Source organism: Phacochoerus africanus, chromosome 2 (genome assembly GCF_016906955.1).
Source record: "Phacochoerus africanus isolate WHEZ1 chromosome 2, ROS_Pafr_v1, whole genome shotgun sequence".
NCBI lineage: Eukaryota > Metazoa > Chordata > Mammalia > Artiodactyla > Suidae > Phacochoerus > Phacochoerus africanus.
Window position 1 is genome coordinate 115,458,895 of NC_062545.1, and position 288,358 is coordinate 115,747,252.

General features: G+C 43.6%; 1 protein-coding gene and 1 pseudogene across 6 annotated transcripts; both read right to left on the reverse strand.

Moving 5' to 3' along the window:
• Positions 1-12,007: 12,007 nt before the first annotated feature.
• Positions 12,008-182,642, reverse strand: LIPC (lipase C, hepatic type). Of its 6 annotated transcripts, none has more exons than XM_047766253.1 (10): positions 182,375-182,642; positions 162,006-162,139; positions 42,849-43,039; positions 38,796-38,978; positions 37,799-37,916; positions 34,534-34,791; positions 31,365-31,610; positions 18,999-19,116; positions 16,911-17,129; positions 12,008-12,164 (listed from the first exon to the last, which is right to left on the reverse strand). In XM_047766253.1, the coding sequence occupies exons 2-10, from the start codon at positions 162,088-162,090 to the stop codon at positions 12,065-12,067; spliced, it is 1,518 nt and encodes a 505-aa protein (XP_047622209.1). In that variant the 5' UTR covers positions 162,091-162,139; positions 182,375-182,642; the 3' UTR covers positions 12,008-12,064. The 6 variants fall into 6 exon arrangements, with proteins under 6 accessions (XP_047622209.1, XP_047622210.1, XP_047622211.1 ...); XM_047766254.1 differs by having other exon boundaries at positions 34,558-34,791; positions 182,375-182,641; XM_047766255.1 differs by lacking the exon at positions 38,796-38,978.
• Positions 182,643-184,503: 1,861 nt separating this feature from the next.
• On the reverse strand, positions 184,504-184,601 carry LOC125121651 (uncharacterized; annotated as a pseudogene).
• Positions 184,602-288,358: the final 103,757 nt, after the last annotated feature.

Here is a 288,358-nt window from a genome sequence, read left to right on the forward strand (position 1 = left end):
GAAACTAGCAGGAAACATAATGCAAATCCATAAGATGAGCCTTGTTAGGAAGGAAAGGGGAAATAAGATCAATTGATCAATCTGCCAAAATAAAAAAGTAGGAAATAATAAGTAAAAGGAGCCAATAACTAAATAAAATGAGGTACAAAGAGGAGTCCAATCATTATGGTAAATGCGAAGGGACTGGAGTTTCCCAGTAAAAGTCAAAGACACTTAGATTGAGATGGAAATGGAAATAAGCCAACTATACAACATCTAGCAGAAAAATATGTAGCATAAAAATTTGAAGAAAGGTTGAAAATAAAGGGATGGAGAAAGATACCAAGGAAATGTAATAAAAAAAGAAAATAGAAATAGTAAAATTAACAGACCAGGAGGAATTTAAAATTAAAAGCATTACAAGGGGGATATTGTCTAACAACTTAAAGCACATATGCAGAATTAGCATTAGTAAAATCTATGTGTACCAAATGATATAAATGTAAAGACAACTTGATAAAGATTTTATAGATTTCAAAACTTTTTTTTTGTCTTTTTGCCTTTTTCTGGGGCTGCTTCCGCGGCATATGGAGATTCCCAGGTTAGGGGTCGAATCGCAGCCGTAGCCACTGGCCTATGCCAGAGCTGCAGCAATGCAGGATCTGAGCTGCGTCTGCAAACTACACCACAGCTCAGGGCAACGCCGGATCCTCAACCCACTGAGCAAGGCCAGGGATCGAACCCGCAATCTCATGGTTCCTAGTCAGGTTCGTTAACCACTGTGCCACGATGGGAACTCCTAGATTTCAAAACATTTTTAAAGAATCGGATCTCATATACAAAAAAATATATACAAGAATTGAGTAATCCACTCAACATACTCAGTTTAAGGATATCATAGAATTTTTGATGTATCCAGTAGAACATTATAAAAATTGATTATGGGCTTGATCTTGAAGCCTTACCAAATTTAAAAATGAGAAACTTTTTGTAGCCACATTTAATAAGATTAGAAACAAATAATTTAAAAGTGTCCAGAGTAGCCTATTTATAAATTAAGGAATACTTCCTGGCTAACTTCTGGAGCAAAGAGAAAAATAGAGCTAAAACTGCAAACTATCTAGAAAGCAGTAAAAGGGGGGCATACTGTCTATCAAAATCTGTACTCATAGGAAAATGTATAAATGTACACACCATTATCATGGAGGAAGAATATCTAAAAATAAAAGTACTTGTTTTTCTGTGCAACACATTCTTTTTAGAGAACAAAGCTAAGCAAAAGAAAATATGAAGAAGGACTATGGAGAGACAAGTGAGGTGCCCAGGGCATCAAATTCAAGAAGACAAGGTCATGCAAGTCCCAACCCAGGCAGCCTGGGCACCGCACTGGAAAAGGAGCACTCACTCTCAGGGTTGCACAAGCACCAGGTGACACTTGCATGTCTTGTCTCCTTGGGTTTTGCTGGCCTCACTCTAGTCCTGGCCTTGACTGTAAAAGTAAAAGCTTTCTTTCTAGGGAGAAAAAAGATTTGTCTTCCCTTCCTTTTTCCTTCCCTCCCTCTTTCTTTCTTTCCCTTCCTCTCTTTCTTTTTTTTTCTTTCTTTCTTTTTTCCCCTAAACTCATAATAACCAAGGTGTAATTTATGCTTATCACTGTAATCTTTTAATTTTACTCATCCCAGCCTGGAAGAGAGTAGAGTCAGAAAAGTTCTCAAGAAATAACTTATATAGCTCCTTAAATGTTTCCTTTTAAAAACTCTTTTTTTTTTTTTAAGTGCATTAGATTCATTACCTTCCTTTATATTCCTAAAACAATGGGCCTATTTTATGGGCCTACATATATCAAATGTCATTTATGTCATTATTAATGAAAACCAAACAGCAAAAGACTCATTGTACCTCTTATTCCGTTTAGAATTTCAGAGTATAAGGTAAGGAAACAAATATATGGGTTGTTGAAAGAGCCATGTAATGAATGAACCCATCAATTCTTCGAGGAATTGTAAAAATTTAGAATATTCCAATGTACCTCCTTAAATATAATATTTATTTATTCATTCATTTATTTATTTTGCTTTTTAGGGCCACACCCATGGCATATGGAAGTTCCCAGGCTAGGGGTCAAATCGGAGCTACAACTGCCAGCCTGCGCCACAGCCACAGCAATGCCAGATCCCAGCTGCATCTGCAACCTACAACACAGCTCACAGCAACACCAGATCCCTGACCCACTGAGTGAAGCCAGGGATTGAACCCATATCCTCATGGATACTACTTGGATTTGTTTCTGCTGCACCATTATGGGAACTCCTGAAATATAATATTTAAATATATTCTTAAGTATACTATCTCTAGAAATTGAGAGAAATGTTACCATTCTCCAACAGTTTCTTTTGACAGGTAACTAAACTTTTAAACTTTGTAGTCTATTGGTTTTCCTTTTCCCCTCCTTTGGTGGTTTGTGTACAAATTTAATGTTAGAACACTAAACAGCATTCCTGTGGCTTAATCTTATTTCCCACGAAAAATGTGAGCATTTGCTTTGCTACCCCAGGCAGAATTAAAATTTCAGAGTTTAGTTTGGCATTTTTTCTGTGCTTTAATGTTATGCCTTCATTTACTCATTATTGTGAGTAACTTTGTACCTCTCTTGCTTGAAGGTATTTCACAAAAATAATTTTAATAAATGTTACATGCAATAAATAAGTAAAAACTGAAAACCTAAGAATACTACATGCAGAAGCACAAGGACCAGATGGTTTCACAGCTGAATCTCTCTCTAAATAAGAAATTGAAAAGATCATCACAATGTTATCTAAACTATTCAAGGCCATAGAGGAAAGCTGCAGAATATCAAAGGATAAAAATGACAGCACCTGAAAAAGTGTGGCTCAGTTTCACTTATGAAAATAAAGGCAAAATTCTAAATAAGATTTTAGCAAGTAAAATCCAGTAATATTATGAAAAATATATTGTAATTAAGGCAGGTTTATTCCAAGAATGCAATTGTGAGTCAGTATCAGGAAATCTAGCAACGTAATTAACCGAAGAAGGAAATTCATATAATACTAAGGCATTTCCTAAATTTCAGCAGCTATTTCTAATAAAAACAGATAAAAACCACCTAAATACAAAAAAGTTTACTTGCTAAAACTATATATAAAAAATACAGGCAAAACAGTAAAATTTTAATTAATATCAAGAATGAAACAGTGGTGTCTACTCTGAGCATTCTTAGTTAACATTGCCTTAGAGCTTCTGAAAACCTACTAAGGTTGAAAAGATCAGCATATATTGTCATTTTGGTGATGAAGTGATTATATCCCATGAGATTCTAGTAAAATGAAAAACCAAATGGAGTTAATAAAATAATTTTGATAAAGTGGACAAATATAGAATAAATGAAATCCAAAATCTGTTCTATATGCTAGGAACACATCCCATTAAATAGAAATGGAATGAATGGTTCCACTGTCAATGATGGCAAAAATTACAATACTTAGGAATAAGTGAAAATTAAAAATAAAAGTCTTATCGAAGGACATGAAATAAGATGTAAAAAAAGGAAAACATATAATGTTCCTGGGTGAGAAGACTTCATATAATAAAATGATCAAATATCCTTGTACTAATATTTTTTTCTTTTTAGGGCCACACCCGAGGCACATGGAAGTTCCCAGGCTAGAGGCTGAATCAGAGCTACAGCTACTGTCCTATGTCACAGCCGCAGCATGTGGGATCCAAGCTGAGTCTGGAAACTACACCACAGCTCATGGCAACGCTGAGTCTGTAAGCCACTGAGCAAGGCCAGGGGTGGAATCCGCGTGCTCGTGATATTAGTTGGGTTCGTTACCTCTGAGCCACAATGGGAACTTTCTATTCTTGTAGTAATTTCTAATGGTGATTCCCAATTAGAATATTAACAGAGCTTTTAGGGAATTGGATAAGAAGCCCTTAAAATCCATATGAGGTCTAGATGCCAAACAATATGCTAAGAATAAAGCCTCTGTAAGCAAATAAATGAAAACTCTGAAATCAGCTAAGTATGGTTAGAATAGAATTAAACAAGGAGATCAAAACGATAAAATAGAGAATTAAGAAATTGTTCCCAGTATGTACTTTAAATTTATGATAAAAGTAGGATCTGAATTCAACATGGAAAGTTAATAAAGTAAATAATGTTAGCTCCACTTTTATCCATATAGAGGAATGTTAAGTTGACAGTCTATCTCATACCATAAACAAAAATAAATTTCAGATTGATTAAAGTCTTTTGAGAAACAAATACAAACATCAGAAGAAAATATTCATTTTGTACAATTTGCTATTCAACGGTGAGAGACTAAAACCACGTCAGGAAATTTATATATAAAAGAAATGTTAGACTTTTTTGACCTCAAAAAAATTATACTACATATAGTAAAGAATACTATAATTAAAAGAGGAGCAGATTTGGAAAAAATATTTTCAAAGAAGCTGAAAGATAAAGGGTCAATAAAATTTCATAAGGTTATATCTTATAAACAGACAAGAAAAAGACAAGTGTTCCAATGAAAAATGGGATGTGAACAATTAGTTCACAGTAAAGTAAATTCATTGAATCTATGGAAAGATTCTGAGACTCAGTAGGGAAATAGTAAAGTCATAATGAGCTCATCACATTCATCAGTCTGACCAGAAACTAAAATGAGCAATAAATATTTCTTCCTAGAAAGAGGTGGAGAGAGGAGACAAGGTATTCATAAATTAGGGTGGGACTGCAAAATGTTGCAGTGTTTTAGGAAAGCAATATGGCAGCATCAATTACACTGAAAAAAATATCATTTGACCTAGCAGTTAGTTCCGCTGCTAGAAATAGTTTCCACAAATGGGAATATATAGGAGATATGCTGGAAAGTGAAGGCACAGCAGTATGAGACCAATTGAATATTTTAAGACACCTCAGCCATGTAGAATATTAGGCAGTCATAAAAAAATAGTGCAATACCAATTGACCTAGAAAGATTTTAGGAGGAACTGTTGAGTAAGAAGATCAATTGGCTGAAAATAATGATAATGTCATTACCTTATTGTAAAACAGTGACAACTCACCTTTAATAAGGGAATGCATACGTATGTTTGGGTAGATCATTATAGACAGATTTCATTGACACTCCTAGTTGTTAACCTGAATCGTGCACTGGGCACTGGCCCAAGCCAGACAAATAGACAAACGATTGTGCTATCCCATCCAGCCAGTATAATTCAACTTCTACAGAAATTAGAAAAAAAAGTCCATCTGTACTGACTTACAGATGATCTATGTCAAGTAAAGAAGAAGAAATAAAAGCAAGTTGCCAAGCAATCCATATAGTATGATTCTAGTTTGGTGAAAACCACAAACAGAGCCCTGAATGTGCCTAAGTGATTGTGGATGTTTGAAGGAACAACATAACAGCTGTTATCATCCCCTCCTGGAGCTCAGTGGGGCTGGGCAGGAGGGGGATGCAAGGAGACGACTAGCTTTCTTTTTATACATCTTTGCACTGTTTCACACGTTCTGTTTACATTGTTGTAAAACATCTTAAAAATGGTAAATTTAGGAGTTCCTATTGTGGCTCACTGGGTTAAGAACCCTACTAATATCCTTGAGGATGAGGGTTCGATCCCCGGCCCCGATCAGTGGGTTAAGGATCTGGTGTTGCTGCTAGCTGTGGTGTAGGGAATGGGAAGCAATGAACTTTATCTTGAACAGGTACAGTAGTTAGAGCTTATAATTTAATTGGTAAGAGAAGGCATACCTATAAAAAGACGATGTCACTTGTTAATTTAACAATCATTTATGGAACATCAACTCTGCCACAGTGGGCTGCATGCTTAGGATAAAGCAGTGAACATCTAGAAACTCCCTGACTTGACAGAGCTTCATGTCCAGTGTGGGATAAAGACATTATTTAATTATTTAAATAGTCCCCCAAATTAATAGGACCGGGGTGAAGTGACTGAGGCACTTGCCTTGAGTGTATAATTTAAGGCAGCTCAAAAAACTCAGCTATGAAGATAAATAATATTTTAATGCAAACTTAGAAAAATCAAAATTAAAGATCTATGATGAATAAAATATCATATTTCATATAAAGACAGACTGATTTTTTTTGCTTTGCTCAGATATGGCTCCACATGGCATGGCCACAAATCATTTTACCAGAAGAGTTAAAGGGTGGGCAGGGGCCGGATGATATATATTTGTGTTGGGTGGAATCATCTTTTTCCCTTATTCCTGAATTATTAACACTAAAACTGGGACTGGAAGTATGGGAAGAAGCTGGAAGAAGAAGAGAGGGTTTAAGTGACAGGTTGGGTCCATGCGAGAGGCAGGAAACAGCTTTGCACCATTGAGGGAACCAAAAGATGCTTCACGTGTCCAGACCCATGGTTCTCAAACTTAATGCATGTTAGAAGCACCACCTGGAAAGCATTTAGGTCTTACTTCTCAGGCCTTACCCAGGCCAACTCAATAAAAATCTCTAGGGGTGGGGCTAAGACCTGGGTGGTTTTAAAACTTTCAAGGAGGTTCTGATGTGCAGCCTGGGTTGGGACATGGTGGACGATGACGAAGTGAATGAGGATGACGAGACTGGAGGGGGATGTGGGAGCTTGCCTGGAGGCCTAGGAAGCCAGGGTAATTATTTTGGACTTTTTTCAAAGATCACCCTGGCTGCTGTGATGAGAATAGACTGAAAGCTTTGGATGCCACAGGAAGGTGTGGAGGTGGAAGGTCATTGCAAACATCCAGGTAAGAGAAAGTTTTTAAAAAACTGTTTGGACTGGGATGATGGCTGTGGAGGTGGAGAGGTGCAGATGCGTTTAAGATGTATGGGTAAAGATTTTCTCTCATTCTGTGGGTTGTCTTTTCGTTTTGTTTAGGGTTTCCTTTGCTGTGCAGAAACTTTTAAGTTTGATTAGGTCCCATTTTTTTTATTTTTGTTTTTATTGTCAATACTCTAAGAGGTGGATCTGAGAAGATGTTGCTGTTGTTTATGCCAGAGAGTGTTTGGCCTATGTTTTCCTCTAAGAGTTTTATAGTGTGGTACATATACAAAATGGAATATTACTCAGCTATTAAAAGGAATGAAATACCGGCATTTTTAGCAACATGGATGGACCTAGAAACTATCATGCTAAGTGAAGTCAGCCATACAATGAGACACCAACATCGAATGCTTTCACTGACATGTGGAATCTGAAAAAAGGTCAGACTGAACTTCTTTGCAGAACAGATGCTGACTACAGACATTGAAAAACTTATGGTCTCTGGAGGAGACAGTTTGGGGGGTGGGGGGATGTGCTTGGGTTATGGGATGGAAATCCTGTGAAATTGGATTGTTATGATCATTATACAACTACAGATGTGATAAATTCATTTGAGTAAGAAAAAAAAGCATGAGTAGAACTCATAGGATTTGGTGATTCTTTGATTGTGAGGGGCCAAAGGGGAGGAAACTTTATGGATGGTCCCCCCACCCACTCTTTGTCTGGTGTCAGCTATTGGGGGGTAGTGATGACATTTACTGAGCCACAGAACAGACAGCATGGGAGAAGCAGATGGGGGCAGATAGGAAGTGATGGTCTCAGGTCTGAGCATTGTGAGCCATAGAGAGGAGGCACTTGCACCTATAGGAGAGCCTGCTACTTGGGTGGAGGGTGGGGGTGGGGGACCCTGCAGTGCAGTTCTAATGCAGGGAGGGGAGGGGTGTTGATCTGGATGGGTCAGAAATGAAGCCACATGGGGAGAGAGAACTGAGTAAGCAGAGAAGGAGGCCTAGAGGGTGACGGGTGCCCACCTTGCCAGGTCTGGGTGGAGGGCCAGGAGCCAAGGGGAGACTAAGAGGTGGGAGGAAAACCAGCAGGGCCCCAATAATCGAGGGTTGAGGGAGAGCATCATTTATAGTACAGCTGGGCCTTTAGAGGAGCGGGAGGAACCTGAGAGCTGGGCAGAGCTAGGAAATAACAGGTGAAGTCGCTGGTCCTGAGTGGATAAATACGATCCAGCTTGGCAGGAAAGAGGACAGTCTGGAGGAATGAAGGGAAGACGGTATAAGGCAAAAGCAGCGATGGGAGGTGTTGGGGAGGGGGACATTTCCCCCCACCCCTCCTGAATTCTTATGGCTGGACTAATAATAAAGGCGACACAACACATATTAACGGGAGAAAAAGAAACAAATTTAGTTCGTGCTCATCAAGGTCTCAAAAAATTGGACCTAAGAGGTGGCCAAAGCCAGCAGCTTTTATACATTTTACACAAAGAGACACTACATTTGTGAGAAATTGACTGGACAAAGAAACTTAGGTTTGGGGAGATCAGTTAGTGAAGAATCTAAAGAGAGTCTGGGCTTGGGGTAGTTTATGAAAGAAGTAACAAGGCTGGTTTACACAGGCTTCTCAGCCCCAATTCCCTATCTTTGATGACAAGGGCATCCTTCGACCTCCAGATCAGGGAGGGCACCTTTCACATGAGAGCTTGATTTCCTGCTTTCAGGGAGACAAGAAGGAAGGTCAGAGTGTCCCTTTTGCATTGGCTCTTTGTTAAGTAAGTTTAATTCAAAATAATCAGTATGCCGTTGTGGCATATTTGAAGGCTGCCTGCCCTGAGCCTATTAGGAGGAATGAAGTGTTTTTCGGGCCATTGATCACATACAGATTATCAGAAATCAAGGAGAAGTATGTCGTAGGAGACGAGGTAAGCAGGTGGATGGAGACTCTTGGGATTGACTTCTCTAGTTTGCCTCTTGCTTGTCTGTTTCCCATCCGTCCGACTTCCCTCTGATCCCAGCTGTGTGGGGAGCAGGCACTGCGCTGGGCAGCTCGGCTTCTGGCTTTGTGACCCCAGAAATGTGTAACTGCTACCAAAGCTTTCACAATGTTTGCAGCAACATTATCAAGATGAACGCTGGGGACAGGCAGCTTGGCTCTGGGGGAGACTGCGTTCATTTTAGTGTTGAATGGAGTGCTTGTTTCCTTCTCTCTGACTTCAGGCACCTCAAAGAGCCCAGCTGCGGTGTAATTGACGCTCCATTTCTTTCCCTGTGCTCCCTTACATGGAAAAGCACAAACAGGATTTTGCCTGAAAGGCAAGATGCCAGTGTTCTCTTTCCTGAGTGGGCTCATAAATACAGATTCTTTGGAGAGAGGTGCGTACAATCAGCGTACCAGCCAGCATTTTGCATGTGCAATGAACAGATGTGGCTGCATTATTCACTTTCCCTATCTGACTTCCCTCCCAAGATGTACTTCAGAAGATGCAATGTCGATGAACACATCTTCCCAAGTGAAAATAATCTGTGCCAAGAGGAGTCATAAATGTTCCCATTAACCATTTGTCATGTTGGTTGCTTATTGATTTCTCTGCCCAAAATGTTATGACGTCCTGTGTCACTTCAATTTTCCCACTAAAGATGAAATAATTGCTAATTATATTTGGTGTGAAGCTAATTCATACATGGAATGCATCACACCAGAGTAGAAAAATACTGGCTTAAACTCTGCCCTTGATTTTCTTTCTTTCTTTCTCTCTTTCTTTCTCTCTTTCTTTCTCTCTTTCTTTCTTCTCTCTTTCTCTCTTTCTCTCTCTCTTTCTTCCTCCTTCTCTCATCTCTTTCAGTCTTTCTCTCTTCTCATCTCTTTCTTTCTCTCTTTCTCTCTCTCTTCTTTCTCTCTTTCTCTTTCTCTCTTTCTTTCTCTCTTTCTTTCTCTTTCTTTCTTTCTTTTTCTTTCTTTCTTTTAATATTGCAGAATGTGACATTCATACTAAAAGTGAGTGCATGAAATACATATATATACAATTTAAAAAATGGCTATAAAAATGAACACCTGTGCCCACCAACACCTGGTGTGTCAAGGACAATGTTGCTGGCACCTGGAACTCTGGCCTGCCCTTCCTCTTTCCTAGTTTACCACAGCCTCTCTTCTGTGCTAGGGATGTTAGTGCTTTTACTTAGGACTTTACCACCTATTTATCCATCCCAAACAATATAGTTTAGTTCTCCTTGTAACATTCTACATGCATATTTTGTGTCTGTGTAAATGCACAAACTCACAAGTGCTGCCCCCTCAGTGCCTCACTGTCTGACTCTAGACTCAACCCTGATCTTGTGCGTGTAGCTTTGGTTTTCCTTTTCCACTGCTAAGATCCACCCGTAAGGACAAGGCAGAGTTCATTTGTGAATTGCCAGGTGGGTATTTGAGTTGTTTCTGAAATATTCTCTGACAAGTGCATAGATTCTGTAGGGTGTATAGCAACGAGTATGTTCAAAAAGTGATACTTTGAATAGCTAATGATAAAACATGTCAACCCAATGTGAACATAATCTTATTGTAAATTTTAATATTTTAGATATAATGGGAAATAGTGTTTATGTGAATATCTATAATTTCTAGGCACACACACTCGATACCTAAAAGTATGCTTGGCTATGTTTGTAGGCAAGATTAGCATCCAGGACACAATGCAACATTGATCCGGCTGTCCTTCCCTTCCTCCACATCCTTTAATTTTTTGGGTCTTTCCAAGGGAAATAAAAGTGAATCATGCAAGATCTTCTTAAACTGATTTTGTCAGAGGCTGACATCTCTTCAGGATTTTGTTTCCATGAGCCCTACTCTGCTGAAGAGCATATGAATTATGAGCTGTGTGGAGCTGAGTCTATGCAAGTGTCAGGAGAAGGTGTTGAATGGGCATTGCATGTTCCTTTCTGAATTACTAGAAGCATAGATGCAAGTGATTTCCCACATTGGACATTTCCCTCACATGCTCTCTGATGGAGTTTGCTGGTCAAAGCATCATTATTTTATTTATTGGACAGTTTGAGATTTGATACCTAAGTCTTTGAGCTGTCCCAAGTGTTCTATTAACTTTTGTGGCAAGCATTAGAAAAAGAGGAAAATTGTACTTACGTAGTGATTTAGTTAGTAAATGACCAGTGATTCAGTTTTCATGGTTATCCTTAGTAGTTTTAGGATAATTCTACCATTATTGTTTTGATTCAGTAAAATAATTGTATAATTTGTGTGATGGTAACTTTTAAGTAGAATGTCTCTTCTTTTGGTGTGCTGAATTGTCTTAAAGGCTGTGTGCTTTGGGATACACAAGTGTAATTAATTGGAATTTCACTTCATGAAAGTGCTAGTTGTGTAATAAAGAAGCACCTTTCTAGTTTTAAAAACTGATCAGAACCAACCAGCAAGGAAATATGGGAAATCTAATTTTTTTTTTTTTTGGTCTCTTTAGGGCTTCACCAGAGGCATATGTAAGTTCCCAGGCTAGGGGTTGAATTGGAGCTGTAACTGCCGGCTTATGTCACAGCCACAGCAACTTGAGATCCGAGCTGTGTCTGTAACCTACACCAGAGTTCATGGCAATGCCAGATCCTTAACCCATTAAGCCAGGCTAGGGATCGAACCTGAGTCCTCATGGATACTAATCAGGTTCATTACTGCTGAGCCACAACAGAAACTCCTGGAAAACTTGATTTAACTGTAAACAACATTTTAAATTAGAAGAAAAAATATAAAATGGCTTACATTTGTACTTATGTGCATATATTACCATTTAATCAGACATAAAATTGTGAAATTTTTGGTTACACTAATATTTGAATATAGTTATATAACATAGTTCAAAAACTCTCAGGAGTGCCCTTCGTGGCTCAACGGTAAGTAACCTGACTGGTAACTATGAGGATTCAGGTTTGATCCCTGGCCTCACTCAGTGGGTTAAGGATCTGGCATTGCCTTGAGCTGTGGTGTAGGTCACAGATGTGGCTTGGATCTGGCATGGCTGTGGCCATGGTGTAGGCTGGCAGCTGCAGCTCTGATTTGACCCCTGGCCTGGGAGCTTCTGTATGCCGTGGGTGTGGCCCTTTAAAAAGAAAAAAAAAGGAAAAAACTCAGTTCATACTAGTGAAATGTGGTCCCCTTCAAATCTAAACGCTAAGCTTTATGCAATATTCTTCACATAGCTTTCATTTCCAAATGAGGCAGCCATTCCAGATAAGGAATAAAATCATTTATTTTCATATTGGGTCTTCATGAAAGCTCATCTGATCTTTCATTTCAATTTTTTAGAGTTTGCTTCACATCTCACAAAGGTTTTCTCCTGGGTTGGGTGAAGTTGTAGATCATTCATGTTTTCTGGGCAAAATGTCATTCTGCATAGAAGACATCAAGCAAACACAGCAGTAAGTTTTGGATGGAGCTTATTGAAGTATTTCGTCCTTTGTCAAATACTCAATTTATGTAACACATGCTATTTTAAAAAAAATTAATTTCGATGATCTCAAATATTTTCATAACTTCAGAGAAAAACAAAACCTAAGCCCATGAAAGCAATCAGTTCCCTAGCTCTGCGTGAGGCCTGCTTTGTTCTCCGTTATGCAGCTCATCAAAGAAACCTGAGAGTAACTATTGTTTCTCTCATCCGCATCACTCTGTCTCCAGGGCAAACACTTGCACTTTCTTCAACTGTCCTTCACAGGCAGGCTTAGCTCCCAGCCTTCCTTCTTTGGACGCACCCCAATTTGCCAATGCCCTTCTTAAAGATCCTTGGGCATGCTGCCACTGTCACCAGTATCTGCCTGGCTCAGCCCTACACGCCCTGCCCCACCCCCTTATTTGGTCCTCCAGCCAAAGGGGACATCACTATGTGTTTTGGGTCTCTCTTGGAGACCAACAGCTAGACCACTTTGACCCTTAGTTTAGCCTGAGATACTGTTTAGTGTTACTAACTTCAGTTACATCTATTTGGGAAAAAAAAACAGAAGTACCCACAGAGAATTGTAGGTTATGGCTTCTTCCTTCTTTTTTTGAATTGCATCTAGGGTCTGGTCTTTACTAAATCAGACTTTGAAAATTAAAAATATTATGAATAATTATGAATGCATTCTCGAAAAATTCAAATAGTAAATATATGAAGTCAAATACTAAAGATTCTCTTGACTTGTATCATTCCCCTCCCTGCTTTCATGGTTTGGTTTCTATCTTTCCAGACTTCTTTCTATGCATTTACACATATATTAATATTCACATGTAAACATAAAATTTGTATGTATTTTTCTGAAAATTTTCCTTGTCACCAAATTTTTGGAGACCTGTTCATATCAGTACATACAGATCTACTTCACTCAGAATATCTATTTCATTCTTGGGTGGACCTAGAGATTAACATACCAAGTGAAGTAAGACAGAGAAAGACATATGTAATACCACTTATATGTGGAATCCAAAAAATGATACAGAGGAACTTGTAAAATAGAAATAGGTTCATAGACATAGAAAACAAACGGTTACCAAAGGAAAAATGATAAATTGGGAATTAGGAATAAAACAGATAAACACTACTATGTATAAAATAGAAAACTAACAAGGACCTACTGTATAACACAGGGAACTCTTATAATAAACTATAACAGAAAGAATCTGAAACAGAATAATATATATATATAGAGAGAATCATTTTGCTATACACCTGAAACATTATAAATCAACTGTACTTAAAAAAAAAAATCCTACTTCATTCTTTTTACCTGCTGTATAACATTCCAGTGTGTAGATGTATCACAGTACATTTAGCCATTTTTCTATTAATGGACATTGAGGTCTTCCCCAATGGTTTAGCATTTACAGACAGGAACATTTTTGTGTATATATATCCTTTGTGGGCATTTTGAGTATATCTCTGGGATAGACACCAAGCATAATATTCTGTGTCAATCTTCTGCATATTTCAAATTTTGGCTAATATAAGCTTCATGAGACAAATGGTTTTTTCTACTCTGTTCACTACTGTATACCTGGTACCCATAAAAGTATCTGGCATAAGATCTGGGCTTACTAAGTTTTACTGAATGAAATTCCCCTGCAGAAGCCCTATAATTTACACTCCCACAACTAGTATATGAGAATGCCCATTTCTCCACACCTTTACCAACTCTGGATGTTAGCTGTCTTTTCATACCTGCCAAACTATCATTGGGTGACCAGTGATCATTTCATTGATTTTTGTTTTGCATTTATATGATTATCATGGAACTCAAATATCTTCTCATTTTTATTTAGCCAATCACTTTTAATGTTTTGCTATAGGACCAATATTTTCTGCCTTTGCACTTTATCTCACCACAGACCCTCTCATCCCTGACTCTGTGGGAAGAAAATGACCTCTCGTTGAGTTTCCTCTGTAGAGGCACAGAGCAAGTCACTTACCAATTTTTTTTTCTTGTAGTTAGCAAAGAGTTTGAGAACATGAGGTTTAATGTTTGCATCCTAGCTCTGGGATTTTAGTTTGTAGAAGGTACTCAAAAATTGGTAGTTGTTTCTAGTCATGAGATGCATATTATGATTCCTATTTATTACGAAAGGACTGAGTCTCAGGTGCAGTTAATGTCAGAGCCTACAAAGGTGGAAGCAGTAAAATCCCAAGCTGACCCGAGGACTAGCTGATGGAGTCGCTGGATTCTCCTTCCCTGTTGCTTTGCTCACTGCCTAACTCTCTGGGAGTGCATTTTGGCCTTCCCACAAGCCTTTTGCAGCACTGACCCAACAGTACCAACCTGAACTGTCTCTTTTCTCAGACATTCCTAGACCATGCAACATTAGATCCTTGCAATTCAAAGTGTGGTCTCTGGACCAGCAGCACCAGCAGCCCTTGGGAGCTTTTTGGAGACTCTCAGGTTCCATCTCTACCTACTGAAGCAGCACCTATGTTTTAACATGATTCCCAGGTGATTTGTGTGCCCATTAAAGCTGGAGACGCCCTGGGACATCATTAGTAAAATTAATGCATCTTGTTTTCCTAATTAGGTCTGAGGTTTCTTTATGCCAAAAGTCACAGCTCAAATTTTTGGGGTATCCCCCAGTGGTGTTGGGTACGGTGAAGACCCATAGAAGGCACTCAGTTATAACTTAAACTATAGGTCTCATATCCCCCCTCTGCTTTTCATGATGTACCTCTGACAGCCCTGAGGAAGAGTTTGACTTGCATATATACTTCCTCTACTGCAACTCTGCTGGATTAGAGAGTCAGATTCATGGGGGCAAGACTAATGGGGGAAGGAGCTGTTGGAAATTGTGCACAGGCAGCAAATGGGCAATGAATCAGACAAACCAAGTCAGATCTAGGCTCAGACAATAATTAGCAGTGTTCCCCAAGCTGTGTAACTTGTGTGCGCCTCAGGTTCCTGATCTGCCCAGCAATACTACCCACTTCCGAGGGCCCCTGGGAAGCCTCCATCAGATAAATGGTCTAGAACACCTAGGTGAAGCCTGCAAGGCAGCAAGTCAGCAAGCACAGGGGGAGCAGGTAGCGCTGTGTTTTATACAAGCTTTCAGGTCATGCCACCTAAAATTGCCATGGCGAGTGGCCTCTAAAACCGAGGAATTACTCTCTAGCTGAGAGAATCCCGGGAGAGGTGGTGACCAGAAGTAGAGCTGTTCTAAGGGGCTAAAAAGTCACGCAAGAATAGCGAAGCTTATAAGAGGAGAGAAACGGTTTAATTTTCTCAAATTGATCATGTGGTGAAATCTCTTGGCCGACTGCACAGTATACTCTTAGTAATTGCCAGGGTTTTGTATCCCAGGGAGACAAAGCCTTGGAGTGCGGTTGTATAAGGGACCGGGGCGGGGCATAAATCTGCGACGGGCCTGCTCCGCTCCTGGCAGTGAGACCCAAGGGGTGAGGGAGGAGAGCAGTTCAGAGGCAGGCGAGAGGATCGTGCTGTTTGCTCTCCATCACTGCTGGAGACCAGCCCCAGTGCAAACCCGCTGCTCCCGAAGGGCTGTGGGAACAGAGACTGACCTTCCTGAATACAGTGGGAGGAACTAGGAAAGGGTCTGGGGAACTGCACAGTCACAGAAAAGCACGGTTGCCGTGGTACAATATATTGGACCTTCCTTTTCTCTGTAGAGAGGACTGAGGGGGCAGCTGGACACCCTTTTGTTTGTTTGTTTTGCCTTTTAGGACCGTACCAGTGGTATATGGAAGTTCCCAGGCTAGGGTTCGAATCGGAGCTGCAGCCACAGCAACACCAGATGCGAGCTGCTTCTGCGACCTACACCACAGCTTAAGGCAATGCCAGATCCTTAACCCACTGAATGAGGCCAGGGGTGGAACCCATGTCCTCCTGGGTACTAGTTGGGTTTGTTACCGCTGAGCCAGATGGGAACTCCTGAACGTCCTTTATTTATTTTATTATTTTTTCTCTTTTTTTCTTTGCTCCCTACCCCCACCCAACCCCTTCTTGTCCCCAGGGACTGTGGGCCAAGAAAGGTGTTTAGTCACACAGAGCTGCGTTTTCTGAAGGTAATCCATTGGTGCACATCAGAATTTCTTAGGGCTCTTCTTAGCTACTGTGCAGTCCTTCACAGAACACAGCCAACCAGAGGCTCTCCAGGTGGATCTGGGAATTCTGCAGGTTTAGTATGCTTCCTGATTGTCCCCTGGCACTCTACGATTTGAAAGGCACCACTGTAGTGTGAGCTTTTGAGATTGTGGACTGTTAAAGCATTTCTCAGGGTGAATAACAAAGAAGAAATGTCACATCTAGGTCCTTGCTGCTTAGAGTGTGGTCCTTGGACCAGCAGCACCAACATCACCTGGCAAAGTTTGAAAAGCACTGGACTAGTGGGAGGTTCTCAAATTCCACGGGCTGGTAGCTGTTAATGGTGAGCAGAGGAAAGAGGCTAGAATGGGAATCAGAAGACGTGGGTACAAATCCTGGTCCTTCCACCTATAGCTTTGTGAACTCAGGATGGTCGTTTCACCTTTCTAAGCATCTGTATGCCATCATTAGGACATACTAATGCCCACTTCATAAGATAAATGCAAGCATTAAATTGCAAAAGTGCTGGCCTAGGTAGATGCTTAACATATATTAGGAGGAGGATGAAAGAGAACTTACCTTTGCTGGGTTTCTCCTGCTTTGACTTTGATGCTCTTCAGAACAAGGCCTGAGTAGACAGGCTCTCTTCCCCATGGAATGATGATTTGGACCGTGTTCCAGACATTGGCCCATGCTGCACTGTTTTCCCACTTGAACTTGATCATGATCAGCTCACCAATATCCACATCCAACGTGATAAGAAAGGAATAGGTTTTATTACTAATAATTCCTTTGCTCCTTGAAGATACAAAGGAAAGCAGGCATAGTTCATTGATTTGTAGCCACAAATGATGCTTAGGCACATTTAGGGAGGGTTAGGTTTGCCTGAGTGACTTGGGATGATCTTTGCTGCTGCATTTCTCAAACTGATATAGGACAGACTATTAATAGATAGCAATAGAAGTGCCAGGATAGAAAGGGTTTTCCAGACCAGTAATATTGGGAAAACCACCTTATTTTCTGTGTTAGCATATTAAAAAGGCTCTGAGAGTTCTGCAGTAATGAATCTACTTAAATTTGTTTAGCTTGGGCTTCTTCGTCTCTGGGTTAACAAATCAGGAAAATTGCCCCCAAAGAGATGGCAGGGCTTCAGCCACAGCCTCCGGACAAGAAAGCTCTCAACTGGTTTTGATCAACACATTAGAGCCACACCACAGCCTTCTCTGACAAGCAATGCTTCTTTCCTCCCCACATAAATAGAAACTTCTCTTAAAACAACCAAGGATAGCAGTAATAGAAAATCACACATTAAAAGGACGTGCCAGTTTGGAGCAAGATTTCACTATGCTGTATAGTAGGAAAAAAAACTGTATTGGGGAAATAACTATTAAAAAGTAATAATAATACCTAAGGATCTGCATTTATTATTATCAGGCTTTACTCACTAATCTCCACGACATTAAAAAGTCCCAACATTGGAGTTTCCGTCATGGCACAAAGGAAATGAACCTAACTAGGAACCATGGGGTTGCAGGTTTGATCCCTGCCCTCACTCAGTGGGTTAAGGATCTGGGATTGCCATGAGCTCAGTGGGTTAAGGATCTGGCATTGCCATGGCTCAGATCTAATGTGCTGTGGCTGTGGTGTAGGCTGGCAGCTGTAGCTGTAGCTCCAATTGGACCCCTGGCCTGGGAACCTCCATATGCTGTGGGTGTGGCCCTAAAAACAAAAAGCAAAAAAAAAAAAAAAGTCCCAACATTGACAGAACAGCTAGTAGTGCCCTTTCCACTACCTTGAACAATCTCTCAGAGATTTGGAACGGTGCAGAGTTAACGCTGGATTTAGGGTGAGACAGGTGGCTAGCGGATTCCCTTGCTTGGTGCATCACAGCTCTTCGGCAGTATGTTGTAAAGCACCAGTTAGGAATCCACCCACCCTACTAGGCTGGAAGCGTCCTAAGGACAGAGTGCTCTCTACATCTAGGGCATAGAACCAACAAGCCCTTTGCTGAATGAGTCAGGGTGATGATCAGAGGTTCCAAGCTGGAGGCAATTTTGGGGAAACTGAGGACTATGATGGGAGTGGTGAAGGTTAGTTCCACTTTCCAAGGAGAGCCCATGATAATGGTGGAAATGGTGAGACAAAGCAGCATGGCATGAGGCCACTGCACGTATTGTGAGCAGGTGTGTAGCAGAGCGGAGAACAGGTGGGGAGGCTGGCACTGCAGGCTGATCTTGATGGGAATTTTGTGCCAAGGTGAGTGACACCAGTTTTATTTCTGGGTTATGGTTTGCAGCACCCACTGGAAAGGTGTGCAGGGCCTTCCTGGGCACCCCTGCTCTAGCCCTCACCCACTTGGATCTTCTTCTTGGACTGTAGACACAGGCAGCCACCTCTGGCTGCCCTCTCCATTCAGCCTCTGTCACACTGGGCCCATCACCAACACGGGTGGCAGCAACAGAGACCCATCTTTGGGATTGGGTGAGACTGAGGAGGGGTGACAAGGCACTGGCCTGTGGATGTTCCATCTGACAGGGTGTTTGGGGCAGTCATATGGGCTGAGAAAAGTAAATTACGTCTAGTCTGACCCTTGAAAAGCAGTCTACTCAGACCCTGTGAGCAACTCAAGGCTGTCCTCATCATGGATGGGCTGCTCTGCATACTCACAGAGTGATGGGAATTTTCTGCATTTCCTCTTTAGTTCCAAGGAGTGACATGGCAAAAGCTGGTTCTACTGGTTTCTCAGTTTGGTTGATGAACTGGATCTTGAATTGGTAATGATAAACTAGAGGGAGACAGGATGGAGAGGAAAAGAGAATTTAAGCAGGAATTTTTAAAATGAACGGACTCATCTATAACATTTAAAAATGAAAAGGGAGGAGTTCTTCTGTGGCCTCAGAATTAAGGACCCGGCATTGTCACTGCAGCTGCTCAGGTCAGGTTTGATCCCTGGCCTGGAATCTTCCATGTGCCATGTGCACAGCCAAAAAAAAAAAAAAAAAAAAAAACCAAAAAAACAAAAAACCCAAAATAAAAAAAAGCAGAGGAAATAGTATAGATGAAGAGATGTCCTGGTTTTTTTCTTGGTGGTGGGATTATGAATGCCTTTAATTTTCTTCTTTTTCCTTCCCTGAATTTCCTAAATGTCTAAGAGGACTTGTGTTTGTAATAAAATAAATATTATCCAATAAAGGAAGGCAGAATAGAAATAGAGTATATTTGGCATTCTCACCCATTTCTGGGCATGATTTTATTGGACTCTTCCACATATTTGCAAGGGTCCCCTTCCATAAATTAAAGGATATATTGCCTTTTAGGCAGCTGACAAATGCAAGAGAACACATGGCCATTTTTACTTTTCCCACTATATAAGGGGGCCAGTTTTTGGGTGGGGTGGCGCTCCAGCTTAGAAATAGGTCCTGACGAGCATATCTCTGTATACTGGGCAGTTCCTGGGAACAAGGTGTGTGGGGTTCAATAAGCAGCATTTTCCAGTGGAAATAAGACAAGTTTTCCTAGTAACTGGGCCTAAAATTTTTCTAACTTATCAAATGTCCAGAATGCTATTGGGAAGAAGGAAATTGATTCTTCTTGGCAGTTCCCGTCATGGCTCAGAGGTTAACGAATCTGACTAGGAACCATGAGGTTGTGGGTTCGATCCCTGGCCTCGCTCAGTGGGTTAAGGATCCGGTGTTGCTGTGAGCTGTGGTGTAGGTCACAGATGTGGTTCGGATCCTGTGTTGCTGTGGCTGTGGTGTAGGCTGGCAGCTATAGCTCCGATTAGACCCCTAGCTTGGGAACTTCCATATGCTGCACGTATGGCCCTAGAAAAGACAAAAAAAAGAAGAAAAAAGAAATTGATTCTTCTGACATACATACAGTCTCTTAATTTAACTAAGAAAGCAAATTTTTTACCATCAAACACTCTTTTCATGTGCCCATCATAACCACCCTATGAGGAGGGTATTGTTATTATCAGCTCCATATTTTTAAAAATATTAAAAAAAATTATAGCTGACTTACAATGTTCTGTCAATTTCTGCTGTACAGCAAATTGACCCAGTTTTATATATATATATATATATATATATATATATATATATATACATTCTTTTCCTCACATTGTCCTCCATAATATTCTATCACAGCAGGATCTCATTGCTTATCCACCCCCAAAACAAGTTTGCATCTACTAACCCCAAACTCCCAGTCCATCGCACTCCCTCCCCTTACCCCTTGGCAACCACAAGTCTCTTCTCCATGTCCATGAGTTACAGCCCTGTCTTATAAAGAAGAAAACAGGGGCTAGAGTGGTGAAGTGACCTGTTAAAAATCACAGAGCAGAGTCTGTGCTCTTGGCCTGGACCTACTGCCTTGCTTAGCCTGAATTGTTATACCAATCAACTGTGGGGCTGTTTTCAAAATTAGCAAATGACTGATGGCTGCTTGGATTTCTTTTACTTGCTGCATCCATATTCTCTAAGCACATGTACTATTTTAGTTCCAAGATTGCCAACAGGTTTAATAGGGCAGGTCAACTTGATTGCTAGGGACTCCCTAGAGACCCCTGTGTTGAGATGGGCTCTGAGACCATGTCTAGGCTCTTGGGAGGATTGGTGTCTTCCTTGGGCAAAGGGTAGAGGGGATTTATGATATGCTGGTTGTATATGTGCTTTCCCTGTCCTAGATAATTAATTCCCTAATCCTCACACAGTACTTACACATAGTAGATGCTTAACAAACATTTGTGGAATGAAGGAACTGACAGTTTGCTTGGGAGTATCAGGATATATATGAACATTTAGCAAGGTGGAAATCACCTCTGAGAATTCAAGATCTGAGTTTCAAGCACTGTTGGAGAATTCCTCCTGAAAAGTGTAGATTATGGAACTGGTCACTTGATCATCTATCCCATGCAGCCGGCATATGGAAATATGCACCTTCCTCATGAATCAATCTACTTACTTCCAAATGGTGCATTTCCAGTGGAGCTTGGTAACCACACATGCACTTGGCAGAAGCTGTGGCTAATGGTGTGTTGCCAGCACTTCAGCTGCAGGGTCCTGGTGTGACTGTATTGCCGGGTTTTTGACGTATTTACACAATCCTTCCCTTTGGCATAAACCAATGTTCCCATCTGGGTTTTTTGATGGATTGGCTCCAGTGCCCTGCATCATAGATGTTCAAATCCTCCAGCCTGGAACAGAGTAATTTGATGTTCTCAAGACTATGAGGCTGTGGGTGAGAAATTAGAGATGGGCTGTAGCCCAAGTTCCAGGAAGTGTCCTTAAATCCTTGGGTGGTAGCGATGGAGGCGGGGACTCTGGCCTATTATCCCAGAAGCCTCTGGAGAGCTCTTATGCTATTTGAGGTCGGAATAGGGAACTCAGTAACAAGTGAATCATATTATAATTTGAATTGAGGCAAAAAGGAAAGAAACAGGCCTTAGACATGACGGGGTCGGGGAGGAGGTAGACTGGATGACTGGAGAGAACTGGCCTTGGGTTAACCTCCTGATGAGGAGACAGGGTATCTTTTAGAGTATGCAAGGAACTTTCATGGCGATCAGTTTAATATGCATTAATTGGAAATCTATTGAGACACTGCCCAGTGCTGAAAGCTGTTGCGCATGATAATCTAATTGGTGGTATGCATGGTAATAACATTGGCTAACATTTATTTTCTTTACCTGTGCCAGGCACCTTGCATTTATTATTGCATTTAATCCTTACAACAGATGATACTGTTATTGTCTCCTTTTAGAGAAGAGAAAACTGAAGCACAGAGAGGTTAAGTGACTTTTCCAGTATCACACAGCTAGTAAGTAGCATAGCTGGGATATAACGCCAGGGCACCTGGCTCCAGAACTTGAACTTCTAAATGTTAATACCCAGGATCAATAGCTTTATATAACCTAAGGAAAAAGTTTGAAGTGTGGAAAGAGATTAAAGTTCAAAAATGTCATAAGAGAATTATTTCATGAAAAAAAAAAAAAGAAATCAAAACACCTTAAATATTCACCAATAGAGGAATGTTTGTGGACTAATAATGACAATTATTACTCTATTTTTACACCTGCTCTGGCAGCATATAGAAGTTCCCAGGCTAGGGGGTCGAATGGGAGCTGCATCTTCAAACTACGCTGCAGCTTGTGGCAAAGCCAGATCCTTAACCCACTGAGCAAGGCCAGGGATCAAACCCGCATTCTCAAGGACAATATGCTAAGTTCTTAACCCACTGAGCCACAATAGGCACTCCCAATAATGGCAATTATGATAATCACCATTTAGCTCTTCATTACGTCCCAGACACTGAGCTATTGTTTCACATAATTATCTCATTTCTCTTTACTATAACCTGGTAAGATGTCTGCTTTAACCTCCCTCCGCATCATTTTACAAATGAAGAAGATGTAGCTCAGGAAATTTAAGTAACTTGTTCACCGTAAAGCAGCTAAGAGCTGGCAGAGCTGCAATTAGACGTTTGTCTGCTGATTCGGAGTTCATATTCTCAACCATGTGATTTATTCTTAAGAAGTGATTAAAAAGAAATTTTTGAAATGATTTCAATGCTTAGGAAAGTAAGAAAAAACCCCTAAACAACCATCAGGGTACATATTGTACATGTAACATGAGACCGACTCTAATAAAACAGAATGGAGAAGGAGGGGATTCACAAAAAGATTAAGTGGTTATCTCTGGAGAGGGACGAGAGGTGATTTTTACTCTCTTTTTTTATGCTTTTCTGCAAGTTCCCCCATTTTCTACAATAAACATGTATTTAACTGGACTCTTTGAAGAAAGAAAAGTTTTAAGAATTAAGAAAAAAGAGTTCCTGTTGTGGTTCAGCAGGATAAGAACCTGCTGACATAGTGTTTGTGAGGATGTGGGCTCCATCCTTGGCATTGCTTAGTGGATTAAGGATCTGGCATTGCCACAAGCTGTGGCATAGGTCATGGATGTAGCTTGGATCTGGTGTTGCTGTGGCTGTGATGTAGGCCAGCAGCTGCAGCTCTGACTCAACCTGTAGCCTGGGAACTTCCATATGATGCAGTTATGGCTGTAAAAAGAAAAAATAAATTAAAAGTATTAGAAAAAATAAATAAAAGTATTAAGGAAAAAATGAACCAGAAGTTGTGGTCCTGGCCTTGGAGCAGCTTGCAGCTGGGAAGAAGGGTCACTTATGTGGCCATTATCACCTTCCGCCTTGTCTCATGGCATCAATATCCATGGCTCTCTGAGGGCACACTTGGGGGCCAGATTAAAGCTTGTACATTAAGTCTCAGCTCACACCAAGTATGTAAGGCGTGCTTCCAGGGCTCTTGGTGTGGAAGCAAGGCAGGATACATGCTTCATGAAAGAGCTTCATTATGAACAGGAGGAATAAGAAAATGACTTCCATTGGCTGAGACCCTACTAAGCACCAGGCGATGTGACACACTAGGTGTTTTACACTCATTATTTTTGTCCCCCCTAACAAGACTAACTCAGGATAACATGTGGTTAGACTCCATTTTCTAGTCCTCCCCTGTTATTCACACGCATTCTCTGCCCAGCTGGGAAACCCAGGATGTGACCCCACAGCCTCATCTCCCGGCTCACTTGCAGGATGGCTTCTGGTTGGAACTGACCACCGGGGAGCCACCAGCAGGAGGCCAGGGCAGAGAAGAGAGATTTGGGTGGTTTTTTTTCAAAGCTCCTTCCTGCTTTGAAGCCTGACTGCGTAGTTACTGCACCCCAGGACAAGCTGCTGAAGCAAGTCTCTCCTCCACAGATCTCATTTCCTCAGGTGATCCCTTCTCCTTGCTTCTCCAGCAGCCTCTTGTTAGATTTGGGGGTGCATCAACACCCCACGCTGGTTTCCTTCATATCACCCACCCTCTGCAAGGAGTCCTGCCTACTCTCTTCAATTGGCCCCGATGAATGGTGTCATGTTTTCTGCTGAGACCCAGACAGACAAGGTATCAATGACCTTGGTGAGTTACAAATGAGGAAGCAGAGATTTGGAAAGGGGTCTGAGGTGATCCAGATGGTCAGAAGTGGAGCAGACTTTGAACACAGGTGTCTGGCTCATGATTCCACGAGACCCTTCCCATTGTTTCCTGGGGTTCTGGCAAGCTGAATCTGTCCTTTGAAAGCAACCAGCAGACACGCAGCCCCTAAAAAAAAGTCATGGTCTACACCTGCCTCCAGTGAAGCCACCAAGACAAAGTGTCTGCCAGCTCCAACCCTCTGACATCCATCCTGGGCTCTTGCTGCTGCAGATTCCTCCCTGCTGCCTGTCCACCGAATGTCTGGCTTTCTGAGCAGGGATAAATGTCTCACATCCCTGCACTGGAGGCAGGTTTTTGTCTTCCTTTGCTCTTAAAATGTGAGTGGGAGGAGACTGATGTCCACCTCTGAGATGCCCTGGCTTCATGCTTCTGGGGGAAGGGATTGGCTCTGGTGATTGCAAAGGTCCCTTTAGCTCTCACACCCTGCGGGGGAGAATGACTTGTGTCCTACAGGGTCTTCCTGGGATGATACCTTTGCTGGAGGTCAGAACCTCCAAAGATTGTAAGCCGTGAGGGACCCTAGTGAGGCAGGCTGTGGAGGGCACAGACATGAAGGAATGTGGGTGCCTATGTCTGCAGGAGGGCGATGGCCAAACCCATCACATGCTGAGAGCACAAGGTGCACTAGGAAAGCCATCTGTGGGGAGAAATCTTGAAATTAAAAAATTTTGAGTTCCTGTTGCCACTCAGCTATAACGAACCCGACTAGTACCCATGAGGATGCGGGTTCGATCCTGGCCTGGCTCAGGTGTTGCTGTGACAGTGTAGGGCACATATCTGGCGTGGTTATGGCTGTGGCTGTGGTGTAGGCCAGCAGCTATAGTTCCAGTTCGACTCCTAGCTTGGGAACCTCCACATGCTCTGGCTGCAGACCTAAAAAGACCAAAAAAAAAAAATTTTTTTTTTTTTTTTAAATATGAAAGAGCCTCTCATGTTGAAAACTGATTTTTCTTATTTTGGATCTTTGTGCTTTTCCTTAAAAAAAGAAAAAAAAAAAAGACAAAGACAATTTGCCTTGTATTCTCCACCACCCTCCAGAACAATGATGCTGTTACAAAGATAAAGGGGAAAAGTGGGTATAATTTTGCACACTTTACCTTACGGTATGTTTAATAAGGATTTTAAAAAAAATGATTTAGGAAAAATGCTTTTGATCCTTTGACTGCAAGCAGGCCCGCACGACATGTTCGCCAGTTCAGGCAGGAGAAATTATTTCAGGTCTTAAAGATGAAAAGCATGAAATAGTCTATTAACCTTGATGGAGATCAGGCAGACTCCACCTGGAGCAGAGACGTGAGGCCTCTGGAGATTCTCCACCACAGAGAGTCCTCCTAGGCTTCAGACAACCCCAGATTCCTGGATCCTAATCTTCTGTTGATCCTATTTAGGTACCGCCTAAAAAAACAAGTTCCTTTTCACAAGGTAGCCACTGTGAGTACCAGCTTGTAGAATTTATAAAAAAATTTTTTTTTTGTCTCCTGAAAAAAATGATTCTGAATCATTCAATATTGGCTCTGGGAGATATCATAACTCTGTTTGCAAACATCAAAGAGACTTAAAAATGTTTTTGCAATGTGCTGATTTCTCTTGGAGATGGGAGGAATGAGACCTTGTGTTTTCTTGCAGCACCAAGGTCTTTCTCCTAGACCTCAAGCGCCTCTAAGCTGAGAGGAAGGCTGAAGATGGTGGGATTGAGAGCCCAAGGATGATCTCATGCAAGGGCTACTGCATGAGAGAAGACGACATGGTGCAGGGGCTTCATAAGCATCTGTATATGTGCATGTATGAGCTTATGTTGATGACTGCATTTGGGCTCAGCAGTACCGTGCCATTCACATGACGCTGATCTTATGAAACTGGATCTTGCCTGTTCTGTGGTGGTTTCCTCTTTTGCTGGGAGTGGAGACAGTGTACCGTGTGTGTGTCTAGGCCAAAGAGTGTTGTGTTTTGTGTGTGGGGGTTAGAAGTGTGTGCATGCGGGTGTATGAGGGGGTAGAGAGTGTTGTGCTGATATGCCCCCTGCTCTTTGTGCCAAGGGTGCTCAGGTAGGGTCACAACAGGAGCCCTCAACAGAGCCTCCTAGCGCCATCCTGAGGTCTTGCGTGCTCATCACCTTTCTGAACCTCAGTTTCCTCATCTGTAAAACAGGTATTGAAAGCTTTCTTATGGGGTTGTTGTGAGGAAGAGATGAGGTGGCATATGTAAAAAGTGCTCGGAGGAGTTCCTGTTGTGGCTCAGTGGAAACAAATCTGACTAGTATCCATGAGGATGCAGGTTTGATCCCTGGCCGCGCTCAGTGAGTTAAGGATCCAGCATTGCCATGAGTTCTGGTGTAAGTCACAGATGCTGCTCGGATATGGAGTTGCTGTGGCTGTGGTGTAGGCTGGTGGCTACAGCTCTGATTTGACCCCTAGCCTGGGAACCTCCATATGCTACAGGTGTGGCCCTAAAAAATAAAAAAAAAAAAAGTGCCCAGTGATGCCTTTTTCCATTCTGCTTGCTGAACTGACCAGGCACAGTGGACTCACTGTGCCCACCCCTAGGTGCCAGTGTTAGTGGTGCTCCCTCAGGCTGGCCCACACACAGTCCCTTCCTGGCAGAAGAAACTGAGGTCCACATAGGTTTGTCACTGAGTCAAGGTCATATACGTGGCTGGCAGCAAAGCCAGATTCTTTCTGGACATGCCTTATCCCCATCCCAAGACCCTGCTCTTTCTACTCTACCCACTTGCTCTTCTGGAACTCTCCCTGGAGATCAGTGAAAGCCTTGCAAAGAAGTAGCTGAGAAAAGCCAAAGCTAGACAGACTCCCCAAGTCACAGTGGGGCTGGTGATCACCCTAACTGGAAGAAAGGAGGGCTCTTCACAACTGGAGCGAGTTCCCTGTCTGGAGGGGGCCCAGAGTGCCGGGAGAAGGTGCAGGCAGAGGAGGATGGAAGGGGGGAGGAGATGAAGAAAGAGGAGCCCTGGAGGAGGCATGAGGCATGCCTGGTGACTCAGGAGGGAGCCGGCACTCAAGGAAGTGCCTGTCCAATGCTTAGGCGGCCACATGCAGTGAAAGGAGCAAGGAATCAGGGCAGCTAGGGTCAAGCGCTCTACAAATCATGTGACTTTGGGAAGGTGATTGGGCCTCTCTGAATCTCAATTTATTTATTGGAAAATTAGGCATCATCAGTCTCCCTGCTTCCCTCTGTCTCCCGCTCTGTCTGTACATGGTTGTGAAGATTAAATGATAAATGCAACATATCCAACACAGTGCCTGGACAGAGTAAGCCCACCTGAGTGCTCCTTCCTTCTCTTGAACCCAGTGACCTCACCCAACTGCTGTGGGGGTTATATTAGATAAGGTGCTTGAGGAAGTTCCCGTTGTGGCTCAGCAGTAACAAACCTGACTAGTGTCCATGAGGACGTAGGTTTGATCCCTGGTCTTGCACAGTGGGTTAAGGATCCCGATTTGCCGTGAGCTGTGGTGTAGGTCACAGATGTAGTTTGGATCTGGCATTGCTGTGGTTGTGGTGTAGGTTGGCAGCTACAGCTCCCATTCGACCCCTAGCCTGGAAACCTCCATATGCCGTGGGTGCAGCCCTAAAAAGATCAAAAAAAAAAAAAAAAAAGGTAAGTTGCTTACTAAATTGGACTTACTACAGATTCATACCCCGCCCCCTCCCCCTGCCGCTTTCTTTAAAAAAAAAAAAAAGCAAAACAAACAAACAAAAACAGGCTCCGAAACTAGCAAAGTTTCCTCCTGAGAGATTGAGAAGGGACATGGGTGATAAATTGCCTGTTTTCACTGGGTGACTGTTTCCCAATTCTCTTCTGCTACTGCTGTCCTCTCCCAGTGTTTACGCGAGTTCTGGTGTTTAGTTGTAGAAAATAGATCGTGTGATGGTTTTGTCAAAATATCTTGGGAGCCAGAGGAATGAGGGCCAAGTTAGTCATCCTTTGTGCAACTACAATCAGGAGGCAATGTTTATCTTGCCCGGCCAGACCCTGCACTAAAATATATAGTGCAATTAGACGTCCTTTGAAAAACAGGGATCATGGGTTCTCTGGAATCAGGGTTAGGGAATCTTCCTTTATGACTCTGGAAGTATTCATCCACTGCTGGAGGTGGCCAGTGAAATAGGCTTTGTTGGCCCACGTCAGAGACGATCATGGTCATGATGGGTGAAGAAGGGTGCAGTTATGGTGGCCTAGATTAAAGACCTGATGCCTGCACCATCAACAGAACTTTCTGGATGAGGGAAGCAGTCTATTTCTATACTCTCTGACATGGCAGTCACATATTTGAACATTTGAAAGGTGGCTGGTGTGATTGAGGATTCAAATGTTTGATGTTATCTCATTTTAAGTGATATAAATAGCCACATATGGTTAGTGGCTTCCATACAGGGTGACATAGCATTGTACAGACTGCACAGTATCCACGAGTGGCAGCTTCTACATAGGCGGGGGAAGTGTCATCTGAGCATCATGTGTAGCGGTATGCGGGACTGCTTAAAGGGACAGCAGGGATGTGACTCCCCAGGAGTGAGGGAAATGAGGCTGTACAGATTAGGACTTTGCTTCCTGAAAGACTGGGGAGAACTGGAGGGCCCAGAGCAGGGCAGGAAGGATGCAGCGCAGGCTGCAGCTCACCACTGCAATCTGTCAGGGGCTGGAGGTTCGGTTCCGGGGCAGTTGCAGGCAGTCTTGCCCCCTGGTCCCACCTCCAAGTCACCGGCCTCTAGGTCCTATTCTCATTGGACATCCCTGGAGCAAGATGAGTGGTTGGTGATAAAGAGACCCAAGTGTTGTCTTCAAGGGACTCATCTGTCTTCCTGGGACAGCAGTAGCATGCCGCATGTGACAGGCAGGGTCTCTTGCTACCTGGGCTCAACGGATGCCTGAAGAATAAACAGTGGCTGAGCACACTGCCCGTGGCAGCTGCTGGATGAGATGCTGCTGCCCTAATGTGGTTCCTTGGTCCTGCCTTGTAGGCGGGGTGTCCCTGTGAGTTCCCACGAGCAGTGTGTGGTGATTGGGCATCAGGGGTCCTTGGCATGGGGAGAAACTCAGCCTGGCTTGTGCCCGCTGCTCCTCCTTCCCCCTCTTCCTCTCCCAAGGCTCGCATCCGCCCCCCATCTCCACCCCCCCAGTGGCTCTCCTCCAGCGGGACCCAGGACTGAGTTCCTCATTTCAGAGGCACAGCCCTGCCCTGGAAGGTGAAAAAGGACGCTCTTTCTTTCTAGCTGATCCCAGGGAAAAAGCAAGACCCCCTACACACACACACACACACACACACACACACACACACACACACACACACTCACACTCCCTCCCTCCCTCCCTCCCTCCCTCCCTCCCTCGCCTCCACAGTCAGACCAGGGGCGGTTCACTGAGGTAAAAAAAAATCACTCGACTTCTGATTTGGAGGCCTGAGTCTAAATGCTGGCTCTGGCAGGAATTCCCTTGGTATCCTGGGCAAATGATTTTCTCTCATCTGTGTCTTGGTTTCCCTGTCTGGGACATGATGGAGTTGAACCGTTTCTCCAAACAATAACATTCCAGGATTAAAGTCTATCCAGTGAAATCTGATTATGCGAGAGGCTTAATCACTCCAGGTGGCTCCGCCATTTAAAAGAGGAGCTGGTTAACCCAAATGAGTGTCTAATTGGCAGCCTGTGGCGGGGGAGCTCCCCAAAGTGAAGCGGGGAGGCCTTCCAAATTCCTTCACCTGCTCCAAGGCCTCAGGCTCCTCCACCCACTCAAGGACAGACAGCTGAGGGCACCCTCTGCCCCTCAGGCAAGAAAGATTCTGCCCTCATTCCAAGGGCTCTCAGAAGCTATCAGCTACTCAAGCCAACTTCTGTCATTCCTGGGACTCATGGAGGGGAAATGTGGCTAGAGAGCAGAAAGTTCAGATAAACAGAGGAATCTAACATACAAGCCACCTGGGAGCTTGAACTTGGGAGTGCAGTCATGGAAGAAACGCCGGCCTGGCAGTCAGAGGGCAGCTGGGTCCTAGGCCATGTGGCCAGGTCACTGAACCCAGCTTGGTTTTCCTCTTCTTTACCCTGGGACTGTAACCAATTCTGCCAACTTGGCTTGGCTGTGGTGGGCACCATGAGGCCCAGGCTGCATCTAATGTTTGGTGTAAAATGCTGCACAAATGCAAAGCAGTGCTGACTGTGTTCATGTCTGTAGCTGCAAATACCTGCACAGTAATAATCACACAGCTCTGTGCTCCTCCCCCAGCTTCGAGTATGTGCTGTTGAAACTAGAAGATGCTAAATCACTCTCGAGCTGTTTTAAGGATTAGGCAGAAATGTTAATGGCAACAGATGTTGGCTTGTTCCCTGTAGGAGGATTTAGGCTGAGGGGAAGTAGCACTGCTGGCTTCAGCCCAAATCATGGCCAAGCCCTTTCTCTGACCTACTGTTCAACCCGGAGAGCAGAAGGGGTGTGGTTTCTGCCCCGAGGTTGAGAAGCGGAACTTCATCTATGGCTGGCCTGAATAGGACAATGATCTCTCGTAAGAAGAGCTGATTCAAACTTGAGGGGAAATGAGGAACCTCAAATGCAGCCTGCAGCCCAAGTTTCTCCTGGCAGCCCCAGCAGAGATGAAAGCGCTGGGTTCTCGTGGGTTTGCAGACACCCCCAGGGCCCTGTACAGTGAGTGAAACCTGGTTGGTCAAGGTAGTTGCTCAAGGCCTTCTGGATCTAACATTCTGGGGCACCATGGAAATGGATGAAGACAAGCCAACCCCAGGATTGTCCCAGAAAGTATCACGCTTCCTCCTTCCGCACTTGGCAGCAAGGTGGCCACATTCTTAGAGAGTGAGAGAGTGGCTGTGTTGACAGCACAGTCTAGAATCGGTGCAGTGTCCAAAACACTCAAAGAGCAGAGCCTGAAGTCGCTCCAGGAAAAGACTTCAGGGAGCTCTGGCACCTTCGGACAGATGGCTACACCCTGGCCTTCTGAAGGCTTTTCCGCACTCACCTTTGAACGGGGGCTGGGCTCGAGTCATCAGGAAGAGGCTTTTGCTCTTCTTGCTCTGCTGCTCCTGGTGGGTGTAGTAGCCCAGCGTGGTGCAGCGGCCTTTCTTGCAGCTCAGGCACAGGCCCTGGCTGAAGCTGTCCATGTCCTTGCACAGGTAGGCCGTGCTCTGCATGCCGGCGTGCAGCACGGAGTCGATGAACAGGTGCACTGACCGCTCGTGGGCGCATTTGATGGTCCGGGTGATGGCTGGAACACAGGGCAGGAGGGACATTATTGCCCCTTGGCCCGGAGGGTTGCCTCATTTCTCAGGGCAGAGAAATAGCACATCGAGAAGGAGGAGATTGCAGAGGTCAAGCCTCTGATGACAGTGGATATGACAACTGAAAGCTCCACAACTGGAAGCCACAGGGTAGAGGCATAATCCCAGGCTCTGAGGGGCTGCTGTATGTTACAGTAGGTGTTTTAATAGGAGCCCCAAGTCACTAAAAATGTAATGAATTCTTTGAGCAAGTGGGATAGTGTAATTCATTTTGGAAATATTTTAGTCTCATATGGTTAAAAATGCACAAGTGCAGAGTTTCCACTGTGGCTTAGCTGGTTAAGAACCTGACATATTGTCTTGGAGGAGGTGGATTCAATCTCTGGCCTTGCTCAGTGAGTTAAGGATCTGGTGTCGCCACAAGCTGTGGTGTAGGTTGCAGCTCAGATCTTGTGTTGCTGTGGCTGTGGTTGTAGGCCTACAGCTGCAGCTCTGATTCAACCCCAAGCCTGGGAACAGCCATATGCTGCAGGTGCGGCTGTTAAAAGAAAAAAAGTACACAAGTGCGGATGCTTTAGGGGCCAGTTATCAGAACAGGCTTGTATGGAATGCCTCTGAATGAAGTTGGGTAAACCAATGCCTAGGCACGCTTGGGACGTGGCTAATGGTCTGATGAGAGCCAAGGCCTCCCCTGCCACGTCCCAAGGGAGCCAGTGCATGCCTGAGGTAAGTGGCCTGTGACACTAGCAGGGGGATTGGCTTGTAGAAGGACATGCCCCAATGATAAGGTCTGAATGGGCCTAACTCCAAACAGCAAGTTGAGGAGGTTTATCAACCAAAGCTTTTGACCTTTGGGGTGGGGTTTGTTTTGGGGTTTCTAAATCTTAATTTGATCTTAAGCGAAGTATGCTCTAGGAATGTTAGGAACCACCATGAGACAGGGCAAGTACCTCATGTGAAGGTGGAGTACAGGGAGCTTTGCCAGAAGCTGATTTCCCCAGGATTACTCATCTCAGTTCTTGGTGACTAGTGGCTATATTTGCTGAGTCTCCACCATGGGGCAGGCACTGCACCAACTGCCTGCCTGGATCTTTAACTCCTTGAGACAGCCATTACAAGTGAGAAAACTGAGCTTCGGGAACATTCACTAACTGACTCAAGCTCACCTAACCAGGTGGTGTTGAGGATGGTAAAGCAGTTATCTAGTGACTGAGGTAACAAACGTTAAGAGTGAAGAAAACTGAAAAACCACACCACGCCCAGGGCGCACTATGTCAACATACATGCTTTCATCAATCTGCAGTCTATCGCAAAAGAGGAAATGGCTGTAGTTGGTTGGAGGTGCATTTGCCAGGCAAGGAGTTAATGAACACTGTCCTAGGGGTGTGTCGAACTTAGGGAGGGTGCAAATCTGGGAAGAGGGCAGGAAGGTCATGGGGAACTGCTGGTGATGGGAGGGGTAGTGACTGGAGGAAGATGTCCTGATAAGGGGAAGTTCCCCAAAAGTTCTCTCAGGCGAGGGTGGGTGGAAGGCTGGGAGTCTGGCCAAAATGAGATAATGTTGGAGTGTGAAGGTCATTCTGATAGCTGAGCCCTGAAGGCAGTGGTATCATCACTAGAGGGTGTGTTCTCAGCTCAGTTTTAGATGACTGGGATGAGAAGGGAGGGTGAGGGGTGGGGGTTCTCCAGTTGGCTTAGAGTGGGTGAGTTGGCCTTTCTTCTCTCTTTTCTCTCTCTCTTTCTCTCTTTCTTTCTTTTTTTTGGGCTGTACCCATGGCATATGGAAGTTCTCAGGCTAGGGATCATATTGGAGCTGCAGCTGCCAGCCTACTCACAGCCACAGCAATGCCAGATCCAAGCCACATCTGCGACCTATATTGCAGCTCACGGCACTGCTGGATTAACCCCCTGAGCGGGGACAGGGATTGAACCTGCACCCTCATGGATACTAGTCTGGTTCGTTACTGTTGAACCACAACAGGAATGCTGGCATTCCTTAATCAGGGTGATATTTTATAATAATGAGACATTTGGAATGCCTATGAAAGGTATGGTTTCTGCTGACACTTTTGTTCTTTAATCCTGCACCTTTGATAACATCAACGTGCACATTAATGTTGTGGTTTTAGGGTTTGAGAGAGAAGTGGGATCACAACACAGATAATGCCACATTCAGTTTCTGCCCTGAGATGAAGGAAGTCACAAGGACCTATTTAGAGCTGGACTTTGCCCTGTAGGGTTAGCGGGTGCAGCCTTAGACCAGGGATCAAGAAACCATGATCTAGGAGTTCCTGTTTGTGGCTCAACTGGCTAAGAACCTGACACAGTGTCTGTGAGGATGAGGGTTCAATCCCTGGCCTCACTCAGTGGGTTAAAAGATCCAGCATTGCCGCAAGCTGCAGTGTAGGACACATATGCAGTTTGGATCCTATGTTGCTGTCTGTGCCTGTGGTGTAGGCTGGCAGCTGCAGCTCCAATTCAACCCCTAGCCTGGGAACTTCCATATGCTGCAAAAAGAGGCGGCGGGGAGGGGGGGAACCTTGAGCTATTAAGTGGATCATTATGGGGCCCAGAATAGAGGAAGCCCCCTGACTGAGGAAGCATCAGAGAAAGCTTTCAGAAGGGGTAGTACCAGGGAGAGACTTTGCTGGGCACACTGGGTGGGTGAAAAGTGGGGACTCCAGTGGTGTCTCTCTCACCCTCAGTGCTTGGGCTTCAGAGACCACTGCTGCAGAGGAGGGGCCTGCCTGGGCAAAGGTGGCCCTTATCCACGCGCACAGGCCCTGTCTCTCAGTGGACTTAGAGATCGTTCACCCTGGTCCCCGTCCTTGCCAAACTCTTCCCAGAATTCCCCAGATTAGCTCCTCCTGGGTCCTGAGGCCCCATGCAAGTGTGGGGAGGTAAACCAACCTAGGCCAGGGTCTTCTTTCTCACCATTCAAGCCATGCGTTGCAATGTGTTTGTAGAGCTCTAGCAAGTGACAGCCAGGCTGGAAGGAGCCCCCATTGGGGTAGAAGTCATAGTGCGCTATGGGCCGTTTGATGCCTACGCTCAGGCCCATGTGCTCCCGGGTAAAGGTGTGAATGGCGTCCACAAAATTGGCGTCATCCGGTGAAAGACGGTCTCTGGGAGAAGCTCTTTCAAACAAAGGTCCCGCTGCATCCAGCCCTAACAGGGAATCAAGGGGGAGGGTTAGGTGGGGATGTGGGGAGGGCAGGAGAAAGGCTCTTTTCAGCTTTTTGATGTTATTACACATTCATGATCTAGCAGGAAGAAGAAAATCCTGGGGCATAATCTTTCTCTAGGAAATCTTGCCACAACCTTTTTGGAATAAAACCACAGTAATTCATGGTGCTAAAAAATCGGCTACCAGCTGGGCATTATCTATGGGGTAAAAAAAAAAAGGTTTGCAGGAACCATTCAGTGATAGAAGTAAGGTTATGAGGGAATGCTTGATTTATTTAAGCAAATCAATTTGAAGTACCTCTCCAGCTTTCAAGAGCATCTGTTTGCATACAAAAAACCACTGTGCTTATTGTAAGTAGTTCTAACCTACCCGTCAAAGAAAGAATTTATCTGCTTGCCTGTTGTCAATAATTTCCCTAAACAAGCTGGCTCTCCCCCTACACTAATGTCATTTCATTGGAATGTTCAGAACAGCCTTGTGACATTATTGTTCTCTGGGAAAAATGTGAGCAGATAGGACTGCTCACAGTTCTGGTCCTTAAGTGACACTTAGGTTTGCATGAGACAAGTGGCAGCTCCTGGCTAACTGTAGTTGGGGCGTATTTATGCAGTCCTAAAGTTTTTTCTCTATCTTTTGCTTTACCCTTTTTTTTGTCTTTTTAGGGCCACACTCGTGGCGTATGAAGGCTCCCAGGCTAAGGGTCAAATTGGAGTTGTAGCAGCAGGCCTATGCCAGAGCCACAGCCACACAGATCTGAGCCTCGTCTGCAACCTATACCACAGCTCACAGCAACACCAGATACTTCACCCACTGAGTGAGGCCAGGGATGGAAAGTGCAACCTCATGGATACTAGTCAGATTCGTTTCCGCTAAGCCACAACAGGAACTCCCCTGCTTTACCTTTTCTGAAGGATACTCTGTTATCCCACATCAGTCCTGGTTTCCATCCCTGTTGACAGGGGAATTGACAGGGGGCCATGACAGGCCCTGCTCTCCAGCCCTCCCCTGTGATTACAATGAAGGATGTCTAGGTGGGATTTACACTGCTTTCTTCCTTAGGCTGACTATAAGATGACAACAGAGTAGTTAGGTGTCCTGCTGCCTCTGACATGTATGGGCCTGGCTAATAATGCCTGATGTGGCCTGTGACACCAGCCAGTGTGGAGAGGGCCCCCAGAAGGTTCTCATGGGAGGTCTGTTTAACCCGCTGCCCCTAGGCTATTGAGGGTTAAATCATGGAGGGTGTCAATTACTGTTCTGTGGGCCTGGCCGCCTTTGTCATCAGCAAGATGGGAAGAAAAAAAACAAAAAACAAAAAACAAAAACCAAAAAAACCCAGGACAAGAAAATGCATTCTCATCATGACAAATCTGGTTTGTTTAAATGTCTGCTATTTTCAGAGTTCCCGTCATGGCTCAGTGGTTAATGAATCTGACTAGGAACCATGAGGTTGCGGTTTGATCCCTGGCCTCGCTCAGTGAGTTAAGGATCCAGCGTTGCCGTGAACTGTTGCGTAGGTTGCAGATGCGGCTCAGATCCCGCGTTGCTGTGGCTTGAGCGTAGGCTGGCGACTACGGCTCCGATTCGACCCCTAGCCTAGGAACCTCCATATACCACGGGAGTGGCCCTAGAAATGGCAAAAAGACAAAAAATAAATAAATGTCTGTTCTTTTCCCTTTTTTTCAGTGTTAAATCTCTTCTTTTATGAAGTAATGCTATCAGTAGATAGTAGTTGCCAAAAAATGTTCTTTCTTGACAAAATAAAAGGTCACAGCCATACTATTCATCTTAAAATTTGTTTGAATTGGTTTTGCTTGTCAAGTAATGTTTTTACCTGTTAGGTCTTGAAGGATGCATAGGAGTTTGGTAGGTAAGACTAGGGCTTGTTGTTCCAGACAAAGGGAACAATGACTGAACAGGCCCAGAAGCACAAGGGGCCATGGCTTATTGGCAGACTAGAGAAGAATCTGGTGTTCCTAGAAGCCTAGAACTACAGGAAAGGAACAGCAGGAGGAGAAGTCGGAGAGCTCCAGGGACCCTGATCTGACAAGGGCCTAGCCAGGGCCTCCTGCGTTTTACGCTGTAGGAATCAGCGGGCTCAGGAGCTATTTCATCAGGTGTGTTCTTTGGAATGTGACTCGGGCAGCAGGAAGGGATGAGGTTTATGTCAGGGTCGCCTGGTAGGAAAGGCTATCCTGCACATCCTCAGCTCTTCCTGGGTATCTAGGGGCATTCTAAGCTGGCATAGAGCTAGGCGTGAGGTTTTGGTGCAGAGATCCCTCCTTCAGTCCAAATGAACCCCAGAGGTAGACCCCATGTAGTTCACAAATGTAGAAACTGGGGTAGAAATGTGTCTGTTATAGCAAATTTAGAGCTGTCAGTCTTCTAGCTTTTTTTTTTTTTTTTTTTTCCTTCTTTTTACAGCCACACCTGTGGCACATGGAAATTCCTGGGCTAGGGGTCAAATTGGAGCTACAGCTGCTGGCCTATACCACAGCCACACCAGATCTGAGCCACATCTGTGACCTATACTACAGCTTGCAGCAATGCTGTATTCTTAACCCACTGAGTGAGGCCAGAGATCGAACCCACAGAGACTGTGTCAGGTTCTTAAGCCACTGAGCCACAACGGGATTTCCAGGGCTGTCATTCTTTAACTCACACTGGGCTTTTAAAATTATAGGTTGAAAATAAACTCTTTTCTGCTATCTACATTTTAGGACCTGTTTGGCATGACTATGAGAGACATTTGTTTGAGGCAAGGCCATAGGAAGTGAGGCTGTGATTGGATCTAAATTCTCTTGGAACAGCAATCTGACAGTGGTCATGTTTGAAATAAATAGTGCTACGAGTCCTCCTGTGAACTCTAACAGAGCTTGAAGGAAGCTGGGGGTGTGTTAATTATGAGCCTGCTAGAAAAGCCGGTCCTTACTCCACGCCGAGGGGCAGTTGTAGAGATTATAGTTGCTACTTATCAGGCATGGTTACCTGTAATTCTCCCAATCTTGTGCTTTCTGCCCATGTAACTGCCAGCGAATCCGGCGACGTGTGCACCCAGGCTGTACCCAATTAGATGAACCTTGCTTGGAGAAAAATGAACAGATTCCTGGAAGACAGCAGTGAGGTGGCTGTAGAAGGGGGAGGAGAGCTGCCTGGGTAAAGCCTTTGGGGGGTCCAGCTTGTTCTGGGCTCTCTCTGTTCTTTGTGCCTGATCATAAGTGAGGTGCTTAAGTCCTACTCAGGACCCAAACTGGTTTCTCACCTTGCTGACCCTGTCCTGTTGGCTTTTGGGCTCAGCTACCTGGGGTCCTGCCTGGTGATGCTGCTTCCTGTCCACCTGGCTTCACCTGGATGTTAATGCCTTGCAGAAGTGATCCCATTCATTCATGTGGGACTTCGGTAGTTCACAGGGTTTTGGGATTTTTTTCCTTCTTTTTTGTCTTTTTAGGGCCTCACCTGAGGTATATGAAGTTCACCAGGCTAGGGGTGGAATCAGAGTCGCAGCTGCCAGCCTATGCCACAGCCACAGAAATGCAGGATCTGAGCTGCATCTGTGACCTACATTGTAACTTGTGGCAATGCTGGATCTTTAACCCATTGAGCGAGACTAGGGATTGAACCTGCATCTTCAGGGATACTATCCGGGTAATTAACCAGCTGAGCTACAATGGGAACTCCCTACAGGGTGTGTTTAGATCCCTTAGCACATCCAAGGAAGTGAGCATAAAAGTAATAGTGGATGGGGGAGTAGGGGCAGATCATTCCACAAAATAGGGGTTCAAGGAAGGCATCTGAGAGAGCCCTGGGGGTCCATTCTCTGTCCTGTGCCTTCCCATTCCTGTGAGCTTAGCAGAAGTGTTTTTCCTGTATGCTCTGCTATAGGAGACCAGCTCAATTGTCTTGGAGGAAGGGAGAAGAGGGGAGGGGGAGGGGGAGGGGGCGGAGGTGGGGATGGGGGTAGGGTGAAGGTCAGGGCAGGTCTCACCTCCAGCCACTGGAGAAGAGCCTTGATCTCCCGGCCAACAAGGCGGGTGTTGCGGACAGCCATGGTATAGTGGTTGTGGGCCAGGGTGACCCAGTCTGCCAGCCCCACGTTCACTGGCTGGGCCAGCTGAGACTTCAGTGCCGCCACCATCTGCAAGACCCAGTCTTCCAGCAAGCCATCCATCTGAGGGTGGGCCCACAGGGTCATCAGCGTTACTGGGAGGGCGGAGCAAGGGAGCACCATGCTAGCTTCCTCTCTCTCCTGGTTCACCTCTCTTCTCCAACTCTTAGCTCATGCTGGGTCCTTCTCTCCAAGAGAAAGGGCTTGGCAAGAGGCTTCTCAACCTCAGCACCATCTGGAGCCAGATACCTCTTTGTTGTGGGGCAGTTCTGTGGCTGTTCAGTAGCATCTCTGCCTCCCCGCCCCCCCCCCCCCCCCCCCCGTCCCCAAGTTGTAAATGCCAAAATTGTCTCGAGTTTTCCCGTGCCCCCTGGGTACTACTCCCGCCTCTCAAAAGGGAGCTGTTTTCTGATCATTGCCCTATTTTAGGACTTTCCAAGCCTTAAAACGATGAAAATGTCTCTGTAAATCAGGTAGAGAGACCACCTGTCCTTTGAGGGTCAGCTCCAGTGCCACCTCTTCTGGGGAGGGGCTGTGCTGCCGTGCCTCTGAATCCCACCCTCGCTGGCTCTGCTCTCCTCTGCTAGCACCGTAAGCAGGACAGAGTAGGCACTCAATAAATGTTTATGGAGAATCGTTGTGTGTAGGTACCCTGTTTGAGAGCTAGTTTGCAGGGCACTCCTGAAGGAGCAAAGGCATTTGTGCTGTGTCTTGAAGGGTAAATAGCAGTTTGCTTAGAAGAATCGAGGTGGGCGGGTGAATGCGTGGACGGTGGTGTCTAGGGCATTCCAGGCAGAAGGAAGAGCACGTGCAGAAGTGCAGATTCACAAAAGGGCAGTGGGGTACATCTGGGGAGAGCAGTCATTCAGGTGTGATTGAAGACAAGAACACAGAGGTGGCACTGGTAACAATACTGATGGTTTGGCATGTGATTCTGGGTTAAGATGTGTTCATTTAGTAAATGTCTACCCAGTGCCTTCTATGTGGTTGTAGCATCTTGAGTTCAATCCCAGACTCTCTTAGTTACTAGCTGAGTGACCTTGGGCAAGTTACCTTTTCAGTGCTCCAGTTTCCCTGTATGGAGAATGGGGTAAAAATAGCATCCTCTTTCCAGGGTTGTTGGGAGAACGAAATAAGTTAATAGATGTAAGGTACTTAGAACAGTGCTTGGAACAAAGCAAGAGCTCAGTAAATGGGAGTTGTGGCAACAGTAGCTGCTGCCCGTTGTTATCATTATTACTTGCAATAGTGGATGTATTCCAGTCTAGATAAGATTTTGAAAAAAAAGAACTCATTCTGGTAAAAAGATCCTGGTAAGAAGACCCTCTTCTCTTCATGTTTGTAAACAAGATATTTAATCAGCCATTAATTCAGTTAACAAATATTTCTGGAGCACCTAATATATAATGGCTATTTTCCAGCAGCAGAAGAGGGATAGGACACCACAGGCAGAAGACACAGCCTGAGCCAAGGCCAAGAGGAGAGAAATCACATGGTCTGTGGAAGGAGTACAAGCAGAGATGGGGGGAGTTGGGGGAGGTGGGGTCAGGTGGGAGATCCTGCCGTGTGGGGTACAGCCTTCCATGCTTTGAGGCTTTCAGCTCAAGTCTTCACCTTGAGTCCAGGGCCAAGTCCATAGCTCTGCTCTCCCCAAAGCTTTGCTCAGGATGCAGTCCCTCCTTCCCAATTTCTTTTCTCTTTTACTCTTTAAAGGAAGGTCCCTTTGGGAAAAGCAGCTGAAGAGATGGAAGTTCTTCCCTCAACAATGACTGGCTTTCTAGTCTATCCTTAACCACCTCTGCTGCCATGGAAGAGCTTTCCATGTCTGACCTTGAGTTCCCTTTAAGATGGGCCTCCTCTCAGGTTCTGCCTCTGCCCCCTATTCTATGCTTTTCTTAAAGAAACAGGGATGGGGCATCATGCCCAGCTAGAGAGAGCAGCGGTCAGGAGAATGCAGTGTGGGACCTGCTGTGTGATGGGGCCCCCTGTCAAACCCATCCTTGATAAGGTTCCATCCTTGACAAAAGATGGAGTGGAGTCTTTAAGAGTGTGGGCTTTGGAGTTCCCGTCGTGGCTCAGTGGTTAACGAATCCGACTAGGAACCATGAGGTTGCAGGTTCGATCCCTGACCTTGCTCAGTGGGTTAGGGATCTGGCATTGCCGTGAGCTGTGGTGTAGGTTGCTGATGCGGCTCAATCCCCGAGTGGCTGTGGCTGTGGCATAGGCCGGTGGCTACAGCTCCGATTAGACCCCTAGCCTGGGAACCTCCATATGCCGTGGAAGCGGCCCAAGAAATGGCAAAAAGACAGAAAAAAAGAAAAAAGAGTGTGGGATTTGGAGCTTGCGGGTTCTGCTTTTGGGTTTCTGTCCACTGAGGGCTGTGTAACTGTGGTAGCCACTTGACCTCTCTGAGCTGCAGTTTCCTTTTCTGAGAGATGAGATTAACTCAACTGGCTGTAGAGGGAAGTGTGAGGATTAAATGGGCTGCTATCTAATGTAAAAGGCTTAGCTTCCTGGAGGGTCTCATCTGAGTTATGTCTCTTCTCTAGGGGCAAGAAAGCCCCCACTTCCCAAGGATGGGCCCCTTTAAGTCCTAGGGGGAAGCTGCTGGCAGGCTGCAAGAGCCTCTGTGTTTTTCTGGGATGGCAATAGTAGGCACCCCACCTTGTGGCTAGAGCCACCCACATGGCTTTGTCTGGTTCCCCTGCTTCAGAAAGCCAGGCCCGGGGTCTGTTTTGTTCATGTGGAGAGTATCAGTGAATCCATGTTGAAAGAGTGGTGGTGGGTGGATGGGCTCATTTTGCTCTCTAGGGTAGGATAGATGAAGGTTTCTAGAGTATTTTTTAACTATATGGCAGGGAAAGGTTTTCAAGTCATAGATCCCAAATTGCTGGAGGTTTCAAAGTGTGAACCAAGCTTCAAATTGTGGAAACCAAGAAGGCAGAATTTTCTCTTGGAAACATGTTTGTTTGACTTCAATCATTGCCCACAATATTCTTCTTCCCTTTCTTCCACAGTAATAGAATTTCAGCATCACTAAAAAGCTACACTTTCTCTAAGAGGCTGCATATCTCAGGCACCTTTCCATCTCAGTATGGCCGATGGATATAACTGGAAGCATTTCACAGATGCTTCTAGCAAGCTAGCCTAAGAAAACACACTTAAATATCAAGAGCCTTTGAATTGTACACTTTAAATGGATGAATTGTAGGGTATGGAAATTATATCTCAATATAGTTGTTTTTGAAAAAACTCTTTTGATTTTTTTTGTGTATACCTTCTACTACTTTGTGCTGCCTGGAATACAGATGCGATAGTTAGCGCTCTAGCTGCCATCTTGGATTATGAGGATGAAGGCCACACTTTAAGGATGGCAGAGTAGTGAGCAGGGAATGAACTGGGTCCTCAAGGACTTCATTGACCAAAAGAGTTTATTCATTTTGGATTACATATTTCTGGACTTTTGTGTGAAATGGGGAAAAAAAAAAGACCCTTCTGTTTTATTTGAACTACTGCCAGTTTGGGTTTCTGTTATCTGCAGCTGGACTTAATCCTTACAGATCAGATACAACATTTCATTGGGAGACTATGTTTTCTGGCTTCCTACCTTCTCTTGGGAAAGACACAGATTCACCTTCATGAACTGCAACCCCTTACGGGCCCTTATGTGCTGTGCGACCACTTTGAGCCACATTTTATTACCTGAAATGTGAAGATAATTATACTTTCCCTGCCCTGCTTACTCATGAAATTGAGATAATCAATGAGATAATATGTGGGGAAGCACTTGGAAAATTAGAATGTACTTTACAAATATGCATGAAGTTGTTATCACCAGCTCCCTATCTTTTTATTAAAATTGAACACACAAGGGAGAAAAAAAAAAAGAAAATGTAAAATCAGAGAGAAAAAAGGTGTGTAAGCATTTCCTACCAACCAGCCGTGGATTATCATCACCAGGGGCAGAGAGGAGTTGAAGCCGCACTGCTGTAACGTGTCTAGGTGATCGAGCCGAATCTGACAGCCCCGATCGGTTTCTTCTCTAAAGAGAAGGAATCTGGTGGTTTTTGTCTCCTGCAATGTTTCCTTTGTTTCAGCAGCTCGAGATCTTCTTCCCAGTAGCTCTGGAATATAAAATTGGGGACAATGCTTAACCTGGCATTTGTTTCACTTCTGCCAGTTCTGGGGCAACCCAAGGATTTCTAAGAGTGCTAGGCAATGGGGTTACTACTAAGTGCTGGAGGTAGGGATGGGCTATGGCTTTGGGGAACCCAGCAGAATGGCCGTTTCTGTCTTGGGAGATGAAGGAGGGTGACCTAGGAGGACCACATACCCAGGTGGAGGGGGCCGGATCACCCTGTCATCCCAGTGACTACAGGATTAGCCAGTCAGACACTAGAGTAACTCTAGGATGGTGGGAATATGGGTGAGGCAACTGGGACTGAAGTTCAGAGAGGAAAAGTATTTTACTCCAAATCATGCTGCTAGTAAGTGGTAGAATTTGAACCTGATCTCTCTGATTGCGATTCCCTACATTCTTATGCTAGGGAGCCAGCACACAGAGCATCTTAGTTAGATGATACTATGCTTTCTCTCCTGTAGCTCAGCTTGTTCTCACATGTAGTCTTGCTTGGACCAGGTAGGGGTGGGGAAGGTCACAAAGGGAGTGGTGGATTCTGCTTGATGGGGCTTGGCATTCATGGAAGATTTTCAGGGGAAGTGATGCTGATGCTGCCCTTGAGGGAAGAAAGAGGGCTTGTGTATGTGTGGGTGTGTGGGGTGGGTGGAAGGAGCAGGACTTTCCAAGCTGGGAGAATAGCTGAGTAAGGGCTTAGAGGCATGGGACCTTGTGGGTGTAAGCAGGCAGAAGGCTGGGCAGCCGGAGCGTGGGGGTGGGGGTACTGGGATGCTAGGAGTCTAGACTTTATGTTCTAGATAATAAGATGATAAACTCTTTATCAAGGAATTTTTTCAGCAGAAATATCCATTCAGAATCTTTCAAAGATTGTGGGAGGATGGGATGGGGAGAAGATTGTCTTGAGGCTGACACCTTCTATTGTTTTCCCGAAAGGCTTTCCACCCTCTCTTCTGGGGGTGGGGGTGGGGGTGGGGGTGGGGGGCTTCACCCTGAGACTGAGCCACTTTGTGGAGGGTGTGCTATCAGCCAGTTCTGCAAAGCAGCCCAACAGCTGTCAAGACCATGGTGTCAGCTAAAGACACATGCCTCTGATCAAGGGCTGGGTAGAGCCTGAGGAGTGGCCATGTTCCCAGGGTTGTGGCACTCCAAGATAGGTGACATTGTTTCTACCAAGATTAGAACTCAGGCTGAGAGCTCGGGGAGGGTGCTCTTCTGGCAGAGACTAGGCTCTCCTGGGGCTGAGGGGCAGACGCAAGGCCATACCAGCATTTTTGGCCAGTGAACTCCATTCAGCTCAGTTACTAAGAACCCTGATCATCCTTTCTGAGCATAAAATCATTCAGGCTTCTCCAACAATAAGTCTTGGTCTTTTGGTTTCAGGGGACAGCAGAACAGAGAGATGATGAAAACTACAAAGTGCAAGGGGAGGCATTAATGAAACCAATTTTCCTACCCAAAGGTTATTAATTTGAAAGGTTATTAATTCCCAGGAAAGGGCGATGATTTTTCACTATGATGACAGAATGAAATGCATCATATTTTATTAAAAGAAGATGTGAGTGAGAATTGGAATAACGTCTCTGAGATAATGAAGAAAATTTCTGCTGCCCAGTTTGGCTTTCCCAAGCTTAGAGATGGTCTGAGCTTGCCCTCTTCCCCGCAAGGGAGAGCCGATTGTGCTTCCCATTTCATTGCAAGCAATGAAGAGACGCTGCAAACAGGCCAACAGCTGTCCAGACAGAAGCCAGGGTGTCATCTTACACTGTTTCTCCAGCCATCCAATCAGTCAAAAGCTTCAGGTTCCCAAACAGCCCTAGAATCCAGTGCCCTAATTTAGGTGCACCCTGTTTCTTGCTTGGTTTATTGCCAGGGCTTCCAAACTGGTCTCTCTGTTTAGTCTCACCGCCCTCCCCCACACTGCTGCTCAAAGAATCTTTCCAGAGCAGAAATGACTATTATACTCATTATTGACTTTAAGCTTGGTGTTGCAGCCAAGGCCACCGCCTGAATGATAATCCCTCACCCCTTACCTCCACCCCTCTCTATGCTCTCCCGCTACCCTAGACTGCTACTCCTTCCCAATGCGGCTTTGTACTCTCACTTCCCTCCCCGCCGTTTTGCTGTGAACTCTGGTCCAGCCTTTAACCAAACTCCGATACCCTGCCCCCCTCCAGGAAGCTTTCTCCTCTAGCCAGAGGTAATTACTTCTTCTTGCTGCTAGCACAATGTTGGCCCCTGATCTTAAGGTACTTGTCATGAGACCCGGTAATTGATTTGCTTTGGCGTGTGGTGTTCCCTCCACCAGGCTGTGAACTCACGGAAGGCAGAGCTGCTAGATGCTTAATAAGTGCTTAGAGAGGGATGAGGTATTCTGTGAGATCTGAATCCCAGATCAAAGGCTACTTGTTCAATTTGTCAGCCATTTATGCACTGGAGCTCAAGGTAACTAATTTTCTTTCATTCAGTAACCGAATAGCTACATCTTCCTTCATTCCAGGATAGCTGACTTGAATGCTAAAAGGGCTATCTGAAAATAAAATGGGCATAGAGATAATACCCAGGCTGTAAAGTTGTTACAGGGATTAAATAAGTTGATATTTGTCACGAGTTCAGAACAAGGCCTGGCGAATAATTTGTGCCCATTTAAGGGTGTGTTGTTAAAATAAGTATGGATCAGAGCACCTAGCATCTTGCATTTCTATTTAGTGACATCTTCTCTTTCTGTGAAAATTTACCCCTGTTGTATTCATAGGACCGGTTCTGTCCTATATGTATTTACTTGGAATCTAACTGGGAGAATCTGCTCTGGCCCGGGAGCCTGGGGCCTCAAGGCTGTTCAGGAGAGTCCTAGGGAAAGAGAGTTGTCCTTAAAGAGTTGCTTAGGAAAAGGCTCACAAACACCTGTGTAGACCTGGGCTCTTCCTTTTCTTTCTCAAGGCTTGTCTCTCTTTTAGCATGTGCGTGATCGAGGAAGTTGTGCAGATATTCGTTCATTCCTTTACTTCCTCAACAAATACTTATTAAGCATATATTACTATATTATGTCCTGGGCCCTGGTTAGGTCCTAGTTGAAGGCAAACTGGGAAAGGAAGTGTGAGAATCAGCCATTCTCACAGTCAAATTCTACATCAGCACATGTAGCTGCTGTGAGAACTGTAATGGAGGGATACCTTGAGTAGGGGCTTTTTAGGGAGGATGCCCAGAGGAGATGCAGCATCTGGAAGGATGGAGGATCCTGTAGGAGTTCATGCCTAGGAGAAATTGTTGAAGAAAGTGGGGGCTCTGGGGCTGAAAAAAAAAAAAAAAAGATTTAGTGGAAGACCTGAGCATTGAAGGGCTGCTGTAGTGAAGAGGGCCTAGAATTCTTTTGCGTAACTCCAAGAGATAGAAGCAGATGGGTGGCCATGATGTGGAATAAAAATTGTGACCTTAAGTGGGTCATGAAAATTCATAGTTAAAAAAATTGGGACGAGGAGAAAATAAAGGCAGTAAAACATCAAAGATAGACATGTTAGTAAGTTAGCACCCTAAAATGCGCACTCCGCGATCATATAAGGTTGCAGAAGATAGGCCACAGATTATGTTCTGAGCTTTCTATTGGCCAAAGCAAAGAGGGAAACAGGGGAAGTTATAGAATTCATGGTGTCCAGTTGCTCACACTTTCCTGGTCCTGAAGCTGGAGGCGATTTTCCTTATTGGGTTTTTGTAAAAAGAGGCCACAGTGGGAGTTGCCATCGTGCTGCAGCAGAAACAAATCCGACTAGGAACCATGAGGTTGTGGGCTTGATCCTCGGCCTTGCTCAGTGGGTTAAGGATCCGGTGTTGCCGTGAGCTGTGGTGTAGCTTGCAGAAGCAGCTCGGATCCTGCATTGTTGTGGCTGTGGCTGTGGCTCCAATTAGACCCCTAGCCTGGGAACTTCCATATGCCATGGGTGTGGCTCTAAAAAGCAAAAAAAAAAAGAGGCTACTACGGGAAGCAGTGGCCACTGTTTTGAACACCATTCCTATGAAATATACAGATATACAGTAGCAAGTTGCATGTGGTTGACTCTGAGAGTGCTCTGCAGTCCTCAATAGAAGCTGCACCCACAGCACCAAACGGCATTTATGTCATAGTGAGTCTCTGTGAAGAAGGGCTTCAAAAGTAGGGCTCTTTGCTATAATTCAGTAGCAGTCCTGTGACTGAGGGAGGCTACTCCAGATCGCATTTTGGATGGAAGGAAGTGTCTGATCCTCCACAGGAGGAGAGTCCAACTGACCCCTTCAGAGAATACTGGAACATCCTTGGGCAAAACCACGGGTTTAAGGATGCATGACCATAACTCAAACCCAAAAGTATACCAACATCTCTCTCCTCAACTTTAGCCCTGCACACAACCAGCCCTTGACTGGGTTTCTCCACCTGTGGACTCTTTTGTCACTGCAAACTCAGTGAGGCCAAACTGAATTTATTTCCTTTCCTCTCAACCAATCTTCTTCCTTCCTTTCTGCAATTCCTATTGAGGTTCATGACACCATCATTTGTCCACGCTGTTGTTCAAGCTAGAAGGCCGAAGAGCCATTCTGGAATATCCTCTCTGTCCTCTTGGTGACCTACTAGGGTCACCAAATGCCGAGGACTCAGCCTCAGGATTAATCTTTTCTGCCCCCTCCCCCCCCACCCACTGGCCAAGTCTGAGAACTCACAGTTGTTTTTGCTGTGTTTTAACTGTAGTATTGTAATAGAGTCTTAACAGGTTTATATTTCATTTGTCTGTAGAATTAATACATGCTCATTGTAGATATACAATCTGAAAATGCTGAAATGAATAAAGAATCTCAGCACTTAGGAATATACATAAGTAATTTTTGGAGTCTTTTATTACGGAGATATTTGTTCCACAGATGTTTATTTGGGGTGTCCATAATTGAGATCATATTATGTGAATGGTTTTATAGACCTCTTCACTTGTTGTTATTTTCTTATAGCATTAAAAATTCTTCAAAAACATATTTTTGAAAAGTGACATAATTTGTTTCATTGTTGGAATTTAGGTTGTTTCCAGTATTTTTTTTTCTATTACTAACAATGCTCTGATGACCATCTTTATATATAAATCTTTGTCTGAGTTTATGACTATTTTTAAAAAAAAATTTGTCTTTTTAGGTCTGCACCCATGACATATGGAAGTTCCCAGGCTAGGGGTGAAATTAGAGCTGTAGCTTCCAGCCCACAATACAGCCACAGCAATGCCAGACCTGAGCCTGGCCTGTGACCTACACCGCAGCTCATGGCATTGCTGGATCCTTAACCCACTGAGTGGGGCCAGGGATTGAACCCGCATCCTCATGGATACTAGTCAGATTTTGTTACTGCTGAGCCACAATGGGAAAGCTAAGTTTTGTTTTGTTTTTTCTTTTTGTTTTTTTAGTGAAGATTCCCAAAAGTAGAATCATTAGCTTTTTAGGTGTGATCTTATTTATATCTCTTTATATATGCATATATATTCAAATTGATATTCAACCCTTTTAAGATAATATTTATTGAGTGCTTTCTCTATGCCAGGCACTTTTCTAACTGTCTTATTTGTATGACCTCATTTAAACATCAGACCTTGTGAGTGCTGAGGAAATCCAATGATTTCTTTATGAATGAAGAAATTTGCCCCAGTTGTATTAGATAGGAGACTTTCCTTCTTTGGCATGTCTTCTGAAATTGTCATTTTCTCATGTCTTTAGAAGAGATAAAGACACACCAATGATAAGAATCTGGGGAATAGCCTATGGCTTTGAGGGAGAGTATTAACTAAGGTAGACGGTCAAAGCCTTTGAGGGAGTTAGCCCTTGTAATCTGGAGAGTGAGCTGATGGGCTTGGGAGGCTTGGGAGGCTCTGCATGACAGCACGTTCCTGGGCCAACAAAACTTCCTCAGAATCAGTCAAAAGGAGAACCTGGGTGCAGTCATTACATTTCTAAACATTAGATTCCTTGCAGCCAGTGATTTCTCTGTTCCTGAGTCAGCCCCCAGGTCTGAGAGTTCCTAAAAATTCTGCATAAGAATAAATTATTTCATTTCTTTTTGGTAAGGAAATCAGTAGTTGGGTAAATGCTGGTGACTGAGCTGACTTAGGGGAGAACCAAGGATTCTACAATAAAATGCTGATAGGAGTCAGGACCTGTCTTCTGCCCTTGAAGCCTGGCCTGGATGCATCTCCTCAGTTTCATGTTCGTTGAGCACCTCCCGTGTACTGGCTTGGGCTGAGGACACAGGTGCAGGACAGGAGTCACAGGTATTAATGTGCCCCCCACCCCCTGCAGAGTTGCTTGTGAAATACCTTCACATTCATTAATTAAATTGCTGTATGTGTGCATACGTGCAAGTGCATGCACACATGTGATTTCACTTCGTAAATGTACTGAAAATATTCCCAGGTCTGGGACTAGTTGGGCAGGTCCTCTGAAAGACCATAACTTCATGATTACCCTGAAAAATCCTCTGGGCCATGTCTTCTGCTCAGGATGGAAAAAACGTACGAAATAAATGTAGCCACAGCTCTGTTCCTGACTGTTGTAGTCAGGCGTGTGATGTGCAGATGAGGAACACTGACCTCAAAATTTCTAGGGCGTCAGCACGAGAAAAAACTTAAATGAGAATCTAGTCACTACTGGGCATTTACAGATTCAGCTCTTAGCTGTTGCTGATCTTTGACGATAAGCAGATTTTGCCCAAGCCCTGGTGAGCAATGCTTCTGCCACTCCTGCCATCTTGAATTTTGCCTTAATCTGAACTCTTCCAATTACTTACTATCTTAAAAATGTTCCTATGCCTGAGTATCTCAATTTGGATAATATAGTTTGTAATCTTTGTAGCATCTCCCAGCTCTTGTGACACCCCAGCATTACTGCCTTATAATATTTTTCTTCATGATTTTTATTTTTTTCTATTATAGCTGGTCCACCCTATAATATTAAACCCAAATGATCTAAGGCATAAGTTGCTCCTCTGAGGTGCTTTATACAGTGGTAACTTTTTAGGTCATTAGGATACTGTTTTGAACCCAGCAGAAAGTCCTAAAATTTGTCTTGAATGAATTTATTTTATAGCTGTTCTTTTAAAAAATTTTTATTTTTTAATTTCATGGCCTCACCCATGGCATATGGAAGTTTCTGGGCCAGGGATTGAATCTGAGCTGCAGCTATGACCTACCCTGCACTTATAGCAATGCTGGATCCTTTAACACACTGTGTCAGGTGGGGAATAAAACTTGAGGCTCCTGCAGCAACAAGAGCCACCGCAGTCAGATTCATAACTCACTGTGCCACAGCAGGAACTCCCATAGCTATTCTTTAGAAAAGCTTTGGGATCTAGAGTTGCTGAAATAATTTTTGTTTGTTTTTTAAGCCTGCACCCACTGCAAATGGAAGTTCCAGGCTAGGGGTCAAATCAGAGCTGCAGCTGCTGGCCTACACCACAGCTACAGCAACTTGGGATCTGAGCTGGGTCTTTGACCTAAACCACAGCTCATGGCTGGATCCTTAACCTGCTGAGTGAGGCCAGGAATTGAACCTGAATCCTCATGGATACTAGTTGGGTTCATTTCCACTGAGCCACAACTGGAACTCCAAGCTGCTGAAGTAATTTATTACCTTTTGGAAGTTTCCATCTTCCCTTTTGTGTGTGTGTGTGCGCACGTGTGCATGAAGGGACTTGATGTGGGATCTCAGCTCCCAGACCATGGTCTGAACCCCCCAGCTGCTGTGGTGAAAGCCCTGAGTCCCAACCACTAGACCATGAGAGAACTCCCTTCCCATTCTCTGTTGCATTTCTGTTCCACCTGTTGTGTTTTTTTGTTTTTTGGTTTTTTTGCTTTTTGCATTTTTCTATTTTGTTGTCAAATAAGATGATAAGAGATGGAAGAAAAGGTATCTTCCCAAGTATGATTTGTTCTGGGTTTTTTTTTTTGTCTACTTTGGCCTGACTTTGCTGGCCATCCTGTAGCCTCAGACTATAGTTTCTCCTTTTGTGGGTTCCAGGAAAAAAAGTAAATAGAGGCTGTGTTTTCTTGCTGGAAAGTTTTTTTTTTTTTTCCCTGAACTTTTTTTCTTAGGCTGTATGCCTCAGAAACTGGCTAGAATCAGAATTTTTTTTTTCAAGATATCTGATTATAAAAGAGTGTGCGATTTAGAAAAACTTTCCATTCATACTGGAATCCTGTGGGGATAACGGGGCCTAGTTCCCTAAAGTGGTTCCAAGGTCATTGGCACATTCCACTTTGGATGGGTTCAAGGTAGGGTAGCCAATTGTCCTGTCAAACCAGGAGGAGTTGGCCACTTTATGTAGTTCTAGAGCAACTGAGTAAAAAAGTGAAGAGAGAAAAGAGGATAAAAATTGCCCTCCCTAGTGATAATCATTCTGAGAGTTTTCCTATAACAGGAAATGTACGACATACCTTCCTGCCCTGTCTTTGTTCATGTGGTCCCCTGCCCTGACATGCTCTGCTGTCTTCCCCTATTTGCCTGGCTACCATCACTCTTTCTCCAATTCTAAACTCAGTCTTCGTTTCCTCAGGGAAAATTTCTCTGTTTCTGGACTTGGTAGCATCTCCCTGTTATTTGTTCTTTTAGGCATTCTCGGAGTTGTAATTTTCTGTTTGAATAGTCATTACATAAATATATACCTCCCCAGTTTGGTAGTCAGTTCCCGAAAGTAGGACCTAGGTCTGGTTTTGCTCACATTGAAACTTTAGTGAGTAGAGCAAGTCCTATCAAGTATAATGGTTAGGTCTCCAGACCAAGAGCCATGTGGCTTGGGTTTGAGGTCTGTTTCCAACACTTCCTACTCATGAGACCTTGGGCAAGTTACTGAATGAGATACAATTTCTCCTTTCCACCTCTAAAATGGCTAAAATTAAAAAGACTGACAACACCAAGTGTTGATGAAGATGTGGAGCATCTAGAACTCTTCATTCATTCTTGGTGGGATTCCTGGTGGGAAGCCTCTTTGGAAAAACCACTTGGCAATTTCTTATAGAGGTGAAGGCACATGTGCCATAAGACCCAGCAATTCCGAACCTAAGAGTTTACCCAAGGGAAGTTAAAACATATGTCCATACAATGATGCAAATGTCCATACAGCAGCTTTATTCATAACAGTCTCAAACTAGTAACAACTCATACCTAGTGAATGGATAAACAAATTGCGGTCAATTCATGGGATGGACCACAATGGAATACTACTTAGCAATAAAAAGGAGAACATTTATGATCCATGCAGCAGTACAGATGAATCTCAAATGCATTATACTAGTGAAAGAGGCCCAGCTTAAAAGCTTGCATACTGTGTCTTTCCTTTTATACAACTTTCTGCAAAAGGCAAAACTATAGTAATGGAGAGAAGATCAGTGGTCTCCTGGGGCTTAGGAATGGAAAAAGGCAAAGGGAAATTTTTGGATGGATTGAATTTTTCTATATCTCAATGGTGGTAATGGTTTCCTAGGCGTACATTTCAAATGTTGTTCAAAAAATGAGCTACAGCCAGGCAATACTGTTGCTTCTTCACATGGCCCAGGGGTGAGGCCTGGGCACAGAGGCTGCATGGCAGACTTTCTATGTCAGTTGCTTATGCAGGGCTGGCCTGGCCTGAGAGGACAAAATGTTTCTGAGTCCTGTGGGATGGGATCAGTTGGCAGGGAGAGCTTGAGTCTTGAGTTTGAACCAAATGATTGGATCAGTCCAGGATGGGCCCATTTCTCCAGGACCTCAGGGAGACCTGGCATACCTGAAAGCCCTTCCAGCTTCCTTTTGATCAGGGTGACTAGGAGTACCTGGGGGTCCATCCTTGGGAACCTAAATCATCTGCTCAGAGAGGATTACAGGGGAAAGGAACTGGGAGACCATGTGATGTCGTAGTGCACATGCTATTTATTGCCTGCTTTTAATTCTCTTTCTGTGCATCTCAGACAACCTGCAGTTATTGAGTTTTTCATGTTACTTTTTTTATTAAGTGAGGCTCTAGATACCGCTACCAATCTACTCTTCCAGTCCTCTGGAGAGAATCAGTGTTACCACACCAAATAGGTAGAATTCCAGTGAAAAGCAAAACAAAACAAAAAACAAAAAAAGAAACAGAACGACATTGTGTAGTACCATCTCCCTCTGTAATTTGTTTGCAAATAGCTTGGTGATGCCCTTTACCCACTCCCAAACATTACTCTGTAAGCACCAGGGACCTCTTATTGGTAATAATGATTTAGTCCAACTTCCTTATGTTACAGATAAAACTGGGACTCAGAGAGGCCAACTATATCCCAAACCATGCATCTAATTAACAGCAGAATCAAAAGAACTCATTGTCCTAATATCAGAGCCAACAGCTTCTGACTCTGCTGGAGGAATCGCAACCCACATTGCTGCCATGTTTTGGTACTCAAGTTCTTGTCCCTGTAGTAAAGCTCAGAGGGCTCACATTCTGTGTCTACAAGGCTGATCCTATCAAGTAACGTCCCTGGTTGTCTTGAGTCCCAGCAGCCGACCATTGGGACATTCTCTTGCTGATGGGAAATGCCCCCGAACAACTGAGCTGACCAGAGTAATAAAGTTACACATCCTATGACCCCCTCAAACACCTGTCAGTGCCTGCCAGCCTCATCAGAGGTTTCCTCCAAGAGGTGACTCCAGAAGAATTCTTAGACAGCTAAGAGGACTGTGATGCTGGCATCTGACCAGAGTCGGGCCAGGGGAAGGTGCCCTGGAGCTGGACAATCATAGGTTCTTGGAATGGTGGATTTTGGCTTAAAGGCTTGGCTTGAGAGTTGCCAAGAGCTATTCTGATAGACAAATTAACTCGATAGCATTCTTGTTTCAAAATTTTTGTTGGATGTTGACGGCGGTCCACTCCTGACTTTGAGTTTCATTTTCCCTTATCCCTTACCACCCTGTCTCTGACATGACCTATACAATTGGCAAGCGAGGCTTCTGGGGAAGAGAAGGAGGGGTAGGGGCAGATGACCTTGGCTCTAATTATGGAGTTAGGGCACAGTCAGATGATATCACAGTCAAGGGCTCTAGGAGCCCTTGAATGCTACTCCAGCCCTGAGCCACCACCTCGTGGAGACCAGGACACTGAGAGCAATGGAAGGTGGGGACATGCACTGCTTTATGATCGGCAGTGCTTATGCCTATAAAAGGAAAATGGGGCCCCTCCCTCCTCCATGATCAGCTGCCAGAAGGTGAATTGGCCCAGAAGAGGAAAGAAGAGACATTGCTGGCTCCTTTCCATTCTGGTCCCATGGATGAAAGAGACCCAAGATGAGCCCACGTCCTGTGTGGCTCATTACTGCACAGCAAGACACAGTGCTCTGGGCAGTTTAGCAGCCTGAGCTCTGGACCCAGATTACCTAGCTTGAATCACAGCTCTGCTACTTACTAGCTCTGAGGCCTTGGGTTAGTTACTTAATGTCTCTGTTTTTCACTTATCAAATGGGATTGGCAGAAATTAATTCTATATTACAGAATTAATTTTAATAGTCCTAATTTTACCAGTAGGGGTATTTTAAGTTATAGGCCAAAATATATTGTTTTAAAACAGCTTGAAGATGGACCTCCCCTGTGGTGCAGTGGGTTAAGAATCCGATGTTGTCATTGCAATGGCTTGGGTTGCTGCTGTGGCACAGGTTCGATCCCTGGCCTGGGAACCTCTGCATGCTGCAGGTGTGGCCAAAAAGAAAACAACTTGAAGGAAAGATTTACATATTTCTTCTCAGTTACACTTAAGGATGATGCATGGTCTGTTCTTAGTCACAAGACTACCTAATCGAAGGATGGGATAGATGCAGTTTGGAACATTTATATTTATTTATTGACCAAAGAGCTGGCTCATTTTGGGGGAGGGGTGCTCTTCAGAGGTCAGAGTGGCATCAGTTCCACTAGGCCACATTTCAATAGAAGTAAAATCAGCAGATTATCCTTGATCAAGTGAATAGCTTTATGAATTAGCCTTAATCCTCTGTCCTGTATACCTCTAAATGAAGGATTGCTGGTGGTGGGAAAAGAAATTCAAAATAATTACTCCATAAACTCTTCTGTTTATTTTGTGTATCTTTTAAATAAAGATGAGGCAGCTGAGACTGAGAGAGAGAAACTCAATTATCTATGCTCACACAGCTCATTAGGGACAAGGAGATTTGAATGCAGGGCTTCTGCCCTCGTCCAGCCTCTTTCCATGATAACACATCTTTAGTGGAGACCCAGGTGGCCTTTATTAGACTGGCTCTGCTTCTGTCCACTAATGATGGTTTGCTGGGTGTTTGCTGTGTGTCTGAACCTCTACTAAGCCTTGTGCACACTTTATCTTCCTCTATGTCTGCTCAGTGGGCAGTGCCTTATCTACCCTCTTCTTCCTAGCTCTACAGCATGGCTTTTCCAAACAGACCTTGGGCCAGCAGCTTAAGTGGAAAAGAAGGACACAAATCCTGCTTGCCTAATTTGGCTTCCCAATGACACAGCTTTGGTGCCCTATTCACTCACATCTTCACTTGTTTACTCATTCATTCTCTCTACCAACACTTCCTGAGTACCTACTCTGTCCCAGGAATTTTCTTGCAAAGGAAATTTGCTTTCTGCTAAATTGTTTCTGGAGCAAATATTGGGTTTTCCTCCCCCTTCTTTAAAACAGTGTGTTTTGACCAAAATAAGTGGGGTAACAGCAGAAAACAAAGTTTTGAAAGACAGACTCACACTCTCATCAGCCTAATGGACTGACTTTTTATTTGCCTGTTTGTTTTCTATATCCAGAAGCAAACATATTTTTCATGTAACTGTGAAGATATAACTGCTTTTTGCTTTTTAAAATCTCACATTATATAACAAACATCTTTTCATATTGCTCCAGTGTTCATACTCACCATTTTTAAAGGCTGCGTAATATTCCACTGAGGGAAGACTTTGTGATTTATGCATCCATTCCCCTGTCTGGAATGACACTGTATTTTCAATTTTTCAGCTTTATAAACAGCTGCAATGAACTTTTCACAGAGAGCTTTTTTTCTTTCAGAGAAGTATTTCCATGAGGATGAATTACCTGGTGTGGGATTACTTGGTTAAATGATGGGATCATTTTACTGACATAGGAGTTGAAGCAGTCTTACAAGTAAGTTACCCACAGATGTAGTCATAATTATTACCAACCCACAGAATCCATAACACCTGAGAGCTCTCATTAAAGTTGATGATGGGGTGCTGGAGGCACTGGTAAGGCTGGTTAAAGAGCTGATATGTGGCTACCCTTTACTATCTGCTAGTAACTCGAAATTCCCTATTTTATCCCATCCTCATAACACCACTGTGAACTGGTGCTATCCCCAAAGAAACTGGGTCTCAGAGAAGATAAGTGTCTCAACCAAGGTCACACAGGAGGTCATTGTGTTGAACTTTATTCCAGGAGTGGCTCTCTTGCAGATCAGGAAGTGAAAATCACCCACTGAGACAGACCCATAAGTCACCTTTGCCAGGCCTTCAGCACCCCACAGGAGGCTCATTGTCCCTGGAACCAGTCTTTTCACAGTTGCACCCCCATGATCTAGCGTGTGGCTATGCTGAATTGGATTTGTGGTGACTGAAGAGAGCTCAGAGCCGGACATGAAGCCATTTCACACGAGGCAGGCAACTGAGCATGTTCTTGTGTGGGACTGCCATATCTGCTTGTATAGACAATGCACCTTTAGACCCTCAGAACTGTCTCACTCATATTTAGCTCTCTGTGTTTGCATGGGTCCCCATTTCTCATTAACTCATCCTGGTTGACCTTGAGCAAATCATTTAATTTTCTAGGCCTGTTTCCTCATCTGGAAAATGAGGATATCAGGATAGCCAGCTCTCAGATCCCCATGGTGGTACAGTGAGATGTCCCAGGCTCGGTGAGTCAGCTGGACTAGGGTTCCAGACTTGGCTCTTCCCCAAACCTGCTGGACCTCAGTTTCTTCTTTTGGAAAACCAAGAGGTTGGAAGAAGATTCCAGAGTCCCTCCAGTTCTGAGAAGTATGAGTCTTAAGACTGTCCTATCTCTGACATTCAGTAAGTAAAAGATGTCAGAAAGAAGTGTTTTGAGAGCAGAGTTAGAGCAGCGGTAACCTGCAGACTCCTGGCTCTGTTCCCACAGGAATGCTGCCCTCTCCTGCTCCAGAATCTGAGCCTGATTCTTTGCAAAGATAAACACATGCAGCTGGAGGAAAGCTTTAAACATTGACTTGACTAAACAGTCCAGAGTTACTCTTTAAGTGGGTGGGGGAAATGTGAGCTGAAGCACGTGTGATGTGGTCTCTAGGGTAGGGGTTTACAGGCTGCCTGATGAGGGAATGGTCCTAGCTCACCCATTCACTGGGCCTCCCTGGGGCTTCCTTGGGTTGTAGCCATTGGGCCCTCTTAGATCTTAGACCTTAGAGACTGAGGATGCACAACAATCCCATTCATTCATGTCTTCATTCATCCATTCCACCACACTTTAGTGAGCATGTACAATGTGGAAGGGATTGTGCTTAATATTGTGGACACAACAGTAAATAAGTGTACTGTGATTTTAGAAGTTCATGATCATATGGTGGGAGCAAGTAAATAGACAATTGGTACACAGATTGGGAGGTATCTTGATGGCTGAAGAATAAGAGAGGCTATTAAGACTAAGAGTCCCAGCTATAGAGAGGCTGGTGTGAAGGCAGGCAGGGTACCCCACTGGTGGATGGTATTATCAGTTCCCAGATGATTCTGGGGATTCCAATCAAAGGCTGGTCCTCAGGGGAGAAAGGGACTATAGGATGTGGAAGTAGAATGAGCTGGTGTGTGATCAATATATCATGTCTAGACGCACAGAGCTTAAGGTCATTGCTGCAACCTGTACCCTGGGCCCTTCACCTTTTCTGAGACCCTAGGTAGCCCTTATCTCCTTTGAGATTTCCCAGCCCTGGGGTCTGCAGGACACCTCTTCCCATTCTCTGCATGTTCATTTCTCAGTTCATTTCCCATTTCTCAGAAATAAGGGGTTCAGTGACAGGCCAAAGGCCACATCTGGCTAAACAAATCAAGCCAGGACCAGAATCCCATTTCTCTACCTCTCTCTCCATACATCTAGGTTCTGAAACTGCAAAACTTTGCTGGGCATGTGCTTTTACCCCTTTCCACTTTCCCTAAGGTAGTCTTCTGGGTCAATATCCTTCCTGCACTGCTTGTGTATGAGACACAGCTGACTAGAGCTTGCCCCCTTCAGACCATGAACATGCACCTTAACAACTTCTGAGGGACCATGGGAAGCAATGGCAGGGGCAGAATAGTGCGATGGAGGCACTGGCTTTGGAGCCAGTCTGCTCTATGTTTGATTCTATGTAAGTTTTGAGTTGCGTGACCTTGGGAAGCTCAACCTATGGGATCCTCAATCTTCTTCTCTTAAACTTCAAATATGAATATCCATCTCGGGGTTATTATGAGAACTGGATGAAACTGGTGAACTCTCTTATACAGAGCTTGGCATTCACTTCTTCTTTCACATCCCCATCCTTTCAAAACACATCTAAGATCTCTTTCATCCCATTCCTTGACCCAACATAGTTCCTTCCAGATACTCTTTGGTACTCATGCACCAAAGTCTCTGCCAGCCTGCCTATCTATGTATGTCCTTCAGGCAGCACATCACATGTCTGGGCAAGAGCACTGGGGCTTTGTGTCAAGAAAAGGAGTCCCTTCTTCACAATGAGGATTTCAGCCTCCCCTCTCCCATTTGTCCAAGCTCTTTTGGACAGTGAGAATCTATCAGCCTAATGAGAAGCTCTGGAGCCTACTATGCTGTCTCTACCAGCTGGGGTGCGCCAAACATGCCATTCAAATCAGGCAGCTCTAGGAGCTGAATCAGGCTACAGGTCAATGGACAACTAAAACTCTGTCCACAAGTCACACCCAGCCAGGGTTCTGTCCTTTTTTTAGGGGGAGGGGGGTGCTGCACCCGTGGCATAGGAAAGTTCCCAGGCTAGGGGTTGAATCAGATATATAGCTGCCGGCCTACACCACAGCCACAGCAATACCAGATCCAAGCCATTTCTGCAACCTACACCACAGCTCAAGGCAATGCCAGATCCTTAACCTATTGAGCGGGGCCAGGGATTGAACCTGCCTCCCCATGGATGCTAGCTGGGCTCATTACCACTGAGCTACAATGGCAATTCCAGGGTTCTGGACTTAGACCACTGCTAAATGAATCCTTGCCTTTGCAGAATCCTCTATTTTACCTTAGCTACATTTGAGGGCAGTGATTCTCACATATCTATGGGCTTAAGATGCAGATTCCTGGGCACAATGCCCAGAACAATTGATTCCATAGATTGAGGGAGATCTGAGAATCTGCATTATCCCAAGGTACCAGATCATCCCAACAATAACTTGTCTGGTGGTTAAGAATATGAGCTTTGGGTATCCCTGATGAAAACAGATACAAAAATTCTTAATAAAGGATTAGCAAACCAAATTCAATAGCACATGAAAAGGATAATACACTATGATCAAGTGAGATTTGTCCCTGGTACTCAAGAATGGTTCCACATATGCAAATCAATTGAAACACCATATTAGTAGAAAGACAAAAATCATATAATCATCTCAATAGATTCAGAAATGGCATGTGACAAAATTCAACACCATTTCATGATAAAAACTCTCAACAAATTGGGTATAGAAGGAACATATCTCAACATAATAAAGATGATGTATGACAAACTACAGCTAATATTATAGTCAGTGGTGAAAAGTTGAAAACTTTTCAACTGAAGGAACAAGATCAGGATGCCCACTCTCACCACACTTATTCAACATAAAATTGGAAGTCCTAGCTAGATAGGCAAGAAGAAAAAAAGGCATCAAAATCAGAAAGGAAGAAATAAAATTGTCTCTGCTGGTGACATGATCTTGTAAATCCTAAAGACTTTACCAAAATGCTGCTAGACTTAATAGATGAATTCAGTAAAGTTTCAGGATATAAAATTGACACACAAAAATCAGTTGCATTTTACACTAACAATGTGCATTGTTATACTAGCAATGAATTACCTGAAAAAAAAAATAAAGAAAACAATCTTGTTGTTCAATACCTTCCCTATTGTAATAGGCATTTTCCACAGAAATAGGAAAAAAAAAAAAAAAACACAACACCTTAAAACTTGTATAGAACCACAAAGGACCCTGAATCAACAAAGCAATCTTGAGAAAGAATAAAGCCTGAGGCACCACACTTCCTGACTTCAAACTATATCACAAAGCTATAGTAATCAAAACAGTATGTTGTTGGCCTAAGCACAGATACATAGACCAGTGGAACAGAATTAAGAGCCAAGAGGTAAACCCACAAATATATGCCTTTACTGACCTTGGTTCCTGGGGCCCTTGACTTTAGCTGTTGAAAAGTCAGGGGGTCAGGCTTCTTCCTATAAGGTTCTCAGTGGCCTGAAAGAGTAAAGGCATTCCCACAGAGAGCTTCCCAGGGGGGCAGCTTCCTCTCTGGCAGAACTGGACCCAGCAGATGGCAAAGAATTTGGGGTTGTAGGGAGCAAAGGTTTGAGGGATTCCATGGGAAAAAGCCTACCTGGAGCTTGAAAAACAGGGCAGCAAGGGCTGGACTGGGACCTAGCAGACTCTGCTGGCTCAGCCTTGGAACGGGTGGGGGAGTGAGAGGAAGGCAGGAGCAATTCAGTCAGGAAGGCTCTGCCCAGGAGCTCTCAGCGGCCTTTCAGAGACTGATGCTTCCCCGGCAGCCAGTCCATCTGGGCTGGTGCTCTTGGAACGCTGGGAGCGAGGCTATTTTAGATGTGTCAAAAGTGACGAATGTTGGAAAGTGCCATCGGCATCTCTGGGAACTCACAGTTCACGCCGGCAGCTAAGATGTGCCAGGCTCTTGGGAAGAAACTGAACTCAGGAGGAAACTGGGAAGTCTTTAAAGCAATGCCTTCTGCTTGCTGTCCCAGATGTGGGTGGCAATGAGGTGGGCTCTGCAAGTGGACATGGAACCATGAGATCAGTGAGGATGGGACTGGGATGTGCCAGTGCCCAAGGTCTTGGCAGAAAGAAGGCACTCACAGAGGCCGGCCAGCCTGAAGGAACAGAAGCGTAAAAAAAAAAACAGTAGTGGGCAAGTGGGGGCCTGAAGGTTGGAGTAAGCAGAGCTCGCTGCTTGCAGCCCCGGGGCTGCAAGCCTAGCCTTTTAAGTGCTGCCCACCAGGACTGAGCAGGGGCAGCAGCCCGAGCTGGTCAGAGGCTGAAGGGGAGCCCGGGGCCTTTGCCCAGAGCGAGGCTGGAACAAGGCTCCGGTGTGTCTGGACTTGAAAACATCCTAGAATGTGTTACTAGAATTCAACATCTACCCTGAAGAGAATGCACCCTAAGGGGAGGGTGTCTTGGTGGTTTTCAGTATGACCTTGTTTTGTAGAAAGTGTTACTGTTCTCTGCTTCCATAGGTAGACAGCTTATCCCGGGCTTCTTGGGAGCTGGGGTGGAGGGAGCAGAGGTGGTGGCCACTCTGGACCATAACCTATCAGAGGAAGGAGGGTGTAATCACCCCATAAAGGAAATGGAGCCAGTCTTAGGCACATCTTGGAGAGTGATGAGAAGGTATCTTAGGTATGGACCACTGGGCTTCTAGGGGTTTGGGACCCAGTTGGAACAGCCCAGTCTGTCTGTCTTCTGCAGAAGGATGAATGGGGGCCAGGGAGAGAGTGATCGGGTTGGATGAAGCTCCCATCAGCTCTACCTGCCCCCAGGTGTTCTCTAGATCATTGTCTTCTCCTGCTTCCCCTAACAATTCCCACAGCTGGGAGAGAAGGCAGGTAGAGAGAGTTCCCAGTCATCTCTGTCATCATCATCACCATTAATGCCTGGATTTCTTATTTAACCTGCTTCACTTGTCAAGGGCTGAACTTGTCTTTCCACCTCCTACTCCTACTGGCTTTTCTGACCTCCTCCCTCTGCTCCTGTGTCCTTCTTCCAGGTGCCTGCCTAACCCTCTCAGTCAACTCCCATTCCTCCTTCCTCTTTTTTCCCCTCCTACCATCAGCAACTACAACTGACTGTAGCTGCAGTACATGTGGACCTGTGGACCGCTTCCTGGCAGCTCCATCATGCTCTGTTTGCACTCTCCTGTCAAACACCTTGCCCCAGCCTGAGCTGCTTGGAGGTCCCGGGCCATGCTGCCCCCTCCTGCCTGCCAAGACTTTGCTCTCCCAGGTGCCTCTGCTAGGACTTCTCTCTCCACTCCCTATACCTTAGCCCTCAGCCTAGAAGGAAGGAGAATGTGTGCTACAGGGTTGAGGCTTCAGGAAACCTCTGGCAACTGGTCAGGAGAGGAGCCCTTTCTGAGTGCTCCCCAGACCGCTGAGTGGACCCAAAGGGAGGGATTCTTTGTCTCCTTGCTGACTTGATGACTAGGCTCCGAGTGGTACATGCCTTAGGCATCACCTGCTCCAAGCACCTTGTGTTAACACAGCTGCAGCAGAGGCGGGTATTTGCCAATTTGAGGTATCAGGAAAATTTCCTTTTTCTGCTCTTCCTAGGGGAAGACATGTCACAGTCAGCCAACAGTGGGAGGAAGGGTAGGGTCCAGCAGGGCCTCCACAGTGTATCACTTCTAATACCTACCAATAGTCCCCTTCTGTTGGTCATGAGATGTTCCACTGCTAATGGTAATTCACATCTCTGTCTCCTCTCTAGGAATGAGCTGGGAAAAAGGCACTAGTAGATAAGAAGAAAGTTCCAGACTTTCTCTGGAATCATAAATGGTCCTTTGTTTTGTCTGTAACTCAAAGTCCACCAGACCCTGAACTGGTGTCCTTCCCTCTCCCCTTCCTCTTTTGCAATTCCTCGTTTATAACATGCCTCACAATGCAGTTTTAAAATTTTGCCTTTGCAAAGCCTGTTCTGATACAGAGGTTTGTTGAGATATTAACAGAGGTTATGGGGAAGAAAGAGTTTTGTCGTCAAATCAGTTTGGGAAATGTAAGCAACATTAATCAGGCTTCCTGCTGGCCAGAGATGTTAAGATGCTCCTGACAGTGAATTTAGTCACTAGTAGGGCCAGACTATACGCAGTGGTTCTCAAACTTGAATGCAGTTGACCCTTGAACAATGGGGGGTTAGGGGTGCCAACACCCTCCCTGTTCAGTGGAAAATCTGCATCCTGTTATCACTGTCTCAAAAACAAAGGAATAGATAAATGACTCACTCACAGGCCAGAAGCGGAATCTCATTGGAGAGAATCAGGATTCAAGCCCTAGTTCTTTTCATTGCACTTACAGTGGTCTCTAACTGAACACGAATTTTCCCCTTCACTTAGTTAATTAAAAGATCTGTAACATGAAAATGGATACTATATTTATTGAAAAAAATTCCACGTATATGTGGACCACGTATAAGTTTCAAACCTGTGTAGTTCAAACTAGTGTTGTTCAAGGGTCACCCGTACTTTGGGGTAGGCTGGCCCTGTCCTCACTACCATCCTGTTTTGTGGCCAGGCATTTATTTCTACAACTGGTATCTCAAGGGACACACGTGAGGAAATCCTGTTTGGGGACCGTTTTCCACTGTGTCCGTATCCTATGGTGTAGCACTCACACTCATTGTGTGTGGAAGGCCACACCAGCCACCCTAGAGAAGGCAAGGCCTCACAGTGGGACGCAGGCTGGGCACCGCAAGAGCATGTGTCAGGGCCCTCAAGACGGCTATTCTCTTGCTCTCTGTGCATCCCCTGCCTGCCTCTCCTCCACTTTATCACATGAACTGTCTCCTGCCCCAGCTGGCCAGGTTCTACTCCTTAGGCCAGAATGGCTCTGCCTGCTAGTTTTTAAAGGGCAATGTCTGCCTCATGATAGTGGTTAACCTGAGGAACTGTGAGGGATGTGCCCCAGCTACTGGTTTCCATGGTAACCGATGAGCCAACCTGCCCTCAGCTCTCCCTGTAAATGGTAGCCTTCTTCTCTCCCAAGGAGCAAAGATGACTTCCTTGTCCCATCTGCTGATGACTGTACACTGTGTGGTATCGCTCCAGGACTCGCCAGCCTGCAGGGTGCAGCCCAACAGAGAGGTACAAGGGTCTTCTCAGATGTGTGTTATGGGTAGTGATGTAGGAATGTGAGATCCACACATCATGCTGGAATCATTGCCATGATAGTCTAGTTGCCCAGAAGTGACCACGGTACTTACTTTCTTGTGTGTCCTTCTTCCTTTTTCCATGCAGAAAAGTCATAGAGGATTTTACCTAGGGATTTTCTTGCTTTGCTTTGCTCTTTCTTTCTTTCTTTCCTTCTCTTTTTGCCATTTCCTTGGGCTGCTCCCGCGGCATATGGAGGTTCCCAGGCTAGGGGTCGAATCGAAGCTACAGCTGCCAGCCTACTCCAGAGCCACAGCAACGCCAGATCCGAGCCGCGTCTGCGACCTACACCACAGCTCACAGCAATGCCGGATCCCTAACCCACTGAGCAAGGCCAGGGATCGAACCCGCAACCTTATGTTTCCTAGTCGGATTGGTTAACCACTGAGCCACGACGGGAACTCCATCTTCTTAAAGTCAGGAGGATCTGCTGGTTAAAATTTGTGGAGTGGGTAGAAATGGGGGCACTCTAGAACATCATTTTAGCAGGCTGGGAAATGACTTTTTCTTTTTTTTTTAAAGATCCAATTTAGAGGTTTTTAAATTGTGCTCCTAGAATCCCAAGTCCAAGGGCCCTGGGGAGGTACTTTGGGGACTACTGTGAGGTTGCGGAGGGGGTGCAGAAGTTGAGAAGGCAAGTTCTTGATGTCCATCTCTGTTTTAACCCAAACAACATTGCTTTCAGGTTTTAATGTGCGGGGTTTTTTGTTTGTTTGTTTGTTTGTTTTGCTTGAGATCCTGTTGGTAGGAGGGTTTCCATAGCTGACGCATGTTCATTAACCACGTAGCTAGACCAATCTCTTAACAGATTAGAACAGAACAAAACCCATGGTGCAGAAAGGTTAAAATACATGTAAATCAATCACACATTTGGATAATGGATCTAGAATCCCTGCTCCTGATACACTGTCGCAAGCTCTTTCTACACACGCTTGTATTTGTTTATCTCCTACTGACTGAGCCACTTTCCACAGAGAAGAATAAAAGATAGTAAGGAGCAAAGGGCAGCGAAGATACCCTGGTAAATCCACCGAGAGACAGTTGGGGGAAAGGTACAGAGCAATCACATCTGTTCCTCATTTCATCTGTTTCACTGCAGCTCTCCTTATGCGAGGCCTTAAAATGTAAAGAAAAGGATGATAAGAGTGAGGGCTGCTTCTGCCAAGAATAACTCCTAAGATACAGAACAATGCCTAGTCTCCAGTGAGATGGACCGTTTGATCAGAACTGTTGTATTCTGTAAATATTCAGTCTCCTGATGAAGAGCTCTGCAAACAGAGGCAGCATCTAAGCAGACCTCCTGAGAGATTTTGGAGGAGCTAAATAAGCCAGAATAGTAGCAGACGTGCTTGTCTTGATGACGCAGGTGGGGGTGCTTACCATGGAGGGGGATCAATTGAGTCATCGTGTCTCCACCACAAAGACCACTCTATGTTCAGTGCAGTGGAGGCGTGGGTGGACGAGACTTCAGCCTAGTGCAGGAGCACCTCCCCTAATCCTTCACTTTACTTGGCTGGTTAGAAGTGAGGTCCCTTTAGTTCTAAGGATGCTAATACTCTGGTGTACTTCCTGTGCAGTTCACTGACCTCTCACTCTGAGTCCACTTCAAACCCACACAGTTTGGCTCTAGAGTTGACATTCTCTATGGAGGTGATAAAGGTTGTTTATTTACTTGAAGTATAATTCATGCACAGTAATGTGTGCAGATTTTAAATGTAGAGCCCTGTGAGTTTCTGCTTCTGTCTATAACCAGGGTAGCCACTGCCTAGAGCAAGACAGAACATTTCCATCCCCTGATGGTACCCCCAAACCTGTCTCCAGATAATATCACCAAACACATCACCACTACTCTTGACTTCCATCACCAGAGATTAGTGCTGCCTGCTCTTGCCCTTCATGTAAATGAGTTCACACAGCATGTGCTTTTGCGTGCCTGGCTCCACTCACCTAATAGTATCTGTGGTTCAGCCACGTTATTGCATGAACAGAGCCTGTACTTTAACGTCTACACCATTTGCCCCTTGTTAGATCAGCTAACTCTGTGTTGCCTCCCAGACATGTCTCCTCAGAAAGTCGTTTGGGTTACTCAGAATTGGCTGAGCCTGAGGGAGTGGAGTGAGAAAACAAAAAGTTAAATTCAGGGTGTGGCCAAGAAGAGAACATTTTATTTATTTATTTATCCACACCTCACTTTATTTTTTTCCTTAGTTGTCTTTTTTGGTCTTTTTAGGGCCTCACCCACAGCATGTGGAGGTTCCCAGGCCCCGGGACGAATCAGAGCTACGTCACAGCCACAGCAATGCCAGATCCGAGCCGTGTCTGTGACCTACACCACAGCTCATGGCAACGCTGGATCCTTAACCCACTGAGCGAGGCCAGATTCGTTTCCGCTGAGCCAGGATGGGAACTCCCAAGAAGAGAACCTCTTAGATGACTCCCAGGTGCTGTACAATTCTCCATGCGTCCCTCACTGCTGGGTTCCAGGTCCTAGACTCACTGGCATAAGCACAAGCTCCTCTTTTGCTTTTGTGTTTCTTCTTTAACTGAGCAAACTTTGTCCCTTCTACCCCCCTCAGACATGTGGGAAGCAATCCTAGGCATCACTTAGGACGGTAGTTTTCAACTGAGGGGCAATTTTGTCTCCTTTCCCCCTCCTTCCCCATTGGGGACATAAACAATATGGTAGCATTTAGAGATTTCTTTGGTTGTCAAATGTGGGGTGGGGGTGCTACTGGGGTCTAGTGAGTGGAGGCCAGGGAGGTGGCTCGATATCCTACAATGCACAGGGCAGCCCCCACCCCCACCTCTAAAGAGAATTATCCAGCTCCAAATGTCAATGGAGCCACTGGGCAGAAACCCTGGTCTAGGGGTCACAAGAAATCTGGAGGTTCTTTTCTGATACAGGAAGAGAAGAAGCAGGGCATAATGGAAAGAGTTCTTGACCTAGAGTTAGAAACCCCTAGACGTTCAAGGTCCTGCTCTGCTACCCAGTAGCCATGTGACCTTGTTCACATCATTTAACTTCTGTGAGGCTCACATCCATCCTCTTTTGCTCTGAACTGTGCTGCCTGCCTCTTCTACTTCCAGGCTTGTTGTCAGGATCAAGCGAGAATGTCAGTGAAATTGCTTTGAAATCCTTACATGTTGTTATTTTCTTGGACTGTGACAGCCAATCAAGCCAATGGGTGTTTTCATGTCTAATGTCAGTGTAAGACTATTTGCAGCAGAGTTTCTGTTTTCCTGTGTTCCAGGGTCATAGCCTCATTCTCACCTCTGTGCGGGAAAGGAGCTCTCATACAAAGGGTGTTTCCTGGAACTGTGGGCAGGGCTTCAAACATCCCTTCAGTTCTCAGCACTGGAACTCACAGCCTAGAAATTCTCTTTTAAATTCTTGTGAGACTTCCAAAGGGGTTTGCTTCAAAAGAGCAAAGTAGGAGTTCCCGTCGTGGTGTAGTGGTTAACGAATCCGACTAGGAACCATGGGGTTGCGGGTTCGGTCCCTGCCCTTGCTCAGTGGGTTAATGATCCGGCGTTGCCGTGAGCTGTGGTATAGGTTGCAGATGCGGCTCAGATCCCGCGTTGCTGTGGCTCTGGCATAGGCCAGTGGCTGCGGCTGCGATTCGACCCCTAGCCTGGGAACCTCCATATGCCGCCGGAGCAGCCCAAAAAATAGCAAAAAGACAAAAAAAAAAAAAAAAGAGCAAGGTATTTTTAGACTTGAATCTTGGATCTGATTCTCTCATGTGAGCAGCTGAGGGCTTTAGGCCCTCCTGGATGGGGATGTGGAATGTTATGACAATGTTTGTTTGAAGGAATATATTGTTCAGCTAAGTGTGGGCTGTGCCATGTAACATAGAGAGAGGTAATAGCTCTCTAAGAGCAAGAGGTAGCTAACCCTAACGCTAATCCTAACCCCAGTGCTGTGCAAAGCTTGTGCCAAAGAAATGTTAGGTATTTTTAAAATAGTGGAGAACTTTGCCTTTTGAGTAAATAAGAGGTTGAGTTGAGGTGGTCAGCAATTCTGCTCAAATACAGGGTTGAAGAGAGACTTAGTGTGATAATGGATAGTGTGGGACATGGATGTTTTGGCATCATGCTGGAATTATTTACAACAAGCCGTGTTGTTTAGAACCCTAATATAGTGTTGAGGTGGGCTGAATCCTTTTAAGAGAGCCACCTTCAATTCTAGTATTCAAAAGTGTATACCACCTTAATGTGCATAGCAGCACGATTAAATAGGCAAGACTTGGAAGGAACCTAAGTGTCCATGAGTGGAATGGATAAAGAAGATGTAGTAGGCATATGTGTGTGTGTGTGTGTGGAATATTACTCAGCCATTAAAAGAATGAAATGATGTCATTTGCAACAACAAAATAGACCTAGAGATTATCATACTAAGTGAAGTAAGTCAGGGAAAGACAAATACTGTATAACATCACTTATAAGGGGAATCTAAAAAAATGATACAAGTGAACTAATTTACAAAACAGAAACAGACTCACAGACTTTGAAAACAAGCTTATGGTTACCAAAGGGGAAAGGTGCTGGGGAGGGATAAATTGGGAATTTGGAATTAATAGATGCACACTATCATACATAAAATAGATAAATAACAGCGCCTCACTGAATAGCATGGGGAAATATATTCAGTTTGTAATAAGCTATAATAGAAAAGAATTTCAAAGGAATATAGATGAATACATATATATGTATAGCTGAAACACTTTGCTCTACAGCAGAACTAACACAACATTGTCAATCAACTACAATTAAAAAAAAAAGAAAACTTCGAATTCCCATGGTGGCTTAGCAATAACGAACCCGACTAGGATCCACGAGAATGTGGATTCAATCCCAGGCTTTGCTCAATGGGTTAAAGAGCTGGCGTTGCTGCAAGCTGTGGTGTAGGTCACAGATGTGGCTTGGATCCAGCGTTGCTGTGGCTGTGGCATAGGCCAGCAGCTGTAGCTCCAATTTGACCCCTAGCTTAGGAACCTCTGTATGCCGTAGGTGTGGCCCTATAAAGCAAAAAAAAAAAAAAAAAAAGAAAAGAAAAGAAAACTTGTATACCAAAGGCCTTCTGCTGCTAGCCAAGGTGGAATAAGAGATTTCAAGTTGATCTCACCTTAAACAACTGGGAAAAATATGTGAAACAACAGTTTTCAAACTGTGGGTCATAAGCAGCATGGGACAGTGAACTTGAGAAGGGAGATGAATAAAGAGAGCTCTACCAGTGCCCCAGTTTGCAACCTGGAGAGTTTCCAGCCCCCAGGCCCCTCCCAGTGGAGAGGGAGAGAGTGTTGAGAGTCGAATTCCAAGGCAGCCTGAGCTCACAGAGCAGAGCACATGAAAGGAGGGAGCTCCAGAAATCTGCAGGGGCACCCCTTTAGCTAACAGAGATTAGCAGAGGCATGTGCGGAATCTGAGGCGGGGGAAAGAATGGGCAGAAGGGAGCAAGGTGAACAATCCCCTGGCTTTCACATGGGGCCCTGGAGGATTTGTGTTCCCATCAGCACTCTGAAAAAGCCTTGTAACATAAGGCATTGGCTAGATGACTCAACAGCTTACCGCTTCTAGAATAGGGTAAATTAGCCCCAGACTGAAAGTTGCTCTGGTCCTACCCAACAGAATTTTAAAGCAAGGCCCTAAAAGATTAAATTGCTCTAAACCAGTTTAACTGCATCCCAGAGCAAAGTTAGAGACTATTTAATACAAGAATATCCAGCATCAACTAGATATAATTTATATTGTCTTCTTTAGTAAAAATGTACCACACATGCAAAGCTGGCAAATACAACCTACAATGAGAAAAATCCAACCTTTAAAACAGTTAAAATTATAGTTCATATATCCAAGAAGGCAGAAGAAAAGGCAAGCATGGTAAGAAGAAATATGGAAGATATAAAAAGAATAAAAGTTGGGAGTTCCCGTCATGGCTCAGTGGTTAATGAACCCAACTAGCATCCATGAGGTTGTGGGTTCCATCCCTGGCCTCGCTCAGTGGGTTAAGGATCTGGCATTGCCGTGAGCTGTGGTGTAGTTTGCAGACGTGGCTCAAATCTGGCATTGCTGTGGCTGTGAAGTAGGCTGGCAGCTGCAGCTCCGATTGGACCCCTAGCCTGGGAACCTCCATATCCTTCGGGTGTGGCCCTAGAAAAGCAAAAAAAAAAAAATAATAATAACAAAACAAAATAAATAAAAATAAAAGCTGAACTTCCAGAGATTGAAAAAAAAAAAAAAAACAATGTCTGAGATGAAAAATACACTGGGTGAGATTAACAACAGATTAGTCATCCCAGAAGAGAGTAGTGGATTTAAGGCCTAGCAATAGAAACTGTTCATAATGAAACACAGAAAAAAGACTGAACATAAATGAACAGTACATTAGGGAGCCATGGGCAATTCTCATATTCTTGTATTTGGAAATTCCAAAGAAGAAAGAGGAAGGGGACAGAGAAAATACTTGAAGAAATAGTGGCAGAAAAATGTCAGAATTCGATGAAAACTATAAACATTTAGATGTAGGAAACTCAATGAACTTCAAGCACAAGAAACATGAAAAAAAGAATACACGTAGGCACAGCACAATCAAATTGCTTAAAATCAGTGATAACAAAAAAAAATCTTATAAGTAGAGCAGGAAACCACATATAAAGGAAACAGACAAGAATTTATCAGATCCCTCTCCCTGGAAGCAATGCAAACTAGAAAGCAGTGGGTTAACATCTTTATTTTTCTTTTTTGGCCACACTCTCAGCATATGGAAGTTCCAAGTCCAGGGATTGAATCTGAGCTGCAGCTGCAACCTACAGTACGTCTGTGGCAATGCTGTATCCTTTAACCCACTACCCCAGGCTGGGGGTCGAACCTGCACCTCAGCAGTGGCCTGAGCCACTGCAGAGACCATGCCAGATCCTTAACCCGCTGAGCCACAGCAGAAACTCTGGGAACATCTTTAAATTTCAAACAGAAGCGGGCAGCCACCTCTATTGCCTTTAGGTCAAGTGTAAGTTGGTAGGTGTTGGGACAAAATCTTTTTTTTTTTTTTTTGCTTTTTGGGGCCACACCCTCAGCATATGGAGTTCCCAGGTTAGGGGTCACACTGGAACTACAACTGCCAGCCTACACCACAGCCATAGCAACACGGGATTCGCCAGATCCTTAACCCACTGAGTGAGGCCAGGGATTGAACCTGCAACATCATGGATCCTAGTTGGGTTCGTTAACCCCTGATCCAGGAAGGGAACTCCAGGACAAAATCTTATCCCCAAGGTCTAGCTCAGTGTTAGCAGGAAAGAAAGCACACTGCTTGCAAAACTCTGAAGTCAGTAAAAGGATCAGCAGTTACCAGGGCTAAGGGAAGGGAAGGATGTATAGCTAGGGCACAGAGGATTTTAGGGCCGTGAAATACTCTGTGTGATAGATACTGTAATGGCAGATACATGTCATCACACATTTGTCAAAACTCTCAAAATGTAGTCCACCAGAAATGAACCTTAGTGTCAACTATGGACTCTGGGCATGATGTATCATGTAGGTGCACCAACTGTAACGAATCCTCAGGGCGGGGAGTGGTTGTATGTGTGTGAGGACAGGAGGTGCATGGGAACTCTCTGTACTTTCTGCTCAGTCTTGTTGTAACCTAAAAGTGCTCTAAAAAGTGAAGTGTAGGAGTTCCCGTCGTGGCTCAGTGGTTAACGAATCCGACTAGGAACCATAAAGTTGTGGGTTCGATCCCTGCCCTTGATCAGTGGGTTAAGGATCCAGGATTGCCGTGAGCTGTGGTGTAGGTCGCAGACGCGGCTCGGATCCCGCATTGCTGTGGCTCTGGAGTAGGCTGGCAGCTGTAGCTTCGATTAGACCCCTAGCCTGGGAACCTCCATATGCGTGGGAGCGGCCATAGAAAAAGGCAGCAAAAGACAAAAAAAAAGTGAAGTGTATTACTTAAAAAAAGTACAGATAGGTGATGGTCAAATGAAGATTACAGCCTCATGCCCATACTTGTGAGAGAATGTGAAGAGTAATGGAAATTTCACAATGAAGTTAAGCCCATCCTACAAAAAGAGGTCCAAGATCCAGAACACACAAAATGCATTATTACCCTAGAAAACATGTCGTCTTTGCTGTATATTCTCAGTTCAGTGAATGACATCCCTATGCCATGAAATTCAGGCACCCCTGCTCCTGTATCTCTTTAACTATAGGTTACTATACCCTGCTGATATTTGTCTCTAACATGACTGTTTTTTTCCTCCAGTTCTTTTTTTTTTTTTTTTCTTTCTTAGGGTCATACCTGTGACATATGGAAGTTCCCGGGCTAAGGTTCAAATTGGAGCTGTAGCTGCTGGCCTCCGCCACAGCCATGGCAACACCAGATCTGACCTACACTGCAGATTGTGGCAACGTTGGATCCTTAACCACTGAGAGAGGCCAGGGATGGAATCTGTATCCTCATGGACCATTTGTTGAATTCTTAATCCGCTGAGCCACAACAGGAACTCCTTTTCCCCCAGTTGAATTTCAGGTTCTCAGAACCTCTCACAAACTCAGTATTTGACCCTGGGGACGTCATGTTACCGCTCTGTCTGAGTTTGCCCCTTATAAATAAGAGTATTGGCTGATGGTCTCTAAGGTCCTTTTCACATTTAAAGTCTGGGTTTCAGTGATATTTTAGGTTCTGTATGTACAGCCCTCTTTTATTTCACACTAATGAAGCTAGATTCTGATGCGCTAACACCTAGAGAGGAGCAGGTTTAAATGATAAATGTGCCCCGCACAAAGTGTTTGTCGAATAAATAAATGAAAGAGTTTATTTATTTATTTATTTTTCTTGTCTTTTTGCCATTTCTTGGAAAGAGTTTATTTATTTATTTATTTTTCTTGTCTTTTTGCCATTTCTTGGGCTGCTCCTGAGGCGTATGGAGGTTCCCGGGCTAGGGGTCGAATCGGAGCTGTAGCCGCCGGCCTACACCAGAGACACAGCAACACAGGATCCAAGCCAAGTCTGTGACCTACACCACAGCTCACAGCAACGCCGGATCGTTAACCCACTGAGCAAGGGCAGGGATCGAACCCTCAACCTCATGGTTCCTAGTCAGATTCGTTAACCACTGCGCCACGACGGGAACTCCAAATGAAAGAGTTTAAAGCAAAACCAAACCCAAACCCCAACCAAACCCAAATGGTTAGATTCTGCAGAGCAGGATTCAGTCTGTGATAGGCTGAATAATGACCACCCCTCCCCCGGAACGGTCCATATCCTGATCTCCAAAACCTGTGAATATGTCACCTTACATGGCAAAAGGGACTTTGCCGATGTGATTAAGTTAAGGATCATGAGATGGGGAGGTTATCCTGGATTGTCTGGATGGGCCCAAGGTCATCACGTGGGTCCTTAGAGAGGCTGCTGGGTTTGAAAATATTGGAAGGGGCCGTGAACCAAGCAATGCAGGTGGCTTCTAAAACTGAAAAAAGCAAGGAAATGGACTCTTTACTCACAGCCTTTAAGGGACACGGCTCTTAAAGGATTTTTGATTTGTACAGCTGTAAGGTAATAACTTGGGTTGCCTTAAGTCATTAAATTTGTAGTAATTTGTTACAGAAGCAATTAGAAAGTCATACACAGTCTTTGTTTCTTCATTCACTTCTTTCCTGGGAAAGACATTTAACCTTCCTGGATCTCTGTTTTACTTCACTTCAGTCAAGTGGGGTTAAAACACTGTCTCCTATACAAGATTAAAAACAAAATGAAATAGCACATAATTCTGGTTGAAATAATAGAAAATACTTATAATACTCACACCCTTATAATTAGTACACATCTCCTTCCTTCTTTCCTTTCCTTTCCTTTCCTTTCCTTTCCTTTCCTTTCCTTTCCTTTCCTTTCCTTTCCTTTCCTTTCCTTTCCTTTCCTTTCCTTCCTTTCTTTCTTTTTGGCTTTTCATGGCCACACCCATGGCACATGGAGGTTCCCAGGCTAGGGGTTGAATTGGAGCTGTTGCTGCTGGCCTATACCACAGCCACAGCAATGCAGGATCTGAGCCAGGTCTGTGACCTACAGAACAGCTCATGGCAACGCCGGATCCTTAACCCACTGGGTGGGGCCAGGGATCGAACCTGCAGCCTCATGAATACTAGTCAGATTCGTTTCCACTGAGCCACGACGGGAACTCCCACAATTAGTATACTTCTAATGTTGTGCAAAGGCCTTACAGACATCACTTCATTCAAACCTCCCAAACAATCCTAATGTAGAAGTCATGATCCGCCATTTAAAGATGGAAAACTGAGGCTCAGAAAGGTCAAGAAAGCTGCTCAGGGACACAGCACTAGAGAGCAGAAGAGCCAGCCTTCTGTCTCAGGTCTGTCTGACTGCAAACAGGTGCTCTTGCTCATTTTGTTATCCTGGCAATTATCAATTTTATGTAAATGGGGGCCATTACGATGATGGTTATTACTGTACCACTCGGTTATTATTCTGTCCTCATGTCTCTTTCCTGTAACAACATCTGATTGCTCCACTCATCATGTCCCAGTCTGTCACCAGCTTGTCACAGAAGTGATGGAAATGCTACTAATTCAGCATTACGACTTTCTGGCTGGGCGAAGTTGGCAAAGGCTGAGGAGATATTTGTTTATCTGAGAGCAAATGGGTCTGAGGTTTGGAGACGGAACTGCCCCTCCTTCCATGACAGAGAGAAATGCAGTTCACTTGGTAAACACGGTGCTGGGCCATTTGCTACTGGAGCCTCAGGTCCCTCCAGACTTTGTGGCTGCACAAAAGTGAACTTTGAGGAGGCTGTGCCATCTGAGCCCCTAATCCTTTTTCTTTAAAAAAAATGAGGCACATGCTAATTGCAGCCTGTTTTTCAGTTCTGCTCCTCCTTCTTGCTAGTACCTGTTTCCTCTTCCCGTTTTCCTTCCCTCACCTTGTATTTCCCCTCATTGTTCTGAGGTCTCTTTGTTTTGAGAGGGTTGGCTTGGCTCATAGGGGTGTGGGCCAGAGGAGCCAGCTCTGCTTGAGTTGTGCTTCTTGGAGTAAAGAGGAATGGTTTGCTTTGAAGGTTGCTGAGGATATCTGGGTTAATCACATTTGTTCTAATATTTTCCTTTATTTCTGATCACCAAAGAGCTCCACAATGTTTGAGCTAGTGCAGTATTTCTTGTTTTTGTCCTTAGGAGCAAGTGTCTGCAACAGGGTTGATCTAAAAATGTTTTCTGAGGGAAGCCTTATTAATGGGGCAGGCTTCAAATTAACATCAAGGGAGTGTCATCCTTCGAAGCAGCTTCTTGGCAGAAAGGGATGTGGGATTGTAGAGAAATCTGAATTGGCTAAGTTTCCATTAAATGCGCGCTCCTTGATTCCAGATGACGCTGAGTGGAATCTGGGGCCCCTGGGCTGTGAAAACTAGGCTTCTATAGTGGCAGGGTGCCTCAGAAAATTCCATGTCCTTTGGGATGAAAGGGTCATCAGTTTGGAGGGGTGGTTTTTGTTTTGTGTCTTCTGTATCTCCTATTCTGTATACTTGAGGTGGGGTGGGGGGGCTTTTTTGCTTTAGGGCCAAAGCTGCAGCATATGGAAGTTGCCAGGCTAGGGGTTGAATTGGAGCTGTAGCTGCCAGCCACAGCCACAGCCACATGGGATCCGAGCCATGTCTGCGACCTACACCACAGCTCATGGCAATGCCAGATCCTTAACCCACTGTGTAGGGCCAGGGATTAAACCTGTAGACTCATGGATACTAGTTGGGTTCATTTCCACTGAGCCATAACAGGAACTCCAGGGGAGACTTCTTAATGGGTTAGTGTGTTTTTGTTCTGACTGTTTTAATGGAGGCAAAAGATGGAACTTTTGCTCTGGGGTCTGGAGGATGTTTGCTGAGTAAGTCTCATTGTGGAAGTTCCTCTTTTTATGACTGTTTCACTTCCTCACCTTGACTATAAGCACCTTGAGGACAGGGGCCATGCTTTCACCTTTCTTCCCCCCTCCATGATGGGAACTCCTTTTTTTTTTTTAATTCTAGTTTTGATTCTTCCAAGCATTAGTTCAGTGACCTTGGGAAGTCTCTGAATCTATCTGATCCCCAGTTATCTCATCTGTAGATGACACATAGTAATAATATCTTCCAGGAGTGGTTGTTGAGATGCTGAAGTGAGGTGTTGTGTGCCAGCACTGTGGATGCTAGCCTATATCCAGAGGGAAGTACTGTCATCTTCATTGACTCCATCTGAAAGGTGGTTGGCAGTGCCTCACTCTTGCTGAGTTTCAGGACAGCTGCCTGTGGGCCCTTTGAGCCTCCGAGTTCAGACCTGACTGGTATGGGTCTCCAAGCCTGGACTGGAGGGTATCAACATAGATATCCATTTGTCCAACAGATGCTCTGGGCATAGTCATTTCTGAAGAATTTTAGTCTTCTAGTGAGGGAGATCTGGTTCTAGGCCTGGTCACCCAGCAGCCCATAGCCTTTGCCAAATCATGCAACCTCACCTCAGAGCCTTGACTTCCTCATCTGTGAAGAGGTGACCATGTCAAAGGGAACAGGGGCCTTGATTCTGTAGGATGGGTCTAGATGTCCTACTGTGGCTGGGTCGAGTAGGAAAACAGAACAGGGGGAAAAGCTACTATTTGTTGAGTTTCATTCAAATGCATTTTATTTATTTATTTATTTAGGCTGTACGTGCAGCATATGTAATTGCGGTGTGGGAGTCGAATTGGTGCTGCAGTTGCCCGCCTACTCCACAGCCACAGCAACACTAGATCTGAGGCACATCTGTGAACTACACTGCAGATAGGGGCAATGCCAGATCCTTAACCCACTGAGCGAAGCCAGAGATCAAACCCCCATCCTCATGGATACTAGTAGGTTCTCAATCCACTGAGCCATGGTGGGAACTCCTTCTTTCTTTTCTTTTTCTTTCTTTCTTTCTTTTTTTTAAAAGAACTTATTATGTGCTAAGTTAGATTCTGGGCATAAAATAGGAAATACAATAGACAAGGTTAGTGCTCATGGCCTTCTAACCGTAGTTTATGTTAAATAAGAAATTTATAAAAGCTTTAGTACATTGCCTGGCATATGGAAGGTTCAGTTTTCTATTATTTGTATTCTCGTAGATTAAAGAAGCTAATGTCAGTTTTTCTACCGTTGGGACAGTGAGGAGATTTTGAGAAAAATATGTGAGACATTTATCCTTCTCTATGAAGATGCTGCTTGGAAAGACACAGTCTATCCTAGGAGAGCTGTTCTGTCTGCTAACGCCTGCCTGAGCCACAGGGAAGGTGTGGGCTGGGACTGGTTCAAAGGGAGGCTCTGGGGCCACCCCCAACATCGGCCTCACGCTCGCGTTGGCACTCACATGCTGTGGGCTCATCTTTGTGCTGCCTGGCTGTCTGCTTGTTTGGCTGGGAGGAAAATTAGAGGTGCCAGCAAGGCCTCTGGTTAGGAAGCTGCGGAAGCTTAGGAGCCAAAGAGAAGATGCCTGTCCTCCGTATGGCATATCTGTTCTGTCTGACGAGGCAGAGTCAGGTTGGAAGACAGAGAGATGACAAAGCAGCCAGCCGGTGAGGGCCGCTGAGAAGCAGGCACTTGGGAAGTAATTCCATCCAGCCTCCGACAGCCTTGCACAGGAGGCACGAGCACCTCAGTTGGGCAGATGGAGGAGTGGAGGCTCAGAGCCTTGCTCAATGTCCCGTGGCCAGTGAGGGGGAGAACAGGCCTGTCTGATTCCAGCAGAAGCCTGAGGAGTGAGCTTTCATGGTGTGGTGCCCTTTGCTCCGAGTGGGTGCTATTCCTTGGAGTACAGCCAAGTCAATCTATTTGATGAATGAGCTGGGAAGGAACTCCTTATTTCTTTCCTATGCTCTTTTGACCATTTCACTATTACTTCTCACCAGCCACAGAGGTGGGTCCCTTTATATGAAGCATGCCAGTCAGAAGAGTACATGGTGTGGATGGCCAAGCTTGGAGTGCAAGCTGTGCATCGGCGAAAGCAGTGAACACACATCTCTGCACAAATGCTTTGGAAGAAAAAGCCAGGGCATAGACTGAAAAGAGGGATAGAGCAGCTGAAATCCTTTATGGTGGGAAATGAGCGAGACTGACACAGCAGGATACATTGCCTCCTGCCCTCCCCCTTTCTTCTCCTCTCCCCATAAAGATACATGCTGTGCCATGCCTCCACTGTGCTTGGCACTGGGGGCACAGCAGAGGTGAGCTAGTCTCGGTCCTGTTCTCTGGAGCTGATAGCCAATGGAGAAGGCAGAGAAGGCAACAAGCCACCAATGTGAGATATGTTCTGAGGAAGGGGCACAGTGAGGGGTGCATCAAGATGAGGCACAGATCAAGGATGGCGTGGGTGCAGGTGAGTTAGGTGGAAAAGAGATAACTGTAGAAACATGTACAAAGACCTTAAAGTAAGAGAAAGATTTGGAGAGAGTGATGGAGAAGAAAATGACCTTGTAAGGCCTCCTCTAGCTTCGAAGGGTTTGAGGTATGGGATTGAGAAGGGTTGTTTTGGGATATGTGATTGTGAGAACTGCAATGCTGTGATGGGCTAGGAATGGGGATGAAAAGGGGTGTCGATAGAGAACAGTGCAGGGGTTATTAACTGTTTTGTGAATCTCTTCGGCAGCCTGATGCAATCTAGGAACTGATTGCAAATGCATGACATAAAATATAGTGATTTTCATATAGAGTTCTTTCCTCCAGGTGGTCGTGGTAGTGCACTGCCCAGATGGCCTTCTAGGAAGAATGTGCTGACCTGAGTGCTGGGAGTGTGGGCAGCAGGTGGCCTTCAGCTGCCTGTCCTTCAGTGTCTGCTTTAGTTGCAGGGAACAGCCTCCGCCAAGGTCATGTGCACAGCCCCTGATGGTGGAGGTGAGAGTAAAAGGCCACCTTGGACCAATGTGGTGTGATTCTGACCGCCCATTTCACATCCAGAGCTGGCCGTGGTGTCAGCCAAGGCTACAAGGCTCTCACTGAGGCTTGGCTACTCCCTCTACCCACTTGTGCATCTCTCCCCTCCCGTCCACAAGTGTGGATCCTGACAGTCCTTGCTAATATGCCTCTGAACACTGCAATCTCGCTCTTTATCTGCTTCCTGGGGAATACAAATTGCATCATGCATTAAATAAGATCCAGCGGCCAATCTAATAACAATTGTAATTTTGAAGTAGTTGTGAGCATAAATTATATTTGGAGATATTTGCAACCACCATAATATGAACCGTTTTGCTTGGTTGGTTGCCTATGTTCATAATCAAAGAAATTTTAAATTCCAGTTAGAGGCTAATGAAGAGATCATTTTTCCCATTTGAGTTCATGAACTTCTCTGAATTCTATCCACAGATTCCCAGAGGGTCTGTGGACTCTAGGCTAAGGATTCCTTATTTAGGAGTTTTCACTGTGCTACAAGGGGATCAGTGGTGTCTCTGCAGTGCCAGGATGAAGGTTCAGTCCCCAGCCTGGCACAATGGGTAAAAGGATCTTGTGTCTCCACAGCTATAGCATGGGTTGCAACTATGGCTCAGATCTAATTCCTGGCCTCAGAACTTTGTGGTGGCCAAAAAAAGAAAAAAGAGGAAAAAAAAAAAAGGGAATTCCTTATTTAGAAGAGCTTTGGCTTGAAGAGAAGGAAATGGTAACTACATAGACTGGTTCAAAGGTGGAGAATGGTGAGAAGGAAGAACAGCCCATGTCCATTTAACCGGTAGGATTTAGCACATCCAAGCACAATTTGAAGTGAATTTCAGATAAGTAGTGGACTTTTTTAAAGGAGAAGTATGTGTCATGCAATATTTGGGATCTACACCATATACCTATACTATAAAATTGCTCATTATTTATCTGAAATTTAAATTTATTGGACATCTCGTGTTTTATCTGGTAACCCCACTTTAACAGCTTCTTTGGCCCCCTTACTTCTGAGGTCACATGACCTACTTAAGGACATGAAACAGCCACAGGTTGGGCTTTAGTCTTTGCTCTGACAGCTGTGTGGACTTGGGCAGGTCACTTGTCCAGGCTGAAAACTTCATTTTCCTTGTCTGTCAATAGAATTCAGTACCTGCGTCACAGAAAGGATGTCAGGATGATGCCGGATAGTGGGTATGAAACCTGCTTCAGAAGCTAGTGCCTCGAGGGGGGTGATGGTTATCTTTGCCATCTGGAAGGGGATCCTGAGCTCTTGTAAAAGGACCAGCTATTGAAAGGGAGTCCTAGGTGTCTGAAAGTAAGTAAGTGGATGGAGCAGGTCAGTTTGCTATGGGAAATTAACTAGTTTTTATCAGTATCCTGATGAATTTGAGGTTAATTTTCTTCTAAATTCTGGTAAGTCTCCTGATCAAAACCATCCACTGGTTAGAAGGAATTGATGGCATTTCTGCAAGATGTATGGTTGTAAAAAACACCAAGATAAGGGCACAGGAGGGTAAAATACTCAAGCTAAGGAGGCAGAGAGGTGAGATATGCATTATCTGAACTGGGTATTCATTTTTTTCCTTACGATTATTTACTATTGAATTTCTCTGTGGGTGGTCATGCCAGTGGGCATTGCCTTTACCAGAATAATTGGACTGTATTAGACTCCACATATTTACCAAGATGAAGTATAAGAAATATTTTAAAAATTTCCAAGTTATTTTTATGGTAGTCTCCCTTTATCCATGGGTGACATGTTCTAAGACTGCCTATGGATGCCTGAAACTGTGGATAGTACTGAACCCTGTATATACTACATTTTTTCCTTATACTACCAGGCAGGTAGTGTATACAGTGTGGGTATGCTGCACAAAGGGATTACTCATATCCTGGATGGGATGAAGTGGGAGGGTGCAAGATTTCAACATGCCACTCAGGACAGTGTGCAATTTAAAGCACATGAATTGTTTATTTCTGGAATTTTCCATTTAATGTTTTCAGATAGTGGTTGACTATAGTTGACTGAAACTGAGGGAAACGAAACTGCAGATAAGAAGGGACAAGTTTGCTATAATGTTTGCTATTCATTGAGCTGGTTTGTGGCCTCATGATATTGTCATGGGCTTCTGAGCAGGTCAACACTTGATAACCAGTAATAAAATCCTCCCGGAACATAAACTCTTTACCACCTCAGGGCCTTTGCACTAGTGGTTCCCTTTGCCTAGGCTATTCTGCTGGCTATCTGTGGGACTGGCTTCTCCTTGACTTCACCTCTTCAGGGAGGTGTTTCTTGCCTGTCTTTATAAATTAGGTTGTACTGTTATTCCCCACAACAGCATCTGGCTTATTGTTTTGTAACTTTTTCAGGACCTGGAATGACTCTATGTTTTGTTTACTTGTTTATTACAGTATTTCACGGAATAGGACACGCCATGGATAGTATGATACATCATCATTTTTTATACCACTGGAAAGGGAGAAAGAAAGCTACAAATTAAACTGTGACATGATGCCTTAATGACAGTCTTGGGGCATGCCCGAATTGCTCACAGTAGCCTCTGATTGTTTTCAGATTTCTTTCATCTATTTTAAGGATTTGGCAGTATTTTCCTACTGTCATTTGCTTTGCTTAGAGTATGACGGACGATCCTTTTGCACATGTATCTGTCAAGCAGGACTTCATATATGGTGATTACCTTTCCACAAAACACTTGTTTGTTACTTTATATGAAATTATGGGATAATGGTCATTTCTCCCATGAGAAATATCACATATATGCCTTTCCACCATCTCTGTGCATTTTTGCCTAAAAATCATAGGTTAGTCTTTTTGAGAACATTTTAACTGGCAGTTAAGCTTGACCCAAGTAGTCTCAACAATGCATTTAACTCAGTTGAAGGGATGATAATATGAACATCTGATCATGGCCTAGCCCACAGCATTGTAAGATGTATTCTAATTTTGAAGATATTTTAAACATGAAGAAACGTGTGCCTTAGACTTGGTGAAATCAAGCCTCTGTTTCCTCTTCCAGGGAACTGAGTTCTTGTCAGTTGTGTCTGTCATTGTGTGCCCAGCACCCAGCACGATGTTGGCACACAGAAGGAATTCAATAAATATGTGTCAAATGAATAGAGAAATTAATAGAATTCTGTACTTGTACATTTTCATTAACTCTGGAACTATGGAAATAAAATTGCATATAAATAGCTTTGCTATTTTTAAAACCTCTTTTGATCGGAATTCATTTAATTGGTGATACCAATTATGACAAGGAAGATTTTGACTGGTAGATAGAGATTCCACTGATGGAATCCTCATGGTCATATTACAAAGTACTTTTGTATAACAGTTTTCAGTTTCTAAATGCAGACATGCTATCACTGGTCATAGTGACAGCAGTGACTCTTGATCACTAAGAAGTGTAAATTGGGGAGAAGAGGAGACAGAGTTGCATCCCTGTGAATGATAAGGCAAAGCACTCAGAGTGCACAGAGAGTCCTGACTCCAGAGGGTGAAAAGCTGGAAGTCCACAGCATGGCTGTTATGTTTTCAGAAGGCATAAAAGAGCACGGGCTGTGCCAGTGATGGTGTGAAATGAATTTTGAAAGAGAATATATATTTACCAAACACCTCTTAAGCTAGCATGTAATGCTCACAGAAACTCTTAGCTTAGATGACATTGCTTCACTTTACAAATGGGGAAACTGAGACTCTGCAAGAATAACCTTCCTGTAGCTAGTGGGCAGGTACTCTAGCATTCCAATCTGAGTCTTCTTGATTCTACAGGCATTGCTTTTCCAACCACTTTATGCTAACCCGGAAAACCTGGGATTTGTGGAATATCTAGTAGGAGCTAACAAACACTCAGGAAGACTTGGGCCGGTACTGAACCATTGGTAATGGACTGAGGTATTTCTCAGGTAAGCATTGAGGGGAACTTGTAGATTTGGATACAGTAACCAAAAGAGGATTCTGGTAACCCCCCACCATTCCCAGTGCACCCTCTCTATCATACTTCATTGGACTTGTTTTATTCTTTAGTTCTTTTAGCAGTAGTTAGAAGGGTTCCTGCACAAGATGTGCTTTGAGATAGGACTGGACACAAACAGACTAGGCTCCTGTGAGTGAAGGAGCACTGGCTGCAACTTGCACTCAAAAGAGTTGCCATCTACAAAATAGCAACAGACTCACAGACATAGACTTGCGGTTGCCAAGGGGGAGGGAGAGGGATGGACTGAGAGTTTGGGGTTAGCAGATGCAAACTATCACATATAGAATGGATAAGCAATGAGGTCCTGCTGTATAGCACAGGGAACAATGTCCAGTCTCTTGGGACAGACCATGATGGGAAGGTAATGTACGAAAAGGAATTTACATATATGTATGCCTGGGTCACTTTGCTCTACAACAGCAAGTGGCACAATATTGTAAACCAACTATACTTTAATAAAAAAAAAAAAAGAGGAAATGAACACGTGTAGAAGAATGGTGAGAAAAAGTAGTAGGAATGAAGGGTGAAATATCCTATGGTCCTTTCACCAAGGTCAGTATATGTTGAATGTTTCTTCACACATGGAGCTGGACAGGGTGCTGGAAAGAATGGGGAAAAAAGGCGTCCAAGAATCTGGGACTCTTGAGAACCTCATTAGAAACAACTTTGGTCTTAAAGACTCCCCATCAGCTCTCAGCCCTGCATTTGGGATGAATACAGCTTGGTTCCAGAGCAAAGTTGGAAAATTTTCCCATATTAATGATTCGTTAATAAAGGGGGTGGGGATGGGCCTATGGCAAAGGCACAGAGCTAAAACAGGCATTTCCTTCCTTCCTTCCTTCCTTCCTTCCTTCCTTCCTTCCTTCCTTCCTTCCTTCCTTCCTTCCTTCTTTCTTTCCTTCTTGCCTATGCTCGTGGCATGTGGTAGGGATCGAACCCATGCCTCATCAGTGACCCAAGCTGCTGCAGTGAAAATGCTGATACTTAACCTGCTGTGCCACAAGTGATCTCTGGCATTTTCTATCTCACTGAAGCGTGAGTGCGAAAGATCTCAGCCCCAAAATGACTACACAGCAACAGGAAAGCTCTCAGTGACCTGTGTTCAGGTCATTTGTCATGAAAGGAACTGGGCCAGACTAATTGCTTTGGGGATGATCGGCTTAATTTTTGGCAATGCCTGGTAGGGTCTGGATTTTAAACTGGGTGGCAAATTGTCCTTTTTGCATTCTAGAATTCCAGAGGCTGAAATTTGTCCTAGGGACCACTCTCTGTTTTAGGGGGGAAACACTTGAGTGAATTATTTTGTTTGTCCAAGTACTTTTGGACAAAAAGTACCTCTCAAACTTTTTTTTTTTTTTGGGGGGGGGAACCTTGATTAAAAGAAGTAATTTGGGTGTTCCCATTGTGGTGTAGTGGAGATGAGTCTGACTAGGAACCATGAGGTTGCAGGTTCAATCCCTGGCCTTGCTCAGTGGGTTAAGGATCCAGTGTTGCCATGAGCTGTGGTGTAGGTTGCAGATACCACTTGGATCCTGCACTGCTGTGGCTGTGGCTGTGGCTGGTAGCCGTATTTCCGATTCAACACCCAGCCTAGGAACTTCCATATGTTGCAAGTGCAGCCCTAAAAAAAAAAAAAACCCCAAAACAAAAAAAACAAATAAAAGAAGTAATTTGAACATAGATATGTCACATGCCCTGTGGGAAGGCAAAGGATTACATTCAAAGAATGGAGATGTTTGTATGTTTACTGATGAAATAAGTCACTTTGGGTTATATTGGTTTCATTTTATTTTTCCTTTTTTTAAGAGAGAGACAAAAGAGATGTATTTATCTCTTTCAGTTAGAAAGACACCCGAGTGGGTGAGTAAGAGCCTTGCAGTTGTAAAAAGCAATTTCATTTCTGAGCCAGTCAGTACAGGTAAAGGTGCTGATGTTGGCCTGGTTGCCCCTGCGCACCTGTAGCATCTTTCCTGGGCAGGGTGGGGCGGAGGCGGCCAGCAGGGCTTAGGAGTCAGGGAACAGAGACAGCTTTGAGCAGAGCACAATTTAAGCCTGGATCTCCAGGGAGAGCACTAATGCTTTATTGGAGGGGCCTCTTGGCAGTCACTGTCATCTGGAGAAAGAAAATATTGCCACCTGCCTGCAAGAGTTTATCAGAAGCAAGGAGTCTGGGTTTGGACTTATGGGCATGATCGACTGGGAATGGAGGGGGAACAGGCATGGGTGCCTGGGCCCCCTTTGCCGTGCCTTCTCCTCAGCCCTACCCTGCTCAAGCTCCCATCCCCTCAGTTGTGACTGTCGCTGGAACATCTGGCCATGTGTGTCTCCTGTGGAAGCGTGCCCTTTCGGTCCTGGAAGGAAAATGGATGCCGAAGCAGGCTGGCTGTGCTTTCTATTTCTGGGTTCCAGTAGAGCTGTGGTTGTAACCATCTATGAATGCAGCAAAACAACACCCTTGTCCCCCTTGGTGTGCTGCCGTCTCCTTCCTGGATGGTGTCTCTGCTCCCAGGCTAACGAGAGCCCAACTATAAAGCTCAGGTGCTGGGGGAAGGTGTCCTGCACAGGTGTTTTGTGTGGGACCAGAGCAGGGCAGATGGGTGACACAGAGCGGTCCAAGTGCAGCCTAGGCAGGGCACACCCCCAAAGGCAAGGTTGAAGGAGACAGATGGCAGCCGAAGCTGCTCTGTCCCTTCTAAGGAAGTCCCTCCAAGTGGGATGCAGAAGGAGGAGACCCCAAGCAGTTGGATTCCTGCAGCAGGGACATGGAGGGCTGGCCGAAGGAGGCAACAGCTGTCTCTTGTGAGCAGGGAGTTCAGGATGCCACGTGTGCTGGCTCCACAGAGCTGCCCATGCCTGCAGCCCTGAGAATACAATCCAAAGTCCAAGGAAGGGAAGTTGATGCTTAGCAGCGAAGGTAATGGTTTTGACTTTGGAATGTTGGTTTGAGTGGGGAGTGGCTTTAGAGATGGCCATTTAAAATGCAACTTGAACTTATTCCAAGGAGAGTGACCTAAGAATGAAGGCCCTGGAAACCATGTCCCCTGAGGACGCATTGAAAGGATATTTAGACAAAGAAGACAAAGGCTGGTGTGGGGCAGTGTGGAGCATGAAGGAAATAGATCTCGGTACAACAAAGGAAGGAATAGTCTCACAGCAGCCGATTAGGTCATCAAAACAGCCTGTCTTTATACTCATGAAATGTTCCGTCTCATAGGGTTTCCTACACACCAGGCTGACTGTCCAACAGCAGTAACTGTTGAGCCCTTACTGTGTGCTGAACCCTGTTCTAAACACTTTTCTGTGTATTAAATCACTTAATCTGCAAATGGCCCCATGAAGTACATTCATCTGTTATTATTTCATTTGCTAAAGATGAGGACACTGAGGCTCTGGGATATATAACTCGCCTGAAGCCACGTGTAGTGAGAGGTGAGGTGAGCAGAGACTCTGCTACTCTTGTGTAGCAGAGTCTCTGGTCAGGATGTGGGCCTGAGTCTGCTCCCACCAGTGCCAACTTGAGCCTAGCTCCAGGTTAGCTTTACTGTGGCATCCTTACTTCTTCGATCCCTGCCTATTCATGGACTGTTGATCTCTTCGATCACGTTTCAGGTGCCCCCAAAAAGTGGAGACTTCTGATGCCCAATGTCCAGAGAATTTTCATTCTCTTTGCCTCACTGGTCACCCCAGCTTCTTTGTGACTTCGGTTTTGAAGCCTGATAGAACTGAAAATATTTGACTCTGTGAGTTCTGTTCCTTCTCTGGCTGCGCTTGGTGTTCCCGATGCCACTTAACAAGGAAATCATTTCTTTGCCACCAGAAACACAGTAGTCCTTATAAAACAGTACAGCTTACCCCGCTCGCTCTCTTGGTGTTGAGATAATGGGACCTTTGGTTTTCCATGCATGGAGTGGTACTTGGAGATCTGTTTCTCGTGGTGTGTTGCTTTCTGGGGAAAAAGAACACTGGTGTTTGGCGGTGGCGTGTTATTTCATTCTTGTTTCCGACCATAATGGTAGAAATTTCCTTTCTCTTGACACCTTGGAGATTGCCAGCGGAAAGAGGAAAAGAGGAAAATAAATCCAGATTTATTCTTAACAACCCCAACACTAGAAAAAGAGTTGAAAGTGTGGAGACCAGGCTGATGGAGGGCTTCAGTCTGAGAGGCATTTGCCTCAGCTATTGAATGCCACCTGAGACCACCCAAAAGCCCTTCTATGTGTGTGTGAGGGGTGCTGACATCCTGAGATGGAGCTGGATAAAACTGGGATTTCTCTGTAATTTTGTCTTGAAGAATTGCTTGCTTGAGACTCAGAAGCCATCTGTCTTCTGAAAGGTCTAAAGGTGGCCTCAAGGTATCCAAAAGAAAAATGCAGAAGGGGCTGCTGTCCTCACATCTGCTGTGGGGTTCCTGACAACAGCACATTTATTTTCCTCTGAGAGGTCACCACCCCAAATGGGGCAGGAATAACCCAGCTGTCAGGGACACCTTTATGCTGTAGGCTGGGCTTTCCGTGGAGTCTGGATAGAGCTTGCTTATCCCCATTAGGTGTCACCCGGCCCTGTACTCTGGCCACATCTGTCAGAACCGGATTTTACACTGGGGTGTGGAGCTCTACAGTAAACAGGGTCTCTTCTCTTCTTTCTGTCTGGAAATTACATCTTGTCAGCTCTTGAAAGAGATGGGCTTGGGAGTGCTGCTTTCTGGTTTTCTTATGAAAATGACCACCTGAGGAGACAGGGTTAAGGAGCGTGTGGGGGGGGCAGGGCGGTGGTGGTGTAGAGTCTAATCTGGGTGCTGAGTGCTGTGGGTCCCAGTGCCTGGAGAGTCACAGGCTGAGAAGACTCCTCTGCACGGCTTCTGTATTGCTCTCTCTGCTCAGGTGACTTGCTCTCGGATGGTCGCTCTGTGCTTGGTCCTTGGCAGGTGTGGGGCCTCATGGAGACAGGTGTTGATTGCAGGCCACATGCCCTCTGCCCTTCGTGGGCACCCAGGGGCTTAGCCCTGTTCCTTGCCCTGCTCTGGAAAGACCAGGTGAATTGGAGGACTGACTTGATGGTGACTTGTGGGGCGCTGCTTATTTGAATGGCAGGCAGAGTGTCAGTGTGAGCCAGGACCGGATGCAAGGCTCTGCCCATGCAAACTAAGCCCCTGCCTCCTGAGGTCCTGCCAAAGACACCAGGTGTCCCCAGGGCCTGTGCTGCCCTAAAGCCATATCACAAACCACCTCTGATCACTCCTGCTAGTCTCCAACCTTGGCCTCTGCCCTGTTCCAGCCTCTGAATCAATAGCTGGCAAACCTATTGGCAGATTCTGATCAGGGTTTAAGAAACACACTGAGTTCTTTTATCACAGGAAAAAAAAAAAAATCTCGATTCTACCACTTGATAGGCCTTGTAACTCTGGGCAAATTAGTTAATTTTTCTGAGTCTCAGTTCCTCATTTTTATTATAGGATTAGCAATATTGTTCTCATTTAATTGAGAGGATTAAAAGAGATGATCTTTGTATAATAATAGATAATTATATGAACCACACAGTTGTTATAAAGATAATAGTTAATATTTATAAGGTGCCTATGCAAACTATGTTTATATACCATCTTCAGTGATGCCTGGTGCATATTGATGGAAGTATTTGCTTAAAAAATAAGAAAGACCAAGAGAAGTGTCTCAGCACCTCATGGACTTGTTAAATGCTTGAAAATTTCTCAGGATGGTGGTAACCATGTCTTGTTCACCGTTAGGCCCTCGAAACCCAGTATGATTGCCTGGCATGTGGGGACACTCCAAGAGTTGCTTATTGAATACATACATGAATGAACATGCTCTCCTCATTTTATACCTTTTCTTCAGCATTTAAAGTCTTAGTTTCAGAAAACTTACTTCTGATTTTGGAGCATTATACCCTAATGCTTGCATGTTAGTTAGTCAGCTGAAGCTAGTTATGTGACATTTGTGAGCTCCACAAAAGAGTGATAGCAAGTTAAATTATAATGTTTTTGCAAAAGAGGGAGAAATTTGTATGGAATTGAACACAAAGTGTACAAACCCAAGTGGAGGAGCTGAGTAATGCTGCGCCAAAAACATTTCTCTCTTTTCATGGAATGTATCCTTAGCACCCATTATGTGCCAGGTAGCGCTCAGGAAAGGTAGATGAGAAAATCACCAACCTGTTGTCTAGGTACCTACTGTCTGGTAGGGAGGGTGGGTCTTGTGCCTTGAGAGCAGTGTAGGAGTGCAGAGATGCTGCAGGAGAGGTGCAGGCAGTGCTGTGGGTGCAGCGTGTCAGCTGCTTCTTGTGGCATTCTAGGAGCTGTGGTACCACTAAAACCCTCATAAGGCTTCAACTTACTGGCCTTGCCTTTGAGTTGCTTAGCCAGGCCTTAGGTCCAGCCTTGAGCATCTTCAGCTACTGCCTCTCTCTCTCGGCCCACACATCTCAAGAATCCCATTTAATTCTAGCCTACCCAGGAGTATGGCCGAGCTGGGATTTCACTCCCACCCTCTAACCCCAAGATACGGAGATATCTAGTTAATCTTTCCATGCTCAGGTTTTCGTACCTAAATTCAGGAGGCAGAAAATTCCGGAAGTATAGAGAGCCAGAAACTCTAAGATTACACCAATGTTTGTTCTCAGAATCACAGTGTTAGGGCCAGATGACTGAGGTAGGTTAAGAGAGAAATTTGGGGGTTGCTTATTAAAAACAAAAAAACAAAAAAAATTTGGTAGGGTAATTTTCTCATGAGGAACTTGGCTTCTGCTGAAAGTTTAAAAAGTGGTATTGCAGGAGTTCCCGTTGTGGCGCAGTGGTTAACGAATCTGACTAGGAACCATGAGGTTGTGGGTTCGGTCCCTGCCCTTGCTCAGTGGGTTAACGATCCGGCGTTGCCGTGAGCTGTGGTGTAGGTTGCAGACGCGGCTCGGATCCCGTGTTGCTGTGGCTCTGGCGTAGGCCAGTGGCTACAGCTCCGATTAGACCCCTAGCCTGGGAACCTCCATATGCCGCGGGAGCGGCCCAAGAAATAGCAACAACAACAAAAAAGACAAAAGACAAAAAAAAAAGTATTGTCAAAACTGGTAAATATATTCAAGGCAATTTAATGTAATCCTTCTTGTGATTAGATCCAATTTGATATCACATCCCAGTTCAACCAGCAGTGATGAAAGTTCCTATAAAAGCTAAAACTATTTAAGTTCCCTTTTTCATCCCTCCCCACACCCTGTCATCAACTATAATTTCCTTGTTTACTGACACAGATGTTAAAAATAAATTGAAAATATTTTTAAATTCTTTGTCATTTGGGGAGCAGACCTGTCATCACCAAAGAAATACTAGAATATAGAACTGAAAACAACAACAATAAAAATCCCAAATGTTAAGACATGGAAAAATAGTAAGAGTGCCTTCCAAGTAATGATTATACTGGGACAGAGTAGATGCATTTGAATATACATGTGCAGAGTTGCCTAAGTCTTTTCCAGAAAGTCTAGATGTGAAGGTGAAAAGACCAGTAAGGAAGTTAATTGCAGTGATCTGTCGGGGTGGGGGTGGGTGGGTGGGTTGATGGTACAGTCTCTGATGAGGTAGGAGTGTGGCTGTAGAGAGGTTGGAGAGGAAGTTCCACAGGTGACATTTTGAGGTGGAATAAACACTACTCAGAAGCTTAGGAGTTCCCGTTGTGTGGCTCAGCAGAAATGAATCTGACTAGGAACCATGAGGTTTCGGGTTCGATCCCTGGCCTTGCTCAGTGGGTTAAGGATCCGGCGTTGCTGTGAGCTGTGGTATAGGTTGTGGATGCGGCTTGGGCCCTGAGTTGCTGTGGCTGTGGTGTAGGCCGGAGGCAACAGCTCCGATTAGACCCCTAGCCTGGGAAACTCCGTATGCCATGTGTGCGGCCCTAGAAAAGACACACACAAAAAAGTACTCAGAAGCCTATTAAATGAGAGGCAATGGATGGAAAAAGATAAAGGACTTGAGCAGTGTATTTGATAATGTTTCTCAATATCCTTGTGGAAAGATGGGAGAAGTGTGGACTGGCTGAAAGAATGGTTAGGTTGATGGATGACTAACTAGACCAATGTATCCAAAGTAGCAGTATATGAACTGTGCTCTGACTCAGGGTCCCTTCCTTGTCTCTGTCTTGGCAATTTCATCATTCATTTGGATAAATAGAGTCTGAATTCATCCAATATATGATGTCAAGAAGCTAGAAGTGATATAAGAAGCAAAATCCAAAAATTTCACAAAGGAAGGAAGAGAGAGAAAGACAGAAACTGAAAACAGAAAATTTAACAGGGTTGCACTTGGATCCTAAACCCAGTTACTCTAGGAAAAGACAGTGAGCTGTGGCTTAGTAGCACCACACGTGGAAAGACCATGGGTTTGTTTCCAGTTTTCACTTTCAACATGACTAAGTACTGCTCAGTGTCCCCTCCGAACCCTCATGTGAGTGTAGACTGCGTTGATAGAAACATGCATTTTGGAAAAGGGAAGTGACAGTCCTGTTCCAATCTGTGCTGGCTAAGTGACCTTGGAGCATTTAGTGTGGACGCTTAATCTCAGAGCAACATGGAGCCGCTGGAGCATGTTCAGAGGAGAGCCAACATCGTGTGAAGGGACTAGAGATGCCCCCCCACCCCCCGCCGATTCCAACATCATAGTCTATCTCGAGAGATTGGATATAGTTCCCTTTGCTGTATGACAGGACATCATCACCTATCCATTTTAAATGTAATAGCTTACGTCTATGCCCGGTCCATCCCCCCTCTGGCAACCCCAAGTCTGTTCTCTCTGTTCGTGAGTCTGTTTCTGCTTTGTAGATAGGATCATTTGTGCCACATTTTAGATCCCACATATAAGTGATATCATACAGAATTTGTCTTTCGCTTTCTGACTTACTTCACTTAGTATGAGAATCCCTAGTTGCACCATGTTGCTGTAAGTGGCATTATTTTGTTCTTTTTTTATGGCTGGGTAGTATATATGTACCACATCTTCTTATTCCATTCACCTGGTAGTTGGACATTTAGGTTGTTTCCATGTCTTGGCTGTTGTAAATAGTGCTGCAGTGAACATAAGGGTGCACATATCTTTCTGAATTGCAGTTTTTGTACATTTTTTAATATCCACCATTTTATTTTTTATTTTTTGTTTTCTATGTTTTGTCTTTCTAGGGCTGCACCTGTGGCATACTGAAGTACCCAGACTAGGGGTCAAATCGGAGCTGTAGCTGCTGGCCTACACCACAGCCAGAGCAATGCGGGATCCATGCTGTGTCTGCAACCTACATCACAGCTCATAGCAACACTGGATCCTTAACCCACTGAGTGAGGCCAGAGATCGAACCTGCAACCTCATGGTTCCTAGTCAGATTCATTTCCACTGTGCCATGACGGGAACTCCCACCATGAAATTTTAACGTCATGGTTATAATATAGATCTGTTGTTATATTGCATGTATATCTACTTTATTATATGAAGTGTTTGTCTCTCCCAAGTACCACTTTTCACTTCTTTGGGGGCAGTGTTCTCCCTGCTGAAAATGCATGGATTCAAAGTCGTTCTAAAGGTGTAGTCTTCCAACCAGGGGCAGAACCTGGGAACTTGTGAGAAATGCAGGTTTTTGGTCCTCCCTGGGACCTACTGAATCAGACAGTTGAGGGTGAGCCCAGCCTTGGGGATTCTCCTACAGGCTGGAGTTTGAGACCCATGGCACTAACTGATGGAGGACACCATTAGTTCTTTCTGGCTCAATGACGGAAGAATTATTAAAACTTGCCTGAGGGAAGCACACATCCTTCCTGTTTTGTTACACACCAAATCCCTAATTAATTGTGATCCTTATCAGGATCCATTCTTTTCAACCTTCCAATCCTTATTAAGTACCTATTATGTGCAAGGCATGCAGGGGTCTGTGGAGGTCTCTGTGGGCAGGAAAGAGCCAGGTTCTATGGGGGCTGAACTGCACATACCATTTGGGGGGGGGGGGCTTTAAGAAAAGGAGTACAAAATCATGAATCATGGTTAGCTAGGCTTCGGAAGGGGCTTGGGTAGGTGAGGGATTCTTGAAACCCCTCCATGGGCTCCAGGGCAAGCCCGGTCGTGGGCTGTGAGCACAGTGAAGGACCCAGCAGGTGGTGGTAGCACTGCAGGCAGTGGCAGGACAAAGTCTGGGAACTAGCAGGTCTGAGCTTCTGCCCTTTGGGGGTGGGGTGGGGGAAGTAGTGGAGTGTGGGGGGGGGCCCTCTGACGGAGGCACCATGCAGTAGGGGAAGGAGTGAGGAGAGCATCATGTCCACGTGGAGCCTGGGAAAGGTCTCCTGTGGGAGGTGTTACTTGGATTTTGGAAGAGGCGCATCTATGGAGATGAAGGGGAGAATCCTAAAGGGAGGGAGAGAGGACCACACGAGGACTTTTCATTTGAAGGTTGCAGGGTATTTTCTGGGTTGCTCACCAGACCTTGATGAAAAGACAGAGAAGCACTCTCCTCTGAGTGGCCGGGGAGCTTTACTTGCCATATAGGGCAGGAACTGCAATGCCCAACGAGGTGTCTGGGCTCAGAGACCACTTGTCTTGGCCGGATAGCATCCGTTTTCCCCACCCATCCTGACAGTTAGTAGCTGGGGCTAGACTGTCCCATTGCAGTGGGATCTGCCAGCTCTGATGGGGATCCATTTGTCACCTGGCCGAGGGCTGAAGCCTTAACTGCACTTGGATATCTGAATTTACAGCCCACTGGCCAGCCCTCCTCTGAGACCTGGCTGCCTTGGAATGAGAGCTGTCTATTATATCTTCCTCAGTGGCATCTTTAACTACTGCAATTTTCCCAGTGGACACCTCTAAGGAATCAGTTATTTTTTCAAAAGGGCAGTGCATTTGTACCTCACTGGCTCCATCATATCCATCAATCAGGACTCACTTTCATAGGGGGAAAAACTTTATAGCAGGAGCTGGATCTCTCTTTAAGTTACTTTGTTGCTATTAGACTACCTTATGCTGGAGTGTAACTAAGAAAGTATTCAGAGTTACTTTTCCAAGTAGATGTGCAAGAATTGATTTCAAACTGTCAATAGTCTTCTATTTACATCTTTTTTTGTTTTTTTCCAGAGTGGCACCTGTGGCATATGGAGGTTCCCAGGGTAGAAGTCTAATCGGAGCTGTAGCCACTGGCCTATGCCAGAGCCATAGCAGTGCGGGATCCGAGCCTCGTCTGTGACCTACATCACAGCTCACGGCAACACTGGACCCTTAATCCACTGAGCGAGGTCAGGGGTCAAAACCGCAACCTCATGGTTCCTAGTTGGATTCGTTTCCACTGCGCCACAATGGGAACTCCCCAATTGTCTTCTATTTACAAACGAAGGTCTTGAGTTATAGTGTTTGACTTTCTTGTTCACTACTTTTTCTGTCATTCCTTCTCTTCCTTCCTTCCTTCCTCTCTTCCTCCCCTGTCCTTTTCTCCCTCTCACTCAGTGAGCTTTTAGTCCACATCAGGTTCTTTGTTGGGGGCTGGAACCAAAGGTAACTAAGGTAAGGTGTCCAACTGTAGATGACTACGTGTGAATAAACAGGAGTGAAGAGGCTTGTGGGAAATGGGGTTTCTCCTTCTTAGAACTTCTGACATTCATGGCCAGATCTTTGTGGTGGGGGCTGAGTTGTAACTGTAGGATGTTGAGCAGCATCTCTGGTCTCTCCTCATTGGATGACAGTAGCATCCTCTTCCTCAGTTGTAACAACCAAAAATGTCCCCAGAAAAATCCAAGCATCCTGGGGTGCAATATCACCCCAGTTAAGCACCGCAGAGAACTCTGCCCTACACTGAACTCCTGCCTGGACAGAGCTCTGCCCTGGCTCTGCTGTAGGGACCTGTGGGGTCAGAAGCAACGCACCCAATCTCTTCAGGCTTCCTTTCCTCATTTGCAAAATGAGAGTTGGGAAAACATTCCTTGTAAAATCCTCTGAGTCTATGGAAATTTTGGATTTGTCTGTTATCACATTTTAGATCATATACTCTGGAAAGTTACAGATAGATTTTATGCTTCACCATATGCTTCAAGTGTCTAGGATGGAAGCCTGTGATCAATCAGCAAAGACTTACAGAGGCTGACTGTGTGGAAAAGAAATAGGGCCTGTGATCAAGCAGTTTAGTTTCTTTGTGGAGGAAGAAGTCAGTCTTAAGACAGCCCACCCTGGCCCCAGACAGCCCGTGTTTGAATCCTGGCTCTGCCTCACACAGGCTGGGTGACTTTGAATAGGTTGCTTACCCTCTCTGAACCTCAGTTCCTCATCTGTAAAATGGAGATGATAATAGTACAACCCCAGGGCTGTTGCAAAGTTCAATGTGGTTGAAGGGCGCCTATGGTGGTTGTGAAGATGAGGCTGAATCACCTGCTCGGAGGCATAATGGTTCCGTGCTCACTTCATGACACACACAGATGAGTCTGACAGCGTTCAGAAGAAAACCCACGGGGGAGAAAAAAAACTATGTGCGATACCTCAGAAGGTTACTTGTACTTTGTTTTCGGTGGGTGCTCAAGAGCCCGGAGATAAGGGCTATTGGAGAAGGCTAAGAAGTGCTCAGTGAGGAACTGGTAGAATCACTGTCTTTGAAAAGCAGATTGAAATCGCTCAGGGCAGTGATATGACCTGCCCAAGGTCATACGTGGAACAAAATCAGAGCCAGGATTAGCACTCCACTTTCTTGACACCCATCCAGTGCTCTGACGAGCTCTATGGGGGTTCTAGAAAGAGGTGTTTCCCGGTGAAGAAGTCCTCTATGTCCTAAATGCCCGCAGTTAGGTCAGATCCTGGGCTGACAGTCCTTGTGTGTGTTGGGAGTTGGGGGAGGGGGGTTAGGGAGGGGAGGACAGTCAGGTGGGTTTCATTTGGGATGGTTGACATCAGAGCTGGGCCTGCAATGTTCAGAGAAGGCTGGGCTGGTGCTTCCTTTCATATTGTCTGTTACATAGGAAAGCCTGTTTAATAGGGTTGCTAAGTAAAGGCGATGAGGGAGGACATTTCAATGAAGAGAACAGATCGTTTCCAGGTAAGAACCAGCATGAACTCTGGGCTCCCTCTTAGCAGTCAGGTGAAAGGCTAATTATAAATTAGCTCTAATAGATCATTAAAGAGGTCTTGCCCAAGATGTATTTTGCAAAACTTCATCATTTGGCATTGGGTATTGGCAATCTGAGATACACACTAGCACTGATTTATACAGGTAGGAAGGGCCTGCGAGCAAAACAGGGGAGTCCCCAGAACTGTGTGCCACTGGTACTGCTAATAATACTCAGAAAGAAGGTTGCCTTCTGCTTGTGCAATGCTTTGTTCAATATGCTTTTCTAGACATTGCTGATTCTTGACAGTTCACTTAACCTCATATATAGAAATGCAAACTGAGGCTCGTGGGCCCATCTGCCTGTGGGCTGTGATATGTACACTTCTAGCTGGGGACCTCACCATGTTCAGTGCCCTCTTGGGGGAGCCAGACTCTGAAATGGCTTCATGCCATTCACACCTTTGTGTGGCCCCCTCTCACCTTGTCCCAGTGTTCATCCGTGTGATCAGAAACATACAGTCGATGTGATGGTGTGTCACACTGGGATTGCATTGTAGAGGACCGAGCTTTCTGTCCTGGGTTCTCTCTCTGTGGCCTCTGACTTCAGGAAAAGCCCCCTGGTATGTCATGAGCAGCCCTATTGGAGAGGCCTTCACGGCAAGGAGCTGAAACCTCTGCCCGATAGCTGGCAAGGACCCGAGGCCTGACAATAACCCTCTGAATGAGTTTGGTGGTGGTTTTGAACTCTGGCAGAATTTTGAGGTACCTGCAGCCCTTGCTGACTTGCAACCTCATAAAAGACCTCACGTCAGAACCACCCACCTATGCTGTTTCCAGGTGTTTGATTTGTTTTTGTCGTAAGCTGCTAGGTTTGGAGGTAATTTGTTACGTGGCAATAAATAACTATTACACCTTCTATGCTAGAAGAGGAGATGACCTCTGCCAGAGCCCTGCCCCTCTCCTCTCAATACCTCTTCCACCCTATGTTGTTTCAGTGAACAAATCCCCCGTAGGTAAGAGACCTCCCTTTGGTTGACCATGAGAATATTCACAGGCCTCTTATAAGTAAACTATCCCTGAGAGATTAAGTCTCTATTTAAGCAGCAGCCTTCTTTAAAATGTTCTATTTTTACAGGAAACCACTTGTGTGTGGCCCTCTATTTTTACAAAATTGAGCACCACAGGGTCTCATCTGTGTATACTGGGCAAGCCTCTAACATGGGTCCAGTGTACACGTAGACTTTCTTGCTTCTCTGTTTTCTGTGGTTCTCCATGAAGCTCCAATTTTGCAACATAATTCTAGTGGAAATAAAGTTGAGCAACTCAGAATGAAATGCTGGACCCTACCACACCAGATGCTGGTCCAAGTGAGCAGGCACCAGGCAGGCCCTGGTGGTGGGTCCAGGAGGAAGTGGCAGCAGAGGACCCCTTGACGTGCTAGTCACCTGAGTTTCATAATCACATGTAGTTAATTTTCCTCACAAATCTCTGATGAGGATGTGGGAGATTGTTGAGGGGGTGGAAATGGGAAAGATCCTTAGTATGAGTCTGTTTATTAAATCAGTTTTCTTATGACAGTATGAAAATTCTGGGTGGTGGGGCAAATAGGAAATGCATGAGAAATGAGAGGCACACGGGGGGAAGTAAACTTTGATGTTGCAGATCTGCTCAGGCCCCTCTCCTGCTCTTACCTCCCTGTCTGCAGGAAAAGGCCTTGTACATAAGCCTCACTAAGGTATCTGATTGTGGATTTTCATCTTGTCCAAAGGAGTATTTGCATTTAGGAAGGAGATGAAGCTTTAAATCAAAGGAACACAAATAGGAGGAATTTCAGACACCAAGTGGAGATGGAGTGGAGTGACATTTGCTGGCAGAGTGGATTTCTAGGCCCTGAGATCTGGTATGTAGAGCTCAGCCACCAGGAAGACCAGCTTGCAGGTTTGGGTCCCCACACTGACTGAGGTCTGACTACCTGAGTGGGAATTTGGACTCTTGTGGACTGTGTGGTCTTGGGCAAGTAATATAGCCTCTCTGGATTGTCCTTAGGATGGAAGGATAGTTTTTACCCCCTACGTCTGTGGGGGGTTTAGGCTAAGATAATGCTTAGCACAGACTTGCCGTATAGTAAGAATAAGTGCTAGCTATTAAGGAGTTCCCGTCATGGTGTGGCGGAAACGAATCTGACTAGGAACCATAAGGTTGTGGGTTCGATCCCTGGCCTCGCTCAGTGGGTTAAGGATCCGGCATTGTTGTGGGCTGTGGTGTAGGTTGCAGACACGGCTCGGATCTGGTGTTGCTGTGGCTGTGGTGTAGGCCAGCAGCTGTAGCTCCAATTGGGCCCCTAGCCTGGGAACCTCCATATGCTGCGGGTGCAGCCCTAAAAAGCAAAAATACGAAATAAATAAATAAATGTGTTAGCTATTACAGCTGCATTATGTGTTTACTTTAGAGTTGAATATATTATGGTGATACTAATTCCAGTAGTATTATTTAATTACAGTAATGTGAATATATTACAGCTATATAACAATAATGCCTGTAATGTTTTCATCGCCATGAGCAGAGAGTAAGTTTGTTTCATCTGCTCAGCCCTCCCTCCATGCCCTGCACAAACAGAAATGCAGAGAGAGTGGAGGATCTTGCAGGAACTGAGGGCCAAGTGGGCCCCAGGCCATGTGCATGAGGGTGGCTATGCTCCTGGGTGGAAGGTTGGGGAGCCTCTCTCTGCTGCCAGAATCCAGGTGGTACCTCTGAACTTGGCAGGCACAGAAGGCTGAACAATGGGTGCTCTGTTGCTTGCTGAGACTGTGTCAAGGTATCCAACTGGGTCAGAAAAGCAGCTATGGAGGGCAGGCTCCAAGCTCCAGGTCATGTGTGAAAGTGAGGGCAGGGAGGCCCCAGGCTCCAGGGCTGCTGGCACCACTACCTCTCACTGGGGTCAACAATCCTGCGGTGCCCCATCCCTCTTGTGATGACAGTCTGCGGTCAGTCCCAGGACGAGGGGAGGGACAACGCTGGGTGTCCCCGGTCAGGCAATGGCCAGTTGCCACTAAAGCCCAGCTCTCTGATTCTGGTCCCTGAAGTTGTGCCATGTGCTGAATGATGGGGTCAGAGGGGACAGGATGATGGAGTCATTGCTGTTGATGGACGATTACAAAACTGCAACCACTATTTAGCAGAGATATCTTTTAGGAATTCATTGGGAATTTGCCCACTGGTAAATGGGGAGGGGGTGAAGGGGGGACATATTAAACTATAACCCCGGCATCTCTAATGTTCCAGGTAGTCTGCCAGGCACTTCACACTCATTTTGTCTCTTAAACCTCACAACCAATATAATAGTATAATTATTCCCATTTTTATAGGCCAGGAAACAGAGGATCAGGAAACAGAGGTTAAGTGACTTGACTAAGGTAACTCAGCTCATGAGAGGTAGAGTCAGGACTAGAACCTGCCACTGTCTGGCTGGACCCCCAGGTTCCGACCACTCTCTGGCATTGCTGTGCTGCATGAAGCCACTGTTATTTCTACTGTTTGGCGGCATTCACATCTCTTGAAATGCTAGCTTCTGAGCCTCCAGCTTTGGGGCTCTCTTGAGTCATCAGGGTGGGGTTGTGTTGCCACAGCTGTCAAGAGCTAAAGACCAGGCAGCTGTCCCTTCAAACAGGGCTCCCTTCACCTGCCCTTTTTTTTTTTGGCTGCCCCTTGGCACATGAAGTTCTTGGGACAGGGATCGGATCTGAGCTACAGTTGTGGCAACACTAGATCCTTAACCCACTGTGCTGGGCTGGGGATCGAACCTGTGTCCCAGCACTCCCAAGAAGCAGCCGGTCCTATTGTGCTACAGTGGGAACTCCTCCCTTTACCTGCCCTTAAAGGACACTTTTGTTCCTTCAGCTCCAGGTTTTAGGAGATAAGTTTGAGAGTGACTTTGAGGCTGCAGTGTAGAAATCCAATCCCCTGTGAACTCCATTCCTTCTCGGCTATTTAATGGGATCACTCTTTGCTTGGCAGGTGAACTGCAGTCAGGCTCCCACCTGGGTGTAATTATAATCCTCTGCACTTCCCAGCTCCGGGGCTCTCAGAGACCTGAAGTTTTTGCAAGTGCTTCTCCCTCCCTAATAACCAGTTGGCAGCCATTCATCAGAGCTGGAAGAGGCCAGGTGATGCCTGTCCTCACTGCCTTCCTCTCCCTGTTGCTTTGGAGACACGTCAGGGCTCCACCCACTCCTGGCCCTGGGTTCAGGGAGCTGGAGATGACGACGACAAGAGGAAACATTTCTCCACATTTCATTGTTGTGTTTTCATTTATATTCATCTGGAGAGTGGCAGATTAGAGGTTGTGAAACTATCAGGGAAAAACAGCTTCTAAAAATATGAGGGTTGCTAGCATGATGGACCAGATTTGGAAAGAGGGCGTCTTGCATTTTCTCCAGAGGTGAGAAGACAACAGGGTAATTATCCAGTGAATAGCACTGGCTCTCAGAGAAGCAGGGGTGCCAAATATTCCTGATGCCTGCCCGCCCACTCGGTGACAAAGGGCCATTCAGAAGGCCTGTAAATAATATTTCCTGATTAGCATGAGAGGAGACGCCGTTTCAGAAAATGAACAGCATCAACATTCTTTCTTTCTCTCCTGGAAGTGATGTCTCTGTGGAGGTGACCCAGGCATCTGGGGTCACCAGGCTAGACAGAGTTGTAAAGAGGGCTGAGCATCCCTGGTGCTGGCGTGTGTCCCCTACAGACCTCTCTCCCATGTGTCACCCTGGCCTACCTCCTTCCCAACCCCATCCGTGTATCCCTAAGTCCTGAGCCCATCACTCATATGGGCCTTCAGCACGTTTCCCAAACTCTTTGAGGATCCTTTGCCCAGTTTTTAAAATATATTGAGTGATGGTCCCTGTCTGACATACTGATTTGGGGGGGAAATAAAAGAACCAGGTATTGTGAAGGGTCTGGGATGTAGCAAGGTCCCAATGCATATAACTTTTCTTCATAGTACCTATGAGTTGGCAGGTCATAGCTGGCTAAGTGATTTAATAGGTGCTTGAATGAATCACCAATAGCAGAAGTTTAGGATATGGGGAAGATATTTTTGGGCAGGCGAAACTTTCTGGTGTCGTTTGACTTCCATGGAGATGCTCGTCTCTTCAGCTTGTTTGTAGGGTTGACTCTGTATTGTCATGAAGTGGAAGAAGGCCAGGAAGGACCACAGTTCATGCTTTTATGGTGTATAGTGAGCTTTCAAACGCACGCTCTGCTTTATCATGTAGCCAACAATGCCATGCGCATTTAGTAGATGACAAAACCAGAAGTCAAGATTAATCCCTTTCTTAAGTGGTAAAACTAGGACTCCTAAATCCTCTTTTCCTCCCCTCAAGAAAATGTAGTAGGGAATTCATCCTTAGGTTGTCAGACGATGCTGAGGTAGGACCTTTACAAAGGGGGTCCTAGGTATTTATTGTCAGAAAGAAGTATTAAGGGAGGAGGCTTGCTCATTTGTAGAATCATTTTGCTGTAAATCTGTATAATGAGAGGCCAAAAAGGCCCAGGATTTCTTCTGTCCTGGAACTCTCCTTCCTCTAAGACATGGTCTCTTTGTGCTAAAAGCCCCAAGCCTGGGCTTTGCTCCTTTGACGTATTTCAGAGGATGGGGCAGGTCAGAGAGGAAGCCCCTCTGATTCCAAGATGGGAAGGAAGTGGAAATTAGGATTAAGTGCTTTAGTAATCCGAGGAGCCTAACTTTGGAAATAAGGTGTTCCTACAGGTTGAACAGATATGACGGATGTGAGAGTGGCTCCTCTAAACACCTAGCACTGTGCCTAGCACCTAATAAGAACTTAAAAAGCTGTTGGATGCATGGCTTAGATAAAGAAATGCAGATATATGGTTGTCAAGGGGGAGGGGGAGGGAGTGAGATGGACGGGGAGTTTGGGTTAGTAGGTGCAAACTATTACATCTTGAATGGATAGGCAATGAAGTCCTACTGTACAGCACAGGGAATTAGATCCAATCACTTGGGATAGAACATGATGGAAGATAATATAAGAAAAGGAATGTATATGTATGTATGACTGGGTCACTTTTCTACACAGCAGAAACTGACAAAGCATTGTAGATCAACCATGCTTTAATTTAAAAAAAAAGGAGGAGTTCCTGTTGTGGCTCAGTGGATAACGAATCCAACTAGGAACCATGAGGTTGCGGGTTCAATCCTTGGCCTTGCTCAGTGGGTTAAGGATCTGGCGTTGCCATGAGCTGTGGTGTAGGTCACAGATGCAGCTCGGATCCCGCATTGCTGTGGCTCTGGCATAGGCCAGCGGCTCTAGCTCCAATTCGACCCCTAGCCTGGGAACTTCCATATGCAGCAAGCGTGGCCCTAGAAAAGACAAAGAAGAAAGGAAACATAGGCCTTTGGTGGCTCTGTGTAATTCAGGGGCCAACTGGGCTGGGTGCTGGTCTCTGAGAACAATCAAATTCCTGAGTTGGAGGGAGCCTTAGGATTTAAGACTACTTCCTTACTTTACCTATGAGGAAACAGGCCCAGGGGTGTGGAGCATTATGCCCCAGGCCACACAGCTGTGTGAGGACAGAGCTTGGCTTCCTTGACCTTCAGCATCCCTGCCACACCCTCACAATGCTCCAGGCAACAGGATTTCATGATGAGTCTACAGTGGACATAAGATTATCTGAAACACCACAAATACTTCAACTGAATTTCCTTAAAATAACTGTTGTGGTCAACTTAATGTGTTTCCGCTTAGTATGTTAGACCAACTTCTGGGAGTAGGATGGGGGAGAAAATCCTGTTAAACCTGCTAATTGCCCATATATTTCCATCCCTGCTCTTGAGAAAGGTGCTTCTGAATGATCATATGTGCTCTGGAAATGCTCTAATTAGTCAGCCTCTCCTGGGCCACACTGTTCTGGAGTAAGAACCATCAAGTGAGAAATAAGACAACAGATAGTCCAGAAATGTAGTTTTAAATGACAAACCTTCTGGGAGCTATCTGTTTTTTTTATTTTTATGGGTTTTTTGCCTTTTTTTTTTTTTAGGGCTGCACCCATAGCACATGGAAGTTCCCAGGGGCCGAATCAGAGCTGTAGTCAACCACCAACTTCAGATCTGAGCTGTGTCTGCAACCTACACCACAGCTCACAGCAACTCGGGATCCTCAATCCACTGAATAAGGCAAGGGATCAGACCTGTATCCTCATGGATACTAAGATGCGTTATCACTGAGCCACCGCAGGAACTCCCTGGGAGCTATTGGTTAAGGGACTGTCTTATGCTTCAGCAACATGGTGGAATGCTCAGATTGACTAACCAGTTTTCTCATTTTTAAAAGTTTTAAGTGCCCAATAAAAGCAACTTTATAACCGTTACTAAAAATAATAGTTCCTGTTTACTGAGTACTGTGATTACTTTTTTTTTTCTTGGTCCTTAACCCACTGAGCGAGGCCAGGGAATCACACTTGCATCCTCATGGATGCTAGTTGGGTTCGCTAACTGCTGAGCCACGACAGGAAGTCCCCTGTTTACTGAGTACTTATTATGTCCCAGGTGCTCTTCTAAGTGTTATACATGTATCCCCTTCATTTACTCCTCATGGCAAGCCTGTGAGGTACAAGTATTACCCTTTGCCCCATTTATACAAATGGGGAATTGAAGATCTGTGAGGTTAACTCACCCACCTATTGAAGATCACTTAGTGGTACACCTGGGCCTCAGACCCACGGGTGTTGGACTCCACACCCCAGAGTCTCACTCATGAGGGTTCTAATGTCAGTGTGTGTGTGTATGTGTGTGGTCAGAACTACCCTTGAAAATCTCTCAATCATTCATAAAGATATGGGTTCAGCCAAAATTTTTTCCCAGAAGCTCATCAGATGAAGGCATTTCCTTAAGTTTAGGGGCCAGGTTGTTTGCAAAATAAGTGTCTACGTGTGCTAGAATCATACTCAATGCAGCAAGAGGCTCACACAACAAGGAACGTGCAGGAGGACAGTGTGCCCATTTTCCACTTCACACTCACCATGGGCACCAAGAGGCCTGGTGAGTGGAATGATCCCCTCTATTTATTCTGATTTCCCTCTCTTGTGCTTGCTCACTGTTTGGTTGTTTGCAAAGCACCTCAAGTTGAATTCTTTCAAGCTAAATGCATTTAGGAAGAGATTCCACTAAAGTGGCCCTCCAGTTTCCAGCTGGCAAATGAGAACAACAAAAAGCAAAAAAGTTTTAGGTTTTCATGGGCCAGTGTTCTTCTCAGGCCATGAATGTTGCTCATGTGCTTCTTTAGCAGGGTGCCCTCTGACCACTTTGGTTCCCCCCTCTGACTGCTGCATGGCGGGAGCCATCCTTTGCCACACTCACCAAGTCTGGGCTCATATCATACACTTGTTCCACAAGTGCTCCCTGCACACGATTCCTAGATGTCGAGGATGAACAAGGCACAGGACCTTATCTTAAGGAGTTGCATCTACTTTAAAGGAGGAGACAGCAGAGAACTAATGGCTACAAGACAGCTTGAACAATTGCTGGGCTTGGAATAAGCTGACACATCTAAGCACCTAATCCCCCTCGTTTACATGCGACTGTTCTGATTTAGGACCAAATGCTTAATAATCTAGGAAATCCCCTCGTCCTGGCAAATAAGGACAGCTGGTCAACCACCGTCCAGCCCGAGGAGCTGGGAAGGGATGTTCCAAGTGAGGCTGAGCCAGGGTAGGGCCTTTCCAGGGAGAGAGAAGAGGAGCCAGGCAGAGCGATGGATGCAAGCAGAGGGACAGTGATGAGAGAGTGACATGGATAGAGTAGAGGGTTCATGGCAATGAGGTAGGAGGGAAGGCGCAACATTTGTGCCTAGTTAGGCTGCAGGTTGTTTGTCCACTGCAACCAATTTCTAGGAAGAACAGGAAAACCCTGGGTGACTGGTGCTCGGGAGGCACTTTGCTAGATTTCCGATGATGGAGAGAAGCATCTTATGTGGTGCACATATGCTTTGGGTCGTCATCCTCATCTGCATCCCTTGCAAATGCCTCCAAAACATACCACAGCATGGGCATCAGAACTTCTCTTTGCTCCTCAAGTCTATACCTCTAATGTATGTTATGTGTAACCTCAATGCCTTTGAGAAGAAGAGGCCTCAGGCAAAGCTCACCTTTCCCTCAGTGTCACCGGGAAGGCAGCTCTAGGTGTCTGTAGTCTCTCCCACCTACTACCCAAATGACCTGCCAACTCTGGACCTTCTCTGATCCTCGGTAATCTGTAAAATGAGAATGGCAATAGCTTCCTTGTAGGGATGTTGTGAGGTTCAAATAGGAGGATGTCTGTATAATGACCTGGTGCAGGGCTCAGCACATGTACATGTAGAAAGGAAGTGACATTCAAGCTTAATCTCTGAGGAGGAGTCCTTCAGGTGAAGGAAGAAAAGGACACTCAGAAAAAGATGCCTTCACATATGAAGGCATAGAGCCTTGAAGCAGCATGTGACCTAGGGGAGGGGTGACTGGTGCACGCAACTGTTGTGTGGGACCTTCTCCCCACACTCTACCCTGAGCCAACCCACCCCAGTGCTCCTGGCCCCATGAATACCTAGACTCTCTAGAGCCACTATGGACACTTCCCTCTCTTCATCCCTCATAATCAGTCACCATTTCCTGTTGATGCTTCCTCCTAGGTCTTCCCTGAATCCACTTTCATCCACTCTTATCGCCATCCAACAACCATCAGCTCTCTTCTGGCCACTGACTCCCCACGGATGTCCCTGCTTCCACTCTTGCCTCTGTCCAGTCCATTCTACACATGAGCAGCCAGAGTGATCACTGGCTCATGCAAAGCTGATGCTGGCATTTACCCACCAACACCCTTTGATAGACTCCTAGAGTTCTTGGGGAGCCCACTGGAGACAACCCTTGGCCTGAGCGAGTGAGCTGAATGATGTGGACCCTGCCCACTTTTCATCTGCCCCTTGAGCTACTCTTCTCCTTGCTCTGCACCCTCCTGCCCCAGGGGCGGCTTTGCTCAGTTCCTAGAACACATCTCACTCCTTCCCCACTCAGAACCTTGACTTGAAACCCACTTCCTCTCCAGCAGCTTAGCTAACTCCTGTTCATCATTCAGGTTTTAATCTTTTGTCATTTCCTCACTGTGCTCTGTAGCATTCTTAGGCTGCATGTTCCATTCACATTTGATCTTAGATAACTGTCTTTGAAAATGGAGAAGGTGTTTTGAGAGGCATTGTAGCCCAATGGTGGGAGCATGAGATTGGGGAGCCAGGGTGCCCAGGTTCAGAACCTGGTGCTGACACTTGCTAGCTCTGTGACCTTGGGCAAGTTATTCACCCACCTTTTGTCTCAGTTTCTCCATCGGCACAAAGGGATAACAGTAGTAGCCATGTCAATGGGTTGTGAGCATTAAATGAGTTAATGTTAGAAAAGTCCTTGCTAACACTATGCCTCGCCCATATTAGGCAGCTATATAAGCATTCAATATATAAACAAAATAACTTGTTACCCAGCATTTCCTCACACCCAAGGCATGATATCTGCCATGTTACATACATTTATTTATTTATTTATTTAGTCTTTTGTCTTTTTAGGGCCACACCCATGGCATATGGAGGTTCCCAGGCCAGGGGTCCAATCAGAGCTATAGCTGCCGGCCTTCACAAGAGCCACAGCAACACCAGATCCGAGCCACATCTGTGACCTACATATACCACAGCTCACAGCATCGCTGGATCCTTAACCCACTAAGCAAGGCCAGGGATTGAACCCACAACCTTATGGTTCATAGTCAGATTCGTTTTCTCTGTGCCACAATGGGAACTCCCTACCATGTTACATTTAGTTAGATGTGTTTGTCCTTGCTTCCCTTGATTGTAAGATCTTTTTGAGGGCAGATACTGTGGCTTAGGCATCTCTCTCTATGCTGGTTCCCAGAAGGGTGCTCAGTGTACAGTGGATTTTCAACAGAGTTGGAAAGGAATAACATGTAATGAAGATAGAGGTGAAATGCCAAGGATAGAACCTCATACTGGAGGCAGGCCTGCTCAGTTAACTCTGCTCAGGCCCAGTAACAGGACAGGCCAAAAGACTGGGTCCCATGGGTGGATCCTCCATGGTTTCAGTGGCTTACTCTCCTGGGTAGACTCACTACCACTTGCAGATCCATCCAAATTTCCATCAAAATTTTTTCACATAGTTCAATCCTCAAGAACCGAACCCACGTTGGACATAAATTTTAAAGAGCAGACAGTAAAACTCAAGGAGTGATCTGGAACGGCTGGCAATGCCACTTTAAAATGCCCTTTTAAAATATGGAGGGAATTAGGATATGTGATTAGCAGATGAATGTCCCAGAGAATAAATTAGAAAATACTCAATTTTCTTGCTTCAATAGCACTTTTCGCTGAGCTATTAAATTACCAATGCTAAGTAGGAAAAAAAGAAGACATTAAAAAAATTGATTTAGGACAACTTGCAAAGAGATATTTTTACCCAACGAGCATGGTATTATTGGAGACAGCTGTGCTCTTTAACTTCCCAAATTTACTTAAAAAATAAATGGAAAACCATCTTTCAACTTTATATCTGTGATTTATTTGGGGAAATGAGGTTTGCATGCTGAATGGAGTAGGGCCATGAGAGAGACATGTCTGATGGACACAGTTTCCCCATCTATCCCGACTACAAGCTTCTCTCACCCTCACCATGTCTCATGTTTGTGTGTGTAACTTCTGCCAGGTGCAAAATCTCCTTCTCTCTTCAGGTTCGTATATAGGCATCACTCTAAATCACAGTACTAGTATGTTGATTTTTTATTTGCCAGATGTCAGATCAGAGCCCCCTCAAGCTGGAAGGTTAGTTCTCCCTAACTGCTGTTTATTGGTCTGTAAAACTTTTGGTACACACGGTAACTTCTTAATCTTTAGTCACCTGGCATTTGACACAAGGAGTGTTAGATACTCTGTAATAGTTCCTATAATTTGCATTTCATTTCATTTCAGTAGTGATAAAAATGAAGTTCATTTAAAATATTTACTGTTTTTTTTTTTCCCCCTTTTAGGGCTGTACCTATGGCATGTGGAAGTCCCCGGGCTGGGGGCTGACTCAGCCTACGCCACAGCCACAGCAACACCAGATCCAAGCCGCATCTGTGAACTACACCACAGCTCACAGCAATGCCGGATCCGTAACCCACTGATCGAGGCCAGGATTGAGCCCATGTCCTCATGGATACTAGTCTGATTCATTTCCTCTGAGCCACAGCAGGAACTCCTTTACTCCCTTTTTAAAGAATTTAGTTATTTAGTTGGTTAGCGTTGAAGAATTTCATAAATGCTTATTCTACACCCACATGGTTTTGTTGGTAGGGACTCATAGTTGAGGCTGGAAATCACACTCCTGCCTAGGGACACACCCAGCCACTTTCTCACTCAGTGAAGTACTCCCCTTGCACATCCCTAGGCCATGTTAGCTGGGGTCTGAGGCTGGCCAGGGTCTGAGAAATCATTCATCCAATCCATTCAAGGCTGGGGAGGAGAAGTGAATTGTTCAAGGATGCCTGGTTAGTGGTAGCATCAGGTCTTAATAATACGTTTCCTGACTTCTAACCCTGAACCCTTTCAAAAGTCCTCAAACCCAAGGCAAGAAACTGGTGTTGATCATTAGCATAACATTGCATCACCGAGTTTTTAACTTGGCTATAGATCTTTACCACCAAATATTGCCCCAGAGACATGGGATGTACTTATCAGCACATTGGTGGGGACATTCAGGGTCTTGCAGTCTCCTGCCTCCAGGAACACTGCTCAGTGTTCATGGGCCCAGCAGAGGAGGGGGGATGCCCTGAGCTCTAGTGACCACAGCAGCTCCACACACCTGCTAAGTGACCTGCCTGCTTTTCGTGAACTGTTTAGTAGGTATTCCTTGCCCATTTTACTGATTAAAGCAGTAGGGCCCAGAGACATTATGCAACTTATTGAAGACTTGGGTCTGCCTGACTCCAGCACCTGAGGAGGCTCTTCTCATATGAGTAGACTCCACACAAGTAGGCAGCCCTGTCCAAAAGTTGGCTTAGCTGTGTGGAGAAGAGGGGCCTTAGCTGGAGAGGGAAGATGAGGTTGAGGGACGCTTCTCCCCATTTGTTTTATTATGCTTAAAAAATTTTTTTTAATTAAGTTTAATTAATAAACTTTAATTAGTAGTTGGTTTATAATGTACCAATTTCTGCTAAACAGCAGTGACCCAGTCACACATACACACATGAATATATAAAAAAGAATATAAAAAGAATGTGTATGTATATGTGTGTGAATATTATATACACACACACACACGTGAATAGATACGCACATCCTTTTTATATTCTTTTCCATTATGATCTATCTCAAGAGACTGGATATAGCTCCCTGTGCTATACAATAGGACCTCATTGCTTATCCATTATTAATGTAATCATTTGCATCTACTAACCACAAACATCCCACTCCCTCCCTCCTCCCCCTTGGAAACCACAGGTCTGTCCTCTAGGTCTGTGAGTCTGTTTCTGTTTTGTAGGTAGGTTCCTTTGCACCATATTTTAGATTCCACATATAAGTGATATCATAGAGTATTTGTCCTCTTTCTGACTTACTTCACTTAGTATGAGACTCTCTAATTGTGTCCATGTTGCTGCACGTGGCATTATATTATTTGGTTCTTTTTTATGGCTGAGTAATATTCCATTATATATATGTACCACATTTTCTTTATCCATTCATCTGTCAATGGACATTTAGATTTTTTTCATGTCTTGGCTATAGTGAATAGTGCTACTATGAATGTAGGGGTGCATGTATCTCTCTCTCTCTCTCTCTTTTTTTTGTCTTTTTTAGGGCCACATTCGCACCATATGGAGGTTCCCAGGCTAGGGGTCAAATTGGAGCTATAGCCACTGGCCTATGCCACAGCCACAGCAACATCAGATCTGAGCTGTGTCTGTGACTTATACCACAGCTCACGGCAATGCCAGATCCTTTAGTCCACCGAGAGTGGCCAGGGATCAAACCTGTGTCTTCGTGGATGCTAGTCAGATTCATTTCTGCTGAGCCACGATGGGAACTCCTACATGTATCTTTTTGAATTAGAATTTTAGTCTGAATATATTCCCAGGAGTGGGATGGCTGAATCATACGGTAATTCTGTTTTTAGTTTTCTTTCCAAACTGTTTTCCATGGTGGTTGTACCAGCTTACATTTCTAAAAACAGTGTAGGAGGGTTCCCTTTTCTCCAGTATTTTTTATCTGTAGACTTTTTAATGATGGCCATTTGACTGGTATGAGGTGGTACCTCATTGTAGATTTAATTTGTATTTCTCTAATAATTAGTGATGTTGAACATCTTTTCATGTGCCTGTTGGCCATCTGTATGTTTTGTTTGGAGAAATGTCTATTTAGGTCTTCTCTTTAGGTTGTTTTTCTGTTGTTGTTGAGTTGTATGAATTGTTTGTATATTAGAGAGACTAAGCCCTTGCCATTTGCATCATTTCTTTACTTTCTCCCATTCCATAGGTTGTCCTTTTGTTTTTTAATGGTTTCTTTTATTGTGATTATTTTTAAAGAAGGTGTCTGCAGTGCCTGGCCTATCTCTGAATGGGACGGAGGAAAGGGCTCCCATTAGATGCCTACTGGGTAGAAACAAGAAGGCTGGTGGCTACGATAGGAGAGACATTTTTTATCGTCCACTATTTTGTCTTTTGTAATTTTGTACATGTGAACGTATTGCCTTATCAAAAATAAATTAAATTTAAAAAGGAAAAGAAGAGAAAGATAATGTATGCATTTGCTAAAGAGTGTAGTTGGTACAAATAGAATATGGAACACAGTGACAAGTCCACTCTGGCTTCTGATACAGGCCTTCTTGGCCCCCCAACCCCAACCGAGGCAGCCATTGCTGTTGTTCTAGAGACACTTCATGCGCATATAGGCCCACAGGTACACATGTCTTCTTTTTACAAAGTTAGATTAGGCCATACATACTGAGTGGCCTCTTTTTTTTTTTTTTTCCCACTTAATATATCTTAGAGGATATTCCACATTAGCACATACAAGTCTACTCCCTTCATTTTATTTATCTATTTTTTTGCTTTTTAGGGCTGCATGTGCAGCACATGGAGGTTACCAGGCTACCAGTCTAATTGAAGCTATGCCGTTGGCCTATGCCATAGCCACAGCAACGCAGGATCCAAGCCATGTCTGCGACCTACACCACAGCTCACAGCAACGCTGGACCCTTAATCCACTGAGCAAGGCCAGGGATTAAACCCGAAACCTCAAGGTTACAAGTCGGATTCGTTTCTGCTGCGCCTCAACGGGAATTCTTGCTTCATTAATTTTAAAGGCAGCTTTGTGTTTCTTCTGTGTGGATATACCAAGATTGATTTATCCAGTTTTCTGTTAGTAGACATTTAACTCATCTCCAGCCTTTTGCTCCTATAAATAACCCAATAATGAATATTCTTAATATGTCTTTTCATACCTCTGCAGGTCAATTTGTAAGATACATATTTACAGGTACGATTGTTGGATCAGAGGAAATTTATGTGTCTTTGATTTTTAAAAATTCTATGTGCAAGCTTAAAATTTGAGAGCTATTACCATATTGTCTCCCAAAGAGGTTGTGCAATTACCCTTCCACCACAAGGCATGAAGATGCTGGTTCTTCACAAACAGGAAGGGTTTTCACAAAGAGGAGCAACTTCTATGGAGAAGAAGCCTTTAGGGACACAGAGTGAGGGCAGTAAGTTTGGGGCTGTGGCCTCTCAATGGCAAAGGCAGAACCAAGGAACTCAATGGGCATTTGCCCGTCTCCATGGAGACTAGGCTTAGCCCTGTCAGTCAGCCTGTGGATATTTATGAAATAGCCATTGTGTGCCATGAACTTTACTGGAGCTGGAGAGATCACCAGGAATTAAAGACTCTAGACTTGCTCCCAAGAAGATTGTGATCTAATTGTGCAGTGAGGGAATCCCTGGTGAGGAGAGAAGCAACAGGACACGGCTGAAAGCCCAGGGTCTAAGTAAGGCTTATAGACAATAAATGTCTTTGGAGTTTAGGGGCAGTCAGATCACTTTGGGCTGGTTTTATCTTGGGAAGGCTTCTCAGAGGAAGCAGAATTTGATGCCAACCTTAAAGAATAGGTAAGATTTTGCTGGGCCAAGAGGAAGAAGGTGGGTGTTAGAGGTGAGAAACAGATTCTTAATTATTAAGCAACCATTAATTTATGTTGACCACACACAAGATACTGTGCAAGACATTCATTCATTTGCTCAAGCAACAAGTCCTGCATGCCTACTGTGGGCCAGGCCTTTCTTCGGATCTGGGGGACTTGAGATTCTAGGCACTTTCATACTTGCATATCTAATTTCACAGAGAAGAAAACTGAGGCTCAGGGAGGCTAAATAACTTGCCCAAGGTCACTCAGTTAGTGAGTGGTCCAGCTGGGGATTTACTGTTGGTTTTCTGATCCAATACTGTGGTACTTTCCTTCACTAATCACTAAAGAGCAAAGGTACAGAAAGAAAAATGCACAAAACCCATTTGGGAGATAAAATATAGGTCAGTTTATGAAAGCCAAATTAGACATCAGACCTGAGGTGTATTCTAGTTGTCCAAGCCACATATCCCGATAACAAAATAATCTGTAAGAAAAGATGACATTTCTGTGATCTGAAATTTCATGCCTCATGCAAGTGGTATTTATTTTTTCCTGCAAATTACAATCTGCATTGACATTATTAAGGAAATCACATGGACCCAGCAGAAAATACAGAACCCAATTGATTATTTTTATTGCTGTAGAAGTCCTTTGTAGGCGGGCTGGGCAGAGACCCAATTTCATTTGCTTGTAATATTGCAAACGCTGCTAATTGCCTGTCTTTAGTAAAGGATGGAGACAAAGGAACAATCAAAGGTATTTATTAGAAATTCTGTTTGGACAAATTAGCTTCACATTTCAGTGGCCTTCATCTCGGTACAGAACACCAAAACGCCATGCTTTAATAAATGACAGTCGTGACATCACCTTTCCCACTGTTTGTACAGTTGTTTATGGCAGGGCTATAAAGTGCCATTGGATTGATTATTTTCAGGCTAACTCTTTTTCTGCAGAGCTTGAACTATCAGTGTATTGCCATTCAATCCAATTTAGTAGTTATGACAGTTGGAATAACTACATTGCATCTTAATGAGTGTGTCTCGTGCATAAATCACATTGTTTGCCAAGTAATAATGAACAGAGAAGCTGCTAGGAGACTGGAAATCAGTGCTCAATAGACAGCTGGGCCTTATAGATTGGAAGGTGGGAATTTGCTGAATATCCGAGAGTCCATTGGAGTCTGGTTTCAACTCTGGGCTCATCAGAAAATGGGACACGTGGTTGGTGCTTAATGAATCTTTATTGACATGGCAGTCTTTTAATGATTATAAAAGCTGCCTTAACTTTCTGGTCTGATGTACATTCTCTCTTTCTCTCTCAGTCATTCATTCATTCATTCCTGAAAGCTCAGTGCTGTTGGAGGTATGAAGAATCATGCACGGTCTTTGCTCACTGATCTGTAATCCTGTAAAAGCTACAAAACAGGTGCACACTAATTCGTGTAGTTCAAGGTAGGAAGTGGTTTGTGGCATGAAAGCTTTGCCCTTGGCTGAGGTGGCAGACCACACACTTAGAACTAGACTCAGTTCTCAAGCCCATGGCTCCTCCTCTTACCGACTACATGAACTTGGGCAATTTGTATAACCCCCTAAGTCCTAGTTTTCTCATCTCTCAGATGCAGATGACTCAAAGTAGTTGTACATGTTGATTGTTAGAAGACTAAAATGCTTTGCACTCAGCTCAAGAAATGTAAGCTATTATTAGTATTATTAATAATTCTTGGATTTCCATCATTACTTCCAATTTGGCAGCAAGGCAGGTGGTGGTGGGGATTATTAGAGGTGACTTTGGAATGGGCCATGCTTTGTTACACTGACCTGGGTGGAGGTGGTGGGCCTTCAGGGCAGGAGCTAAAAGCCACAGCCTGGACAGGTGAGTAGGGGGTGGGTTCATGGGGGCAGGTCCCTCCGACTAGAGTGGGAGAAGTGAGATGGGACTGGAAAAGTAGGTGGATCAGATCATGGAGGTACTCGTGGATCCCTGTAGCTGTGGATCCCTATAGACCAGCATGTTGTTCAAATTTTCCCTAAGAATCAGACCAGTCCTCGTAGGGCAAGGGGAAGTGACCGTCTGTTGCTTGAGGCCTGATTCCCCCGAAGAGCAAGTCATTTTCTAAAAATGAAATTCAGCCACTGCTTAGCTGGGCAAACCCATAGATTAAAGCAAGCAGAAACACATGCATTTACTACCTTCTACCTCATCTTTCTCTGAGACTCAGTGGGAACTGCCAACGGGGGCAGTCAGGGTGGAGATGGGTCTTCTAGAAGATTAAAGGAGATGATTTATCCATGATTTTTCAATCTAGTCTTTTTCGATGTGTGAAGTTGTGTGCCCTTTAAGTTGAGGCAGTGAATATTTCCCCCCACATTAAAAGATTTCAAAAGCGCTTTGGCTCGTAAAGTGTCTGTGAGCCCCAAGCACATCTCCTCTCTCAGCCCTTTCTACTTCTGTCCCTAAGAGCTAGTCCACAGTGGAGGAGCTTCCAACAGGGCTTTCTGGAAACCTGGGGCCCAGCCCCTGAACCTTTGCAGTCATCTCACCCCTGCTTCCTTCTTTCACTTCTTTCTTCCGAGGCTCTGGGGCCTCAAGAGCACCTTACCACATCCTAAGGTATATCTTGGCAGAGAAAGTCAAGGCAGTTTTTGTTTAAAAAGGGAAGAGCTGACAGAGCTCCTTTCTTCCCTGGAAGAAATACTACAAATATCCTGCTGGCTTCATTATCCAATGCCTGCAGACTTCAGTGGAAGGGAAATTTGTCTGTCTGTCTGTCTGTCTGTCTGTCTATCTATCTATCTATCTATCTATCTATCTATCATCTGTCTGTCTATCTATTTATCTGTCTATCTATCTTAGGTCTACCTATCTACCTATTATTCTTTTTAAGGCTGCACCCACAGCATATGGAGGTTCCCAGTCCAGGGGTTGAATCGGAGCTGCAGCTGCTGGCCTACACCACAGCCACAGCAACGCCAGATCCGAGCCATGTCTGTGACCTACACCACAGCTCATGGCAATGCCAGATCCTTAACCCACTGAGCAAGGTGAGGGATGGAACCTGCAACCTCATGGTTCCTAGTTAGATTTGTTAACTACTGAGCCATGACAGGAACTCCTATCAGACGGGTTTGTAACCCTCTAAGCCACAGAAGGAACTCCCGGAAAAATTTCCTTAAAAGGGAAACGTGAAGGAGCTTGGTGGGGATATTCTCACTCAGTGCTCAGTGGACACTGGCTGACTGGGGACTCAGCCTGTTCTGAGATAGCGCTGCTTTTGACTGACACAGTGAGTCAAGAGTGGGGTGGGATGAGCCTGATTATTGTTGGGGTGCAGGAAGAAACTTGGGCCCAGTGCAATTCAACAGAAACAGAGAGGTTATGGAGTTCAAGGCAGAATGACCTTTTTTCTGAGCTAACGGCCACCAGGCTGCAATTGTAGAACATTTTACAACCCCCCAAACTTGGGGTCACACATCATCCATTTGATTCTTAGCCTTGCTTCATAGGAGAGGAAATGAGGCTCAGAGAAGCTAAAAGTCTTGTTCAAGATGTCACAGATCTAGCCCACATAAGCTCTGGAGACCACCTGACACTCCACTGTACCAGAGACTTGGAGAATGTGGGTGCCAGAGAAGATGGATCTGGGCTGGGAGCCCAAGTCCATTACTTCTGTGCTGATCACTTAGCCCAGCTGAGACTCAGTGTCTTCCTCTGTGAAATGGGGACATAGAGGAGCACCCTCCCCCTAGAGTTGTGAGCAGTAACACAGTGCATGGAGTATGTTTGGCATGCTGTCTGGCATAAGTTGGGTCCCTTGAATGATCTGTCACTTTTACTGCTAACATTTGTTCAGTGCTCACTCCATGTCAGGTACTGTGCTTGCTACTTGATGTAAATTAACTCGCTCAATCCTTTTAAATGACATAATACAGGTAAAGAGCTTCACGTGGTTTCTGACACACGGATGGTGCTCACAGTGCCTCTTGTTGTTGATGTAATGTCTTACACAGTTAAACCTGCCCAGGTCTAGGCCCTGTCCTGCGAGCTGTTTTCATGGGGACCAAGTGCCCTGATTGAGTTCATGGGGTCCTTCAACCTCTCCCTTTGTTGCAGATGCATTTATTGCTCAAGGCCTAGCACAGAGGCCACCGCCCAGCTTTGTAGCTGACTGTGGGAGCCAGACCTGTGAACCAGCAGTTACAATGTAGTTCTCGTAGTACCTTAGCCGAGGTGAGTGTGCAGTGTGGTCCTAGGAAACAGGAGGAGGACAGTCATCTCTGACTGGATGGCAGAAGGGTCAGGGAAGGTGTGATGGAGAGAAGATACCAAGCTGGGTCCTAAAGGAAGAACAAGAGATTGTCGGGCAGGGGAGAGGAAGGAGGGCATGTTCCGGAAGTTGTAGGTCACCAGAGAGGATCAGCAAGCAGGCAGGGGGAGATGACGGAGGGCCTGAGTGGCCAGGCTAAGTTGCAATTTCTCCAGAGGCCATGGGGAGCTACTGGACTTTAAGCTGCGAAGAAACGTGATTAAATCTGCCTCCTTGCATGATCCCTAGGATTGCAGGCTGCAGGGTGGATGGCAGAGTGTGATCTGCTAAGAGCCTAAAGCAAGAGAGCAGGGAAGAGGGGGGTAAGGGTGTGCAAAGACAGCAGCCACAGGGGTGTAGGGAAGGGAAGCATGTGAGGGATATGGGTCGACTGGACTCACTGACTGGCTGGATGTGGGGTGAGGGAGAGAGCAGTCCGCCACGACTTCCAGGGCTCCAACTTGGGGAGGCCCAACAAGGGCAGGCTGAGAAGGGGCCGTGTGAGGTGCATCTGAGAAACCACCAGTTTCCTCAGCAAAGGCGGTTGGGTGGACAGAGGTGGGGCACCTCTCCGCTTTGGCTGCTAGACTGAGGTCCTGGGGACCTGAGGACTGGCCCACCAGCTCTGGCAACCCCTGATCCTTAACCCACTGTGCAACAGTGGGAACTCCTAGTTATAATTGCACCTTAAACTTATTTATAGTTTTATAATTTATTATTTAATTATAATGATTTACATTATAAATCATTACAATTAGTGATGAGGTACTTTAGTCCCCTCACAGAGTAGGAGTGACTTTGTGTCCGTGAGGGGCTGAGGACTGGGTACAGAGAGGGAGTTGAGGTACCTGAGGAAAGGGGCTGAGGAAACTGTTACCCTCATGTCTTCATGCATGAGATCCACCTCTTTGTTCCCAAACACCAAACTCTGACACGGGAGTGAGTGCCCGAAGGAGCTCGATGGGGGCTAGGTATAAGGGACACTTGTTGCCCTGCCTACAAGATGGTGACAAGTTGCCTACATCAAGGGTGAAGGATGGTGGATGAGAAGTGTGTGTAAAGCCCTCTTTCCTGCTCCCGGCGCAGAGGATGTGCTTTGTGGTGATCAGGATGCCCCTGGAGGAACTGTCTCCACCTCCTCCACCTAAGGTCCCCATGCTCCCTGCCCCAGTCCCTGGAGCTTTCAGCAGAGGAGGGACAGTCACCTCACAGTAGGTGTAAAAGGACTTCACATCAAATGGCTTAAGTGTTACCCTCCCACTCTAAGACTACACCAGATCTCGTGTGGCTGCCATTCATTTTGGTTGACCGTGAGTCATGAATCAAAGAGGGTGCAACTTCCATTTTAACCAGGTTCGCTTCAATGTGAGACAAGAGAGAAGGTCACATGGCTGTAGGGCCTCCAGGAAGACTGGAGTAACGGGCCCTGACTTATCTCCATTGGGGATGGTCAGGACCCCTGATGATCCTTTGGGAGGGAGCTTGGTCCACTGAAACGAGCAAGAGAGTGGGGTCAGGGAACCTGGGATGAAGCTCGTCTCTGTCCCTCACCAGCTCTGTGACCTTGGTCTAAAGCTGACGCTCCCCCTCCTCCTCCATGTTGGAAGGAAGATAGGAGACAAGGCAAGCATAGCCCTTCATTGTGCCTGGCATAGAGTAAGTACACAGGAAATTATCACCAAGTCTATAGCTGAACCAGGTGACGTGAGGAAAAATATTAACTGGAACAGTTTCTTCTCCTCCCACCTCCCGGCTGCATCTTCCGATGCTGTCCCCAGACATTTCCCCTGGAGTTCTGTCTGTGGGTTGTCATTTTGTCTGCTTGCCTTTCATCCTCCCAAGCCTCGCTAATCGCACAGGAAGTGGGTGGGTAATGGGCTTCTCTGTTGTTCCTCTGGCCTCCCAGTGAGTCGTACTGTTTTGCTTTCCTCACCACGGGGGCTTCTCACACCCTCTAATGACTGTTTTCCTTTCAGAAATGGCATATTTTTAGACAAAAGCATTTCCTGTGGCTCATCTTCGCTCTCTGGCAGATCTCTGGTTTCTCATCGGTTTTCCCTGCCTCTCTCTGGTCGCATAAAACCCACCCCAGCAGCATGTGTGCAGGAAATGCAGGAACCACACTCGCTTAGCAGCCCTTCTCTGCTCTGAGCTGATACGCAGTGCTCAGAGTGTGGGGCCCCTGCCAGGGTGGGGCCGTCCTCAGTTGAGGTGTTGGGTCTGAGTCATTGGGACCTGAGTTGGTACTTCTTCTAACTGCTGTCCTGCCCCTCCCTGGTTGTCCTGCGCTGCTCTACCAATGATGGAGGGTGGTAAGGGAGGTGGTGGTTTCAAAGTTAGCAAACCCCTCACCTGTCTTAGTCAAACTCCAATTGAAATGACCTCTCTCCCCTTTTATTAACAACATAGTCAGGCGTACTTGGATTTGAATCATGGCTTCTCCACTGACTAGCTTGGTGAGTGACTTAAATGCTCTAGGTTTGTTTCTTTATGTGGAAAATGGGAATAATAGTGGTAAATCTTACCTGGCCATCGTAAAGATTCTATGAAATATAGTGTGTAGGGGGAATGCTTAGAAGCCATACTTGACACTTCATTGGTCATATTATGTCTAATTTAAGGAATAGAGAGATTAATAATAATTACTCTTTTTTTGGCCTCACTTGTGGCACATGGAAGAGGGATCAAATCCAAGCCACAGCGGTGACCCATGCCACAGCTGCAGCAAGGCTGGGTCCTTAACCCACTGTGCCACAGTGGGAACTCCTAATTATAATTACATCTTATAATATTTATAGTTTTATGATTTATTATTTAATTATAATGGTTTACACAAGTGCTTTAGTCCCCTGACAGACTGTGAGCCCCTTAAGGGAAGAAGTTAGATCTTCTTCAACTCTGAATGCAGAGGGCAGAGTAAGTACCCAGTGTCTGAGGGGCTGAGGAGTGTAGCCCAGCCCCAAGAGCTCAATGACATTCAGCAACTATGGAAAGTTCTGAGCCTGTGTAGCAATGCTGTGAAAGGCATGGAGGAAGGTAAAGAGAGGAAGGACATGACCAGCCCCTACCCTCAGGGAGTTTCAGTGAGGAGAGGGTAAGAGCCAGGAGAGGAGCCCAAGGGCATTCAGAAGAGGGGAAGGGCTTGCAGCTGGACTGGGGGTGGGGGTGGGAGCTGCCAAAGAAGAAGGATATGACTGCTGAGGGGAGGAGAAAGGTGGTGGACCATTCTTAGGCACCTGCCTTTCCTAAGCCTCTCTATCCGAGGAGGACTGGATAGTCATGCATTTCTGTTATTCATTCATTTATTCAAGTCACATTTTTGGAGCACTGACTGTAGATGGTTCTCCAGACACTGTTTAACCCATCCCTATGTCACTATGACCACGTGAGTAATTAGTCAGTCCCTCTCTCCTCCTGTGACTATGACAGCCATGGTTCAGGGATCATGGCGTTCTTCCACACCAAGCTGGTGTGGTCTCATGCCTCTGCAGAGAGCAGTCACCCCCAAAGAAATGGAGTTGTTACTTGAGCTGGAAGCCCTACCATCTTTGGCCTGGACTCCTGGATCACTCCTGGGTATGCGCTGAGGCCTCTATAAATTTCAAAAGCTTACAATTTTCTCTACAAAATGCTTCAATTCTTACAACTTTTTTAATGGAAGTCCATGTCTCCCCCCCTTACTTGAAAGGTGAGAGAGGTGTTAGGAAGATGAAAGGCAGGAGAACAAAAGGACAAGTCTCTTATCTTTACTCATATTTGGAAGGTGTTGGAAAGATCTTAAGTTTTGACTTTGGATGGGTTTAAATGGGATTCTTTCTGTATTTTTGTTTTTTAAAATTCTGTATTAAGCAAGTATTACTTTCTTAATAGAAAAAAATGCATTTTTTGAAAATGTGTTTTATTTTAAAAGTTTATGGAAGTTACTCAGACTTTACCCAGTTGTACCTTTTGAACAATTAACCATGTGACTATACAACCTAATAAAAATAAAGGCAATAATTAAAAACTTGTCTTTGTGTTTGTCCATGTGAATACTCTCCCCCACCCAGAACAAATTTTCATTTCCAGAGTCTTTTGACATTCAAACAACATATTCCAGGAAGACAATAAGGATGATGGAAAGTCATCTAGCACTTGGGGTGATCAATTAAAAAAAAAAAATCCAGAACAGTTTTAAAAATAGAATCTAGGTAGAAGTAAATCTAGGTAATTTACTCTGCAGCCAATGAAATTTCAGCTTAGGCCCTCCCTTGCAAGGTGTTTTTGTACTTTCCTATCTAATTTTGTCTTTGTAATTTTGCATTCTCTTTCTTTCTTTCTTTCTTTCTTTCTTTCTTTCTTTCTTTCTTTCTTTCTTTCTTTCTTTCTTTCTTTCTTTCTTTCTTTCTTTCTTTCTTTCTTTCTTTCTTTCTTTCTTTCCTTCCTTCTTTCTTTCTTTCTTTCAGGGCTGTACCTGTGGCATATGGAGTTTCCCAGGCTAGGGGTTTGAATTGGAGCTGTAGCTGCTGGCCTCCACCACAGCCACAGCAACACCAGGTCCGACCCACATCTGCGACCTATGCCACAGCTCACGGCAATGCTGGATGCTTAACTCCCTGAGTGAGGCCAGGGATTGAACCTTTGTTTTCATGGATGCCAGTCAGATTCCTTTGCGCTGAGCCACAATGGGAACTCCATTGTATTCTTTTTCTTTCTTTCTTTGTTCTTTTTTTTGGTCTTTTTGGCATTTCTTGGGCCGCTCTCACGGCATATGGAGGTTCCCAGGCTAGGGGTCTAATCGGAGCTGTAGCCACTGGCCTACGCCACAGCTGCAGCGACTCGGGATCTGAGCCGCGTCTGTGACCTACACCACAGCTCACGGCAACGCCAGGTCATTAACCCACTGAGCAAGGGCAGGGATTGAACCCGCAACCTCATGGTTCCTAGTTGGGTTCGTTAACCACTGCGCCACGAAGGGAACTCCTATTCTTTTTCTTAAAGGGAGATTTTTCTCCCTATTCCAGACTATCTGGGACTACAGGCTTCATAAAACCTGGCTCTGCCCATCAATAGAGGGAAGTTCTTCTCCTTGGTCTGTGCAGAGTTCAATGTCCACCAACTCCTCTGTTCTCTTGAGGATATACCAGGAAGAGAGTATTTGCCTTTCTCGCTCTCTTTTTTTTTTCTTGTTTCTTCCCCAGAAGCTTTATTCATTAATCACTAGAATCCACTTGTTTGTTAATAACTAGAATTTTACTAGAAAATGTGTTGCTTCTTTGGGGGACAGTCTGGAAAGACTAGGGTCCTCAAATATCATATGATAGCACTTATATGTGGAGTCTTAAATATGGCACAGATGAACCTATCTTTAAAGCAGAAGCAGACTCACAGACATAGAGAACAGACTTGTGGTTGCCAAGGAGAGGCAGGGAGGGAGGGGGATGGACTGGGAGTTTGGGATTAGTAGGTACAAACTATTACATTTAGAGTGGATGAGCAATGAAGGCCTCCTGTATAACACAGGGAACTGTGTCCAGACTCTTAGGATAGACCATGATGGAAGATAATATAAGAAAAGGAATGTATATCTATGCATGACTGGGTTACTCTGCTGTATAGCAGAAATTGGCACAACATTGTAAATCAACAATACTTAAAAAAAAAAAAAAAAAAAACTAGTGTCTTCCTCTTCTCTGGACTGTAAATACAGTGGCCAGGCCTCCTGGGATGAATAGGGTGGCCCCAAGCCTCTCAGCCTCTTTACCTGAGCCAGGCGGGCAACTGGGTTGGCTCTTTTAGGAAGCTGCTGATTTTCTATCCATTGGGTGTTGGAACAAAAGGCCTCACAATGGCCTTGGGCCCAAGCTGGATGCTCCCATCCAGTGAGAGAGAGTCAGAAAGGCTAACACTGTGCTCTTTCGTTCAATGACCAGTAATGTGTGTATGATTGTGAACTTGATGGGCCAGGGAGTGAGTTTAGGATCCTTAATACTCCAATATGCTCACAAAACTATTTTCCCTTATCCCTTCTACATTATTGGAAGAAAAATAAGAACAACAATGAGTTAATGCTTAACATTTATCAGACCTTGTCATTACCTTTTGAGATCAAGCAGGACAACCCTAGGTGTGGACAAGGGCAGCACGGCTGAGATATATTAAGTAAACACCTCTGTGCAGATGCTAGCAGCTGTACAAATAAGTGGGTACGAAGTGGAGGGCTTGACCAGGCACAGGAGGAAAGAAACCAATTTAAAGAAAGTGAATGGTAAAGCATATGAGGCTCAATGTGATTCAAATATTCCCAGCCTAGCAGAGTTCCGTGGAGTCCGAACAGGGCAGCTCTGTAGTGCTGGGGTTCTTAATCCAGGCTGTTTTGACAACTGAATGCTGACTCTGGGGTGGGCCTCTGTCTTATTTTGCAAGTTCCCTTGGTGATTCTAATGTATGTGCATGGCTGAGAGCCACACCACAGTTCAATGATCTCTGTAGCTGTTAACCATATGTTCCTGGCGAGGATAATGTCACAGGGCTGGGAGGGGTATCACACCAGGATTTGTGGACCATCCATCTCAGGAGTTAGATCAAGAGACATTATTATTCCATAAAGCAGCGGTGCTTAAACTTGAGTGGGCATCGAAGACCCCTGGAGGCCCCATCCCCGGGGCTTCTGATTCATTAAGTCTGGGACCCCCAAACTGACAGGTCTGACATGTTCCCAGGTGATGCTGATACACTGGGTCTGGGGACCAAGCTTGAGGACCACTGTTGTAGAGGACACAGGTCTTGGCTCTGAGAGGCATTGCTGGGGAAGGGGAAAGAGTGGGAGTCGAGGAGGTAGGGAACCTGGATTCAGGTCCTGGCTTTGCGGTGGCTCATGCACAGCCAAGGGACCTCTCTGAACCCAGTGTTTTCATCCATAATCTAGGGTAACATGTACTGCTTTGCCTATCCCCAAAGTTTAAGTAGGATAATCAGTAATAACCCTCAGATAGGGGACGGGGGAAGGGTATTTGCCAGGTGCTAAGCATTTTCTATGCATTATTTTGATTAATTTTCTCAACATTTCTAACAAGTAGTCCTTTTTTTTTTTTTTTTTTTGGTATTTATTTATTTATTTTGTCTTTCTGCCATTTCTTGAGCCGCTCCCTCGGCATATGGAGATTCCCAGGCTAGGGGTCTAATCAGAGCTGTAGCCAGTGGCCTATGCCAGAGCCACAGCAATGCAGGATCCGAGCCACGTCTGTAACCTACACCACAGCTCATGGTAACGCCAGATCCTTGACCCACTGAGCAAGGCCAGGGATCGAACCTGCAACCTCATGATTCCTAGTCAGATTCGTTAACCACTGTGCCACAACGGGAGCTCTCATCTTTTGTCTTTTTAAGGGCTGCACCTGTGGCATATGGAAGTTCCCAGGCTAGGGGTTGAATCAGAACTACAGCTGCCAGCCTATACCACAGTCCCAGCAACACAGGATCCAAACTGCATCTGCAACCTACACCACAGCTCACAGCAACGCTGGAACACTGAGAGGCCTGGGATCGAACCCGCATCCTATGGATACTAGTTGGATTCATTTCCACTGCGCTACAATGGGAACTCTAGGTCCTATTCTTCTAATGATTTCAGAGATTGAAGTTGAGGAAGCTTCAGTACCTTGTCAAGAGCATTATGTCAGAGGCAGTTTCTGCTGGCCCCAGTGCCCAAGCCCTCAACTACTGAGCCATCCCTGACTCTTGGTCAGAAACCCTGTGAACACTGACTTGCCAAACAACGTCTAGCTGTGGTTTTTCTAAGCGGTGAGCAGGAGTTGATGTAAGGGATACCTGGTGGGCGAATCACTCTGCAACAGTGAGCAAACCTCAATTAATTCAAGTCTGGGCAGATCAGGAGGGGTTCCAAAAGAAAACGCAACAAAACACATCAATCACTCAGTAACTCTGAGAACCGGCCACTCAGATAAGACGTAGGCATTAATTAGGAGGAAAAAGGAGCAGAGCAAACAGCCGGCAGGAAGACCAGAGGCGGCTGTAACAGCCTGACTGAAGCCTAGGAAAGCTGCCGCCCAGAAAACCTGGCATCAGATCACAAACGCTCCTGCTGATTCATTAAGTCAAAGCAGCATCATGGGGAAAGGGTAGCTTTGAAGCCAGAAAAAAACACTTATGAGAGGGGACCAGGAAAGGCCATCAAGTGGGACCCGAAATGTGCAGATCAGAAATTGTGAGCTCGAGGGCAACTCAGGGGAGTTTACAGAGATAAGAAGCCTCTAAGCAAAGGTTCTGCATCTCAGGCCAGGAAGACCCTGAGAGATGAGTGCCTTTGGTCACTGGGAACTAGATCCCATGTTCAAGGGTGGTGGGACAGACAGTCACTGAAGGCCATTGTGGTTCTAGTGACCCTCTGGAAGCTGGATTCATGCTTCATGGGGCTATGAGATTTCTTACCCCAAGTAAACAGACATTTGGGTAGGAATACAATGAATGAAAAAAAATTTTAACTATCAGAAAGAATTTGATAAAATGTCATGCCAAAGTTTATTAGGGAAAAAAGTTGTTAAAACTACTACATATGGACAAGAATGATGTGTAACAAACTACTTGATTAAAAAATGAAAGCATCCTGCTGTATAGCACAGGCACCTATATCCAGTCACTTGTGATGGAACATAATGGAGATAATGTGAGAAAAAGAATATATATATGTATGACTGGGTCACTTTGCTATACAGTAGAAATTGACAGAACACTGTAAATCAACTATAATGGAAAAAATAAAAATCATAAAAAAAAGGAAATAGGTTTGTTGTGAGGGGTCAGATAAGGCAACAGATATCTAAAGAGTTCTTTGAAAACTGGAATTGGTATTCATTACAATAAAGGCGTCATAAAGATTGAGATAATTTTCTGAATGAAGAGATGTGAAAAGTGACTTAGTAATTGCAATGATTACTAAGAGTTTTATTAGATCTAGAAAGATAAGAAATAATCCACATTCGTCTTAGGGGGTAAGATGCTCAGCTGCTGGTGAAGATGCAGTGGGGCCCTGTGAATGGGCAGAAGACTTGATGTGGACAAGGTCATGATGTGTTTAGCAAACTGGAGATAAAGTGTTTGGCTCTGACCTAATGTGTATTAGGGAGGGGGGGGTGGTGTGTGTGCAAAATTTATCACCCTACAATGTCTCTTTGGCATGCAGATTATTTCTAGCTGAAAACAATTAAGGCCCTAAAGACTCAGGAAGAAACTCAGACTTTCCCCTAACTGCCAAAAAGAATTTAGAAAGAGGGGCTCTTTCTAAAGCTAGAAGTAGAGTGATCACCAGGGATCTCTGCAAAGAATATGGGCTAAGTGTGGTGGGGGAGACCCAGCAGGGCGTGGAGACCCACCTGCATCACTGTCTGGGCATGGCCCAGCAAACATTTATTTACCAAACATGTGCTTTTCCCCTTCATGTGAATTTCCTTCCTCCCCTTTGAAGTCTGAAACCACTGCTTTCAACCTCTTCTTTTGATTTTAAATACAGTTTTTAAGGTGAAGATTTGGGCCGTTTTGATGAGCTACTCAGTTTTCATGGGTCTCTCTCATCTATCTATACATGTGATCAAGCTTTTGTTTGATTTTTTTCCTGTTAATCTGTCTCCTGCCAATTTAATTTGTAGACCAGCTAGAAGAACTTAGAAGCGTAGGAAAATTTCTTTCTCCCTAACAGTATAAAGCAGAGAAGAGTTTTGGTCTTTGTGGCCTCTTTCTCCCCTGTGATGTCAGTTTGGTCAAGATAGCTAACAAAGCCTGTACAACAACTCTAGATTTTTAGAATTTAGGAGCCATGGCAATACTGTAGTCTACTGATTAATTTTATATGTGAGAAAACTGAGGTCCAGAGAGCTAAGTGGCTTGTCAAAAGTCCTATCACTAAGTAGAGAATGTACTGCATAAAAGATGGAAAACATTAGTGCACCTGTCATGAAACGACGGTATCTGATAAAGGCCACCTTAAAGATGGTGGGGAAGAATTTCTAGAACATTTTTAGGTTGATGAGATGGAAAGTTGACTACAAAATGCCTGATTGCATTGCTGTAAAAAAATCATTGGAATTTAGATGGTAGCTCATGATGGGTATGATGGTCCCAATCATCTTGTATAAGTGATTTCTAATAAATCACATGGATGGGACTTCCCAGGGAAATCACAGATGAGTTTAGAACAGGCATAATGACGACACCCCAAACATCTGTTGGTTTGGGGAGTAAGCCTCTCTGTTTTAGAACTGGTGTTTAATCATCAGGAGGTGGGGCTCGACAGAACTTCAAAGGATTTCTAGATCTACCGCAGAACATCTAACTCCTCGGCCCTGGTGTTAATTAGAAGCAACAGACATCAGGGGCTATGGTTCTGTCTCTAGTTTCATGTGTGCTTATATGCACCTCGTTTGACCACACCCCACAGAGACTAGAGAAAGGGACAGAGAGCTTGGCCCCCTTTGGATATGTTATTGGTATTGACTGCACTCTCCAACTCTAACTTCCTGGTGCCTGGATCCCCAAGACTTGTCTGAGCCTTCCTGCACTAGCTGATCTCCCAGGCAAGTGACCTGAGCTCTTCACCATTCCCTCCAGCTCACTGTTTCCTCTTTAAAGCTCACTCATTAGAGACCTGATCCATGATGCTGCTGGACTCATCCATCACCCCTGCTCATAGTTGGACATTTGGTCTTTGTCTCTTCTGTCAAGCCCAGCCCTGCATGTCAATAATTTCCTGTAATATTGATTTAATTGATCACTTTCATTTCTCATTTAAAACCTTTTCCATGTGCATGTGGAATTTCATGGAACTCTTTCGAAATGTGCTTTTTAAAATCTTAAATTTAGAGTTCCCATCATGGCTCAGTGGTTAACCAACTGGACTAGCATCCATGAGGATGTGGGTTCCATCCCTGGCCTTGCTCAGTGGGTTAAGAATCTGGCATTGCCATGAGCTGTGGTGTACGGCTCAGATCCCAAGTTGCTGTGGCTCTGGTGTAGGCTGGCAGCTACAGCTCCTATTCAACTCCTAGCCTGGGAGTCTTCATATGCTGCTGGTGTGGCCCTAAAAGACAAAAAGACCAAAAATAAAATAAAATAAAATCTTAACTATTCCTGAGGACCATGTGAGAGCAGTCTATGTCAGAATCCAGGTTGTAAAAGCCATTGGAATAAGTGAGTACCAAATGTAAGTAAATCTAAGTCCATCAATAAGCACATCCTATCCAAAGGGCAAAGAGTCGAGGTTAGGGAAGCAGGAAAGTTGAGGTGGGGGGTGGATTGACCCCTTCTGATTGGAAGGATGGGAGTGACATGGGCAAATGCAAGGCGTTTGTCACAATCTTCTTTCCCAAAGGGAATGAGACATAGAAACTCCTAATGCCCGGAGAGGGGATAGGGCTGCAGTAATAGTACTGCTCTTTTATTTAAAGAATAAATAAAGGTAAAGGAGAGGAAAAGTTCTCCCTGTTTTGTTGCCTGGTGTGCTCACTGAAAATTTTAGGATAGACTCCAAGAAGGTTGAGTGTGAGTTAGAAAATTGCATTCTCTGTACATCTGAGAGGCTCAAGGACCGGCTTAGGCTGTGGTAAACAGCAACAGAAGAACAGTGGTTTAGAGGTTTTGTGTTCATATGTCTTTTTTTTTTTTTTGTCTTTTTAGGGCCGTACCTTTGGCATATGGAAATTCCCAGTCTAGGCGGTCAAAATGAAGCTGTAGCTGCTGGCCACAGCCACAGCAATGTGGGATCCAAGCCCTGTCTGTGATCTACACTACAGTTCATGACAATTGCTGGATCCTTAACCCACCGAGCAGGGCCAGGGATCAAATCCCCATCTTCATGGATACTTGCGTTTGTTTCTACTGTGCCACAAGGGAAACTTCTGTTTATAGTCTTTAAATCTTACTCTAAATAAAACGCTTTATTTGTTCCATTTATGTGTTAGTCTTTTTTTTGTCTTTTTTTTTGTCTTTTTGCCTTTTCTAGGGCCACTTCTGCGGCATATGGAGGTTCCCAGGATAGGGGTTGAATCGGAGCCATAGCCGCCGGCCTACAGCACAGCCACAGCAATGCGGGATCCGAGCTGCGTCTGCAACCTTCACCACAGCTCACGGCAACGCCAGGTCCTTAACCCACTGAGCAAGGCCCGGGATCGAACCCGTAACCTCATAGTTCCTAGTCAGATTCGTTAACCACTGCGCCACAACGGGAACTCCTTTGTGTTAGTCATTATGTGCTCTTTTACTGAAAAGCTCTGTTGAGCTCTTGTTGTGTGGGGGAAAGCAGGCTGGTCCTTGGCTCAGTTAACCCTGTGGCTGGGGAGTCAGGGTCAGTGGAGGCTAACTCTGTCACTCGGGTAGCACCATTTATCCACAGGTAGTTGCAGTGCTGATGTTACTGGCACTGCTGGCTTAGGAAACCATCACAACAAAGACCATATCTTAAAGAGGGGAAGATACATGTACATTGGGCAATGAAAACTCAAGTAGGTAGCAAGCATGTGCGCCTTTCATCATGATCGGTTTAACACAAAATAGTGCTTTTGGCAATATTCTCCCCCCAAAATGAAAGCTTTGGATTTCAAATGGGGTTATTTGCCTTTCATCTGTGTTTTCTCTGCTGTTTTATTTTCTGATCCATTACTTTCATCTTGGAAACCTGTCATTGTGACTCTCATATCAATGTTATCATTCCAAAAGCTTTTTACTCTTCGGGTCAGAAGTGTTTAATATCAGGCAATTTAAGTGATTTTCTGTGTATTGACCTCCTATTTGAGAGTCATGCAAGATGTACTGTGAAATCAAATGTTCAAAGATAATGAGTACCTTTATTTGATGTTGTTTTTTTTTTTTTTTTTCCTCCCCGGAGACACAACAGTTGAGACTCCTAAGGGGTTGATGGAAAACTGGAAAAGCTGCTAAGTCCTCAAAGCCAGGTCCCTGAGGGAGAGGCCAGGAGAGGGGCTAGAGAGTGCTCAGGCTCAAGGAGGAGAGGAAAGCTACAGGGCTTTTCTCTCTCTTTTCTGGTGACAGGAGGAGCCTGGCTGACCCAGGCTGGCTGCAAGGGCTCGGGTGGGGTGGACGAGTTGGGGCAAGAAGTTGGGTGCTATAGCTTCAAGGTGAGCGCTGGACAGGGAGCTGGAGTCCACCCCAGCAAGAGAGGCGTGAAGAGGGTTGGGAGAGGGCACAGGGGAATGAGCAGAGTGGATTTGGAAGGCTTCATGTCGTCTAGGTCATGAGCTCCGACAGAGGCAAAAGCTGTTTTGATAAAGCTTTCTTTTCGAGGCTTCAACTGACCAATTAAAATATTCCTGGAACTTTCCCTGGGAACAGCTATCCAGGTTGTAGGAACCCAGAGCATAAACCTTAGTCTCCCACTGAAGGGGCTGATCTTCTAGTCTGCCTGTCAGACAACTGGTCAGAGGGGATGTAGCATTAGAATGAGTGTGACAGTAATGGGACAGACTAAGAAAGGGGCCTGGGCTTTATTGGGATGGCTCCTTAATCCTAAGCACAGCGGGTGTGGTCAGAGGAAGAGATGGAACCTCCCAGAGCATCAGGACATCCCTAGGGTTGTCAGGTTCAGACCCTGCTCTGTGGACTGGAAAGCCACTCTCTTTGCACATGGTCACGCTGGGGTAGCATCAGTGTTCAGATCCTGGCTCTGTCGGTTACTAGCTGTGTGAGCTGGCGTGAATTAGGTAAACTTTTGTGCTTTATCTCCCTCATTTGATGAATGAAATTGCAGGATTATTGGGAAGATGAAAGAAAATGGTTCATTCCTTGGATTTGGCTTGACCCCTGGCACTGTAAGTGCTCAAAACATGTTGGCTGCAGGGAGCACAGAATTCAGAGAGGAGAGGGCATTGAGGCCTCCATGGGGAAGGGGAGCCTGAATTAGGCTTCAGCAAGTGGGTGAAGCCTGACAGAAATAAGCTCAGAGGAGCAAAGTGGGATTAGTCTACCATTTGAAGCAAGTATGTCATGAAGAGTGAGGGGAGGAAGGGTGGAGAGATGAAATAGTAAGGCAGAAAAAGGTTGGTATTTACTGTTTTTTTGTTTTTTTGTTTTTTTAAGGGCCACATAGGCAGCATATGAAAGTTCCCAGGCTAGGGCTTGAATTGGAGCTGTAGCAGCAGGCCTACATCACAGACACAGCAATGCAGGATCCAAGCCACATCTGTGACCGACACCTCAGCTCACAGCAACGCCAGATCCTTAACCCACTAAGCGAGGCCAGGGATCAAACCCACATCCTCACTGATACTAGTCAGGTTTGTTAACCACTGAGTCATGAAGCGAACTCCTGCTTGGCTTGTTGTTTGAAACTCACTGTCAGGTCAAATAGTGTAAAGAGGCTGGGGTCAGGGTAGAGGGGATCTGACTGCCCTTGGGAAGGCCAGGATGCCACTGTAGGCCCTGAGGCAAAGTGGCCTTTGCACATCCTGAGAGAAAGGGTAAAGGAGGAGCGTGTGTCAGTAATAATTCAAGAGGTAAAGGAGTGTGGTGCGGGTGCAGGGTAATGCTTTTGGGCCATTCCCTGCCAGGCTCTCAGTGGGTTGGTCATTACCAACTTCCCTCATTTTTCTCTCTTCTCTCTCTCACATACACAGAACAGACGGCCATGGGGTCTGATCAGACATATGAAAAAAGTCGGGAGTCTTGGTGGTTGCAATGCCTTTGGTTGCTGTGACCAGCCCTACCGTGCATCTAGCCTTGCTTGTTTGGGTTGTGCATGTGAAGAAGTGCTGACCCAAGACACTCAGGACTTCCCTTTCTCCTTCTCATGGTCCCCAAGCCCCGCTCTGAGATGACCCAGTGGTGGCCATTGCTCCCAGCTCAGGGGGACCACCGTCTGAGAGTCTGTCCTTTGCTCATTGTCTCCCATGGACACAGTGTGGGCAGGCAGCAGGGAGGCACCTGCTCTTTGGAGCCTTCCTGCCAATCAGCTGTGGGGGAGAGGGTCCTGATTCTGTCCCGCTCCCCAAAGGGTCTGAGTGCAGGGAGAGCTTTCTGTGAACCACTCTGGAGTCACACTGACACACTTCTTTCTCTTTAGAGTCCACTCATGTATGTGACCACTGTCCTGGGGCTCTCCACAAAGGAGGCACGGCGGGTACTGGAGACCAGTGTTCAGAGGGGCTGAGCCCCTTCTCTGAGGCTTGGAGCACACTGACCCTGGGGCCCAGACCCAGGTCCTGGCAGCCTTCTTTGCGCTGAGCGAGAGGCCGTCAGGGCCCTGAAGTAAATGACGCATGACTTTGCTCCCATCTCAGTCCACAGAAGATGAGAACAAAACAGTCAGACAGAAAGGCCCTTGGCCATAGTGCTTCTCATCTATCCTCAGGGGTTGGGGGGAAGGGGGGACTGGTCTCTATAACAGCCCCCTGCCCCCCAGGGCTGCTCCGGTAGGGTCCCTGCTGGGAAGGAAGGGTTGGAATCCACCTCTTGAATTCTCCTATAAAAGCAAGGAAGCATCTGCAGTGTTCTGGGGGCTACTTGGCAGCGCAGGAATGGTTCAAAGACTGCACCAGTGCCAGTGAATACCAAGAAGAACTCGGCCAAGCTGTCTTGTCAGGCAGGGCCCAGCAAAGGAGCAGAGCTTGGTCCATGAAGTGGTTCCGCAGGCCTACTCCCTCTGCCTGGGTTGCCTTCCGCCTTCCTGGGAGGGAAGCTCTCTGGGCCAGGGCTATGCCTCTGTCATGTAGGAGGGGAGCCAAGGGCTGCCATGCAGGTGAGACAACCAAACTAGCAATGACCCTGCTCTACGGAGCCTTATTTCTAAGGTACTGGCTCGGATTGAGCTGGCCCATTCCTGCTGGGCCTGGGTTCTCTCCTCTCATGCTTAGAATTCATTTGTCTGAGTGGGAACATAATAGGGGGAGAGGGACATTTATTTCTTTGGTTTTGGTTTGGGATCCACTTGGAAGAAGTGTGTGTGTGTGTGTGTGTGTGTGTGTGTGTGTGTGTACCAGTGGGATGGATTATAGGTAAGGCAGAATGCAGAACAGTGGTAACAACTCTTTAAGGATACAAAAAGTGGGAGTTCCCATTGTGGCTCAGTGGTAATGAATCTGACTAGGATCCATGAAGATACAGGTACAATCCCTGGCCTCACTCAGTGGGTTAAGGATCTGGCGTTGCCATGAGCTATGGTGTAGTTTGCAGACACAGTTCAGATCCTGCATTGCTGTGGTTGTGGTATAGGTTGGCAGCTACAGCTCCAATTTGACATCTCTAGTCTGGGAACTTCCCTATGCCACAGGTGAGGCCCTTAAAAAAAAAAAAAAGATTCAAAAGCCTTTATGATAAATACTAAATGTGATCTTGTTTAGTGGAATAGGTTGGAGCCAGAAGGACCCCTCTCCTGGATCCAGATCTTCATTCATTTATTCAATCAATTATGTTAAATCATTCATCAATATTTATCTAGGACCCACTGTATACCATGCACTGTGCACAGACCACACTAAGACCCAGCCTCTTTCTGCTTTCAAGTGCTCACACTCTTACAGGGAAGGTACAAATATTAACAAACAGACAAAAAAATATTTAACAAATGGAGGCTGATACATGCAAGAAACAGGTGAAAAGACGATAGAAGCAGAGAGGAGGATGGGCTTAAATCTGGGGCAGAGGGATGACATGGGCCTGCTGCTTGGGTGAGGTGTGGATGTCAGATGCGTAGGAGAGGTGACAGGTGGGCATAACATGTTCGGTTCAGGCCTGGGCCGCGGGGAAAGCCATGGGAGGTGGGTGTGGACAGGTAGACAGAGCAGAGTGTGAAAGTTTAAGGAGAAGCTGGAATCTGGAATTTGAAGGGCAGAGGCCCCCCTGAGAGGGGTGCCCTTTCTTTCAGCATACAGGGAGTAGATGGTGCTGCATGGCAGTTGAGAACACAGGCTCTGCACTGAGATGGCCTGAGTTCAAATCCTAGCTCTGCCATCAGATGGTCATCTCTGTGGCCTGGACCAAGGCACTTTGCCTCATCGTCCGTGATACAACAGCAAGGCTGTTGTGGAGACTGACAGTGGAGCAGTTGGTGGGATGACTAGCAGAGTGGTCTGTAAATGTTAGCTTTTATTATTGTTACGATTCTAGTCAATCCCCAAATGCTCTGAGCTCTGCCTTCAGACTGTTTCCTGCATTTGGCTTTGACCTCTGTTTTGCAGCAGTGACCACCTCATCCTCTACACCTGAGCATAGCCCCCCTCGCCTCTCACCTGGATTTCTGCACATTTATGAAGCTGCCTGTGGTGTTGCTTTCTTCCCCTGCACCCAGCCCTTGCACTGGCCCCCAAACACAGCCCCCTTAAGTGTCACATTGCCATCACTTCTTCATTCAAGAGGCTTGACACTCCCTGTTTCAGAGAAGTGACCATTTGGCCCATTGTTCCTTTACAGATGAGACAACCAAGGCCCCCAGCACTAAATGAGTAGATCACTCTCCAAGCCATTTGGCATGTGGTCCTCCTATTCTTGCTCCTGACTCCTTCCCTCTAACAGGTGGTCCTGTCTTCCCCAACTCCCTAGTCTGGTGCTCTGTTATTTCTCAGCTCCAGAGCATCTCCGAACTCTTCTTGGAGGCAGAGAGGTAGGGTAGAAAATGGACTGCAAGAGCCATACTGTCAGTCACCTTGAATTTGCAGTCCTGCCCTGCCCCTCACCTGCTGAGTGATCTTGAACCAGTAAGGTAATGGCCCTGAGCCTGAGCTTCCCAATCACTGAGAGAGATGTTCTAAGAGCCCCCTGCAGGGTGGTCGATGGATTATAACCTCAGCAGAGGGCTCCCTAGTGTGTCCAGCAGGGAGCCTGGGGCTCTGGAATGTGGAAGCCCCTTCTGTCTGGTCAGGCAGGTCCTTCTGGCCCCATGGGGACTATTAGCATGCACTTCCTGCCCCCACCCTGACCCTTCCTTCCCTTTGCATTTCACCCTCAGTCACCCCAGAGCTCACCACTCCCTTCTCTATGAGCCATCCTCTTCCTTCTGAATTCCCCACAGCCCTGACCTCATTGTTTCACATACAGAGTTAGAACTCCAGAGAGAGGCTGAAATCTTGTTTTAGAACTGCGTTGTCAGTGTCCTTGTAATGATCATTCTACAACTATAAATGTAATAAACTCATTGAGTAATTAAAAAAAAAAAAAAAGCTAGGCTGTCTGTAAGCCAAGGCCCAGGAGCTGAGTGGTTTGGGGTATTTTATTTTATTTATCATATATACACACATATATATACACATATATATTTGCTTTATATATTTTTGCTATATATATTATATATGTTTGCTTTTTAGGGCTGCACCTGTGGCATGTGGAGGTTCCTAGGCTAGGGTTCGAATAGGAGCTACAGCTGCCAGCCTACACCACAAACACGGCAACGTGGGATCTGAGCCTCATCTGCAACCTTCACCACGGCTCACGGCAACACTGGATCCTTAACCTACTGAGAGAGGCCAGGGTTCGAACATGCGTTCTCATGGATACTAGTCGGGTTCGTTACCACTGAGCCACAATGGGAACTCCCTTGGGTATTTTAAGATTCTGTTGAGAGGTGCTCACTAAGAGTCAAAAAGACTTTCCAGAGTAGACCCCAAGGGGCTGTACTCAGATATCCAAAGGTGAGCTTGGAAGCAGATAGCTAGGACCTGCTCAGCCCTACAGGGAAGACCTCAGGATGAACCACTTTTCAGGAAAAAGGCAGAGGCCAGTTCCTGTCAGGTGTGATCCGGCTGACTGTTAACTGTTGTTCTGATTTAGAGGAACCCGGAAGCCCCGCCTTCATGGCAAGGAGGAAGCGTGCTGTTTGCACAGGGCCCATGACGCCCTATAATAACTTTGCCCCTCCCCAAAGGATACATGGAACTGGAATCTGTTCCAGTACAGGCGTCCTTGGGAACAGGGTGTGGGTGGTCCAGTTCCTTCCGGTGATGGCTGCAGATACAGCCAGAACTCGGTGCACAGAACCTAGGGTGGTTTTCTTCCTCAGTCCAATTTGGGGGGAATGTTTATTTGTTTCTGATGAATGTAAAAATCTATTTATCTGACTTGAGAGGATATGAAACACCTGCTTACTGGTGGAATGTCATCTTGTTTATTTTTTTCATTTATAGGAGTGGGTGGGACTTCCTCCAGAAACTGTTTATTTCCTGAAAACATGGACCCAGCCTGGGACTTACGACCTTTTAGCTTTCATTTGGTTGATGTATGCATGTATTTATTGTTAAATCTCTTAAAGAGGCCCACAAAAGGAAAGAAAAGCAATGATGGCCGTTCTCCGAAAGATTTGAAAAGATGGCCTCACTCAGACTTAACAAAGGACTAAAATATAACTTTGCTAGCAAATATTTGCCCCCTCTCTGGGCTTTATCCAAAGCAGGGTCTCTAAGAAGACACTTTCAATGCCACTTTCTGCCTGTCGACAAAGGTCAAAGATTGGCCACTGGATTTTGATAGGACTTTCCCGCTGTCTTCTAGTCATAAGAGAGGCCTGCCCTTCCCCCAGCTACAGATGCTCCTGATCAGAAAAAGCATATACTTATATATTCCCTGTGCTCCAGTAGCATATAATTTAAGATGAACAACATGGCACGTACACAGAGAGATTTGTAGAAAATCCCCAAAGAGCCAGCATTAGTGGCAGGATGAAGACGTGGGCTTTGGTCCAGGAGGGAGAGGAAAAGGAATTGTGTGAGTCACAGAGGCTGCTAGGTATTTAAGTACAAGATCAAAATCCCCACCTTGTATGCAGTTCGGTCGAGTTTATGTAGAGAAAATGACCAAACTGGAGTTTTAGTCCTTTTGAGGGCCAAATACAATGACCTGGCTGGTTTGGCAAGTAAAGATCACAACAGTGAAGGTGACTGATCACAAAATAACACAGCATTAGTTAAAGAAAGTCTTTATGGAGAAGACAGCTTTGGCAGTGTCATTCATCACAGTAGGGAGGGAGTGGTCCAGTCGCTCAGGGAGCTAATCCAGGTGTGTGAGGTAGAGAGAAATCAAGTGGTATATTATTAACTTGGGGCCTTGTAGGTGTTCCGGCTTTGCATGGGTAAGCTCAAGGAAGGATCAGAATCTGCTATGCTCTGCAGCCCAGGGCTGTTCAGCCCACCTGGTGGTGAGCCTCTGGGCTGCTCATCTGATAGGATTCAGATGCTGAGAAAGGAGGCACCAGGCCCAGGTGTCATCTCTGCTGGAGACCAGTTTCCACCTAGCTTTGTGCCCTTGCATATGCCTCTCGAAGGCCTTAGTTTCCATTTCCTTATTTGTAAAATAAATGAGTTGGACTGAATGTTCTCCAGGATCCACTCTAATTTTCCAATTCTGTGAATCAGCTGTACTTTTGAAAATGTATACTTCTTACAGTTGGGAAAACTGCAATGGTAAAGTCCTAAAAAGACAGAGGATCTCTTAGGGTTTTTTCGGCTTGTTTTTGTTGTTTCCAATTTGTTCTACTTCTGTGAGTTTGGAGGGGAAAACTTTGCAAACTAGTACTTGGGGGAGAAAAGAGAAAGAAGACATCTGCTTAAGGCGAAGGGGTAGGGTCAGGTCCCCTGCATAGATAGCACTACTTCGGGCCCTATGGGGAGTGGGGGCACCGGGAGACAGCCCAGATGTTCCTACAGTCCTCCCAGGAGAGGGGGCTCAGCCCTAGGCTGCATTACACTACACCCTCTCTCAACACTGCCCTCTGGGGGCCTCCGGGCTGCATCAGGCCAGATGTGTCCTCTCTCACTACCGCTTCCAGTTTATCTCAGTGCTCAGGGCTGTCTGCTTTTTGCCCTTCATACCCAGAAAACTTTATTTTTTTTTCATGGTTATCAAAGTGCCACACACCACTTCAGAATAATAGGAAGGTACCGGAAAGTGTTCAGAAGCATGAAAACAAAATCAGCTATAATCCTGTCACCCAGAGCTCTTTGCATTTCAGAGGATTTTCTTCTAATGTATTTTTCTCCCTCTTAACACAAGCGCACACATTTTGTAGCCTGTTTTTTTGTTTTGTTTTGTTTTGTTTTTTTCTACTCAACCACATAGTGTGTTTCTGTGTCATTAAATATACCTGGGCCCACTTTGTCTCCCACTGCTTCCCAGGGCCGACCCTCTGCTCTTGGTGGTCCTGACCAAGTCAGGGCACTCCAGCCTTCACCCTTTCACCCATGCTGTTTACCTGCCTGAAGTGCAGCCACTCTCCATTCATTTTCAGTCCCATGGTTCTTTAGGGTGCATGTCCTCCATGAAGCCTTCCAGGACACCCTGGAGGGCTCTCCTGATTGTTCCTCCATCCTTGACACCCTTCTCCTTCCCCAGGCTCTGGACTCTGCCTCTGGTCCTTTACGTGGGCGACTCTGGACAGTTAGGTCCCTCTTTATGTTGATGTGCCTCAGGCAGTGGTGTGATGGGAAATATCTAACCATATGTATACATATGATTTATCGTACATTTTATTAATGTCAAGGATACATATTATGCAATTTAAAAATAATATAAAACATCCAATACCCTTTATTGTAAACTCTGTATAGATAATTGTCACAGAATGGTCTTGCTGATTTTCGATGAACTTTTGTATCGCTAGCCAACCCATGGTTGCAAATGATGAATATGGATAGTTCTAATATGAATGTTAATTGATATTTTCATTTGCATGGAGTAAGACTAAACTGAAAAAATTGAAGATCTGTTTGGGAACCTCAGTCATTCAACAATGACATACACCACTTCTTTGGTGTGTCAGATTATTGTTGTAGAATCCTGGAAGAGGAGTTCCCATTGTGGTTCAGCAGGTTACAAACCCAACTAGTATCCATGAGGATGTGGGTTCAATCTCTGGCCTTGTTTCGTGGGTTAAGGATCCAGCATTACTGCAAGCTGTGGTGTAGGTTGCAGATGCAGCTCAGATGCCGAATTGCTGTGGCTGTGGTGTAGGCCAGCAGCTGCAGCTCTGATCTGACCCCTAGCCTGGGAACTTCCATATGCTGCAGGTACTGTCCTGAAAAGGGAAAAAAAAAAAAAAAAAAAAGGAATCCTGGAAGAATATTTCCTCAAATTTTTTGTGCTATTTATGTTTGGAACAACTATAGACACTTTTAGATTTAATCTTTTTTTTTTTTTTTTTTTTGTCTTTTTAGGGCTGCACCCTTGGCATATGGAAATTCCCAGGCTGGGGGTCCAATTGGAGCTGTAGCTGCTGGCCTACACCACAGCCACAGGAATGCCAGATCCTTAATCCACAGATGGAGGCCAGGGATCGAAAGTGCGTCCTAATGGATGCTACTCAGATTCATTTCCACTGAGCCACGACAGGAACTCCTAGATTTAATCTTCATAGTTAATATTTTTCTCCATGGCTATCTTAAGTTTAGACCTGGGGCCTGCAATTTATGGCCTGGCAAACCCAGCCCACCACCTGTTTTTTTTTGTTTTGTTTTGTTTTGTTTTTTGTCTTTTTGCCATTTCTTGGGCCGCTCCTGCGGCATATGGAGGTTCCCAGGCTAGGGGTCCAATCGGAGCTATAGCTGCCAGCCTACGCCAGAGCCACAGCAACGCGGGACCCGAGCCGCATCTGCGACCTACACCACAGCTCACGGGAACACCGGATCGTTAACCCACTGAGCAAGAGTAGGGATTGAACCCGCAACCTCATGGTTCCTAGTCAGATTCGTTAACCACTGCGCCACTATGGGAACTCCGCCACCTGTTTTTTTAAATAAAGTTTTATTGGAACACAGACATGTTCGTTTATTATCTGGAGCTGTGTTTGTGCTACAATAGCAACAAGACACAGAGACCATGTGACCTATAAAGAGGAAGATATTTAGTACCTGACCCTTAGAGAAAAGGTTTGCTGACCTTTGCTCTACATAGTCAGCACAACAATAAATCAAGCCCTGATGAAATTGTATTCATCTATATTTCTATGTATTTACTAATGTTTACCAATTTCCATGTGTGCATACAATCATCATGGCTACTATTTAGCTACCAGTGTGATGTTACTAATGGAAAATTGGGAAGAGATGTATTTTAGCTCATCATTATATAGTATTTCCACCATAAATGCTAAGTAACTTTAAGAACAGAGATAATATTGAAATGTAGTAAAATGACTAGGAAGAGGAGTCTGAGTTTTTGCTACTGTTGTTCTTATAATTTATTTAAATGTAATTTTTTATGATGTGATTAAAGAATGGTTGTGCTTAATAATCAGCTTGGAAAATTCTTGAAAATTTAACAACTGGCACTATTGAGGGTAAGGGCTTTGATCTTTGGTGGGAAATATGATCCCAGCCCATCTGGGTGGCTCTTTATTGAGCCACAGCCCTGAGGGAAGTTCTGCCCAGGAGGCAGGCATGCGAGGGTCTCATGTTCATCCTAAGTCTTTTCTTAATCTTGAAGAAAGAAGCCTCTTGTGCGTAGCAGGGCTTCCAACCTCATCTGTTGATTAGAAAATTGTCATGCTCTCTGGCCTTCGTAGGGAGTTTAACCGTGACGCTCCACCCACCATGTACGGAAGTGAGTCATTCTGGACAGAGCCATTCAGAAGGCACAGATGGTGCCCTGACCCTGTATGACCTGGGCTGGGTATTCTCTGAGGCTAGAGTATAGAGTCTGGCCATTCAGCCCTGTCAGCTTATGCCCAGCTTTCACTTTGGAAGCACCAATTTATATCCCCCCACCTCCCCCTGCCAACCCTAGAAAAGCAGGATGAGCTGGCTAACTAAAGCCAACTCAATGTTCCCCAGGGTTATGTGACCTTGGCTGGGGAAGACCATGGTTAGGACACGTGATGTGAACCAGTTGGTGTTTTCTCTAAGGAAATTCCATGCCCTTAAGCCTCCACCGTCAGCTGCTCAGTGGCTTTGGAAACAAGCATTTTTCTGGTTAGTTGCTTTGTTTGTTCAAAGCTGCAAAACAAGTGTTGCCGAGGCATCTGCATGAAACAGCAGGGAGAGGACAGGTGCCCAGGAGCTGCAGGGCTGGGCTCCTTCCTCTGCCACCACCGCCACCAGGCATGGACGTTGGGCTTGTGACTGAACCCCTCTGAGCCTACTACTTTTAGGTTAAATGCCTCACAGGATCACTGTAAGGTCAAGTGAGACAATATATGTGAAAATATGTCACAAATAGCAAGTGTCAGAGGACAAAGAACAGGTCTGGCACCAGAACCTCTGCTGGAAATACCGAGTGTTAAGTAACCCATGTTCTCTAAAGAGAGTCATCAGGCAATTGAGGCCACATTTCCTCCCAACTCCAGGCCTCCCAAGGAAGTGGCCCAACTACTATCACCGTTCTTCCCTTGCCCCATGGAGAGAGATAAATGGGAGAAGAGAGGTAGGGGTAGGTGGGAGAATAACTTACTTCTGCCCCTCCTACCGGGGCTCTCATCCTGAGATCAAGTTAGGAGCATCTATCAGAGTCAAGTATGAAGGCAGCAGCTGAGGGCCTGCAGGAGGCAGCGCTTGTCATGCTTCCCCAGCCTTGATGCTTGCTGAGGTGTTGACACCCTTGGCTCCATGGTGGGGATGCGCTGAGGAGGTTTTGGAGAGAGTCTGACCTGTGTCCACTGGACTTTGTGGTCTCTGTGTGAACGCGGAGGCTGTGCCAGCTTCAGTCATCTGAAGACAGGCAGCTCAGCCAAGGTGGGAGAAGCCACACAGGGGTGATGTGTCTGAGAGCGTGGGACCCTCACCTCAGTTCCCTTTGGCTCTCAGAGGGTGAGGAAGAGGCTCTGTATAGGACAGAGTGGGTGGGGCATGGACCACTGGAGAAGCCAAGTGGGGGCCACAGTTGTCCTTCTCAGGCACAGAGGAGCTGGGCTCACACTGATGGGGCCTGCAGAGCCACAGACACACATCTTAAGCACCATCCCAGGAGTTCCTATTGTGGCTCAGTGGAAACAAACCCAACTAGTATCCATGAGGATGTGGGTTTGACCCCTGGCCTCATTCAGTAGGTTAAGGATCTGGTGTTGCTCTGAGCTGTGGTATACACTGCAGATGCAGCTCGGATCTGGTGCTGCTGTGGGTGTGGTGTAGGCCAGAAGCTGTAGCTCTGATTCAACTCCTAGCCTGGGAACTTCCATATGCCATGGTGCAGCCCTAAAAAGAAAGAAAGAAGAAGGAAGGAAAAAAAAAAAAAAATCCCACAGCCAACGCCACCAGCAGCAGATGGGCCTGGAGTGAGACCAGGCAGCCAGCGAGCAGGTAGGATCTCTGTGTCCCCCACCTGTACCCCACTAAGCTTCCCCAGAGAGGGTAGGCCCTGCCTTTGAGGGGAACAATTGCAGCACCAGGCCTGCTCTCCCACCCCAGCCCACGGTGCCCTGGTTAGAAGAGGGGTGAAAGAGGAGATCCATCCCCTCCCCACTGCTCATCCTGCCTCCTCCTCGAATCTAGCTCAGGAAGGAGAGAAGGAAGAGTCTCAAATCAGATGTGAGATGGAGGCTTTCGAATAAAATAAAGCAAAAAAAAAAAAAAGACCAAATAATAGAACTCACCAAATGCTAAGAAATCTATTCACGGTGTTATTTGGGGATGAAAAAGTATGACTTGATGGTGCATAGGTGAAGGCAGGGATGGGAGAAATAGAAAGCTGTTTCACATTTATCGTCCTCTAAATTCAGACTGAACAATAAACCTATAAGTCTTGGTTTTTATAGTAGGTGGTCCCTTTGAACGTGGTGAATTGAATTAAATACATGTACAGAGCACTGGTTCTCAAACTTGAGCACACATTGAAATCCCCAGAGGGCTCAGGAAAACAGACAGTTGTCTCCACACCCAATTTGGTAGGTCTGGGGCAGGATGGTGAATTTGCATTTCTAAAAAGGTCCCAGGTGATGTCAATGTTGTTGGCCTGGGGATTTAGAATTTGAGAACCACTGCGGTGTGTATTAGAGCATCACTGAACTGTGTATTTAACACAACCTTGAAAACAGGCCCCTGAACTTCCTAGGAAGCCACTAAAAATGCTGATTTTATTTATTGCACCCATCGACTGTCCCTGGAAGATATAATGCTTGAAAGTTGCCTTGGTGCTCCTGTGTTAAAAAATGAATTGAAAATCTATTGCTGTACGAATAGCTGAGAATCCATTAGGTTATCTAGGATTTTCCCCATGCTCGTGAGGCCAGCTCTACCCAGCTAGATGAGCTGATGCAGCACATCTCTGAACAGGGGCCCGATGTACATGGAGTGTAAGCAGGAACAGAGACATCATTCTTCTTGCCCCTGAGGAAGCAGGGGTCATCCTCACCTTGCCCGCATCTTCATGCTGCATAGCCAGTCCTCTGTGGCCAAGCTGATGTCTCCCCACCTCAGGGCAAGGGCCCTTCCCAGGTGGATCCTGTTCATTCAGGTTTGGGTAGAGCTGATCCTACTCAGGGAGTGGGCATTCTGTCCAAGCCAGGTCAATCAGAGAGCCCATCCTCCTGGCCATTGTTGTCTATTTAGAGGTGAGCCTCTGGCCAAGTAGATTCTTCACTGGAATGTTTTCCAGAGGTATGTGATAAAGTAGTATAATCTCTCTGGAATTTTAAGCTCTAAGGAGTGGGGTGGGGATGAGTGTAGGGGAGAAAGAAAGAGAGGGAGAAAGAGAATTGAGATAAGTTGTGTGTTTATTATAGGCATAGATCCAGCTGTACCTGAAGCTGTATTTTAGATATGTCTTATGTAAGTAAATAAAGTCCACTTTTGCTTAAGTTAATTTGAGTTTTATGACCAAAAGTTTGGATGAAATCCCACTCAATCTTTGGGTATTCTTATGTACTTTTTTCACATCTCCAAATATGTTGACTTTCTTCCATCCCCACTGTAAATACCTGTCTTAGTAACAGCCTCCCAAACCTGTGAGAATCAGGGCTTTTGATTGCTCTGGGGACAGCCCGCTGCAAGTAATGAATCCCAAGGGATGACTTGTCCAGTCCTTTGGACTTTGATGGGGAGAATATGGGGCAGCCTGGCTTCAGTACACAATGGCTCTTTGTAGCATATTTCCTGAGGCAACTGCAGCCTTGTGACTATAATGCAGGGTCTGACGCAAAGAAAAAGCTGTCATCTGCCTCCAAGAAACTTCTGGTGTTCAATGTGGGACTCTTAGCATCTTTAACTGTGTCCCTTTATTGCCCTGGGTTCAGTTTCACATGAAGATCCTCACTACTGCAGGGATCATTGTGAAAATATCTTGGGGACCATTGTGTGTGAACGAGTACCCAGGCTCCATTATCAACAGAAAGAGTCTCCTTACAGCTGTTGTCTGATAAAGTTATCAAAACGTACCAATGGCCGGACCATGACCTCCTAGTAACCTAGGTACAGCAGACCACTGATGAGTGGCCTGGGCAGTCCCAGATCCATTAGCACTTCAATGCATTCCCACAATAGATCCAGCTGTACAGCTTATAAGTGGAAATTGACCTTCAACTGAAGATTTCACAGAAAGGGATTTAAATTATACATTGCCTAGCAAAACAATAAATACTCCTCTCTAAACGTTATTCTTTTCCCAGAGTGACAAACCCTGACAGCAGCCTCACCTCCCCGATTCATGACCTGTAACACCTCTCATTTGATTCTAAATTGGTTCTTCAGGGGGCACCCATGACCAACATCAGGATTAGCATCACCTGGGATCTTGTTAGCCATGCAAAGTCCTAGGCCCCACCCTTAGTCTACTGAATGGGGAAGTTGGAGTGGGGCCCAGAAATCTGTGTTTTAACAAATCTTCCTGGCAGTTCTGATGTCGGCTCAGGTTTGAGGAGCAGTGTCAAAACTACTGAGCTAAGTGATTCAGCTCCTGTATCACTTTCCACACCCTGCCTGGCAACACAAAAGGCCAGTATTCCAAAGGGGACCTCCTATGGCTCCTCTAGCAGGCTCCTTGGTGGTCTTGACTCTGGCATTAGATTGTGTTTAGTGGCTTCTGTCCATATATAGGGGCAATTTTGCTATAAGGTGTACATCTCTCACTGCTGTCATACTGGCATCTGGACTGAGGACACACTGGCTTCCCCTGTCTCTGCTCCAGAGCCTCAAATACACCAGGGTGTCCAAGGGGAGAGGGTCGGGGTGTGTGCTTAGACCACCAGACAAAGCAGCATGAGGTAGAATAAAAAAGGCTCCAAGGGAGAAACACTGACTGGATCATAAAGCCACATTCATCTTCCAAAGTAAATAGCCATCAGTCCCAAGAAGCTGGGAGACTTTCAAACAATAGCCAGCATGTGTTGATATTGACAGTGACCCATAAATCTCAATTTCTTCGGGAGAAAATGTGGCGTGGCATTTTCTTTCCGAGCCGTCGAATGAACAGGAGCGAGATTTACCTCTGCCGTGGATCAGAGTGGATCCTCCTTGGAAATACAACCCAACGGGCACAGAGTTAAGCAATAATTGATGGCCTTCAACATGCATCATAATACTCTGTTACCCAGCTGAGAGGTGTGGCAGACAGCTGAGCCTGGGGTAGGCCGCCCTCTAGGAAGGACAAAGGGCCCTGGGGCTGCCACTGCCAGAGAATCTCCTGCCTGCCAAGTCGCGTGACACGCCACCTCCATCAGAGCTCACACCCCCTCCTGTGTGCCCTGGGGCCTGTGGAGCCTGTCACCCCCTTTCTTGAGGGATCTTTTGCTTCCTCCTTAGGGGTTTTCTTGTCATGCGTGGCCAGTCCCACGCCTGCTCTTTGTCCTCCAGCGGAGGCAAGAGGCTTTCTCCAACCTTCCAGTTTGTTGTACGTGAGAGTGTGGCTCACTGGCTCTTACTCTCCATTCTGCTATTTAAAGAAGGCAAGTTGGTTACCATTTGTTTCTTCCTTGTTGGATACTCTGCTAAGTGGTGACATAGCCATGATCTCCTTTGATCCTTACTAACTGTGTGACTTTGGGCCAGTCACTTGACCTCTGTAAGCCTCGGTATCCTCATTTTTAAAATGGGGACAAAGAGAACCCTTGCCTCTAGAGGTGCTGGAGGATGAAGCCCTGTGTGTGGGGAAGCTGCCTGCCAGCCCTGCCTGAACCCAGTTAGAGGCTCTCCTCCACGTCCCTGCAGCCACCCTGCAGAGGGAGGGAAACCATCTCATTGCCTTTGCATGCTGAGTGCTCAGCACAGGGCCTGGCGCAGAGCCGGGTGAAGTTAGGAAGGAAAGGAGGAGGATGCAGAGAGAGCCCCAGAAACTCTCAGTCCTGAGCCAAAACCTTGGGGCTGGCGGACCCCGAGTAGGGACCTAACAAAGAGGCTTTCAGGGAAATAACAATAAAAAATAAATTAAAAAAAAAAAAAAAAAGAGGCTTTCACCCTGGCTTAGGGGCAAGACTGGAAATGGCTTAGAAACCTTCTGTGGGAGGGAAAAGGAACTAAAGAGCTCCCAGTTCTGAGTCCAGGTGAGGACTTCCAAAGTCAAACAGCTATTTGGTGACAAAGTTCGGGCCATAATTCATGGCTGAGGTTGACCAGTGTCAGGCAGCTTGATCTACTGCGTTAGGAAATATGTTATGCGAACCAGCTAGAGGATTCTAGGAAAGCAGCTTTGAGCCACTTCATGGGTCTTCATCCCCCTCTCTGGTGGTGATGTAGAGCCGCCTGCCTGCTGCCACCCCACCCGCTTCCCCAGGGCCGTTGAGGTCTCCTTCGAGGGCTGTCCCTGGCTGAGCCCGGGGTGAGGAGCGCATCTCACCAGGTGTGACAGAGGTGCCAGAGGAAAACAGGCCTCAGGGGCAGGGAGACCTCCATGTGAACCTCATGGAGTCCTTTTGTTGGACAAGACAGGCTGAAGGAGCCCCAGATTCCTCACAAAGGAAAGAACAACAGTGGACATGATATGGATTGTAAGTTGTAAGAATTCAGGCCACTTGAGCTAAGTGCTTCGTCATAATAATGAGCACATCCACTGGATTTGAGGCAAAGAACTGCTTCTTGTTCGTCTTTGTGTTTCTTCCCGTTTCCTGGTACCTCCAGTGCTAGCACACTGCCTCATGTCTCATGGTAGGTGCTAATTACTAGTCCGCCAAGGAAATGAGAAGCTATTTTGTGTTCTTCAGAACTTTGCTTCTCAAAGTATGGTTCAGGGACCAGCCGCCTTGGCACAACCTGAACGCTTGGAGCAATGTAAGATCTTGGAGCCCATCCCAGATGTACTGAAACAGAACATTTGTTTTATCAAGCTCCTCAGGTGATTCATATGCACATTAAAATTTGAGGAGCTCAGCTTTAGAAAGCATCATCTGAAGCGAGGGGAAACAAAACTCCTATGAAGGTCATGTGAACTCTGGGGAATTTATAGGCAAGCCGGCCACACAAACATGGTATAATATCCCCTCTTCCCACTCTCAATAGTCTGGAAGTGGGTTCCTGGTTCCATGGAAACCTAAAGGACTTCTAATCGCTTCTGTAAGATCCATTGCAGGGAGAGCACCAGCTTCCCTGTGCCTCTGCAAATGTGTTTTCCAGAGTAGACTGTGGTCTGGAGAGAGCATTGCCTCCCTTGCAAATGGGCAACTGTATGACAGTCACAGAGGGCAGCCTCCATCAAGACCCTCATGTGATCTCAGAGTCCCCTGTCCTATGCTTTTACAGGGAGGCAGAGCAGGACCTGAGCAGGTGCTCCTGCACCTCTGGCATGTTTTTTTTTCCATTATTGTCAGCAGGGGTCTGGAATTTGCCAGATGAAATGACTTAAAACCCATGTACTTTAAAAAAAGTGTATGTGACTTTATCCTTTGTCAAGGAGGTACCCACTCAGTGGTCACTTGCCACGTGCCTCCTCCAGGCCAGGCCTGTATAGATCCTGGGGATACAATGGTGACCACCTTGTCCCTGCTCTTGAGGTGTTCCTAGTCCTGTGGGGAGAGATGTGTGGCAAGTAGTTAAAGAGCAAAGAGCTGAGTGCCATGGATGAGAGGTCTGCAAGAGACCTTGGAGAGTGGGCTCATTCCATATGTGTGAAAGAAAGAGAAGAGAAAGACATATGTATTTTATATATGAAATGAATATATACATATATATGTAGAGAGAGAAAGAAAAATGGTTTTGCAACACACACATATAAATATGCATAGAGAGAAAAAGTAAATATACCAAAGCATTAGTAGTTACTGAATCTGTCTTCAGGGAATATGGTAATTCATTGTGCAAGCCTCAACTTTTTCTATACCCGAACACCTTGGTAATAAAAAGTGGAGGGAACAATGGGTGTATTACATGAATCACTTAGTAAGTAGTAGGTGCTTACAAATGTTTGTTTTACGGCCAAGAGGGCATAGTTGCAAAGAACTTCCGCATAACATATATGATCCAACTTCATCCTCAGAACAGCCCTGTGGGGGTCTCTAATGATCACCCCATTCACCACTGAAAAGTACAGGTCTAAAGACCATGGTGATTTGCCCAAGGCTACCTGTGGGTAAGTGACGTAGCCAGGACTGAGAACAGGTTCTTAGACTCCAAATCCAGTTCTGTTTTCTCATCCACAGTCTCCCTTGGAAGTCCGTGGTGTATTTCCTGCCTGTGCTGGAACCCAGAGCTCAGACATGCACAGGAGCCCCGGTGTTTACCCTTCCTGTGCCCTTGTGTCCCTGTGTCCTCGAGCTGGTGGTCATCCTCTCTTCCTTCTGGGTCTGGAGCAGGGAGGGAAGGTGGCAGGCATCCAGGAAAACAGGGCAGCTGCCCTGGGGACCTTGGCTGAATCTAGGCCATGGCCGGGCTGGGACGGCCTGTCTGTGTGGGACATGGCCTGTCCAGGCCAGAGCGAGCCTGGTGTGGGCTGACCCTGTGCACCTCCTGTGAGGGCCATCCTGCCTCCACGCCAGGCCAGAGGGTGCATTTCATCACTTACTCCCAGTTGCAGCCAGAGAAAGGGCTTCTTCTTGGCCTCCTGCCAGTTATTGCTCCTGCTGCCAGAAAGTCTTAATCATGCTGTTGGAAAGGGTCAAGCCCCCTCCACCACTAGCAGCCAGCTGGCTCCTGTGGGCCTCAGCTGGGCTAGAGCTTCCTGCAGTCCCACTGCAAAGGCCCCCTGATTGGGCCTGGTTTGGAGGGTGTGCAAACTTACATTCACTTTCCAATCTCAGGTATATTTATAAGCCTCTTTTTTTTTTTTTTTTTGCTCTTTTGGGCCGCACCCACAGCATATGGAGGTTCCCAGGCTAGGGGTCTAATTGAAGCTACAGCTGCCGGCCTACGCCAGTGCCACAGCACCACCAGATCCGAGCCTCATCTGCAACCTACACCACAGCTCATGGAAATGCCAGATCCTTAACCCACTGAGTGAGGCCAGGGATCAAACCCGCAACCTCATAGTTCCTAGTCGGATTCATATCCGCTGTGCCACAACGGGAACTCCTAAGCCTCCTTTTCTAATTCAGAAGCTCTCCCACCCTGGGGAGTTGCTAAAGCTCAGACAGAACAAAGATACACCTGCGGTGTCTCCACTGCCTTGCCCAGGACACAGGTCAGAGCAGGATCTTCAGAGTGTTTGCTGGAGGTCATGGGATGGATCGTATTCCCTGACCCATGCACACCTGCACCCCCTAGCCCCCAATTCATATGTGAAGACCTCATTATGTCAGAATGTAACTGTCTTTGGAGAGAGGGTCTTCAAAGATGTAATTAAATTAAAATGAAGTCATTAGAGTGGGCCCTACTCCATAACTAGTGTCCTTACAAGAAAACGAGATTAGGACAAAGACATACGTAGGGGGGAAGACGATGTGAAAATAAAGAGAAGGCAGCCATCTGCTAGCCAAAGAGAGAGGCCTCAGAAGAAATCAGCCCTGCTGACACTCTGGTCTCCAACTTCTAAACTCCAGAATGGCAAGAAAATAAATTTCTGCTGTTTGAGCCACCCAGTCTGCTGTCTTGTGTTATGGTAGCCCCAGCAAGTGAATGACATGCCATCATATGCTGATCAATGTTGAACGTGGTGGAGTCCTACCCCAGGACTGGTGTGTGGCTAAATCGGTGGGTGGATCCAGGCCCAGGCACCCTCCTCTGAGAATGCACCCCCCTGCTCGAACTGGTCATTTAAATGTCTCCTGATGTGAGTGGACAAGCGGAGCCCCACCTTCCCCTCCGAGTCTCCTCTCCAGCTTTTCCTGCTTTACCATCAACCATCCTGATCATACATCCCAGGGATGGAGCCACTCTGTGTGGTGTGAAGGTGGTGGCCAGGGCATGACAGTAACGCACCAGGAGGGCCTAGTTCTGGAACAGTGGCAAGACCTCGGGAAAGGAGATTTCTCAGGTGCTGTTCTGCTGACATCACCAAACCTCAGAGAAAGCTGTGGAGGGACCAGCTCAGTTGGTGAAAACAACCCTCCACTTAGAGAGTATGTTGGTGAAGAAAAATGCTTTAACCTTTTCGAGGTATCCTTGGTTGCTTTAAATTGGCCCAGAATGTTCAGCCTTGATATCATGGGGCGCCTCCATTCTTGGGGCTGCCTGGATTGGAGCTTATGCCTTGTTTCTGAGCTTGACTTTTGGGAACCAGAGGCTGTGATGGAGGATGAGATACAAGGGGTTCTGGGGCTTTGTCCTGGGAGGGGTTTTCTCCTGGGCCACATAGAGGTAGACATCACTCACAGTGAGTCAGGTGACAGCAAGCTTCTAGTTAGATGTGGCCCAGTCCAGAGAGAATCAGAGCATGTGACAGGCTCACCAGGCATGGAGTACCATCCAAAGTGGGAAACCTCTGAAAGCCAACATACCCATGGGGGTTCTGAAGGGGCACTGGCATTACTAGAAATATGCAAATGAGATTCCCAGGAACCTTGGGAGCCTCCCCTGCTGCTTTATCTCTCTGAGCCACAATTCCCCCTGTGAAGTGGGAATAACAATATTTATCTCACAGAGGGTTGCATGGATTAAGTGAATCAAATAGGAAAAACATTTGACACATTTAAAAGTTCTTAAAAATAACGTGCTATTATTTCATACATCTCGTTTCTACTCAAAGCAACATAAGCATCACATGTATATATTTCATTGTTACGTCTTTGATCAAAAATGGATATGAGTCTGGCCCTGAGTAAAACAGCCTTGGGGAAGAAAAGGTCTAATGGTCATTTACTGCTTGACTTGTTCTTACAGAATCATGCCTTTGTCTTGCTGGTGTCTGAGCATCTTTGAAATGCACTAGGTTAAGGCAGAGAACAATGTCTCGGGATTAGAGTGGATAGAACTTTGCATTCATAGTTCTTTTTCCCGTTAACAGCTAAATAGCTGACAGCAGATGAGGTAGCCATTGATGGCCTTAGGACACCGTGATGTCTCCCAGTTGACCCTCAGGATGTCAGGGCTGGAAGGGACACTGCTGGTGAGAAACCAGAGGCACAGGACATGACGGCAGCCACCCAAGGCTGTTTGACTAGGGTGGAGGAATTGAGAGAGTTCAAAGCCATCGCCCGGGTTTTCTTGGTATATGAGAAAATGAAAACAAACCCAACAGCAACAAAAACGAGCCTCCCTGGCAGCCAGACCACGATGTTCCCAATGGAACACAGACAAGACCCACAAAACAGAAACAGTGTGCTACGAGGACCCTCTGCGTCTCTGTTTGCAACAGGACAGAAAAGAGACCACTCTGAATCTGAAAATGTGACTGAATATTCACCGCTTCCAACTAACGAGGAGTGACTGCTGCTCCTGTACCAGTGCCAGCTCTAGCTCTGCCTGCTGGAATGTTATTGATTACATTAAGCAGTAATGAGTTCACCACAATTAATTCATTATTCAATTATTTAGAGACTGGATCACCGAATGGGACCCTACCCCCTTTGGCAGAATCCCATCTGGGTCTGCCCCTGTTGTGCAGCACTGGGGCCATGGGGATGAACATGGCTGCCTTTCAGAATTGCCCCTGGCTTCTGTCACAGGAAGGGAACCACTTCCAGGGCCCGTAAAAGGGCTCTTGTCTAACACTTGGAAATGAATTATCTGAGAAGACATATGTGCTGACAAAGCCAGAGACTTTATTGGGAAGGGATGCCCAGGTGGATTGCAGTGGGGTAAGGGAACCCAGGAGAACTCTGTCACGTGCCTTGTGGTCTCTGGTTTTATGGGAATGGGGTTAATTTCTGGGCTATCTCTGGCCAGACATCTTGCTTGGCCCATACTTGCTCTGACTCAGGGTCCTTCTTGGTGGTGTGTGCGTCTTTCAGCCAAGACGGATTCCCTCTATTGGCCCCCCTCATTGGCCTCTCCCAAATTCTTCCCATTAGTCTTCAGGGCAGCACGTGTTTCTTATCAGGGCCTCCTGCAATGAGACAGCTCCTGCAAGCAGCTATTATCATGCCTGGCCAAGGTCAGCAGTTTCAGTCCCCTAACATTTCTCTAGCCCTTCCTGAGCCTCAGTCAGCACAGGCCAAAGTCTTCTAAAAAGCGCCTTTCAACTCCTCATGCAGGGATGTCCCTGGCTTTCTTTGGAGTGTGTTCTCCCTTCCCCCAATAAGCCAGGTCATCCCAACTTTCATTTGACTCCAAGTGTGTTCCTAGTGGCCTTTGGTTGGTGAGCTTTGACATCTGTAAAATAGGTAGAATGATACCTGTCCAGTATTCTTTACAGGGATATTGGGAGAATAAAGTGATATGCATGTGGGAATGAGTTTTTAAAGTTGAAATAGGTCTATAAACTAGTGATGTGGCATTGGCACATGTTCCTCTTTTCAGACGTAGAAGAAGGTCCTTCTTAAACTAAGGATTCCTATTCAAGCTTCTTTTATACGTTTCTGCCTTAGTTTCATTGGTGTAAATCCCTCCTACCATTTAGTGTTAGGAATAGCAATTGACAAACATTCAAATGGACTTTCCCACGGGGTGGGGCAAGCATGAAAGGGAGATCTGAGTGTTTGTGGGCACCAGCCGGGTGAGGTTGCAGAGCTGGTGACTTCTGCGCCCCAGCCCTGCCTTTTCCTGCTGATAACCTCGCTTTCCATTAGGGAGTGGCTGGGGTTTCAGCCAGGCTGGGAGAGAAAGCCATCCACCCAGAAGGAGAGGCAGCCAGCAGCTGAGTTCCTCCCCTTTCCAAACACCAACCTCAGTGGTGGCCCCACTGCCTCTAGGGTGAGGGCCAAATGCATTACCACGGCCTCTGAGGACTTTACCTCTGGCCACTTTTTTTTGTTTGTTTTTAGGGCTGCACCTGCAGCATATGGAGGTTCCCAGGCTAGGGGCCAAACTGAAGCTATAGCTGCTGGCCTACACCACAGTCACAGCAACACGGGATCTGAGCTACGTCTTTAACCTACAGCACGGCAACGCCATATCCTTAACCCACTGAAGCAAGGCCAGGGATCGAACCTACATCCTCATGGATACGAGTCAGATTCATTTCTGCTGAGCCACGATGGGAACTCCAGGCCACTTTTTTTTTGATGTGCCCTACCTGGGCTACAGCAAACGTTTCAGGGATTCCCAATTTCATTATCTGTTTTCAAGCCTCCAAGTCTGGCTCATGCTTTTCCTTCTGCTTGTTCTGTCCTTCCACTTCTCCTTCAAGACCCAACCCACTTACCTCTTCCTCTATAAAGCCTTCTCCACTAACCTCTCTTGCCTCAGGGCCTTGTGATGTTTTGTACCTAATTGTGTGCTTATCACACTGTGTTGAAATTGTGCCTCTTCTAATCTCTAATTTACACACATGCATGCACTCAAGTCCACGGCTGGAAAGGGGCCTCAGACTGTCAGTTGGGGAGCTCCTTGATAAAATGGAAGTGTGCTTTTTCATATTTGTATCCTCAGGAATATGTTTTTGTACTCACCATGGGGCTTGGTACACAATACGTCATTAATAAATGCTGTAATTTGCTGCTGTTGATCTTTGTTATGTTTCAGTATAAAGCAGTGTGTTGCTTGACTATTTTGGTTTCTCTTGGGACAAGGAAGCTGGAGCATTTGTCATTGGAAAGTTTTTTGCAAACACAGAAAGGCCAGTCCTAGTCAACTGAGAATCACAGGCTCTGCCCAGCTTTTGCTAATGCCCAGCTCATGTGAAAAGAATTTTCTTGATCCTCTTTTCAGGCCTGTCAAGGCGTGCTCTGCTGTGTATGGTTAATTCGTTATAGCAATGAGTGTTTTTCTACAAATTACAAGCAAACCTCAGCTTGGACATTTTTTTTCGTATCAAGAACCACTATCTTTTCAGCATGGTGATATCTTATTTTGGAGGAATAAATTGTCATGAATATCTAGAGATTTCATGTTATTAGGGACATGGCTACCCCCGAGGAAGGTCAATATTTAGGATCAATCGACATTAATATCCCTCCCCCTCCCCATTCCAGGATTCTGAGAAATGAGAGCCAGGTTTGTCCTGGAAGCTTGCATTGTTTCTGAAGGAAGAGCCATAAGCCTGGACGTCAGCAGACCTGGGGTCAAGTCAAGTAAATGTTTTGCCATTAACTGTCTTTGTTTTTCTAGTAGTTCTCAAGGTATCATTTCCAGACTTGAAGTAGCACCTGGGAAATTTAGACAGGCAAATTCTTAGATCCACCCCGGGCCCATGAGTTACAATAAGATTTATTTATTTAATATATTTAATAGACTTTATTCTGTAAATAAATTAGACTTAATACAATCTTATTTTACTGTGTCTGCTACACACTAAAGTTCGAGAGCCTCTGACTAGTGAAATCCCTGTTTCATCATTTTGATGTAAGTTTTTAAGTTATTCAAATCAAAGTAAATATACTCTACAACATTATATAGAATTTGAAAGAGATAAAAATTTAGATATAAACTCAAGTATGAACACTTTTGTACATTTTTTAAGTAGTTTTTTCTCAAATACACGTGTTTTCACAGATTTGTAATCACAAGGCACACACAATGAAGAATACTATTTTTGTCCCTTAAGTACTCCACTTAGCCTTGGAATGAAAATACTATTCAGTGTTGCTACCTTTGTATTGCCATGAGAACTATTTTTAATGGCGCCACAACACACCACCTAAGAGCTGTGTGCAAATTCACTTCACTAGGTCTCTGAAGGTGAATTTGCATATGTGGAAGTGAAAATGCTGGGGTCAGACAGGGAGGCGTACCCTTCAATGCACTTGGTCTTCTCTTTACCTCTTCCCACCCCACTCCCTGAGTCTCAAGGTGGAAACATTGAAACTATGAGGGTTTCTGAGTTGTAAATGGAGAGGATAGGGATGTTAGCCAATAGCCTGTGTTTTCTGGAGTCATCCAGAAACTTGGGCCCTTCCAAACCTGAGTCGTCTCCTGTAACCTGAAGCAGCTGAGATGTCACTGTTATTACCTTGTGGCAATGTCTAAGAATTACGCCTTCTCTTGAGAAGCATGGCTGTACCCTGAATCCTCCAGTGTGGGAAAGACTGGAATTTGTCTTCTTGCCCTAAGCTGGGTGCTTGAATGTGAGCCCCAGGCACCTGCTGTCTATTTTAACATAGCAAACCTACTCCCTGCAGGACTGGCTGGGTTCTGACCCATTGTTCTAGTTTTCACATTGGGGCTGATGTCAGGCCATGACCCCCCAGCTTGCTTGCAGGGGTCCAGATGTTTTGCCTGCTCCTGGCCAGCCCCCTTCCCTGGTGGGCTGGACCCTGATCCCTGGTTGAGAGTGCTCTACTGTAAAATGAACACTCTCCTGACAGCCAGCACACAGCCACCTTTCTGGCCATGAGTATTGCTATGCCCCCTGCCCTGTGTGGACCGCATGGATATCAGGGGCACCTCAGGCTGAGGTCAAGGTGGTCACATCCCCTTGGATAATGTAACTGGGACTACTCAGCTCTGTCTTGTGGACCAGGCCTAACATCAGGCAAGCCTCTGGTCCAGCCCTGTCTCTCCATCCTTTCTCCCTGCTGACTCACCTATGAGTCCCAGCCTGCCTTGCAGCATTGTGGCAGCTGGTATGGAAAACAGGGTGGGATAAGGTGGTGGTAGGGATCTTGTTCACCTGACCCAGAATTAAATAAGGGTTCAAGTCCTGGGCTCTTTGTGAAGGGCAAGCAGGTGGGAGACAGACTGCTCTTCTTTCACCTCAGGCTTGTCCTCTTTGGGTATGAAGCCCTACAGAGGGCTCCAGACTGGCTCAGCCCTAGGGCCAGAAGACTGGCAGTGGGTGGGAGGGTCTCTAGCGGAGAGCAGATAGGATTTTACAAGAATTATGGGGCTGGCTTTCTGATAATTCTGTTTTCACATACTCTCCCAGGTGAATGAGTTCCATCTCTGGCTACTACCTCAGGATTACTCATGAATGACCTTCCCTGCAGTTGTGGAGACCTGTTAGGAATTTGCTGGCCCCACTGGGAGTGTAATTCTGGGCCTGCCTGAGCCTATGAGGGTGGGTGGAGGTGGCCCTTCTAGGGAGAAATCTCCAGGACCAATCTATTTGCAGCTTATCAGGTTTGTTCTTTTTGTTTTCTTTCTTTCTTTTACATTTAAACACTTAACACACACATACACACACGCACGCACACACACACACACTCCATGGCTTTGAAACTCTTTATAGAGCTTTACATATACTTCAAACTCCTAGCAATGTACATATATGTAGTTTTTTCATAGTTGTGATTCAATATTTAGGTTATTTAGTCCTGTTTTCTCCCTCGTTTTATCGCATATAAAATTTCCTCATACTTATTTTTAAAAGCTACAAGACCAGTTGTTATGTAACCTTTTGAAGGTCACAGGTCGATAATTTACCAAAAGTTATGACCTCTCTCCCACACTCAAAATGCGCATTCTTACAAACATGGGTTCCATACTAGGAGAGATCCAGCCTCTCTGCAATGCATCCTTGTGCTAGGTTAAGATCCTTGGTGTTACCCTATGAGTACCTAAGGGCCAGCATTAAGATTTTTACTTCTTTTCTTTTCTTTTCTTTTCTTTTCAGGGCTGCACCCAAGGCATCTGGAGGTTCCCAGACTAGGGATGGAATTGGAGCTGTAGCTGCTGGCCTACGCCACAGCCACAGCAATGCCAGAGCCAAGCCATGTCTTTGACCTACAAGACAGCTCACAGCAACACTGGATCCTTAACCCACTGAGTGAGGCCAGGGATCAAACCTGTGCCCTTAAGGATACTAGTCAAATTTGTTTCCGCTAAGCTATGATGGGAACTCCCAAGACTTTTATTCATGAATCCCATTATTATTGCTCCCCAAATTTCCTGGAACTTCTAGTAGTAGTTATTCAAAACAATGCTTGCTTAAAGATGGACTTAGTAATAGCTGGACCCTCCATCCTTGATAGTTTATTATTGGACATTGAAGCTGCTTCCAGTTTGTTCAAGATGTGATACAGTGTTGCTATCAACTCCTTCTTATGTTATTTTTCCCTTCTTTTCCCTAGAAGATCAATTTTTGGAAGGTATTTGACCTTGAAAAACAAATGTACTTGATTAGCTCTGTCTCTTTGCTTAGGCACAAGGAAAGCCTCCTTCTTTTTTATTCAAATTCCATCCTGCAAAAGCTCCTCCCAGAAGCCTTCACTGTGCCCACACTTGGAAGTAAACTCTTCTGCATCTCTGCCTGCACTTTGTCTCAGAGTCAATTCAGGCTGCTGTAACAAATTATCACAAGCTGGTTGGCTTGTAACCAACAGAAATTTATTGCTCACAGTTCTGGAGGCTGAAAGTCTGAGATTAGGGTACCAGCATGTTGGGGTTCTGGAGAGAGCCCTCTTCCGGGTTTTCTCACATGGTAGAGAGAGAGTGAGTGAGCTCTCTGGGGTCTGTTTGTGAAGGCACTAATCCCCTTGACAAGGGCTCTGCCCTCATGACTGAATCACCTCCTAAAGTCCCCACCTCATAATGTCATCCTATTAAGGGTTAGGATTGCAACATATGAACTTGGAGGGGTTGTACAAACACACCCTCCATTGCACTCCTCTCCAGTGTTACTCATCACACTTTATGATCTTATTGAAAAATTACTCTCTGTATAGCTTATCTCCTTTATTAGACTCAGAGGTATCCCGTATATATTCGAAACACAGAATGGATCATGTTAACATCTCTTTGCTCTATAAGCCAGAGATACTTTCAGTAATATTCATGGGAAAATCAGCAATAATGATGATTTTCTTGATTTGTTCTTTAGTTTTAAAGTAATGAAAAGTTTAAAAAAGAATACATTTCCACTGTACAGATACTCAAGTGCATTCAAAGTATTTCCTGGAAGAACCAAAATTTTTTACTCACCAAAGAAAATATGATACATTACAGTTCATTGCAAAATCTGTTTTACCATTTTAAATTGTATTTATTTATTTATTTTTGTTTTTTTAGAGCCGCACCCTAAAAACACAAAAATAAAGGCATACGGAAGTTCCCAGGTGAGGGGTTGAATCAGAGCTGTAGCCACCTGCTTGTGCCATAGCCATAGCCACGCCAGATCTGAGCTGTATCCGAGACCTACACCACAGCTCATTGCAACAGCAGATCCTTAACCCACTGAGTAAGGCCAGTGATCGAACCTGTGTCCTCATGGATACTAGTCAGATTCGTTCCCACTGAGCCTTAAATTTTAAACACAAACACTCTAAGTGGTCACACAGGGTAACAGGATTGAAGTTCCTAGGTTCTGTTTCTTTGTCTGCATAATCACTACGGTATCATTTTAAATTTCAAATCTGCTGTTTAAATGCAAGAACAGGCAGTAAGTACTACAGGACTTAGAGACATGAGATGTCCCTAAGTCCAAAGTGAGTTGGGAGGACTCTGAAACATTAGACACTTCCTTCTGCAAGGAGCAATTTTCACAATCCACAAATATCAGGGGCCCCAACCACGCAACTGGAAGGCCTCTGATGTTGATGGAGTTCAGTTATTAAAGAAGAAGTAATAACACTGTGATCCTTTGAGGTTTACATATGTATTAATAAAACTCAACAGTAACTGCAGCACTTATTTACAACTTTGACCAAAACACTATTTTGGGGGAAGGTAGACGTTTTGTGTTTATCACTGGCGTTAGGCAGAATTGTGATGATGAAAGGAAGACCAGCTTTTAGGAGGTTCTGTTATTGTTTTATATTCTCTGTGGATGATGGCAAGGCAGACAGTTCCCACTCCCTACCCCTAGTCCAACCCTGATTCGAAAGTAAGATGAGGGTGGGATAAATGTTCATACAGTATCTGGCATATACTGGATGCACAGTACATTAGTGAGTCCATTAGCAATGGTATGGATGCTAATAAAAACAAGTTAACTGGGAGGGCTGGGGTCAAGGAGAAAGGATACTATGGGAGTTCTTTCTCATCCCTGATTTGTGATAGTTGAAGCTAGGTACAGACCAAGTGTTCTCAACCTTGGCACTATTGACATTTTGTTCTGAGTGATTCACTACTGTGGGGGCTGCCCCATCCATTGTAGGATGTTTAACAGCATACCTGGCCTTTAACCGTGACATGCCAATAGCACTCTCTTCCCAGTTGTGACAACTGAAAATGTCTATGGACATTGCCAAATGTCCCCTGAGGGGCAGTTTGGGAAACTACCCTACGAAGTACAGATACTGAAAATTCTAGCCCCCAGGAAGATGTCGCACCATCCTCATGCACACAGATCTGGCTCACTCCTCTCAGAAAGAATTCTGCTAAGAAAATGTAAATTGGTATAACTGCTGTGGAAAACAGTATGGAGATTCCTCAGAAACTAAAAACAGAATTACCATTTGATCCATCAATCCCACTACTGGGCATCTATCCAGAGAAAACCATAACTCGAAAAGATACAGGTACTGCAATGTTCATTGTAGCACTCTATACAATAGCCAAAACATGGAAACGACCTAAATGTCCATCAACAGAGGAGTGGATAAAAAAGATGTGGTACAAATACACGATGGAATATTACTCAGCCATTGAAAGGAAAGAAATTATGGCATTTTCTGAAACATGGATGGACCTAGAATTTATCATGCTAAGTGAAGTCAGTCTGAGAGCGAGATACCAACATCATATGCTATCACTTACATGTGGAATCTAAAAAAAGGACGCAATTAACTTCTTTGCAGAACAGATACTGACTCACAGACTTTGAAAAACTTATGGTTTCCAAAGGAGACAGCTTGGGGGGTGGAGGGATGTACTGGGGGTTTGGGATGGAAATTCTATAAAATTTGATTGTGATGATCATTGTACAACTATAAATGTAATAAAATTCATTGAGTAATAAAGAGGAAAGAATTCTACCAAGACATTCTGCTCTCAAGGGAACAAGAAGCCCCCTGATTCTGATCCATTTTCCTAAGAAAACTTCCTGCTAATCATGGCCGTTTCTCCCAGCTTTGGACAAACCAGGACCCTGGGAAAGTTGACCAGCATGAGATTGGTTGAGGGAAATCTGGGCAATACCTAGCATCAGGGAAAGACTTTTCAACGTTCACCTTTGCTAATGGCTTCCAACCCCAAGTCTCTGTTGAAACATAGTCTGGGCCAATCAGCAGTGAAATGGATAAACCAAAGGTGGTTTATTCACACAACGGAAAGCTGAGAGTGACCTGAATGATCAAGTCACACCACGTGCAGCTGCGTGGATGAATCTCACCAACGTTATACTGAGTGAAAGAAGCCAGAAGCAAAAGAGCTCATACTGTGTGCTTCCATGATTGAAAAATCCCAAAAAACAAAACAAAACAAAATAATCTATGTTAAGGCTCAACTGGGAGTTCCTGTTGTGCCTCAGTGAGTTAAGAACCTGACATAGTGTCTGTGAGGATTCAGGTTTGACCCCTGGCCTCGCTCAGTAGGTTAAGGATCAGCCATTGCCACAAGCTGCAGTGTAGGCTGCAGATGCAGCTTGGATCTGGTATTGCTGTGGTTGTGCTGTAGGCCTCAGCTACAGCTCCAATTCAACCCCTAGCCCAGGAACTTCCATATGTGGCAGGTATGGCTGTATTTTAAAAACCCCAAAAACTCAAAGAGTGTGAAAGCGAGGTTTCTGGGATGCTGGCTCAAACTGTGAAAATTCATTGAGTGTTACAGTATGGGCACTTTTTGAGATCTATGTTATACTTCAATAAAAAATTAACAAAAACAGCATTCTGGGTCAAAGGGCAGGAAAGACCTTTCAGCAATATCCCTGTGAAAACGGGAGAAAATTCATCAGCATTTTTGCCTGATAGCTCTAAGCTATTATTATCATTTTCAGACTCAGCTTTATAAGTGAGATGATATATGCAAGATAATTAGCATTGCAGTTGATGCTATGGTAATAATTAATACCACTAAGTTATTAATTGATCTATGATACAAATTAATAATTAAATACAGAGAGCATCTTTTTTTTTTTTTAAGTCTTTTTGCCTTTTCTAGGCCTGCTCCCACGGCATATGGAGGTTCCCCGGCTAGGGCTTGAATCGGCACTTCAGCTGCCAGCCTACACCATGGCCACAGCAACGTGGGATCCGAGCCGCATCTTCGACCTACACCACAGATCACGGCAACGCCGGATCCTTAACCCACTGAGCAAGGCCAGAGATCAAACCCGAAACCTCATGGTTCCTAGTCGGATTCGTTAACCGCTGAGCCACAACGGGAACTCCAGCACCTTATTTCTTAAAGGAGAAAAAAATTCTAGAATTTTCAGGTACATCTTTGGGTAGTAAGTTCCTAATTCTTTCTGGAGCCCTCTCCAGGCATAGTCTTTGAGGAAAGAAAAATTTAAGCCTCTACCTTAGAGTTTCCAGCTCCTGACCAGCAACCGGCACAAAGTCCCAAATGCCAGTCTCCTTTGACCTGATTGTTCAGTTCACTTCATACCTGTAATTCACCAATCCAATGCACTGTTTAGCCAGGAATCCACCTACCTTTCAATATTTTTGGTCATGGACTTAGTTTGTGAATTCACAGACCAAACAGATGTGACTGCTGTTGGATTCCTCAGTCTCAGAGTAAAACTTTGGCAGAAAAATGAAATCGGGAAAATGTGCAATATCACTGTTTTAGACATGACGGAAGGCGGACTCTCTGGCTTCCTCTCTTCTGAGAGAGCCAGCAATTAGACAACCTCAGCAAGAAAGAGCATTTCATTGCAAGCTGCGCTCCTCAACTGCAAATTAGAGCTGAAAATCTTTCAGATTATTCTCCACAGAAGACTTAGCCTGACTATTTCTGAATTAGATACGTGAAAGACTTTGTTGCTAGCTGCAAGTACTCTGGGAAGACTTCTACTCCAAGAGTGGTTTCCTAAACTTTCAATCCTGCTTACAAAAGTCTACATGTCCCCATGACGGTGATGCCACTCACAGCACCACCTGGTGAGTTTCGAGGCAAGCTCTGTCCCACACAATCAAGAATACTTGGATCTGTTGAGACGTAAATTAAGAAAAGAAAATCCATGCCCATCTCCAGAGGAGAGGCAGGCTCTTACCTAATCCCAGGCTCTGTCCATGGGCACTTGACTGGATAAAGATGCACAAAACCAAGAAAATAGAGACGCACGGGGAACTTTCCATTTCTCCTCTCTCACCCTGAGTCCCAGGTCTTCTTGCCAATTTTCTGGAGCTAAGAGACCAGATTGCCTATTGATACTTTGTTAAGGAAGGTTGCCCATTAATAATTAACCTTTTAAACATGTTTTCTAGTGTTCAGACCCTTTCCTTGCTAACCCCAATCCCAAATCTAACTATATCTCATTCCAAAAAAATTTGAATTACAAAGTGGTTTTTATCGTGATATATTATGAAAATAAAACATTTTTTCATGTACTCTTACCTTCTTGGGCCAAGGCCACAGTTCCAAATTAATCAATTTAAAGTTAATGTGTTGTGTTTGGAAATTGTATCAAAGGTCAGGGTAGGTGGCTTCCACATGGTTGCCTAAGTCTTTCCCTGACAGCCTGCAAAAGGGATGCAGGCTTACAACAATGGTGTTTCAAATTGCAGGCTAAACCCAAAGAGAAAGGAAAGGACTCTGCTATGCTGAGAACCCCCCAGGGTATGTTTTCTCTTGAGTTTAGCAAAATTGTTGGTGTCTGTGGTCAAAGAGTGATGGGCAACATTTCTATTAGCAAAACGGGACTGACAACCTCTAACCTCAGTGTAAGAAGGAGCTGATGGAGGAGCAAAGATGCAGAACTGGATGCTTTGCTAGGGGCCCAATTGAAAGAGGACCCTGGAGTAAACACACTCTCTCCTCTTCTGTGTTAATGAATTGTTCTGTGGAAATGATTCAGAAGTCCACTTGGCAAAAGCAGGCAGGGGAAATGCTACCATATATGGCTCTTGTAATATTACTTGAGTTTCACAGTTTTATTTATTTATTATTTAAAAAATTATTTAATTTGATTTTTTTTTTTTTTTTTGCTTTTTTTAGGGTTGCACCTGTGGCATGTGGAAGTTCCCAGGCTAGGGGTTGAATTAGAGCTCCAGCTGCCAGCCTACACCATAGCCACAGCAATGCTGGATCCTTAATCCACCGAGCAAGGCCAGGGATCGAACCTGCATCCTGATGGATATTAGTTGGGTTTGTAACCCACTGAGCCACAACACAACTCCTATTTAAACTTTAGTCATTTTCTTCAACTTTTAAAAAATATCTAGTATACACCAGGCACTGTACTAGGCACTTGGAAAATACAAGTAAATAAAACAGACCAGGAATCTAGTATTTGCAGCGCTTGTGTAGGTGGGGATGGGAGGAGTCAGATAATAGACAATAGACATAATAAATAAGAGAGTTATGTAGATTGGAAGAATGCAGTCAGAGCTACCAAAAAAGGAAAAGTGTGGCAGAGTTAAGGGGATAGGGAAGGTAGTGGTTTTAGATAGAATGGTCAGGGTGAGACTCATTGGGAAGTAAACTTTGAGCAAGGGTTTGAGGGAGTTGCCCCTGTGGACATGTTGAAGAAGACAGCTTCAGGCAGCCAAAACAGCCACTGCAGCCAAGACAAAGGTCCTGAGGTAGGAGCAAGCCTGGGATGTTCCAGGTACATCAGGGAGGCCAGCAATCAGAGAGACATCATTATAAGGACTTTGGTTTTTTTGTTTTTAGTTTTTTTTTTTTTTTAAGAAAAAAAAGGAAAACTTTATTTGAGCCAAATTTGAGCATAATAATAACCCAGGAAGACCATCTCAGAAAGCTCTGAGAACTGTTCAGGATTTTGGCTTTTACACCCTGAGACATGAGTACATGAAACTCAAGTAACTGAGACATGGTGTCTTGCTGAGTACAGATTAACTCAGCAAGACACCAGTGGAGCTGGGTGCCTCTGGGATCCTGGGTCTGCTATCAACTAGCTGTGCAAAATGCTGCTTAACTGTGATGGGTTCCATCTCCTCACCTGTAAAATGAGGTAACATGAGCTGGAGATAATATTTTGAAGTACCACCTTAACATATTTCTCCCAACCCCTCGCTCATGCTCCGCCTCCCACTTAAGAAGGGTGAAGCAGAGAGAAGACTAGGAATCTTTTGTTTTCCCCAAACTTAGGACCTAGGGTTAGTGAATTTTAACCAACAAAGGCGAGCAAAAGGCTAAAAATATTTTAAAGGCATGTGAAGAGGGAGGGAGTCCCCCTCCCTTCCGATCACCAGAAAGAGAGTCTCTTGGGCTTTTCAAGTGGGTCGGGGAGGGGAGGTTTGTCTATGAGGGCAGAGGTGGTGGTCCCTTGCTACCCAAAGAGGAAATGGCCGTGAGTGTGTCAGCAGGAGTTGATGAAAGATGCCCCTGTGCCTGGCATGGGGTGGGAGCAGCAGTGAGCCTCTGGTGCTGACAGGTCATGAGGATGGGGAAGACTGGGCCCTTTGTTGTCACCTGTGTGGACTGATGGCAGAGGACCAGGTGCTCACCCCTAACCCCAGCTCTGGGTATTGTGTTTGATCCAGAACTGGGGGTGGGGAAAAGGAATCCAGGAGGGCATGAAAAATAGGAGTTTGGGAGTCATAATTGAGAGGGGTTACAGGAAGTAAGATTCCTTCCATGTCAGAATTTGTGGACTGAGATTCACACCTCTACAAACTCAGGTGTATCATGAGTATTAAATATTGATATGTGAAGTGCTCAGCCATGTGGCTGGTTCATAGGAGAGGTTCTGTAAATTATAATTACTGATTTTGCAGGCAATGCGCTTAGTGGTCAAGAGGCCAGGCTTTGGCATCAGACAGGTCTAGGTTAAGGTCCTTGGCCTATCACTTACTTACTAACTGGGTGAACTAGGCAAGACATTGGTGTTGTGAGCTTTAGATGTTTTCTTCTGTATAGTGGGACAAAGTACCTCTACCTGATCAAATTAAAGGAGGCAATGTAAAGAGGCAAAGCCCTTAGCAAACCTGCCAAGCAGGAAGGAATAGACAGTAGCTATTCTACTATTTCTATTGTTTTTAATTCACATAGGGGGGGTCAGGAGGATAACAGCAGGACTTCTACAGGATTAAAATTTTAGAAGAAAATGAAAGAGGGAGGAAAACAAAAGGACGAGGATCAGTGGTTTCAAAATCTGATGAAGGGTTGGAATCAGAGTCAGACTGAGGGCTCAGGAGGAGGGCAGTTAAGGGCCCTTCCCTGGGTCACCTCCGTGAAAACGTCTAGGGCTGGGGCCTGGACAACCTTCATTTTATTTTATTTTTTTATTTTTAGGGCCACTTCTGTGGTATATGGAAGTTCCCAGGCTAGCAATTGAATCTGAGCCACATCTGTGACCAATACAACAGCTTGCAGCAATGCCGGAACCTTAAACCTTTGAGCAAGGCCAGGGATCGAACCACATCCTCATGGATACTAGTCAGGTTCTTAACCCACTGAGCCACAACCTTCATTTTAAACAACCTTCATTTTAAATCCATGAACAACCTTCATTTTAAACAAGTTCTCCAGATCATTCTTGGTCACCAAAAGTTTGAGAACCCTTGCCTCAGAGTTGTGGTGAGAGATCTGTTGGGACAGGAAAAGAAAATAATAGATCTTTCAGGTTTTTCTTATATCACCTGCTATGGGCTGAATGTTTGTGTCCTCCCTCCCAAACTGGTATGTTGAAACCTAGGCCTCAAGGTGAAGGTATGTGGAGGTGGGGCCTTTAGTAGGTGGTTAGGTCATGAGGGCAGAGCCCTCATGAAGGGGATTAGTGCCCATATGACAGAAACCTCAGAGAGACAGATCCTTTGCTCCTTCCTCCATATGAGGTTATAATGAGAATATGGGCATTCATGAGGCCTTCATCAGACACCAGATCTGCTGGTACCTTGGGCTTGGACTTCTCAGTCTCTAAAACTATGAGAAATAAATTTGTGTTTATAAGCCACTGAGACTATGATATTCTGTTCTAGCACCTCAGGAGTTCCCTTGTGGCTTAGCAGTTGAGGATCTGGCACTGTCTCTGCTGTGGCTTGGGTCACTGCTGTGGGGCTGGTTTGATCCCTGGTGTAGGAACTTCTGCATGCTAAGGGTACAGCCAAAAAAAAAAAAAAGAAGTAACAACTGTTACAGCAGCCCAAAGATATCACCTTTGAAAATTTTGTTTGTATACATATAATATTTGTCATATATTTACACTATATTTCTTATATGTGGTACCATGTTAGTGCTATATGATTTATAAGCAGATAAATATCCATATATGATGAAGGGGCACTCAAACATTTTTTCAGATTGGTGTGGGTGCTTCATTACAAATGTGTGAAGACTCTGCCATAGAGGAATGCAGTGTCCCCCAGACCTTTGGGACATGACTCTAATGTGGTTGATCCCATCAATACATTGGAGCAGACAGTGGGTCCTTTAGTGGGGTCTTTAGTCATTTCCACATCCCATTAATCCCAGCAGTTAGTGGAGGACCCTTCATTTCCCATGAACTGGAAAGAGGAGGCAGGCCTGACCTCATGGAGCCTGGAGCCTCCAGCTGGTTATCAGCTTTGCCCACGGTGGTGAAGCCCCATGCCTCCTCTCGTCTGCAATCCTCAGTCTAAAATAATAGTGGTCTTATAATTAGATCCCCCAAAATTGCCCAGTACTTGCTTTCTTTTAACTTGAGGAGCTTCTTGAAGAAATGGGGATTTCAAGAGGCCAGGCTTTAATGACCTGAATGTAACCTTTTCTTTTAGTGTAATGGTGATAAGAAAGTTAATCAGAAGAAAACATATTTTACAGAGATAAAGAGAGCAAATACTCAGAGGGAGAAGCCAGGGGATCAAGGTGAAATTCTCTGAAGAGAGAGACAGGGTTTTTTATGTTCCGAATCAGATATTCTAGCTTTCATCATCAGACACCAGGGGTAGGTGAGAATGGCAGCCTCTTGGCAGATTTCCAAGAAAAGAGTAAATACAACAATACATTTTGTGTTGGTGCTCTTATTTCCCTCATTCTACAGGTGAGATTTAAGAGATTAAGAAGTAGGACAGTACCATATTTTGCCAGTAAAAGGCTGAGAGAGGGGAATCAATGTCACCTGAGTCCAGGGTCAGCCAGTTTACTTTACCACGAGCCCTTAAGCCCTGAATTTTCTCAGGCCTGCACTGAGCTTTCTTTCCTACCCATCAACCCTCCACTGTCAAGATAAAATTTACAAAGTTTGCAGGCTCAAACATTGGAAAATGACTACCTTCCCCTACGTCTGATTGGGACCACCAAGCTGCCACCAGGAAATTCACCAAACATTTGTTAGGTCACAGATCCATCTGTGTGGACATTCTTGTACCTTGCGGTAACATTACAAAAACAAGTAGAGACAGTTCTTTGAGTTGGCTTGGGGATGTCCTTATTAGGAAAGGCGTTGGGGGAGAGGGGGAGGGAGTGGGAAGAACTGGGAGTTTGGGGTTAATAGATGCAAACTATTGCATTTGGAGTGGATGAGCAGTGAGATCCTGCTGTATAGCACAGGGAACTATATCTAATCACTTGTGATGGAACATGATGGAGGGTAATGTGAGAAAAAGAATGTATATATATTTATATATATGTATGACTGAGTCACTTTGCTGTACAGCAGAAATTGACAGAACATTGTAAATCAACTATAGTAAAAAATAATAAAAATATAAAAAAAAAAAAAGGAAAAGGGGTTGGCCTGGAGCCTAACCTTTTCCTTATCTGTTTTTTTGTTTTTCTTTAAGACAAGCAAACAAATGAAAGGTGAAAATAAGGTTGCAGATGGTGTTTTAGACTATTTGAAAGAATGAAATGCGTCAAGCATTTTCAAGCAGATATTCATCCAAGATCGTCCCACCTGCATTGATTTAACCTTTGCAGATTCAGGTCTGCATGGGCTCTGCCTCTGACTAGTTGTGTGACCTTGTGCAAATAGTGTAACCTCTCTTTGCTTCAGTTTTCTCATCTGTAAAATGGAAGTGTGAAAATGAAACATTATCACATGCAATGTGCTTGTAACAACTCTTGGCACAATCACAGCTCATTTGATTTTTGTTAACAAGTGAGATAAAAATTACTTCCTCTGACGGGTGGGAAAACTGGGACTCTGAGGTTCCTTGTATAAGGCCACAGCTAATTATGTGGACTGGATCTAAGGACTTCTGGGTCCCTGTAAACTCTGATACTCTCTCCTTCCCAAAGTCTAAAGTGGATTGCACAGGGGCCAAGAGCCAAGATCTCCTTCTACGTTTAATTGTATGTTTCCTGCTCTGTGGTAGCCCATTTATTCTCCCCATCGGAATTTCAGCTGGTTTGTGAGACAATGAAAGAAAGAAGGAAAGAAAGAAAGAAAGAGAAAGAAAGAAAGAAGGAGAGAAAGAAAAAACCAGGGCTGCCTTTTTTGTGACTGGATACTCTGGAATAATAATGCATTTTATGATTTTAGTAGTTCCAGTATTATGGAAACCTTTTTTTCTCTATTTGCATTATGCTTGGAAGCAGAAGGAAGGAAAGATGTAATGTGGCTTTAAACAGCCAGATAGACATGGACCTTTGCTGGCTCCTTCAAGTTTGACAAAGGTTTTCTCCCCTCTGGGAAAGAGGTGGGCATAGAATAGGCTCTGTGCCTGAGTTCTCCAGTGGCTTCAGGACGTGATTAGGCTTGGTGAGGGGTGATCTTGCTGGGCTATTCTGGGAGACCAACCAAGCTATGAACTGAATGGGCTGATTGCAGTAACTGAAGGGCACAGTTTGGGGAGGTGGGCCATCAGCGTAGCAGCTCTGTTTCTCTGGGCCCCAGTGCTTCTGACTATGAGATAGCCAGGGGCACTGTCCTTGTTCTGGGTATCAGGCAGGAACGGGGCACCACTCAGATCAAAATGGCCCAGTCCTCTCTACAGCAGCTTGTGGTTGGTCCGTGTCACATGCTCATCTCACCAAAGATTTCTGAAGTTAGCAAGTGAAGTCCTTGGCTGCAAAAAATCAGGACTGGTTCCCAGTGTCTACTTTAAGTGCTGCCAGTGGCTTATATTTTTCCATAGGGTATCTTGCTGTCATGGTTAGTCATCAATTCCTAGACAGGCTTAGAAATCAGGGGTTAATAGTTCAGGGGCCAACTCCCAAAGACGCCAGACTGTGTGATGTCACCGAAACCTCAGGAACCTATGATGACGCATGTATGATTATGCCCTTTATAGAGAGAAGAAAACTGAGGCTTTGGGAGGTTACTGAGTTGTCCAAATCCATATTCTAGTAAGTGGTGGAATAAAATCTGAATTACGTTTGTCTAACTCACAAGCACACACAACAAAAGTAGTTTTACCAGGTGTAGTAGGAATTGGCTGTGAGATCTTTGTGGATCTAAGGTTAAAAAAATGGAATTGAGTCATGCTTTTGCCCTCTGATAAAGATGTAGATCATGTGTTTATTATTAATGTTATTTTCAGAACAAATGTTCTCAAGCCTTTTCTCAGCTATTTAATGGAAAGAGCCTAAAACACTTAGCCCATGAAACAGAGCAGAAGATAGAAATAATGGAGACATAATGGTGGTGATACCGGAAAAATGATACCGGAATCCGGGTTCTTGTTCACAGCAGTCGAAGAATGAACTCCGGGAACACACATGCAGCAAGCAAGCAAAGGCTTGTTAAAGGAAAGCAAATAGCTCCCAGGGCTGCTGGGAGGGGGAGAAGAGCCCCCACTCTCTATTGTCCTATAGGGGTTTTTATTCCTTAAAGATGGGGGGGGTACCAATGTGGGGTCCAGAAAGGTGGGGTTTTCTCCCATTGGCCTTGCTCAATTACCCATATCAGTCCTTATCCAATAGGGCTTGTAGGGGTGGAAATGTCCTGTAGGTCTCATGGTTTCTTTGCCCTTTTCTTCCCATAAACTGAGTCACAGGGGATTAGAGATTAATGTCCATCTGGGCATAGGTACACTCCCTATAGTAAATAAGGCCTGTGGGGATGTTACTCCCTGGAGCCCTTAAGCAACAAATGTTAATCAATAGCCATATTAAAGAATATATCAAAGCCCATGTTTCTATACTGACTACCTGAATTAATATTCTGCCTCACTGGGATGGAATTTTATAATTTATATACAGATTAATTTTCCCAATCAACAGTAAAAAAAGACCAGCCAAGATAAGGGGACTGGAGCCTTTGCCCAGAAGTTTTGGCATGGAGAGAACAGACTGTTTGACAGGAAATTGTCAGGGTGAGACTATGCTACAAAAGATCTAATTTACACACCATCACCATTTGGGTTGGGTCATGCCTAAGTCCTCCACAATGCAACCATGAGATGCTCTGACATGCTTTGATAATTCTAAGACAATTTTTTTAAAAAAGGTAAAATCATGACTCTCATTCAGAAATAAAGTTGAACATAGGGTATTTTATTTAACTTACTAATGTGGAAGCTGGTAAGGGTATTACAAGCAGTTCAAAGGAAAAGCCAAATCCCTCACAAATTTATATGGATGGGAGTTCCCTTTGTGGCTCAGTGGTTAACGAACCTGACTAGAAACCGTGAGGATGAGGGTTCGATTCCTGGCCTCCCTCAGTGGGTTAAGGATCCGCCGTTGCCATGAGCTGTAGTGTAGGCCACAGACGCAGCTCAGATCCTGAGTTGCTGTGTGGCTGTGGCATAGGCCAGCAGCTGCAGCTCCGACACCTAGCCTGGGAACCTCCACACACCAAAGTGAGCCCCCCCCCAAAAAAAAATTAAAGGGATAAAGAGATGAAATGAATGGGCCAATCAAATGGAAGCACAACTAGCTTCTGGGGCAGTCAATCAAACTGTCACAGAGCAGCATGGAACCTGCATTTTGTGTTGCTGTTAGTTATCTACAAAGCACACTGTTGTAAAATGCCTCAAGGGCAATTGACAAAAGAATCAGATAACTCAGCAAGGTTGTGCTATGTGTGGACAATGCACAGGTTTCTATTGAAGTACAAAATTTCCCCTGTAATTCCTATTGTTAAAAAATGATAAAGGAAGTATTTAGCTGCAGAATTTGAAGATAACAGGTAAAGGTTCCTTCAGGAGGAAAGGCTGTCTCTAGGTATTTGTCTCTTGAGTGGAGGCTTTGTAATAACAGAAAACTGGATTTCCTTGCTGCCTTCTCTCTTTTTGTTCCCATTAGCAGGCAAGTTATTTAAAATCTTTATGTCTCAGTTTCCTCACTTGAAAGTAGGGACAGTACTATTATTGTCTTTAGGGTTTGGGGGAAGAATAAGCGAGAATAATTCATGAACTGTGCCTAGCACAGTGCCCAGCAGGATACACACCAGCTATTCTTATTTTTATTGATTGTAGTCTTTCAGTGTGTTTTAATTCCTCCTGCACTTTTGTCTTCCTTCCCTTTCTCTTTTTCTGTCCGTTTAACTGACTATAATAAAGAACAAGAAATCTATTTATAGTATTTTTGAAAAAAAGTATAAATAGGGTTGATGCTTCTTGGACTTGATTTTGAAATTAACTGTGTAAGTTATGCATTCCTTTGTATTAAACAAAAAAGCACACTCCAAAAAAAATTTGCTTTCTTGTTTTTGAATAATTCCCATCATCAGTTTTAGACCAGCTAATCCTGACTTTAGATTGAAAAATGTGGCTCCAGGAGTTCCCTTGTGGCTCAACAGTTTAAGGACCTGGGGTTTGTCACTGCTGTGGCCCAGTTACTGCTGTGGCTTGGATTTGATCCCTGGCCTGGGAATTTCTGCTGCCATGGAATGGCAGAAGAAAGAAAGAAAGAAAGAGAAAGAAGAAGAAAGAAAGAAAGAAAGAAAGAAAGAAGCAAGAAAGTAAGAAGGAAGGAAGGAAGGAAGGAAAGAAAGAAAAAAGAAAGAAAGAAAGAAAGAAAGAAGGAAGGAAGGAAGGAAGGAAGGAAGAAGGAAGGAAGGAAGGAAGGAAGGAAGGAAGGAAGAAGGAAGAAGGAAGAAAGGAAGGAAGGAAGGAAGGAAGGAAGGAAGGAAGAAAAGAAAGAAAAATGTGACTCCTTTTCTCAGGTTAATGGCCAGAGAAAACAGGCTCTGGAATGGGAAGGCCCTCAGAGGGGGTCCTCCCATGGACCCTTGGGGACAGGACCCACCGCCTGCAGAGGTGACTCTTGGGAGTCAGGACTAGGAACTGGTTGGTGAAACTATCCCTGGTCTGACTCCTCAGACCCAAAGGGTCACATCCAAGGGCCGTAGAGTCTGTGCCCTGGGGGTGAGGTGGGGTGTGGGGTAGGCAGCGTGTATCAGGAACTAGAGAAAATCGACTGCCGAGCTTTGGCCAAGCAAGTGGTGGGAACCTGCCTTTGGGAAGTTTATTTTTTCCCCTTTATGTCGGGTAGAGGGGGAATCTTTTTCAGCTCCAAGGAAGAATTTCTGTATGTCTCCCAGTCAGGATACCTGTGTGGATTTGACCCCACTGTCACCTCAAAGCCTGTTAACAATTCCCTGGAAATAAAAATAGAATCTGGGTAATAAAACATGGTCTGACCTTTTTTTTTTTTTTCCTTTGTGCTTAGTCTAGTTCTACTTGCTCACAGGGTGTCTGGTGCAGAGGCCTTGCACCCAGCACTCCAGTCCAGAATTCCTGGTGTGAAATGCTGGGGTGGGGGATGGGGAGTAGGGAGAGAGGTGTTCAGAGAGGCTGTGCCCCACTCTCTGGAGCAGGAGCTGTGCCTGTGCTCATACCTGTGAGAATTCCCCCTGCCCCTGCTGCCCAGATCCCTGCAAAGCAGCCCTGCCCACAGCCTATCCCAGGAGAGCATGGATTCTAGAGCCTGAGCTCTCACCTCTCCATTCTCTCACCAAAGAATAAAGTTTCTCTTTGCTTCTGAGTTAAACATGATCTCCTTCTGGTGGCCTGAAGGACCTGGGGCAGGAGGACCCCTATTGGGGTCCCAGTTTCATTTCTCACATCTGAGATACGGTCAGATGATTCAGGTGAACTCCATAGGCCCCCTTCCTTTTCCTTAGGAGCCTGCGTTTTGCATGGAAAAATGCATTCAAGCTTGTTTGCTCTGAGTGAGCCAGTTTGGAGAAGGAGCTTTACCTCTTGGCAAAATTCAGGGAAAGGAGAATGAAAATATTGCTGTGCCTAGGCTTCCTTTAAATTTATGGCCACTGGAGTGACACCCCAGAGAGAGCCATTTCTCACTCCACTGTTTCACTCCTATCACCTGATCTGACTATCCAGCTGAGTGTGGGGCAGGGGACTCTCTGGAGAGTGGAATGTCCTTTTGATGCCTTAGGAAACAGCAAGGACTCAATCTCAGAGGTCAGCAGATGTGTAATTGGGATCTTGGGGCTGGGAGAACACAGTCAGGCTCTTTGCGTCTGGGAATCCTTTCTTTTTGCTAGCGTGTCATCTCTGCAGTAAAACTGCTTGTTCTAGCTCTTGATAGAAATGTAGCTTCCCAGAATCCCAGCTGTGGTGCAGTGGGTTAAAGGATCCAGTGTTGCCACAGCTGTGGCATAGGTTGCAGCTGTGGCTCAGATTTGAACCCTGGCCCAGGAACTTACTATGCTTGCGGGCATGGTTAAAAAAAAAAAAAGTAGCTTCCCTTGTCCATTTTTCATAGGCGATATATAAACGAGGAAGAAAGTGGTAGGCTGCTAATATTTGTAGCAATCCCCACTTTTGGCCATACTTGGTAACATGGTGAGAGATGTGGATTTGAGAGTAGAAGGTCTGAGACCACTTCTGCCTTGGCTAAGTTGTAATGTTTCTACATCAGGGATAATGAAACTTGTGGTTCCAACCTCACAAGGTCATGAGAATGAAGGATGGTAAATGTCCAAACATGCTTAAGCTGTAAAAGGGCTCATGTGAACCCCAGGCTAGGATGTCAAGTGGGTGAGTGTGTTTGTGGAATATAGGGATTTTTAGGAGACTTGGGAGCCCAAGCAGTTCTGCTTCCTGACCTCAGAGTAGGACATACCTCACTGCCCAGGGCCTGGGGTGGGGTGGGGGAAGCAAGCAGCCACCTGCAGAAGGAAAGTTCTGGCTGGTCAAGACTCTCCTCGAAGGCAAAGAGGAGGGCTGAGGTGCCACTTAAAATGGTTTATGGGTGTCAGGGTGGAAGAAATTTTCCTTCACCCTTATAGGTTTTCCTGGTTGGTCTAACAAATAAACTGACATGAGACAGATTAACTGGAGAAAAATAAAACAAAAGTTTAATAACATGTGTACATGGGAGAGACACAGGAAAACTAACTATCCAAAATGGCCAAAGCCCTCACCTTAAATCCCAGCTTCAGCTAGAGACAGAAGAGGGTATTGGAGGTAGTGGTTTGAGACCTTGAAGGGGAGGAAGGCATTTCACATGAAGATGGAAAAGCAAATGTTTAGTAAACAAACATTTGCTGGATCACGAGATGACGGGACACAGGGTGGACTCTGATCTCCAGGCCCTGCTGGGCTTCCCCACCACACTTAGCCCATAATCTTTGCAGAGATCTCATGTAAGAGCTCTATTTTGGAAACAGGCCCTCTATCTAAATTCTTTTAGGAAATTATGGAGAAGGTCAAACTTTCTTCCTGAGTCTTTTGGGCTTCAATTGTTTTCAGATTGAAATAATCTGCATGCCAAAGAGACATTTGAGGGAGGGGGGCAAATTTTATTCCTCTACATGGGCTTGAGGGAGGAAGCCAAAATAATGTATGGGCTACCTCACAAAAATAATAGCCAGACTTTGGAGGTCAGGGTCAAGGGCAGCTGGGATCTGGTGGCCCTCAGGAGAGTGGAGGGCTATTGCAGTGAAGGGACCTCACCCTTGTACCCTTACTTTATCCCCAGATAAAGCCTGGGATATTTAGTTATTAACATAACGAATTAATATTACAATGAAGCCTGCTTTAGATGTCTCTCTGGTTCTCTTTGCTGGCCCTTTCTGTCTTCACTGTGGCATCCTGTCCTGACTGACTGAGTTCTGAGTCCTTGAACTCCCTTCAAAATCCCCCCACCTCCATGCCCAGGGAAATTCCCTGTTTGGGTCACCTATCTCACTGGAGACTCCTGAGGAGAGACATCTGGGTATACAGGTGAGATCCTCCAAACTGTGTATGAATGGGAAAGAGAAGACCTCATGGGGCTGAGCCCTGGGAGTTCCAACATTTACAAGTCAGGAGGAGGAGGAGGGACCTTTCTGCCTTTGCCAAATTATTTCTTAAGAATAAGTTCTTAGTGGTAACATTTCTGGCTAGAGGTGGGAACAATATGGCTGTAAATAAATGTATGAGGCAATTTCCAGGCAACTTCACCATCATTGGATATTGACATTCAATTTTGTGTGTGCATGTGGCTCTTTTAGAATATGTAAATTTTCATCTTCTGACTGCTTTCATTTGCATTTCTTTGATTTCTAGTGAGAATTAACATTTTCCCACTGTTTCTCTACTAATTGTATTTCCCTTATGGGAATAGGCCTGCCTTTTACCTATTTATCTTTTGGAATCTTGACATTTATTTTACAAATTTGAATTAGCTATTTTTGATAGATCTTAGTTCTTTGTAATGTTTGATAAAAATATTTTCCCTTTTAAAAAAAATCTTTAGTAATGCTAATTTTTATAGTGAAATCATTTAAATAGCCTCAAAGCTGAGAAAGTTAAAATTCCCCCAGAGAGGTGATAAACACTTTTTCAATTTTCTGCAAGTTCTTCCATAATTAGATTTTATATTTAAATCTTTAATCAACAAAACTTATTTTGGTGAATGTTTTATTTATAATAACTTTTTCTATTTTAAAATCAATAAATGTTTATTATTGAAAAATAAGAACATGAAGAGCAAAAAAAAAAACATGGTGAAAAAGATCAAAAGATAACCACTGTTGACATTTTCCTTTAGGTACCTCCAAATTGTCTTTCCTGGCTATACATTAAAAAAAATTCAACTGCAAACATTCTGTATAAACTCTTTAATAACTTGTCTTAACAACATATTAATGACATGTACCAGTGGTATTAAATATTCTTCTAAAATATTGTTTGAGAGAGTTCCTGTCATGGCTCAGCAGTTAATGAACCCAGCTAGTATCCGTGAAGAGGAGGGTTTGATCCCTGGCCCCACTCAGTGGCTGAAGGATCTAGCGTTGCCATGAACTGTGGCATAGGTCACAGACACACCTCAGATCTTGTGTTGCTGTGGCTGTGGCGTAGGCGCGCAGCTGTAGCTCCAATTCTACCCCTAGCCTGGGAATTTCCATATTGGGTGGGTGTGGCTGTAAAAAGCAAAAAAACAAAAAATAAAATAAAACAAAATATTGTTTGAAACAGCTGTGGTGCAGTGTATCCTATAGATGTGCCATAATTGGCTTAATTCCCTATTGTTTTGTAACTCTTGTGTATCTAAGATATCACCGTTATTAACAATGCTGTTATAACATGCTTAAGCATAAATTTGGTTCCCATTTCTGGTCACTTCCTTTGCTTAAATTTCTTAAAGTGGAATTGCTGAGGCAAATGTTATATGTACATATACTTTTTGCCTTTCCATATATACAGCTATGCTAAGTAAATTGATATCATTTTAAGTCCTCATCAACAATGAATAGATGTGCTCACTCCTCCCACCCACTCTTCCCCTTGTTAATATTAGCTATTAACATTTTTGAAGTTTCATGCTCAATTGATAATCCAAAATATTTTATGTATATTTTAATTTTTTTCCACTAGTGAGTTAAAGTTGTATTTACCTCACCTCCATTTTTTTGCCTATTTTCTTTATGAATTATCTGTTAATGATGGTTATGAATTTTATATAGTAGTTTTACATAATTTATATATTTTTAAAATTAGGGTGCTCATTCAAAATTTTTAATAGTCTCAAACACAGTATAAGGAATATTTGTGAATACCATCTTGCTACCCATCTCTATCAAATCCTAATATTTTGCCATATATGCTTCCTATTTTTGTTAAGAAATAGAATACCTGTATACCTATTACCTCTTCCCTAACCTAATTTTATTTTCTCCTCCTCAGAGGCAACTCATCCTGAGCTGGTGACTGTGGTTCTCATCTATGTTTGTATATGTTAGCAACAGAGGTATGTAGTTATAGATATATAGCATTATTTTGCATGTTTACAAATTATTATACTTATCTGCCACTTTATTTTTCATTCAGCATTATATTTTTGAGATTTTTGTTGATAAAACTGCTTGAAATTTTCCTACTGTATATCACAGTTTGTTCATTCCGTTGATCAATATTTGTGTGGTTTACTTTTTTGGTGTTTGCTTTTATAAACAATGTTGCCATGGTCTTGCACCATTCATGCACTTCTAGTGTTTACTCCTAGAAGGGAAATTGCTGAGTTGTGAGATATATATCTCTTCAATGTTGCTAGATGTTGAAAGTTTAGTCTCCAAAATGGTTCTACCAATGAATACATCTTCAACAAAATGTGAATCTTTCTCCAATATTTCCACATCATCACCAGCACTTGATAGTGCCAGGTTTTTATTTCATTCTTATCAGTTTGATGGATGTAAAATGGTGTCTCATCACTTTAATTTTCATCTTTCTGATTACTGATAAGGTTGAACATTTTGTATGTGCTGTTGGTCATTTAGATTTCCTCTGCTCTACATTGCTTGTTCATATCTTTTGCCCATCTTTCTATTAGTTCATTAGCTTTTCAGTAAGAAAAATATCTTCTCCCAATTTGCATTGTCCTTTCACATGGCTTATGATATCTTATGTTGAACAGCATTTAAAATTTTAATGTAGTCAGATTCATCAGTATTTTGCTTCAGGAACATCCTGTAGAGGAAGTAAAACTTTACCTTTATACTCTTAGGGTTTTTTGGCTGGGCCTGAGAATTAAACTGACACAAGACAGACTAACAAGACAAAAGCATACAAATTTATCTAAGACATGGGAGCCCTCATAAGGAAATAAAAACGCAAAGAAATGGTGAAGCTTACATGTTTTTATATCTGGTTGAGCCAAGAAAGAGGCAATTGTGGAAAATAACTAAATTATGTAGAGAGGCTAAAGGAAGATAAAAATTATTTTAACAGGGTCTGTTGGTACAGAATTCTCTTGGCTTCGAGTCCCCATTGAAAAATGTTTCTTTTCTCCTGATACTGGGAGAGCATCTTCCACATGGGAATTTCTATCTTCTTTTAAGAGGAAAGGAGGAGATAAGAATGCCCTTCTCGCATCTGCTCTTTTTCAAGTGCTTGCAACTCAAAACAATCCTTAGGCCAAAGTGGCATATTTTAGGGATAGTGTATTCTGTCACCCTGCAACCCTTAGTGTCTTCATTTCTTCCATTTTCCTTTTAAGTCTCACCAGAAAAAAAAAAAAAAAAAAAAAGGCAGCAGTTCTTTTATAAAAGATATTTTGTGATTCATCATAATTTTTCACATTCCTAGAATTTACCTTCATCGGCCCAAACACTTTTGTTTACAGCTGCATATTGTAAGCTCAGTTACAAATGATTTTTCTGCCTATGCTCATTGTGACTGACATGGTGAAGTGATCAGTATAAATTAGCACGCAGGTATGTGATATGCACAAGCCATTCCTGCCTTGCATTCCCTTAGTAGATGTTGCTAATTGCCTGCATTAATTTCTTTATTCATATGTATTCCCATCTATTCACTTATTCACTTATCCAACAACTATTTTTGGAAAATCTGCTGTATGCCTGAGTCTGCTTCTAATTTTTCCCAACCAGTTATATTGGAATTGGCACTTGGGCATATTTACCATTTAAGCCTGTATGTTTATGCGTATGTGTGCACGTGTATGGTAATTTTCACAGATCTGTGAATGAGGATGATGCTTATCTCTTAGAATGACTTGGGTATCAGGTCTTATTTCTCCGTGATTTGGAACTGACTGTGTAGTATGGAAAAATCTGTTTCTTGAATTCATAGAAGTATTATTCAGTAAACTTCTTTAGGTCATATTTCTTTAACAACTTCCTTAATATCATTCTCCATTGTTATTTTGATGTTTTTTTGTATCTTGTTTTGCCAATTTTATACTTCATATTTTGCATTGTCCATTTGGCTAAATATTTCAAATCGATGACCATAAATTGTGCATTACAATTATTTACATTTAAAAATCATTTATGTCAATTTTTTAAAATTGTGCATTACAATTACTTACATTTAAAAATCATTTATGTCAATTTTTTTATTTTGTTTTGTTTTGGACTTTTTAGGGCCACAGCTGCAGCACATGGAAGTTCCCAAGCTAGGGGTTGAATGAGAGCTGCAGCTCCTGGCCCACACCACAGCCACAGTCATGCCAGATCCCAGCCACATCTGCAACCTACACTGCAGCTCATGGTAACACCAGATCCTCAACCTACTGAGTGAGGCCAAGGATTGAACCCATGTCCTCATGGATACTAGTTGAGTTTGTTACCACTGAGCCACAAAGAGAACTCCTGTCAATTATTAAATCACCAGTCCTTTTAAAATTTTGTGGATTTATACTTTTTATTTATTACATTCCCAAGACTATAAATATTTCTATTTTATACTCTTTTTAGAGAAAGAGGCGTTAAATTTATTATTTTCATCAGTTTTCTAGTTTATTTCTGTCTTTCTTTACTCTTTGCTTTCTCTTTTTTCTTATGTTGACACTTTTCATAAGATTTTAAATTAGTGCTTTGTTCACTTATCTCTTTTTCTCCCTTCTTTTTTTTTTTTTTTGTCTTTTTTAGGGCCATACCTGTGGCATATGGAAGTTCCCAGGCCTATACAAGAGCCACAGAAATGTAGGATCTGAACCGCACTTGTGACCTACACCACAGCTCACAGCAACTCCAGATTTTAAACCCACTGAGTGAGGCTGGGGATCAAACTCGCATCCTCATGGATACTAGTTGGGTTTGTTACCACTGAGCTACGATGGGAACTTATCTTTTATTTCTGAAAGTCCATAGATCTATACCTTTGCCTCTGAACCTTGATTTGTTCACACCCCTCTCACTTTTAATAGGTAGTATTTTCAATTTTATAATATTTCAGAAATTTTTATCATGTTCTTAATTTTCTACTTGACTCTGTTGCTATTGTTAGAAGTTGTCAGTCATCTATTTGTTTGTTTTTTTGTAAATTTTTATTTGTATATAATTTTAAACCTGTAGAAATATTAAAAACTAGTATGAAGAACTCCTGTACGACCTTTATCCAGATTTACATGTTTATATTTTTTTTGGTTTCTCCTTTTCCCTGATTGCTTTATTATCATTCTCTGTATATAAATTTTTTTCTGAAGAACTTGAGAATATAGAATATATACCACTTACAGATGTACGTACATACCTAAATACTTCAATGTGTATTTCCTAAGACAGACATTTTCGCTTATAAAAAATCAGGAAATTTAACAGTTAAGAAAATTGGGAAATTTCATATTGATACAATATGATTTTCTTTCTTTCTTTTTCTTTCTTCTTTCTTTTCTTTCTTTCTTTCTTTCTAGCCATCAGCCTACACCACAGCCACAGCAATGCCAGATCCTTAACCCACCTAGTGAGGCCAGGGATCAAACCTGCATCCTCATAGATACTAGACAAATTCATTTCCACTGAGTCACAGCAGGAACCACTGATTTTCTAATTCCATAGTCCATATTAAATTGTCAGTTATCTCAATAGTGTTTTATGTAATACTATAGTTATATTATATATAATAAATATAAATTTATATATTCTATATTTAAATTAATATTTAATAACACATTTATATTTTATTTATAATATATATTATATGTGTGTATATATACATATAGAGAGAGACAGCAAGAAACTAAGAGTATTCTAGAATTTACGGTAATGAAGATGACAGTGGCAACAATTGAAATGGGTACATGTTTACAGTAACTACTACAGAGAGGGCACTCAATATATTTAGCATTATTTTCTTCTTGTACTATGATCTAAAGAAGTTCATATTTATTTCATAATGATTTTTATTTTGAACTTACTATATTATACAAAGTAGAAAAATAAAGCAAAATAATAAAAATCACCCCAAATTTCAGAGCCTAGAAACATTCATTGTTAGCATTTAGATTTATATTTTCTAGGTTTGTGCTTTCAACCAACAAAAATTCTGGATATACTATGCAATGTATAGTCTTAGTCTTCATTTAAGTCTTGGTATTGTATTATTTTTACATACTTTATATGTAGCTATTAAATTTACAGCTAATTTTATAAGAACTTTACAAAGTAGAGCTACATTTTTAGATGTACAGTCCAAGGTTCAGAGAGGTTCAATAAATTTCCTGGATCACACAGCAGTAAGGGATGGAGTTATAATCCCAATCCTGGACTGTCTGCCTCCAAGGCTATAGAACAGATCACTATTTTGCCCAAAGCACCTTTCATTGTTTTTACTTATATGGTTAACATTTAGTTTTATTGCATTGTGGTGAGAATATATATGTATATAATTTTCCCCTTGATTTATTTTTGGGAACTTATTTGAGAGTTAGTGTATATGTACCAATGCCGTTGAAAAAAAATGTATAGTCTATGTTATTATTAAGTTCTATATGTCTGCTTGTTCTAACACATTAATTGTATAGCATTCATAACCTCCATGTTATTTTTCAGACTTATATCTCTTTTCGTCAGATCTTCAGTGTGTTCTAAATGTCTATTTAAGTTTGCCTGTTTAATTTTTAAGACTGTCTAATTTTTATCTTAGCCCAATAATGAATTAACACCTCCCATTATAATAGTTTGTTTTTTACTTTTTCTCTTTGATTTCTCACTTTGGTAATCTATGTCTTTACTGTGGGTTTTATATTTTTCATCATAGTCAGGAGCCACCTAGCATCCTCCCTCCACCTTTTATATGAAATCAACTTTACCAATTGTTTTCTTTTTGTTGTATGAGTTTCCTTGATAAGACATTTTATTTTTAGCATTCTGCATCTTTTGGTTACAGGCACCTATCTGTAAGCAACAAACATGTTGTTGGGTCTTATGTTTTAATTCAATATAGGAATTTTTAAAGAAATGAATGGCCTAGTTATATGGAGTCCTTTGGGATGCAGATAACAGTGATACGAGATGGGCTCTTGGCTCCAAGCTGTGAACTTTCTGATTAGTTACATAATGATTCTGTGAGGAGGCTACCAGTATCCTTATCTGTAAAATTGTGTTGCTAAGAGAACCAACTTTTTAGAGTTGTTGTGAAGAGTAAATAAGGTCAAGAACACTCAGAAATAGAAGTATATTAAAGCCTATTAAATTATTATATATAGAATGTAATTGTCATCATTTGCTATTATAGACATCATGCCTGAAAATCTCTTTCACAGCAAGTTTCTTGGCAATAGCATATACAGCAAGTTTTTAAAACAAAGATCTATGTTCAAAACGGGTGTAGCCAGCTCCAATCTTTTCTCTAACCGTGTCGCAAACTCTTCTCTGAGATAACGGGAATAACTTACAATAAAATGGCTGAGACGCAGTGGTCCAACGCCCCTTACGTGTTCCCAGGTTTCAGTTCAACTTGTCCGTCTCTGCTTCTGGATGCACTGTGGCGTTTCACAACTTGACTGAAATTCAGCCCTGTCAGGAATCACTGCTTTGCTTTCTATTTAATTAAGTCAGTGTTTAGGTTGTACAAATAAGTTGTTTGCTCCCATAATGGACATTGAAACAGAAGCCTTAGCTGGCCTGGCTCTTCTCCTCAGGCGTGGAAAAACTGAAACTAAGAAAAACAAGCAAAGCAGTGCTGGGTTTTCTACTTCCTGGATAGGGTAACTTGCGCATCCAATGAAGGCCATCTGGTGGTTTCCCAGATGTGAGTACTGATTCTCAGCCTGTGGTTCTCCTTCCAGCTCTCCTCCAGCCCTTGCACAGCTGGAACCTCTATGTCAGTTACAGCTGCTAGGAATTGAAAGCAAATTCTTACTCATTTCTGTTCCAAAGGATCAAAGAGGAGCAGAGACAGAAGCTAAGAAAGTCTGAGGTTTAAACTAGAGCCCATTTTTCACTTTCCAAAATGGTCTTGGTGTTTTCAGATCCAGATAACCTTAAATCAGACACCGCTGGGTTAGCAGACTGAGGAATAAATATCCCACAATATTATAATCTGATGAACTCCAGAATAACATGGTTTATTTTTAGTTGCAGGAGCTCCAACTCTCTGATGTCTTCTGTTTGATCAGTCAGAGGAGGATATGGGGCCATTTCCCACCTAATGCGACAGAACGGTTTTCTTAAACTTCTCTGATGATAATCATCATCTCATCTCTTGTTAAACACATGTTTCCAAATCCCGCCCTGGAGATTTTGACTCAGTGTATCTAGGATAAGGCCTCAGATTTGTGTTAACATGGAAAATGCTCGGGAAAATATCAGAGGAGACTGAGGGGATAGTCTGTTTTTAGAGTCAGGCAGCTCTGGGCTGAAATCCCGGGTCTTTCAAGTACCAGTTATGTATGCGGTCTTGCACAAATTACTTAACCTTTCTTCACCCCATCTGAAAAAAGGTGGAGATAAAAATGCCAAAGAGTTGTTGAGAGGATTAAAGGGACTAAAGCCCTTTATAGCATCCACTTCTCTGGGTGCTGCTAATCATCCACTTGGGTTAATTTGAAGATTATCTGCAAACTTATTTAGCACACAAGCATAGCGGTTGTTTTTTTGTTTGTTTGTTTGTTTTTACTTATCTTTTCCACTTATTCAAAAGGTACTTATAAAGCGTTTATTTTGTGTGAGAAACTGGGTTTCCCAGAACCCACTAAGCACCTCCCTGATGGTAAAGAGTGTGTCTGCATGGCTCACCCCAGGCTTTCGAAGGAACTGCCTGAATTTCTTGTGTGGGTGGCTTTGTGTGGCAGGCTCCTAATTACTCAGGGGCTCCCAGAGTTTTGGACTGTCATGGTTCAATGTATCAGAAATTACAATTTTATGTATATGTGTGTGTGTATACATTTTTGCAAATGTATGTATAAATATATATATTTTTTCTTCTATAGTTGAGGTAGTTTCCGCAGCTCTATTGAGCTATTATTGATATGTAACATATGTATGTTTAAATTGTACAATGTGATCATTAGGTACATGTATACATTGCAAAATGATCACCACAATAGAGTTGGTTAACATTTCCATCCCTTAACATAATTATATATATATATTTTTTCACATGTGGTGATAACATTTAAGATCTACTTCTTCTTTAAAACTTTCCATATATAAGACAGTGTTTTGTTTTGTTTTGTTCTGTCTTTTGTCTTTTCTAGGCCGCACCTGCGGCATATGGAAGTTCCCAGGCTAAGGGGTCCAGTAGGAGCTGTAGCCGCCGGCCTACACCAGAGCCACAGCAACGCCAGATCTGAGCTGTGTCTGCGACGTACACCACAGCTCACAGTAACACCAGATCCTTAACCCACTGAGCGAGGCCAGGGATTGAACCTGCAACCTCATGGTTCCTAGTCGGATTCGTTAACCACTGAGCCACAATGGGAACTCCGATAGTGTTGTTAATTATAGTCACCATGCTGAGCAATAGATCCCCACATCTTATTTATCCTTTACTTAGGAGTTTTGTGCCCTTTGACCAACATCTAAAAATACGGAGTACTTCACGAATTTGCATATCATCCTTAAGCAGGGGCCATGCTAATCTTCTCTGTATCTTTCCAATTTTTATTTTTTCTTTTAGGACCCCACTGGCAGCATACCAAAGGTCCCAGGCTAGAGGTCGAATAGAAACTGCAGCTGCCTGCCTATGCCACAGCCCCCGCAACACCAGATCTGAGCTGCATCTGCAACCTATGCCACAGCTTGTGGTAATGCCAGATCCTTAACTACCTGAGTGAGGCCAGGGATCAAACCCTGCATCCTCATGAATACTAGTCAGATTGTTAACCCATTGAGCCACAATGGAAACTTGTATCTTTCCAGTTTTAGTATATATTCTGCTGAATCCTGCACTAAGTACCTATATTTTTTTCTTCAACAGAAAATACATGTTTAAGTTATTCCATATGATTTTTAACACAGAATATGTTCTAGGCACTTTGCTTGATGCAGTTGTCCCTTTCTGACCAGAAAAATCTTTGTATTTTTTTTTTCCATTCTAACAGCAAAAGATCCAATGGATTTCTGAGGAATATACTTATACTGTCTTTACATTCAGTCTTGCTATAAAATAATTTAAGATACTTTTATAGGTATAAGCAATGCAAGACTTATTAAAAAGATAATTTAGGTAGGGAAGAGAAGGATGGGAAAAAGAAGGCGAATTCACGATTGAGGTTACATACCAAATAGGTGTTGTACTATCCTTTTCACTTCCCAGTCATGGGCTAGATAGTTGCTCTGAACTCTCAAGCAGTCACAGCAAACCCTCTGCAGATGAAAGATGAAGGGCGTGACTCTCAAGCCAGTTATTAGGATGCTTGTCTACATGAGCCCTGCACACTCTTTTCACTTTTTCACTAACCCAAGACTTTATGTCTTAACATTAGGGTCATTAAGAACCTACAGAAGGGTCATGAAGTACCATGGAAAACTGTGTGTTCTCCAACATTCCAGCCAAATACAAAATTAATCAGGGAATAAGGAAGCCTCCTGCTGTGGAGTTGATGATAGTGAGCAAGAAGAGCTGGGCCAAGGATCAGCTAATTCTCTGGTTCAGAAGTCATAACCATGGCAACACTAGTGATGGCAGCCCTACTCCTATGAACAGTGACACCTTTACGAGGCACCAGGGAGTTCCCATCATGGCTCAGTGGTAGCAAAACTGACTAGTATCCATGAGGATGCAGGTTCGATCCCTGGCCCCACTCAGTGGGCTAAGGATCTGATGTTGCCTGAGCTGTGGTGTAGGTCCAGTTGCGGCTCTGATCTGGTGTTGCTGTGGCTGTGTTGTAGGCTGGCAGCTGTGGCTCTGATTCAACCCCTGGCTTGGGGATTGCATGTGGGTGTGGCCCTAAAAAAAAAAAAAAGGGACCAGGAAAGAGAGGAGCCTGTTGTACTTCTGGGCTAGGCTCTTGGTTAGGGAAATTTATGTAATTTTGGTGCAGAATCACTGGAAAAAAAAAAAAAAAAACTAAACAGACTCTTTCATGTTAACCTTGCAAACCCAAATCTCCCAAGTAAAGGCAAGAGTCCAGACTCACAGCCCAGCTGAGGCCAGGTGTGTCTCTTGTAGAGGAAACCTGTAGCCTGCTTCAGATTTGCCTTTTATTCTCTTTACTTTCTAGTAACAGTGCTGCGCAGAACTTTCAACAAGAAAAGCCCAGAGGAGGATGGTTGCTTTTGAAGCCACCACTCTTGTCTGCCTCATTCATTTCAAACAGAGATACTTCTCAAAGAGATGAAGGCCCGTGTACAAACAACAATGCCCACTGCATTCCCTTGCCACCAGCTGTGATGTGGTGGCTTTTGATTCTGCACAGAAGCTGCCTTGTTTCAGAAACTGATTGATGGTTCTTCTGAATGAAGGAGGCAACAAGAACAAATAAGCAGAGTTCCTGGTAAGGCAAGGTACTTCAAGAGAATGGGCTTGAGAGCACTTAAAATAAAAGGTGAACACAAGCCTCCATGAAAGTAAAGCATTGAGCTGCTTTCTCCTGGTTGAGAATGTGCAGTTCTTAAGGATCTCCACGTGTTGGTGCAAAGACATAAGCTCCTTGGAGACATCTGACTTGGTATTTCAGACTTTTTAGTGGAGGTTAAAAAAAAAAGTTAAATCCAAATAGATGTCATAAAACAGAGAAAACCAATTGAAATTAAAAAACGTAGGCGGCCTGAGTTGGATTCAAGGCAGTAAAAAGAAAACAATGCATTGAAAGAGCTGGTAATGAGGCATCTTGGCAGAGGGGAGGGCATGTGATTTCTCTTTGGAAAGACAGTGAAAGGCCTGCAAAGGCTTATAAACACCATGGGCAGCGTTAGGACCTGCTTTCCATGAACTCAGAGATGGCCTCCTCTTTCCATAAATCCTTGTCTTTCCCTTTTGCCTAACAGATGGAGACAAACCAGGTAAAACTAGCCACGAGAAGCCTAGCTACATTAAATACTTTTATTATAAGAAGCTCTATCAAACTTCCTGGGGGTGAGCATTCTTCAAGAATCTGTGTTGGGGGCACAGTGATGGCTGAGGAGCAGGTGTGGGGGGTAGAGCTGGGGTTTTAGGGGGTTGTGAGGATTGGAGGGGTGGGGGAACGAGTATTCTGGTCATTGGTTCTTACACACCATGTTTTCACAATAATAATAAAAATTTGTCCATCAGCTAGATGGTATTCACCTGTTAACTAAATTAGGGTTCTTATCTCAGGTTCACAAAAAGTGAATCAAATCAGACCCTCTTGGTTTGTCCACCCAGCAGCCATTCTCTCCTTTAACTTTTGCCTGCAGAGCCTCAGTTTTTGTTTTTTGTTTTTGTCTTTTTAGGGTCCCACCTGCGGCATATGGAGGTTCCCAGGCTAGGGGTCGAATTGGAGCTATTGACGCTGGCCTATGCCAGAGCCACAGCAAATGGTATCGGAGCCGCATCTGTGACCTACACCACAGCTCATGGCAACACCAGATCCTTAACCCACTGAGCAAGGCCAGGGATCAAACCCACGTCCTCATGGATAATGGTCGGTTTTGTTAACCTCTGAGCCACGACGGGAACTCCTGCGGAGACTCAGTTTTGATTGGAAATCCTCCTGCCCTTAATGTGATTCAGGAAAGACTGACCATATCCCAAACTCCAAGAATAAACCCTGATTTTTGGTTTGTTTAATGGTCACTAAGTTGGGTAGAATTTTGAGATGGTTTCCAAGATCTTCCCCCTCTGGTGCTCCTCTTGTGATCATGGCAAAAGGCAGATCATCTGGGTGGATCTAATCTAGTTCAGGAAGTCTTTAAAAACACAGAATTGCCTTTAGCTGGTGGAAGAAAATGTTGGAGAGTTTGGAAGAATGAGGAGTCAGTGTCCTGTGTCTGGTGTTGTAGATGGAGGGGCTGTGTGTAAGGAAGGAGGGCCACCTTTGGAGTGCAGAGTGATCCTGTGTGGGCAGCCAGCAAGGGCAAGGAGACCATCGTACAGATGCAAGGAACTGAATTCTGCCAATAATCTGGATGCACTGGAAGCAAATTCTTCCCCAGAATTCCAGATGAGAGCTCAGTGCAGGTAACACCTTGATTTGAGCCTTGTAAAGACCTAAGTCGAGAACTCACTTAGGACTTCCCAGACTTCTGACCCACAGAGCTGTTAGACAAAAAATAGGTATAGAGTTCTTGTGGAATTTCAGTGAGTTTAGAACTCTACACAATGTCAGTGAGGATCCGGGTTTGATCCCTGGCCTCGCTCAATGGATTAAGGATCCAGCGTTGCCTCAAGCTGTGGTATAGATTGCAGATGTGGTTCCGATTCAACCCCTAGACCGGGAACTTCCATATGTTCCAGGTTTGGCCCTAAAAAGAAAGAGGAAAAAAACCACACAGAAACAAGAAAATAGATGGGTATTGTCTTAAGCTGCTAAGCCATGGTAATTTATAATGCAGCAATAGAAAAACCAATAAAGAAACCTATGGGTAGTGTTAAGAAATTCCTTTTTCTGCTCGGGAGGAATTGGTTTTCAGCTCTAACCCTAATCAGGCATCAGCAAGTGATTTCTTTTTCTTTTTTTTTTTTTTATTGAAGTATAGTCATGTACATTGTTGTGATGGATCCTGACTTCTTTTTGTTGTTGTTGTTGCTATTTATTGGGCCACTCCCGCGGCATATGGAGGTTCCCAGGCTAGGGGTCGAATCGGAGCTGTAGCTACCGGCCTACGCCAGAGCCACAGCAACGCGGGATCCGAGCCGCCTCTGCAACCTACACCACAGCTCATGGCAACGCCTGATCATTAACCCACTGAGCAAGGGCAGGGACCGAACCCGCAACCTCATGGTTCCTAGTCGGATTCGTCAACCACTGCGCCACGACAGGAACTCCGCAAGTGATTTCTGAGAGGGACTGGTGATTAGCTGTCCAATGGCCACTCCCAACTTTTACTTTTGTGTCCACACCCTCCCACCCTCCTTATGAAAGTTGTACATACTAGATTCTTGCCTTCCCCCACCCTTGCAGCTGGGAGGTCCTGTTACCTGGATCTGCCTTTCGATAGGGTCTCGTGAGAACATGAGGATAGAGCTGCAGGCCACCATTTTTTAGCCATGAGCTGACAAGCCTAAGGATGGCAGAGTGCAAAGAAGGAAAGATCTTGGTTCTTTTAGTGCAATTTTATTTTTCTTTTGTCACAATTTTGAGCTAAGGTGCCACCTCTGGAATTAATTACTTTCGCATCTCCTTTTACATAAGATAATTCTCTTTACTGATTAAGCCTCTTTTAGTTGGGTTTTCTGTTGTTTGAAACTGGGTGTATCCTTATATATTCTTCCTACTCGAAGAAGTGTTGTAGGCAGTGTGCAGAGACCTCCGGGGTAGAGTGAGTATAGAGGTTGAGGGCCATTCTTTGGGCACAGGTAGGAGAGGGTCTGTGGGTGCCCAGGGGCATGAAGGACAAGTATTCCCTGGGATTCTTTCTCAATGCAGAAAAACTTTATGTGGCTCTGGTCATATGGACCCAGACCATTCATTGTAATCTTGGTGTACCTCAGTTTACTCATCTTCAAAGTAAGGATAACAACACCTATGTCACTTGGGTTTATGAGGACCAGATTTGATTATATAAGGTTAACTTGTTTTGGAAACTTTAGTGAAAGTTTTTTTCTTTTTCTTTAGTCTTTTTGCCATTTCTTGGGCTGCTCCTGCAGCATATGGAGGTTCCCAGCCTAGGGGTCTAATCGGAGCTGTAGCCGCTGGCCTACGCCAGAGCCACAGCAACGCAGGATCCGAGCCACGTCTGCAACCTACACTACAGCTCACGGCAATGCTGGATCCTTAACCCACTGAGCAAGGGCAGAGATCGAACCCTCATCCGATTAGGAAACCTCCTAGTCGGATTCCTTAACCACTGTGCCACGACGGGAACTCCTGTTTTGGAAACTTTAAAAGGAAGCTCTGGTGTAGCATCAAAGCCTCTCTTGGTGCCTGGCACATAGTAGGTATGCTCAATAATGGATATGCTGTGCCTCTTTGTCCACATCAGGGTTGTTTGCATTGCACTGTTAGCTCAGGGGTTGGACTGCCATCTGACTAATTGCTCCACATAGCACATACTCCAAACAACACTTAAAGGAGGATTTTATTAAATGTTTTCTTCTTGGCAGTGATGTATTAGGTGCTGCAGCCTGGATGGAGAATTCGGCTTTTGTTTTCCATGTATTTTCCTCTAAATATGCTGTGATGAGGTGTCTGTTTTGATCAGGGACACTGTCCATTATTCCTCTCCCTTCTCAACTTTCTCTATGATTTAGGGCGTGATGACATCTGTTGGCTTTAACCTATCACTGTTGTATGTGATGCTTTGGCGCCAATCAACAGGGCTGTGTCCAAGGCAGGCTGGCCCCCTGTGAACGCCCAGGCTGCTGCATCAGTCATCCGCCAGGTGACAGGTGGTGCCTTTAAGACATTGTGGAGCAAAAGGAGACAGTCACACCTGGCCTTTTAAAAGCTTCCCTATGCCAGACAAACCAGGAAACTGTTTGTTTCCCTCAGGCTTGTCCCCTCTCATATCAGCCACTTTCCCAATTCCTTATCCGCAGTTCATATCTCATACATCCACTTGTGCATCTCATGGACCCTTGGCCTCTCCCAGCTGGACACCTGGGACCCTGGCTTGCTACTGGTTCTGATACTAAGCTCTCCCTGGTTTTGGTGTTGCCATGCTCCATGCTCCACTGGTTATGAAACACATAGAAACATGACTAAAGATTGACAGGCTGGCGTCTGAGAAAGACTTATTTCAGATTGGTCCCCAAAGGGTGTTAGATTGAAGTAAAGCAGGAGAGGTCAGGTGCTCAGGAGGCAGAAAGCATCAGATGAGAGCGCCTGGAGACACACAATCTGGTTGACTTCACGAGAAACAGAGAAGTTGAACATATGACTTAAGCACCAAGACATATATGTGTAGCACTGATGAATTAGGTGGGAGTGTGTTTAGAGGTCAGTGGCAAGATGGCGTGGATAAAATGGGGAGAAGCAAAGACTGTGTTGATTCCGAGGAACAAAACCAAGGGCTGGAAGCAGTGAGGTTAAGAATGAAGAATGGGCACCAGAGATGAAAAGTGACCATTCTCTCTCTCACGCTTACTCTTCCTGTGACTCACGAACCCTCTGAGCCTTGGTCTCCACATCTGTTGATGGAAACCCTGGCACTTCTGGCCTCGTGGGGTTATTGTACATTTTTATTGATCTAAAACCAACACAACAATAATATAGACAATAGTATAAAAACGTACTGTTCGTTGCATTCCTCCTTGGCATTTTTTATTTCTATGCATTTGACAGAAAGCAGGAGTGTTTCCTAGGCTCTCCATTGTCACTTCTAATCCCCTGAGGCCGTGACGAGTGATAGATATGGCCTTGAGGGGGGACATTCCTTCGACAATAGCAGGGATGGTGACAGCTCCTCACAGGGGGTCATAGGGCATCCCCCACCCCAGTGGGTGGCTCAAAAGTTTAGTCATGAAAAGTACTCAGCTTCTGAAGAGCTGGATTAATGGCAGATGGTCTTAATTTACAGTCACAGGTTGTTTGGGGAAAAAATAATGAGCAGTGAGGAAAATTGGTTTGAAAATAGGTCAGCATCTCCTACATTCTTGGGGGGGAGTCGGGAAGAAACCTAGAAGGTGCCTAATGAAGGCCACTCAGGGTCTGGAGGAACCTGCTGGTCCGGTGGCTCCCCGCTCCCCGTGTTTACACAGGCTTATGCCCTTTGCCACATGACAAGTCTGTCAAATGTTTGCTTCCCTCTCTCTTTCCTCTCCCTTTAAAAGCAATATTTCTGGATCTCTTTGTTTCTCTTCAGCCATTCTCTTTTAGACATAGTCAACTGGACTTTTAATTAATCTTTTTATTTTGAGATAACTGTAGATTCTTGTACAATTTTAAGAAGTAATACGGAGAGATGTTAAGTGCCCTTTACCTGATTTTTCCTAGTGCCCCGCAGCTAGTAAATATTTGCTGAAGAGGTGAACTGACTTCCACAAATGTGAAATTTCCTGCCGTATTTGGGCAGTGCTGTGCTGGGTACTATGAGGTAATAAGGGGGAGCCAGGACAGGAAATACACCTGCCTCCATGTCACTTGCTATGTTCAATGCTGGGCATGGCCCTTTCTTTATGGGCCTTAGCCTCTGCGATGCACACGTCCCATGGGTATCAGCCTCAGTGGGACCACTTGGAGCTTCTCTGTCCCAAGCTTGTTCCAGAAGTGGGCCAGAGCACGTGAACCCTCACCCACCACCCACTTCCCCACGCACACACATGGCATTTCCTAAAGGGAAGCCACCTCTTTAACAGTCACCGTTGGACTAGAACTGTCAAGGTATTCAAAACCAACTCTAGTCAAAGTTCTGGTTTTCCAGCACTGGTATAAAAATATCATTACTTGTTCATCAAAATTGAAAATAACAAGAAAGATAACCTGAGAACTAGGTGAGATTGGGCCAAGTCAGCAATAACCCAGTGATGGAAGCAAACTATTGTAGTGTTATGGACAGTAGCACAGGTGAGCACACACCCTACTCTCCATCTCCCTCTGCAACCCTCCACCCCACATCCCGATTGCTGCCCCCAACCCTCCACCCTCACCCTCACACCTCCTTCCTGCTGCACAAAACTCAGTTGGGTTTCTCCCGTGGCCACTGTGCACAAGGCTGTCCCACACGAGCCCAGATGGCTGCCTCTATGATGGCTCCGTGATGCCTCATTACCCATATTATGTACTAGTATGTGCATCCCATGTTAAATTAACGCTATCGGCTGTGCTGGGGTAATGGATTGGCTAGTTGCTCTCTTTCTGAGCAGTTACTCAAGCTTGCCATCTGGTGAATCTAATAACCAGGTGGTGAACCTAAATAACCTCACTTTGATGGTGTAGCAGGGACCCCAGTTGGTTCTGTTCTAGCCATCTGCAGCCTCTTTCTTTTGGATGGAGAAGTCAAGACAATCAGAGTCATGCTATTTCTTAATGGAGTAAGAAACACTGTTATCAGAAACACTCTCCCTTCACTTAACGCAGAACTCCATTCCCCAGCATCTGCAGTTTAACATACATACCAGAACCAGGAACAAGCCAAAAAGGGTTTTGTGCAGCCAAGATGGCAAGGAAGCTCATGTACTAGGACCCACAGACCTGCCTCAGTGATACCACGGAGGTCATCTGATTTCCAAGAATCCAGTAGATTGGACGCTGCAGAGTAGAGGGCAGGAGAGGGTGTGTCACAGACACATAGTTTGACAAATAATGAGGAATACCTGAAGATGTTGGAAGGATTCAAAGCAGATCCAAGAACTAAAAACACAGCAAATCAGGGTGGTTTCATGAGGGTCAACGTGTGGAATATTATCCGAGAACACCACAGTGCAGCAATGTGGTCTGGAATAATAAACCTGTCATCAGCGCTGTTTGTTGACTGTGATCAGTCAACACCGTTTTAGAGGCAGGGACCCATATCATATATTATGGAGATGTCCACTCTAAATGATCAACATAAAAAGTTGGACACACAGGGCATTGCATACTCAGCTCCTTGAGAAAAATCATGTATCTATGAGTAAAGCGAATTAAAATATTACATAAGGGAGTTCCCATCATGGCTCAGTGGTTAATGAACCTGACGAGTGGGTTCAATCCCTGGCTTTGCTTGGTGGGTTAAGGATCTGGCATTGCCATGAGCTGTGGTGTAGGTCCCAGACATGGCTCGGATCCTGCATTGCTGTGGCTGTGACGTAGGCCAGCAGCTATAGATCCGATTCAACCCTTAGCCTGGGAACCTCCATATGCCATGGGTGTGGCCCTAAAATGACACACACACACAAAATTACATAAGGTTTTTTAAAAAAGACCGCTATTTTCATTATTATAAAATCAGATAGTTTCATTGAAGACAACTTAGAAAAATACATAAGGGAAAAGAAGAAAATGAAATATAGAAGTAAAAAATATATATATCCCCTGCTTCCAAGATAGAGCCAGCGTTAGTGTTTTGTTTTTTCTCTTGTTCTCTCTTCACATGTATTTGTATTCTTATATCCATTCACCGCAGTTGATGCAGTGACTCAAAGGCATCACCAAAGAATTGTGTTTTCTCCGTCTTTTTTCTCTTCTTAGAGGGTCCCCAAATTTTGTCATCTGCCTGCTTATCTATAACTAGTTGGGGTTAATACACAAGAAATTGAATCACATCACTTCATAACTTATATTTACCCCCTAGCATAGGTAAGAAGCTTCTCATGTTAGTAAACCTCTTCAGCCTCATTTCAGTGGCCTTTATTCCATAATGGAGCCATCCAAGGGGTTATGGCAACAGCAATTTTTTTTTTTTATAAGAGCAAATATTGCACAGCAGTATCTGGAAAATAAAACAAAGTGTGATCATCGTGAGAAAGTAGGGCATGGAGACCATCACCAGCCAACTTTGCTACTGTGGCAGCAGAACTGAAAGCTTCAAAGCTGGGCCTTTTTGTCTTCATGAGCCACCCTGGCTGCTGGCCTCTAGTCAGATAGGTAGAACCCTGTATCTGTTAGGATGCCTTTGGTGGTAACAGAGAACTCAACTCAAAGTAGCCAAGTAATAAGAAATACTATTTTATATTATAAAACTCCTGGAGAAAAGGCAGATCCAGGGCTTGTTAATGCAGTGACTCAAAGGCATCACCAAAGATTTGTGTTTTCCCCATTTTTTTTTCTCTCCTTAGAGGGTCCCCAAATTTTGGCAGCTATTCCAATCACCACATGAAGACATGATAATACGCAGAGGCAAAGCAGGGAATGGTCTCTTCTTTGTCTGTCTTTTTAAAAAATTTTTATTTTTAATTGTGACAAAATATACATCACATGAAATTTACTGTCTTGGAGTTCCCATTGTGGCTTAGTAGAAATGAATCTGACTAGTATCCATGAGGTTGCAGGTTCAATCCTTGGCCTTGCTCAGTGGGGTAAGGATCTGGCATTGCCATAAGCCATGGTGTAGGTCACAGACGTGGCTTGGATCTTGCACTGCTGTGGCTGTGGTATAAGCTGACGGCTACAGCTCTGCTTCATCCCCTAGCCTGGGAACCTTCATATGCCAAAGGTACCATCCAAAAAAGACAAAAAAAAAAAAATTTACTGTCTTGAACATCTCTTGGTGTACAGTCCAGTCGTGTTCAGTACATTTGCATTCCCTTGCCCACCCTCCAATTTCTTACTCTCTAAATTTGACTACTTTATGTGCCTCTTATACATGGAGTAATACAGCAGATAGCTTTTTGCGACTGGCTTATTTCACTTACTATAATGTCCTCAAAGTTCATCCATGTTATAGCATGAGTCAGAATTTCCTTCCTTTTGTAGGGCTGAATAATATTCCCTTGTATATATTTACCCCACATTTTGTTCATCTGTTCATCTGTTTATCCATTCATCAGCCCAGTGGACACTTGGGCCACTTCTACCTTTTAGCTCTTGTGAATAATACTGCTGTGAACATGTGTATACAAATGTCTCTTTAAGACTCTGTTTTCAATTTTTTAGGGTATATACCCGGAAGCTCATGGCAATGCTGGATCCCCAATCCACTGAGTGAGGCTGGGGATAGAACCCACATCCTTATGGACAATAGTCAGACTTGTTGCTGCTATGCTACAATGGGAACTCCCTCACATACCTATTTTTAAACTAATCACTGGTTAGAGAAACGGAACCAGGGTTTCTTCTCATAGACCAAGCAGCACATGCCCTGGGGCTGGGAGCAGTGAGCTGCCTCTGAAGCACTCAACTGAGTCAAGTAGGTTGCAGCTTCTGTTGGAAAGGAAGAAACTGGGATGAGTGACTATCACCTTCTGACTTCCCTTGACTTCATCAGGGTATAGAGGAGCCTCTGTATTCACATCCATGTAGTTGTTTCCCCACCTTAATAAGATTGCTTCAAAATAAGATCAATTTGAACACCTTGAGAGTTGGTCATGTAGCTATAAAAAACAAACGACAAAAAATCTCTCACACATAATTACCTCCTTAGATGATAAGTAAAAGAGAGGAAAGAAGTATTGCCCACACACAAAGGAACCTTTAAGGATCTCATCATCTTTCCTCCCAGAGTCGTCTCCCCCAACCCCACTTATTTTCTGGACTTCAAAGAGGACTGAAATGACAGCATCAAATGCCAACTCGTCACTCTCTAAGTCTTCAGCTCTAAGGTGCATACAAATCACCTGGAGATGTTAATATGCAGATTCCCATTCACTAGGTGGGGCGTGGGCATCTGCATTTCTAATCAGCTCCCAGGTAATGCTGATGTAACTGGCCTGAGACCCACACTGAATAGTGGGACTTGACAGGCACATCAGAATTCCCTGGAGCGCTTGTTCACACCCAGCTTGCCAGGCCCTGACACCAGAGTGTCTGATTTAGTAGGTCTGGGCTGAAGCCCAAGAATTTGCATTTCTAGCCACTTCCTCCTAAGTGATGCTGATGCTCATATGGTCCAGGGAGCACTCTGATTAGAATTGACTTAGAGGATAGTTATTGGTGCCACTAGACCAGTTTTGCACCTATAGGCCAATTTGGTCCCTGTTTAAGCTCAGCAAGTTACTTAACCTCTGGACCTCAGTTTCCTTATCTCTAAGTCAGGGATGGTAACACCTCCTACCTTGGACCACTTTTGGGGGGCTCTGTGCATGTTCTGTAACTATAATCATGAGTTGCCCTTCCTTTCAACTAGGTAGGATTGAAATGTGCTCATTTGCTGCTCTTCAGAAAATCTTTGGGGAAGTGAGTTACTCCTCTCCCCAGGTGTATTCAGAGAAACTCTCTTCTTTCACTTATTGTGCCCTGGAACGCAAAACCCTACCCGGATCTACTTTTTTTCACCATGCTGTTGATTCCTCATTAAGCGCGGGGATGCTGGGCACTGCCAGCCTTTAACCTGGTTGCCCAGGAAGTCTTTATAAATAAAGAATGCAGCAAAACGTAATGAGAACACCATCATCTCAGGCTCCAGAATCAAGACCCGTCTCAGTCGGCTTCCCAGGAGGGTCCAGTTTCTGAAATCTCAGTCTGTTACAGAGAGCAGGATCAGAAAGAGCAGCTCCCAGCATCCCACACAACACTCAGTGTGAGTGCTTTAATCATATGCAAGGCTGAAGAAAGGCAGGAAGCCAGCGGACCCCTACAGACAGGCTTTTTACCTGCTTATGCCTTCAGGCTGGGGACAGAGCTTAATGGTTGGAGGACATTTCAGGCACAGCAGCCAGCAAAGCCCAGAGACCAGAGGCAGTAAGGTGTGGGGCATTAGCAGCTGAGGCCCTGAGTGGCCAGGATGCCAGGCGGGGCCCTCTGCAGGGCCAGGTTATTCAGGGACTTGTATGGTATGCTTGGCAGTTCCCACAAATAAACTGAGGGAGGGAGGCTATATTAGGACAATTTTAATTACAAGTAATAGAAAGCTACTTGCTTTAGCTTAAGCTAAATGGGGACTTTAGCTAAGGATTAAGCTATTTCACAGACCCCCAAGGGCAGGTTGAAGCACCTCTCAGGAAGGGGCTGAAGCAGACAAAAAGGCATCCAGACTCATTCTTTCCTCACTGACATCTCCTCCCCTCATGTGAACTTTCTCTGCTTTTACAGTCCACATAGGTTATCAAAAATGTGTATCCCAGGAGTTCCCATTGCAGCTCCATGGGTTTAAGGACCCACTGTTGTTTCTGAGGATGTGGGTTTGATCCCTGGCCTTGCTCATTGAGTTAAGGTTCTGTTGTTGCCCCAAGCTGCAGTGTAGGTCACAGATATGGCTTGGATCAGGTGTTGCCATGGCCGTGGTGTAGACTTTGGCTGCAGCTCTGATTTTGACCCCTTAGCCCGGGAAATTTCATATACTACAGGTGCAGCCGTAGAAAAAAAAGAGTGTGTATACCAAAGCACCCAAGCTGATGTGCTGACAGGTTTTGGATTTAGCCATCACAAGAGATGCTGACTCTTAGTTCCAGTTTCAAATGATTTACAAAGAGCTCTGATTGGCCATCATGGATCAGGTGCTCAGCATTGGACCAGTCAGATGCTGCCAGGGTGGGAAGTAGAGACATATTGTCCAAAATGGCTGCTAGAGCCCTTGGCTGTGGATAAAGTCCAGGCAGTGAAAAGCTTCTTCATGAACCAGATAGACCCTCCAAATGGACTACCTCAGAGGAAGGGCAGAGCAAACTCTAAGGTCCTTTTCCACCTCAGGTGCTCAGATTAGATTCTCATATACAGTACCTGTTCTCTCCCACCCATTGGTGGAGGGAAATGCTAGCACAGAATCTGTTTGTAAGTTTAGGCTGAGAAGATGGGGATTGCCCTCCTAGGGCACAGGTGTATGATCATTTTGGAAACAATATTGAACTCTGGAGAGTGACATCATCCATAAGTAGCAATGAGATCAACTTGGCTACCATTACCTTGCAAGCTGAGAAAATAAATGACAGTAAACTACGAAAAAGTTCTCCCATAGAATATGAAGAAATGCTTCCCTAAAAGTCAGGTTTTTAAACATCAAAGAGCAAATTAGTGAAAATCAAAATATAAGGAAACATCACCCACCCATGATCTCACTCTGTTCTTTTTGTTCCCTCTTTCCTTCCAGCTTCTGTTCACATGCACACAGAATCTTATACAGCTTCAGAGAGTATAAACAACATTTTGTATTCCATGTTATGTAATGAGTAGTTTCCATGCTGCCTTGTCATCTTCTTAACTATCTGTGCTGGTATGCCATCCTTCAAATTAAGTATGTTATACTTTACTTAGCACATAATTAAGGTCTGATTTAAAATTTGAGACTCTGAAGCTTGAAGGAGTCCTAGGAAATCACTGAAGCCAAAAAAAAAAAAAAAAAGAAAGGAAAACCTAGAGGGGAGAATGAGAGTATGAGAGTTCCCCAAGGTCACAGAACTGGTTAATTCGGGATGCAAAGCTAGATTTCATTCATTTTTCCAAATGTATATTTATAATTACCCACTTGATGTCAGGTAGCAATACATGAATTTCATCTTACTTTGATCCCTTTCACCACCTTAAGTGACCTAATTAACGTGTTAGCTAGGAGCCATTCCTTATTTTTCTTAATAGAGGAAGGAGAGCTTTTTCAACTCACTGTCAGGAAAATAGGGGTTGTGGAGCTGAAATGAGTAAGAGCAATTTTAAATCAGACTGGAATCGTGACTGGTAGAGAAGTCAGCGTGCAAAGACATTTATGTTTCCCAGGTTTGGCTTGCTTTCTCAACGCCCTTTGCAAACTCCGCAGGGATTTTAAGCTTTAAGTCTGGTTATAAGCTTATGCAAGCTGTTAGTCACCTTTTTAGATGAAAAGCACCACGGGATTATGCTTGAAAATGTTCTGTGGTTCACTACAGATTCCTTTGGAGTAATTCAGCTATAGTATGATTTTGAGGGAGAAGTGATTGAACAGATACGTTTCAAAACACATTTGCATTTGAAAACAAGGGTTTTATCAGCTAAAAGAACTATTCTTGAAAGGTACACATGCAGGGAAAATTTGGAACAAGCAGAACAATTTAAACATGATAGCTATGACTTGCCCAAAAAGCTTAAAATACTGGAGGCTTTTGAGCACTCAGAATCCTGGACATGGATTGAATCATGTATATCTGGTGTTTTACTTTGGAAAACATTGGAACAGGAAGTCCTGTCCCTGCTGTATCTCCACAGATCATTCCCAAACATTCTAGGCATGCATCAACACAATTGTAAACACACACTTGGCCAGAAAAAACCCAGTGAAGGAGCCTACGTTTTGGTATGGAGAAGAGGGTGGGCTCTGGAGTCAGGCCACATGGGTAGTATCTTGGTTTTTAGTGCATACATGATCTTGACTGGGTCTCAGTTTGCTTCTCTGCAAAATGGGGAGAATATTTTATAATTCATAGAATTGTCTTGAATGGATTGTGTTAAATCATGGGATGTAGCACCTCTCAAACTCAAATGTGGACATGAATCACCTGCAGTAGGGACAAAGAAACACAAATACTATATGATCTCATTTGCAAGTGGAGTCTGAAAATGTCAAACTCAAAGAAGCAGAGAGTAGATGGCTGCCAGGTGCTAGAGGGCAGGGGAGATGAGGATATGTCTGGCAAATGGTACAAACTTCCAGCTATAAGAGAAACATGCTTGGGGAGCTCATTATAGCGTGGTAACTATAGCCAATTCTATACAGCATACTTGAAAATTGCTTCTCTTATCATAACCAAATGGTAATTATGAGAGGTGGAGGAAGTGTTTACTAACCTGATTATGGTAAACATGTATGTATGTTTTTGTATATGGTAAACAGTATAGACATACATCAAATCTTTCCATTGTATACCTTAAACTTACACAGTATTATAGGTCCATTATATCTTAATAAAGCTAGAAAGGAAAAAGGAGAAATAAGATGTAGTAAGTCTGTCTATCTAGATTTCTAACAAGCTCCAGTGATGCCTGCACTGCTGATCTCTGGGCCACGCTTGGAGCAGTGAGGATGTGAAGCACCTGTTCCATGGGCAATATTTAGCGAGCTGATTGTTGTTATCTTTCAAGTAGATTTCTCCTTCTTTTTTTCCTACCACCATTGCCCCCTTTGTTGTTATCTTTCAAGTAGATTTCTCCTTCTTTTTTTCCTACCACCATTGCTCCCTTACACCCAATCCTTTCCTTTTTTTTCTCTTCTTTTTTTTTTGTATTTTTAGGGCTGCATCGCAACATATATAAGTTCTCAGGCTAGGGGTCCAGTTGGAGCTGTAGCTGCTTGCCTACACCACAGCCACAGCAACTGGGGATCTGAGCCATATGGTGTAGATCTGCGACCTATACCATAGCTCACTGCAACACCAGATCCTTAACCCACTGAGCGAGGCCAGGGATCGAACCTGTATCCTCATGGATACTAGTCAGATTCATTTCCACTGAGCACAACGGGAATTCCCTCTTCCTTTCTCTTCTTGAGAAGTCTTCTAGACCCTTTGTTCTAGTTAGTCCTGTTGGGGTCCTGTGATTGACTGCACATGCATTTATGGCATATGTGTGTGTGTGTGTGTGTGTGTGTGTGTGTGGTGGCAGATATTCTGAAATGGTTGTGCAATGGTTTGGGAAAATGCAGTTCTGTCTCAACCATGACTTACACCATCACTTACACTTGTCATTTAAAGGGAACTCAGTCTTTCCTGGGTTAAAAGAGCCTTTGGAGCAATTAGTCAATGTACAGTTCAGACTCACTATCAGTGCTTTCAGAGGTTGTCCCTTCCCTTCCCCATTCCCCAGTGCCTCTGAACAAGGGGAGCTTCTCATCCTCCCAAGCTGTAGGGAGAGGTTCCTGGTCTCAGTGCTGTGCTTCCCCATCAGCCTCCCCTGACCTCCATCTAGACTCCCTGTGGCCTCAGCCTCTGTCCTTGTGCACTTGCTGCTTACACATCCACAGTGATGTAAACTGGGCTTTGCTGTCTTAGTGCCTTGAAGGCTTCATTATCATCCGTCCTTCCCCCCCCACCACCACTATCCCCCCTCGTGATGACTCGACCCCATCTCAGACCTCACGAATAGATTCCCTGAGCATCAGCCACATTCTCCATCTGGTCATTTGGCCTCTCACAATGGCCACCCAAGCCCCCCCCCACCCCCCAGCCACAGCTCTGCTTTGTCTCTTACCAGGTGGGAACTTCCAGATACCGCCACACCTCATGTGAGCAGAGATGTTCAGGGGCACCGAGTTCAGACCTCTCTCTTCCTGCACGTCCCACCTTGTCATTTCTACCTGCTGTGGCAGTCCCATGGTGGCACCTGTGAAGGGTGAGGTGCTACCCACTCCCCCCGGAATTGCAAACAGGAAGTGCCCTGGATCTGCTTCTGGTTCAGCTTTTCCTCCCTTCCCCCTCGAGTTCCTACAGGTCCCCGCTCCCTGCTGTGAACTAAGACTCAGAGGTAGGGGGAATCTCATGCAGCTACTCCTTCCCAGGTTCACCCTTTCCAGAACTCTCCAACTCCTCCCAGGAAGAGCTCTACTTTCCCTTCTGTCTGTTGTGAATTTCTTTACATCATATCTTTCTTCTTTCCTATTTATGGACTCTTTGTTCTAGGTGGATCCCTTCTACTGCCCCTTCTCGGAGTCAATAAGCCTCATGCCCTAACCCTCACCATGGAAAGGAAATGTGAGAAGGGAACATTTTTTGCTTATGTGAGAAGGGAAATTATTAAAACATTATAAAAATTATCCTTATCATATATTTTTTTAGCTGCTGCATATACAATAGAAATGAAGATTGAACCTCCTTTGCTCCTTTTCTGTCCTTAGCAGACATTGCCAATCTATCACATTACACAGCCTTAGAAACTTCTTAACACAGTGTTCCAGGCAGCCATGACCAATCAACAAGAACTGGCCTTGGAGATAGAAACTCTTTTCTATCACTAGCATAGAATTAAGCTTGAGGACGGTAAAGAAAATAAGCAAGAGCTAAACCTCACATCTGAATCAGCAATGTAAGTTTTCAGTTTGGGAACTGTATACTTGGAAATCACTTTAAAGTATAAAATTACTACGTTACAAAATGATCAGTTAGCCTCTTCTTGCAAAACACTAATGATGGGGAATTCACTACCTATTGATAGCGAATTGCATTTTTAGATTTTTCTGAGTAGTAGAAAGACATTCATTCAATTTGTTGTACTGAAACCTGCACATTACAGCTGGCTTCTACACATAACATATTTAATTCCTATCCATACCACTGACCCTTCAACTATGTGAAGGCAGCCACCTTCGCTCCCATCAGTGCCTCTTTTCTAGGTTCAGTCTGCCCAGTTCTTTCCACTGGCACAGCCTCCAGCCTCCTTACCAGCTTAGTGACTCTCTTCTAAATCCTTCCCTATTTGGTGAGCCATTAAAAGCCAGGAAGGGAACTTTGATGGAGAAGCCTTCTCCTCCCCATTTTTTTTTTTTTTTTTGGAAAATTGGACACGGAAGGTGCACGTAAATGTGCTGATTGCTGGAGATGTGTAAGGGTCCTGCTCCCTACAGCCTGCTGCTGTGTGCTCAGAAACTCCAGCCAGTCCTGGTATACATCTCACTTTTCTCACAGGGGCTGCAGGAGAAAATGTTTTCAGCTCAAATCGTACGACTAAAATCAATTTGTTTGGAGAGCTTGGTGAAAGAGTTGGGAAAGTCCTGAAAGAGTTGAAAAGAGTTGGGAAAGTCCTGAAAGAGGCTTTCTAATGCCTCCTCAGTTTTGCTGATTTAATACTGCTTATTAGGGTAGGAATCCACAGAACCTTGTAGCTGGCGTTAAGGAAGTGGGATTCAAAAGAATGGTGATAATAAGAACAGAAACATGATTGAGCATTTTACATGTACCTAGCTGGCCCTGTTCTGCATGTTTTATATTTATGTACTTATTTAATATTCACAAGTTTGGCATCTTTCCCAAGGTCATGATCTACTAAGTGGTGGAGCCAGTCTGAGCCCACACACTCTGGCTCCAGAGTCCCTGCTGTAAACATTATATGATTCTGTGCAATAATGCTATTGTGTCTAATAACACCCAACTCATGTCAGCAGACCTAAGTAAGCACATTTACCAAACTATAAAGCAAAAATTCCCCGACTATATGGTTTATCTTTCAGTTCCTTCATCTGTAAAATGTCCTCATGTAAATTAGGTTGCTATTTCTATACATGGTGCTAAAGATAAATTTTTCCTACTCTCCTTCCCCCAAACACATAATTTCAATTGTTTTAAAAACAAGGAATTCCTGTTGTAGCTTAGCGGTGAAACTGACTAGTATCCATGAGGACGTGGGTTTGATCCCTGGCCTCGATCAGTGGATTAAGGATCCAGTGTTGCCATGAGCTGTGGTGCAGGTCACAAATGCAGTTTGGATCCTGCGTGGCTATGGCTTTAGCTGTGACATAGGCTGACAGCTGTATCTCTGATTTGACCCTTAGTCTGGGAACTTCCATATGCTGTGGGTGTGGCCTTAAAAAGACAAAAATAAATAAATAAATAAAACCACATCTTTCATTCAAATTTCATGGTGGGTTCTGTGCTACTAAGGTCCCTGTGGTCTTAAATGTTTCTTTAGGGTTTTAGCTGATGGGGTTTAGTCCTCATGGTCCCTTGCATGCACTGTGCCCATGTGGTTTCTTCCATTCTGGCATGTATCCTCCCTGTCCACCCAACTTCCACCCATATGTATAAGATTCTACCTGGCCCCTTCCTCCATGAATTCCCACTTTGAGCCCTCCTTTGTCCTAAGGTGAAAACAAGCTGTTGTATTCCACCAACAAGCATTTCTGAGCCTTTCTTAGGTGCCTAGAATGATTCTAAACCAGGATTTCTCAACCACAGCACTATTGACACTTGGGGTTGTGTGATATTCCATTCTGTGTGTCAACTTGACTGTACCCACAGGTACCCACATTGGTCAAACATTATTCTGGATGTCTCTATGAGGGTGTCTTTGGATGAAATTAGTATTTAAATTGGTGAACTTTGAGTAAAGCAGATTGCCCTCCCTAGTGTTGGGTGGGCCTCATCCAAGAGCTGAAGGCCTTAATGGCACAAAAGGCTTACCCTTCCCTGAGTAAGAGAGAATCACCTTGAATGATGGCTTTTGAACTGGGACATTGATTGGATCTTCTTGGTTCTTTAGTAGCCTGCTGGCCTCCAGACTAAAACTGGGACATTAGCTCTGCAGATTTTGGTCTTCCAGCCTCCATATGACTATGAGCCAACTCCTTATAATAAGTGCCTGCCTGTCTGTCTATCTATGTATCTGAATATATATATTAATATATTAATTATGTATATATTTATATGTCACATGTTTATAAATAAATTATATAAATATTACAGAAGAATAAAATATACATAAATATAAATTATATAGTCAGTCGATTTCTCTGAAGGATTCTAATTCAGGCAAGGTAATTCTTTATTGAGAGGCTTTTCTGCTTTTTGATTATTTAGCAGCATCCTGCCCTCTACCCACTTGGTGCCAAGTAGCACCCACCACAGTCCAATGGTGACAATCAAAATGTGTCCAGAAACTGCCAGTGTCCCCTGGGGTGCAAAATTACCCTGGTTGAGAACACCCATTCTAGGCATGTGGCAGAACTCAGTGGAAGCTCCTGCTGGTACTCCTGCTGCTAAGGATCTGACAGTCTGCTTAGGATCTCACAGTCAGCTTAGGACGTAGCATTAAGAATCAGGGATCATTATGGAACAATTAACTTGTGAAACATTCTGCAATCTAATTTTTGCTGGACTTGTGACTCTCTTTGGGGGGAAAGGAGTAGAAAGAAATTGAAGCAACATTTATAGAAAATGTGGAAGATTTCTTTCATTGGAGGAGAATCACGTGGAATAGGAAGAAAAGCTGTAGCACTTTACCCTGTTTGTCCCAGGTAAGTGTAATTCTGAAGGAGTTATTACTTTTCAAGGACTGAAAGATTTGTTAATGAGAGAAAAATCACCCATATGCCTCAGCTCTGCCGACTAGGTCTAGTGGGCAGCAAATCTTCTGTGCAATTCCCCTTATAAATTCCACTTGAGTCCTGATAGTTTTGAGGGATTAAGTGATTCTTCAAATGAATCCATAACCCATTGTTGGCCCTGGACACATTTAATAACAGAATTCTGGGAGAGTAAGATTAAGAGATACAATCCTTCAGTCTTTCTCCAAACAGTTTTATTACTGAAATGATTCATGCATTGGGAGTTACTGAAATTGATCATTTGTAATTTATATTCTTTGCAGACAGAGCTTTTGAGGTTACTTTCTTTAGTTATTCAATGTCAGTTGTCCAATGAAAGTTGCCAGTTGTTCAGTGAAAATTTCGTTCAATTCTCTAAGAAATTCCCTGTCCTGAAAACATTCTGAAGCCTGCAGGGTGTTGAGCGGTAACTTGGGCCTGGTTTTAGCAAGCTGTGTGTGGCTGAATATATGAAGCATTAAAACTAAACTGAGACACCATGTGGCAATCAATAACAATACATTATGTGCTGAACGGTAAGATTTAATAATAACTTAGCCTTACACCCAGAGTCAGGACACAAGTCAAGTTGGGGAGGGCACAACCAGGGATAGAAGCCTTTCAGCTGGATTCAGGAATAGCATCTCACAGGAGTGGATGCTGGAGCTGACCTGGGCACTTGGGACAGAATTCAGAGCTGAGCTCAAGCACTTCTGCTCTCCTTTCAGCTATGGTCATCCGTGAAGTGAAACTGATGTAAAAAGGGTTGATTTCTGCCTCACCAAGCAGCAGAGCCGTTGGTCTTGTAGAGAGTTGGGGGTGATGGGGTTTAACCCCTCATTTTGTAGGTGAGGAATTGCAGGTCCAAAGTGGTGATGTGATCATAATAATAACAGTAAAATTAACTCATGTGTAGTGTTATTTGTCTGCCAGACACTCAGCTGAATATGCTCTATGGGCATTTTGTTTTCTCTCTGAGGTAGACACTGTTCTGATCCCGTCATTACAGACGAGGAAACTGGGAGTCAGAAAGGTTTAATTGTCCCAAATTAAACACTTAAAGTTAAGAGCTGATGGTACTCAAATCTAGTACTCCCCCTTTGGCAGGCTGATGATGCTTTTTTCACTTTGCTGCTGAATTTGCTCATCTGTAAAGTCTCTTTCATTCCTTCACTCCCTTCCCTCCCTCCCTTCCACACAGGGCACTGAGACTGGACCAGACTCTGGAAAGGAGCTTCCACAGTCCAGAGCTATTGGCCAGTGGGAGAGGCCAGTCTAGGAGAGATGAACGTAGGAGTTAACATTTCTTAGTCTAATCTTTCTCAAAAGAAACGTGTGAAGAAGGGGGCCTGGACCCAGATGGGATAGCCATTGGTGGCCACGAGGCCTGCCTGAACAGGGCAAAGGGCCAGGCTGATGCTGGATGACCATCACTAGGGTTATTTCTCCTCAGGTGACTGAGAGCCATGAATGTGGGCAGATGAAATGACCTTGGCCTGCAGAGAAAGGAGTTTAGTTCCATTGGACACTATAGTTGGTCTTTCTTGAATTTAAAAGGGAATGAAATAGTATAGAAGGTAGGCTCTCCTTGGAGGCCTCAGAGGCAGAGTGGTACAGCCTTGGGAGGTACCTGGGGTTTGGCTTTGTCAGGATGCCAGTGTTCCTGTTTTGTCATCACCCATTTACTCGCCCATCTGTCCTAGCAGGCTGTGAGCGATTAGTGACTAGGAATGGTATCTCATTCCTTTCATCTCAAATGTTAAGATGGGAGTCCTGTTGTGGTGCAGTGGAAATAAATCCATCTACTATCCATGAGGATGAGGGTTCAATCCTTGGCCTCGCTCAGTGGGTTAAGGATCTGGAGTTGCCATGAGCTGTGGTGTAGGTCGCAGATGCAGCTTGGATCCTGTTTTGCTGCAGCTGTGGCGTAGGCTGGCAGCTGTAGCTCTGATTCAACCCCTAGCCTGGGAACTTCCATATGCTGCAGGCGCAGCCCTAGAAAGCAAAAAATAAAATAAATCAAGATCATGCCTGGCCTGCTGTGTACTCATTGGGTATTTGTTGAATAATTGGGAGATCCTCAGTCTAGCAGTGACTAGAAGTTGGGCTTTGTGAGTTGTAGTTAGAATTTATGTGGACCAGGGGAACTGACTGGGGTGAAGTGAACCTGAATGATATGTAAATACAGCAACTGTATGTCGCAGATTTTTTGGAACAGACCCAGTTTCAAACATTCTCTCCAATCTTTCCTATAAGTACACATTTATCTGTCAGGCCAGGTGCTCTGATATTTTGGTTTGGAAAATATCGACAGTGCAGCCAAGATGCTAGTTTGTTATCTCACCATGGTTGGACTATTAAGATCTGTGTTTTCCTGGGTGTCAGAGACTTGAGACCTTGAATGAGCAATGAGAAGGCTGTGTGGTGAGCATGGATGCAGCAGAGCTATGGGTTTATTTAATTACTATCTTTTCTGACCTATTTCTGATATGTAGGCATATCAGTCAGGGTTCTCCAGAGAAACAGAACCAGTAGGATATATTTCAAGGAATTTGCTTACACAACTGTGGGGGTTGGCAGGTCTCAAACCTGTAGGGAAGGTTGGCAGCCTGAAACTCTTTGGTGGGAACTAATGTTGCGGTCTTGAGAGAGAATTTCTTTTTCCTCAGGGAAATCTCAGTTTTACTCTTTAGGCCTTTCAGCTGATTAGATGAGGCCCACCCACATTATCAGGGGCCATCTCCTTTACTTAAGGTCAACTGATTGGATGTTAACTACATCTACAAAATACCTTCACAGCAACACATAGATTAGTGCTTGATTAAATCCCTGGGCACTATAGCTTCATCAGGTTAATAAAAAACTAAGTATCATAGCAAGTGGTATATGAATTGACCACATCTTGTCCCAAAAGGATAAGAGAAAAGAATGATAGCGGGTTTGGGCATACTCTAGCAAGTGTAGGAAAAGGATTAGCTGATAAGGTGCTCTTTTGCTTCTGGAAGAGGGGCAGCCACAAGCCTTTTGACCAGTGAGAGCTAGTAAGAGCTGGAAAGTGTCCCCACAAAGGCACTGCTGCTCTTTCCCCAGGAAGGAGGAATGTTGCAATAATATCTCTCATTCTCCTTAGCTTCCTTTCCCTCTTCCGTGGGAGGGGGGACCTGACTGGATTGATGTTGGAAGAGGCAATCTGCAATAAGCTCTGAGAATCTCTAAATGCTCTTCCTGTGTCAGCCATGAATTCAAGAGCCTGAGTGCTCTTTATTCAGGCCATTACTCACGGTTGCATTGGCAGCAGCACCCTTGATAAAGGAGGTGACAACTCTCCCTGGATGAAGAGCAGACTTACCTCCACATGCTATTAAAGTGGCAAAATGCCCAAGCTCTGACTTCTCTCCTGTAATAATCCTCTGTATGTTCAGTCAGGGTCCATCTAGAAATATCTGCATTTTCCCTACAGGGACCTACAGGGAAACTGGCGTGACCATCATGCTGACACTCTGGCTACTGCATTTTCTGTGAGTGGTGAAGTGCTTTGTCTCTGATCCAGGAGTCTCATATCTTCTTGTCAGAATCCATGGAACAGGTGCAGGCTGGCTTGTTAGCTTGCAAGTAGGGTAGAACCTCAGACCCTCTACAATTCTTGCTTGACAGAAAGAGGCCTCGATTCCCTGCAGGCAACAAGTCTTTGTTTCACATTCCTAGCCTTTACTGCCTCCTCCATGCCATGGGGGTCTTGGAGACTAAACTCTCCCTACCCCAGGATCTCATTGCAGGAGGTAATTGTAGACCTGTCTTGGCTTTCCATCTCCATCATTAAGGAAGCTGCTGTATTGATTCCTCAGTGGGCTATTCCCAAGTGGTTTAGAATCTGGAGGGGGCAAGAGGGAAACATCTAGGGTCTTCTGAAAACCTCAACAGATATTGAGTGCCAGGCTCTATGCTAGGAACTGGGAATGCCTCAGTGAAGAAGAAAGGTCTCTGCTCCCTTGGAGCTTGGAGTTTAGTAGGACAAGGGAGCCTGCAGAGATACAAGAAGGTAATACATGAGTTCCTGTCGTGGCTCAGCAGTTAGCAAACCTGACTGGCATCCATGAGGACGTGGGTTTGATCCCTGGCCTCACTCAAAGGGTTAAGGATTTGGCATTGGTGTGAGCTGTGGTGTAGGTCACAGACGCAGCTCAGATCCAGCATTGCTGTGGCGTAGGCTGGGGAGCTCGGATTGGACCCCTAGCTTGGGAACCTCCATATGCTGAAAAAAAAAAAAAAAAAAAGAAGGTAATACAGAGAGTTGAGAGCTATGCAAGGCTTCTAGCTGACCATGTCTCCTCTTCGACCATTCTCTTTCTGGTTTTGATTCTCTGAAGTCACATTTAAATCACCTTATTTGGATTTAGTTTATTCTTCAGTTTGTATGCAACACTTTTGCATCACATTTAAATCACCTTATTTGGATTTAGTTTATTCTTCAGTTTGTATGCAACACTTTTGCAAACTATCTCTTGGGAAGGGTTATTTCTGTAGTGGTTAAGCTCATCATGTTATGTGTTGATTTGTACGAAATTCATTCACAGAGGGAGACTCATCTCTGTTATTTTGGAGAAACTTATGTTCTGATCAAACCTTGTATAGTAATTCAGTCAACCAGACAGAGTGCAGTATTAAAACAAATTATAATGTGAATATTGAAATTATTTTAAGTAATGTACATACCAGATTTGTGATGTAATCCTAAATTCCATTTTCATTATATTTTTGAGAAAATATACTGAGAGTAGAAATTTAGGACTCCATCTGTCTATCTACCCGTGAAATACTGTCAGTCACTGCATGAGGCACTAGGAATATAGGGATAGCTAAGAATAAACTTTTCAAATACTCAGTCTCCTAAAAGGACACATGCGGCATATAATGAAAATAACTAAATTTTGTCAAAGTTTGATTGGTGCTTAATGCTAGTTATTAAGGCAATAGCCCTCAGAGTTACAGCCAGTCTTGGAAAATATGTTTTCTTCTAGATTGTTTAAATGCAGAGATAATCCTCTCTCTCCCCATGTAGGTGCTGATAATCCAAAAATAACAGATATATCTGTAATTTTGCTGTGATTGATTAATCAACCTAGCTCTGAAATGTCATTTATAAAAGGCAGCATAACTCAATTTACAAACATTCATTGGGTTTCTACTGTACATAAAGGCATAGAGTAGATTCTGTGGGTGACATAAGACAAGATCTGTACCCTTGAAGAATCTGCAGTCAAGTGATGACATTAATTATTATCATGGATTTATGATTCTACTTGCCAGACAGGGGTCTCCCTTTTCAACAATGACTCTTTGATGGCTTTTTGTGATGCTTTTCTCAATGCTATATTGGCTACAGTGTCTCTGTATTAAATCATCAGTCAAGACAGATGTATTGAGGAAATAAACAAAAGGCTAAAGAGGAGGTTGATGAAGAGTTGGGAGAAGAACTAACATTGACACTTACTCTATAGTGGGCACTTTATGATCTTATGAATTCCTGAAGGGTCCAGGAAGTAGGTATTATTGCTCTTTCCCTCTTTTTAGCAGATGACAACATCAAAGCTCAAAAATGTGTAAATCTTGGAGTTCCTGTTATGGCTTAGCTGTAATGAACCTGACTAGCATCCATGAGGACACAGGTTCAATCCCTGGCCTCACTCAGTGGGTTAAGGAACTGGTGTTGATGTGAGCTGTGGTGTAGGTTGCAGATGCAGCTTGGATCTGGCATTGATGTAGCCCTGACTGTGGCGTAGGTCCACAGCTACAGCTCCGATTCGATCCCTAACCAGGGAACTTCCATATGCTGTGGGTGTGGGCCTAAAAAAGACAAAAATAAAATAAATTAAAAAAAATGTGCAAATCCAGACAGCAAGTGGCAGAGTTGAGATTTTCAGGTCCATTTAATACCAAAGCCCAAGCTTCATCTGTTGCAATATACTTGCAACCTTCAAAAAATGTATTTTCAGAAGCAAGCAAGCAAGAATATACCTAGAAAGAAGTGAGTTTTCTGGCACTGGAGGTATTTACAATAAGCTAAATAACCATTGGCAGAGCTAGAGAAGAGATGAAAACATTGAGTGGTGAGTGGATAGAGTGCTATCGAAGTCCTTTTCAACACTGGGATTCAACCTCTATGAAAGCATGAGTAGAGTTTGCACATATTTCCCTTTTTGTGGGATCCTCTGCCACACGTGCTCTACCATGAGTGGAGAGAGTCATTGGAGTAGATAAAGGAGAAAACAAGGCCCTTGGCTCATATCACAACATAGCTTATTAAGATGTTCAGTAGTTCATCCTGCTGAAAGTTGAACTTGCATTATGTGCATGTTTCCCATTTATCTGATTCATGGAGGGAAGTCCCTGCAAAATCAATCCTGAAAGCCTTGGAGGAAAACACATCTCCTTTTAGTTTGGAAGAAGCTCCTTTACCCAGGGGAAGAGACAATGAGATTTTTTTTTTAATTTCAGATCCTATTTTGGACTGAATGTTTGGGACATGTGTGAGGTGCCTAGTTACACATCTAAGTTCACATGTGAGAAGCTAGTTTTCTTTATGTATCTACAGCCAACTTTTAAACATTTTTATTTATACATTTAGTAGTTCTTATAAAAAATGACAAGAAGTAATTTCATTTGTTCATTGATTTTCAATTAACTCATGGGAATAGATTAAAATCAGTTCCATTTAGGGAGTTCACTCATAGCGCAGCGAACTGAGGATCTGGTGTTTTCATTGAAGCAGCTGGGATTGCTGCTATGGCATGGTTTTGATCCCTGGCCCTGGAATTTCCACATGTTGCAGGGACAGCCAATAAAATAAAATAAAATAAAACAAAATATTCCATTTACAAACTGTTAATTACATTCCCTTAAACATCTTCAGTCATATTTATAAAGTTTTTTTTTTGGGCTGCACACACGGCATGTGGAAGTTCCCAGGCCAGGGATCACAGCCATGCCACGGTAGCAACTCGAGTCACAGCCGTGGTAACACTGGATCCTTAACCCACTGAACCACCAGGGAATTCCTATAAATTTAATATATTTACTTTCTAAACACTTCGAATGCCTGGCAGGTTATACTTACAATATTAATAAGTAAAACCCTCATAAGCATTTAAATTACTTTATATCTAATGAACAAATAATTGTAGTAAATCAAGTTCTCTTAAACATGCCACAACTATTTATAAACTTAAAATTCTCTTTTACTTTTCTGCTAAAAATGAAAATAAAAAGTGTCAGATTCTCATGATACACGCCCTGAGGGTTTTTAGTTGTTGGACAAGGAAACGGTACTTGCTTTCCAAGCTTTACTCACTAGTGTGTTGTGAAGACAGCACAAGACATAGAACCTGGACAATACAAACACGCTGTGAAACGTTAAGGCGCAGTTGTCATTCTAGGAGAAATCTAACCTCTGTCAAGGACACACTTGAACTGAGTCTTGAAAGGTAAGGGTGAGTTTTCTTGTTTTTTTTTTCCTTCCATACATGAAAACTGACTGTGAAAAAAGAGCAGGTAATTTCGGTGAGGTGCAAACGATCCATAGAGGCCTCCTGTGCCTTCTCTTCCAGAGGCTTGATACTGACACTCTAACCACGGGTCTCTTCTGATTGGGAAGCTCACTAGTCCTTGGCAGAGGAGGCTTAGTGGGCTTTCCAGGTCTGGAGGCTGGCACAGCCTATCATGTGTGTTTGCTGGATGAGGGAATAAAATCACAGCAAATAGGTAGTTGCCTATTCTGCCAACCCTGGTGTCAACTTTTCTCCCATGATCTACACATAAGGTAGAAGGACAATAACGAGAGCTAGCAGGTGCAGCAGCAATGAATAGAGCACATGTCTAGAGAGGAGCTGCGGGGTCTGGATGGTCAGCCAGCCCCCAAGGCACTCACCCTTTTGCTCCTGGTGAGGAAGAGCAGGTGTGTCCTCCCGGGTGTGGGTAAGAGTACTTGGGGAGCTTCCTTCAGATAGTCTTGTTTCCTGGGAAAAGAGTGTCACCCTCCCTTCTGCAGTCTGGGCAGGGCTGCTTCATCTCAGAGTGTCTGTTCTGAGTGTCTGTCAGGCAGTTGTTTCCACTGGGCAGCTCAGGCAGCAGCTCCATCTCCTGGAAGCATTGACATCGAGTATGATGTGGTGGAAACATCAACCCCCAGGGCTGTGAAGTTGAAGTCAGGCTTGAGCTGGATGCTGCTCTCACCTGGCAGTTTGTTGACCAGGGCACAGGTGCAGTGGACTCAGGTCTGGCTTCTGGAGGATGACTTGGCTGCCTCAGGCAACATTCTTCTGGACAGGAGGGCCAGTGGGGTGTAGATTTGGGGTTGGCAGTCCCTTGGCGTGATGGAGACTCTTCCCTTCCCTCCCCTTCCTTCCCCTTTGCTCCCAGGTCTGGGGATGATTACACTGCCACCTCCCCCCAGGACAAGCCCCTGGGACTGGGCTACTTTTAACTCATGGCATTTCTGCACCAGCAGACTCGGGACCTACAGCCTATCAGGGCTCTAACACTATTCCCCTCACCTTGCCTAACGTACCACCATCACAGGAGGAACACTAAACCCCGAGTTACAGGTAAGAAGGTCAAGAGCCATAGCTGTCAAGGAACGAGCTCTGGATCATGCAGCAAATTCCCTGTCCAGATGTGAAGCCAGAACTGGAATCAGGTCTTCTACATTCCTGAGTTCTTCCCTCTGTACCACCCCATGCGTCTACCAACCAGCTCTCCAAACACAGCTACAGGGATCTGCTGGATGCCAAGCATGGGGCTAGACACTTGCGGGATACAAAGAGAGGGATAGAAAAGGACCTGTTCACAGCAGTGTGAGACAGTTCCCAGCCACAGGTCTGGACCGGTGCTGAGAGTTCAACCATGAGAGTGAAGGGAAGAGAGACAGACAGAGAGAGGGAGGGAGAAAGAGAGAGTGAGAGATACAGAGAGAGAAAGAGACAGAGAAAGAGGGACTAGAGAGAGGGAGAAAGACAGAGAGAGGGGGAGAAAACAGAGGCGGGTTCAGTCTGCCATTTAGCCAGGCAGCAAGGTTGTGACTAGCAGGACCTGGTCTGGGTGCACGGAAGAAAGGCACATCCTCTCTATGGATCCTCTCTTCTCATGGTCTAGCTGGGGAGACAGACAAGTGAACAATGGTAACAGTGAGTGGGGTAAGTCCTACTGTACAGGGAAACATGGGTGCATGAGGCTCAGAGAGAGAGGGACTGACCCACTGCAGAGAGTGGGAAGCAGGTGGAAGTGGCAGTGGAGTGATGGAGCACAGGGTGGGGGTGGGGGGCCTAGGGGCCGGATACCGTGAGGGTCACCTTGAGTTGGAAAGGGGACTGAGGGCAGCAGGGCTGGGAGTGAGGAGGCAGGGATCTCACATGTGCGATATGGAAGTATTCATCTCCTTGAGTTCTTTAAAAATATATTCTCCTTCTTGGAGTTACCACTGTGGCTCAGCGGAGACAAATCCAATCAATCCATAAGGTTTTGTGTTCGATCCCTGGCCCTGCTCGGGTGTTAAGGATCCAGTGTTGCCGTGGCTCTGGCTGTGGCCGGCAGCTGCAACTCCGATTCGACCCCTAGCCTGGAAACTTCCATATGCTGTAGTTGTGGCCCTAAAAAAGCAAAAAAAAAAAAAAAAAAAAAATAGCATGTCTCTCTTTTTACTACAAGATCCTGATTTTTAGCAGGTAGGGTATGGGGTGGACTCTAGGTGTTGGTATTTTAAATGCATCTCAGGCTCAGTTACTGGCGTTTAGAAACCACTGGTTTAAACTAAATGTAATGATTGTCATTCTTTTATAGTCATTGACTTTCCCTCTCTTTGGGCATTTGGAGAAGTTTCGTGATGAGGCTTGTTCCCGGTGGCTGGTCCCTCTGCTTTTGCATATCAAAAGATACTGCTTTTTTTTTTTTTTTTTGGAAGGGGACAAAGCAGAACCAATAATACTGTCCCTCTGAGGCCTGAAACAAGGAAAACAGAGCCCATCAGTCTGTTAACCACTGGAGGTGAATCCTGGGGGAATATTATGTAATTTCAGGTAGTAAAAATGAATGGTGTTTGGGAGTAACTGTTAACATACGCTGTAAGATGTTTATGATTCCCTAGGGCTAAATAAGTAAACATCCTTCCAACTTGAGCTGCAGGAGATAAGCAATTTCACAAAGAGATGCTTTCTCCATTTATATGAGACGACGGCGCAAAGGGAGAAATAGCAGGTGCAAGGGGTGGAAGCCCCTGCTTAAGGCCTGTGTAAGGGTGTTGCTTTGGCCACTGTCTGTTATACGGTGGCCAGAGTTGGAGACTCAGGAAATGGAGAGAGGCCAGGACTTGAGCCCCTGCTGGGGCATCATCCAGTCCCTCCTGTGAGACAGGGAAAGGTCAGTCTTCTACCTTCCTGAGGGCAGAGAGGAGAGAGTCAGAGATGCTTCTTGGAGATAACCTTTAAGAGCATTGAAGATAATTGGGTAGACCCAATTCTAGTGGATTAAACTGGATTAGATGGAGGCCTGGGCAGGATCAGCTTGACTCAGAAATCAAATGAGGCTGAGTGAGTAGATGGAAGGGGGCACTGTTATGGACCGTACTGTGTCCCCCAGAAAAAGATATGTTAGAATTCTAACCCCCAGTGCTTCTGAAGGTGACCTTATTTAGAAATAGAGTCTTTGGAAATAGAGGTAATTTAATTTAAAGCAAGGTTATTATGGTAGACCCTAATCCAAAATATCTAGTGTCCTTAAAAAGGGTAAATTTAGACACAGAGATAGACAGACAGACAGACAGACACGTGGAGAACACCTTGGGAAAATGGAGGCAGAGACTGGGTTTTGCAGCTACAAGGCAAAGGAAAGCTGAGTGTTTGCCAGAAAAACACCAGGAAGGTGTACCTTTCACTGGCCCAGAGGTTTACCTGGATCCAGCCACACTTGAGAATCACTGCCTCCAAAGCAGAAGGGAAGCTGATGGACTGGAAAGGACCAGGCCTCCAGAACAGCTCCGTGAGTCTCCCAGATCAAAGGGACACTAATGCAGGGGAACGTGCGTATTTTTCAGACTCTAGCTCTCTGGGTGGGTGCTTTCTTTTATGTCATGAAATAACATGAAAAGAGGAAACCCAGGGCTTTGAATTGGCCTCCTGTGGTGGAAAGTCCCAGAGATGTGGAATCGTACTATGTCTTCCCATGGCGTGATGTGAGATGAAAGAAGGAAGGGACAGGAGGTGCTGGCCCTTCCTGGAAGGGCATCTTGAGCCCTGTTACCCAAAAAGACCTCTGCACCTTAGGTGTGGCCACAGGTTAAATAGTACCGTAAGAGCAGACCTGTTGATGCTTTGGGAAGCCTGAGGCTTTAGTTTCCTGTCACAGAGAAGTGCTGAGGTGGTGTAGAATTTCCATGAATAACACAACTGTCACCAGTCACCCTGGGGCTGACATCTGTAGAACCAGACTCCAGCTTACTCTGGTTAATTTGACAAGCTTGACCACTCTGCTGGGATCCTCAAAACAAGAGCCACATTTGGGCAACTGTCAGAGACTTGTGCAGAGTGTGTGTGTAGTGGATGATATGTGTGTGGTATATGTGTGGTGTCATGTGTGTGTGTGGCACATGGCATGTGTCAAATGTGTGCTCCGTGTATGTGTATGTGGTACGTGGGGGTGTATGTATATGTGTGTGGTGTGTGTGTGTGTGTAGTGTGTGTGATATCTCTGTGTGTATATTGTATATGTGGGGGGGGGTTGTGTGGTATAGTATGTGTGTGTGTGTTGTATGTATAGGGTGGTTGTATGCTCTATGTGCATGTGTAGCGTGGTGTGTGTGTGGCATGTGGTGTGTGTGTGTGGCATGTGGTGTGTGTGTAGAATGTGTGCTCTGTGTGTGTGTGGGGGTGTGCATGTGTGTAGTATATATGCGGGGGTATGTATGTGTGTATAGCGTGTGTGTTGGGGTGGGGGTGGTATGTGTGCATTGTGGTATGTTGGGCAAGGGAAGGAACCCTGACTCTGTATCCTGGGTCTTCAGAGAAGCCCTAGAACCTCAATAGTGACTCGTTCCAAATCCCTTATCACAACCCATAATGCCATTCAGAATTTGCCCTCCTGTCCTCATTTCCAGCCAAATTTCCTACCCCATTGCTATGGCCCTACCCTCACAGGTAGGGATGGAGCCTGTGCGTAAAACTTTACTTGTACAGGCATTCTCTGGTGGCTCAGGGGGTTAAGGTTCCAACATTGTCTCTGCTGTGGCTCAGATCTCTGCTGTGGTGCAGGTTCAATCCCTAGCCTGGGAACTTCTGCATGCCATGTGTGAGCCCAAGAAAAAATTTTAGTTGTATAATTTCTCCTGTCTCAGGACCCCAGGAGGGCACGGAGCCATCTCATTACTGTCTGGGCTAAACGGTAGTCAAGAGCCTTTGTCCTTGTTATTAACTCCCCAGATAATCTCCTGTGTTTATGGAGAATGGAAGGCAGATGCAACAGCACTGGACTTCTAGCTGTTTGTGCACCATCCTTTGTTCCTGTTAAGTACTGATACTGATCCTGCTACCAAAATGGGCACCAGTGTGATTGTGGACACTATACTAATGTAAATACAAAGAGCAACATCAACACCAGTGTGAATATGAATGAGTACAGTGCAAATACCAACACGAATAGCAATGGTAATTCCAGCACAGATACCAAGAGGTGCACAAGTCTGAATGCTAAAATACTAATGCAGGCTTTTCCATTTTCTCCTCAGGGCTGGCTGAAGGGCCCTCAGGTATCATCGACCACGCAGTTTGGGGTTCTGCTGTAGCCGTTTACTTAACTTCTCTCAACTCTACCTTCCTTTTCTATAAAGTGGAGCCAACATATCTGCTTATCTTCCCCAGCGAGTGATGCTAAGGAGTCCAGAAGACACAGGTAAATAGGAAATTGTCTCAGAAAATGATAGCTCTTCCACTTCTGATTATTACTCCCATCTCAGTAAGGGTTTCTGTTCAGTGGACACATCCTTTTGGCTTACTCTGACCTTCCCGGTTCTGCAGTCCATCTAAAAATACCACGTCTCCTGGCTAGGGAGCAGAGAGAGGCAAGGATCCACATGTTCCTGACTGGGGCTGGGGATTCACAGGACAGGAACTGTGTTATATTTATAATGTGTCCTGAGAATTTCTCAAACCCTCTTTCAAGCACAGGCCAGGGAAGGGATTTCGGAGTGAAAGGCAGAAAAAGGATCCTTAGGGAATAGCGATGAGATGGAAGCTGAAGGGGAGAGAATAGCTGGGATGACACTGCCCAGCAGCTGGTGATAGTGGAGACGTCAAGTGTGAGGAGCAGGGCTTGCTCTTGAAGAAGCAGGAGCCTTGGGACTTGGTAGAGGGCAGGGGAAGGTCCTTGGAGGCAGCAGGCAGGGAAAGCAACGCTGCCTAACCCCCCACCCCAGCACCTTGTCAGCCTGGCACAGGGCTTGCCTGTCCATGTCGGGGTGCCAGAGAGGATGGAGGTTTGGTGGCTGGTGAGGAGGGATGCCTCAAGTCCGTTTTGCTCTCCAGAGGCTATTACCTGGCTGGCTGGCAGTGCAGTGGGGGGAGGCTGGGAGTGGGGAATACTGGGGAGCAGCCTAGTCACTTCTCTGTTCCCTGAGCTTCTTTATTTATTTATTATTTATTTATTTATTTATTTATTTACTTTGTCTTTTTGCCACTTCTTGGGCCACTCAGGTGACATGTGGAGGTTCCCAGGCTAGGGGTCGAATCCAAGCTGTAGCTGCCAGCCTACACCAGAGCCACAGCAACGTGGGATCCAAGATATGTCTGCAACCTACACCACAGCTCATGGCAACACCAGATCCTTAACCCACTGAGCAAGGCCAGGGATCGAACCTGCAACATCATGGTTCCTAGTCAGATTCGTTAACCACTGAGCCACAGCGGGAACTCCCCTGAGCTTCTTTAAATGAGGGTGTAGCCATTTGAGTCGTCCCCTAGGTGTGCCCAATTCAATCACCCAGGGTAATGCTTCCTTCTTTTTTTATGTAGCCTTTTAAAAGAATAGTCTATTTTCTCCATCCAACAAAAGTAGGAGAAATAACAAATCTGCAGGTTTCTTCACAACTTCACTAAAGTAGAAGTGCTTCTCCAAAAATCTCTGCTAAAATATTCTTTGATCTTCATTTGTTCAGAAGCCTGGCTGAATTCCCCCCGCCCCCATCCCATCATGTTAGAATTTGCTTCCCAGGGCTTCCTTTGCAGATGATGGAGTGGAAGGTAGTTCCTGTGGCCTCAGAGATCTGCATGGTTATGGTGTAGAGCCTACAAGTAACAACTTGTAAACCCTAAAGAATCTTTCCCTCCTAGTCTTCCACAGGCACACCTTAGAGATATTGTGGGTGTGGTTCCAGACCACTGTATTAAGGCTGATATCACAATAAGGTGAGCCGCAGGAAGTTTTTGGTTTCCCAATGCATATAAATGTTATGTTTACAGTATATGTTATGTTTAACTGTAGTTTAGACTATACATGTTTCCACGTAGTCTATCAAGTTGCAGTTTCATTATGTCTTTAAAAATGTACATACCTTAATTAAAAATATTTTATTGCTAAAAAATGCTGACATCTGACAATGCTACAAAACTTCAATTTGTAGAACAGGCAGTATCTGCAAAGTGCAATAAAATAAAGCACCATAAGATGAGGTGTATCTGTACAAAACTCCTCTCTTAACTTTTGAAACCCTAGCTACACAGAAAAATGTGTTTTTAAGCCAAAGTCTGTCTCTCTAGTGATGCACCAAAGCCAGAAAAGCAGCACTTCTGTCACATGGCTTTAAGGTATGTCTTTTTAAAAACAAACAAAGAAAAAGTTCATGCACTATCTTTCCTCTCTTCCCATCCCCTGTGGACATCAAAACTTGTTCAGAGAAAAGGGACTAGAAAACCTTCCATTTAGATTTTTTCAAACATAATAAATGCTGATATTTCAAAGACAATTTTCTCCTTTTAAGTGCATTTCTATACATTATCTTTTTGTCTTTTCATGATCACTCTTGGCTCAGTTTTATGGTTAAGGAAAGAAAGGTGAGAGGTTTTAATAAGTTGTCCATGTCCCATGAGGCGAGCGCGGGTCACGTTCAGAACGTCTGACTTGAGGGCAATCCCACTGTACTGCTCTTAGGTAGTTTGGGTGGAGTCACTGGGTCTGGGGTCTCTTCAGCTTCTGAGCAGCAGACAAAGCATGCTCTGCTGGAAGCCAGTCTGGTGAGTCTCTCTCTACTCACTAGAGCCCCCTGAGTTGCGCAGTGTATCTGCAACCAGCAAGCAATACAATCTTTGCCCTGAACACACAGGGCAGTTTCAAAGCCACAGTCCAGAGTGGGCTCCAGCCAGATAAAATTCTACAGGAAGAAGGTGGAGGCTGAATGCCAGGGTCCTGCTATCAGGGAAACTGTGATGATGACCATCAGTAGATCATAAAAGCAAAGCTGTAAAAAACCGTAAACCTATGCCATTATGTAAAATCCTGTAACCATGTTTCAAATCCCAGACTTGGCATTCATAAACTTCCAGTATTGATTATATGAAGGGTCTCAGTGCCCTCGAGGGTGTTTATGAGACTATAACGTAACAACTTATCTTCCTGGCTGCATTGTTTCACCACCTTCCTTGCACAACTGACTTAGAATTTTGTTGAAGATTTGCTTCACTCTTGTATGATAATCTTATTGTTCATCTTTCTCTCAGACCCTTTGCTCTTTGATAGCAGAATCTCTACTCCCTCTAGTGCCTAAAATAAGCAGTAGGTGTAACAAATATTTACTTAATTGATGCAAGACCTCGAGGCATTGGCTGGTATCACCAATGCTTGGACTAAGTCTAAGTGAGATGTTGTCACTGCAGTAATTTTTCTTCAGATGTAAAACATTGGCTTACAAATGACTTCTTAAAGATAAACTGAGATCCATAACAAGAATCTTTAAATGGTTTTACTTTTAACTCACTTCCTCTCTTGAGACTGTGTTTAAGGAAATAATCTGAAATACAAACAAATATCTCTGCCTAGGAAGCTCATCATGGTGTTATTTGTAATAGTGAGAAATTGGAAAGGATCCACATGTCTGATACTTCGAAGGGATTATATCAAATGATGGTTTATCCATTTGATAAACGATTAGGTAGCCATTTATATGTTTATTAAGGCCTTCTGTGACTCAGAAAAATGCTTGGTATATATTATTGTATGGAAAAACTAGAATTCAAAGCTATATATGAAGTCTGATACAAGATTAGTCCAATTATGTTTATGGCCATACCACCTTGAATACACCCTATCTTGTCAGGTTATTCCAATTATGAAAACTGGGCATGAAAAAATTGCAAGGAAATGTAACAAATTTCAAAAGGATTTCTCTAAGTGGAGAAATTTTAAGTGATTGTTACTGCTATAGACTAAATGTTTATAGCCCCCCACCCCCACGTATATCTTTATGTAAGAACCATCTCCAAATACCAATATGATGGTTACCATATAGATACTATGACATTGGTATTTGGAGATGGGGCCTTTGGGAGGAGCTTACGTCATGAGGGTGAAGCACTAATGAATGGGATTAATGCTCTTATCAAAGGGACCCCTGAGTGATCCCTTGTCATTTTCACCATGTGAGGACACAGCACAAAGATAGCTGTGTAGGAACCAGAAGTAGGCCCTCACCAGATACCAAATCTGCCAGTGCCTTGGTCTTGGACTTCCCAGTCTCCAGAACTATGAAAAATAAATTTCTGTTGTTTATAAGTGATTCAATCTATGCTACCTTTGTCACAGCAGTCCTAAGAGACTAAGATACTTTCTTCCTTATATGCTTCTCTTTATGTGGATTTGTAAAACCAAAACTAAAATATTCTTCCAAAAACCAACCCATAAGGTGTTATCTTTAACAGTGATAAAAGCTATCATTAAAAAAGCCCAAACAACAAATATCCAAAAATTTATTCCCAGTTTTTATGAAAAGGGTAGGAGAAACAAAAAGGAAAATGTCTGAATAGATAGGTCACAAAGGAGAAATCCACTTGCCTGCAAACAAGCACCTGCAAACATTCTCAACCTCAGTAGTTGGGGACATCTCAATCAAAACACAAGTGACCACCCACTTTTCACCTAACGATTGGCAAGATCTAAGAAGAGTTGTGCTGAATGATCTCTCTGGCTCTCCAGTTTCTTTTACAGTAATGATGAGCAACACAGTCCTTGGGAATGTGTAATTATTGTCTAGAAAATACACATACCTCTCTTGCAATACAGAGGTCTAAGTCTGTGGCTGCTGCTTCATCTGTGGGAGGCATCACACAGGAAAATCAGCCCACCCAAGTCAAAAGAACTTTTTGTCATGAACTCTGTAAGTTAGAAACTCTGAATGAACACTTGGGTGACTTCCATTCTCTTAAAACATATAACTTATTTCCAGCTTCTCTGGGAGGCAGACTCTGAGACAGAGATGAGCACTGGGGAGTTGACAAGGGATGTCCTTGGGAAGAGAGAGGATTAGGCAGAAGGAGAAACCCAGCTGTGATGGAGTCTTAAGGGAAGCTGTGACGGTGACCCTGCAGGCAGTTCTGAAGATGAATGATCCTTCGGAATTGAGACAAGCAAGCTGGGTATTTACATCCCTGTATCAATCAGGAATGAGACATGACCTTGGGAAAGTAACTCTTCATTCAGCTGATGCAATTCCAGAGTGTCTGACCCCTGAAGGCTGTCCTCTGTGCCACTCCCAGGAGCTAACATAAGAGCCTTTCATTCCTGAGGATCTGGGGTATGTCCCAGAGTCCACCATAAAATGTGTTCTTATTCACTTTTTTAAAAAGCTAATAAAAAAATTATTAAGGTATAGTTGATTTACATTGTTCCTTCAATTTCTGCTGTACAGCAAAGTGACCCAGTCATATATATATATATATATATACTATTTTTTTATACTATCTTCCATCATGTTCTAACCCAAGACATAGGACATAGTTCCCTGTGCAATACAGTAGAACCCCATTGCTTATCCATCCTAAATGTAATAATTGGCAGCTACCAACCACAAACTCTCAGTCCATCCCACTCATTCCCCCCACCACCCTGGGAAACACAAGTCTGCTCTCTAAGTCTGCAGTCTATTTCTGTTTTGTAGATAGGATCATTTGTGTCATATTTTAGATTCCACACATAAGTGATATCATATGGTATGTCTTTCTCTTTATGACTTACTTTACTTAGTATAGTATAGTATCCATGTTGCTGCAAATGGTATTATTTTGTCCTTTTTATGGCTGAGTAGTATTCCATTGCATATACATACCACATCTTCTTAATCCATTCATCTACTGATGGACATTTGGATTGTTACCATGTCTTGGCTATTGTGAATAGAGTTGCTGTGAACATAGGGGTGCATATATTTTTTTGAGTGAAAGTTTTGTTCAAATATATACCCAGGAGTAGGATTGCTGTGTCATATGGTCGTTCTGCATTTAGTTTCCTGAGTAACCTCCATGCTGTTTTCCATAGTGGTTGTACCAATTTACATTCCAACCAACAGTGTAAGAGGGTTCCCTTTTCTCCACAGCCCCTCCAGTAATTGTTATTTGTTGACTTGTTAATGATAGCTGTTCTGACTGGTGTGAGGTGGTACCTCATTGTAGTTTTGAGTTGCATTTCTCTAATAATTAGTGATACTGATCATTTTTTCATGTGCCTGCTGGCTATCCATATGTCTTCTTTGGAGAAATGTCTATTTGTGTCTTCTACCCATTTTTCACTTGGATTGTTTGGTTTTTTTTCTTTTGAAGTGTATGAGTTGTTTGTATATTTTGGAGATTAGGTCCTTGTAGGTTGCATTGTTTGCAAAGATTTTTCTCCCATTATGTGGGTTGTCCTTTTCATTTTTTAATGGTTTCCTTTGTTGTGCAAAAGCTATTGAGTTTAATTAGGTCTCATTTGTTAATTTTTGTCTTTATTGTCATTATTCTAGGAGGTGGATCAAATAAAATGTTGCTGTGATTTATGTCAAAGAGAGTTCTGCCCAGGTTTTCCTCTAGGAGTTTTATAGTATCTGGCCTTACATATAGGTCTTTAATACATTTTGAGTTTATTTTTGTGTATGGTATTAGAGAATGTTCTAATTTCATTTATATGTAGCTGTCCAGTTTTCCCAGCACCACTTATTGAAGAGACCATCTTTCCTTCACTGTATGTTCTTGCTTCCTTTGTTTTAGATTAGTTAATCATAGGTGCTTGGATTTATTTCTGGGCTTTCTATCCTATTCCTTTTGTCTTTCTGTTTTTGTACCAGTACCATACTCTTTTGATGACTGTAGCTTTGTAGTACAGCATGAAGTCAGGGAACCTGATTCCTCCAGTCCCATTTTGTCTTTTCAGTACTGCTTGGGCTATTAGGGGTCTTTTGTGTTTTCAAACAAATTTTAAAATATTTTTCTTTTAGTTCTGTGAAGAATGTCATTGTTAATTTGATAGGGATTTCATTGAACCTGTAGATTGCCTTTGGTAGTATAGTCATTTTGACAGTGTAGATTCTTTCAATTCACAAACATGGTACATCTTTCCATCTTCAATTTCTTTCAACAATGTTTTATAATTTTCAGGGTTGCAGGTGTTTTGTCTCTTTAGGTAGGTTTATTCCTAGGTATTTTATTCTTTTTGATGTGATGGTAAATGGGATGGTTTCCCTAATGTTTCATTCTTATCTTTCATTGTTAGTATATAAAATACAATCAGTTTCTGTGTACTAATTTTGTATCCATTTTTCTGGTAGTGTCTGTAGGAGTTTCTAGGTATAATATCATGTTATCTCCAAACAGTGATAGCTATACTCCTTCTTTTCCAATTTGGATTCCTTTCATTTCTTTTTCTTCTCCAATTGCCACGACTAGGACTGCCAAAACTGTGTTGAATAATGGTGGTGAAAATGGACATCCTTGTCTTGTTCCTGTTCTTAGCGGAAATACTTTTTGTTTTTCACCATTGAGAATGATATTAGCTGTGGGTTTGTTTGCTTTTATTATGCTGAGGTACGTTCCCTCTATGCCCACTCTCAGGAGAGTTTTTATTAGAAATGGATGTTTTTCTAATAGATACAAAAGCCTTTTCTGCATGTACTGAGATGATCATGTGGTTTTTATTTTTCAGTTTGTTGATGTGGTGTATCACACTGATAGATTTGTGGATATTAAAGAATCCTTGCATCCCTGGAATGAATTCCACTTGATCATGGTGAATGACCCTTTTAATATGTAGTTGGATTCATTTTGCTGTTATTTTGTTGAGGATATTTGCATCTAGGTTCATCAGTGATATTGGCCTGTGATTTTCTTTTTTTATAGTATCTTTGTTTAGGTTAGGTATCAGGTGATTGTGGCCTCATAGAATGAGCTTAGGAGTATTTCCTTATTTGCAATTTTTTGGAATATTTTCAGAAGAGGTATCAACTATTCTCTGAATGTTTGGTAGAATTCACCTGTGAAGCCATCAGATCCTGGACTTTCGTTCTTTGGAAGTTTTTAATCACACTTTCAATTTCAGTAGTTGTGATTGATCTATTCATATTTTCTCTTTATTCCTGGTTCAGCTTGTTAGGTAGTACCTTTGTAAGAATCTGTCCATTTCTTCCAGGTTGTCCATTTTTTTGGCATGTAGTTGCTCATAGTAGTCTCTTATGATCATTTGTATTATATGGTATTAGTTATTAAATTCTCCTTTTTCATTTCTAATTTTATTGCTTTGAACCCTCTCCCCTTTTTTTTCTTGATAAGTCTGGTTTGTCAATTTTTTTGTTCTTTTAAAAGAACCAATTTTTGGTTTCATTGATCTTCTCTATTGTTTTCTTTGTCTCTACGTCATTAATTTCTGCTCTAATCTTTATGATTTCTTTCCTTCTACTAAGTTTGGGCTTTGTCAGTTCTTCCTTCTGTAGATGTTACAGGTGAGTGGTTAAGTTGTTTATTTGAGCTTTTTCTTATTTCCTGAGATAAGACTGTATTTCTATAAACTTCCCTCTCAGAAGTGTTCCATAGGTTTTGGATTGTTGTATAAAAGAAGATTAATTTTTAAAAGCAGTTTTAGGTTCACAGCAAAATTGAGAGGAAGGTACAAAGGTTTCCCCTATATTCCCTACCCCCACACATACATAGCTTCCCCTCATCAGTGTGGCTGAAACTTGGCCTCTGTGTTTCACCTTGGAACTGAATCTCAGGGACAAGAGTTTTGGTTGAAGGAGAAAGAATAGTTTTACTGCTTTGCCAGGCAAAGGGGAAACAGTGGGCTCAGGCCTCAAAAACTGTCTCCCCACCTTCTGTCCCCCAAGGATTTAGTAAGGAGTTTTATAACAATGGTTCATAGGTAGGATTGCTGATAAGGATCAGTGTGTATGGGGGAGGGGCCTGTATTCCTTTAATCTGGTCTCAGGTTGTCTCCTGATTGAGCTTCTGTGACATTCTCTCTTGAATGGAGACAGTTTCATCAAGTAGTTGAAGTCTTCTATTTGCTGGGGGGTTTCCTTTTTGCAGAAGAGCTCAAAGATAATATGGGTATCCCTTGAGGCAGAAACAGGACCCTGCCCCTAGGCTGCATTATAGTTTCTTGACAGCTCCACCCTTGTCTCTGCATCCCTTCCCTTCCCTGATGTGCAACCCTTTGAACCTGTCCTTTGGAACTCAGGGAAGGTCATGGAGGGGACAGAGAAGGCTGTCGTGCCTTCAGTCCCACAGGATCTTGCTCAGTTTCATCAACACTCCAGTGGTAAATTTGTTACAGTTTTCTACATTGTGATTATGATTATGCATCATAATCAGCCACAGTCCGTACATTAGTTTTGTTCTTGGTGCTGTACAACCTATGGGAAGGACAGATGTATAAGGACATGGGAGTCTGGTGTGATGAGGCCTGAGGTAGAAAGGTGACCTGCTCTGTTTTTTTTCCTTAATGAATATTCTTTAGAAAATAGCAAAAGTCACAATAAACAGAGGGTATTGGTGAAGCTGTAGGAAGACTGACATTTTCATAGTTTGCATTTGGGCGGGTGGATTTCTAATTTTGAAAAGTAATTTGGTAATATCTATTTTAAAAAAGACACATCCCTACTTCCAAGCAGTTCGTTTTGTTGTACATGTTTTCTTCAGAAACATAGACCCGTTTGTATGGCTATATCCATGAAGATAATTAATGCAGTAATGTATGTAATGGCCAAAACAAAAATCAAACAAGCCAAAATACTCTAGATCATAATTTGAATATTAATTAAGTTGGAAGTAATGGAACAAAGTATGCGCATTCATACTGTGGACTCTGACACAGCTAATTATTTTATTATTTAAAATAATTAGTTCTGTAGGCCTTGACCTGGAGGATTGTTCATGAAAAAATAAGATGCCAAAGTCATATGTTCAGAAAATCCTGTTTTTAAGAAAACAAATTCACCTCCCACTTATGTTTAAGAAAGATATATACCAACCTTTGCGTCAGTTGTTATGATGAGCATGAATTACTTTATTGATTAAAAATTGATAAGGACAATTTAAAAGGAAAAAGCTAAGACACCTTGCTTTTTCAACCAAAACAAAGGGATCTGTTAATCTAAACTTTGGCCCTGGAGTTCTGAGGAGATGGGCAAGCACTGGGCCTAAGAGTCAGGCAGAGCATACAAGCAGAGGCTGGGCTGGGCTGGGCTCTGTGCCCTGGCCAGGGCCTGGGGCCCACTCTGCTTAGGGCTTTGTCCTTTTTGAGTTTAATGAGAACATGCTCATCCCTCTGAAAAGCTCAACTCATCAACATTAGAACGCTAATCCTGATGGTAGTTGTACCACTTCTACGCAGAAAGGAAAAAATGTTTGGTACGATATTCCCCTTCAGTCACCTGGGTTGCTTTCTCTTTTGCACCTGCGCTCTTATCTTGAATCACCTAGCAAAGCTCATCTCCTTTGAGTACAACCCAGTCAATTTCTTCTTGCCTCATCTTGGTCAGTGATCTCGCTTGTGTTTTGGAGCCTCAAGCAAAGAGAGGCCTTGGCTTGATTTAAAGAATATATGACACAGAGCTTGAATGTAATCCATTCAAATAGAGACCACCTCCCTCTCAGCACTCAGGATTCTCCCCACCCTTGGGACTATCGAATACATGCAACCTGCATGTAGGCTTCTTTCAAGAGCTCTGCCATTCTCTCCAACATAAAGTTTACCATGCGGAGTTTAATACAGAAGATAGCAGCCTTCCTGTTTCTTTTCCTAAGAAATACTTTGCATTATCACTATTTTCTGCTGTCAGCCTGGGAGAGTAGAGCCAGGAATCTCCTCCTTGTAGCACAAAGCAGAGACAGGGTGGGTGATATGGCCACTGCTCTCTTCTGGCTTCATCTCTCCCCTAAGGACACAGCTCAGGGAGTGGCAGCAAGCTGTAGGTGTTCAGTCAGCAGCAGCAGGAAATGTGAATTTAGAGAGTATAGGAGGCCTGGCTTAGAAGAAGCTACAATGAAGAAATCTTAAGGATACAGTACTAGAGTGAGAGGAACCCCAAGAACATGAAGGATTCTGATCACTCGATGGGGGCAGGTCAGACGAGACCCTCGCTTGTCTTGGGGTCAACTTAGCATGATACCTCTGAGGATGCAGCCAGGCCTGCTCAGGTACTGCAGGAGCTTTGCTGGCTATAGCTTTGGGATCTCTTCAGTGATGGAAAAGTATTCACACTCAAATGATTCTTGAAACACTGTAGGTAAGCATCCAGCCATGGTTCACCAGAAGGATGGGAGAGTCCAATACTTGGAGGAAACGGCTGGGATTCTGAGTGTGTGTGGATATCACATCCTCCTATTCCAGTCACATATCTGAACTGCAAGTACTCATTCATTCAGCAAACATTTCAGACACCTGCTATGGACCACTTGTAGCAGGTAAAACTTCCACTTGCCCAGAGATAGGAAATTGTTTAAGGAAAAATGGTGCACTTTCACTATCTTTGTAACTGAAAATGAGAGAAAAATGTGCAGAGCTTGATTGCTTTTTATATTGCTATTAGTGTTTACTATGTGCCAAGCACTGTTCTAAATGATTTACCCATATTAATTCATTTAATCATTATAATAGCCCTTTATGTATGTTTTTATTATGATCCCCATTTTACAGATGAGCCAACTGAGGTACAAAAGATTAAGAAAATTTCCCAAGGTGGAGTTCCCATTGTAGCTCAGTGGATTAATGACCCGATGTTATCTCCATGTGGATGCAGGTTGGATCCTTGGCCTTGCACGGTGGATTAAGTATCCAGTGTTGCTGTGGTTGTGGCGTAGGCTGCAGCTCCAGCTCTGATTCAACCCCTGGCCTGGGAACTTCCATATGCCACAGGTGTGGCTGTAAAAAGAAACGAAAAAAAAAAAATTTAAAAAAATTTTTCCCTTAAGGTCACAGAGCAAGAGAGTGGTGACTTTGGGACTTAGAGCCACTCAGTTTGGTGACAGGGTTCATTCATTTAACTACAAAGCATACTTCCTCTACCACATTAATGAATCTTCTCCGATAGGGACAGTCCTTCTTGTCCATCAGGCACAGCAGTGGCAGGAATGGGAGGGACGTGCTGGGGCTGTAACTCAGAATCCAGAAGCCATCACAGCCGCCCACGGGAATGCTGAGGGCTGCATCCCCTGACCTGTGCTTCTTTCCAAGATGCCAGAGTTTAGCTCTAGCTTCATGATGGGTTAATTCCTCCTGAAAACACTGTGGGGTGTTGTGTGTGTGTGATTCAGAGGGAAAGGACATCGAGGGGCTCAAAAAACCATGTAGCCCACTGTTCCTTTTCTTCCTTTCTTTCTTCCTTTCTTTCTTTCTTTTTGCCTTTTCTAGGTCTGTTTCCATAGCATATGGAGGTTCCCAGGCTAGGGGTCTAATCAGAGCTGTAGCCGCCGGCCTACACCAGAGCCACAGCAACACGGGATCCAAGCTGCATCTGTGACCTACACCACAGCTCACGGCAATGCCAGATCCTTAACCCACTGAGCAAGGCCAGGGATCGAATCCGCAACCTCATGGTTCCTAGTTGGATTCGTTAACCACTGAGCCACAATGGGAACTCCTTTTATTTTTATTTTTTTATTTATTTTGGGCCCACTGTTCCTTAAACTGTAATGTGCACAGGAATCACCTGGGGTAGGGCCTGAGAACATGCATTTCCATCTAGCTCAGAGGTTGGGGTGGGATGTCCATGCTAAAGCTACCACTTTCAGGAGCAAGGAACAGAGGACCAAAGCTTTCACCCACTGGGACACTTTCTTCCAGCCAAGTCTTCTGTGAAGATCCAATATGTAAACCAGATAAAAGTGGAGCAACCTTGGTTGCGGTGAAAGGGGCAGCCAGCAATCCATCCCCAAATGCTTTTTCTCCCCTCCAAACTTCTGGGAACTTAAAGAAACATAAGGCAGCTTTAAAGAAGCCAGTGATCTGAACCTTCTCCCTGCCTAACGGGGCTTTGCTGCAATACTAGTCATATCTAGCTATCAAGTCCTTGAAAGTTGGCCAGGTGACTGAGGAATGGGATTATTAACTTATTAGAAATTAACCTAATTTAACTTAAAGCTTTAGCAGTATAAAATATTTTTTCTGTTAAACACAACTTTTGTTATTATTGTTGTTGTTGTTAGACATTTCACTACATTGCATAAGATCTTACCGTAGTCTATACCTAAACATTTCACCCACCTAATTGGTATCAGGCTTGGGTAATTTTTTTTCTTTTTATCTGCTATAACTCGTGTTTATTTGAATATTTTATGCAGACAATGTGAATTATAGTGATACCCATGTAAGCTATAATTAGTGATTAGGTTATTAAAAATGTTACATTGCATTTGTTTAACTGTAATATAATTAAATTATTTTTCTAGTTAAAAAATAAGTATGGATAAACATTTAAATTTAAAACTAAGGCATACCACTGCCATATAGGATCAAGTGGAGGTGCAGAAGCTGGTACTATGAGTAGAATAGTAACATTTAGATTTTTTCCCCACATTTACAAAGAAATGTCAGTTTGTGCCCTAAAAGGTTGAATCCAAGGCATGGTTTTTTTTTTTTTTGGTCTTTTTGTCTTTTTAGGACTGTACCCACTGCATATGGAGGTTCCCTCATTAAGGGTCCAATCAGAGCTGTAGCCGCAGGCTTACACCAGAGCCACAGCAATGTGGGATCCGAGCCACGTCTACAACCTACACCACAGCTCACGGCAACACCGGATCCTTAACCCAAGGAGTTAAGGATCGAACCCACAACCTCATGGATGCTAGTTGGGTTCACTAACCACTAAGCCACAATGGGAACTCCAGCATGGTATTTTTGCATCTTTTCTATTTATCAAAAAATTTCAGCTAGATATGAAAAAATTAGTTTCTTTCATGATGTACTATAATCTAGCTATATCAGCTTAAAAAAATCCAGATTTATTGGAATTTTGAAATAAGAGACTGAGGTTTTCCCTTATTGCTTCACTTCACTGTGTGTCAGGTATCGAAAGTATTTGGGCTGGGTTTTCTGAAAGAGACGCTATGAAAAAATGAAAAATATACTGTATGGAATTGTTAAGATTGTTCATTATAGATATTCAAATGCTATGAATCATCCCATTTCCAGAACTGTTGAAAGAAGTAGAAGACAATGGATTTAATGAATTTAATGTTCTTTGCCAATACTTATTGTTTGAGTGGAGGAAGAGTTTTCTAAAGATTTACTGTACTGGGAAATCCAATTTTTTCTTGAAATAAAAGGAATATTTGCTAAACAGTCGATAATCAAAGACACAAAATGTCAGTGTGATTTATGTTTCTCACTGCATATGGACATGCTAAATTTGAGATTTTTTTTTTTTTAGGGCTGCACCTGTGGCATGTGGAGGTTCCCACACTAGGGTTCTAATTGGAGCTGTAGCTGCTGGCCTAGGCCAGAGCCACTGCAATGCCAGATCTGAGCTGCGTCTGCGACCTACTCCACAGCTCACGGCAACACCAGATCCTGAACACCACCACCAACACCACCACTGAGCAAGGCTGGGGATTGAACCTACAACCTCATGGTTCCTAGTCAGATTCATTTCCGCTGTGCAACAATGGAAACTCCCTAAATTTGAGATTTTTAAGTAAAGGAAAAGCTTATTTGTGGCCTAGCCATATAGGCACAAGAATTTATGTTGAAATCAAAACTTTCCATAATCTAAACAAGTGATAACAATTTTATAACTTTTTCTAATATGAATCAATTGCAGAAGGTTTTATTTATTACTGATAGTGTTATGTAAATTGACTGGAAAAACTACAAGAAAAACTTGAAGGACACTTTGTTGATACTGATAAGTTCAGAGTGACTTTTCAGTTTGTGTAATATCCTTTTGAATCTGTGGCACTAAGAGCAGATCCAAGAGTTAGTGAAGTTAGCTAACTTGAACAAAAATTGTTTTAAAACATATGCTTTTGCTCCAAAGTCAAATCAATCCATCTTTTAAAAGACAAACTAATTCGGTCAATATGGATGCAAATATTAAAAGAAAATTATTTTTAATAATCGACTAACATATTGGGAAAACTTTGGAACACCTTGTTTATATGACTATTTTTTAAGGGTAAATTTTATGAAATCAAAATAGATTTCTGATGAAAGTTTAGTGTTCAAATTGAAATGTGCTGTAAATGCAAAATACGCACTGTATTTTGAAGACAGTATGAAAAAAGTGCAAAATATCTTATTAGTTTCTTATGTTGATTACATAATTTGGATGTATTAGATTAAACAAAATATATTATCAAGAGTAATTTGGATGGAGTTCCTGTTGTAGTGCAGCAGAAACAAATCAGACTAGTATCCAAAAAGCAAAAAAAAGTTATTTGTTTCTTTTTACCCTTTAAATATGGATACTAGGAGTTCAGTGTGGTTCAGCAGGTTAAATATCTGGCATTGTCACTGCTGTAGCTAGGGTCAGTGCTGTGGCACGTGTTTGATTCCTGCCCCAGGAACTTCCACGTGCTGGGGGGTGTGGCCAAAAAACATGTGTGTGTGGTTCTCATTATCCACTTCTATTCTGTCCTCCTAGGATATTTGCGTGTGAAACTTCTCCATGAAAACAGGGATCATTTTTGTCCTATTTTTTTCTCCACTGCTGAATCCTTCGTATTAGACTTGTGCTTAACACACAGAAGATATGCAGTAAATGTTTGCTAAATGAGTGAAAGATTTGGGTTATATAAATTTTTTTATGCTGTCACAGATATTTCTGTCATAATTATCTTATGCAAGCTGATGTGTGAGTGTGTGCATGTGTATTTCATTTATTATCTTAAAATAAATTCCAAGATCATTGTGTCAAAGGGCATGGACCATTTTACAACATGTTAAACATGGCCAAGTTAATTTGAGAAAAGAATGAACCAATTTACAATGCCATCAACACTGTAAATTGGTTTAGGATACTGGTTTCCCAATGCCAATTTTAAAGGGATGGAGAATTGTTAGCAATGTGGCATTGGGCAAGTTACTTCGTTCTCTGAAACCCAATTTTTTAAAACTGTAAACTGGAGATAATAATACATGGTTGAAAATTGAGTGAGCACATGTACAAATATACACAATATTTGCCTCATGTGAGGTTGGTATTAAATATATAATTCTAGTATAAAAAATTGGAGTATCATAGTGCATTTTTAAATTAAAGTATAGTTGATTTACAATGTTGTGCCAATTTGTGCTGTACAGCACATTGGCCCAGTCATATATATATAAATATATATATATATATATATATTCATTCTTTGTTTCATACTATCTTCCATTACATTCTATCCCAAGAGATTGAATATATGTTCATTGCAGCGCTATTCACAATAGCCAAGAATGGAAACAACCTAAATGTCCATTGGCAGATGAATGGATTAAGAAGATGGGTATATATATATATATATATATATATATATATATATATACACAATGGAATACTACTCAGACATAAAAAATGAAATACTGCCATTTGCACAACATGGGTTCAACTGGAGATTCTCATACTACGTGAAGTAAGTCAGAAAGAGAAAGACAAATACCATATGCTATCACTTATATGTGGAATCTAGAATATGGCACAAAAGAGCCTATATGCAAAACTCACAGACATAGAGAACAGACTTGTGGTTGCTAAGGGGGAGGGTGGAAGGAGTAGGATGGACTGCAAGTTTGGGTTAGTAGATGCAAACTATTACATTTAGAATGGATGAGCAATGAAGTCCTACTGTGGGGCATAGGGAACTATATCATAGTGCTTTCTTTTCTTTTCTTTTTTTTTTTTTTTTTTTTTTTTTGTCTTTTAGGCCCACACCAGTGGCATATGGAGGTTCCCAGGCTAGGGGTCAAATTGGAGCTACAGCTGCCAGCCTACACCACAGCCACAGCAATGCAGGATCTGAGCTGAGTCTGTGACCTACACCACAGCTCATGGCAACGCCAGATCCTTAACCCACTGAGGAAGGCCAGAGATTGAACCCACATCCTTGGGGATGCTAGTCAGGTTCATTAACCACTGAGCCATAATAGGAACTCCTCATAGTGCTTTCTTATAGTAGTTACCACATCTCTGCTAGAAATGTAACCTGACAGGTGGGGTGGAAGATGGCTCCTCACCTGATGGACCAGGCAGAAGATATTAGAGTCATATGATAGGTAATTGCTGAAGCTGCTAAAGTAAGACATTTGGGAGAAGGCAATAACCCCATATTTTCATACACTTGATTCTCTAGCTGCAAAGATTTATTTAAAATCATGCTGAGAGCTGACATCTCATATATGCCTAAGAACTCAATCCTAGGAATATTTCATTTCAGAATGAATATTTCCTACTACCTAGCAAACTAGAAAAAGTCCTGAATAAAAATCCCCTTGGGTGATGATTTGACAAATTCCACAATGGGGTGGGGTTGGGTGAAGATCTGTAGCCAGTTTAGAGGAACACTAAGAAAACCTGGCTGTTGACTGTCTCACATTCAGGTATTATTTCTCAGAGGCCCTAGATGAACCCTGTCCAGCAGAGTAGCCACTGGCTATGTGTGCCCATTGAGCGCTTGAAATGTGACTCATTGAAATGATTAGTGTGCAAAGAAAGAGTAAAATATCTTATTAGTGGTGTTTAAATATGACTGCATGTTGATATGATAATACTTTGGATATCTTGGGATAAAGTATTTCATTAACTTAACCTGTTTCTTTTTCCTTTTCTAATGTGACTACTAGAAAATTGAAAATTACATATGTAGCTCACATTGTATTTCTGTTGGACAGTGCAGGGTCAGACCCCTACATCTGCCCATAGCACTTCTGGCAACCTTCTAGAACCACTTACATACGTTCACATGTACCTCAACAGCTCTGATGAGCTCCATGCTTGGAATGCATACCCAGGGAAGCAAGCAGCACATTTTTGCCTTAGACAAGGATCTGTGAAGCAGATTGGAAACTGCTAACATTAAAGGCTATTGTCAGAACTCAGACCAAAACCCCACCTCGGTTAACACCTGTAAAATTCCAGAATTTCCCTGTACACTTACCATTAATGAGGGCACAAGTCTGACACAGATAGCTGAGAAAAAAACATTTCTTTTCTTTGAGTTTTGCAAGTCCAGAAAGGTAAAGATATAATAAACTAATAATACAGCTCTTCTTTAAAGAAGTAAAACAAAACTATTTAGATTATAAATGATGTCAATATGGATCCTCTTGGAAGCACAGGCCGGAAAGGGTTGGAACACGCAAAAGATTTATTGGGAGAAATGTCTGTGAAGGAGAAAAGGGGAGGTGGTGAGAGAGGGCAGGCAGAGCCTTCAGACCATAGTGCAGGTCTGACACCTGTGAAAGGAGAGACGGAAAGAAGTACTGGGGAGAAAAAGCCTCAGATAACAGAGCATTTCGGCCAGGCCAGCAGGAGTCCAAGAATTTGGATGTTGCCTGCTGTGTCACGCAGGATGGGCCTGCACGGTACCCCCACTGCTGTGGTCAGCCACTGGCTGGGAGCAGCCTGGAGGACACGAACAGGGATATGGGTCCTCAGGGCACTAACAAGGGCTGTAAGGCAACTCTGCTCCCTTCAGCAAGTCCATCTGAAGGACAGCTGTGTGGTCACTGCCGCACTGTCCCAGAGACGTTGATCTTCAGCTCTGGATATTGTGCTGATTTGAAGTTATATTTACAAGCTCAGGTGTTCATGTACTTTACACCAGGTTTCAGTGAAAAAAAGTCCCAACAGCAGGACATCAGATTCTATTTTATTTTTAATTTAAAAAATTTTAAATTTGTTTGCTTTTTAGGGCCACATTGATGGCATATGGAGGCTGCCCAGCTAGGAGTCTAATCAGAGCTACAGCTGCCAGCCTACGCCACAGCCACAGCCTCAGCAACACAGGATCCGAGCTATGTCTGTGACCTACACCATAGCTCACAGCAACGCCAGATCCTTAACCCACTGACTGAGGCCAGGGATCAAACCCACAACCTCATGGATATTAATCAGGTTTATTTCTGCTGTGCCACAACAGGAACTCCAGGACATCAGATTCTATTGGTCTTGGCTCTGCACACTCAAGCTATTTCATTTTTTGCAGCCTCAGTTTCCCCACCTGTAACACTGTTATGAATTAATTATAAAACCTGCCTTGTGGGGCTGTTGTGATTATTAATAAGGATACCATATGAGGGACCTTTTCACAAAGGTAAGCTTGTTTGATCACTTCATGCAGATGCCCGTGGTCCCACCTACTAGACATCAGGTTATGAATGCGAAAGACTTCTAAAAGCAAGTAAGGTCATGTTGACGTTTTTCAGCTATTGGCAATATTTGGCTTAAAAATGATTTTCATCTATGAAAATTCAATTGAAACATCCTAACTGATCCAATAGCACCCTGATCAGAAATGCCTTGTACTTCTTTCATCTTAGAACACCTCCCCCAGATATTTCCAAGGAGGGAAACATTCCCCGTTCCTCCCACTCCAGTCTCTGCTCACATGTCACTTCCAAGACCTCCCCTCACCCCCTTACCCAAAAGCTCCATCACTGTTTGTCCCTAACATTGCTGTTTTCCTCACAGTGCATACCAGCTCCTGACATTATATTATATTGTTTATTCGTTTATTATTATCTTCTCTTCTAGAACACAGGCTTTACGGGGTCAGGAACTTGGTTTAGTTCATTCACTGTTGTATCCCTGGAATGCTGCCTGGCATAGAGTAAGTAATTGATTTATTTTGCCTCTCTCTTTTTTTATTTTAGGGCTGCATCCAAGATATATGGAGGTTCCGAGGCTAGGGTTCGAATTGGAGCTGTAGCTGCTGGCCTACGCCAGAGCCACAGAAATGTGGGATCTGAGCCGTGGCTGTGACCTACACCACAGCTCACTGCAACGGTAGATCCTTAACCCACTGAGTGAGGCCAGGGATCAAACCTGCATCCTCATGGATATTAGTCAGATTTGTTTCTGCTGATCCACTCCATTAATTGATTTATTTTGGGTGAAATTCACATGTGGTTTCCAAAGGGAATGAGAAGGCAAATGAGGAATTTAGAAGAACAATAATATTTTTCAACCTCCTCACCATCAGACTTTTCACCAGAATTGTTAGCAAGAAGCAAATGGATGGCTCTGGCACTTAGCTTTTATCCTTACTCAATTTCCCTAGGGAAGGCGGGCAAGCTTTTTTTTTTTTTTTTCCTTATTCTTGTGGAAATCAGATGGGAAAAGAAAATTGAGTATGAGTCCTGCCTAGCCCACCAAACAGATGCTCAGTCTTTGGAGGATCAAGAATGGTTCTGGGGAGTTCCCGTCGTGGCGCAGTGGTTAACAAATCCGACTAGGAACCATGAGGTTGCGGTTCGGTCCCTGCCCTTGCTCAGTGGGTGAATGATCCGGCGTTGCCGTGAGCTGTGGTGTAGGTTGCAGACGCGGCTCGGATCCCGTGTTGCTGTGGCTGTGGCGTAGGCCGGTGGCTACAGCTCCGATTCAACCCCTAGCCTGGGAACCTCCATATGCCACGGAAGCAGCCCAAAGAAATAGCAAAAAGACAAAAAAAAAAAAAAAAAAAGAATGGTTCTGGTGTGGCCTGGACCTGTGAGCCATGAGCAAAGACGTAGCTGTAGTCCAGAGAAGGGAGAACAATTGCTCTCTATCAGCCTAGAAGGCAGACCTGCCATTGCAGACTGGCTGCCGCCAGGAAGGTCTGGACAGCCATCTCTACCTTTTGGGTCTGTCTAGCCACAGAGGGGCCATGAAGGAGGGAGGAAGAATCATTTATCCTGAGGAGTGTTCCAGCCCAGGGTCGTGTGGTGTCTCCCTGGTGGTGGTGGAGTGGGTTCCTGGACTGAGAACAGCAGATTCAGATTGGAGAAATTTTGTGGTCCCTTTTGATTTACTGACTCCATGAGTTCAAATCTCTCCTGGGTGACACATTGTTTACCTGGAAGCTCAACAGAGAGAAAAGAGAAATGGGGTCATTTAGCAACCAGATGGAATGCAAAAAAAAAATGCTTATAAGGGCAACTTGCTCTTGACGAAGCCCAGAAAGAATCTGTGGATCATCCCCAGTTTTCACCTTCCTACTGGTAACATCCTTCCTGGGAGAGCCCCAAGGACTCCAGGGACCCCACAAGCTAGGAAGAGATCATCTGCCAAACAGAGATCCTCACCAAAGGGAGGCACGAAGGCAAAGCTGAAATTCCAGCAGCCTCTCCCCTCAAGGTTAGGGCGTCTTTCTCCTGTTCACGGTGAAAGGAGTCAGGCCCTACTTGTTCATGAGCTCACATTTTATCCGAATTATGTTGTGCTTGGTATACAGAGCACAGGGCTGGGAGATGAAAGACCCAGGTTCTAGTCCCAGCTTCACCTCTAGCTCACTTTGTGACCGTGGTCAAACGATTTGGGCTTTGAATTAGTTCCCATAAGGTAAGAAGATTGAGTTAAATAATCTCTAGGGTTTTTTTTTTGTTTTCTTTTTTAATGTTGTCGTTCTTTCAGTGCTCGTGTTTTAAGAACACGTGACTGAGTAGGTTCAAGGAGGGCTGGGTTATATCTCCCTTTTAGAGCTCTCTCTGAAAGGCAGTTTAGCGTTTACCACTGGGGGTGAGAAACAAAGAAGCAGCCTTGAGCTGTGACAGGCCTGTGGGCTGCCTGTCCTGTCTCTGTCCCAGGTCTCTGGGGTGGCCCTTTCATCTCCAGGAGTGAAGTGCCCTCACAGGAGAGGGAGAAGCCCTGGGGATGGTGTGCGAGTACTGTCAGCTGGTTCCCTTGCCTCCCACCTTGACCTCAGAGTGGTGAGTCACGCTTTGTTACCTCCAGCGCCTGGCAGCGGCCCTGCACCACTTCTTGAGCTTGTCAACACTCAGGATAGAATAAATCATCAGAGACCCATTTTTAGCCAAGAGTGAAAAATGAAGTCACCATAAGATGCCAATTAGGGATGCAGAGGGGAGGTGAGGGTTTGTGAAAGGACAGGGCTGTCTTCCTGGGGAGCCAATTCCGGGAATTCTTCAGGGCCCTGGATCTGTAGTCCTTAGCCTCACAGCATCTGGGGAGGAGGGCTAGAGGAAAAGCATGGGAGGACCAGGGACCAGCTGCAGGAAGGGACCAGGACACTCCCTGCCCCTACCCACTTTCCCCCAAGATCACATCCACCAGCAGAAGGGTCTTCGCTTCTCCTTGCTCCAGGAAATAGGCCCTTCTTGTTATCTTGAGGGGAGAAAAAAAAAAAAAAAATCACAGGGAGTTAGGAGGGAGATGCTAAATTCTCTAAATCCAGGACTTCCCAATCTTTTTGTTCTGTTTTATTTTTGGAGCTGAGGGAAGAGGGAGGGGAAATTTGCACCTTGTGTGCTAAGCTTTTCTCCTCCTTTCTTCCAACTCTGGCCTGGACCAACTCATCTTGGAGGCCCTTCCCCTTCTACCCGTCTGCAGTTCATTGCTCGATTTGAAAATAACACATTTCAGCCAAGCTGAGCATGTGGGCAAATTGCTGGTTTTTTAAAGATATAACAGCACCATTTCAGCAAAAAGAAAAAAAAAAATCCCAGTTCTGCTGCTTTTATGAACTGTGGACTCTTGCTCAAGTGACTTAACCTCCTGCCTCTATTTCCTCATCTGTCAAGTGGAGAAAATAATAGTACCAGCCTCAGAAGGTGTTTGGGAGGATTAAGCAAGATAAAACAGGTCAGGGCTCATTTAACCCAGGGCCTGCCCATAAACCCAGGCAACAGTGTGGCTGAGTGTATATAACTACAGCTGGTGGGACCCAGGCTCTCTTACAGTAGGAGCTGGGGTGCTGTTTCAAAATCCCGGTGCCCATTCTGTCCTCTCTTGTCTCATGAGGGAACAAGTTAGTTCTGCTCCAGGGAAGACCTCACAGGAACAAATATTTCTTCTCTGCACTGGTTGATGAGTCACTTTCTCTCCTGGCCTTGTATCTGCCCCATTTCAGGAGAGAGAACTGATGGTCTCAGAAAACACACCAGGATGCAGAGAGGGAAGATCTAACTTGATCATTTATTTATTCAAAAACCTCTGTACCCATCTATGCCAGGCCTGGGAGAATTCAGAGACCATCGGGCCTCAGCTTTTCCTCCCAAAGTCGTGGGGAGGGGCCAGCCTTCTTGGGACTCAGCCTCCCCCTTGACTCTTGACTCCCACCTGTCTTCTCCCTTTCTCATCAGTTAGGCCTGGGCCCTGGTCATTCTAATTTGAAAATGACCTTTATATACATGGGCCTGAAGGGTAGAGGAAGAAAAGATCACAGAGGGGCAGGCACAGTTGGATGGGGGTGTTGGGTTAAAGGGTGGGGGCCCAGCTGAGGCTCCTGGAAGGATGGGTAGCCTGGGGAATGGCATACAGAAGCTGATGGCTTTGCAATTCTAAGAAAAGGGGGTGGTTCAAGCAGGTAGTCAGCCAGGCTATGAATAGGGCTGTGGACAGGTGCCAGTGGCCAGCAGTTCTCACGTAGGTCATTCTCAGAAGTCCAGGCTGGGCAGCACCATCAGGTTGCAGGTGCCTGCCTCTGCCCAGAGTCCAGTCCTGGCACTCAGGCGGGGACCTGCGCCAAACAAACAGCTGGAAGAGGGGAAGGATTCAGTTTCCTCCTCTGGGCATTTGGTCGGAGCCAACCCCACCAAGTGGGGGCTGGGCCTGCAGGTGTGGATCAGGGGGCCCCAGCTTTAGGAAGAACAGCTCTGGCCAAGACTGCAAACTAGGCTGATGGTTCCCAGAGAAAAGTAAATACAAGGAAGTGGGTCAAGGTGGCACTGGTTAATGAGGTGGCTGGTCTAGATTCATGGGAAGGTAATGACCTCTGCCTTTAAGATGATCTCGGGACAACTGTGCTGATGATCTTCCCTCATTTGGAAACCAGGGCATGGAGCCTGTCGCCCCATGGAACGGTGTTTCACAGTTGACAGGCTGTATCTGTGATTTACCCAGGCCTCGCTGCAACCCAGTGCACTAAGAATGGGAGGTCTCGTTTTCTCCATTTTGCCCGCGAGGCAACTGAGTCTTAGTTGGCAAAGGGGGCTTGCTCTAGGAGGCAGCCAGTGGTGAGGGGCTTTCCTGCCTTGTTTTTGTTTGTTTGTTTGTTTGTTTTTTGGTGGGAGGAGGATAGTGGTCGAAGGTGGATTTTAGGTCCAAATTCTGGCCTTTCCCCTTAATGACTTGTGTGATCTTGGGCAAGATTAGCATCTTGCCCTCCTTTTCTTCATTTATAAAATGAGACAGTAATGCTGACTTTTCTTTTTCCTTTTTTTTTGGCCATAACCAGGTATGGCATGCGAAAGTTCCTAGGCCAGGGATCAAATCCGAGCCACAGCTGTGGCAATGCCCAGTCCTTCCCCCACTGTACCATAGCGGGAACTCCTGACTTACCTATTCTTGATGTCACTTTGCCAGCAATGACTCAGGGCTTGGTTCTGGGCTCTCTCTTCTCAAAATACTCAGCTCCTCCAGCTTTTCATCCACACCTACCACACCTATTACTCAAGCACAGACTGAGAAAGTCTACACTTTCATGCATCTCCAGCTTGAAAGACTCATTAGCTCTAGATCTCTACTGCCAATTGCCAATCCTACTTTCACACTTAGATCTCTTGGTGTTTCAAAATGGAATTTCTTCCTCTTCCCCAACCCAACCTCCTTCCTCCCCAGAGGGCTCCCTCTCTGATGTGCCCGGCTCAGTAAATGGCATTACCAGCCACTCAAAATGAGTTGCTTATCATTTATGTATTTCTTTTCCTCAACTTCCAGTTCTATGGATTCAAACTCCTAAATATTTCTCTCTGTCTCCTCTCCTTCTCTAGTCACCTTATTTATAGTCCACTCTGGTCAATCACCCTCCCCTCCCATCTGCACTGTGCAACATCCTCCAGGAGATTTCACTGGTTTCACTCTTGCACACTTCCTGTTCATTCTTTTCACAAAAGAATGGCTTTTCAGAGCCATCTTTTTAAAAAATCTGAATTCTATCAGTTATAACATATTGCACAAAATTGATCATCTTAACCATTTCTAAGTATACAGTTGAGTAGTGTTAAGGCTGTTCACATTGTCGTGCAATCTCCGGCACTTGTTCATCTTGCAAAACTGAAACTGTGTCATTAAACAACTCCCCATTCCCTACTATCCTTAGCCCCTGGCAAATACCTTTCGACTTTCTGTCTATGAATTTGACTATTCTTTGTGCCTCATGTGAGTGGCATTAATCGTTATCTTTTTGTGATTGACTTATTTCACTTAGCATAATGCCCTCAGTTTCATCCATATTATAGCATGTATCAGAATTTCCTTCCTTTTTGAGGCCGAAAAATAGTCCATTGTGTGGATACACCACACTTGGTTTAACCATTCACCTGATGGGCATTTGGGTTGCCTCCACCTTTTGGCTCTTCTGAATAATACTGCTGTGAACACAGGTTTACAAATATCTCCTTGAGATGCTGCTTTCCGTTCTTTTGGGTATATATACAGAATTGGGATTCCTGGATTATATGGTAGCTTTGTTTTTAATTTTTGAGGAATCATCATACTGTTTTAACATAGCGACTACATCATTTTACATTTCCACCACCAACCATGCACAAATGTCTCAATTTCTCTACATCCTCACCAACACTTACATTTTTTTTCTTCCTAGTAGCCATCCTAATGAGTGAGAAGTGGTATCACACTGTGGTTTTGATATGTGTTTCTCTAATAATTAGTGATGTTGAACGTCTTTTCACATACTTATTGGTCATTTGTATATTTTCTGTGGAGAAGTGTCTAAGTCCTTGGCCCATTTTAAGTGGGGGTTTTTGAGTTGCAGGAATTAAAAAATATATATCCTATATATATAAACCTCTTATCAGATAGATTTGTGAATATTTTCTCCCATTCTGTGGGTTGCCCATTTGCTGTTAATTATACCCTTTGACACACTTCAATATCTTCTTACTACCCCTAAAGTAAAAAGCCAGAATCCTACATACCTCAGTTTCAGCTTACATGTCTAGTCTCACAAAGCTGTCTTTTGATTATCAGGTTGCAACCAGTGGCCTTCCTTTTGTTCCTTTCAGACACCATGCTCCTTCCCTCTTCTGCTTGCTTTGCCCTTTGGGTAGAATACCTAATTAATTAGTTGTTAGCATGAGCATCTGTTCAAAGATGACCTCTTCTGGCAGCAGAGGCGTGAGGGCTGGGACTGTTACCCAGTGCCAGGGTAGGCCCATGATCTATGATACTTTTAGGGGTCCATGAAAATACTTGAATTAAAATTTCTCTTCAGGAGTTCCCCTTGTGGTGCAGCGGAAACGAATCCGACTAGGAACCATGAGGTGGCAGGTTCGATCCCTGGCCTTGCTCAGTGGGTTAAGGATCCAGCGTTTCTGTGAGCTGTGGTGTAGGTTGGCAGCTGCAGCTCTGATTCAGTCCCTATCCTGGGAACCTCCATATGCCATGGGTGCAGCCCTAAAAAGAAAAAAAGAAAAGTTCAAAATTCCTCTTCAAATTAGTTTTAAAAATGAATATAAGAATAATGGATATATAAAAATTCAGTCTGGATTATACTTGTCTTTACATCAACATGGTCATAAAATTTATTTGTTTTTTTAGTGGAGGAAAGAACCCCCAAATTCAAAAATGCCTAGGGCCCACAAAATGAATAACATGACCCTGGCTGTGCCTGTTTTATTCGTGCCTGTGTCCTCATTTGGCCAGTTATAAGCCCAACACATACTAGATGCTCAACTAACATGCACCGAATGAGTGGAGGGATGAGAATAACAAGGAGATATCTGGGGCAAATGCACAGAAATTCTGTGACACAGATTCCTTGAAATAAACCCACAGCTCTTAGTCATAAGAGGTACAGGACACTGAGTTTCTTCCTATCTGAGTCCAAGGGTGCTTTGTTCTGGTGGCTGGGGAATAAAGCCATCTGTTCTGGAAAATTTTAGAAGGAAGTCTACAGAAAGTCAAGGTCTAAACTTGACACAACTTAATTCAATCTGAGCTGTCCACAGTTCTTAAAAACAGAGCACATAGGGAAGGCCTGGGACTAAGGGAGTGTTTTCTCTTTCTTTTCTTTTTCCTCTTCTTCTTCTTCTTTTTTTTTCTTTTTCTTTTTTTTTAATGTTTTGGTAACTTTAAAAAAGAAAAAAAGAAAAAGGAAAAAGCTTTATTTAGGTGTATTTGTATCTGAGGTGTACAATAAACTGCATATATTTTTGACCTATGTATACAGCTCTGGGACCATCACCATGATGAAAAAAATCAGCATGTTTATCACCCTTAAACGTTTTCTCTGTGATCCCTCCTTTCTGTCCATCTCAGACTTTCATCCCCTAAGCAACTACTGATCTCGTTTTTGTCACTACAGATTAGTTTGCATTTCTGGAGTTGTATAATTGGCATATACAGTATGTCCTTCCTTCTGTCTTATTTCACTCAGCATACTTATTTTGAGGTACATCGTGTTGTTGTCTGTATCCATAGTTTGTTCGTTTTATAGCTGGGCAGTATTTCATTGTATTGATGCATCACATTTGTTTATGATGAGCATCTGAGTTTCTATTTTTTGGCTACTACAAATAAACACCTATGAACTCATGTATAAGCCATTGTATGAACATGTATTTCCTTTTCTCTTAGGCAAATATCTAGAAGTAAAATAGATGGATTATTTGGTGGCTATACCCTGAACTTTTTTTTTTTTTGTCTTTTTAGGGCTGCACTCATGGCATATGGAGGTTCCCAGGCTAGGGGGGGAAACAGAGTTATAGCTGCAGGCCTACACCACAGCCACAGCCATGTGGGATCTGAGCCTCGTCTGTGACCTACACCATAGCTCCCTGCAATGCTGGGCCCTTAACCCACTGAACAAGGCCAGGTATTGAACCCAAGTCCTCATGGATACTAGTTGGGTTCGTTAACCATTAAGCCACGACGGAAACTCCTGTATCCTGAACTTTAAAGAAATTGCCAGACTGTTGGCCAAAGTGGTTGTACCATTTTGGATTCCCACCAGGAGTGCGTGAGAGTTCTAATTCCTCTACATTCTTGCCAAACTTGGTATCGTCAGTCTTTTTCATTTGAACCAGTCAAATAGGTGTGTAGAAGTATCTGATGGTGGTTTTAATTTGCATTTCCTTGATGACTAATGATAATGGACCTCTTTTCATATGCTTATTTGCCATCTATTTGTCTTCTTTGATGAAGTATCTATTTAACTCTTTTGCCTATTTAAATAATTAGGTTTTAAGTTTCCATATTGTTGAATTTTGAGAGTTCTTTATTCTGGATACAAATCCTTTATTAGATATATACTTTACAAAAGTTTCCTTCCAGGTTTTGGCTGCTCTTTACATTCTCCTACCACTGTCTTTTAAAAAGCAGAAGTTTTTTTTTTGTTTTTGTTTGTTTGTTTTTGTTTTTGTCTTTTTGCCATTTGTTGAACCGCTCCTGTGGCATATGGAGGTTCCCGGGCTAGGGGTCTAATCAGAGCTGTAGCCGCCAGCCTACGCCAGAGCCACAGCAACGCAGGATCCGAGCCGCATCTGCGACCTACACCATAGCTCAGGGCAACGCCGGAACCTTGACCCACTGAGCAAGGGCAGGGATCGAACCCGCAACCTCAAAGTTCCTAGTCAGATTCGTTAACCACTGCGCCACAACGGGAACTCCAAAAAAGCAGAAGTTTTTAATGTTGTTGCTGTTGTTTTATATACAGTGCTTTTGGTATTATACCTATGAAATCCTTGCCCCTAACTCCAGGTGACAAAAGATTTTATGCTATATTTTCTTTTACAAGTTTTATTGTTTTAAGTCTTACATTTAGGTCTATGATCCATTTTGACTTAATTTTTCTCTATGGTATGAATTATGGATTCAAATTTGTTTTATTTCTATGTAGTTAATTTTCCTAGCATAGTTTATTGCATTGCCTTTGAGCCTTTGTCAAAAACTGCTTGTCCATATATGTGTGGGTTTATTTCTGACCTCTGTTCTGTTCCAGGGGTCTATTTAGTCTGTCTTTATGCCACATTGGCTTGATTGCTAGAGCTTTGTAATAATTTTTGGAATCAGGTAGTGTTAGCCATTCAGTTTTATTCTTCTTCAGATTCATTTTGGTTATTCTAGGTCCTTAAACACCAGCTTGTTAATTTCTTTAAAATAGCCATCTGGGATTTTGACTATAATAGCTATAAATCTATAGGTCAATTTAAGGAAAATTGGCAGCCTATCAACATACATATATATATCATTATATAGCAGTGTATAGGTTGTTAAGATGTCAGTTTTCTTCACATTCATATATCTATATCTACATATCTCCTGTCCCTCTTTTCCAGTCTTATCATTCTCTCTCCAGATTCCAGGTCATTTCTCACACAATAGCCCAGCTAGCATATGCCACCCCAAGTCAGGGGCAGTGACAAAGAAGGCAAAGGACATGATTCTGATGAGATGTAATTAAAAAAAACAACAACCCCTAAAATTAAAAGCCCACTAGGAATGAGTGTTTATCACAAGTGTGGTAGAGAAGTTACTAGCTTCAATCTTTAAAGAGTTTCTACTTCGATTTTTAAAAACCCAGTAAAACATCAACATAGAAAAGTGGGTCAGGGACGTGAACAGAGAGTTCACAGATAAGGAAATAAAATAGCTTGTAAATGTATGGCAAAATGTTCTGTTCTACTAATAGTTACAGAAAGACAGTCACAACAATAAAATACTATTTGCCCCCTGCTGCATCAGGCAAGATGAACACTGTGACACTACTCAAGGCTGGTGAGGGTGTGGGAAGAAAAGCCCTGCTCCCACACTGTTCAGGAAAGCAATTTGACAGCAAGCTTTGACAAGCCTTAAAATATTCATACTCTTTCCCCAGTAATTCTTCTTTCGGAAATCTTCTAGAGAAATAATCAGACATGCAGACAAAGATGTATGGGCACAGATGTTAATCACAGTGTTATTTATTATTGACAAAGCAACCTAAATGCCTAATGCTATGGAAATGTTGTATGGATTATAATATATATGCAAAATACAGCCCCAGGCAGTTACTTAAAAATGATATTGACTAAGCTGTTCTAATGACATGAGAAGATTTTTTTTAACATAAACTTAAAAAAAATCCAAAATTGGAGTTCCTGTTGTGGCTCAGCAGGTTAGGGACTTGACATTGGCTCTGTGAGCGTGCAGGTTCGATCCCTGGCCTCACTCAGTGGATTAAGGATCTGGCGTTGCCACAAACTGTGGTATAGGTTGCAGATGCAGCTGGGATATGGTTTTGTAGCTCTGGCATAGGCTGACAGCTGCACCTCTCATTCAACCCCTGGCCCCGGAACTTCCATATGTCACAGGTGTGGCTAAAAAAGAAAAAAAAAAAATCAAAATTGTGTATTCAGTATGATTCCAATTATACACACTTTGCAAGAAAAAAAAAGGCCATAAGTAAATTTTAAAAGTTTTAATGGATAACCTTTGGCTCGTGTGATTTTGAGTGATGGTTATTGTCTTTATGCATTTAAAGGTAAATTTTACATACACAAAAATGCGCAAATCTTCACTATACAATTTTTGATGAGTATCTCATGTATCACATTCCTATCACAATATACTACATTCATGTCACAACATAGTACATCTCTATCTTTCTAGAAATTTCCCTTTCTAATTGTTATCCTTCTTCTAAGAGGCCATCTCTATTTTTCTTTTTTTTTCTCCTTAGGTATGCTTTGCTTGTTCTTGAATCTTATATCAATGGCATCATAAAGTACAGTCCTGTGTGTTTGGCTTCTTTTGCTCAGCATTATGTCTATGAGTTTTATATTTACTTCAATTTTCTAAATTTTGCCTGTTGCATATGCCCTATTCCAAGAATGAAAAAAAAATCATTTTATAAAAGCAGGGATCTCATCCTCTGTCTGCCCATGTTTGGTCCATCTCCACTCTGGTGATGCTCCATCCATCAGGCCCTTTGCGGCCCAGTCCCACTGCCCTCTCTCTGCAGAACTGCACAGCTTAGGGGCTGTGCTCCTGCCCCTGACACCTCACTGTCTACTCCAATAAGTGTCCCTGTTGGAGAACAGCTCTGGGGAGCACCGTGGTGACCCTACATGTAACCATGGAGGCCATACAGGCAGAGTTAGAGCCACAGTGGATCTGAGCCTTGGCTGAATGCCTCATGGTCCTCCTAGTGCAGGAGAGCATAGGACTCTGAGGAGCTGCCACAGGGCACTTCTCACTGGCTTCCCTCTTTCCAAGGGGGCTGTCACGAGACCCTTCTCACCTCCTCCCAGGTTCTAAGAGGCCTGAGGCTCCTCAGCAGTGGTGCCTGGCACACAGCACTCAATTTTCAGGCCTTTTGCCCCCTTTTGTTTTGGTGTCTCGGGCTACAGGGAGCTGGCACTTTTGGCTGCTCTTCCTCACACTGTCTAATTAACAACCTGTCTGAATCTATAAAGGGTTCATTGTTTCTTTACCAGCCGGATCCTCAGCTTGGCCTTGGCCTTGCCTTGTGCTTTGCAGTTTCAAGGACACATCTTTATTCATTTCCTAGAGCTGCTGTAACAGAAAACCACAGAAGCTTATTGCTGATAGTCATGAAGGCTAGAAGCTCCAAATCACAGTATTGGCAGGACTGGTCCCCTCTAAGAAAAAAGTTTGTTTCAGGGCCCTTTCCTTGGCTTTTAGTTGGCTGCCTTCTGTCTGTGGCTTTTCTGTTGGCATTCTCTCTGTGTATGTGTCTGCATCCAAATTAATCCTTATTATAAGGACACCTGTCACGTTGATTAGGGCCCATCTTAATGGCCTCATCCTAAGTACCTCAGCTACAATCCTGTTTCCTGAAAAGGTCACATTCTGAGTATTGGGGATAATATTTCAACTTAGGGATATAATTCAACCCACAACAATGTCTCTGTCCCAAACTAGACTGTAAGGTCCTGGCCAGGAGGAGTTCAACACATTTGACAAGTTTATGGTAGATGACAGAGAGAAGAAAGTGAGCTAAGAAGGAGTTTTAAGGAGGAGCCTGCCAGAGGACCCAGGGGACACGATGCCAGTGACGTTCCTGCAGGCTTGTCATTGATTCTGAACCGGCCGGGTTCAAGAAGATGGATGAAGTCTGTAAACCAGACTAATCACTTACTAGTTTCCACAGGGCCTGGAAAGGTTTTCCTTCCAGCCCTGGCATTCGCTGCCTTCTATAGCAGCCCATGTGCATCACCCCAGGATTCTGAGAGCCTCAATGAGGGCCCAGGAGGCCCAGAGAGTGACAGTTCATGCAGGTCCTGGGGAAGCCTGACGAGGAACTCAGAGAAGGTATCACCCCTTCCTCCATATTACAGGTGAGGAAGCAGAGGCCAGAGGCTGTGCAGGTTGTCTGTCTGCATAAGTGATAAAGTGACAGAGCTGAGTCTAGAACCCAGGTTCCTAAACTTTCTGCCCTGCCCTGCCTTCAGCTTCCAGACAGCTGACATTGAAAAAGGGGTTTTCTTTAGGGAAGAGGATTCAGTGATTCCAAACCAAAGAGTTGTCAGGTTTTTTTCTGCCCAAAGTCTCAGTTTAGGAATATCAGAAATTTCCTTTTAATTTTATTTCAAATCTCCACCCCAGGGTAGCACCATAAAAAGAAGTAGCAGGAGGTGAAGAAATGAAACACAACTAAATCTTCAGTGTGCTCTTCAATGTAAACCCAGAGCACAAAGATAAACATGATAAACATGATCAAAAATGGTTCCATTCTGAATGTATCCAGAGAATACTGTAGTTTAATAAGATACTTGCACCCCAGTGTTCATTGCAGCGCTATTCACAACAGCTGAGACACTGAACCAACCTGAATGTCTATCAACAGAGGAATGGATAAACAAAAATATGGAGTGGAATATTGCTCAGCCATAAAAAAGAATGAAATAATGCCATTTGCAGCAATGTGGATGGACCTAGAGATTTTTGTACTAAGGTAAGTCAGACAGATAAAGGCAAATATCATATTTCACTTGTATAAGAAATCTGAAAAAAATGATACAAATTAACCTTTGTACAAAATAGAAACATATTCACAAACTTAGAAAACAAACTTAAGGTTACCAAAGGGGAAAGGCAGAGGGGAGGGATAAATTAGGAGTTTGGGATTAACATACATATTACTGTTTATAAAACAAATGATCAACAATGACCTACTGAATAGTACAGGGATCTCTACTCAATATTCTGTAATAACCTACATGGAAAAAGAAACTGAAAAAGAATGGATGTGTGTATATATATGTATAACTAAATCACTTTGCTGTACACCTGAAACTAATACCACATTATAAATCAAATATACTCCAATATAAAATAAAAATTAAATTTAAATAAATGGTGCCATTTGATAGACCTCATTAGTGCAGCTGTGAATCCCCAAGGGAAATTTCAAGGAATCAGAGGCTTCTGGGAAATGCGTGATTTGGAGAAATGGAATCCACCATTTTCTCCCTGAAGACCAGTTCTTTAATGTCATGGCATAATTTCAAAGCCATATCTTACATGGTCTGACACTATTTAAGAACCAGCAGATATTAGGCCACTTTGGGGTCCCAGGGATGCATAAGGAGCCTCCAGCCCTTGGTCTGAGCCTTTAAGATATATTCATGCTCCATCCAGGACTGCTCTCAGTGTGTGTTTCCACTGTACCCTCTCTTCTTTTACAGAAACTAAAGACAAGAATAAACAGTAGGAATCATCTGTACCCATTCATCTGTAATATCATTTCAGGTACTGCCTCCCCATGAGGTCCATTCTAATTCACAGGAAACTAATGACTCCTTGCTCTGAACTCCCATGCTCCTTTGCATGGTGTTGGTTACAGATTTTTTCAGAGTGCATTATAATTATTTGTTTGCATATCTGTCTCCTTGGTTGTGGGCTCCTGAGAACCAGCATGTTGTCTCACTCAGACTTGCAAAGTTCTTGGCAAATGGTAGTTGTTCAGGATGTTCGTTCAATGAATAAAGAAGGGCCCTACTTTCTATAGGCATAAAGCTGGGGATGTGCTGAGAGATAAGGTGGCCTGGGTGAGATATAGATCTTTGTCACTACTTAGATTCTTCTGCAGTTAATTCTGAAAGAGATTGAACTAATTGTGAAATGTATTGTTTTCATTTTCTGTGTTTATTCTCTCTGTCCAGATAGGAAGAGGCTGGATGCTTTCCACTTGTTCTTGCATGTTGCACGATTGTCCCATGTAATATGTTTCCTCTGGTTAATGATAGAAAACTGTACTGCCCTGCTCTTTGCCCCAAAGGGGACAGGAATTTCTTGCCTAAATCTCGGGCTGGTTTACCCTGCTTGTCGTTTTATGACAGGAAAATGCAGTTGGCTGGGAAGTAGGAGATCATTTGCTAAGTCATATTTCTTTCTTTTCCTTTCTTTTTGTCTCTAATTTTCTGGGCAACTAAAGGAGTTGACTTGAACGTAGACTCGATACATTTGGGAACAAAACCTCAAAGTCCTGAGCTCTCTCTTGTGAAAACTGAGCAAAGGTTCCAATTTGCTTTTGGCATTTCTAGTTAGTGTCAGGTAGAGTTGGGTTTTTCAGCTTTGTGTAACTTATGATCAGATTACCTCAAATGATCTTTCTGACTTTGTCCATATGTACTAAAATGTTATGAAAGGGAGATGATTATGCCAGGAGTGATTTTCAAGATATTTAAGAATGTTTCTAGCACAGGCAGGGCCAAATCTGGGAGAGAGGGGCAGGCAGGCCAGGGCGAGGAGGGGAGTTAGCGGAGGACAGGGGCTCAAGCTGGCAACTGGATACCAACTGATATGAAACTAGTTCCAAGTTTACACAACTGGCATGACCACACAGATGTGTCCCAGTGGAACATCTGCCTGAAAGTGAGCAAGAACTGGGGAAATTAACATCTCCACCATCTCCCCTTTGACAGTGGTTCCTAAACTGTCTGCATAGCAGAATCCTCAGAGGATCTTTTAAAAATGCCATAGCCCAGGCCACAATCTCTGGGGTGGAACCCAGCATCTTTGAAGCTCCCCAGGTGATTCCAGTGTGCATGCAAGTTGAGAATCCTGCTCTATGACATTCAGTTATTTTGTTTTCGGGCATTGGTGTCTTTCTGGGTGAAAAGTGGACACCTATATCCAGCTTATCAGCTTCGTGGAAAAATCAAATGCATACACACGGTGCCTGACCTGTAGTAGGTACTCACTAATGATTTCTTTTCTTTTTTCCCTCTCAAAGAATTTATTTTCCTTAATTACTCCTTTGGAAACATCACCCTTTGATAAACATTTAACCACTTTTTGAAATGGAAATATTCCTGGGAGGGCTTGGGGCTATTAGTTGTTTATATTTTAGTGTGTATTATTTAAGATGGTGCCTCTTCAAAGCCAGCTGAGGTGAGAGGTGGGGTTTTAATTTCAGGAATTTGATGAGCCCGAGCAGTCTCAAGGAGTCTCCTGTGTTCTTGATGCTGTGTAAAGCAGCAGTTTCCTCAGCTTCTTGTGAGGAAATGAGCCTCAAATTCACAGCCTCCTCGTTCCTCTCTGGAGAATGGAAATCCTAAGCAGCATTTTTTGTGTTTATGTGAAATGATATTTCCTTCCAGGGAGATAGATCACAGCTTTCTGCAGACTCTCAAAGGGAATGTCAACATCCCACCCACCTCCAAAGTTAAGAATTATTATTTGAACATCTTCCTGGAAATAGCCACACCACCCCACCCCACCATGCCACCCCCCGGGATGCCCTCGCTGAGTGGGCCTCTGTGGAATTGTTTTGCTCAGTTACTCTTTGGCACAATACGCAAAATTATATTGAGGAGCAATTGAAGAAATAACTCTTGAAACTCTTGTAATAAGGCTGTTGTTGATTTGTGGATTGCATTATGCCATGTGTGTTCCTAAAGGAACAACAGAGGAATTCCTCCCAAGCCACTAGGCAGTTGTTCTAAACTTAGGGATACTTCTTGTCTTTGGCTTCCAGAAAACTTGAAGCATAAGGAGGACTAGAAATAATTTTGCCTTGGTGAAATGAGTGAAGTTCAAGGTGTGAGGGCAGCTGGAACAACACCCAGTGAAACTCTGCCCTGGATGAACCCAGTGCAAGAATCGGTGAGCATCATGTCTTGGAAGGAACTCCCTCGTTCAAGCACTAGGATTGCTCCTCACCAAATCCCCAATGCTGGATATACAGTAGGTGCTAAATAAGTATTTTGTTGAATGAATGTGGTGTTCCAAACATAGAGCTTTGGAAGCTATGTTTCCTACCAAAGTAGGGAGACCGCCTGGCCTACCTTTGTGTTTCACTGTTATTTGGATCTCAAGGTAGCTTGTCTTGTAAACCTGCTTCTGCCCACAGATCCCTGAAAAAAACCTCTCACGCTTTCTAGTCCCATCTTCCTCTCCTCTCACCCCTTCTTCTTCCCTGAGGTTCAGGCCTGTTATGCAGTACAAGTGACGGCCAGTGCTGAGCTGGCAGACTTCCCATCTTCAGCAGAGGTATTATTCCTGCATCCAGCTCCATCCTTCTCCTCCTCGAGGCCTTTCCTCTTCTCCTGCAGGTCAGTTCTGAAAGCTGGGCTCTGTGACTGATTCATTTACCCAGGTCTCAGCCCTGGCTCTGCCTGACAAGACTTGGGGCGGATTATTTACCTTCTCTAAGCCTGTTTCCTCATCTGTGATACACAGGTAGTAACAGTACTTTCCACACAGGTGTGGTATGAGACTACTCCCTTCGTAATCCCTTAGGTATAGTGACTCAAGCAAAAACCAAATAAAACCCACCACAGATTGAAGTCATATACTATTTGGACTAGTTCTTTGTTTCTCGAGGACACTGTGGAAGAAGGGTACACAGCCCTATACACTATAACATCTTCTTAAAATTCCACATAGACCTCTCTCCCTCTTACCCAAGTTTCATCCTCACAGCAGCTGCCTTTTCTTCCTCTCCCCGTGTTGCCCGGTGCGGGATCATTTTCCCTCAGAGCTCTATGCTCCTTTTTATGTAAAAAGAGTTCCCTTTTGACCACCAGCTTCTGCATTTTTACCATCTCCTCAGCAAACAAAAGGCTCTTTCTTCCTCAAGATCCATTCTTTACAGAGAAATTATATATACTTTTAACAGTTTTTGTTCCCATTATGAATTTAAAGCATTACTTTGCCAAAATCCTAAAGCTAATATTCCTTTAAAATAGTTTTTTGTTTTTGCCTATGTGTAGTTCTTTTTTTTTTTCAATTTTTTGTTTGTTTGTTTGTTTTTGTTGTTGTTTTGCCATTTCTTGGGCCGCTCCCGCGGCACATGGAGGTTCCCAGGCCAGGGGTCGAATCGGAGCTGTAGCCTCCAGCCTATGCCAGGGCCACAGCAACGCGGGATCCGAGCCGCGTCTGCAACCTACACCACAGCTCACGGCAACACCGGATCGCCAACCCACTGAGCAAGGGCAGGGACCGAACCCGCAACCTCATGGTTCCTAGTCGGATTCGTTAACCACTGAGCCACAGCGGGAACTCCCTTTTTTTTTTTTTGCAATTTTTTTTTTTTGTTTGTTCTATGTGTAGTTCTTAACCTCGGTTGCACCCAAGAATCACCTGGAGAACTTTCAAAACAATCCCAGTGTCCATGCTATCCCAGACTAATTGAATCAGAATTTCCCAGACATCAGTATTTTCCATTGAAAGGCACAGCTCTAGGCTCCTTAAAATGTGGTCCATTCTGGCAGCTTGGGCATCAGGTGGGAGCCGGTTGGAAATGCACATTGAGAAGCGCAGTTTTCGGTATAACCCGTAGGTGAGTGAGAGTGGCCAGCAATGCATGTAGGTACTTGGAGGCCTTAGCATCAGGGCAAAAGAATGGCTGTATGATAAACTACCAGAGATCCTTAACAGAAGGTGTGAGGGCTGAATATCAGTATGTTCACCAGGCCTTTTAGGGGGATCCTATTATCAGCCAGGTGTGGGTATGTTGCCCAGGGAGGTGATTCTCAACCTTGGCTGTACACTGGGATCACCTGGGTGACTTGAAAATAATCCCTATGCTCAAGGCTGCAGCTCAGACCAACTAAATAAGAATCTGTGGAGGTATCAGTATTTAAAATCTAACCAGGTGATTTCAATGGGTAAATAATCCTGAGAACCGCTATGAGGGCTTTCTGATCCTTATGAAATCTTTCTAAGAATAAAAATATCATCGGATCATTATGCTCCCAGAAGAATTCACTTTGTATAAAAGTCAAAACCTTAAGACACAGGAACAAATCACTAAATGCTCTTGGGAAAGAACTCAATGCGGGCAGAGTAGCCTTCTCTTAACCACCCCGGTCTAAACTTCCTGTGATCATGCAAATGTCTGATCTCATCTCTTTCTCTGTTAAGCCTAAAATAACCTATCCATTTAGAGATCTCTGTGCTGGAGGAAAATGTCTTTCAGTGAAGTGTGTGCCTGGGTTTGGCCTCCCCAGTTCGTGCCCTGCAGCCAAATATCAGGACATGAAGAAGGATGCCAGGACACAGGGGTTTGTTGTTTCAGACTTTTTTTGCTTTTGAATCTGACTCTGAACTCAGGCGCAGCTAATGCTTCCCTCTCTATTCCCCTCCACCCCCCCCCCCCCACATCTGTTTATTTCCCTGGGGAATGTGCTGACAGCCTGCCCTTTGGTGCTGAATTCCCAGAGGCTGGGCATTTGGGTGAGGAATTCCAGAAGTGGGCAGTGGCTGGTTCTGCCCCCACCTGCTAGTTCACAGCTGGCTTCCCACTAGGGACAGAGATTCTTCCAGAGTCCTGGTCCTCGTTTTCTCCCTCCTGATTGCCAGAGGTGGTGGTGAAGTCTTGGCCTTAGGTCAACTCCAACTGGGAGCAGGTCCCTCCTAGGGATGTTCCATCAGAAAACTTCCAGGAATGAAGGAAAATTGTGGGAGAAGGAAGCCAAAAGAGTGAGTCAACCAGGATATAATCCTCCATCTAAAGGGTCTTTTAGAATTAACTTTTTTTTTTTTTTACAGTTTTATTAAGGTAAAATTGATACACAATAAACTGCACATATTTTAAATGTGGAATTCGATGTGTTGACATTTGTATACCCCAGTAAAATAAAACTACAACTAAAGTCATGAAATAAATTTGTTTTTACTATTTTGTGAATAAAAGAAAACAAATCTCTAAAAGCACACATGCACTTTGTGTGCGTCTGTTAAATTCAGCTGCTTTGAATTTTGGCAAATATATCTTTAAAAAACTTGGATGTAGAGGATCTCTTGAGCTTCAAACAAAATTATTAATCAAAAATCATGTATTTTTCGGGAGTTCCCTCGGCAATTCAGCAGAAACGAACCCAGCTAGTATTCATGAGGATTTGGGTTCAATCCCTGGCCTTGCTCAGTGGGTTAGAGATCTGGCATTGCCATGACCTATGGTGTAGGTCACAGACACAGCTCAGCTCTGGCATTGCTGTGGCTGCGGCGTAGCCTGGCAGCTGTAGCTCCGATTCAGGCCCTAGCCTGGGAACTTCCATATGCTGCAGGTGCGACCCTAAAATGAAACAAACAAAAAAACCCTGTGTTTTGCAAACTATCCTATTTTTTTTAATCATTTCTGTGTTAGCACATAAGGAGTTTTTCATTTTAATTATATTATTTTACAGTTTATGAAAACTTTGGTATATATTACCACATTTCTTCTGGTGTGATTTTATTCTCACCAAAACCCTTACTGTTAAATATTATAATTTCTTTTTTAAATTAGAGTGTTAAAAGACTTAGTTAGGATTACACAAAGGTTTTTGATAACTGATTCCCACCTCCACATTCTTTGTATCATACCATTGCCGTCATTCATGGGTGAGAAAGAGAGGCATACAAACCCAAACAATTAATTTTTTTAAAAATCTTCAAACAGCTTTGACATTTATTTTTTAAATGAAGATTTATTTCACCATAGTACATCATCATTTTTGCACCATGTGTGAATAAATGAACTTTGGCATTAATGAATTCTGTTAGAACCCTGTAATACCTTTGATGCATTGCCAATTAGCCTAGAAGGTGAAAGGCCCCAATGATATCCAGACAGTTTCATTGGCTTTATTTTTCTTTGGAGAGATTTAAGATTTTCTGAACTGAACTCTTTCCTTCCTTTTTTCTTATTCTTGGAAATAGAAGTTGTGAATAATATATATGAGCAATGACCACTGGGAGGCTTTTTATATGCTACTACAACACTCTAGATAGTTAATTCAGAGAGAAAGCCCATTCCCTTTAGTGAAAATGAGAAGATATCTATTTTCAGTGTCTGAAATGAAGGCCGACTAGGAAGAGCAAGAAAATTTAACCCTGAAAGTGATCTTAGGATTTTAGGATCCCACTGTGGCTTAGCGGTAACGAAACTCAGCTAGTATCCATGAGGACGTGGGTTAGATTCCTGGCCTTGCTCAGTGGGTTAAGGATCCGGCATTGATGTGGCTGTGGTGTAGGCTGGCAACTGTAGCTCCAGTTCAGCCCCTAGCCTGGGAACTTCCATATGCTGCAGGTGCAGCCCTAAAAAGAAAACAACAGCAAAAAAACACAAGCATCCAAGATCTTCATAAATTAGTAAAACATGTTGCCAGCTGGAAGGGACCTTAGCTATTTTCTAGTACAGTCTGCTGATCTAACAGAGTATACAACTGAGGTCCTGAGAGGGGAGATGTTTTCTCCAAAGTTGCATTGCTGGTTAGCTAGCTGCAGAGCCATGCTTTGCACAAAAGGCTCTTAACTCTTGGGTGTCTTCCTGCTGGATCATTTAATTGTGAGGAACCCTTTTCGAAGCCAAGTCTATTTCACAGACACTCATATAACTCTTGCTTGGTAATGACTGGTTGAGAAAATAAATAATGAAATAAAGCTACTATGAATGCATTAATGATTTTAAATTCTTTGTACCATGTTGTCTTTTCCCACAGCCAGGAGAAAAGAGCCAGGAATGTCTAGGTGGAGATGGAGATCTCCAGGAGTAAGGAGAGGCTTATACCTGATGATGCACCACTGCAACTGGATTTTGCTGGTCTGGAAGCTTCCTGACCCACTGGAGAGATACTTCCACTGAAGGACATGATAAAATCCTACAGAACTGGGACTGCTACTGGTGATGTAATAAGTGCTGAGGCTCCAGGGTCTTGGCAAAGGAGCTTGATGTTGATGTTGAGGCGCTGCTCTCTTTTTTTTTCTTTCTTTCTTAGGGCCGCACCTGTGGTATATGGAAGTTCCCAGACTAGGGGTGGAATTGGAGCTGCAGCTGCTGGCCTATGCCACAGCCACAGCAGCATGGGATCTGAGCTGCATGTGTGACCTATGCCACAGCTTTCAGCAATGCCAGATCCTTATCCCATTGAGCTAGGACAGATATTGAACCTGCATCCTCACGGACACTATGATGGGTTCTTAACCTGCTGAGCCACAGTGGGAACTCCCTAGGTGCTACTATCATACAGGGGGGAGGGGACTATAAAGTTAGCAGAAAAAAGATTATACCATATAAGCAGGTGCACCAGTGACCCACTCCCCACTTCTTTATTGTGCATCTGGATTGAAGGAAGGTAATCAGCCATGACCCAGCTAAAGGACCACATTTGCTTTAAATGAGTTAAGGACGTTTCTCTCTCTTTTTGCTTGAGAGTTGACTTAGCAGCTTCCAGTGTAGCAGAGTGGTCACATATGGAGGTTCTGGTCAAGAAGACAGAAGAAGGAGCCTGCTGGAAGCTCAGAGGAAGGGTTTGGCTTTGTTGATGAAAAGCCTAGATGTAGCTGGTATCAATCCCTCTCTAGTCCTCCTGCTGTGCACATGGCCAAGATGCCTGCAGTGGTGTCTTGTGATTATGAGGCAAAGGGCGAGAGTAGAATGGAGATGTGACCCAGAGACCTGACATTATAGCTAAACCAACACCAGAAATTGCTTTCAATTTCTTGTTATGTGAGAAAAATGAATCCCTATTTATTTAAGCCACTGTTATCTGGATTCTCTATTATTTGCAGCCAACAGATTTCTTGATAGCAAAAATTAGAATCACCCAATTGGGCAAAAATAAAGGCAAATTTGGAAGACGAGAGAAGGGGGCTATAGATGTTAGTTAAGTAGAGGCTCAAGATCATTTGTAGAATTAAGGACATGGGGAGTTCCCGTCGTGGCGTAGTGGTTGACGAATCCGACTAGGAACCATGAGGTTGCGGGTTCGGTCCTTGCCCTTGCTCAGTGGGTTAATGATCCGGCGTTGCCGTGAGCTGTGGTGTAGGTTGCAGACGCGACTCAGGTCCTGCGTTGCTGTGGCTCTGGCGTAGGCCGGTGGCTCCAGCTCCGATTCAACCCCTAGCCTGGGAACCTCCATATGCCGTGGGAGTGGCCCAAGAAATAGCAACAACAACAACAATAACAACAACAACAAAAAGACAAAAAAAAAAAGAATTAAGGACATGGTTCCTACCTCTTTTTCAGGTTTTTTTCCCCTCCTTGCTAAAGTATCTGAAAATTGAAGAACTATACACCATTCTCCTCCACAGATGTTATTATTTTAGCTATTGCTACCCTAAGAATGTCGTTTTCCTCCTATGATATTTTTCAGGTGTATTGGTGGCAGTTATGTTCACCATTTGCCCCAAGTTTGCAAAGTGGTAAGGAATAACCTCTAGCAAGAGTAGCAGAGGGAACACAAGAGGAGTATCATCGAGAGATCATGGATTTGATGCTGAAAAACAAGTTTGTAAATGGCTACACAACACAGTATCTGCAGGATGCACGCCTTTGGTTGTGTCCCTGCTGGGAGCAGGTGAGTTGTATGCAGCTGTGTGTTTGAGAGGGGATATAATCTTTCCAGAGTTGCACAGAACCTTGTAATATGTATACTACTGTAAAAGAATAATTACAACTAACTTATTCTTTGGGGTGAGCTGTGAGGACAGAAGGGTGTGTTGCAGGTGTGCAGGCAGGGGTCTGCTGTGTTCCACATTCTTCCTGAGTTGAAACTATCTGGCCTTCAGCCACCTGCTCTGAAATGGAGCCCTTGGCTGGCCTTTGCACAGGAGGAACCACTGACTGGGTCAGGACAACCAATCTCCACACTGGTCTTTTTTTTTTTTTTTTTTGTCTTTTTGCCTTTTCTTGAGCCACTCCCGCAGCATATGGAGGTTCCCAGGCCAGGGGTCTAATCAGAGCCGGCCTACGCCAGCGCCACAGCAACGCGGGATCTGAGCCATGTCTGTGACCTACACCACAGCTCATGGCAACGTGGGATCCTTAACCCACTGAGCAAGGCCAGGGATCGAACCCACAACCTCATGGTTCCTAGTCGGATTCGTTAACAACTGCGCCAAGATGGGAACTCCCTCCACACTGGTCTTAACATAGGCTGGGATGAAAAAATGACCTCAATAAATAGATTTTCTTTTTTAGAAATCTGAACTGAATGTACAAAAAGAATTTGCTACTAGGAAGTAGAAGGTATGAGGAGGTAGCTGAGTCACATTGATGTCTGGGTGCTAGTAAATGCAGACAATCCTTCCTTCCTGGAGCTATGAGGCCATGATGGCTCGTGTTTCTGGATATGCATTTGTGATGCTTGGCTTTGTGTCACCTTGGCTGGGCTGTAACACCCAGTTATTTTCAAATTCTAATCTAGGTTCGTTATGAAGGTATTTTGTAGATGTGGTTAAAATCTACAATCAGCTGAATTTAAGTTAAGAGGATTCCCCTCAAATAATGTGGTTGGGGAGTTCTCACCATGGCGCAGTGGGTTAAATATCTGTCTTCAGTGGCTTGGGTCGCTACAAAGGTGCGGGTTTGATCCCCAGCCGTACACAGTGGGTAAAAGTACCCATTGTTGCCACAGTTGCATCGTAGACTGTAGCTGTGGCTCGGATTCAATCCCTGGCCCAGGAATTTCCATATGCTGTGGGTGTGGCCTAAAAAAAAATAACGTCATTGGGCCTCATTCATTGGGTTGAAGACCTTAAAAGCAAAAGTTGGGGTTTCTCAGAAAAGAAATTCTGCTCAAGACAGCAGCATGAACTCCTGCAACTATTGGAGAACACTGACTGATACCCCATGAGAGTCAGTCTTCTTCATCACTCCATGGCACTTGCATCAAAGAGCTCTTCTCTCTGACTTTGTTCCTTAAAATCAAAAGAACCTAGACAGAAAACTCAGCAGTATCCAATACTTTTGTGAGATTGTGGTTCATAGTAGTGGGAGGCAGTGATGCAGTCTATAGTGAATGCTTGGTGTACATAAGGATTCTCAGGTTCTCCAAGTACTTTCAGGTTCCTCCAGGAATTGGGAAGCACAGGTTGACCTATGCTGTCCTAGGCATGGAGTATCATTAGCTGCCTTTGCCCTGCACACCAGCACAGTATGAAACAGATACAAGGTTCTAGGAAGCAATCCTATTCTTCCAGATTTAATTAGTGCAGCCTGCTTGATCTTGTTGGGAGAATGAGCAGCCCAACCTATGGTAGAGCAGACAGGGACTTTAGAATACAATAGGTAGGTCCCCAAAGATACTCCCATTCTGAATTCTCCCTTATACCTCTCCCTTATATCTCCACTGGAGATATGCCTCTGCCTTCCTGTATAAACCTCAAACTCATCCCTTCAACTCTACTCCACCCTGTAGGTACCTGCGCTGCCTGGATCAGCCCTTTATTGCACGTGGCTTATTCTCTGATTTTAAAAAAAATCATACACAAAATGTAGGAAAAAATGATCACTGATGGCTGGCAGGCTGAAGGAAGAGAAGGCAAGGTGTGGGCTCCTACTCTGGGTGGGATCAAGCCTTAGGCACTAGAATCCTTTGGGAAGAGGATTAGAGGTAGATGTTGGGGTGATGGGAGCAAGAGCCATCAGAAAAGGAGGGCCCAGGAAGACAAATTTTACCTATTTTATTTCCCTCTTCAGGCTTTGAAGAAGCCAGCACAGAGTTTCATACTCAATTACAATAATCATATTGATTGTAATGATTGGCATTCTACTCCTTATTGGCCTTTTCTCCTTATTGCTTATATTAATCCTTTACAAAAAGGCTTTATTAGTCATTTTAAGAAACAAATACATTGAGAAACTTGCTGTTTTGTAAGGGAGATATGACAGCCTGCAGTGGTAGGAAAGAGTCCAGTTTTGGAGTTGGACTAACTTGTATTTCACTTTAGGCTCTGTCACTGGTTGTGAGACATCGGTCAATTTACTTAACCTCTATGAACTTGTTTCTTCATCTATAAAACTGTGATAATAATACCTACCCCGCAGGAACTTTATTCAGACTCATGGTGGGTACATGCAGAGGGCTTCATGTGGTGTCTGGAAGCTCTGTCACACTGCCTCACACTCTGGAATAATGGCAGAGGAGTAAGGAGCCCATACAATGTTGCAGGTGATGCACTAAACACGTTAGCTCATTTGACACAGAACCAGGTCCTCTTGGCCTTCATTCTCCCTGCCACTCTCCCCACCTAGCCCTGCGTCATTTCTAAGAAAGGATTGCTGTGAGGGAAGCAGAATACAGGACTAACTGCTCTCCTTAAGAATTAACGACCTGCAGTTGATTTCTAGTTTCATGCCATTGTGGTCAGAGAAGATACTTGAAATAACCACAGGAAAAGAAATGAGAAAAAACTTACTACATGGAGACTAAACAACATGCAGTTGAAAAACCAATGAGTTAATGAGGAAATCAAGAAGAAAATTAAAAAATACCTTGAGGCAAATGATAATGAAGACACAACCACTCAAAATCTATGGGATGCTGCAAAAGCAGTGCTTAGAGGGAAACTCATGGCAATACAGGCCTTCCTCAAAAAAGAAGAAAATTCTCAAATGGACAATTTAACCCAACACCTAAATGAATTAGAAAAAGAAGAACAAACAAAACCTAAAGTCAGCAGAAGGAAGGAAATCATAAAGATCAAAGAGGAAATCAATAAAATAGAGATTAAAAAAACAATAGAAAAGAATCAATAAAACCAAGAGTTGGTTCTTTAAAAAGGTAAACTAAATTGACAAACCTCTGGCTAGACTCACCAAGAAGTGGAGAGAAAAAACCCAAATAAACAAAATAAGAAATGAAAAAGGAGAAGTTACAACAGATACTACAGAAATAAAAAAAAAAACCATGAAAGAATACTATGAACAATTTTATGCCAACAAATTTGACAACCTAGAAGAAATGGACAACTTTCTAGAGACTTACAGCCTGCCAAAACTGAATCAAGAAGAAATAGATCAACTGAACAGACCAATAGTAGAAATAAAATTGAATATGACATAAAAACACTCCCTACAAATAAAAGTCCAAGACCAGATGGCTTCACAGGTGAATTCTACCAAACATACAAAGAGGAACTTATACCCATCCTCCTTAAACTTTTTCAAAAGGTTGAAGAAGAAGAACCCCCCCCAAAGACATTCTATGACACCATCATCACCCTAATTCCAAAACCAGACAAAGATACCACCAAAGAAGAAAACAATAGGCCAATATCTTTGATGAATATAGAAGCAAAAATTCTCAACAAAATTTTAGCCATCCGAATCCAACAACATATCAAAAAGATCATACACTACAACCAGGTGGGCTTCATCCCACCTGGGATGCACAAGGTGCACAAGGATAGTTCAATATATGCAAATCAATCAATATCATACACCAGATTAACAAACGAAAAGTCAAAAACCACATGATCATCTCAATAGATGCAGAGGAAGCATTTGACAAAGTCCAACATCCCTTCATGATAAAAACTCTTACCAAAGTGGGTATAGAGCGAACATAACTTAACGTAATCAAAGCCATTTATGACAAACCCACAGAAAATATAATACTCAATGGAGAAAAGCTGAAAGCCTTCCTACTAAAAATCTGGGACAAGGATGTCCACTCTCACCACTGTTATTCAACATAGTACTGGAAGTCCCAGCCACAGCAATCAGACAAACAAAAGAAATAAAAGGCATCCAAATAAGAAGAGAAGAGGTAAAACTGTCACTGTATGCAGATGACATGATACTATATATAGAAAACCCTAAGGACTCAACCCAAAAACTACTTGAACTGATCAACAAATTCAGCAAAGTAGCAGGATATAAGATTAACATTTAGAAATTAGTCGCATTAACAATGAAGTATTAGAAAAGGAATAAAAAAATACAATTCCTTTTAAAATTGCACCCCAAAAAATCAAATAAATACCTGAGAATACACCTGACCAAGGAAGTGAGCAACTTATACTCTGAGAACTATAAAACATTAATCAAGGAAATTAAAGAAGATGTAAAGAAATGGAAAGATATTCCATGCTCCTGGGTTGGAAAAATTAATCTTGTAAAAATGGCCATACTACTCAAAGCAATCTATAGATTCAATGCAATCCCCATCAAATTACCCATGACATTTTTCACAGAACTAGAACAAACAATCCAACAATTTATATGGAACCACAAAAGACCCAGAATTGCCACAGCAATTCTGAGGAACAAAAACCAAGCAGGAGGCATAACTCTCCCAGACTTCAGGCAATATTACAAAGCCACAGTCATCAAGACAGTGTGGTACTGGTACCAAAACAGACAGACAGACCAATGAACCAAATAGAGAACCTAGAAATAAACCCAGACACCTATAGTCAATTAATCTTCGACAAAGGTGGCAAGAACATAAAATGGGGAAAAGGCAATTTTTTCAGCAAGAATTGCTGGGAAAACTGGACAGCTGCACGTAAATCAATGAAACTGAAACACATCCTCACACCATTCACAAAAATAAACCAAATAAATGGCTTAAAGACTTACATATAAGATAAGACACCATCAAACTCCTGGAAGAGAACATAGGCAAAACATTCTCTGACATCAACCTTATGAATATTTTCTCAGGTCCATCCCCCAAAGCAACAGAAATAAGAGCAAAAATACACCAGTGGGACCTAATCAAACTGACAAGCTTTTGCACAGCAAAGGAAACCAAAAAGACAACTTACAGAATGGGAGAAAATAGTTTCAAATGATGCAATGGACAAGGGCTTAATCTCTATAATATACAAGCAACTTATACAATTCAACAGCAAAAAAGCCAGCAACCCAATGGAAAAATGGGGAAAAGATCTGAATAGACATTTTTCCAAGGAAGATATACAGGTGGCCAACAAGCACATGAAAAAAAATGCTCAACATCCCTTATTATTAGAGAAATGCAAATCAAAACTACCACGAGACACCACCTCACACCAGTCAGAATGGTCATCATTAATAAGTCCACAAATAACAAATGCTAGAGGGGGTGTGGAGAAAACGGAACCCTTCTGCACTGTTGGTGGGAATATAAGCTGATACAACCACTGTGGAGAACAGTATGGAGATACCTTAGAAATCTATACATAGAACTACCATGTGACCCAGCAATCCCACTCTTGGGCATATATCCAGACAAAACTTTCCTTAAAAAAGATACATGGGAGTTCCCGTCATGGCTCAGTGGTTAATGAATCCGACTAGGAACCATGAGGTTTCAAGTTCGATCCCTGGACTCACTTAGTGGGTTAAGGATCCAGCATTGCCGTGAACTGTGGTGTAGGTCGCAGACACAGCTCGGATCTGGTGTTGTTGTGGCTGTGGTATAGGCCAGTGGCTACAGCTATGATTAGACCCCAGCCTGAGAACCTCCATATGCCGCGGTTGCGGCCCTGGAAAAAAAAAAAGACACATGCACCTGCATTTTTGTTGCAGCTCTATTCACAATAGCCAAGACATGGAAACAACTATGTTCATCAACAGATGATTGGATTAGGAAGATGTGGTATATATACACAATGGAATACTACTCAGCCATAAAAAAGAACGACATAATGCCCTTTGCAGCAACATGGATGGATCTAGAGACTCTCATACTGAGTGAAGTAAGTCAGAAAGAGAAAGACAAATACCATATGATATCCCTTATATCTGTAATCTAATATAAGGCACAAATGAACCTTTCCACAGAAAAGAAAATCATGGACTTAGAGAATAGACTTGTGGTTGCCAAGGGGGAGTGAGAGGGAGTTGGGTGGTTGGGGAGCTTGGAGTTAATAGATGCAAACTATTGCCTTTGGAATGGCTTAGCAATGAGATCCTGCTGTGTAGCACTGGGAACTATGTCTACTCACTTATGATGGAGCATGATAATGTATGAAAATAGAATGTGTACATGTATGTGTAACTGGGTCACCATGCTGTATAGTAGGAAAAAAAATTGTATTGGGGAAATAACAATTAAGAAAAAAAAAGAATTAGTGGCCTATCTGATGCTTCATCTGGGCTTTACAGAGTCAGCCACAGGAAGCCTAGGTGTCTAGGAGATGGGGACTGGCTTAATTGATGATCCAGAAACAGCTTGGGGCTGTAAGGAAGCTGGGTCCCTTGTCTCAGGGGAGTTGCATCTCTAGTGGATGAGATTGGAATATGAATCAGGGCTTATGGCTGGTCAAGGGTCCTCAGAAAGATCAGCACCTTGCCCTGGCCACTTTCTAACTGTATTAAGAGTGGCTTCTGCCCCCAACCTCTGAGGGGTGGGGGTACTGTGAGTGAACAGAACAGAGCCGTGAAGCAACCTCTGAGGGGTGGGGGTACTGTGAGTGAACAGAACAGAGCCGTGAAGCGCTACAGAGCATGTGTCAGGGAGCACTGAGGAGGGCACCCAGGCTCCACCCTCTGGTAAAGTATTTGCTTACCTTTTGGGAGGGATCCAGTGCAGTTAGGAGGGCTCAGGCCAGAAGTGCTGAGTGGAAGGACTAAGCTGATGATGTAAAACCCAGGGCCAGAACCAGCCAATGAGGAAGAGTTGTTGCCTGTTTGTCCAGAGAAGCTAGGTGCTTAGTTGAAAGGAACATCTGTGTTGCAATTTTATATGCAGACCTGCCCAACAAAGCCAAATTCCTTAAAAGCGGCCTCTTTCTGGCCAGATGGCTTCAGCAGCCTTGACAGAAGAATGTGTGTGTGTGTGTGGAGGTGGGTGGCATTCTCAATCTGGGCCTCTCCTTCTTTTTTTAGGACTTTGTCCCTTAGTGACTCTTCCTCAGTTAAATTGTGCTTCTTGCCTTTTTTTTTTTTTTTTTTTTTTTTTAAAGCACTTAGCTAGGAAGGAGAGAGGATGGGCTTTCAGCAAGGGAAAATGCTTTGGAGATGATTCAGGATCACTTAGGTGGTAATATCCCTCAGTGTCTCTCCCTCCCAAATATCCACATATACAGAGTGATGGATATATGAAATCCATAAACAATCCCCATGCCTAATTTAAGCCAGAGTTACCCTCCCTCCAGCCCTGACCTGCTGATGTGCAGTGCTAGTCCAAAAGAGATTGGGTTTGTTTAGGGCCCACTCAGACACTGGAGAATCTGAATTGCCTAAAGACAGTCAGATGGTGACGAGTGAGATGACGATTCACTTTCTTGCCCAATACCCATTTTTCTGGGAAATTGAGACCCAGTAAATTTTTCTCGCATGTGAACAAAGGAAGAGGGGGGAAGCTTTCTATGACAGTGGCCCTGGGTGACCTATAGAGGGGTGGTTCTAACCAAAGGAATTCACCAGAACTGTCTGGGAAGCCTTGACAAAATAAGGATGTTGGGGCTCCACCCCAGACCAACTAAAGCAGAATTTCTTCTTAGGAGTTGCCAGGTATATGTTGAGAACACTTCCTGCGTCCTTCTGGTGGGCTGCTCAGATGCAGACCCATGGTGCTAGAGAAATAATTTCCCCTGAATAATCTAATATGGGCCATATTTCTCAGGAAGCTACTTTTTCACTGATTGCTTTTTTTTTTTTTTTGACTTTTTTTGGGGGGGGGCACACCCACAGCATATGGAGGCTCCCAGGCTAGGGGTTGAATCCAAGGTGCAGCCACTGGCCTATGCCATAGCCTAGCAATGCCAGATCTGAGGTGTGTCTGCAACCTACACCACAGATCACGGAATCACTGGATCCTTAACTCATGGAGTGAGGCCAGGGATCAAACCTGTGTCTTCATGGATACTAATCAGATTCGTTTCCACCGAGCCTCGATGGGAACTCCCAGACTGCTTTTCTTCTAACAGAGATAGCCTATCTTGAATCTAGGGTGTGTGTTCTGGAGCCCATATGCCTCCCACTTCTACCACATTCTTTGGGAGATTTGCTAAACCATTTCGCTCCTTAGTTTCCTCATCTGTAGAGTGGAATTAATAATAAAACTCAGAGTGCTGTAAAAACTGAGGTAATACATATCCTACACCTAGCGTTTTACCAATGGTAATAAGCCTTACCCTGATAAACATGACCTATTAATAATGCCTTTGACATAATATTTTCATATGTAGGATAGAAGCATTATTTCTGGGAGCCTCTGGGACAGGTGACTGGGATGCTGTTTGTTTTTCTCCAACAGAAGTTCATTGGTTATCCTCTTTGGAAATTCTTTTTTCTTTTTCTTTTTTGGCTACTAGTTTAGTTTTTTTAATTATTATTCAATGAATTTTATTACATTTATAGTTGTATAACTGTAAATGGAAATTCTTTTAGTGAGAAAAGGAAGGCGCATTCATGCAAATTGGTTCAGGTTCACAGGTGTGGAGTGATCCAGAAATTAGCCTTGGCTAAAAATAAATCAGCTTGATCATTTCTGTTTCTAGCAATAGAGTAAATTAGATAGCCAGAATAATTTTCCCATCCAAAACAACTAAAATGTTGAATAAAGTATATCTTTAAAATTGCATCTCTGAGCTGACATGGAGGTGAGCAATCCTCTTAGCTTCCAAACTGAAACCAAGAGTTCTGGGAGGTAAATGAATACCAGAGCTTATTTTCACCCTGGAAATTTCTGCCAGATGCCAGCACCTTGGGCTGTTGCCTTAGAGGTTGTATGGGAGAGGGAGACAAGAATTTAAGTCCAGAGCTTGACTGAGGCAGGGTACCTCATAGGAGATCCTTAAATAAAGCTGGAATCCTAATGGTTACACTTTTTATGATGAACACAGAAAGAGAAGCAAGAAAACTTGTCCATTTTGGTCCAGATAATCACTTTGACCTGGCATAAACTGACTCTCACTTTCCTTTGCAGCTCAAATTCATACCACATGTATGGTCCTAAATGTCTAAGTCTGAAAATTTAACTTGTTCAGCTGAAGAAACACAAATTCTGGCAGAATCCTGCTGCAACCCAGTCCTCTCAGAATTTCCACAGATAATGTCCAAGAAGAATGAGCAGCTTCTAGTCAAAAATCACAAAACACAAAAGGTAAATGTATTATAATTGAGAGCAGAAGGAAAAAAGAAAAGCAAAAACACATAGTAGAAATAGATCAGCATGAGCACCAGGTACTAGGTTTATTGAACACTGAAAGTAAAGTAGTTATGCAGAATAGGTTTAAAGATAAAGGGAGAAAGCTTGAAAATTTGAGCAGGAGAGAGGTAGCCTGGAAAAAGAACCAACCAGACGTAACTTTTAAAAATGAAAATCCTAATATAATTGAGATTTAAACTTCAATGGACAGCATAACCAGAAAATTAGATACAGTTACAAAGAAATAATAGAGACAGATGCAATAGTATTATCTATTGCTATTGATAACAATCATGGAGATAAACTTCAGAAGTAAGTTTAGAAATGGGGGTGGGAGGAAGGCAAAAAAAAAAAAAGAGGACAAAGGGAAAAATTTCAGTCAGATATCAGGAGGGATTTAATTTCAACAGAGAATGGCTGATAATCTTTCAGAATTCCTAAAAGACACAATCTTCAACAAATCCTACGTAGGATAGGTAAAAGGAAACACGCTTCTAGACACATCGGAATAATTATAAAGAAAAAGAGATGATCTTAAAAGCAGTCCGAGAGGAACATGGATCTTTTTTTAAAAGAATGGCAACTAGTATTAATACTGACTTCTATAAAGAAAATAACTGTTTGCAAAAGTTATACATTCAGCCAAATGATTTTTCAAAAATGAGGGTAAAGATATTTCAAATAAAAGAAATAAAAAAACTAATTATTTCCAGAAGGTCTCCACTAAATGTAATTTTATATAATATATCTCAGGAAGGAGAAAAATGGCCTAAGAGACAAGGTCTGAGATATGAGAAGGAATGATGAACAAACATATTATATTTACGTAACTTTAAATAAACCCTAACTTAAATCTACATAAACCTTAACTCTGTAACATAACAAAAATGTCATATTTTCAGGGACAAAAAGCATATTAGAAGTAAAATACCAGACAACCTAAGCATTAGATTAGGTGGACAGATAATTAGAATTGAAAAAAAATTAAGGACCCTGAATTTTTCAAGAGAGGGTTAAAAATATTATAAAGTTATTATAAATACATCTTAAAATTTTTTCTGGCAAACTACAAAAAAGATATGGATATGATCATTTCTAGATAAACAGAAGGCAAATGACAAAATATAAACAAAAACAATCTTGCTTAATTCACAAGAAGGGGGTGTGAGAGAATGAAAATAATGAGACAAATGCAAAACACATAGTAGGATGTTAGAAGGAAATTCAAATATAGTAGTAATTACTATAAATGCAACCACATTGAACTCCTCAGTTAAAAGACCAAAACTGATAACCTGGATAAAGAAAAATAATCTTAAAAAAAGAAAAATATGGCATACACTTTTTACGTGAAATACTTTTCAAATATAAAGATGTGTACATATTGTAAGTTAAAGATGAGAAAAGATATAATAGGCAAGTACTAATCAAAAGAAAGATGGAAAAATATATCAATATCAGGAAAAAACAGACTTTAAGGTAAACAACTTTATGAAAGATAAAGTCACCACATATTGGTAAAATGCTTAATTTCCCCAAAATGTATTCTAAACTTGTAAGGTGTATACATAATACCATTTACTTTAGCAATAAGATAGATTTTTTATTTTAATACATGTAATACACACACACACACACACACACACACACACACACACACAGCCTCAAAATATATGAAGCAAACAAATGATAGCACTGCAAGTGTAGTCAGACAAATCCATTGTGCCGGTGGGAGATTTTAACACACTGTTCTCAGGAATTCATAGATTAAAAATCAGGTAAAAATAGATAAAAATCATTAAGGATATAGAAGATTTAAAGAACATGTTAATAAACTTGATAAAATGGGCATATGGAGATGAGTGTACTCTGCAGTTGGAGATTATTGCTTAAAAAGCACTCATAAAATTTTCTATGAATAAATTTCGAATGTAATTAAGTTAGAAATCAATAACAAAAATATAATGAGAAAAAACCATACATTTGGAAATGAAAAGCACACTTGAAACAACTCACAAATCAAAGAAAATGTCATAATGGAAATTTAAAAATACATAGACCTGAATATGATGTTTTAAAACTTTTGGAATGCAGTTAAAGCAAAATAGGAATAGAAGAGATATTTGTTAATCTGGAAAAGAACCCCTTAAAAACCTACGGCAAACATCATTATTAATCATCAAAAATTTAAAATGAAAGGGTTAGAGAGAGATGCCCACTTGCAGTATAGGAGGTCATAGCTAGGGTGGTAAAACAAGAGAAAGAAAAGTCTAAGAATTGGGAAGGAAGAAATAAAACTCTCAGTCTTGCAGACAAAGAAATTCTAAATCTATATGTGAATTGATAATAAGGTTAAGGATTTAGCAAGATGTCTGCATATAAAGCTGATATAAAAATCAATTGCATTTCTATATACCAGAAGCAATAAGAAAGTCTAATTGTAGGAGTTCCTGTTGTGGCTCAGTAGAAAGGAATCTAACATCCATGAGGACACAGGTTCGATCCCTGGCCTTGATCACTGGGTTGAGGATCTGGCGTTGCTGCGAGCTGTGGTGTAGGTCGCAGGTGCAGCTCGGATCCTGAGTTGCTGTGGCTCTGGCGTAGGCCATCAGCTGTACCTCTGATTCGACCCCTAGCATGGGAATCTCTATATGTCACAGGTGCAGCCCTAAAACAACAGTAAAAAAGAAAAAATCTAATTGTAAAAGGTACCATTTAAATTAGCAATAAAATACAAAGTGCTTAGTAAATAAATTTATAAAAGAGTTGTAAGTCTTTATAGATAAACCTTTAAACGTTACTGAAAGACTTTAGTCCTAAACACGTGCAGACATACACCTTGTATACCATATTTTTGAATAGAAAAACAGTATTATAAAGATGTAAATTTCCCTTTTTTTGATCTATGGATTTAATGAAATTCCAGTAAGAGTTTTTGGTTTTTGTTTGTTTTTTGGTAGAACATGACCAGCATATTCTTAACTTTTCACAGAACATCTAAAGGCCAAGGGTAGTCAAAATAATCCTGAAGAAGCAGCCGAAGGTGGTAGGCCTCTCCCTACTATAGATCAAAACTTCTATAAATTGTTGCAAATTCAACTATAGTCAACTTAAGAACTTTGTTATAAGATGATACCTTTAAGACAGTGAAGAGATGATACAAATATATATATAGATTCACAATATATAAAGGAATACAGCATATATAACAATTCTTTTTTGTTGTTGTTCTTTTTAGGGCTACACCCATAGCATATGGCAACTAGGGTTCGAATTGGAGCTACAGCTGGAGCCTGCACCATAGCCCCAGCAAGGCGGGATACTTAATCCACCCTCCAATCCAAGTATTGAACTCGCACCCTCCTGGATACTCGTTGGGTTCCTTACTGCTGAGCCACAATGGGAACTCCCTATAGCAATTCTTATGAAGCAATAAGAACAAACAAATGACTCAGTAAAATACTGGGCAAAGACAGGACCAGGCATTTTACAGAAGAAGACACTTATGTCTCATGATCATATGAAAATATGCTCAATCTCATCATTACAAATTACAAGTTAAAACTACATTGAGAAACTATAATAAAGGTGATAATTTTTAGTTCTGAAGTGCAAGGAACTTATTAATGGCTAGTGGGAATTTAAATTGGTACAACCACGTTGAAAAATTGGGTAGCATTACCTATATTACCTAGTAAAGCTAATCATACACCCACTCTTATGGCCTAGCAATGTGGTCCTATCTGAAGAAACTCTTACATACATGTGCCAGGAGACATGTGCAAGAGCAGTCATAGCTGCATTGATCTTAGTGGCTCCAAACTTGAAATAATCCAAATGCCCGACACCAGTAGAATGAATACAAAAATTCTACTGTATTTGATTCAGTATATGAACAGGATACAGCAGTGAAAATTGAACGCCCTACACACAGCTGCCCTCAGTAACATGAAGGAATCTTTAAAATCCATGAGTTCCCATTGTGGCTCAGTGGGTTAAGAACCTGACATAGTCTCCATGAGGATGAGGGTTCGATTTCTGGCCTTGCTCAGTGGGTTAAGGATATGGTGTTGTCATGAGCTGTGGTGTAGGTCGCAGATGTGGCTTGGATCTGTCGTTGCTGTGGCTGTGGTGTAGGCCAACAGCTGCAATGCCGATTGGAACCCTAGCTTGGAAACTTCCATAGGATGTGGGTGCGGCCATAAAAAGAAAAAGCAACAAGAACAAACAAAACAAAAACAAAATTGAGCACAAGAAAGCAGTTCACAAACACATAACAGAATGGCTGCATTAACATAAATGTCAAAAACAAAATTAATAATCTCTTCACAGGGAATAAGAAAAGGCCAGAGAGAACCATTAACACAGCAATCAGGCTAGTAAGGTTAGCTCTTTGAGGGGAGAAGGAGAGTGATCTGGAGAAGGCCTGAGGGAATTTTAAGGAAAGCCTCTTTCTGTTCTGGAATGGTGAATATGTCCAGACCGCCCAACATGGGTCCTCCTTCCTGGTGTCCTTAGAGAAAGTGGAAGCTCCCTTAGGTTCAGAAGCAAAGGGAAGCTTTATTCTTTGATCAAAGAATGTAGGAAGGTCAAACACCTGATCACCTGGAAAGGCTTTAGTGGGGCTGCTTTATAGGATCTCAGAGTTGGGGGCGGGGCAGAATTCTTGCGCCGGCGCAGCGTCTCGGCACATGTCCGCCGCCATCTTTAACTGAGGTGCAGAGCCAGTCTGCCCAGATGCCGGAGCTGAGGTGTTGGCATAGCCATTTCCTAGGAGAACTTCTGGTCCGAAGGGCCCCATACAGGGCCTCCGCATGCTGCCCCCACACGAACAGGTGAAACCAGACAAAGCACAAAAGAAAAAAAAGGTTAGATTTTATTTTATTACTTAGACTCTATGTTTATTTCCTGGAAATTGTTAATGGGCTTTGCTGGTGACAAATACACAGGCATTCATGTTGTTACTGGTTTCTAAACTGTATGTAGGCTTTTTATACCCTTCTGTGTGTACGATACAGTTCACAGTGAAAGCAAAAGCAAAATGCTGTTGGTGGGGGGGAACGACGGAGACTGTCAGCTGATCAAAAATTGTGGGGAGAATACAAGGGAGAAGAGCGAATAACCAGGTGTCTTTGTGTCTCCCACAAGGCAGCACCTACCCCCCTTGCCACCCCCTCCCGGACCTGCGTGCCTGTGTTTTGGGCAAAGGTGTGTTTTCCGCTCCCATACACCCTGGCCCAGCCTGATCCTCCTCACCTTGACCATGGAAAGGAAGGGGCCTTTCCCTCTCTCTCCTTTTGTGTTAATGAGGTTGCAAGTCAGGGTCAACTACTGTGTTCAAGGTCACACAGCTCCTGAAGGTTCCCAGTCCACTTATTATTATGCAGTGCTTTACTTTATCCTTCCTGGGAGGGCCTCGGAGAAGAGAATATTAAAAGGCTGCAGTAATTAGCCTCACATTGTAACACCCTTGACTCTAGGTGAACTCCTGTACAGGGTAGGGAGATGTTTAGTTCTGCTCTTCTTGGATGGATCTGAGATCTGGCTGGAAAGCAGGAGAGAATTTCCTGAAGATGCCCACTGGTGTCTGGAGTCACTTTGGGTCCCTGTTGTTCCCAGTGGTATTTGAGCAGTAACTGTGGTCTTCGAGGAGGGCAAAGCATTAGATCTCATCTGTGTGGTGGAGTAGATTGTGTGGGTAACCTGGAGTGGACTGGACAGATTTCCAGGGTTATGGAATTACTCATTCCATGATGAAAGTTTCAGCCCCTGTCCCACAGAGCAGAGTTTCAAGTGTACAGGTGTGAACTACAGGCTCCTTTCACTGGAGCAGGTGGTTCTTCTGCTACTCCAAGACTATCCTCCTGTCTCTGTAACAGTTTTAAGGAAACCATCTGGTAAGCCTTTCTCAAAGAGAATCTCTTCCTATTAAAACGTGTAAAGTAGTGAAAGGTATAAAATGTGACCTCACCTAAAACCTTGGACATTCCTGGGGGTCACCAGGCTGGTTAGTAATGAAGCGTCAAGACTCTAAGTTCTTTGTTGTCTGAAGGCTCCAGGGTGGTGGGGTTTGCTTTTCCTTAACTCCCATTCTGGTGTTTCACAGCCAACCAAAGATTATTTCTGCTGTCTTTGGTTGATTATAAAGATCCTCACTTGACAACTTGATAGCAATTTACTAAGATCAGGAAGGTAGGAAGAGAAAGTTGTATGGTACCTGTGTTGTCATCTGACAAAACGTTGTAGAGGTATGCTTGGGCCCTGTTGTGTTGTAACCTATGCCACCCAGCTAAGAACTGTCCTCCAGACATATCCCAGTGCAGCACACCTCTGGGAGCTACTGGACTTCCCGCTGCACTTGCCTTGCAAAGCTCATTGCCCTTGGCCTGTGAACATTTCTTAGTCCAAGTTTTTCCTTTCTGTTCTTAGCCAGGGGAGGTGTCATTAGAGTCTTAGTAATTAACCAACCAACTTTAGAGGAATGTCTGGGCTTTGAAGAAGACTTGTTTAACCTCAAAAGGCAAAGGGAGAACTTACACTTAAAAATTGTTAAGGGAGTAAATTTTATGTTGATGAAACCAAACAGATAACAATGTATGATGATCAGTTTTATGTGTCAGTTAAGCTAGCCTACAGTCACAAGTTATTCACTCAAACACTCATCTGGATGTGGTTGGGAAGGTATACTGTAGATGTGGTTAAAGTCCATAACTAGTTTACTTTCAATAAGGAAGATTAGCCTAGATAATCTGAGTAAGCTTGATTGAATCAGTTGAAAAGCCTTATGAGCAGAGCTGAAGATTCCTGAAGTAGAAGAAAGTCTGCTTGTAGGCAGCCGCTCAAGCCTTGCCTAAGACTCCCCAACCTGCCATTCTGTGCTCTTCCCTATTGATTTCAGATGTACTGAGGTACAGTTTGAATTGTAACCCCACCCCCAAATGTGGGACACCTCACCCTCAGTATCTATTACTGTGACCTTTTTGGAAATAGGATCTTTGTAGATGATCAAGTTAAGAAGAGGTCATTAGGATGAGCCCTGATCCACTATGACTGTGCCTTATAAAGGGGGAAATTTGGACGCAGAGAAAGGCATGCATAGAGGAAAGATGATGTAGAATCAGGGAGAACACAGTCACCTGTGAGTGAAGGAACACTATATGTATCCATCTCTACATCCTACTGAGACTCTGTTTCTCTCTTAGAACCATGGCTGATATACCATATCAGAAAAGGTACCACTTTTGGATGGTAACCCTGGATTTGATCCTGGAACAGAAAGAGGACATTAGTGGGAAAACTAGTAAAACCCAATGAAGCCTTGTATTTAATCAATGTACCCATGTTGGTTTCTTTATTTTGCCCTGTGTACCCTGGTTTTATACCATGGTAGCAACAGAGGAAGCTCTGGTGATGATATATGTGAACACCCTACTATCTTTCCAACTTTCTGTAAATTAAACATTATTCCAAAATAAAACATTTTATTTTTAAAAGGTGGCCTGGATTTAACATGTACCAGCTGTGTGACCTCGGGAAGGTTATTTAATCTTTCAGCACATTTTTTTTTTTTAAATGGGGGTTGGTAATAGAACCTGCCAATAGAATTGTTTTAAGGATTAAATAAGTTAAAATAAAAACATGCAGTCTGCTTAGAACAGTGCCTGGCACAAGGTAAGTGCTTAATCAATATTGGCTCTAATTATAATATTTATGTTTTATTTTATACACAACTTGTTCTCCATGGCTGTGTGCTTACTGTGTGGTAATCCCATAGAAGAGTGTTCTAAAATTGAGTGTAGCTGGGCTTGTACAAGACTACACATTAGAGGGTAAGAAGAAGAAGGAGAGCTTCTGTGTACATGCTGTATTCATTCTTTTTTCTATATCACTGTATATGCCATAATGCATATCTTAATCCAGTAGAACGTATGTGATAGAGAGGGATACACTCTGCCGTATTTATTGACAGAGAAAATGATCAAAAAGGCACAGGCACCAGTGCTGTGCTCTTTCTCAAGAGCACACTCTTGCATCCATGTGACCACCTTTGGGCTCAGAGACAGAGCCACTTAGGCAAACTAATTCTGCATTAAGCCCTAATCCCTAAACCATTTAAATCTGCATGAAAATAATATTTTAGTCCAGAAAGCTGAGAGTGTGGACATTGAGTCAATATGTATTTACTACCTAGTGATTTACAGTCTGGATTATTTCAGCTTGTTCTATTACTGGACAAAAATCTCTTCGCTTAATTTTGAGAATCTAAATTTTCCCTCTGGCTTCCACCAGACCTTACTGGTTACTTCACATAGCAGCCTCAAGTTATTTCAGACACAGGAGGTTTATGAATCTAAAGTTTTTTTGGTTTTAGGTGGTGATGCTTGTAGAAAGATAGAATGGTATTTTCTGAGGCATGGAATAATGTAACTGACATTCATTTTAAGTTTTGACGTTCATTTCATTTATTCTAATCATTCATTCACAATCATTCCTATAAATGCTGATTTAGTTTTTTAAAAAAATGAACAAGATTTTAGAGACAGTCAGACTCAGATTCAAATCCTGCTGGGTTCAAATTCTGCCATTAACCAGTTGCTTTTTTTTTTTTTTCCCAGTTATTTACAACAGATGCAATGAGTTTTCTTTTTTTTGAACTCCATTTCCTCATTAGAAATGTAGAATATTTACCTTGCTGGGTTGTGTAAGGAACAATAATATTTATGTGAAGCACTTGAACATGTTTGAGATATGGTAGGTCCTTAAAAATAGATGATTTTGAGGGGGCACAGTCTTTAAGGCATTAGCCTGCTGTGGCCCCCTTTGCCTGGCAAAACAATAAAGCTATCTTTTTCTCCTTCACCTCCCCCCAAAATAGATGATTTTACTGTTATTGTTGCTACTATTTTACTGCTATTGTGTTGACTACTAGGATAGACCTAGAAAAACAAGATAGCTAAGGTATAGTTCTTGCCTATAAGGAAAACACAAATATACATATACATACTCCTGGAAGTTTTATTGACACAACAGGTGCACTTGGATGTAAAAATAAAACAGCAAAAGCAAGCTTACATTGAAAAACAACATCTCCTGCCCTACCTCCCTCAACCCCCAGTCCCATCCTTCTGAGGCAAATTTTATTAACTGTTTCTCCTTTTCATTATTCTGTGACTTATTCTGTAGTTCAAAATAATATGCTTGTATAATTGTTACTTGAGATTTCATCAGCTTTAGAACATGCTATTGACTCCTTATTATGATAGATGAGATTTAGGTCACATGGCCCAGTACTTTCTCTACCTCGTCCCTTCTTGATGTTTGATAGTTATTTCATTTTCTAAACATTCCTATATTGTGAATATTTTACACTTAAATACTGTGCTTAAAGCTCGATTTCTTGTTCTGTCACCTTCAGTCAGTATTTTACTCCCCTTAAAGTTGTCAGTCTTTCTCTTTAATCTTTTACTTCCTGTAAGAAGTAGCCCAGTTCTCTACAATGAAATTTGAAGAATAACAAATTTGCTGAATTTACCAAAATTAGGATTTTGGCATTTCCTAGTGATGTGATTGCTTTGGATTCTTCCTCAGCAATTTCATTCTTGTAGGAGTGTAAGCTAACTCGTTGAATTAACCTAGAGCTCCTTTTGTCAGCTACATTTTGCTTTTATGTTATCGACATTCATAAGATTTGTATTCAGTTCTACAATTGTAATAAAGTCTTCGATGCTTTATCTGGGGTTGATTTTAAAAGTTGTAACTCAAAAGGCATTTGTATTATTGTGGTTACTTAATTATTGCCCAATACAGGGAGGGGCAGCATCCTTGAGTTGTATATACTGCTCTACGTGTCCCGTGTCAGGCTACTTGAAAGGGAGGAAGCACAGTAACATCAAAGTAAAATGGTTTTTCTTGTCTTTCACTCTATTCATTACTTAAAATCATGTCACATTTTCCTTTGCTTTGGATTACTACCTTCTGCAGCCTTCGGTCTTCCTGACATTATTCCTATTTTACCTTTCTCTTTTCTTCCTCCCTCCCTCTCTTTCTTTCATTCTGACAGAAAGAAGACTGTGACTTTCCCAGAGCTTCAATTTTAGTAGCCTTTCAGACAGAGTTTTTCTTGCAGGGCTCTTATCTTTCTCATGGTCTTAGGCTCCCTGACCTGAGTTAGGACCTGTCACTCTTTTCTGGACAGCTGTCCTGAGATTTTTCTGTATAACCTTCCTAGGTTGTCACCACTGTTGTATGGATCCCATGTCTTTCTCTTTTTGAGGTATGTCCTTAAGTAACTTCTTAAGAATGTGAGAAGTAGTTTTTTGAGGCCTTGTTTGCCTGAAAATGTCTTTATTTAGATAAATTACACTTAATTGACAGTTTGGTTGAATATACAATTCTATCTTCAAAATTCGTTTTCCCTCCCGTTTTTACTGACATTTAGTCTTATGAGAAGTCCAGTGTCAAAATGTTTCTCATCATTTTATTTTTTATTGAAGTATAGTTCTTATTCTCTCACATTCATTCCCTATCATGAGGTAATTATGATGAAAGGAAGGCCTTAATGGTTTGAAAGTAACTGCAAGGCTGCTTTCAGAGTTATCCTTAACATGTGAAACCTGATGTGTTCAGACTAGATAGAATAAAGTTCAGCATGAATTACTCAGAGATGTTTTAAAATTCAGTTTTATTGTTTTCAATTTTTTTCCATTTAACTGAATTCAATTTTTATTAAAAAAAAAGTTCTCTTGGAGTTCCCGTGGTGGCGCAGTGGCTAACGAATCCGACTAGGAACCATGAGGTTGCAGGTTCGATCCCTGCCCTTGCTCAGTGGGTTAACGATCCGGCGTTGCCGTGAGCTGTGGTGTAGGTTGCAGACGCGGCTCGGATCCTGTGTTGCTGTAGCTCTGGCGTAGGCTGGCAGCTATAGCTCCGATTTGACCCCTAGCCTGGGAACCTCCATATGCCGTGGGAGTGGCCCAAGAAATAGCAAAAAGACCAAAAAAAAAAAAAAAGTTCACTTGAGCTAAGAAAATGCTGCAAATAAAGCCCACTGGAGATCAAATAGGAGAAGACTATATTCTATTTAAATGGTGCCTCTAACACACTTGAACTCTAGTGTTTCATGTGGACTTGTGTGAGTTCTATAGTCTTAAATTTGCATTTGTTACTGAGTAGCCTCTTTAATATAAAGATAGAAACTTAGACTCTAGCCCCAAACCCTAGTCAGAATTTGAGTTAGTGAGGATAAAAGTTGTCATGGATTTTGTCTTCCCAATGAGAAAGCATGAGAGGGCCAATTTTATTGTTTTTTTTGTGTTTTTTTTGTTTTTTTTTGCCTTTTCTAGGGCCGCTCCTGCGGCATGTGGAGGTTCCCAGGCTAGGGGTCTCATCAGAGCTGTAGCCACCGGCCTACGCCACAGCCACAGCAACTCGGGATCCAAGCCAAGTCTGTGACCTACACCACTGCTAACGGCAATGCCAGATCCTTAACCCACTGAGTGAGGCCAGGGATCGAACCCAAACCCTCATGGTTCCTAGTCAGATTCATTAAGCACTGAGCCGTGACGGGAACTCCAGGAGTCCATTTTCATCTCACACATACGTGATATTCGTGGAGACTTCTCAATGACAACAGTCTTAATTATATCATTGCCAGGTTCAAAAGGGGTATTATATAAATCTGTTTTACTTTAATACCAGCATAAAAATGTATGGAATCAGATTTCATTCTGGAATTGATTTACCAGTATCAACGCATCCTGTAATTTCTTCATTAAATAAGCAATTTGGTCTGAGGACACCTGCAAGTCTTAGGAAAATTTACCCTAGAACCTGACTCTAAGTTTATTAAAAGTTCAAATGTTCTCACAGATTGTGACATATTTTCATATCATGAGGAAACAACATCTGTGTACTTAGGATCAACCTGAAAGAGAAGCACATGACCACTTTGCACATACACTCAGCAGTCCTTGAGGTCAGGGACATACGGGGGCTCCGTGTCCAGTGCCCATAGGATTTCAATAGATTTCTCTCTAGGTTAGAGGAAGAGACTAATGCTCCTCAGCAGTACATCCACTGCTCAAGGGACTCACTTTTACCTCAATTTACCGCAGAGGTCTCAAGTGACCAAGATAAGTCACCTGCCCAAAGTCCTGCAGCTGGGGAACAGCATCGTGGGCATTCACATGTCTACATCATACCTGCACACAGAGACATAGTGTATTTGGATGTGGCCATGGGCTCAGGGCAGTTGAGGAAAGGGGAGGGGCTAATAATACAGTGGGACTCTAGAAAAGGTAGGAGGGAGAGATAGAAATCCATTTTTCATTTTGCCCAAGGCCAGACCATGTCTGGACTTTAGCTTTTGTCAGGGCTGCGGAGCTGTTCTTCCCAGCTCCCTTGTAGATACCTTCTTGGGCAATGATTAGAAGAGTTGTATCAATATTTTCCTGAACTAGGTTGCCTCTCCAATCATTAACATGGCCCTTTATCTCCTCTCTTGTCACCCAGTCTTCTACCCTTTGAAGCCAGTTGTGAAAGAGATAAAGTCCTAAGAACTACTTCTCAGCTGTGGGTCTTTCCTAGAACATGTCAGAGGTGACCTACTTGAAAGGCACCCACCCACCTGTCCCATCCCAGAGCAGGTCTTTCGTATCTAGTCCATCCTTACCAGCCTCCCACCCCACTTCTCACCTAAGACTCACATCCCTGCTCAAACCTTTCATGGTTCCCTGCTGACTCTAGAATAAGGTCTGCATTTCTTGCTCTAGACACCCCAGGACACCCAGGGCACCCATCTTCCCTTCCAGATAAAGCTTTCTTGTATCTGACACAGCCAATCAAATAGAAAGCTTTGTGGCTCCCTCCACATGTTATTTTTCTGCATTGGGGCTTTGTTCTCCTTGCTCCCATGTGAGATGCCATGGCTAGTCCATCTATGCTTATATAAATTCTGCTTATTTTCAAGTCCCCAGATCAAAACCAGCACCTCCACCCAGCCTCCCAGGTCTCACAGCCTGTGGCTCTCCCTAACAGTGGTAAAGCATGTAGGTCCTCTAATATCTTTGCATAGAGGACCTCATTGTATCCTCACAATCTGTGAAGCAGAGACTGGTCAGGGAACAAAAACTGAGACTTATTAAAGGTCAGCTTGCCTAGGGATCTTGAGCAATGAGCACTGGAACCCATATAGGAACTCAGGGGTGCCTGAGCTCAGAGACCAGCTTTCCACCATTCTGGGAGGCTCCAAGACCCTAAGTTAACATGCAACTGGTGTCTCTCCAGCTGTAAAAGGCTTTAAGGTCCTGGGGAGCTGGAGAATGTCCAATTCACCCCTGTTTTCCCTGCTAATTCTAGAATGAATGGGGTGTTGACTACTAGTATGAGGAATATTTGGGATTCCTCTATATGGAGGGGCAGCAGTACTTGTGATGGGGCACTGCTGTGTCCCTCTGGGTGGTAGGATTTGTTCCCTACCTCTTTCTCAGGTGCCCTGTGTTCTTCCCATCACTTGCCATTCCATCCTGTCCACTCTTTCCCACCCCTACTTCCTCTCTCTGCCCAACTTCCGCAGGGGCACAAGGTGGGCAGTCTCTGATATCCAGCAGCCCTGACTTTCTCTGCTTCCATTCAGGCTGGTTTGAACTCCTTCCTATGTCTGAGTCTTTCATTTTCTGGGCTGGAATATTCATCTTCCCCTCTGGTGGCAGGCACTATGACTTTGTCATATCCTGATGGGAAATAAACCTGGCTGTGATGCCATGGCTGAATGCAACCACCTACTCTGGTTGTTGCCTCTTAAATTCTTCCAGCACCTCCAATCAGTACTGTGTCCACGCTCTGAACTTTGGGCGGCCAGGTAATTGATCCATCCTCCATTAGCACATACCTATCAAGGTCTTACTGTGTGTGGGGTTGTGATGAGGCTGCGATGAACAAAGAGTAATGTCCCTGTCTTCATGGCCCCTTATATTCTGGTATGTCTTATAATTGGTTTATGGGTGTTGCCTTTTCTCTTCATCTAGACTGTTAATTCCTGGCTGGCAGGAATCTTATTTTCTAGTCCTTTTGTGGCCTCACACAGCTTAATACCATGCTGGGCACAATGTAGAAACAGTAGCAATGGATAATGTATACTGGGTTATAAAACATTTAGAGTTTAAGAAGTATTTTTCATATACAGAGTCACATTTTTAAAGGGAATCTTTAGTGGGTAGAACAGAACTGAAGAATGTTGGTATTGAGTAGTTTAATGATCTTACATTTCTTAAAATCCACATTCAGTAGGTATTTTCCAGCATTTATTAAATGAGAATAGGAGAAAATGCCTTTCCTGTTGTTCTCTTCAAAGCAAGAAATTTATATGCACCAAAACGGATATTACATTAGGAATACTAATTTTTATACAGCATGTATGTTTTTAAAAATAATAATATGCAAAGACTTAGGATAAAAAAATTCCTGTCTCCTCTTTCCCTTACCTTCTGTTCTGCTTCCCAGAAACAATCGATTTAAACTTTCTGTTTTTGTTCTTCTGCATGAGGGAGAAATGTAAATAATTGTGAACAGAGGGCAGATGGTAGTAGATTGCAAATGTGGCCACGAATTCCTTCTGTTATGTTCACCCCTTTACAATGTGACTTTGTAGCTCCCTCCATCAAGAGACTGAAACTATTTCCCCACATCCTGAATCTGGGCTGGCCCTGGCACATCCTTTGTTCCGTAGCTTAAGGCAGAAGTGATATTTTGCAAAACTTAAGTCTAAGCTTTTAATAGGCCTTGCAGCTTCTGCTTTTGGCCTTTTGGAATGCTGTCCTGAGACATGCTGTCCTTTAGAGGAGCCAGTCAATCCTACATAAGTGAGTGGCCATGTAGGGGAGAACTGAAGGACCCCAATTGACAGCCAGCTTTAACAGACAGATGTGCAAATAAGACACCTTGGATTGGACTCTCCAGCCCAGCCCAAACATCTCTCCAGGGGAACACAGCCCATGGTGAGCCCTAGCAAAATCAATGAGGAACTACTGAGCAAATCCCCAGAATTATGAGAAAGAAAAATAATTGTTTTTTTAAGATACTTAGTTTCTTTATCTAGTTTTGGCAGTGTCCATTAATTTTCTGCTGTCGCAAATGCAAATTTGGTTCATTACGCCACCCTCTTTGCCACACACCTCGTTTTGCAATTTTGACACCTGTCTTGGTTTCTCCATCTTTGCAACCTCAAAATTGTTAAGCCTACACTACTTGTTTCATGAAAAATAATATCTATTGAGTCTCCACTTTTTAAGATGAAAACGTTGTTCCCTCTCTTTTTACCTTTATCATCCCCTTTCATCTCCCAGTTTCTTTAGGCTCTGCCTTATCTTTTCCTTTGTAAAAAAAATCTTTTAATTGAAATGTTATTATACACAAAAAGTGCAGAAATCATAAGGGAAAAATTTGGTAAGTGAACACATCTCTGCAACCAGCACTTAGATCTAGAAATAGAACTTTATAACCACCCAGAAATCCCTTTGTGCTTGCTTCCACTTACAACTTTCTACCAAATGTAACCATTATTCTGACTTCTAAAACTGTAGATAAGTTCAGTCTCTTTTAAAATTTTGTATACTGTTGACTCTTGGTTGGTTGCAGAACCTCCATGGAAACCAAAATCTAGGTATGCTCAAGTCCCTGTAAGGGTTTGATTTCATAGTCTGCCTTTTGTGTCAATCCACAGTTGGCTGAATCTGCTGATGCAGAACCTACACATGTGGAGGGTTAACTGTAAATGTAACTGTTCACTATGTCCTCTGTGGTATCTGGCTTTTTGTTTTTGTTGTCCAACATTATGTTTGTGAGACGTATTCCTATTGTTGATGTGCTTATATGTCATTCCCTTCTTTTTTTCTTTATTTTATTACATGAACGTACCATACTTTATTTGTCCAGCCTAATGTTGATGGACACTTACAATGTTTCCAATATTTGGTTATTTGGAAGTACTACAGTAAGCATTATTACACATTTTTGGTGAACTTATATATACATTTCTATTGGGTATATGCCTATAAGTGGAAATACTAGGTCATAGAGTACGTATATGTTCAGCTGTACTAGGTAGTGCCAAAAAATTTTCCAAAGTAGTTGCACTAATTTGCACTCCTACTAGCAGTGTAGAAGACTTATTTTGCCCCACTTCTTTGCCACTATTTTGTATCTTCTGATTTTTTTGTTATAAACCATTTTCTTGTGTGCATAGTCATGTAATACTGTGTTTTTTTTTTATTTGCATTTCCTTGAAGGTTTGAATTTTTGATGCTAGTATAATGGGATCATTTAAATTTTTCATATTCTTTTTGTTTATTCTGACATAAGAGCAGTGTTTTGGATCTTTAATAATTTTGCTTAATTTACTTAATAATTCTTAATAATTCAAATAATTCTTAATAATTCAAAACCTTTTTGATGTTCTTAGAGTTTTGTGTACATAGCTATGTTATCTGTGAATGAAGTAGAATTTTTTTTCTTCCCAATCCTTAATGATGCTTTTTTCTTGCCTTATTGCATTGGCTAGAACCAGCACAGTGATGAATGAAAGTAAAGATAGAAATCATCCTTGTTTCACATCCCATCTCTAGAGGTAATGCTTTTAAAATTTCACCATGAAATAAGGTGTTTGCTGTAGATGTTTATAGGGATACTCTTTATCAGATTAAGGAAGTTTACTTCTGTTCCTAATTTGCTAAGAGTAATTATTAAATGCTTTTTTATATACCTATTGAGATGACCATATCACCTATACCTCTTTTTCTCTGTTAACATGGTAAATTATATGTACTGATTTGCAAATATTAAACTGCCCTTGAAATACTAGGATAATCGCTACTTAATTGTGATATACAACCCTTTTATATATCACTTGATTTATTAATTTTTTTGTTTAAAATTTAAAATGGTTCTGTGTTCATGAAGAAGTTTGGCTTGTGGGAATCCTAAGAGCCTAAATTTGGTTACTTTCATTTCATCCAGAGCAACTGGGCATTTGTTTCTGGCCCTTACTAGGGTGCCACCAAGGATGCTTCAGCTCCCTTTAATGATCTTAATGGATGAAACTGAGATTAAGCTTACTTACTTTGCTGTGGACCAAAGGATTAGTCTACAGATTAGAGAGGTGTTAATAACATTTGCCTCTGGGGCTATCTTACGTTTTCCAACATTACAATTTCTTCTGTTTTGTTTGTAATGTGTTAACTTATATATTCAAGTAAATAAGTAGAAGATAAATAAAGTCACCAAAACTAGAAATTGAAAGCCTAGAAATAGAAAGCCTATTCATGACTTTTCACATTTGACTCCGCTTGTGCTTGAGTCGATCATTAGATTTAAAAAAAAGCCAGAAAATCCTAAAGATGCTACAGAAAACTGTTAGAGCTCATCAGTGAATTTGGTAAAGTTACAGGAGACAAAATTAATACACAAAATAATTTCTGGAGTTCCCGTCGTGGCACAGTGGTTAACGAATCCGACTAGGAACCATGGGTTGCTGGTTCGGTCCCTGCCCTTGCTCAGTGGGTTAACGATCCGGCGTTGCCGTGAGCTGTGGTGTAGGTTGCAGACGCAGCTCGGATCCCGCATTGCTGTGGCTCTGGCGTAGGCCGGTGGCTCCAGCTCCGATTCAACCCCTAGCCTGGGAACCTCCATATGCCGCGGGAGCGGCCCAAGAAATAACAACAACAATAACAACAACAACAACAAAAAAGACAAAAAAAAAATTTCTATATACTATCAATAAAAGATCAAAAAGAGAAATTAGGGAAAAAAATCCTATTTAATCATCACATCAAAAAGAATAAAATACCTAGGAATAAACCTATCTAAAGAGACAAAGAGCCTATACTCTGAAAACTGTAAGACACTGACAAAAGAAATCAAAGAGGACATTACAGATGGAAAGATAAACC

Bases quoted from the DNA above. Each gene is read 5' to 3' on its own strand.
- LIPC (XM_047766253.1), bottom strand. From the start codon at position 162,090: ATGGAAAGTTCCCCGTGCGTCTCTATTTTCTTGGTTTTGTGCATCTTT. The intron at 43,040-162,005 runs GTAAGAGCCTGC...TTTATATTCCAG, and splicing joins TGGACAGAGCCTGGGATTAG to AGCTACTGGGAAGAAGATCT. The intron at 31,611-34,533 runs GTTGGTTTACCT...CCTGTGTTCCAG, and splicing joins GAAAGAAGACCCTGGCCTAG to CCATCACCCGGACCATCAAA.